Here is a 261,648-nt window from a genome sequence, read left to right as displayed (position 1 = left end):
CTCCTTCCAGTGAGTGTGTCCCGTGGTGTCTCCTTCCAGTGAGTCTGTCCCGCGGTGTCTCCTGCCAGTGAGTGTGTCCCGCGGTGTCTCCTTCCAGTGAGTGTGTCCCGCGGTGTCTCCTTCCAGTGAATGCGTCCCGCGGTGTCTCCTTCCAGTGAGTGTGTCCCGCGGTGTCTCCTTCCAGTGAGTGTGTCCCGCGGTGTCTCCTTCCAGTGAGTGTGTCCCGCGGTGTCTTCTTCCAGTGATTGTGTCCCGCGGTGTGTTTCCATCCAGTGAGTGTGTCCCGCGGTGTCTCCTTCCAGTGAGTGTTTCCCGCGGTGTCTCCTTCCAGTGAGTGTGTCCCGCGCTGTCTCCTTCCAGTGAGTGTGTTCCGCGGTGTCTCCCTCCAGTGAGTGTGTCCCGCGGTGTCTCCTTCCACTGAGTGTGTCCCGCGGTGTCTCCTTCCAGTGACTGTGTCCCGCGGTGTCTCCTTCCAGCGACTGTGTCCCGCGGTGTCTCCTTCCAGTGAGTGTGTCCCGCGGTGTCTCCTTCCAGTGAGTGTGTCCTGCGGTGTCTCCTTCCAGTGAGTGGACCCCACGGTGTCTCCTTCCAGTGAGTGTGTCCCGCGGTGTCTCCTTCCAGTGAGTGTGTCCCGTGGTGTCTCCTTCCAGTGAGTGGACCCCACGGTGTCTCCTTCCAGTGAGTGTGTCCCGCGGTGTCTCCTTCCAGTGAGTGTGTCCCGCGGTGTCTCCTTCCAGTGAGTGTGTCCCGTGGTGTCTCCTTCCAGTGAGTCTGTCCCGCGGTGTCTCCTGCCAGTGAGTGTGTCCCGCGGTGTCTCCTTCCAGTGAGTGTGTCCCACGGTGTCTCCTTCCAGTGAATGCGTCCCGCGGCGTCTCCTTCCAGTGAGTGTGTCCCGCGGTGTCTCCTTCCAGTGAGTGTGTCCCTCGGTGTCTCCTTCCAGTGAGTGTGTCCCGCGGTGTCTCCTTCCAGTGAATGCGTCCCGCGGTGTCTCCTTCCAGTGAGTGTGTCCCGCGGTGTCTCCTTCCAGTGAGTGTGTCCCGCGGTGTCTCCTTCCAGTGAGTGTGTCCCGCGGTGTCTCCTTCCAGTGATTGTGTCCCGCGGTGTGTTTCCATCCAGTGAGTGTGTCCCGCGGTGTCTCCTTCCAGTGAGTGTTTCCCGCGGTGTCTCCTTCCAGTGAGTGTGTCCCGCGCTGTCTCCTTCCAGTGAGTGTGTTCCGCGGTGTCTCCCTCCAGTGAGTGTGTCCCGCGGTGTCTCCTTCCACTGAGTGTGTCCCGCGGTGTCTCCTTCCAGTGACTGTGTCCCGCGGTGTCTCCTTCCAGTGAGTGTGTCCCGTGGTGTGTCTCCTTCCAGTGAGTGTGTCCCGCGGTGTCTCCTTCCAGTGAGTGTGTCCCGTGGTGTCTCCTTCCAGTGAGTGGACCCCACGGTGTCTCCTTCCAGTGAGTGTGTCCCGCGGTGTCTCCTTCCAGTGAGTGTGTCCCGCGGTGTCTCCTTCCAGTGAGTGTGTCCCGTGGTGTCTCCTTCCAGTGAGTCTGTCCCGCGGTGTCTCCTGCCAGTTAGTGTGTCCCGCGGTGTCTCCTTCCAGTGACTGTGTCCCGCGGTGTCTCCTTCCAGTGAATGCGTCCCGCGGCGTCTCCTTCCAGTGAGTGTGTCCCGCGGTGTATCCTTCCAGTGATTGTGCCCTGCGGTGTGTCTCCTTCCAGTGAGTGTGTCCTGCGGTGTGTCTCCTTCCAGTGAGTGTGTCCTGCGGTATCTCCTTCCAGTGAGTCTGTCCCGCGGTGTCTCCTTCCAGTGAATGTGTCCTGCGGTGTCTCCTTCCAGTGAGTGTGTCCCGCGGTGTCTCCTTCCAGTGAGTGTGTCCCGCGGTGTCTCCTTCCAGTGAGTGTGTCCCGCGTTGTCTCCTTCCAGTGAGTGTGTCCCGCGGTGTCTCCTTCCAGTGACTGTGTCCCGCGATGTCTCCTTCCAGTGAGTGTGTCCCGCGGTGTCTACTTCCAGTGAGTGTGTCCCGCGGTGTCTCCTTCCAGTAAGTGTGTCCCACGGTGTTTCCGTCCAGTGAGTGTGTCCCGCGGTGTCTCCTTCCAGTGAGTGTGTCCCGCGGTGTCTCCTTCCAGTGAGTGTGTCCCGTGGTGTCTCCTTCCAGTGAGTCTGTCCCGCGGTGTCTCCTGCCAGTGAGTGTGTCCCGCGGTGTCTCCTTCCAGTGAGTGTGTCCCGCGGTGTCTCCTTCCAGTGAATGCGTCCCGCGGTGTCTCCTTCCAGTGAGTGTGTCCCGCGGTGTCTCCTTCCAGTGAGTGTGTCCCGCGGTGTCTCCTTCCAGTGAGTGTGTCCCGCGGTGTCTTCTTCCAGTGATTGTGTCCCGCGGTGTGTTTCCATCCAGTGAGTGTGTCCCGCGGTGTCTCCTTCCAGTGAGTGTTTCCCGCGGTGTCTCCTTCCAGTGAGTGTGTCCCGCGCTGTCTCCTTCCAGTGAGTGTGTTCCGCGGTGTCTCCCTCCAGTGAGTGTGTCCCGCGGTGTCTCCTTCCACTGAGTGTGTCCCGCGGTGTCTCCTTCCAGTGACTGTGTCCCGCGGTGTCTCCTTCCAGTGACTGTGTCCCGCGGTGTCTCCTTCCAGTGAGTGTGTCCCGCGGTGTCTCCTTCCAGTGAGTGTGTCCCGCGGTGTCTCCTTCCAGTGAATGCGTCCCGCGGTGTCTCCTTCCAGTGAGTGTGTCCCGCGGTGTCTCCTTCCAGTGAGTGTGTCCCGCGGTGTCTCCTTCCAGTGAGTGCGTCCCGCGGTGTCTCCATCCAGTGAGTGTGTCCCGCGGTGTCTCCTTCCAGTGAGTACGTCCCGCGGTGTCTCCATCCAGTGAGTGTGTCCTGCGGTGTCTCCTTCCAGTGAATCTGTCCCGCGGTGTCTCCTTCCACTGAGTGTGTCCCGCGGTGTCTCCTTCCAGTGAGTGTGTCCCGCGGTGTCTCCTTCCAGTGAGTGTGTCCCGCGGTGTCTCCTTCCAGTGAGTGTGTCCCGCGGTGTCTCCTTCCAGTGAATGCGTCCCGCGGTGTCTCCTTCCAGTGAGTGTGTCCCGCGGTGTCTCCTTCCAGTGAGTGTGTCCCGCGGTGTCTCCTTCCAGTGAGTGTGTCCCGCGGTGTTTCCTTCCAGTGAGTGTGTCCCGCGGTGTCTCCTTCCAGTGAGTGTGTCCCGCAGTGTCTCCTTCCAGTGAGTGTGTCCCGCAGTGTCTCCTTCCAGTGAGCGTGTCTCGCGGTGTCTCCTTCCAGTGAGTGTGTCCCGCGGTGTCTCCTTCCAGTAAGTGTGTCCCGCGGTGTCTCCTTCCAGTGAGTGTGTCCCGCGGTGTCTCCTTCCAGTGAGTGTGTCCCGCGGTGTCTCCTTCCAGTGAGTCTGTCCCGCGGTGTCTCCTTCCAGTGAATGTGTCCCGCGGTGTCTCCTTCCAGTGAATGCGTCCCGCGGTGTCTCCTTCCAGTGAGTGTGTCCCGCGGTGTCTCCTTCCAGTGAGTGCGTCCCGCGATGTCTCCATCCAGTGAGTGTGTCCTGCGGTGTCTCCTTCCAGTGAGTACGTCCCGCGGTGTCTCCATCCAGTGAGTGTGTCCCGCGATGTCTCCTTCCAGTGAGTGTGTCCCGCGGTGTCTACTTCCAGTGAGTGTGTCCCGCGGTGTCTCCTTCCAGTAAGTGTGTCCCACGGTGTTTCCGTCCAGTGAGTGTGTCCCGCGGTGTCTCCTTCCAGTGAGTGTGTCCCGCGGTGTCTCCTTCCAGTGAGTGTGTCCCGTGGTGTCTCCTTCCAGTGAGTCTGTCCCGCGGTGTCTCCTGCCAGTGAGTGTGTCCCGCGGTTTCTCCTTCCAGTGAGTGCGTCCCACGGTGTCTCCTTCCAGTGAATGCGTCCCGCGGTGTCTCCTTCCAGTGAGTGTGTCCCGCGGTGTCTCCTTCCAGTGAGTGTGTCCCGCGGTGCCTCCTTCCAGTGAGTGTGTCCCGCGGTGTCTCCTTCCAGTGATTGTGTCCCGCGGTGTGTTTCCATCCAGTGAGTGTGTCCCGCGGTGTCTCCTTCCAGTGAGTGTTTCCCGCGGTGTCTCCTTCCAGTGAGTGTGTCCCGCGCTGTCTCCTTCCAGTGAGTGTGTTCCACGGTGTCTCCCTCCAGTGAGTGTGTCCCGCGGTGTCTCCTTCCACTGAGTGTGTCCCGCGGTGTCTCCTTCCAGTGACTTTGTCCCGCGGTGTCTCCTTCCAGTGAGTGTGTCCCGTGGTGTGTCTCCTTCCAGTGAGTGTGTCCCGCGGTGTCTCCTTCCAGTGACTGTGTCCCGCGGTGTCTCCTTCCAGTGAGTGTGTCCCGCGGTGTCTCATTCCAGTGAGTGTGTCCCGCGGTGTCTCCTTCCAGTGAGTGTGTCCCGCGGTGTCTCCTTCCAGTGAGTGTGTCCCGCGGTGTCTCCTTCCAGTGAGTCTGTCCCGCGGTGTCTCCTTCCAGTGAGTGTGTCCCGCGGTGTCTCCTTCCAGTGAATGCGTCCCGCGGTGTCTCCTTCCAGTGAGTGTGTCCCGCGGTGTCTCCTTCCAGTGAGTGCGTCCCGCGGTGTCTCCATCCAGTGAGTGTGTCCCGCGGTGTCTCCTTCCAATGAGTACGTCCCGCGGTGTCTCCATCCAGTGAGTGTGTCCTGCGGTGTCTCCTTCCAGTGAATGTGTCCCGCGGTGTCTCCTTCCACTGAGTGTGTCCCGCGGTGTCTCCTTCCAGTGAGTGTGTCCCGCGGTGTCTCCTTCCAGTGAGTGTGACCCGCGGTGTCTCCTTCCAGTGAGTGTGTCCCGCGGTGTCTCCTTCCAGTGAATGCGTCCCGCGGTGTCTCCTTCCAGTGAGTGTGTCCCGCGGTGTCTCCTTCCAGTGAGTGTGTCCCGCGGTGTCTCCTTCCAGTGATTGTGTCCCGCGGTGTGTTTCCATCCAGTGAGTGTGTCCCGCGGTGTCTCCTTCCAGTGAGCGTTTCCCGTGGTGTCTCCTTCCAGTGAGTGTGTCCTGCGCTGTCTCCTTCCAGTGAGTGTGTTCCGCGGTGTCTCCCTCCAGTGAGTGTGTCCCGCGGTGTCTCCTTCCACTGAGTGTGTCCCGCGGTGTCTCCTTCCAGTGACTGTGTCCCGCGGTGTCTCCTTCCAGTGAGTGTGTCCCGCGGTGTCTCCTTCCAGTGACTGTGTCCCGCGGTGTCTCCTTCCAGTGATTGTGTCCCGCGATGTCTCCTTCCAGTGAGTGTGTCCCGCGGTGTCTACTTCCAGTGAGTGTGTCCCGCGGTGTCTCCTTCCAGTAAGTGTGTCCCACGGTGTTTCCGTCCAGTGAGTGTGTCCCGCGGTGTCTCCTTCCAGTGAGTGTGTCCCGCGGTGTCTCCTTCCAGTGAGTGTGTCCCGTGGTGTCTCCTTCCAGTGAGTCTGTCCCGCGGTGTCTCCTGCCAGTGAGTGTGTCCCGCGGTTTCTCCTTCCAGTGAGTGCGTCCCACGGTGTCTCCTTCCAGTGAATGCGTCCCGCGGTGTCTCCTTCCAGTGAGTGTGTCCCACGGTGTCTCCTTCCAGTGAGTGTGTCCCGCGGTGCCTCCTTCCAGTGAGTGTGTCCCGCGGTGTCTCCTTCCAGTGATTGTGTCCCGCGGTGTGTTTCCATCCAGTGAGTGTGTCCCGCGGTGTCTCCTTCCAGTGAGTGTTTCCCGCGGTGTCTCCTTCCAGTGAGTGTGTCCCGCGCTGTCTCCTTCCAGTGAGTGTGTTCCACGGTGTCTCCCTCCAGTGAGTGTGTCCCGCGGTGTCTCCTTCCAGTGAATGCGTCCCGCGGTGTCTCCTTCCACTGAGTGTGTCCCGCGGTGTCTCCTTCCAGTGACTTTGTCCCGCGGTGTCTCCTTCCAGTGAGTGTGTCCCGCGGTGTCTCCTTCCACTGAGTGTGTCCCGCGGTGTCTCCTTCCAGTGACTTTGTCCCGCGGTGTCTCCTTCCAGTGAGTGTGTCCCGTGGTGTGTCTCCTTCCAGTGAGTGTGTCCCGCGGTGTCTCCTTCCAGTGACTGTGTCCCGCGGTGTCTCCTTCCAGTGAGTGTGTCCCGCGGTGTCTCATTCCAGTGAGTGTGTCCCGCGGTGTCTCCTTCCAGTGAGTGTGTCCCGCGGTGTCTCCTTCCAGTGAGTGTGTCCCGCGGTGTCTCCTTCCAGTGAGTCTGTCCCGCGGTGTCTCCTTCCAGTGAGTGTGTCCCGCGGTGTCTCCTTCCAGTGAATGCGTCCCGCGGTGTCTCCTTCCAGTGAGTGTGTCCCGCGGTGTCTCCTTCCAGTGAGTGCGTCCCGCGGTGTCTCCATCCAGTGAGTGTGTCCCGCGGTGTCTCCTTCCAATGAGTACGTCCCGCGGTGTCTCCATCCAGTGAGTGTGTCCTGCGGTGTCTCCTTCCAGTGAATGTGTCCCGCGGTGTCTCCTTCCACTGAGTGTGTCCCGCGGTGTCTCCTTCCAGTGAGTGTGTCCCGCGGTGTCTCCTTCCAGTGAGTGTGACCCGCGGTGTCTCCTTCCAGTGAGTGTGTCCCGCGGTGTCTCCTTCCAGTGAATGCGTCCCGCGGTGTCTCCTTCCAGTGAGTGTGTCCCGCGGTGTCTCCTTCCAGTGATTGTGTCCCGCGGTGTGTTTCCATCCAGTGAGTGTGTCCCGCGGTGTCTCCTTCCAGTGAGCGTTTCCCGTGGTGTCTCCTTCCAGTGAGTGTGTCCTGCGCTGTCTCCTTCCAGTGAGTGTGTTCCGCGGTGTCTCCCTCCAGTGAGTGTGTCCCGCGGTGTCTCCTTCCACTGAGTGTGTCCCGCGGTGTCTCCTTCCAGTGACTGTGTCCCGCGGTGTCTCCTTCCAGTGAGTGTGTCCCGTGGTGTCTCCTTCCAGTGAGTGGACCCCACGGTGTCTCCTTCCAGTGAGTGTGTCCCGCGGTGTCTCCTTCCAGTGAGTGTGTCCCGCGGTGTCTCCTTCCAGTGAGTGTGTCCCGTGGTGTCTCCTTCCAGTGAGTCTGTCCCGCGGTGTCTCCTGCCAGTGAGTGTGTCCCGCGGTGTCTCCTTCCAGTGAGTGTGTCCCGCGGTGTCTCCTTCCAGTGAATGCGTCCCGCGGCGTCTCCTTCCAGTGAGTGTGTCCCGCGGTGTCTCCTTCCAGTGAGTGTGTCCCGCGGTGTCTCCTTCCAGTGAGAGTGTCCCGCGGTGTCTCCTTCCAGTGAATGCGTCCCGCGGTGTCTCCTTCCAGTGAGTGTGTCCCGCGGTGTCTCCTTCCAGTGAGTGTGTCCCGCGGTGTCTCCTTCCAGTGATTGTGTCCCGCGGTGTGTTTCCATCCAGTGAGTGTGTCCCGCGGTGTCTCCTTCCAGTGAGTGTTTCCCGCGGTGTCTCCTTCCAGTGAGTGTGTCCCGCGCTGTCTCCTTCCAGTGAGTGTGTTCCGCGGTGTCTCCCTCCAGTGAGTGTGTCCCGCGGTGTCTCCTTCCACTGAGTGTGTCCCGCGGTGTCTCCTTTCAGTGAGTGGACCCCACGGTGTCTCCTTCCAGTGAGTGTGTCCCGCGGTGTCTCCTTCCAGTGATTGTGTCCCGCGGTGTGTTTCCATCCAGTGAGTGTGTCCCGCGGTGTCTCCTTCCAGTGAGTGTTTCCCGCGGTGTCTCCTTCCAGTGAGTGTGTCCCGCGCTGTCTCCTTCCAGTGAGTGTGTTCCGCGGTGTCTCCCTCCACTGAGTGTGTCCCGCGGTGTCTCCTTCCAGTGACTGTGTCCCGCGGTGTCTCCTTCCAGTGAGTGTGTCCCGTGGTGTGTCTCCTTCCAGTGAGTGTGTCCCGCGGTGTCTCCTTCCAGTGACTGTGTCCCGCGGTGTCTCCTTCCAGTGAGTGTGTCCTGCGGTGTCTCCTTCCAGTGAGTGGACCCCACGGTGTCTCCTTCCAGTGAGTGTGTCCCGCGGTGTCTCCTTCCAGTGAGTGTGTCCCGTGGTGTCTCCTTCCAGTGAGTGGACCCCACGGTGTCTCCTTCCAGTGAGTGTGTCCCGCGGTGTCTCCTTCCAGTGAGTGTGTCCCGCGGTGTCTCCTTCCAGTGAGTGTGTCCCGTGGTGTCTCCTTCCAGTGAGTCTGTCCCGCGGTGTCTCCTGCCAGTGAGTGTGTCCCGCGGTGTCTCCTTCCAGTGAGTGTGTCCCACGGTGTCTCCTTCCAGTGAATGCGTCCCGCGGCGTCTCCTTCCAGTGAGTGTGTCCCGCGGTGTCTCCTTCCAGTGAGTGTGTCCCTCGGTGTCTCCTTCCAGTGAGTGTGTCCCGCGGTGTCTCCTTCCAGTGAATGCGTCCCGCGGTGTCTCCTTCCAGTGAGTGTGTCCCGCGGTGTCTCCTTCCAGTGAGTGTGTCCCGCGGTGTCTCCTTCCAGTGATTGTGTCCCGCGGTGTGTTTCCATCCAGTGAGTGTGTCCCGCGGTGTCTCCTTCCAGTGAGTGTTTCCCGCGGTGTCTCCTTCCAGTGAGTGTGTCCCGCGCTGTCTCCTTCCAGTGAGTGTGTTCCGCGGTGTCTCCCTCCAGTGAGTGTGTCCCGCGGTGTCTCCTTCCACTGAGTGTGTCCCGCGGTGTCTCCTTCCAGTGACTGTGTCCCGCGGTGTCTCCTTCCAGTGAGTGTGTCCCGTGGTGTGTCTCCTTCCAGTGAGTGTGTCCCGCGGTGTCTCCTTCCAGTGAGTGTGTCCCGTGGTGTCTCCTTCCAGTGAGTGGACCCCACGGTGTCTCCTTCCAGTGAGTGTGTCCCGCGGTGTCTCCTTCCAGTGAGTGTGTCCCGCGGTGTCTCCTTCCAGTGAGTGTGTCCCGTGGTGTCTCCTTCCAGTGAGTCTGTCCCGCGGTGTCTCCTGCCAGTTAGTGTGTCCCGCGGTGTCTCCTTCCAGTGACTGTGTCCCGCGGTGTCTCCTTCCAGTGAATGCGTCCCGCGGCGTCTCCTTCCAGTGAGTGTGTCCCGCGGTGTATCCTTCCAGTGATTGTGCCCTGCGGTGTGTCTCCTTCCAGTGAGTGTGTCCTGCGGTGTGTCTCCTTCCAGTGAGTGTGTCCTGCGGTATCTCCTTCCAGTGAGTCTGTCCCGCGGTGTCTCCTTCCAGTGAATGTGTCCTGCGGTGTCTCCTTCCAGTGAGTGTGTCCCGCGGTGTCTCCTTCCAGTGAGTGTGTCCCGCGGTGTCTCCTTCCAGTGAGTGCGTCCCGCGGTGTCTCCTTCCAGTGAGTGTGTCCCGCGGTGTCTCTTTCCAGTGAGTGTGTCCCGCGTTGTCTCCTTCCAGTGAGTGTGTCCCGCGGTGTCTCCTTCCAGTGACTGTGTCCCGCGATGTCTCCTTCCAGTGAGTGTGTCCCGCGGTGTCTCCTTCCAGTAAGTGTGTCCCACGGTGTTTCCGTCCAGTGAGTGTGTCCCGCGGTGTCTCCTTCCAGTGAGTGTGTCCCGCGGTGTCTCCTTCCAGTGAGTGTGTCCCGTGGTGTCTCCTTCCAGTGAGTCTGTCCCGCGGTGTCTCCTGCCAGTGAGTGTGTCCCGCGGTGTCTCCTTCCAGTGAGTGTGTCCCGCGGTGTCTCCTTCCAGTGAATGCGTCCCGCGGTGTCTCCTTCCAGTGAGTGTGTCCCGCGGTGTCTCCTTCCAGTGAGTGTGTCCCGTGGTGTCTCCTTCCAGTGAGTGTGTCCCGCGGTGTCTTCTTCCAGTGATTGTGTCCCGCGGTGTGTTTCCATCCAGTGAGTGTGTCCCGCGGTGTCTCCTTCCAGTGAGTGTTTCCCGCGGTGTCTCCTTCCAGTGAGTGTGTCCCGCGCTGTCTCCTTCCAGTGAGTGTGTTCCGCGGTGTCTCCCTCCAGTGAGTGTGTCCCGCGGTGTCTCCTTCCACTGAGTGTGTCCCGCGGTGTCTCCTTCCAGTGACTGTGTCCCGCGGTGTCTCCTTCCAGCGACTGTGTCCCGCGGTGTCTCCTTCCAGTGAGTGTGTCCCGCGGTGTCTCCTTCCAGTGAGTGTGTCCTGCGGTGTCTCCTTCCAGTGAGTGGACCCCACGGTGTCTCCTTCCAGTGAGTGTGTCCCGCGGTGTCTCCTTCCAGTGAGTGTGTCCCGTGGTGTCTCCTTCCAGTGAGTGGACCCCACGGTGTCTCCTTCCAGTGAGTGTGTCCCGCGGTGTCTCCTTCCAGTGAGTGTGTCCCGCGGTGTCTCCTTCCAGTGAGTGTGTCCCGTGGTGTCTCCTTCCAGTGAGTCTGTCCCGCGGTGTCTCCTGCCAGTGAGTGTGTCCCGCGGTGTCTCCTTCCAGTGAGTGTGTCCCACGGTGTCTCCTTCCAGTGAATGCGTCCCGCGGCGTCTCCTTCCAGTGAGTGTGTCCCGCGGTGTCTCCTTCCAGTGAGTGTGTCCCTCGGTGTCTCCTTCCAGTGAGTGTGTCCCGCGGTGTCTCCTTCCAGTGAATGCGTCCCGCGGTGTCTCCTTCCAGTGAGTGTGTCCCGCGGTGTCTCCTTCCAGTGAGTGTGTCCCGCGGTGTCTCCTTCCAGTGAGTGTGTCCCGCGGTGTCTCCTTCCAGTGATTGTGTCCCGCGGTGTGTTTCCATCCAGTGAGTGTGTCCCGCGGTGTCTCCTTCCAGTGAGTGTTTCCCGCGGTGTCTCCTTCCAGTGAGTGTGTCCCGCGCTGTCTCCTTCCAGTGAGTGTGTTCCGCGGTGTCTCCCTCCAGTGAGTGTGTCCCGCGGTGTCTCCTTCCACTGAGTGTGTCCCGCGGTGTCTCCTTCCAGTGACTGTGTCCCGCGGTGTCTCCTTCCAGTGAGTGTGTCCCGTGGTGTGTCTCCTTCCAGTGAGTGTGTCCCGCGGTGTCTCCTTCCAGTGAGTGTGTCCCGTGGTGTCTCCTTCCAGTGAGTGGACCCCACGGTGTCTCCTTCCAGTGAGTGTGTCCCGCGGTGTCTCCTTCCAGTGAGTGTGTCCCGCGGTGTCTCCTTCCAGTGAGTGTGTCCCGTGGTGTCTCCTTCCAGTGAGTCTGTCCCGCGGTGTCTCCTGCCAGTTAGTGTGTCCCGCGGTGTCTCCTTCCAGTGACTGTGTCCCGCGGTGTCTCCTTCCAGTGAATGCGTCCCGCGGCGTCTCCTTCCAGTGAGTGTGTCCCGCGGTGTATCCTTCCAGTGATTGTGCCCTGCGGTGTGTCTCCTTCCAGTGAGTGTGTCCTGCGGTGTGTCTCCTTCCAGTGAGTGTGTCCTGCGGTATCTCCTTCCAGTGAGTCTGTCCCGCGGTGTCTCCTTCCAGTGAATGTGTCCTGCGGTGTCTCCTTCCAGTGAGTGTGTCCCGCGGTGTCTCCTTCCAGTGAGTGTGTCCCGCGGTGTCTCCTTCCAGTGAGTGTGTCCCGCGTTGTCTCCTTCCAGTGAGTGTGTCCCGCGGTGTCTCCTTCCAGTGACTGTGTCCCGCGATGTCTCCTTCCAGTGAGTGTGTCCCGCGGTGTCTACTTCCAGTGAGTGTGTCCCGCGGTGTCTCCTTCCAGTAAGTGTGTCCCACGGTGTTTCCGTCCAGTGAGTGTGTCCCGCGGTGTCTCCTTCCAGTGAGTGTGTCCCGCGGTGTCTCCTTCCAGTGAGTGTGTCCCGTGGTGTCTCCTTCCAGTGAGTCTGTCCCGCGGTGTCTCCTGCCAGTGAGTGTGTCCCGCGGTGTCTCCTTCCAGTGAGTGTGTCCCGCGGTGTCTCCTTCCAGTGAATGCGTCCCGCGGTGTCTCCTTCCAGTGAGTGTGTCCCGCGGTGTCTCCTTCCAGTGAGTGTGTCCCGCGGTGTCTCCTTCCAGTGAGTGTGTCCCGCGGTGTCTTCTTCCAGTGATTGTGTCCCGCGGTGTGTTTCCATCCAGTGAGTGTGTCCCGCGGTGTCTCCTTCCAGTGAGTGTTTCCCGCGGTGTCTCCTTCCAGTGAGTGTGTCCCGCGCTGTCTCCTTCCAGTGAGTGTGTTCCGCGGTGTCTCCCTCCAGTGAGTGTGTCCCGCGGTGTCTCCTTCCACTGAGTGTGTCCCGCGGTGTCTCCTTCCAGTGACTGTGTCCCGCGGTGTCTCCTTCCAGTGACTGTGTCCCGCGGTGTCTCCTTCCAGTGAGTGTGTCCCGCGGTGTCTCCTTCCAGTGAGTGTGTCCCGCGGTGTCTCCTTCCAGTGAATGCGTCCCGCGGTGTCTCCTTCCAGTGAGTGTGTCCCGCGGTGTCTCCTTCCAGTGAGTGTGTCCCGCGGTGTCTCCTTCCAGTGAGTGCGTCCCGCGGTGTCTCCATCCAGTGAGTGTGTCCCGCGGTGTCTCCTTCCAGTGAGTACGTCCCGCGGTGTCTCCATCCAGTGAGTGTGTCCTGCGGTGTCTCCTTCCAGTGAATCTGTCCCGCGGTGTCTCCTTCCACTGAGTGTGTCCCGCGGTGTCTCCTTCCAGTGAGTGTGTCCCGCGGTGTCTCCTTCCAGTGAGTGTGTCCCGCGGTGTCTCCTTCCAGTGAGTGTGTCCCGCGGTGTCTCCTTCCAGTGAATGCGTCCCGCGGTGTCTCCTTCCAGTGAGTGTGTCCCGCGGTGTCTCCTTCCAGTGACTGTGTCCCGCGGTGTCTCCTTCCAGTGAGTGTGTCCCGCGGTGTTTCCTTCCAGTGAGTGTGTCCCGCGGTGTCTCCTTCCAGTGAGTGTGTCCCGCAGTGTCTCCTTCCAGTGAGTGTGTCCCGCAGTGTCTCCTTCCAGTGAGCGTGTCTCGCGGTGTCTCCTTCCAGTGAGTGTGTCCCGCGGTGTCTCCTTCCAGTAAGTGTGTCCCGCGGTGTCTCCTTCCAGTGAGTGTGTCCCGCGGTGTCTCCTTCCAGTGAGTGTGTCCCGCGGTGTCTCCTTCCAGTGAGTCTGTCCCGCGGTGTCTCCTTCCAGTGAATGTGTCCCGCGGTGTCTCCTTCCAGTGAATGCGTCCCGCGGTGTCTCCTTCCAGTGAGTGTGTCCCGCGGTGTCTCCTTCCAGTGAGTGCGTCCCGCGGTGTCTCCATCCAGTGAGTGTGTCCCGCGGTGTCTCCTTCCAGTGAGTACGTCCCGCGGTGTCTCCATCCAGTGAGTATGTCCTGCGGTGTCTCCTTCCAGTGAATGTGTCCCGCGGTGTCTCCTTCCACTGAGTGTGTCCCGCGGTGTCTCCTTCCAGTGAGTGTGTCCCGCGGTGTCTCCTTCCAGTGAGTGTGTCCCGCGGTGTCTCCTTCCAGTGAGTGTGTCCCGCGGTGTCTCCTTCCAGTGAATGCGTCCCGCGGTGTCTCCTTCCAGTGAGTGTGTCCCGCGGTGTCTCCTTCCAGTGAGTGTGTCCCGCGGTGTCTCCTTCCAGTGAGTGTGTCCCGCGGTGTCTCCTTCCAGTGATTGTGTCCCGCGGTGTGTTTCCATCCAGTGAGTGTGTCCCGCGGTGTCTCCTTCCAGTGAGTGTTTCCCGCGGTGTCTCCTTCCAGTGAGTGTGTCCCGCGCTGTCTCCTTCCAGTGAGTGTGTTCCGCGGTGTCTCCCTCCAGTGAGTGTGTCCCGCGGTTTCTCCTTCCACTGAGTGTGTCCCGCGGTGTCTCCTTCCAGTGACTGTGTCCCGCGGTGTCTCCTTCCAGTGAGTGTGTCCCGTGGTGTGTCTCCTTCCAGTGAGTGTGTCCCGCGGTGTCTCCTTCCAGTGACTGTGTCCCGCGGTGTCTCCTTCCAGTGAGTGTGTCCCGCGGTGTCTCCTTCCAGTGAGTGTGTCCCGTGGTGTCTCCTTCCAGTGAGTGGACCCCACGGTGTCTCCTTCCAGTGAGTGTGTCCCGCGGTGTCTCCTTCCAGTGAGTGTGTCCCGCGGTGTCTCCTTCCAGTGAGTGTGTCCCGTGGTGTCTCCTTCCAGTGAGTCTGTCCCGCGGTGTCTCCTGCCAGTGAGTGTGTCCCGCGGTGTCTCCTTCCAGTGAGTGTGTCCCGCGGTGTCTCCTTCCAGTGAATGCGTCCCGCGGCGTCTCCTTCCAGTGAGTGTGTCCCGCGGTGTCTCCTTCCAGTGAGTGTGTCCCGCGGTGTCTCCTTCCAGTGAATGCGTCCCGCGGTGTCTCCTTCCAGTGAGTGTGTCCCGCGGTGTCTCCTTCCAGTGAGTGCGTCCCGCGGTGTCTCCATCCAGTGAGTGTGTCCCGCGGTGTCTCCTTCCAATGAGTACGTCCCGCGGTGTCTCCATCCAGTGAGTGTGTCCTGCGGTGTCTCCTTCCAGTGAATGTGTCCCGCGGTGTCTCCTTCCACTGAGTGTGTCCCGCGGTGTCTCCTTCCAGTGAGTGTGTCCCGCGGTGTCTCCTTCCAGTGAGTGTGACCCGCGGTGTCTCCTTCCAGTGAGTGTGTCCCGCGGTGTCTCCTTCCAGTGAATGCGTCCCGCGGTGTCTCCTTCCAGTGAGTGTGTCCCGCGGTGTCTCCTTCCAGTGAGTGTGTCCCGCGGTGTCTCCTTCCAGTGATTGTGTCCCGCGGTGTGTTTCCATCCAGTGAGTGTGTCCCGCGGTGTCTCCTTCCAGTGAGCGTTTCCCGTGGTGTCTCCTTCCAGTGAGTGTGTCCTGCGCTGTCTCCTTCCAGTGAGTGTGTTCCGCGGTGTCTCCCTCCAGTGAGTGTGTCCCGCGGTGTCTCCTTCCACTGAGTGTGTCCCGCGGTGTCTCCTTCCAGTGACTGTGTCCCGCGGTGTCTCCTTCCAGTGAGTGTGTCCCGCGGTGTCTCCTTCCAGTGACTGTGTCCCGCGGTGTCTCCTTCCAGTGATTGTGTCCCGCGATGTCTCCTTCCAGTGAGTGTGTCCCGCGGTGTCTACTTCCAGTGAGTGTGTCCCGCGGTGTCTCCTTCCAGTAAGTGTGTCCCACGGTGTTTCCGTCCAGTGAGTGTGTCCCGCGGTGTCTCCTTCCAGTGAGTGTGTCCCGCGGTGTCTCCTTCCAGTGAGTGTGTCCCGTGGTGTCTCCTTCCAGTGAGTCTGTCCCGCGGTGTCTCCTGCCAGTGAGTGTGTCCCGCGGTTTCTCCTTCCAGTGAGTGCGTCCCACGGTGTCTCCTTCCAGTGAATGCGTCCCGCGGTGTCTCCTTCCAGTGAGTGTGTCCCGCGGTGTCTCCTTCCAGTGAGTGTGTCCCGCGGTGCCTCCTTCCAGTGAGTGTGTCCCGCGGTGTCTCCTTCCAGTGATTGTGTCCCGCGGTGTGTTTCCATCCAGTGAGTGTGTCCCGCGGTGTCTCCTTCCAGTGAGTGTTTCCCGCGGTGTCTCCTTCCAGTGAGTGTGTCCCGCGCTGTCTCCTTCCAGTGAGTGTGTTCCACGGTGTCTCCCTCCAGTGAGTGTGTCCCGCGGTGTCTCCTTCCACTGAGTGTGTCCCGCGGTGTCTCCTTCCAGTGACTTTGTCCCGCGGTGTCTCCTTCCAGTGAGTGTGTCCCGTGGTGTGTCTCCTTCCAGTGAGTGTGTCCCGCGGTGTCTCCTTCCAGTGACTGTGTCCCGCGGTGTCTCCTTCCAGTGAGTGTGTCCCGCGGTGTCTCATTCCAGTGAGTGTGTCCCGCGGTGTCTCCTTCCAGTGAGTGTGTCCCGCGGTGTCTCCTTCCAGTGAGTGTGTCCCGCGGTGTCTCCTTCCAGTGAGTCTGTCCCGCGGTGTCTCCTTCCAGTGAGTGTGTCCCGCGGTGTCTCCTTCCAGTGAATGCGTCCCGCGGTGTCTCCTTCCAGTGAGTGTGTCCCGCGGTGTCTCCTTCCAGTGAGTGCGTCCCGCGGTGTCTCCATCCAGTGAGTGTGTCCCGCGGTGTCTCCTTCCAATGAGTACGTCCCGCGGTGTCTCCATCCAGTGAGTGTGTCCTGCGGTGTCTCCTTCCAGTGAATGTGTCCCGCGGTGTCTCCTTCCACTGAGTGTGTCCCGCGGTGTCTCCTTCCAGTGAGTGTGTCCCGCGGTGTCTCCTTCCAGTGAGTGTGACCCGCGGTGTCTCCTTCCAGTGAGTGTGTCCCGCGGTGTCTCCTTCCAGTGAATGCGTCCCGCGGTGTCTCCTTCCAGTGAGTGTGTCCCGCGGTGTCTCCTTCCAGTGATTGTGTCCCGCGGTGTGTTTCCATCCAGTGAGTGTGTCCCGCGGTGTCTCCTTCCAGTGAGCGTTTCCCGTGGTGTCTCCTTCCAGTGAGTGTGTCCTGCGCTGTCTCCTTCCAGTGAGTGTGTTCCGCGGTGTCTCCCTCCAGTGAGTGTGTCCCGCGGTGTCTCCTTCCACTGAGTGTGTCCCGCGGTGTCTCCTTCCAGTGACTGTGTCCCGCGGTGTCTCCTTCCAGTGAGTGTGTCCCGTGGTGTCTCCTTCCAGTGAGTGGACCCCACGGTGTCTCCTTCCAGTGAGTGTGTCCCGCGGTGTCTCCTTCCAGTGAGTGTGTCCCGCGGTGTCTCCTTCCAGTGATTGTGTCCCGCGGTGTGTTTCCATCCAGTGAGTGTGTCCCGCGGTGTCTCCTTCCAGTGAGTGTTTCCCGCGGTGTCTCCTTCCAGTGAGTGTGTCCCGCGCTGTCTCCTTCCAGTGAGTGTGTTCCGCGGTGTCTCCCTCCAGTGAGTGTGTCCCGCGGTGTCTCCTTCCACTGAGTGTGTCCCGCGGTGTCTCCTTCCAGTGACTGTGTCCCGCGGTGTCTCCTTCCAGTGAGTGTGTCCCGTGGTGTGTCTCCTTCCAGTGAGTGTGTCCCGCGGTGTCTCCTTCCAGTGAGTGTGTCCCGTGGTGTCTCCTTCCAGTGAGTGGACCCCACGGTGTCTCCTTCCAGTGAGTGTGTCCCGCGGTGTCTCCTTCCAGTGAGTGTGTCCCGCGGTGTCTCCTTCCAGTGAGTGTGTCCCGTGGTGTCTCCTTCCAGTGAGTCTGTCCCGCGGTGTCTCCTGCCAGTTAGTGTGTCCCGCGGTGTCTCCTTCCAGTGACTGTGTCCCGCGGTGTCTCCTTCCAGTGAATGCGTCCCGCGGCGTCTCCTTCCAGTGAGTGTGTCCCGCGGTGTATCCTTCCAGTGATTGTGCCCTGCGGTGTGTCTCCTTCCAGTGAGTGTGTCCTGCGGTGTGTCTCCTTCCAGTGAGTGTGTCCTGCGGTATCTCCTTCCAGTGAATGTGTCCTGCGGTGTCTCCTTCCAGTGAGTGTGTCCCGCGGTGTCTCCTTCCAGTGAATGTGTCCTGCGGTGTCTCCTTCCAGTGAGTGTGTCCCGCGGTGTCTCCTTCCAGTGAGTGTGTCCCGCGGTGTCTCCTTCCAGTGAGTGTGTCCCGCGTTGTCTCCTTCCAGTGAGTGTGTCCCGCGGTGTCTCCTTCCAGTGACTGTGTCCCGCGATGTCTCCTTCCAGTGAGTGTGTCCCGCGGTGTCTACTTCCAGTGAGTGTGTCCCGCGGTGTCTCCTTCCAGTAAGTGTGTCCCACGGTGTTTCCGTCCAGTGAGTGTGTCCCGCGGTGTCTCCTTCCAGTGAGTGTGTCCCGCGGTGTCTCCTTCCAGTGAGTGTGTCCCGTGGTGTCTCCTTCCAGTGAGTCTGTCCCGCGGTGTCTCCTGCCAGTGAGTGTGTCCCGCGGTGTCTCCTTCCAGTGAGTGTGTCCCGCGGTGTCTCCTTCCAGTGAATGCGTCCCGCGGTGTCTCCTTCCAGTGAGTGTGTCCCGCGGTGTCTCCTTCCAGTGAGTGTGTCCCGCGGTGTCTCCTTCCAGTGAGTGTGTACCGCGGTGTCTCCTTCCAGTGAGTGTGTCCCGCGGTGTCTTCTTCCAGTGATTGTGTCCCGCGGTGTGTTTCCATCCAGTGAGTGTGTCCCGCGGTGTCTCCTTCCAGTGAGTGTTTCCCGCGGTGTCTCCTTCCAGTGAGTGTGTCCCGCGCTGTCTCCTTCCAGTGAGTGTGTTCCGCGGTGTCTCCCTCCAGTGAGTGTGTCCCGCGGTGTCTCCTTCCACTGAGTGTGTCCCGCGGTGTCTCCTTCCAGTGACTGTGTCCCGCGGTGTCTCCTTCCAGTGACTGTGTCCCGCGGTGTCTCCTTCCAGTGAGTGTGTCCCGCGGTGTCTCCTTCCAGTGAGTGTGTCCCGCGGTGTCTCCTTCCAGTGAATGCGTCCCGCGGTGTCTCCTTCCAGTGAGTGTGTCCCGCGGTGTCTCCTTCCAGTGAGTGTGTCCCGCGGTGTCTCCTTCCAGTGAGTGCGTCCCGCGGTGTCTCCATCCAGTGAGTGTGTCCCGCGGTGTCTCCTTCCAGTGAGTACGTCCCGCGGTGTCTCCATCCAGTGAGTGTGTCCTGCGGTGTCTCCTTCCAGTGAATCTGTCCCGCGGTGTCTCCTTCCACTGAGTGTGTCCCGCGGTGTCTCCTTCCAGTGAGTGTGTCCCGCGGTGTCTCCTTCCAGTGAGTGTGTCCCGCGGTGTCTCCTTCCAGTGAGTGTGTCCCGCGGTGTCTCCTTCCAGTGAATGCGTCCCGCGGTGTCTCCTTCCAGTGAGTGTGTCCCGCGGTGTCTCCTTCCAGTGAGTGTGTCCCGCGGTGTCTCCTTCCAGTGAGTGTGTCCCGCGGTGTTTCCTTCCAGTGAGCGTGTCCCGCGGTGTCTCCTTCCAGTGAGTGTGTCCCGCAGTGTCTCCTTCCAGTGAGTGTGTCCCGCAGTGTCTCCTTCCAGTGAGCGTGTCTCGCGGTGTCTCCTTCCAGTGAGTGTGTCCCGCGGTGTCTCCTTCCAGTAAGTGTGTCCCGCGGTGTCTCCTTCCAGTGAGTGTGTCCCGCGGTGTCTCCTTCCAGTGAGTGTGTCCCGCGGTGTCTCCTTCCAGTGAGTCTGTCCCGCGGTGTCTCCTTCCAGTGAATGTGTCCCGCGGTGTCTCCTTCCAGTGAATGCGTCCCGCGGTGTCTCCTTCCAGTGAGTGTGTCCCGCGGTGTCTCCTTCCAGTGAGTGCGTCCCGCGGTGTCTCCATCCAGTGAGTGTGTCCCGCGGTGTCTCCTTCCAGTGAGTACGTCCCGCGGTGTCTCCATCCAGTGAGTATGTCCTGCGGTGTCTCCTTCCAGTGAATGTGTCCCGCGGTGTCTCCTTCCACTGAGTGTGTCCCGCGGTGTCTCCTTCCAGTGAGTGTGTCCCGCGGTGTCTCCTTCCAGTGAGTGTGTCCCGCGGTGTCTCCTTCCAGTGAGTGTGTCCCGCGGTGTCTCCTTCCAGTGAATGCGTCCCGCGGTGTCTCCTTCCAGTGAGTGTGTCCCGCGGTGTCTCCTTCCAGTGAGTGTGTCCCGCGGTGTCTCCTTCCAGTGAGTGTGTCCCGCGGTGTCTCCTTCCAGTGATTGTGTCCCGCGGTGTGTTTCCATCCAGTGAGTGTGTCCCGCGGTGTCTCCTTCCAGTGAGTGTTTCCCGCGGTGTCTCCTTCCAGTGAGTGTGTCCCGCGCTGTCTCCTTCCAGTGAGTGTGTTCCGCGGTGTCTCCCTCCAGTGAGTGTGTCCCGCGGTTTCTCCTTCCACTGAGTGTGTCCCGCGGTGTCTCCTTCCAGTGACTGTGTCCCGCGGTGTCTCCTTCCAGTGAGTGTGTCCCGTGGTGTGTCTCCTTCCAGTGAGTGTGTCCCGCGGTGTCTCCTTCCAGTGACTGTGTCCCGCGGTGTCTCCTTCCAGTGAGTGTGTCCCGCGGTGTCTCCTTCCAGTGAGTGTGTCCCGTGGTGTCTCCTTCCAGTGAGTGGACCCCACGGTGTCTCCTTCCAGTGAGTGTGTCCCGCGGTGTCTCCTTCCAGTGAGTGTGTCCCGCGGTGTCTCCTTCCAGTGAGTGTGTCCCGTGGTGTCTCCTTCCAGTGAGTCTGTCCCGCGGTGTCTCCTGCCAGTGAGTGTGTCCCGCGGTGTCTCCTTCCAGTGAGTGTGTCCCGCGGTGTCTCCTTCCAGTGAATGCGTCCCGCGGCGTCTCCTTCCAGTGAGTGTGTCCCGCGGTGTCTCCTTCCAGTGAGTGTGTCCCGCGGTGTCTCCTTCCAGTGAATGCGTCCCGCGGTGTCTCCTTCCAGTGAGTGTGTCCCGCGGTGTCTCCTTCCAGTGAGTGCGTCCCGCGGTGTCTCCATCCAGTGAGTGTGTCCCGCGGTGTCTCCTTCCAATGAGTACGTCCCGCGGTGTCTCCATCCAGTGAGTGTGTCCTGCGGTGTCTCCTTCCAGTGAATGTGTCCCGCGGTGTCTCCTTCCACTGAGTGTGTCCCGCGGTGTCTCCTTCCAGTGAGTGTGTCCCGCGGTGTCTCCTTCCAGTGAGTGTGACCCGCGGTGTCTCCTTCCAGTGAGTGTGTCCCGCGGTGTCTCCTTCCAGTGAATGCGTCCCGCGGTGTCTCCTTCCAGTGAGTGTGTCCCGCGGTGTCTCCTTCCAGTGAGTGTGTCCCGCGGTGTCTCCTTCCAGTGATTGTGTCCCGCGGTGTGTTTCCATCCAGTGAGTGTGTCCCGCGGTGTCTCCTTCCAGTGAGCGTTTCCCGTGGTGTCTCCTTCCAGTGAGTGTGTCCTGCGCTGTCTCCTTCCAGTGAGTGTGTTCCGCGGTGTCTCCCTCCAGTGAGTGTGTCCCGCGGTGTCTCCTTCCACTGAGTGTGTCCCGCGGTGTCTCCTTCCAGTGACTGTGTCCCGCGGTGTCTCCTTCCAGTGAGTGTGTCCCGCGGTGTCTCCTTCCAGTGACTGTGTCCCGCGGTGTCTCCTTCCAGTGATTGTGTCCCGCGATGTCTCCTTCCAGTGAGTGTGTCCCGCGGTGTCTCCTTCCAGTAAGTGTGTCCCACGGTGTTTCCGTCCAGTGAGTGTGTCCCGCGGTGTCTCCTTCCAGTGAGTGTGTCCCGCGGTGTCTCCTTCCAGTGAGTGTGTCCCGTGGTGTCTCCTTCCAGTGAGTCTGTCCCGCGGTGTCTCCTGCCAGTGAGTGTGTCCCGCGGTTTCTCCTTCCAGTGAGTGCGTCCCATGGTGTCTCCTTCCAGTGAATGCGTCCCGCGGTGTCTCCTTCCAGTGAGTGTGTCCCGCGGTGTCTCCTTCCAGTGAGTGTGTCCCGCGGTGCCTCCTTCCAGTGAGTGTGTCCCGCGGTGTCTCCTTCCAGTGATTGTGTCCCGCGGTGTGTTTCCATCCAGTGAGTGTGTCCCGCGGTGTCTCCTTCCAGTGAGTGTTTCCCGCGGTGTCTCCTTCCAGTGAGTGTGTCCCGCGCTGTCTCCTTCCAGTGAGTGTGTTCCACGGTGTCTCCCTCCAGTGAGTGTGTCCCGCGGTGTCTCCTTCCACTGAGTGTGTCCCGCGGTGTCTCCTTCCAGTGACTTTGTCCCGCGGTGTCTCCTTCCAGTGAGTGTGTCCCGTGGTGTGTCTCCTTCCAGTGAGTGTGTCCCGCGGTGTCTCCTTCCAGTGACTGTGTCCCGCGGTGTCTCCTTCCAGTGAGTGTGTCCCGCGGTGTCTCATTCCAGTGAGTGTGTCCCGCGGTGTCTCCTTCCAGTGAGTGTGTCCCGCGGTGTCTCCTTCCAGTGAGTGTGTCCCGCGGTGTCTCCTTCCAGTGAGTCTGTCCCGCGGTGTCTCCTTCCAGTGAGTGTGTCCCGCGGTGTCTCCTTCCAGTGAATGCGTCCCGCGGTGTCTCCTTCCAGTGAGTGTGTCCCGCGGTGTCTCCTTCCAGTGAGTGCGTCCCGCGGTGTCTCCATCCAGTGAGTGTGTCCCGCGGTGTCTCCTTCCAATGAGTACGTCCCGCGGTGTCTCCATCCAGTGAGTGTGTCCTGCGGTGTCTCCTTCCAGTGAATGTGTCCCGCGGTGTCTCCTTCCACTGAGTGTGTCCCGCGGTGTCTCCTTCCAGTGAGTGTGTCCCGCGGTGTCTCCTTCCAGTGAGTGTGACCCGCGGTGTCTCCTTCCAGTGAGTGTGTCCCGCGGTGTCTCCTTCCAGTGAATGCGTCCCGCGGTGTCTCCTTCCAGTGAGTGTGTCCCGCGGTGTCTCCTTCCAGTGATTGTGTCCCGCGGTGTGTTTCCATCCAGTGAGTGTGTCCCGCGGTGTCTCCTTCCAGTGAGCGTTTCCCGTGGTGTCTCCTTCCAGTGAGTGTGTCCTGCGCTGTCTCCTTCCAGTGAGTGTGTTCCGCGGTGTCTCCCTCCAGTGAGTGTGTCCCGCGGTGTCTCCTTCCACTGAGTGTGTCCCGCGGTGTCTCCTTCCAGTGACTGTGTCCCGCGGTGTCTCCTTCCAGTGAGTGTGTCCCGTGGTGTCTCCTTCCAGTGAGTGGACCCCACGGTGTCTCCTTCCAGTGAGTGTGTCCCGCGGTGTCTCCTTCCAGTGAGTGTGTCCCGCGGTGTCTCCTTCCAGTGAGTGTGTCCCGTGGTGTCTCCTTCCAGTGAGTCTGTCCCGCGGTGTCTCCTGCCAGTGAGTGTGTCCCGCGGTGTCTCCTTCCAGTGAGTGTGTCCCGCGGTGTCTCCTTCCAGTGAATGCGTCCCGCGGCGTCTCCTTCCAGTGAGTGTGTCCCGCGGTGTCTCCTTCCAGTGAGTGTGTCCCGCGGTGTCTCCTTCCAGTGAGAGTGTCCCGCGGTGTCTCCTTCCAGTGAATGCGTCCCGCGGTGTCTCCTTCCAGTGAGTGTGTCCCGCGGTGTCTCCTTCCAGTGAGTGTGTCCCGCGGTGTCTCCTTCCAGTGATTGTGTCCCGCGGTGTGTTTCCATCCAGTGAGTGTGTCCCGCGGTGTCTCCTTCCAGTGAGTGTTTCCCGCGGTGTCTCCTTCCAGTGAGTGTGTCCCGCGCTGTCTCCTTCCAGTGAGTGTGTTCCGCGGTGTCTCCCTCCAGTGAGTGTGTCCCGCGGTGTCTCCTTCCACTGAGTGTGTCCCGCGGTGTCTCCTTTCAGTGAGTGGACCCCACGGTGTCTCCTTCCAGTGAGTGTGTCCCGCGGTGTCTCCTTCCAGTGATTGTGTCCCGCGGTGTGTTTCCATCCAGTGAGTGTGTCCCGCGGTGTCTCCTTCCAGTGAGTGTTTCCCGCGGTGTCTCCTTCCAGTGAGTGTGTCCCGCGCTGTCTCCTTCCAGTGAGTGTGTTCCGCGGTGTCTCCCTCCACTGAGTGTGTCCCGCGGTGTCTCCTTCCAGTGACTGTGTCCCGCGGTGTCTCCTTCCAGTGAGTGTGTCCCGTGGTGTGTCTCCTTCCAGTGAGTGTGTCCCGCGGTGTCTCCTTCCAGTGACTGTGTCCCGCGGTGTCTCCTTCCAGTGAGTGTGTCCTGCGGTGTCTCCTTCCAGTGAGTGGACCCCACGGTGTCTCCTTCCAGTGAGTGTGTCCCGCGGTGTCTCCTTCCAGTGAGTGTGTCCCGTGGTGTCTCCTTCCAGTGAGTGGACCCCACGGTGTCTCCTTCCAGTGAGTGTGTCCCGCGGTGTCTCCTTCCAGTGAGTGTGTCCCGCGGTGTCTCCTTCCAGTGAGTGTGTCCCGTGGTGTCTCCTTCCAGTGAGTCTGTCCCGCGGTGTCTCCTGCCAGTGAGTGTGTCCCGCGGTGTCTCCTTCCAGTGAGTGTGTCCCACGGTGTCTCCTTCCAGTGAATGCGTCCCGCGGCGTCTCCTTCCAGTGAGTGTGTCCCGCGGTGTCTCCTTCCAGTGAGTGTGTCCCTCGGTGTCTCCTTCCAGTGAGTGTGTCCCGCGGTGTCTCCTTCCAGTGAATGCGTCCCGCGGTGTCTCCTTCCAGTGAGTGTGTCCCGCGGTGTCTCCTTCCAGTGAGTGTGTCCCGCGGTGTCTCCTTCCAGTGATTGTGTCCCGCGGTGTGTTTCCATCCAGTGAGTGTGTCCCGCGGTGTCTCCTTCCAGTGAGTGTTTCCCGCGGTGTCTCCTTCCAGTGAGTGTGTCCCGCGCTGTCTCCTTCCAGTGAGTGTGTTCCGCGGTGTCTCCCTCCAGTGAGTGTGTCCCGCGGTGTCTCCTTCCACTGAGTGTGTCCCGCGGTGTCTCCTTCCAGTGACTGTGTCCCGCGGTGTCTCCTTCCAGTGAGTGTGTCCCGTGGTGTGTCTCCTTCCAGTGAGTGTGTCCCGCGGTGTCTCCTTCCAGTGAGTGTGTCCCGTGGTGTCTCCTTCCAGTGAGTGGACCCCACGGTGTCTCCTTCCAGTGAGTGTGTCCCGCGGTGTCTCCTTCCAGTGAGTGTGTCCCGCGGTGTCTCCTTCCAGTGAGTGTGTCCCGTGGTGTCTCCTTCCAGTGAGTCTGTCCCGCGGTGTCTCCTGCCAGTTAGTGTGTCCCGCGGTGTCTCCTTCCAGTGACTGTGTCCCGCGGTGTCTCCTTCCAGTGAATGCGTCCCGCGGCGTCTCCTTCCAGTGAGTGTGTCCCGCGGTGTATCCTTCCAGTGATTGTGCCCTGCGGTGTGTCTCCTTCCAGTGAGTGTGTCCTGCGGTGTGTCTCCTTCCAGTGAGTGTGTCCTGCGGTATCTCCTTCCAGTGAGTCTGTCCCGCGGTGTCTCCTTCCAGTGAATGTGTCCTGCGGTGTCTCCTTCCAGTGAGTGTGTCCCGCGGTGTCTCCTTCCAGTGAGTGTGTCCCGCGGTGTCTCCTTCCAGTGAGTGCGTCCCGCGGTGTCTCCTTCCAGTGAGTGTGTCCCGCGGTGTCTCTTTCCAGTGAGTGTGTCCCGCGTTGTCTCCTTCCAGTGAGTGTGTCCCGCGGTGTCTCCTTCCAGTGACTGTGTCCCGCGATGTCTCCTTCCAGTGAGTGTGTCCCGCGGTGTCTCCTTCCAGTAAGTGTGTCCCACGGTGTTTCCGTCCAGTGAGTGTGTCCCGCGGTGTCTCCTTCCAGTGAGTGTGTCCCGCGGTGTCTCCTTCCAGTGAGTGTGTCCCGTGGTGTCTCCTTCCAGTGAGTCTGTCCCGCGGTGTCTCCTGCCAGTGAGTGTGTCCCGCGGTGTCTCCTTCCAGTGAGTGTGTCCCGCGGTGTCTCCTTCCAGTGAATGCGTCCCGCGGTGTCTCCTTCCAGTGAGTGTGTCCCGCGGTGTCTCCTTCCAGTGAGTGTGTCCCGCGGTGTCTCCTTCCAGTGAGTGTGTCCCGCGGTGTCTTCTTCCAGTGATTGTGTCCCGCGGTGTGTTTCCATCCAGTGAGTGTGTCCCGCGGTGTCTCCTTCCAGTGAGTGTTTCCCGCGGTGTCTCCTTCCAGTGAGTGTGTCCCGCGCTGTCTCCTTCCAGTGAGTGTGTTCCGCGGTGTCTCCCTCCAGTGAGTGTGTCCCGCGGTGTCTCCTTCCACTGAGTGTGTCCCGCGGTGTCTCCTTCCAGTGACTGTGTCCCGCGGTGTCTCCTTCCAGCGACTGTGTCCCGCGGTGTCTCCTTCCAGTGAGTGTGTCCCGCGGTGTCTCCTTCCAGTGAGTGTGTCCTGCGGTGTCTCCTTCCAGTGAGTGGACCCCACGGTGTCTCCTTCCAGTGAGTGTGTCCCGCGGTGTCTCCTTCCAGTGAGTGTGTCCCGTGGTGTCTCCTTCCAGTGAGTGGACCCCACGGTGTCTCCTTCCAGTGAGTGTGTCCCGCGGTGTCTCCTTCCAGTGAGTGTGTCCCGCGGTGTCTCCTTCCAGTGAGTGTGTCCCGTGGTGTCTCCTTCCAGTGAGTCTGTCCCGCGGTGTCTCCTGCCAGTGAGTGTGTCCCGCGGTGTCTCCTTCCAGTGAGTGTGTCCCACGGTGTCTCCTTCCAGTGAATGCGTCCCGCGGCGTCTCCTTCCAGTGAGTGTGTCCCGCGGTGTCTCCTTCCAGTGAGTGTGTCCCTCGGTGTCTCCTTCCAGTGAGTGTGTCCCGCGGTGTCTCCTTCCAGTGAATGCGTCCCGCGGTGTCTCCTTCCAGTGAGTGTGTCCCGCGGTGTCTCCTTCCAGTGAGTGTGTCCCGCGGTGTCTCCTTCCAGTGAGTGTGTCCCGCGGTGTCTCCTTCCAGTGATTGTGTCCCGCGGTGTGTTTCCATCCAGTGAGTGTGTCCCGCGGTGTCTCCTTCCAGTGAGTGTTTCCCGCGGTGTCTCCTTCCAGTGAGTGTGTCCCGCGCTGTCTCCTTCCAGTGAGTGTGTTCCGCGGTGTCTCCCTCCAGTGAGTGTGTCCCGCGGTGTCTCCTTCCACTGAGTGTGTCCCGCGGTGTCTCCTTCCAGTGACTGTGTCCCGCGGTGTCTCCTTCCAGTGAGTGTGTCCCGTGGTGTGTCTCCTTCCAGTGAGTGTGTCCCGCGGTGTCTCCTTCCAGTGAGTGTGTCCCGTGGTGTCTCCTTCCAGTGAGTGGACCCCACGGTGTCTCCTTCCAGTGAGTGTGTCCCGCGGTGTCTCCTTCCAGTGAGTGTGTCCCGCGGTGTCTCCTTCCAGTGAGTGTGTCCCGTGGTGTCTCCTTCCAGTGAGTCTGTCCCGCGGTGTCTCCTGCCAGTTAGTGTGTCCCGCGGTGTCTCCTTCCAGTGACTGTGTCCCGCGGTGTCTCCTTCCAGTGAATGCGTCCCGCGGCGTCTCCTTCCAGTGAGTGTGTCCCGCGGTGTATCCTTCCAGTGATTGTGCCCTGCGGTGTGTCTCCTTCCAGTGAGTGTGTCCTGCGGTGTGTCTCCTTCCAGTGAGTGTGTCCTGCGGTATCTCCTTCCAGTGAGTCTGTCCCGCGGTGTCTCCTTCCAGTGAATGTGTCCTGCGGTGTCTCCTTCCAGTGAGTGTGTCCCGCGGTGTCTCCTTCCAGTGAGTGTGTCCCGCGGTGTCTCCTTCCAGTGAGTGCGTCCCGCGGTGTCTCCTTCCAGTGAGTGTGTCCCGCGGTGTCTCTTTCCAGTGAGTGTGTCCCGCGTTGTCTCCTTCCAGTGAGTGTGTCCCGCGGTGTCTCCTTCCAGTGAGTGTGTCCCGCGATGTCTCCTTCCAGTGAGTGTGTCCCGCGGTGTCTACTTCCAGTGAGTGTGTCCCGCGGTGTCTCCTTCCAGTAAGTGTGTCCCACGGTGTTTCCGTCCAGTGAGTGTGTCCCGCGGTGTCTCCTTCCAGTGAGTGTGTCCCGCGGTGTCTCCTTCCAGTGAGTGTGTCCCGTGGTGTCTCCTTCCAGTGAGTCTGTCCCGCGGTGTCTCCTGCCAGTGAGTGTGTCCCGCGGTGTCTCCTTCCAGTGAGTGTGTCCCGCGGTGTCTCCTTCCAGTGAATGCGTCCCGCGGTGTCTCCTTCCAGTGAGTGTGTCCCGCGGTGTCTCCTTCCAGTGAGTGTGTCCCGCGGTGTCTCCTTCCAGTGAGTGTGTCCCGCGGTGTCTTCTTCCAGTGATTGTGTCCCGCGGTGTGTTTCCATCCAGTGAGTGTGTCCCGCGGTGTCTCCTTCCAGTGAGTGTTTCCCGCGGTGTCTCCTTCCAGTGAGTGTGTCCCGCGCTGTCTCCTTCCAGTGAGTGTGTTCCGCGGTGTCTCCCTCCAGTGAGTGTGTCCCGCGGTGTCTCCTTCCACTGAGTGTGTCCCGCGGTGTCTCCTTCCAGTGACTGTGTCCCGCGGTGTCTCCTTCCAGTGACTGTGTCCCGCGGTGTCTCCTTCCAGTGAGTGTGTCCCGCGGTGTCTCCTTCCAGTGAGTGTGTCCCGCGGTGTCTCCTTCCAGTGAATGCGTCCCGCGGTGTCTCCTTCCAGTGAGTGTGTCCCGCGGTGTCTCCTTCCAGTGAGTGTGTCCCGCGGTGTCTCCTTCCAGTGAGTGCGTCCCGCGGTGTCTCCATCCAGTGAGTGTGTCCCGCGGTGTCTCCTTCCAGTGAGTACGTCCCGCGGTGTCTCCATCCAGTGAGTGTGTCCTGCGGTGTCTCCTTCCAGTGAATCTGTCCCGCGGTGTCTCCTTCCACTGAGTGTGTCCCGCGGTGTCTCCTTCCAGTGAGTGTGTCCCGCGGTGTCTCCTTCCAGTGAGTGTGTCCCGCGGTGTCTCCTTCCAGTGAGTGTGTCCCGCGGTGTCTCCTTCCAGTGAATGCGTCCCGCGGTGTCTCCTTCCAGTGAGTGTGTCCCGCGGTGTCTCCTTCCAGTGAGTGTGTCCCGCGGTGTCTCCTTCCAGTGAGTGTGTCCCGCGGTGTTTCCTTCCAGTGAGTGTGTCCCGCGGTGTCTCCTTCCAGTGAGTGTGTCCCGCGGTGTCTCCTTCCAGTGAGTGTGTCCCGCAGTGTCTCCTTCCAGTGAGCGTGTCTCGCGGTGTCTCCTTCCAGTGAGTGTGTCCCGCGGTGTCTCCTTCCAGTAAGTGTGTCCCGCGGTGTCTCCTTCCAGTGAGTGTGTCCCGCGGTGTCTCCTTCCAGTGAGTGTGTCCCGCGGTGTCTCCTTCCAGTGAGTCTGTCCCGCGGTGTCTCCTTCCAGTGAATGTGTCCCGCGGTGTCTCCTTCCAGTGAATGCGTCCCGCGGTGTCTCCTTCCAGTGAGTGTGTCCCGCGGTGTCTCCTTCCAGTGAGTGCGTCCCGCGGTGTCTCCATCCAGTGAGTGTGTCCCGCGGTGTCTCCTTCCAGTGAGTACGTCCCGCGGTGTCTCCATCCAGTGAGTATGTCCTGCGGTGTCTCCTTCCAGTGAATGTGTCCCGCGGTGTCTCCTTCCACTGAGTGTGTCCCGCGGTGTCTCCTTCCAGTGAGTGTGTCCCGCGGTGTCTCCTTCCAGTGAGTGTGTCCCGCGGTGTCTCCTTCCAGTGAGTGTGTCCCGCGGTGTCTCCTTCCAGTGAATGCGTCCCGCGGTGTCTCCTTCCAGTGAGTGTGTCCCGCGGTGTCTCCTTCCAGTGAGTGTGTCCCGCGGTGTCTCCTTCCAGTGAGTGTGTCCCGCGGTGTCTCCTTCCAGTGATTGTGTCCCGCGGTGTGTTTCCATCCAGTGAGTGTGTCCCGCGGTGTCTCCTTCCAGTGAGTGTTTCCCGCGGTGTCTCCTTCCAGTGAGTGTGTCCCGCGCTGTCTCCTTCCAGTGAGTGTGTTCCGCGGTGTCTCCCTCCAGTGAGTGTGTCCCGCGGTTTCTCCTTCCACTGAGTGTGTCCCGCGGTGTCTCCTTCCAGTGACTGTGTCCCGCGGTGTCTCCTTCCAGTGAGTGTGTCCCGTGGTGTGTCTCCTTCCAGTGAGTGTGTCCCGCGGTGTCTCCTTCCAGTGACTGTGTCCCGCGGTGTCTCCTTCCAGTGAGTGTGTCCCGCGGTGTCTCCTTCCAGTGAGTGTGTCCCGTGGTGTCTCCTTCCAGTGAGTGGACCCCACGGTGTCTCCTTCCAGTGAGTGTGTCCCGCGGTGTCTCCTTCCAGTGAGTGTGTCCCGCGGTGTCTCCTTCCAGTGAGTGTGTCCCGTGGTGTCTCCTTCCAGTGAGTCTGTCCCGCGGTGTCTCCTGCCAGTGAGTGTGTCCCGCGGTGTCTCCTTCCAGTGAGTGTGTCCCGCGGTGTCTCCTTCCAGTGAATGCGTCCCGCGGCGTCTCCTTCCAGTGAGTGTGTCCCGCGGTGTCTCCTTCCAGTGAGTGTGTCCCGCGGTGTCTCCTTCCAGTGAGTGTGTCCCGCGGTGTCTCCTTCCAGTGAATGCGTCCCGCGGTGTCTCCTTCCAGTGAGTGTGTCCCGCGGTGTCTCCTTCCAGTGAGTGTGTCCCGTGGTGTCTCCTTCCAGTGAGTGGACCCCACGGTGTCTCCTTCCAGTGAGTGTGTCCCGCGGTGTCTCCTTCCAGTGAGTGTGTCCCGCGGTGTCTCCTTCCAGTGAGTGTGTCCCGTGGTGTCTCCTTCCAGTGAGTCTGTCCCGCGGTGTCTCCTGCCAGTGAGTGTGTCCCGCGGTGTCTCCTTCCAGTGAGTGTGTCCCGCGGTGTCTCCTTCCAGTGAATGCGTCCCGCGGCGTCTCCTTCCAGTGAGTGTGTCCCGCGGTGTCTCCTTCCAGTGAGTGTGTCCTGCGGTGTGTCTCCTTCCAGTGAGTGTGTCCTGCGGTATCTCCTTCCAGTGAGTGTGTCCCGCGGTGTCTCCTTCCAGTGAATGTGTCCTGCGGTGTCTCCTTCCAGTGAGTGTGTCCCGCGGTGTCTCCTTCCAGTGAGTGTGTCCCGCGGTGTCTCCTTCCAGTGAGTGTGTCCCGCGGTGTCTCTTTCCAGTGAGTGTGTCCCGCGTTGTCTCCTTCCAGTGAGTGTGTCCCGCGGTGTCTCCTTCCAGTGACTGTGTCCCGCGGTGTCTCCTTCCAGTGATTGTGTCCCGCGATGTCTCCTTCCAGTGAGTGTGTCCCGCGGTGTCTACTTCCAGTGAGTGTGTCCCGCGGTGTCTCCTTCCAGTAAGTGTGTCCCACGGTGTTTCCGTCCAGTGAGTGTGTCCCGCGGTGTCTCCTTCCAGTGAGTGTGTCCCGCGGTGTCTCCTTCCAGTGAGTGTGTCCCGTGGTGTCTCCTTCCAGTGAGTGTGTCCCGCGCTGTCTCCTTCCAGTGAGTGTGTTCCGCGGTGTCTCCTGCCAGTGAGTGTGTCCCGCGGTGTCTCCTTCCAGTGAGTGTGTCCCGCGGTGTCTCCTTCCAGTGAATGCGTCCCGCGGCGTCTCCTTCCAGTGAGTGTGTCCCGCGGTGTCTCCTTCCAGTGAGTGTGTCCCGCGGTGTCTCCTTCCAGTGAGTGTGTCCCGCGGTGTCTCCTTCCAGTGACTGTGTCCCGCGGTGTCTCCTTCCAGTGAATGCGTCCCGCGGTGTCTCCTTCCAGTGAGTGTGTCCCGCGGTGTCTCCTTCCAGTGAGTGTGTCCCGCGGTGTCTCCTTCCAGTGAGTGTGTCCCGCGGTGTCTCCTTCCAGTGACTGTGTCCCGCGGTGTCTCCTTCCAGTGAATGCGTCCCGCGGTGTCTCCTTCCAGTGAGTGTGTCCCGCGGTGTCTCCTTCCAGTGAGTGTGTCCCGTGGTGTCTCCTTCCAGTGAGTGTGTCCCGCGGTGTCTCCTTCCAGTGAGTGTGTCCCGTGGTGTCTCCTTCCAGTGAGTGGACCCCACGGTGTCTACTTCCAGTGAGTGTGTCCCGTGGTGTCTCCTTCCAGTGAGTGTGTCCCGTGGTGTCTCCTTCCAGTGAATGCGTCCCGCGGCGTCTCCTTCCAGTGAGTGTGTCCCGCGGTGTCTCCTTCCAGTGAGTGTGTCCCGCGGCGTCTCCTTCCAGTGAGTGTGTCCTGCGGTGTGTCTCCTTCCAGTGAGTGTGTCCTGCGGTGTCTCCTTCCAGTGAGTGTGTCCCGCGGTGTCTCTTTCCAGTGAGTGTGTCCCGCGTTGTCTCCTTCCAGTGAGTGTGTCCCGCGGTGTCTCCTTCCAGTGATTGTGTCCCGCGGTGTCTACTTCCAGTGAGTGTGTCCCGCGGTGTCTCCTTCCAGTGAGTGTGTCCCACGGTGTTTCCGTCCAGTGAGTGTGTCCCGCGGTGTCTCCTTCCAGTGAGTGTGTCCCGCGGTGTCTCCTTCCAGTGAGTGTGTCCCGTGGTGTCTCCTTCCAGTGAGTCTGTCCCGCGGTGTCTCCTGCCAGTGAGTGTGTCCCGCGGTGTCTCCTTCCAGTGAGTGTGTCCCGCGGTGTCTCCTGCCAGTGAGTGTGTCCCGTGGTGTCTCCTTCCAGTGAGTCTGTCCCGCGGTGTCTCCTTCCAGTGAGTCTGTCCCGCGGTGTCTCCTTCCAGTGAGTGTGTTCCGCGGTGTCTCCTTCCAGTGAGTGTGTCCCGCGGTGTCTCCTTCCAGTGAGTGTGTCCCGCGGTGTCTCCTTCCAGTGAGTGTGTCCCGCGGTGTCTTCTTCCAGTGATTGTGTCCCGCGGTGTGTTTCCATCCAGTGAGTGTGTCCCGCGGTGTCTCCTTCCAGTGAGTGTTTCCCGCGGTGTCTCCTTCCAGTGAGTGTGTCCCGCGCTGTCCCCTTCCAGTGAGTGTGTTCCGCGGTGTCTCCCTCCAGTGAGTGTGTCCCGCGGTGTCTCCTTCCACTGAGTGTGTCCCGCGGTGTCTCCTTCCAGTGACTGTGTCCCGCGGTGTCTCCTTCCAGTGACTGTGTCCCGCGGTGTCTCCTTCCAGTGAGTGTGTCCCGCGGTGTCTCCTTCCAGTGACTGTGTCCCGCGGTGTCTCCTTCCAGTGAGTGTGTCCCGCGGTGTCTCCTTCCAGTGAGTGTGTCCCGCGGTGTCTCCTTCCAGTGAGTGTGTCCCGCGGTGTCTCCTTCCAGTGAGTGTGTCCCGCGGTGTCTCCTTCCAGTGAGTCTGTCCTGCGGTGTCTCCTTCCAGTGAGTGTGTCCCGCGGTGTCTCCTTCCAGTGAATGCGTCCCGCGGTGTCTCCTTCCAGTGAGTGTGTCCCGCGGTGTCTCCTTCCAGTGAGTGCGTCCCGCGGTGTCTCCATCCAGTGAGTGTGTCCCGCGGTGTCTCCTTCCAGTGAGTACGTCCCGCGGTGTCTCCATCCAGTGAGTGTGTCCTGCGGTGTCTCCTTCCAGTGAATGTGTCCCGCGGTGTCTCCTTCCACTGAGTGTGTCCCGCGGTGTCTCCTTCCAGTGAGTGTGTCCCGCGGTGTCTCCTTCCAGTGAGTGTGTCCCGCGGTGTCTCCTTCCAGTGAGTGTGTCCCGCAGTGTCTCCTTCCAGTGAGTGTGTCCCGCAGTGTCTCCTTCCAGTGAGCGTGTCTCGCGGTGTCTCCTTCCAGTGAGTGTGTCCCGCGGTGTCTCCTTCCAGTAAGTGTGTCCCGCGGTGTCTCCTTCCAGTGAGTGTGTCCCGCGGTGTCTCCGTCCAGTGAGTGTGTCCCGCGGTGTCTCCTTCCAGTGAGTCTGTCCCGCGGTGTCTCCTTCCAGTGAATGTGTCCCGCGGTGTCTCCTTCCAGTGAATGCGTCCCGCGGTGTCTCCTTCCAGTGAGTGTGTCCCGCGGTGTCTCCTTCCAGTGAGTGCGTCCCACGGTGTCTCCATCCAGTGAGTGTGCCCCGCGGTGTCTCCTTCCAGTGAGTACGTCCCGCGGTGTCTCCATCCAGTGAGTATGTCCTGCGGTGTCTCCTTCCAGTGAATGTTTCCTGCGGTGTCTCCTTCCACTGAGTGTGTCCCGCGGTGTCTCCTTCCAGTGAGTGTGTCCCGCGGTGTCTCCTTCCAGTGAGTGTGTCCCGCGGTGTCTCCTTCCAGTGAGTGTGTCCCGCGGTGTCTCCTTCCAGTGAATGCGTCCCGCGGTGTCTCCTTCCAGTGAGTGTGTCCCGCGGTGTCTCCTTCCAGTGAGTGTGTATCGCGATGTCTCCTTCCAGTGAGTGTGTCCCGCGGTGTCTCCTTCCAGTGATTGTGTCCCGCGGTGTGTTTCCATCCAGTGAGTGTGTCCCGCGGTGTCTCCTTCCAGTGAGTGTTTCCCGCGGTGTCTCCTTCCAGTGAGTGTGTCCCGCGCTGTCTCCTTCCAGTGAGTGTGTTCCGCGGTGTCTCCCTCCAGTGAGTGTGTCCCGCGGTTTCTCCTTCCACTGAGTGTGTCCATCGGTGTCTCCTTCCAGTGACTGTGTCCCGTGGTGTCTCCTTCCAGTGAGTGTGTCCCGTGGTGTGTCTCCTTCCAGTGAGTGTGTCCCGTGGTGTCTCCTTCCAGTGACTGTGTCCCGCGGTGTCTCCTTCCAGTGAGTGTGTCCCGCGGTGTCTCCTTCCAGTGAGTGTGTCCCGTGGTGTCTCCTTCCAGTGAGTGGACCCCACGGTGTCTCCTTCCAGTGAGTGTGTCCCGCGGTGTCTCCTTCCAGTGAGTGTGTCCCGCGGTGTCTCCTTCCAGTGAGTGTGTCCCGTGGTGTCTCCTCCCAGTGAGTCTGTCCCGCGGTGTCTCCTGCCAGTGAGTGTGTCCCGCGGTGTCTCCTTCCAGTGAGTGTGTCCCGCGGTGTCTCCTTCCAGTGACTGCGTCCCGCGGCGTCTCCTTCCAGTGAGTGTGTCCCGCGGTGTCTCCTTCCAGTGAGTGTGTCCCGCGGTGTCTCCTTCCAGTGAGTGTGTCCCGCGGTGTCTCCTTCCAGTGAATGCGTCCCGCGGTGTCTCCTTCCAGTGAGTGCGTCCCGCGGTGTCTCCTTCCAGTGAGTGTGTCCCGCGGTGTCTCCTTCCAGTGAGTGTGTCCCGCGGTGTCTCCTTCCAGTGATTGTGTCCCGCGGTGTGTTTCCATCCAGTGAGTGTGTCCCGCGGTGTCTCTTTCCAGTGAGTGTGTCCCGCGGTGTCTCCTTCCAGTGAGTGTGTCCCGCGGTGTCTCCTTCCAGTGATTGTGTCCCGCGGTGTCTACTTCCAGTGAGTGTGTCCCGCGGTGTCTACTTCCAGTGAGTGTGTCCCGCGGTGTCTCCTTCCAGTAAGTGTGTCCCACGGTGTTTCCGTCCAGTGAGTGTGTCCCGCGGTGTCTCCTTCCAGTGAGTGTGTCCCGCGGTGTCTCCTTCCAGTGAGTGTGTCCCGTGGTGTCTCCTTCCAGTGAGTCTGTCCCGCGGTGTCTCCTGCCAGTGAGTGTGTCCCGCGGTGTCTCCTTCCAGTGAGTGTGTCCCGCGGTGTCTCCTGCCAGTGAGTGTGTCCCGTGGTGTCTCCTTCCAGTGAGTCTGTCCCGCGGTGTCTCCTTCCAGTGAGTCTGTCCCGCGGTGTCTCCTTCCAGTGAGTGTGTCCCGCGGTGTCTCCTTCCAGTGAATGCGTCCCGCGGTGTCTCCTTCCAGTGAGTGTGTCCCGCGGTGTCTCCTTCCAGTGAGTGTGTCCCGCGGTGTCTCCTTCCAGTGAGTGTGTCCCGCGGTGTCTTCTTCCAGTGATTGTGTCCCGCGGTGTGTTTCCATCCAGTGAGTGTGTCCCGCGGTGTCTCCTTCCAGTGAGTGTTTCCCGCGGTGTCTCCTTCCAGTGAGTGTGTCCCGCGCTGTCCCCTTCCAGTGAGTGTGTTCCGCGGTGTCTCCCTCCAGTGAGTGTGTCCCGCGGTGTCTCCTTCCACTGAGTGTGTCCCGCGGTGTCTCCTTCCAGTGACTGTGTCCCGCGGTGTCTCCTTCCAGTGACTGTGTCCCGCGGTGTCTCCTTCCAGTGACTGTGTCCCGCGGTGTCTCCTTCCAGTGACTGTGTCCCGCGGTGTCTCCTTCCAGTGAGTGTGTCCCGCGGTGTCTCCTTCCAGTGAGTGTGTCCCGCGGTGTCTCCTTCCAGTGAGTGTGTCCCGCGGTGTCTCCTTCCAGTGAGTGTGTCCCGCGGTGTCTCCTTCCAGTGAGTCTGTCCTGCGGTGTCTCCTTCCAGTGAGTGTGTCCCGCGGTGTCTCCTTCCAGTGAATGCGTCCCGCGGTGTCTCCTTCCAGTGAGTGTGTCCCGCGGTGTCTCCTTCCAGTGAGTGCGTCCCGCGGTGTCTCCATCCAGTGAGTGTGTCCCGCGGTGTCTCCTTCCAGTGAGTACGTCCCGCGGTGTCTCCATCCAGTGAGTGTGTCCTGCGGTGTCTCCTTCCAGTGAATGTGTCCCGCGGTGTCTCCTTCCACTGAGTGTGTCCCGCGGTGTCTCCTTCCAGTGAGTGTGTCCCGCGGTGTCTCCTTCCAGTGAGTGTGTCCCGCGGTGTCTCCTTCCAGTGAGTGTGTCCCGCAGTGTCTCCTTCCAGTGAGTGTGTCCCGCAGTGTCTCCTTCCAGTGAGCGTGTCTCGCGGTGTCTCCTTCCAGTGAGTGTGTCCCGCGGTGTCTCCTTCCAGTAAGTGTGTCCCGCGGTGTCTCCTTCCAGTGAGTGTGTCCCGCGGTGTCTCCGTCCAGTGAGTGTGTCCCGCGGTGTCTCCTTCCAGTGAGTCTGTCCCGCGGTGTCTCCTTCCAGTGAATGTGTCCCGCGGTGTCTCCTTCCAGTGAATGCGTCCCGCGGTGTCTCCTTCCAGTGAGTGTGTCCCGCGGTGTCTCCTTCCAGTGAGTGCGTCCCACGGTGTCTCCATCCAGTGAGTGTGCCCCGCGGTGTCTCCTTCCAGTGAGTACGTCCCGCGGTGTCTCCATCCAGTGAGTATGTCCTGCGGTGTCTCCTTCCAGTGAATGTGTCCTGCGGTGTCTCCTTCCACTGAGTGTGTCCCGCGGTGTCTCCTTCCAGTGAGTGTGTCCCGCGGTGTCTCCTTCCAGTGAGTGTGTCCCGCGGTGTCTCCTTCCAGTGAGTGTGTCCCGCGGTGTCTCCTTCCAGTGAATGCGTCCCGCGGTGTCTCCTTCCAGTGAGTGTGTCCCGCGGTGTCTCCTTCCAGTGAGTGTGTATCGCGATGTCTCCTTCCAGTGAGTGTGTCCCGCGGTGTCTCCTTCCAGTGATTGTGTCCCGCGGTGTGTTTCCATCCAGTGAGTGTGTCCCGCGGTGTCTCCTTCCAGTGAGTGTTTCCCGCGGTGTCTCCTTCCAGTGAGTGTGTCCCGCGCTGTCTCCTTCCAGTGAGTGTGTTCCGCGGTGTCTCCCTCCAGTGAGTGTGTCCCGCGGTTTCTCCTTCCACTGAGTGTGTCCATCGGTGTCTCCTTCCAGTGACTGTGTCCCGTGGTGTCTCCTTCCAGTGAGTGTGTCCCGTGGTGTGTCTCCTTCCAGTGAGTGTGTCCCGTGGTGTCTCCTTCCAGTGACTGTGTCCCGCGGTGTCTCCTTCCAGTGAGTGTGTCCCGCGGTGTCTCCTTCCAGTGAGTGTGTCCCGTGGTGTCTCCTTCCAGTGAGTGGACCCCACGGTGTCTCCTTCCAGTGAGTGTGTCCCGCGGTGTCTCCTTCCAGTGAGTGTGTCCCGCGGTGTCTCCTTCCAGTGAGTGTGTCCCGTGGTGTCTCCTCCCAGTGAGTCTGTCCCGCGGTGTCTCCTGCCAGTGAGTGTGTCCCGCGGTGTCTCCTTCCAGTGAGTGTGTCCCGCGGTGTCTCCTTCCAGTGAATGCGTCCCGCGGCGTCTCCTTCCAGTGAGTGTGTCCCGCGGTGTCTCCTTCCAGTGAGTGTGTCCCGCGGTGTCTCCTTCCAGTGAGTGTGTCCCGCGGTGTCTCCTTCCAGTGAATGCGTCCCGCGGTGTCTCCTTCCAGTGAGTGCGTCCCGCGGTGTCTCCTTCCAGTGAGTGTGTCCCGCGGTGTCTCCTTCCAGTGAGTGTGTCCCGCGGTGTCTCCTTCCAGTGATTGTGTCCCGCGGTGTGTTTCCATCCAGTGAGTGTGTCCCGCGGTGTCTCCTTCCAGTGAGTGTTTCCCGCGGTGTCTCCTTCCAGTGAGTGTGTCCCGCGCTGTCTCCTTCCAGTGAGTGTGTTCCGCGGTGTCTCCCTCCAGTGAGTGTGTCCCGCGGTGTCTCCTTCCACTGAGTGTGTCCCGCGGTGTCTCCTTCCAGTGACTGTGTCCCGCGGTGTCTCCTTCCAGTGAGTGTGTCCCGTGGTGTGTCTCCTTCCAGTGAGTGTGTCCCGCGGTGTCTCCTTCCAGTGATTGTGTCCCGCGGTGTCTCCTTCCAGTGAGTGTGTCCCGCGGTGTCTCCTTCCAGTGAGTGTGTCCCGCGGTGTCTCCTTCCAGTGAGTGTGTCCCGTGGTGTGTCTCCTTCCAGTGAGTGTGTCCCGCGGTGTCTCCTTCCAGTGACTGTGTCCCGCGGTGTCTCCTTCCAGTGAGTGTGTCCCGCGGTGTCTCCTTCCAGTGAGTGTGTCCCGCGGTGTCTCCTTCCAGTGAGTGTGTCCCGCGGTGTCTCCTTCCAGTGAGTGTGTCCCGCGGTGTCTCCTTCCAGTGAGTACGTCCCGCAGTGTCTCCATCCAGTGAGTGTGTCCCGCGGTGTCTCCTTCCAGTGAGTGTGTCCCGCGGTGTCTCCTTCCAGTGAGTGTGTCCCGCGGTGTCTCCTTCCAGTGAATGCGTCCCGCGGTGTCTCCTTCCAGTGAGTGTGTCCCGCGGTGTCTCCTTCCAGTGAGTGTGTCCCGCGGTGTCTCCTTCCAGTGATTGTGTCCCGCGGTGTGTTTCCATCCAGTGAGTGTGTCCCGCGGTGTCTCCTTCCAGTGAGCGTTTCCCGTGGTGTCTCCTTCCAGTGAGTGTGTCCCGCGCTGTCTCCTTCCAGTGAGTGTGTTCCGCGGTGTCTCCCTCCAGTGAGTGTGTCCCGCGGTGTCTCCTTCCACTGAGTGTGTCCCGCGGTGTCTCCTTCCAGTGACTGTGTCCCGCGGTGTCTCCTTCCAGTGAGTGTGTCCCGTGGTGTGTCTCCTTCCAGTGAGTGTGTCCCGCGGTGTCTCCTTCCAGTGACTGTGTCCCGCGGTGTCTCCTTCCAGTGAGTGTGTCCCGCGGTGTCTCCTTCCAGTGAGTGTGTCCCGTGGTGTCTCCTTCCAGTGAGTGGACCCCACGGTGTCTCCTTCCAGTGAGTGTGTCCCGCGGTGTCTCCTTCCAGTGAGTGTGTCCCGCGGTGTCTCCTTCCAGTGAGTGTGTCCCGTGGTGTCTCCTTCCAGTGAGTCTGTCCAGCGGTGTCTCCTGCCAATGAGTGTGTCCCGCGGTGTCTCCTTCCAGTGAGTGTGTCCCGCGGTGTCTCCTTCCAGTGAATGCGTCCCGCGGCGTCTCCTTCCAGTGAGTGTGTCCCGCGGTGTCTCCTTCCAGTGAATGTGTCCCGCGGTGTCTCCTTCCAGTGAGTGTGTCCCGCGGTGTCTCCTTCCAGTGAGTGTGTCCCGCGGTGTCTCCTTCCAGTGATTGTGTCCCGCGGTGTGTTTCCATCCAGTGAGTGTGTCCCGCGGTGTCTCCTTCCAGTGAGTGTTTCCCGCGGTGTCTCCTTCCAGTGAGTGTGTCCCGCGCTGTCTCCTTCCAGTGAGTGTGTTCCGCGGTGTCTCCCTCCAGTGAGTGTGTCCCGCGGTGTCTCCTTCCACTGAGTGTGTCCCGCGTTGTCTCCTTCCAGTGAGTGGACCCCACGGTGTCTCCTTCCAGTGAGTGTGTCCCGCGGTGTCTCCTTCCAGTGATTGTGTCCCGCGGTGTGTTTCCATCCAGTGAGTGTGTCCCGCGGTGTCTCCTTCCAGTGAGTGTTTCCCGCGGTGTCTCCTTCCAGTGAGTGTGTCCCGCGCTGTCTCCTTCCAGTGAGTGTGTTCCGCGGTGTCTCCCTCCAGTGAGTGTGTCCCGCGGTGTCTCCTTCCACTGAGTGTGTCCTGCGGTGTCTCCTTCCAGTGACTGTGTCCCGCGGTGTCTCCTTCCAGTGAGTGTGTCCCGTGGTGTGTCTCCTTCCAGTGAGTGTGTCCCGCGGTGTCTCCTTCCAGTGACTGTGTCCCGCGGTGTCTCCTTCCAGTGAGTGTGTCCCGCGGTGTCTCCTTCCAGTGAGTGTGTCCCGCGGTGTCTCCTTCCAGTGATAGTGTCCCGCGGTGTGTTTCCATCCAGTGAGTGTGTCCCGCGGTGTCTCCTTCCAGTGAGTGTTTCCCGCGGTGTCTCCTTCCAGTGAGTGTGTCCCGCGCTGTCTCCTTCCAGTGAGTGTGTTCCGCGGTGTCTCCCTCCAGTGAGTGTGTCCCGCGGTGTCTCCTTCCAGTGAGTGTGTCCCGTGGTGTGTCTCCTTCCAGTGAGTGTGTCCCGCGGTGTCTCCTTCCAGTGACTGTGTCCCGCGGTGTCTCCTTCCAGTGAGTGTGTCCCGCGGTGTCTCCTTCCAGTGAGTGTGTCCCGTGGTGTCTCCTTCCAGTGAGTGGACCCCACGGTGCCTCCTTCCAGTGAGTGTGTCCCGCGGTGTCTCCTTCCAGTGAGTGTGTCCCGCGGTGTCTCCTTCCAGTGAGTGTGTCCCGTGGTGTCTCCTTCCAGTGAGTCTGTCCCGCGGTGTCTCCTGCCAGTGAGTGTGTCCCGCGGTGTCTCCTTCCAGTGAGTGTGTCCCGCGGTGTCTCCTTCCAGTGAATGCGTCCCGCGGCGTCTCCTTCCAGTGAATGTGTCCCGCGGTGTCTCCTTCCAGTGAGTGTACCCTGCGGTGTGTCTCCTTCCAGTGAGTGTGTCCTGCGGTGTGTCTCCTTCCAGTGAGTGTGTCCTGCGGTATCTCCTTCCAGTGAGTGTGTCCCGCGGTGTCTCCTTCCAGTGAATGTGTCCTGCGGTGTCTCCTTCCAGTGAGTGTGTCCCGCGGTGTCTCCTTCCAGTGAGTGCGTCCCGCGGTGTCTCCTTCCAGTGAGTGTGTCCCGCGGTGTCTCTTTCCAGTGAGTGTGTCCCGCGTTGTCTCCTTCCAGTGAGTGTGTCCCGCGGTGTCTCCTTCCACTGAGTGTGTCCCGCGGTGTCTCCTTCCAGTGACTGTGTCCCGCGGTGTCTCCTTCCAGTGATTGTGTCCCGCGATGTCTCCTTCCAGTGAGTGTGTCCCGCGGTGTCTCCTTCCAGTGAGTGTGTCCCGTGGTGTCTCCTTCCAGTGAGTCTGTCCCGCGGTGTCTCCTGCCAGTGAGTGTGTCCCGCGGTGTCTCCTTCCAGTGAGTGTGTCCCGCGGTGTCTCCTTCCAGTGAATGCGTCCCGCGGTGTCTCCTTCCAGTGAGTGTGTCCCGCGGTGTCTCCTTCCAGTGAGTGTGTCCCGCGGTGTCTCCTTCCAGTGAGTGTGTCCCGCGGTGTCTCCTTCCAGTGATTGTGTCCCGCGGTGTGTTTCCATCCAGTGAGTGTGTCCCGCGGTGTCTCCTTCCAGTGAGTGTTTCCCGCGGTGTCTCCTTCCAGTGAGTGTGTCCCGCGCTGTCTCCTTCCAGTGAGTGTGTTCCGCGGTGTCTCCCTCCAGTGAGTGTGTCCCGCGGTGTCTCCTTCCACTGAGTGTGTCCCGCGGTGTCTCCTTCCAGTGACTGTGTCCCGCGGTGTCTCCTTCCAGTGAGTGTGTCCCGTGGTGTGTCTCCTTCCAGTGAGTGTGTCCCGCGGTGTCTCCTTCCAGTGACTGTGTCCCGCGGTGTCTCCTTCCAGTGAGTGTGTCCCGCGGTGTCTCCTTCCAGTGAGTGTGTCCCCCGGTGTCTCCTTCCAGTGAGTGTGTCCCGCGGTGTCTCCTTCCAGTGAGTGTGTCCCGCGGTGTCTCCTTCCAGTGAGTGTGTCCCGCGGTGTCTCCTTCCAGTGAATGCATCCCGCGGTGTCTCCTTCCAGTGAATGTGTCCCGCGGTGTCTCCTTCCAGTGAGTGCGTCCCGCGGTGTCTCCATCCAGTGAGTGTGTCCCGCGGTGTCTCCTTCCAGTGAGTACGTCCCGCGGTGTCTCCTTCCAGTGAATGCGTCCCGCGGTGTCTCCTTCCAGTGAATGTGTCCCGCGGTGTCTCCTTCCAGTGAGTGCGTCCCGCGGTGTCTCCATCCAGTGAATGCGTCCCGCGGTGTCTCCTTCCAGTGAATGTGTCCCGCGGTGTCTCCTTCCAGTGAGTGCGTCCCGCGGTGTCTCCATCCAGTGAGTGCGTCCCGCGGTGTCTCCATCCAGTGAATGTGCCCTGCGGTGTCTCCTTCCAGTGAATGTGTCCCGCGGTGTCTCCTTCCACTGAGTGTGTCCCGCGGTGTCTCCTTCCAGTGAGTGTGTCCCGCGGTGTCTCCTTCCAGTGAGTGTGTCCCGCGGTGTCTCCTTCCAGTGAGTGTGTCCCGCGGTGTCTCCTTCCAGTGAGTGTATTCCGCGGTGTCTCCCTCCAGTGAGTGTGTCCCGCGGTGTCTCCTTCCACTGAGTGTGTCCCGCGGTGTCTCCTTCCAGTGACTGTGTCCCGCGGTGTCTCCTTCCAGTGACTGTGTCCCGTGGTGTGTCTCCTTCCAGTGAGTGTGTCCCGCGGTGTCTCCTTCCAGTGACTGTGTCCCGCGGTGTCTCCTTCCAGTGAGTGTGTCCCGCGGTGTCTCCTTCCAGTGAGTCTGTCCCGCGCTGTCTCCTTCCAGTGAGTGTGTTCCGCGGTGTCTCCCTCCAGTGAGTGTGTCCCGCGGTGTCTCCTTCCACTGAGTGTGTCCCGCGGTGTCTCCTTCCAGTGACTGTGTCCCGCGGTGTCTCCTTCCAGTGAGTGTGTCCCGTGGTGTGTCTCCTTCCAGTGAGTGTGTCCCGCGGTGTCTCCTTCCAGTGACTGTGTCCCGCGGTGTCTCCTTCCAGTGAGTGTGTCCCGCGGTGTCTCCTTCCAGTGAGTGTGTCCCCCGGTGTCTCCTTCCAGTGAGTGTGTCCCGCGGTGTCTCCTTCCAGTGAGTGTGTCCCGCGGTGTCTCCTTCCAGTGAGTCTGTCCCGCGGTGTCTCCTTCCAGTGAGTGTGTCCCGCGGTGTCTCCTTCCAGTGAATGCGTCCCGCGGTGTCTCCTTCCAGTGAATGTGTCCCGCGGTGTCTCCTTCCAGTGAGTGCGTCCCGCGGTGTCTCCATCCAGTGAGTGTGTCCCGCGGTGTCTCCTTCCAGTGAGTACGTCCCGCGGTGTCTCCATCCAGTGAGTGTGTCCTGCGGTGTCTCCTTCCAGTGAATGTGTCCCGCGGTGTCTCCTTCCACTGAGTGTGTCCCGCGGTGTCTCCTTCCAGTGAGTGTGTTCCGCGGTGTCTCCCTCCAGTGAGTGTGTCCCGTGGTGTCTCCTTCCACTGAGTGTGTCCCGCGGTGTCTCCTTCCAGTGACTGTGTCCCGCGGTGTCTCCTTCCAGTGACTGTGTCCCGTGGTGTGTCTCCTTCCAGTGAGTGTGTCCCGCGGTGTCTCCTTCCAGTGACTGTGTCCCGCGGTGTCTCCTTCCAGTGAGTGTGTCCCGCGGTGTCTCCTTCCAGTGAGTCTGTCCCGCGCTGTCTCCTTCCAGTGAGTGTGTTCCGCGGTGTCTCCCTCCAGTGAGTGTGTCCCGCGGTGTCTCCTTCCACTGAGTGTGTCCCGCGGTGTCTCCTTCCAGTGACTGTGTCCCGCGGTGTCTCCTTCCAGTGACTGTGTCCCGCGGTGTCTCCTTCCAGTGAGTGTGTCCCGCGGTGTCTCGTTCCAGTGAGTGTGTCCCGTGGTGTGTCTCCTTCCAGTGAGTGTGTCCCGCGGTGTCTCCTTCCAGTGACTGTGTCCCGCGGTGTCTCCTTCCAGTGAGTGTGTCCCGCGGTGTCTCCTTCCAGTGAGTGTGTCCCCCGGTGTCTCCTTCCAGTGAGTGTGTCCCGCGGTGTCTCCTTCCAGTGAGTGTGTCCCGCGGTGTCTCCTTCCAGTGAGTCTGTCCCGCGGTGTCTCCTTCCAGTGAGTGTGTCCCGCGGTGTCTCCTTCCAGTGAATGCGTCCCGCGGTGTCTCCTTCCAGTGAATGTGTCCCGCGGTGTCTCCTTCCAGTGAGTGCGTCCCGCGGTGTCTCCATCCAGTGAGTGTGTCCCGCGGTGTCTCCTTCCAGTGAGTACGTCCCGCGGTGTCTCCATCCAGTGAGTGTGTCCTGTGGTGTCTCCTTCCAGTGAATGTGTCCCGCGGTGTCTCCTTCCACTGAGTGTGTCCCGCGGTGTCTCCTTCCAGTGAGTGTGTCCCGCGGTGTCTCCTTCCAGTGAGTGTGTCCCGCGGTGTCTCCTTCCAGTGAGTGTGTCCCGCGGTGTCTCCTTCCAGTGAATGCGTCCCGCGGTGTCTCCTTCCAGTGAGTGTGTCCCGCGGTGTCTCCTTCCAGTGAGAGTGTCCCGCGGTGTCTCCTTCCAGTGAGTGTGTTCCGCGGTGTCTCCCTCCAGTGAGTGTGTCCCGCGGTGTCTCCTTCCACTGAGTGTGTCCCGCGGTGTCTCCTTCCAGTGACTGTGTCCCGTGGTGTGTCTCCTTCCAGTGAGTGTGTCCCGCGGTGTCTCCTTCCAGTGACTGTGTCCCGCGGTGTCTCCTTCCAGTGAGTGTGTCCCGCGGTGTCTCCTTCCAGTGAGTGTGTCCCGTGGTGTCTCCTTCCAGTGAGTGGACCCCACGGTGTCTCCTTCCAGTGAGTGTGTCCCGCGGTGTCTCCTTCCAGTGAGTGTGTCCCGCGGTGTCTCCTTCCAGTGAGTGTGTCCCTTGGTGTCTCCTTCCAGTGAGTCTGTCCCGCGGTGTCTCCTGCCAGTGAGTGTGTCCCGCGGTGTCTCCTTCCAGTGAGTGTGTCCCGCGGTGTCTCCTTCCAGGGAATGCGTCCCGCGGCGTCTCCTTCCAGTGAGTGTGTCCCGCGGTGTCTCCTTCCAGTGAGTGTGCCCTGCGGTGTGTCTCCTTCCAGTGAGTGTGTCCTGCGGTGTGTCTCCTTCCAGTGAGTGTGTCTTGCGGTAACTCCTTCCAGTGAGTGTGTCCCGCGGTGTCTCCTTCCAGTGAGTGTGTCCTGCGGTGTCTCCTTCCAGTGAGTGCGTCCCGCGGTGTCTCCTTCCAGTGAGTGTGTCCCGCGGTGTCTCTTTCCAGTGAGTGTGTCCCGCGTTGTCTCCTTCCAGTGAGTGTGTCCCGCGGTGTCTCCTTCCACTGAGTGTGTCCCGCGGTGTCTCCTTCCAGTGACTGTGTCCCGCGATGTCTCCTTCCAGTGAGTGTGTCCCGCGGTGTCTACTTCCAGTGAGTGTGTCCCGCGATGTCTCCTTCCAGTGAGTGTGTCCCGCGGTGTCTCCTTCCAGTGATTGTGTCCCGCGATGTCTCCTTCCAGTGAGTGTGTCCCGCGGTGTCTCCTTCCAGTGAGTGTGTCCCGCGGTGTCTCCTTCCAGTGAGCGTGTCTCGCGGTGTCTCCTTCCAGTGAGTGTGTCCCGCGGTGTCTCCTTCCAGTAAGTGTGTCCCACGGTGTTTCCGTCCAGTGAGTGTGTCCCGTGGTGTCTCCTTCCAGTGAATGCGTCCCGCGGTGTCTCCTTCCAGTGAGTGTGTCCCGCGGTGTCTCCTTCCAGTGAGTGTGTCCCGCGGTGCCTCCTTCCAGTGAGTGTGTCCCGCGGTGTCTCCTTCCAGTGATTGTGTCCCGCGGTGTGTTTCCATCCAGTGAGTGTGTCCCGCGGTGTCTCCTTCCAGTGAGCGTTTCCCGCGGTGTCTCCTTCCAGTGAGTGTGTCCCGTGCTGTCTCCTTCCAGTGAGTGTGTTCCGCGGTGTCTCCCTCCAGTGAGTGTGTCCCGCGGTGTCTCCTTCCACTGAGTGTGTCCCGCGGTGTCTCCTTCCAGTGACTGTGTCCCGCGGTGTCTCCTTCCAGTGAGTGTGTCCCGTGGTGTGTCTCCTTCCAGTGAGTGTGTCCCGCGGTGTCTCCTTCCAGTGACTGTGTCCCGCGGTGTCTCCTTCCAGTGAGTGTGTCCCGCGGTGTCTCCTTCCAGTGAGTGTGTCCCGCGGTGTCTCCTTCCAGTGAGTGTGTCCCGCGGTGTCTCCTTCCAGTGAGTGTGTCCCGCGGTGTCTCCTTCCAGTGAGTCTGTCCCGCGGTGTCTCCTTCCAGTGAGTGTGTCCCGCGGTGTCTCCTTCCAGTGAATGCGTCCCGCGGTGTCTCCTTCCAGTGAGTGTGTCCCGCGGTGTCTCCTTCCAGTGAGTGCATCCCGCGGTGTCTCCATCCAGTGAGTGTGTCCCGCGGTGTCTCCTTCCAGTGAGTACGTCCCGCGGTGTCTCCATCCAGTGAGTGTGTCCTGCGGTGTCTCCTTCCAGTGAATGTGTCCCGCGGTGTCTCCTTCCAGTGAGTGTGTCCCGCGGTGTCTCCTTCCAGTGAGTGTGTCCCGCGGTGTCTCCTTCCAGTGAGTGTGTCCCGCGGTGTCTCCTTCCAGTGAATGCGTCCCGCGGTGTCTCCTTCCAGTGAGTGTGTCCCGCGGTGTCTCCTTCCAGTGAGTGTGTCCCGCGGTGTCTCCTTCCAGTGAGTGTGTCCCGCGGTGTCTCCTTCCAGTGATTGTGTCCCGCGGTGTGTTTCCATCCAGTGAGTGTGTCCCGCGGTGTCTCCTTCCAGTGAGCGTTTCCCGTGGTGTCTCCTTCCAGTGAGTGTGTCCCGCGCTGTCTCCTTCCAGTGAGTGTGTTCTGCGGTGTCTCCCTCCAGTGAGTGTGTCCCGCGGTGTCTCCTTCCACTGAGTGTGTCCCGCGGTGTCTCCTTCCAGTGACTGTGTCCCGCGGTGTCTCCTTCCAGTGAGTGTGTCCCGTGGTGTGTCTCCTTCCAGTGAGTGTGTGCCGCGGTGTCTCCTTCCAGTGACTGTGTGCCGCGGTGTCTCCTTCCAGTGAGTGTGTCCCGCGGTGTCTCCTTCCAGTGAGTGTGTCCCGTGGTGTCTCCTTCCAGTGAGTGGACCCCACGGTGTCTCCTTCCAGTGAGTGTGTCCCGCGGTGTCTCCTTCCAGTGAGTGTGTCCCGCGGTGTCTCCTTCCAGTGAGTGTGTCCCGTGGTGTCTCCTTCCAGTGAGTCTGTCCCGCGGTGTCTCCTGCCAGTGAGTGTGTCCCGCGGTGTCTCCTTCCAGTGAGTGTGTCCCGCGGTGTCTCCTTCCAGTGAATGCGTCCCGCGGCGTCTCCTTCCAGTGAGTGTGTCCCGCGGTGTCTCCTTCCAGTGAGTGTGTCCCGCGGTGTCTCCTTCCAGTGAGTGTGTCCCGCGGTGTCTCCTTCCAGTGAGTGTGTCCCGCGGTGTCTCCTTCCAGTGAGTGTGTCCCGCGGTGTCTCCTTCCAGTGATTGTGTCCCGCGGTGTGTTTCCATCCAGTGAGTGTGTCCCGCGGTGTCTCCTTCCAGTGAGTGTTTCCCGCGGTGTCTCCTTCCAGTGAGTGTGTCCCGCGCTGTCTCCTTCCAGTGAGTGTGTTCCGCGGTGTCTCCCTCCAGTGAGTGTGTCCCGCGGTGTCTCCTTCCAGTGAGTGTGTCCCGCGGTGTCTCCTTCCAGTGAGTGTGTCCCGCGGTGTCTCCTTCCAGTGATTGTGTCCCGCGGTGTGTTTCCATCCAGTGAGTGTGTCCCGCGGTGTCTCCTTCCAGTGAGTGTTTCCCGCGGTGTCTCCTTCCAGTGAGTGTGTCCCGCGCTGTCTCCTTCCAGTGAGTGTGTTCCGCGGTGTCTCCCTCCAGTGAGTGTGTCCCGCGGTGTCTCCTTCCACTGAGTGTGTCCCGCGGTGTCTCCTTCCAGTGAGTGTGTCCCGCGGTGTCTCCCTCCAGTGAGTGTGTCCCGCGGTGTCTCCTTCCACTGAGTGTGTCCCGCGGTGTCTCCTTCCAGTGAGTGTGTCCCGCGGTGTCTCCTTCCAGTGAGTGTGTCCCGCGGTGTCTCCTTCCAGTGAGTGTGTCCCGCGGTGTCTCCTTCCAGTGACTGTGTCCCGCGGTGTCTCCTTCCAGTGAGTGTGTCCTGCGGTGTCTCCTTCCAGTGAGTGGACCCCACGGTGTCTCCTTCCAGTGAGTGTGTCCCGTGGTGTCTCCTTCCAGTGAGTGTGTCCCGCGGTGTCTCCTTCCAGTGATTGTGTCCCGTGGTGTCTCCTTCCAGTGAGTGGACCCCACGGTGTCTCCTTCCAGTGAGTGTGTCCCGCGGTGTCTCCTTCCAGTGAGTGTGTCCCGCGGTGTCTCCTTCCAGTGAGTGTGTCCCGTGGTGTCTCCTTCCAGTGAGTCTGTCCCGCGGTGTCTCCTGCCAGTGATTGTGTCCCGCGGTGTCTCCTTCCAGTGAGTGTGTCCCACGGTGTCTCCTTCCAGTGAATGCGTCCCGCGGCGTCTCCTTCCAGTGAGTGTGTCCCGCGGTGTCTCCTTCCAGTGAGTGTGTCCCTCGGTGTCTCCTTCCAGTGAGTGTGTCCCGCGGTGTCTCCTTCCAGTGAATGCGTCCCGCGGTGTCTCCTTCCAGTGAGTGTGTCCCGCGGCGTCTCCTTCCAGTGAGTGTGTCCCGCGGTGTCTCCTTCCAGTGAGTGTGTCCCGCGGTGTCTCCTTCCAGTGATTGTGTCCCGCGGTGTGTTTCCATCCAGTGAGTGTGTCCCGCGGTGTCTCCTTCCAGTGAGTGTTTCCCGCGGTGTCTCCTTCCAGTGAGTGTGTCCCGCGCTGTCTCCTTCCAGTGAGTGTGTTCCGCGGTGTCTCCCTCCAGTGAGTGTGTCCCGCGGTGTCTCCTTCCACTGAGTGTGTCCCGCGGTGTCTCCTTCCAGTGACTGTGTCCCGCGGTGTCTCCTTCCAGTGAGTGTGTCCCGTGGTGTGTCTCCTTCCAGTGAGTGTGTCCCGCGGTGTCTCCTTCCAGTGAGTGTGTCCCGTGGTGTCTCCTTCCAGTGAGTGGACCCCACGGTGTCTCCTTCCAGTGAGTGTGTCCCGCGGTGTCTCCTTCCAGTGAGTGTGTCCCGCGGTGTCTCCTTCCAGTGAGTGTGTCCCGTGGTGTCTCCTTCCAGTGAGTCTGTCCCGCGGTGTCTCCTGCCAGTGAGTGTGTCCCGCGGTGTCTCCTTCCAGTGAGTGTGTCCCGCAGTGTCTCCTTCCAGTGATTGTGTCCCGCGGTGTGTTTCCATCCAGTGAGTGTGTCCCGCGGTGTCTCCTTCCAGTGAGCGTTTCCCGTGGTGTCTCCTTCCAGTGAGTGTGTCCCGCGCTGTCTCCTTCCAGTGAGTGTGTTCCGCGGTGTCTCCCTCCAGTGAGTGTGTCCCGCGGTGTCTCCTTCCACTGAGTGTGTCCCGCGGTGTCTCCTTCCAGTGAGTGTGTCCCGCGGTGTCTCCTTCCAGTGACTGTGTCCCGCGGTGTCTCCTTCCAGTGAGTGTGTCCCGTGGTGTGTCTCCTTCCAGTGAGTGTGTCCCGCGGTGTCTCCTTCCAGTGACTGTGTCCCGCGGTGTCTCCTTCCAGTGAGTGTGTCCCGCGGTGTCTCCTTCCAGTGAGTGTGTCCCACGGTGTCTCCTTCCAGTGAGTGTGTCCCGCGGTGTCTCCTTCCAGTGAGTGTGTCCCGCGGTGTCTCCTTCCAGTGAGTGTGTCCCGTGGTGTCTCCTTCCAGTGAGTCTGTCCCGCGGTGTCTCCTGCCAGTGAGTGTGTCCCGCGGTGTCTCCTTCCAGTGAGTGTGTCCCGCGGTGTCTCCTTCCAGTGAATGCGTCCCGCGGCGTCTCCTTCCAGTGAGTGTGTCCCGCGGTGTCTCCTTCCAGTGAGTGTGTCCCGCGGTGTCTCCTTCCAGTGAATGCGTCCCGCGGTGTCTCCTTCCAGTGAGTGTGTCCCGCGGTGTCTCCTTCCAGTGAGTGTGTCCCGCGGTGTCTCCTTCCAGTGAGTGTGTCCCGCGGTGTCTCCTTCCAGTGATTGTGTCCCGCGGTGTGTTTCCATCCAGTGAGTGTGTCCCGCGGTGTCTCCTTCCAGTGAGTGTTTCCCGCGGTGTCTCCTTCCAGTGAGTGTGTCCCGCGCTGTCTCCTTCCAGTGAGTGTGTTCCGCGGTGTCTCCCTCCAGTGAGTGTGTCCCGCGGTGTCTCCTTCCAGTGAGTGGACCCCACGGTGTCTCCTTCCAGTGAGTGTGTCCCGCGGTGTCTCCTTCCAGTGATTGTGTCCCGCGGTGTGTTTCCATCCAGTGAGTGTGTCCCGCGGTGTCTCCTTCCAGTGAGTGTTTCCCGCGGTGTCTCCTTCCAGTGAGTGTGTCCCGCGCTGTCTCCTTCCAGTGAGTGTGTTCCACGGTGTCTCCCTCCAGTGAGTGTGTCCCGCGGTGTCTCCTTCCACTGAGTGTGTCCCGCGGTGTCTCCTTCCAGTGACTGTGTCCCGCGGTGTCTCCTTCCAGTGAGTGTGTCCCGTGGTGTCTCCTTCCAGTGAGTGGACCCCACGGTGTCTCCTTCCAGTGAGTGTGTCCCGCGGTGTCTCCTTCCAGTGAGTGTGTCCCGCGGTGTCTCCTTCCAGTGAGTGTGTCCCGTGGTGTCTCCTTCCAGTGAGTCTGTCCCGCGGTGTCTCCTGCCAGTGAGTGTGTCCCGCGGTGTCTCCTTCCAGTGAGTGTGTCCCGCGGTGTCTCCTTCCAGTGAATGCGTCCCGCGGCGTCTCCTTCCAGTGAGTGTGTCCCGTGGTGTCTCCTTCCAGTGATTGTGCCCTGCGGTGTGTCTCCTTCCAGTGAGTGTGTCCTGCGGTATCTCCTTCCAGTGAGTGTGTCCCGCGGTGTCTCCTTCCAGTGAATGTGTCCCGCGGTGTCTCCTTCCAGTGAATGCGTCCCGCGGTGTCTCCTTCCAGTGAGTGTGTCCCGCGGTGTCTCCTTCCAGTGAGTGCGTCCCGCGGTGTCTCCTTCCAGTGAGTGTGTCCCGCGGTGTCTCCTTCCAGTGAGTGTGTCCCGCGGTGTCTCCTTCCAGTGACTGTGTCCCGCGGTGTCTCCTTCCAGTGAGTGTGTCCTGCGGTGTCTCCTTCCAGTGAGTGGACCCCACGGTGTCTCCTTCCAGTGAGTGTGTCCCGTGGTGACTCCTTCCAGTGAGTGTGTCCCGCGGTGTCTCCTTCCAGTGATTGTGTCCCGTGGTGTCTCCTTCCAGTGAGTGGACCCCACGGTGTCTCCTTCCAGTGAGTGTGTCCCGCGGTGTCTCCTTCCAGTGAGTGTGTCCCGCGGTGTCTCCTTCCAGTGAGTGTGTCCCGTGGTGTCTCCTTCCAGTGAGTCTGTCCCGCGGTGTCTCCTGCCAGTGATTGTGTCCCGCGGTGTCTCCTTCCAGTGAGTGTGTCCCACGGTGTCTCCTTCCAGTGAATGCGTCCCGCGGCGTCTCCTTCCAGTGAGTGTGTCCCGCGGTGTCTCCTTCCAGTGAGTGTGTCCCTCGGTGTCTCCTTCCAGTGAGTGTGTCCCGCGGTGTCTCCTTCCAGTGAATGCGTCCCGCGGTGTCTCCTTCCAGTGAGTGTGTCCCGCGGCGTCTCCTTCCAGTGAGTGTGTCCCGCGGTGTCTCCTTCCAGTGAGTGTGTCCCGCGGTGTCTCCTTCCAGTGATTGTGTCCCGCGGTGTGTTTCCATCCAGTGAGTGTGTCCCGCGGTGTCTCCTTCCAGTGAGTGTTTCCCGCGGTGTCTCCTTCCAGTGAGTGTGTCCCGCGCTGTCTCCTTCCAGTGAGTGTGTTCCGCGGTGTCTCCCTCCAGTGAGTGTGTCCCGCGGTGTCTCCTTCCACTGAGTGTGTCCCGCGGTGTCTCCTTCCAGTGACTGTGTCCCGCGGTGTCTCCTTCCAGTGAGTGTGTCCCGTGGTGTGTCTCCTTCCAGTGAGTGTGTCCCGCGGTGTCTCCTTCCAGTGAGTGTGTCCCGTGGTGTCTCCTTCCAGTGAGTGGACCCCACGGTGTCTCCTTCCAGTGAGTGTGTCCCGCGGTGTCTCCTTCCAGTGAGTGTGTCCCGCGGTGTCTCCTTCCAGTGAGTGTGTCCCGTGGTGTCTCCTTCCAGTGAGTCTGTCCCGCGGTGTCTCCTGCCAGTGAGTGTGTCCCGCGGTGTCTCCTTCCAGTGAGTGTGTCCCGCAGTGTCTCCTTCCAGTGATTGTGTCCCGCGGTGTGTTTCCATCCAGTGAGTGTGTCCCGCGGTGTCTCCTTCCAGTGAGCGTTTCCCGTGGTGTCTCCTTCCAGTGAGTGTGTCCCGCGCTGTCTCCTTCCAGTGAGTGTGTTCCGCGGTGTCTCCCTCCAGTGAGTGTGTCCCGCGGTGTCTCCTTCCACTGAGTGTGTCCCGCGGTGTCTCCTTCCAGTGAGTGTGTCCCGCGGTGTCTCCTTCCAGTGACTGTGTCCCGCGGTGTCTCCTTCCAGTGAGTGTGTCCCGTGGTGTGTCTCCTTCCAGTGAGTGTGTCCCGCGGTGTCTCCTTCCAGTGACTGTGTCCCGCGGTGTCTCCTTCCAGTGAGTGTGTCCCGCGGTGTCTCCTTCCAGTGAGTGTGTCCCACGGTGTCTCCTTCCAGTGAGTGTGTCCCGCGGTGTCTCCTTCCAGTGAGTGTGTCCCGCGGTGTCTCCTTCCAGTGAGTGTGTCCCGTGGTGTCTCCTTCCAGTGAGTCTGTCCCGCGGTGTCTCCTGCCAGTGAGTGTGTCCCGCGGTGTCTCCTTCCAGTGAGTGTGTCCCGCGGTGTCTCCTTCCAGTGAATGCGTCCCGCGGCGTCTCCTTCCAGTGAGTGTGTCCCGCGGTGTCTCCTTCCAGTGAGTGTGTCCCGCGGTGTCTCCTTCCAGTGAATGCGTCCCGCGGTGTCTCCTTCCAGTGAGTGTGTCCCGCGGTGTCTCCTTCCAGTGAGTGTGTCCCGCGGTGTCTCCTTCCAGTGAGTGTGTCCCGCGGTGTCTCCTTCCAGTGATTGTGTCCCGCGGTGTGTTTCCATCCAGTGAGTGTGTCCCGCGGTGTCTCCTTCCAGTGAGTGTTTCCCGCGGTGTCTCCTTCCAGTGAGTGTGTCCCGCGCTGTCTCCTTCCAGTGAGTGTGTTCCGCGGTGTCTCCCTCCAGTGAGTGTGTCCCGCGGTGTCTCCTTCCAGTGAGTGGACCCCACGGTGTCTCCTTCCAGTGAGTGTGTCCCGCGGTGTCTCCTTCCAGTGATTGTGTCCCGCGGTGTGTTTCCATCCAGTGAGTGTGTCCCGCGGTGTCTCCTTCCAGTGAGTGTTTCCCGCGGTGTCTCCTTCCAGTGAGTGTGTCCCGCGCTGTCTCCTTCCAGTGAGTGTGTTCCACGGTGTCTCCCTCCAGTGAGTGTGTCCCACGGTGTCTCCTTCCACTGAGTGTGTCCCGCGGTGTCTCCTTCCAGTGACTGTGTCCCGCGGTGTCTCCTTCCAGTGAGTGTGTCCCGTGGTGTCTCCTTCCAGTGAGTGGACCCCACGGTGTCTCCTTCCAGTGAGTGTGTCCCGCGGTGTCTCCTTCCAGTGAGTGTGTCCCGCGGTGTCTCCTTCCAGTGAGTGTGTCCCGTGGTGTCTCCTTCCAGTGAGTCTGTCCCGCGGTGTCTCCTGCCAGTGAGTGTGTCCCGCGGTGTCTCCTTCCAGTGAGTGTGTCCCGCGGTGTCTCCTTCCAGTGAATGCGTCCCGCGGCGTCTCCTTCCAGTGAGTGTGTCCCGTGGTGTCTCCTTCCAGTGATTGTGCCCTGCGGTGTGTCTCCTTCCAGTGAGTGTGTCCTGCGGTATCTCCTTCCAGTGAGTGTGTCCCGCGGTGTCTCCTTCCAGTGAATGTGTCCCGCGGTGTCTCCTTCCAGTGAATGCGTCCCGCGGTGTCTCCTTCCAGTGAGTGTGTCCCGCGGTGTCTCCTTCCAGTGAGTGCGTCCCGCGGTGTCTCCATCCAGTGAGTGTGTCCCGCGGTGTCTCCTTCCAGTGAGTACGTCCCGCGGTGTCTCCATCCAGTGAGTATGTCCTGCGGTGTCTCCTTCCAGTGAGTGTGTCCCGCGGTGTCTCCTTCCAGTGAGTGTGTCCCGCGGTGTCTCCTTCCAGTGATTGTGTCCCGCGGTGTGTTTCCATCCAGTGAGTGTGTCCCGCGGTGTCTCCTTCCAGTGAGTGTTTCCCGCGGTGTCTCCTTCCAGTGAGTGTGTCCCGCGCTGTCTCCTTCCATTGAGTGTGTTCCGCGGTGTCTCCCTCCAGTGAGTGTGTTCCGCGGTGTCTCCCTCCAGTGAGTGTGTCCCGCGGTGTCTCCCTCCAGTGAGTGTGTCCCGCGGTGTCTCCTTCCAGTGACTCTGTCCCGCGGTGTCTCCTTCCAGTGAGTGTGTCCCGTGGTGTGTCTCCTTCCAGTGAGTGTGTCCTGTGGTGTCTCCTTCCAGTGACTGTGTCCCGCGGTGTCTCCTTCCAGTGACTGTGTCCCGCGGTGTCTCCTTCCAGTGAGTGTGTCCCGTGGTGTCTCCTTCCAGTGAGTGGACCCCACGGTGTCTCCTTCCAGTGAGTGTGTCCCGCGGTGTCTCCTTCCAGTGAGTGTGTCCCGCGGTGTCTCCTTCCAGTGAGTGTGTCCCGTGGTGTCTCCTTCCAGTGAGTCTGTCCCGCGGTGTCTCCTGCCAGTGAGTGTGTCCCGCGGTGTCTCCTTCCAGTGAATGCGTCCCGCGGCGTCTCCTTCCAGTGAGTGTGTCCCGCGGTGTCTCCTTCCAGTGAGTGTGTCCCGCGGTGTCTCCTTCCAGTGAATGCGTCCCGCGGCGTCTCCTTCCAGTGAGTGTGTCCCGCGGTGTCTCCTTCCAGTGAGTGTGTCCCGCGGTGTCTCCTTCCAGTGAATGTGTCCCGCGGTGTCTCCTTCCAGTGAGTGTGTCCCGCGGTGTCTCCTTCCAGTGATTGTGTCCCGCGGTGTCTCCTTCCAGTGAGTGTGTCCCGCGGTGTCTCCTTCCAGTGAGTGTGTCCCGCGGTGTCTCCTTCCAGTGAATGTGTCCCGCGGTGTCTCCTTCCAGTGAGTGTGTCCTGCGGTGTCTCCTTCCAGTGAGTGTGTCCCGCGGTGTCTCCTTCCAGTGATTGTGTCCCGCGGTGTGTTTCCATCCAGTGAGTGTGTCCCGCGGTGTCTCCTTCCAGTGAGTGTTTCCCGCGGTGTCTCCTTCCATTGAGTGTGTCCCGCGCTGTCTCCTTCCAGTGAGTGTGTCCCGCGGTGTCTCCTTCCACTGAGTGTGTCCCGCGGTGTCTCCTTCCAGTGAGTGGACCCCACGGTGTCTCCTTCCAGTGAGTGTGTCCCGCGGTGTCTCCTTCCAGTGATTGTGTCCCGCGGTGTGTTTCCATCCAGTGAGTGTGTCCCGCGGTGTCTCCTTCCAGTGAGTGTTTCCCGCGGTGTCTCCTTCCAGTGAGTGTGTCCCGCGCTGCCTCCTTCCAGTGAGTGTGTTCCGCGGTGTCTCCCTCCAGTGAGTGTGTCCCGCGGTGTCTCCTTCCACTGAGTGTGTCCTGCGGTGTCTCCTTCCAGTGACTGTGTCCCGCGGTGTCTCGTTCCAGTGAGTGTGTCCCGTGGTGTGTCTCCTTCCAGTGAGTGTGTCCCGCGGTGTCTCCTTCCAGTGAGTGTGTCCCGCGGTGTCTCCTTCCAGTGAGTGTGTCCCGCGGTGTCTCCTTCCAGTGACTGTGTCCCGCGGTGTCTCCTTCCAGTGAGTGTGTCCCGCGTTGTCTCCTTCCAGTGAGTGTGTCCCGCGGTGTCTCCTTCCAGTGAGTGTGTCCCGCGGTGTCTCCTTCCAGTGAGTGTTTCCCGCGGTGTCTCCTTCCAGTGAGTGTGTCCCGCGGTGTCTCCTTCCAGTGAGTGTGTCCCGCGGTGTCTCCTTCCAGTGAGTGTGTCCCGCGGTGTGTTTCCATCCAGTGAGTGTGTCCCGCGGTGTCTCCTTCCAGTGAGTGTTTCCCGCGGTGTCTCCTTCCAGTGAGTGTGTCCCGCGCTGTCTCCTTCCAGTGAGTGTGTTCCGCGGTGTCTCCCTCCAGTGAGTGTGTCCCGCGGTGTCTCCTTCCACTGAGTGTGTCCCGCGGTGTCTCCTTCCAGTGACTGTGTCCCGCGGTGTCTCCTTCCAGTGAGTGTGTCCCGTGGTGTGTCTCCTTCCAGTGAGTGTGTCCCGCGGTGTCTCCTTCCAGTGACTGTGTCCCGCGGTGTCTCCTTCCAGTGAGTGTGTCCCGCGGTGTCTCCTTCCAGTGAGTGTGTCCCGTGGTGTCTCCTTCCAGTGAGTGGACCCCACGGTGTCTCCTTCCAGTGAGTGTGTCCCGCGGTGTCTCCTTCCAGTGAGTGTGTCCCGCGGTGTCTCCTTCCAGTGAGTGTGTCCCGCGGTGTCTCCTTCCAGTGAGTGTGTCCCGTGGTGTCTCCTTCCAGTGAGTCTGTCCCGCGGTGTCTCCTGCCAGTGAGTGTGTCCCGCGGTGTCTCCTTCCAGTGAGTGTGTCCCGCGGTGTCTCCTTCCAGTGAGTGTGTCCCTCGGTGTCTCCTTCCAGTGAGTGTGTCCCGCGGTGTCTCCTTCCAGTGAATGCGTCCCGCGGTGTCTCCTTCCAGTGAGTGTGTCCCGCGGCGTCTCCTTCCAGTGAGTGTGTCCCGCGGTGTCTCCTTCCAGTGAGTGTGTCCCGCGGTGTCTCCTTCCAGTGATTGTGTCCCGCGGTGTGTTTCCATCCAGTGAGTGTGTCCCGCGGTGTCTCCTTCCAGTGAGTGTTTCCCGCGGTGTCTCCTTCCAGTGAGTGTGTCCCGCGCTGTCTCCTTCCAGTGAGTGTGTTCCGCGGTGTCTCCCTCCAGTGAGTGTGTCCCGCGGTGTCTCCTTCCACTGAGTGTGTCCCGCGGTGTCTCCTTCCAGTGACTGTGTCCCGCGGTGTCTCCTTCCAGTGAGTGTGTCCCGTGGTGTGTCTCCTTCCAGTGAGTGTGTCCCGCGGTGTCTCCTTCCAGTGAGTGTGTCCCGTGGTGTCTCCTTCCAGTGAGTGGACCCCACGGTGTCTCCTTCCAGTGAGTGTGTCCCGCGGTGTCTCCTTCCAGTGAGTGTGTCCCGCGGTGTCTCCTTCCAGTGAGTGTGTCCCGTGGTGTCTCCTTCCAGTGAGTCTGTCCCGCGGTGTCTCCTGCCAGTGAGTGTGTCCCGCGGTGTCTCCTTCCAGTGAGTGTGTCCCGCAGTGTCTCCTTCCAGTGATTGTGTCCCGCGGTGTGTTTCCATCCAGTGAGTGTGTCCCGCGGTGTCTCCTTCCAGTGAGCGTTTCCCGTGGTGTCTCCTTCCAGTGAGTGTGTCCCGCGCTGTCTCCTTCCAGTGAGTGTGTTCCGCGGTGTCTCCCTCCAGTGAGTGTGTCCCGCGGTGTCTCCTTCCACTGAGTGTGTCCCGCGGTGTCTCCTTCCAGTGAGTGTGTCCCGCGGTGTCTCCTTCCAGTGACTGTGTCCCGCGGTGTCTCCTTCCAGTGAGTGTGTCCCGTGGTGTGTCTCCTTCCAGTGAGTGTGTCCCGCGGTGTCTCCTTCCAGTGACTGTGTCCCGCGGTGTCTCCTTCCAGTGAGTGTGTCCCGCGGTGTCTCCTTCCAGTGAGTGTGTCCCACGGTGTCTCCTTCCAGTGAGTGTGTCCCGCGGTGTCTCCTTCCAGTGAGTGTGTCCCGCGGTGTCTCCTTCCAGTGAGTGTGTCCCGTGGTGTCTCCTTCCAGTGAGTCTGTCCCGCGGTGTCTCCTGCCAGTGAGTGTGTCCCGCGGTGTCTCCTTCCAGTGAGTGTGTCCCGCGGTGTCTCCTTCCAGTGAATGCGTCCCGCGGCGTCTCCTTCCAGTGAGTGTGTCCCGCGGTGTCTCCTTCCAGTGAGTGTGTCCCGCGGTGTCTCCTTCCAGTGAATGCGTCCCGCGGTGTCTCCTTCCAGTGAGTGTGTCCCGCGGTGTCTCCTTCCAGTGAGTGTGTCCCGCGGTGTCTCCTTCCAGTGAGTGTGTCCCGCGGTGTCTCCTTCCAGTGATTGTGTCCCGCGGTGTGTTTCCATCCAGTGAGTGTGTCCCGCGGTGTCTCCTTCCAGTGAGTGTTTCCCGCGGTGTCTCCTTCCAGTGAGTGTGTCCCGCGCTGTCTCCTTCCAGTGAGTGTGTTCCGCGGTGTCTCCCTCCAGTGAGTGTGTCCCGCGGTGTCTCCTTCCAGTGAGTGGACCCCACGGTGTCTCCTTCCAGTGAGTGTGTCCCGCGGTGTCTCCTTCCAGTGATTGTGTCCCGCGGTGTGTTTCCATCCAGTGAGTGTGTCCCGCGGTGTCTCCTTCCAGTGAGTGTTTCCCGCGGTGTCTCCTTCCAGTGAGTGTGTCCCGCGCTGTCTCCTTCCAGTGAGTGTGTTCCACGGTGTCTCCCTCCAGTGAGTGTGTCCCGCGGTGTCTCCTTCCACTGAGTGTGTCCCGCGGTGTCTCCTTCCAGTGACTGTGTCCCGCGGTGTCTCCTTCCAGTGAGTGTGTCCCGTGGTGTCTCCTTCCAGTGAGTGGACCCCACGGTGTCTCCTTCCAGTGAGTGTGTCCCGCGGTGTCTCCTTCCAGTGAGTGTGTCCCGCGGTGTCTCCTTCCAGTGAGTGTGTCCCGTGGTGTCTCCTTCCAGTGAGTCTGTCCCGCGGTGTCTCCTGCCAGTGAGTGTGTCCCGCGGTGTCTCCTTCCAGTGAGTGTGTCCCGCGGTGTCTCCTTCCAGTGAATGCGTCCCGCGGCGTCTCCTTCCAGTGAGTGTGTCCCGTGGTGTCTCCTTCCAGTGATTGTGCCCTGCGGTGTGTCTCCTTCCAGTGAGTGTGTCCTGCGGTATCTCCTTCCAGTGAGTGTGTCCCGCGGTGTCTCCTTCCAGTGAATGTGTCCCGCGGTGTCTCCTTCCAGTGAATGCGTCCCGCGGTGTCTCCTTCCAGTGAGTGTGTCCCGCGGTGTCTCCTTCCAGTGAGTGCGTCCCGCGGTGTCTCCTTCCAGTGAGTGTGTCCCGCGGTGTCTCCTTCCAGTGAGTGTGTCCCGCGGTGTCTCCTTCCAGTGACTGTGTCCCGCGGTGTCTCCTTCCAGTGAGTGTGTCCTGCGGTGTCTCCTTCCAGTGAGTGGACCCCACGGTGTCTCCTTCCAGTGAGTGTGTCCCGTGGTGTCTCCTTCCAGTGAGTGTGTCCCGCGGTGTCTCCTTCCAGTGATTGTGTCCCGTGGTGTCTCCTTCCAGTGAGTGGACCCCACGGTGTCTCCTTCCAGTGAGTGTGTCCCGCGGTGTCTCCTTCCAGTGAGTGTGTCCCGCGGTGTCTCCTTCCAGTGAGTGTGTCCCGTGGTGTCTCCTTCCAGTGAGTCTGTCCCGCGGTGTCTCCTGCCAGTGATTGTGTCCCGCGGTGTCTCCTTCCAGTGAGTGTGTCCCACGGTGTCTCCTTCCAGTGAATGCGTCCCGCGGCGTCTCCTTCCAGTGAGTGTGTCCCGCGGTGTCTCCTTCCAGTGAGTGTGTCCCTCGGTGTCTCCTTCCAGTGAGTGTGTCCCGCGGTGTCTCCTTCCAGTGAATGCGTCCCGCGGTGTCTCCTTCCAGTGAGTGTGTCCCGCGGCGTCTCCTTCCAGTGAGTGTGTCCCGCGGTGTCTCCTTCCAGTGAGTGTGTCCCGCGGTGTCTCCTTCCAGTGATTGTGTCCCGCGGTGTGTTTCCATCCAGTGAGTGTGTCCCGCGGTGTCTCCTTCCAGTGAGTGTTTCCCGCGGTGTCTCCTTCCAGTGAGTGTGTCCCGCGCTGTCTCCTTCCAGTGAGTGTGTTCCGCGGTGTCTCCCTCCAGTGAGTGTGTCCCGCGGTGTCTCCTTCCACTGAGTGTGTCCCGCGGTGTCTCCTTCCAGTGACTGTGTCCCGCGGTGTCTCCTTCCAGTGAGTGTGTCCCGTGGTGTGTCTCCTTCCAGTGAGTGTGTCCCGCGGTGTCTCCTTCCAGTGAGTGTGTCCCGTGGTGTCTCCTTCCAGTGAGTGGACCCCACGGTGTCTCCTTCCAGTGAGTGTGTCCCGCGGTGTCTCCTTCCAGTGAGTGTGTCCCGCGGTGTCTCCTTCCAGTGAGTGTGTCCCGTGGTGTCTCCTTCCAGTGAGTCTGTCCCGCGGTGTCTCCTGCCAGTGAGTGTGTCCCGCGGTGTCTCCTTCCAGTGAGTGTGTCCCGCAGTGTCTCCTTCCAGTGATTGTGTCCCGCGGTGTGTTTCCATCCAGTGAGTGTGTCCCGCGGTGTCTCCTTCCAGTGAGCGTTTCCCGTGGTGTCTCCTTCCAGTGAGTGTGTCCCGCGCTGTCTCCTTCCAGTGAGTGTGTTCCGCGGTGTCTCCCTCCAGTGAGTGTGTCCCGCGGTGTCTCCTTCCACTGAGTGTGTCCCGCGGTGTCTCCTTCCAGTGAGTGTGTCCCGCGGTGTCTCCTTCCAGTGACTGTGTCCCGCGGTGTCTCCTTCCAGTGAGTGTGTCCCGTGGTGTGTCTCCTTCCAGTGAGTGTGTCCCGCGGTGTCTCCTTCCAGTGACTGTGTCCCGCGGTGTCTCCTTCCAGTGAGTGTGTCCCGCGGTGTCTCCTTCCAGTGAGTGTGTCCCACGGTGTCTCCTTCCAGTGAGTGTGTCCCGCGGTGTCTCCTTCCAGTGAGTGTGTCCCGCGGTGTCTCCTTCCAGTGAGTGTGTCCCGTGGTGTCTCCTTCCAGTGAGTCTGTCCCGCGGTGTCTCCTGCCAGTGAGTGTGTCCCGCGGTGTCTCCTTCCAGTGAGTGTGTCCCGCGGTGTCTCCTTCCAGTGAATGCGTCCCGCGGCGTCTCCTTCCAGTGAGTGTGTCCCGCGGTGTCTCCTTCCAGTGAGTGTGTCCCGCGGTGTCTCCTTCCAGTGAATGCGTCCCGCGGTGTCTCCTTCCAGTGAGTGTGTCCCGCGGTGTCTCCTTCCAGTGAGTGTGTCCCGCGGTGTCTCCTTCCAGTGAGTGTGTCCCGCGGTGTCTCCTTCCAGTGATTGTGTCCCGCGGTGTGTTTCCATCCAGTGAGTGTGTCCCGCGGTGTCTCCTTCCAGTGAGTGTTTCCCGCGGTGTCTCCTTCCAGTGAGTGTGTCCCGCGCTGTCTCCTTCCAGTGAGTGTGTTCCGCGGTGTCTCCCTCCAGTGAGTGTGTCCCGCGGTGTCTCCTTCCAGTGAGTGGACCCCACGGTGTCTCCTTCCAGTGAGTGTGTCCCGCGGTGTCTCCTTCCAGTGATTGTGTCCCGCGGTGTGTTTCCATCCAGTGAGTGTGTCCCGCGGTGTCTCCTTCCAGTGAGTGTTTCCCGCGGTGTCTCCTTCCAGTGAGTGTGTCCCGCGCTGTCTCCTTCCAGTGAGTGTGTTCCACGGTGTCTCCCTCCAGTGAGTGTGTCCCGCGGTGTCTCCTTCCACTGAGTGTGTCCCGCGGTGTCTCCTTCCAGTGACTGTGTCCCGCGGTGTCTCCTTCCAGTGAGTGTGTCCCGTGGTGTCTCCTTCCAGTGAGTGGACCCCACGGTGTCTCCTTCCAGTGAGTGTGTCCCGCGGTGTCTCCTTCCAGTGAGTGTGTCCCGCGGTGTCTCCTTCCAGTGAGTGTGTCCCGTGGTGTCTCCTTCCAGTGAGTCTGTCCCGCGGTGTCTCCTGCCAGTGAGTGTGTCCCGCGGTGTCTCCTTCCAGTGAGTGTGTCCCGCGGTGTCTCCTTCCAGTGAATGCGTCCCGCGGCGTCTCCTTCCAGTGAGTGTGTCCCGTGGTGTCTCCTTCCAGTGATTGTGCCCTGCGGTGTGTCTCCTTCCAGTGAGTGTGTCCTGCGGTATCTCCTTCCAGTGAGTGTGTCCCGCGGTGTCTCCTTCCAGTGAATGTGTCCCGCGGTGTCTCCTTCCAGTGAATGCGTCCCGCGGTGTCTCCTTCCAGTGAGTGTGTCCCGCGGTGTCTCCTTCCAGTGAGTGCGTCCCGCGGTGTCTCCATCCAGTGAGTGTGTCCCGCGGTGTCTCCTTCCAGTGAGTACGTCCCGCGGTGTCTCCATCCAGTGAGTATGTCCTGCAGTGTCTCCTTCCAGTGAGTGTGTCCCGCGGTGTCTCCTTCCAGTGAGTGTGTCCCGCGGTGTCTCCTTCCAGTGATTGTGTCCCGCGGTGTCTTTCCATCCAGTGAGTGTGTCCCGCGGTGTCTCCTTCCAGTGAGTGTTTCCCGCGGTGTCTCCTTCCAGTGAGTGTGTCCCGCGCTGTCTCCTTCCATTGAGTGTGTTCCGCGGTGTCTCCCTCCAGTGAGTGTGTTCCGCGGTGTCTCCCTCCAGTGAGTGTGTCCCGCGGTGTCTCCCTCCAGTGAGTGTGTCCCGCGGTGTCTCCTTCCAGTGACTCTGTCCCGCGGTGTCTCCTTCCAGTGAGTGTGTCCCGTGGTGTGTCTCCTTCCAGTGAGTGTGTCCTGTGGTGTCTCCTTCCAGTGACTGTGTCCCGCGGTGTCTCCTTCCAGTGACTGTGTCCCGCGGTGTCTCCTTCCAGTGAGTGTGTCCCGTGGTGTCTCCTTCCAGTGAGTGGACCCCACGGTGTCTCCTTCCAGTGAGTGTGTCCCGCGGTGTCTCCTTCCAGTGAGTGTGTCCCGCGGTGTCTCCTTCCAGTGAGTGTGTCCCGTGGTGTCTCCTTCCAGTGAGTCTGTCCCGCGGTGTCTCCTGCCAGTGAGTGTGTCCCGCGGTGTCTCCTTCCAGTGAATGCGTCCCGCGGCGTCTCCTTCCAGTGAGTGTGTCCCGCGGTGTCTCCTTCCAGTGAGTGTGTCCCGCGGTGTCTCCTTCCAGTGAATGCGTCCCGCGGCGTCTCCTTCCAGTGAGTGTGTCCCGCGGTGTCTCCTTCCAGTGAGTGTGTCCCGCGGTGTCTCCTTCCAGTGAATGTGTCCCGCGGTGTCTCCTTCCAGTGAGTGTGTCCCGCGGTGTCTCCTTCCAGTGATTGTGTCCCGCGGTGTCTCCTTCCAGTGAGTGTGTCCCGCGGTGTCTCCTTCCAGTGAGTGTGTCCCGCGGTGTCTCCTTCCAGTGAATGTGTCCCGCGGTGTCTCCTTCCAGTGAGTGTGTCCTGCGGTGTCTCCTTCCAGTGAGTGTGTCCCGCGGTGTCTCCTTCCAGTGATTGTGTCCCGCGGTGTGTTTCCATCCAGTGAGTGTGTCCCGCGGTGTCTCCTTCCAGTGAGTGTTTCCCGCGGTGTCTCCTTCCATTGAGTGTGTCCCGCGCTGTCTCCTTCCAGTGAGTGTGTCCCGCGGTGTCTCCTTCCACTGAGTGTGTCCCGCGGTGTCTCCTTCCAGTGAGTGGACCCCACGGTGTCTCCTTCCAGTGAGTGTGTCCCGCGGTGTCTCCTTCCAGTGATTGTGTCCCGCGGTGTGTTTCCATCCAGTGAGTGTGTCCCGCGGTGTCTCCTTCCAGTGAGTGTTTCCCGCGGTGTCTCCTTCCAGTGAGTGTGTCCCGCGCTGCCTCCTTCCAGTGAGTGTGTTCCGCGGTGTCTCCCTCCAGTGAGTGTGTCCCGCGGTGTCTCCTTCCACTGAGTGTGTCCTGCGGTGTCTCCTTCCAGTGACTGTGTCCCGCGGTGTCTCGTTCCAGTGAGTGTGTCCCGTGGTGTGTCTCCTTCCAGTGAGTGTGTCCCACGGTGTCTCCTTCCAGTGAGTGTGTCCCGCGGTGTCTCCTTCCAGTGACTGTGTCCCGCGGTGTCTCCTTCCAGTGAGTGTGTCCCGCGTTGTCTCCTTCCAGTGAGTGTGTCCCGCGGTGTCTCCTTCCAGTGAGTGTGTCCCGCGGTGTCTCCTTCCAGTGAGTGTTTCCCGCGGTGTCTCCTTCCAGTGAGTGTGTCCCGCGGTGTCTCCTTCCAGTGAGTGTGTCCCGCGGTGTCTCCTTCCAGTGAGTGTGTCCCGCGGTGTGTTTCCATCCAGTGAGTGTGTCCCGCGGTGTCTCCTTCCAGTGAGTGTTTCCCGCGGTGTCTCCTTCCAGTGAGTGTGTCCCGCGCTGTCTCCTTCCAGTGAGTGTGTTCCGCGGTGTCTCCCTCCAGTGAGTGTGTCCCGCGGTGTCTCCTTCCACTGAGTGTGTCCCGCGGTGTCTCCTTCCAGTGACTGTGTCCCGCGGTGTCTCCTTCCAGTGAGTGTGTCCCGTGGTGTGTCTCCTTCCAGTGAGTGTGTCCCGCGGTGTCTCCTTCCAGTGACTGTGTCCCGCGGTGTCTCCTTCCAGTGAGTGTGTCCCGCGGTGTCTCCTTCCAGTGAGTGTGTCCCGTGGTGTCTCCTTCCAGTGAGTGGACCCCACGGTGTCTCCTTCCAGTGAGTGTGTCCCGCGGTGTCTCCTTCCAGTGAGTGTGTCCCGCGGTGTCTCCTTCCAGTGAGTGTGTCCCGCGGTGTCTCCTTCCAGTGAGTGTGTCCCGTGGTGTCTCCTTCCAGTGAGTCTGTCCCGCGGTGTCTCCTGCCAGTGAGTGTGTCCCGCGGTGTCTCCTTCCAGTGAGTGTGTCCCGCGGTGTCTCCTTCCAGTGAATGCGTCCCGCGGCGTCTCCTTCCAGTGAATGTGTCCCGCGGTGTCTCCTTCCAGTGAGTGTGCCCTGCGGTGTGTCTCCTTCCAGTGAGTGTGTCCTGCGGTGTGTCTCCTTCCAGTGAGTGTGTCCTGCGGTATCTCCTTCCAGTGAGTGTGTCCCGCGGTGTCTCCTTCCAGTGAATGTGTCCTGCGGTGTCTCCTTCCAGTGAGTGTGTCCCGCGGTGTCTCCTTCCAGTGAGTGCGTCCCGCGGTGTCTCCTTCCAGTGAGTGTGTCCCGCGGTGTCTCTTTCCAGTGAGTGTGTCCCGCGTTGTCTCCTTCCAGTGAGTGTGTCCCGCGGTGTCTCCTTCCACTGAGTGTGTCCCGCGGTGTCTCCTTCCAGTGACTGTGTCCCGCGGTGTCTCCTTCCAGTGATTGTGTCCCGCGATGTCTCCTTCCAGTGACTGTGTCCCGCGGTGTCTACTTCCAGTGAGTGTGTCCCGCGGTGTCTCCTTCCAGTAAGTGTGTCCCACGGTGTTTCCGTCCAGTGAGTGTGTCCCGCGGTGTCTCCTTCCAGTGAGTGTGTCCCGCGGTGTCTCCTTCCAGTGAGTGTGTCCCGTGGTGTCTCCTTCCAGTGAGTCTGTCCCGCGGTGTCTCCTGCCAGTGAGTGTGTCCCGCGGTGTCTCCTTCCAGTGAGTGTGTCCCGTGGTGTCTCCTTCCAGTGAGTCTGTCCCGCGGTGTCTCCTGCCAGTGATTGTGTCCCGCGGTGTCTCCTTCCAGTGAGTGTGTCCCACGGTGTCTCCTTCCAGTGAGTGTGTCCCGCGGTGTCTCCTTCCAGTGAGTGTGTCCCTCGGTGTCTCCTTCCAGTGAGTGTGTCCCGCGGTGTCTCCTTCCAGTGAATGCGTCCCGCGGTGTCTCCTTCCAGTGAGTGTGTCCCGCGGTGTCTCCTTCCAGTGAGTGTGTCCCGCGGTGTCTCCTTCCAGTGAGTGTGTCCCGCGGTGTCTCCTTCCAGTGATTGTGTCCCGCGGTGTGTTTCCATCCAGTGAGTGTGTCCCGCGGTGTCTCCTTCCAGTGAGTGTTTCCCGCGGTGTCTCCTTCCAGTGAGTGTGTCCCGCGCTGTCTCCTTCCAGTGAGTGTGTTCCGCGGTGTCTCCCTCCAGTGAGTGTGTCCCGCGGTGTCTCCTTCCACTGAGTGTGTCCCGCGGTGTCTCCTTCCAGTGACTGTGTCCCGCGGTGTCTCCTTCCAGTGAGTGTGTCCCGTGGTGTGTCTCCTTCCAGTGAGTGTGTCCCGCGGTGTCTCCTTCCAGTGAGTGTGTCCCGTGGTGTCTCCTTCCAGTGAGTGGACCCCACGGTGTCTCCTTCCAGTGAGTGTGTCCCGCGGTGTCTCCTTCCAGTGAGTGTGTCCTGCGGTGTCTCCTTCCAGTGAGTGTGTCCCGCGGTGTCTCCTTCCAGTGAGTGTGTCCCGTGGTGTCTCCTTCCAGTGAGTCTGTCCCGCGGTGTCTCCTGCCAGTGAGTGTGTCCCGCGGTGTCTCCTTCCAGTGAGTGTGTCCCGCAGTGTCTCCTTCCAGTGATTGTGTCCCGCGGTGTGTTTCCATCCAGTGAGTGTGTCCCGCGGTGTCTCCTTCCAGTGAGCGTTTCCCGTGGTGTCTCCTTCCAGTGAGTGTGTCCCGCGCTGTCTCCTTCCAGTGAGTGTGTTCCGCGGTGTCTCCCTCCAGTGAGTGTGTCCCGCGGTGTCTCCTTCCACTGAGTGTGTCCCGCGGTGTCTCCTTCCAGTGACTGTGTCCCGCGGTGTCTCCTTCCAGTGAGTGTGTCCCGTGGTGTGTCTCCTTCCAGTGAGTGTGTCCCGCGGTGTCTCCTTCCAGTGACTCTGTCCCGCGGTGTCTCCTTCCAGTGAGTGTGTCCCGCGGTGTCTCCTTCCAGTGAGTGTGTCCTACGGTGTCTCCTTCCAGTGAGTGTGTCCCGCGGTGTCTCCTTCCAGTGAGTGTGTCCCGCGGTGTCTCCTTCCAGTGAGTGTGTCCCGTGGTGTCTCCTTCCAGTGAGTCTGTCCCGCGGTGTCTCCTGCCAGTGAGTGTGTCCCGCGGTGTCTCCTTCCAGTGAGTGTGTCCCGCGGTGTCTCCTTCCAGTGAATGCGTCCCGCGGCGTCTCCTTCCAGTGAGTGTGTCCCGCGGTGTCTCCTTCCAGTGAGTGTGTCCCGCGGTGTCTCCTTCCAGTGAGTGTGTCCCGCGGTGTCTCCTTCCAGTGAATGCGTCCCGCGGTGTCTCCTTCCAGTGAGTGTGTCCCGCGGTGTCTCCTTCCAGTGAGTGTGTCCCGCGGTGTCTCCTTCCAGTGAGTGTGTCCCGCGGTGTCTCCTTCCAGTGATTGTGTCCCGCGGTGTGTTTCCATCCAGTGAGTGTGTCCCGCGGTGTCTCCTTCCAGTGAGTGTTTCCCGCGGTGTCTCCTTCCAGTGAGTGTGTCCCGCGCTGTCTCCTTCCAGTGAGTGTGTTCCGCGGTGTCTCCCTCCAGTGAGTGTGTCCCGCGGTGTCTCCTTCCACTGAGTGTGTCCCGCGGTGTCTCCTTCCAGTGACTGTGTCCCGCGGTGTCTCCTTCCAGTGAGTGTGTCCCGCGGTGTCTCCTTCCAGTGAGTGTGTCCCGCGGTGTCTCCTTCCAGTGAGTGTGTCCCGCGGTGTCTCCTTCCAGTGAGTGTGTCCCGTGGTGTCTCCTTCCAGTGAGTCTGTCCCGCGGTGTCTCCTGCCAGTGAGTGTGTCCCGCGGTGTCTCCTTCCAGTGAGTGTGTCCCGCGGTGTCTCCTTCCAGTGAATGCGTCCCGCGGCGTCTCCTTCCAGTGAATGTGTCCCGCGGTGTCTCCTTCCAGTGAGTGTGCCCTGCGGTGTGTCTCCTTCCAGTGAGTGTGTCCTGCGGTGTGTCTCCTTCCAGTGAGTGTGTCCTGCGGTATCTCCTTCCAGTGAGTGTGTCCCGCGGTGTCTCCTTCCAGTGAATGTGTCCTGCGGTGTCTCCTTCCAGTGAGTGTGTCCCGCGGTGTCTCCTTCCAGTGAGTGCGTCCCGCGTTGTCTCCTTCCAGTGAGTGTGTCCCGTGGTGTCTCTTTCCAGTGAGTGTGTCCCGCGTTGTCTCCTTCCAGTGAGTGTGTCCCGCGGTGTCTCCTTCCACTGAGTGTGTCCCGCGGTGTCTCCTTCCAGTGACTGTGTCCCGCGGTGTCTCCTTCCAGTGATTGTGTCCCGCGATGTCTCCTTCCAGTGAGTGTGTCCCGCGGTGTCTACTTCCAGTGAGTGTGTCCCGCGGTGTCTCCTTCCAGTAAGTGTGTCCCACGGTGTTTCCGTCCAGTGAGTGTGTCCCGCGGTGTCTCCTTCCAGTGAGTGTGTCCCGCGGTGTCTCCTTCCAGTGAGTGTGTCCCGTGGTGTCTCCTTCCAGTGAGTGTGTCCCGCGGTGTCTCCTTCCAGTGAGTGTGTCCCGTGGTGTCTCCTTCCAGTGAGTCTGTCCCGCGGTGTCTCCTGCCAGTGAGTGTGTCCCGCGGTGTCTCCTTCCAGTGAGTGTGTCCCGTGGTGTCTCCTTCCAGTGAGTCTGTCCCGCGGTGTCTCCTGCCAGTGATTGTGTCCCGCGGTGTCTCCTTCCAGTGACTGTGTCCCACGGTGTCTCCTTCCAGTGAGTGTGTCCCGCGGTGTCTCCTTCCAGTGAGTGTGTCCCTCGGTGTCTCCTTCCAGTGAGTGTGTCCCGCGGTGTCTCCTTCCAGTGAATGCGTCCCGCGGTGTCTCCTTCCAGTGAGTGTGTCCCGCGGTGTCTCCTTCCAGTGAGTGTGTCCCGCGGTGTCTCCTTCCAGTGAGTGTGTCCCGCGGTGTCTCCTTCCAGTGATTGTGTCCCGCGGTGTGTTTCCATCCAGTGAGTGTGTCCCGCGGTGTCTCCTTCCAGTGAGTGTTTCCCGCGGTGTCTCCTTCCAGTGAGTGTGTCCCGCGCTGTCTCCTTCCAGTGAGTGTGTTCCGCGGTGTCTCCCTCCAGTGAGTGTGTCCCGCGGTGTCTCCTTCCACTGAGTGTGTCCCGCGGTGTCTCCTTCCAGTGACTGTGTCCCGCGGTGTCTCCTTCCAGTGAGTGTGTCCCGTGGTGTGTCTCCTTCCAGTGAGTGTGTCCCGCGGTGTCTCCTTCCAGTGAGTGTGTCCCGTGGTGTCTCCTTCCAGTGAGTGGACCCCACGGTGTCTCCTTCCAGTGAGTGTGTCCCGCGGTGTCTCCTTCCAGTGAGTGTGTCCTGCGGTGTCTCCTTCCAGTGAGTGTGTCCCGCGGTGTCTCCTTCCAGTGAGTGTGTCCCGTGGTGTCTCCTTCCAGTGAGTCTGTCCCGCGGTGTCTCCTGCCAGTGAGTGTGTCCCGCGGTGTCTCCTTCCAGTGAGTGTGTCCCGCAGTGTCTCCTTCCAGTGATTGTGTCCCGCGGTGTGTTTCCATCCAGTGAGTGTGTCCCGCGGTGTCTCCTTCCAGTGAGCGTTTCCCGTGGTGTCTCCTTCCAGTGAGTGTGTCCCGCGCTGTCTCCTTCCAGTGAGTGTGTTCCGCGGTGTCTCCCTCCAGTGAGTGTGTCCCGCGGTGTCTCCTTCCACTGAGTGTGTCCCGCGGTGTCTCCTTCCAGTGACTGTGTCCCGCGGTGTCTCCTTCCAGTGAGTGTGTCCCGTGGTGTGTCTCCTTCCAGTGAGTGTGTCCCGCGGTGTCTCCTTCCAGTGACTGTGTCCCGCGGTGTCTCCTTCCAGTGAGTGTGTCCCGCGGTGTCTCCTTCCAGTGAGTGTGTCCCACGGTGCCTCCTTCCAGTGAGTGTGTCCCGCGGTGTCTCCTTCCAGTGAGTGTGTCCCGCGGTGTCTCCTTCCAGTGAGTGTGTCCCGTGGTGTCTCCTTCCAGTGAGTCTGTCCCGCGGTGTCTCCTGCCAGTGAGTGTGTCCCGCGGTGTCTCCTTCCAGTGAGTGTGTCCCGCGGTGTCTCCTTCCAGTGAATGCGTCCCGCGGCGTCTCCTTCCAGTGAGTGTGTCCCGCGGTGTCTCCTTCCAGTGAGTGTGTCCCGCGGTGTCTCCTTCCAGTGAGTGTGTCCCGCGGTGTCTCCTTCCAGTGAATGCGTCCCGCGGTGTCTCCTTCCAGTGAGTGTGTCCCGCGGTGTCTCCTTCCAGTGAGTGTGTCCCGCGGTGTCTCCTTCCAGTGAGTGTGTCCCGCGGTGTCTCCTTCCAGTGATTGTGTCCCGCGGTGTGTTTCCATCCAGTGAGTGTGTCCCGCGGTGTCTCCTTCCAGTGAGTGTTTCCCGCGGTGTCTCCTTCCAGTGAGTGTGTCCCGCGCTGTCTCCTTCCAGTGAGTGTGTTCCGCGGTGTCTCCCTCCAGTGAGTGTGTCCCGCGGTGTCTCCTTCCACTGAGTGTGTCCCGCGGTGTCTCCTTCCAGTGACTGTGTCCCGCGGTGTCTCCTTCCAGTGAGTGTGTCCCGTGGTGTGTCTCCTTCCAGTGAGTGTGTCCCGCGGTGTCTCCTTCCAGTGACTGTGTCCCGCGGTGTCTCCTTCCAGTGAGTGTGTCCTGCGGTGTCTCCTTCCAGTGAGTGGACCCCACGGTGTCTCCTTCCAGTGAGTGTGTCCCGCGGTGTCTCCTTCCAGTGAGTGTGTCCCGCGGTGTCTCCTTCCAGTGATTGTGTCCCGTGGTGTCTCCTTCCAGTGAGTGGACCCCACGGTGTCTCCTTCCAGTGAGTGTGTCCCGCGGTGTCTCCTTCCAGTGAGTGTGTCCCGCGGTGTCTCCTTCCAGTGAGTGTGTCCCGTGGTGTCTCCTTCCAGTGAGTGTGTCCCGCGGTGTCTCCTTCCAGTGAGTGTGTCCCGTGGTGTCTCCTTCCAGTGAGTCTGTCCCTCGGTGTCTCCTTCCAGTGAGTGTGTCCCGCGGTGTCTCCTTCCAGTGAATGCGTCCCGCGGTGTCTCCTTCCAGTGACTGTGTCCCGCGGTGTCTCCTTCCAGTGAGTGTGTCCCGTGGTGTGTCTCCTTCCAGTGAGTGTGTCCCGCGGTGTCTCCTTCCAGTGACTGTGTCCCGCGGTGTCTCCTTCCAGTGAGTGTGTCCCGCGGTGTCTCCTTCCAGTGAGTGTGTCCCACGGTGTCTCCTTCCAGTGAGTGTGTCCCGCGGTGTCTCCTTCCAGTGAGTGTGTCCCGCGGTGTCTCCTTCCAGTGAGTGTGTCCCGTGGTGTCTCCTTCCAGTGAGTCTGTCCCGCGGTGTCTCCTGCCAGTGAGTGTGTCCCGCGGTGTCTCCTTCCAGTGAGTGTGTCCCGCGGTGTCTCCTTCCAGTGAATGCGTCCCGCGGCGTCTCCTTCCAGTGAGTGTGTCCCGCGGTGTCTCCTTCCAGTGAGTGTGTCCCGCGGTGTCTCCTTCCAGTGAATGCGTCCCGCGGTGTCTCCTTCCAGTGAGTGTGTCCCGCGGTGTCTCCTTCCAGTGAGTGTGTCCCGCGGTGTCTCCTTCCAGTGAGTGTGTCCCGCGGTGTCTCCTTCCAGTGATTGTGTCCCGCGGTGTGTTTCCATCCAGTGAGTGTGTCCCGCGGTGTCTCCTTCCAGTGAGTGTTTCCCGCGGTGTCTCCTTCCAGTGAGTGTGTCCCGCGCTGTCTCCTTCCAGTGAGTGTGTTCCGCGGTGTCTCCCTCCAGTGAGTGTGTCCCGCGGTGTCTCCTTCCAGTGAGTGGACCCCACGGTGTCTCCTTCCAGTGAGTGTGTCCCGCGGTGTCTCCTTCCAGTGATTGTGTCCCGCGGTGTGTTTCCATCCAGTGAGTGTGTCCCGCGGTGTCTCCTTCCAGTGAGTGTTTCCCGCGGTGTCTCCTTCCAGTGAGTGTGTCCCGCGCTGTCTCCTTCCAGTGAGTGTGTTCCACGGTGTCTCCCTCCAGTGAGTGTGTCCCGCGGTGTCTCCTTCCACTGAGTGTGTCCCGCGGTGTCTCCTTCCAGTGACTGTGTCCCGCGGTGTCTCCTTCCAGTGAGTGTGTCCCGTGGTGTCTCCTTCCAGTGAGTGGACCCCACGGTGTCTCCTTCCAGTGAGTGTGTCCCGCGGTGTCTCCTTCCAGTGAGTGTGTCCCGCGGTGTCTCCTTCCAGTGAGTGTGTCCCGTGGTGTCTCCTTCCAGTGAGTCTGTCCCGCGGTGTCTCCTGCCAGTGAGTGTGTCCCGCGGTGTCTCCTTCCAGTGAGTGTGTCCCGCGGTGTCTCCTTCCAGTGAATGCGTCCCGCGGCGTCTCCTTCCAGTGAGTGTGTCCCGTGGTGTCTCCTTCCAGTGATTGTGCCCTGCGGTGTGTCTCCTTCCAGTGAGTGTGTCCTGCGGTATCTCCTTCCAGTGAGTGTGTCCCGCGGTGTCTCCTTCCAGTGAATGCGTCCCGCGGTGTCTCCTTCCAGTGAGTGTGTCCCGCGGTGTCTCCTTCCAGTGAGTGCGTCCCGCGGTGTCTCCATCCAGTGAGTGTGTCCCGCGGTGTCTCCTTCCAGTGAGTACGTCCCGCGGTGTCTCCATCCAGTGAGTATGTCCTGCGGTGTCTCCTTCCAGTGAATGTGTCCCGCGGTGTCTCCTTCCAATGAGTGTGTCCCGCGGTGTCTCCTTCCAGTGAGTGTGTCCCGCGGTGTCTCCTTCCAGTGAGTGTGTCCCGCGGTGTCTCCTTCCAGTGAGTGTGTCCCGCGGTGTCTCCTTCCAGTGAATGCGTCCCGCGGTGTCTCCTTCCAGTGAGTGTGTCCCGCGGTGTCTCCTTCCAGTGAGTGTGTCCCGCGGTGTCTCCTTCCAGTGAGTGTGTCCCGCGGTGTCTCCTTCCAGTGATTGTGTCCCGCGGTGTGTTTCCATCCAGTGAGTGTGTCCCGCGGTGTCTCCTTCCAGTGAGTGTTTCCCGCGGTGTCTCCTTCCAGTGAGTGTGTCCCGCGCTGTCTCCTTCCATTGAGTGTGTTCCGCGGTGTCTCCCTCCAGTGAGTGTGTTCCGCGGTGTCTCCCTCCAGTGAGTGTGTCCCGCGGTGTCTCCTTCCAGTGAGTGTGTCCCGTGGTGTGTCTCCTTCCAGTGAGTGTGTCCTGTGGTGTCTCCTTCCAGTGACTGTGTCCCGCGGTGTCTCCTTCCAGTGACTGTGTCCCGCGGTGTCTCCTTCCAGTGAGTGTGTCCCGTGGTGTCTCCTTCCAGTGAGTGGACCCCACGGTGTCTCCTTCCAGTGAGTGTGTCCCGCGGTGTCTCCTTCCAGTGAGTGTGTCCCGCGGTGTCTCCTTCCAGTGAGTGTGTCCCGTGGTGTCTCCTTCCAGTGAGTCTGTCCCGCGGTGTCTCCTGCCAGTGAGTGTGTCCCGCGGTGTCTCCTTCCAGTGAATGCGTCCCGCGGCGTCTCCTTCCAGTGAGTGTGTCCCGCGGTGTCTCCTTCCAGTGAGTGTGTCCCGCGGTGTCTCCTTCCAGTGAATGCGTCCCGCGGCGTCTCCTTCCAGTGAGTGTGTCCCGCGGTGTCTCCTTCCAGTGAGTGTGTCCCGCGGTGTCTCCTTCCAGTGAATGTGTCCCGCGGTGTCTCCTTCCAGTGAGTGTGTCCCGCGGTGTCTCCTTCCAGTGATTGTGTCCCGCGGTGTCTCCTTCCAGTGAGTGTGTCCCGCGGTGTCTCCTTCCAGTGAATGTGTCCCGCGGTGTCTCCTTCCAGTGAATGTGTCCCGCGGTGTCTCCTTCCAGTGAGTGTGTCCTGCGGTGTCTCCTTCCAGTGAGTGTGTCCCGCGGTGTCTCCTTCCAGTGATTGTGTCCCGCGGTGTGTTTCCATCCAGTGAGTGTGTCCCGCGGTGTCTCCTTCCAGTGAGTGTTTCCCGCGCTGTCTCCTTCCAGTGAGTGTGTTCCACGGTGTCTCCTTCCAGTGAATGTGTCCCGCGGTGTCTCCTTCCAGTGAATGTGTCCCGCGGTGTCTCCTTCCAGTGAGTGTGTCCTGCGGTGTCTCCTTCCAGTGAGTGTGTCCCGCGGTGTCTCCTTCCAGTGATTGTGTCCCGCGGTGTGTTTCCATCCAGTGAGTGTGTCCCGCGGTGTCTCCTTCCAGTGAGTGTTTCCCGCGCTGTCTCCTTCCAGTGAGTGTGTTCCACGGTGTCTCCCTCCAGTGAGTGTGTCCCGCGGTGTCTCCTTCCACTGAGTGTGTCCCGCGGTGTCTCCTTCCAGTGACTGTGTCCCGCGGTGTCTCCTTCCAGTGAGTGTGTCCCGTGGTGTCTCCTTCCAGTGAGTGGACCCCACGGTGTCTCCTTCCAGTGAGTGTGTCCCGCGGTGTCTCCTTCCAGTGAGTGTGTCCCGCGGTGTCTCCTTCCAGTGAGTGTGTCCCGTGGTGTCTCCTTCCAGTGAGTCTGTCCCGCGGTGTCTCCTGCCAGTGAGTGTGTCCCGCGGTGTCTCCTTCCAGTGAGTGTGTCCCGCGGTGTCTCCTTCCAGTGAATGCGTCCCGCGGCGTCTCCTTCCAGTGAGTGTGTCCCGTGGTGTCTCCTTCCAGTGATTGTGCCCTGCGGTGTGTCTCCTTCCAGTGAGTGTGTCCTGCGGTATCTCCTTCCAGTGAGTGTGTCCCGCGGTGTCTCCTTCCAGTGAATGCGTCCCGCGGTGTCTCCTTCCAGTGAGTGTGTCCCGCGGTGTCTCCTTCCAGTGAGTGCGTCCCGCGGTGTCTCCATCCAGTGAGTGTGTCCCGCGGTGTCTCCTTCCAGTGAGTACGTCCCGCGGTGTCTCCATCCAGTGAGTATGTCCTGCGGTGTCTCCTTCCAGTGAATGTGTCCCGCGGTGTCTCCTTCCAATGAGTGTGTCCCGCGGTGTCTCCTTCCAGTGAGTGTGTCCCGCGGTGTCTCCTTCCAGTGAGTGTGTCCCGCGGTGTCTCCTTCCAGTGAGTGTGTCCCGCGGTGTCTCCTTCCAGTGAATGCGTCCCGCGGTGTCTCCTTCCAGTGAGTGTGTCCCGCGGTGTCTCCTTCCAGTGAGTGTGTCCCGCGGTGTCTCCTTCCAGTGAGTGTGTCCCGCGGTGTGTTTCCATCCAGTGAGTGTGTCCCGCGGTGTCTCCTTCCAGTGAGTGTTTCCCGCGGTGTCTCCTTCCAGTGAGTGTGTCCCGCGCTGTCTCCTTCCATTGAGTGTGTTCCGCGGTGTCTCCCTCCAGTGAGTGTGTTCCGCGGTGTCTCCCTCCAGTGAGTGTGTCCCGCGGTGTCTCCCTCCAGTGAGTGTGTCCCGCGGTGTCTCCTTCCAGTGACTCTGTCCCGTGGTGTGTCTCCTTCCAGTGAGTGTGTCCCGCGGTGTCTCCTTCCAGTGACTGTGTCCCGCGGTGTCTCCTTCCAGTGACTGTGTCCCGCGGTGTCTCCTTCCAGTGAGTGTGTCCCGTGGTGTCTCCTTCCAGTGAGTGGACCCCACGGTGTCTCCTTCCAGTGAGTGTGTCCCGCGGTGTCTCCTTCCAGTGAGTGTGTCCCGCGGTGTCTCCTTCCAGTGAGTGTGTCCCGTGGTGTCTCCTTCCAGTGAGTCTGTCCCGCGGTGTCTCCTGCCAGTGAGTGTGTCCCGCGGTGTCTCCTTCCAGTGAATGCGTCCCGCGGCGTCTCCTTCCAGTGAGTGTGTCCCGCGGTGTCTCCTTCCAGTGAGTGTGTCCCGCGGTGTCTCCTTCCAGTGAATGCGTCCCGCGGCGTCTCCTTCCAGTGAGTGTGTCCCGCGGTGTCTCCTTCCAGTGAGTGTGTCCCGCGGTGTCTCCTTCCAGTGAATGTGTCCCGCGGTGTCTCCTTCCAGTGAGTGTGTCCCGCGGTGTCTCCTTCCAGTGATTGTGTCCCGCGGTGTCTCCTTCCAGTGAGTGTGTCCCGCGGTGTCTCCTTCCAGTGAATGTGTCCCGCGGTGTCTCCTTCCAGTGAATGTGTCCCGCGGTGTCTCCTTCCAGTGAGTGTGTCCTGCGGTGTCTCCTTCCAGTGAGTGTGTCCCGCGGTGTCTCCTTCCAGTGATTGTGTCCCGCGGTGTGTTTCCATCCAGTGAGTGTGTCCCGCGGTGTCTCCTTCCAGTGAGTGTTTCCCGCGGTGTCTCCTTCCATTGAGTGTGTCCCGCGCTGTCTCCTTCCAGTGAGTGTGTCCCGCGGTGTCTCCTTCCACTGAGTGTGTCCCGCGGTGTCTCCTTCCAGTGAGTGGACCCCACGGTGTCTCCTTCCAGTGAGTGTGTCCCGCGGTGTCTCCTTCCAGTGATTGTGTCCCGCGGTGTGTTTCCATCCAGTGAGTGTGTCCCGCGGTGTCTCCTTCCAGTGAGTGTTTCCCGCGGTGTCTCCTTCCAGTGAGTGTGTCCCGCGCTGCCTCCTTCCAGTGAGTGTGTTCCGCGGTGTCTCCCTCCAGTGAGTGTGTCCCGCGGTGTCTCCTTCCACTGAGTGTGTCCCGCGGTGTCTCCTTCCAGTGACTGTGTCCCGCGGTGTCTCCTTCCAGTGAGTGTGTCCCGTGGTGTGTCTCCTTCCAGTGAGTGTGTCCCGCGGTGTCTCCTTCCAGTGAGTGTGTCCCGCGGTGTCTCCTTCCAGTGAGTGTGTCCCGCGGTGTCTCCTTCCAGTGACTGTGTCCCGCGGTGTCTCCTTCCAGTGAGTGTGTCCCGCGTTGTCTCCTTCCAGTGAGTGTGTCCCGCGGTGTCTCCTTCCAGTGAGTGTGTCCCGCGGTGTCTCCTTCCAGTGAGTGTTTCCCGCGGTGTCTCCTTCCAGTGAGTGTGTCCCGCGGTGTCTCCTTCCAGTGAGTGTGTCCCGCGGTGTCTCCTTCCAGTGAGTGTGTCCCGCGGTGTGTTTCCATCCAGTGAGTGTGTCCCGCGGTGTCTCCTTCCAGTGAGTGTTTCCCGCGGTGTCTCCTTCCAGTGAGTGTGTCCCGCGCTGTCTCCTTCCAGTGAGTGTGTTCCGCGGTGTCTCCCTCCAGTGAGTGTGTCCCGCGGTGTCTCCTTCCACTGAGTGTGTCCCGCGGTGTCTCCTTCCAGTGACTGTGTCCCGCGGTGTCTCCTTCCAGTGAGTGTGTCCCGTGGTGTGTCTCCTTCCAGTGAGTGTGTCCCGCGGTGTCTCCTTCCAGTGACTGTGTCCCGCGGTGTCTCCTTCCAGTGAGTGTGTCCCGCGGTGTCTCCTTCCAGTGAGTGTGTCCCGTGGTGTCTCCTTCCAGTGAGTGGACCCCACGGTGTCTCCTTCCAGTGAGTGTGTCCCGCGGTGTCTCCTTCCAGTGAGTGTGTCCCGCGGTGTCTCCTTCCAGTGAGTGTGTCCCGCGGTGTCTCCTTCCAGTGAGTGTGTCCCGTGGTGTCTCCTTCCAGTGAGTCTGTCCCGCGGTGTCTCCTGCCAGTGAGTGTGTCCCGCGGTGTCTCCTTCCAGTGAGTGTGTCCCGCGGTGTCTCCTTCCAGTGAATGCGTCCCGCGGCGTCTCCTTCCAGTGAATGTGTCCCGCGGTGTCTCCTTCCAGTGAGTGTGCCCTGCGGTGTGTCTCCTTCCAGTGAGTGTGTCCTGCGGTGTGTCTCCTTCCAGTGAGTGTGTCCTGCGGTATCTCCTTCCAGTGAGTGTGTCCCGCGGTGTCTCCTTCCAGTGAATGTGTCCTGCGGTGTCTCCTTCCAGTGAGTGTGTCCCGCGGTGTCTCCTTCCAGTGAGTGTGTCCCGCGGTGTCTCTTTCCAGTGAGTGTGTCCCGCGTTGTCTCCTTCCAGTGAGTGTGTCCCGCGGTGTCTCCTTCCACTGAGTGTGTCCCGCGGTGTCTCCTTCCAGTGACTGTGTCCCGCGGTGTCTCCTTCCAGTGATTGTGTCCCGCGATGTCTCCTTCCAGTGAGTGTGTCCCGCGGTGTCTCCTTCCAGTAAGTGTGTCCCACGGTGTTTCCGTCCAGTGAGTGTGTCCCGCGGTGTCTCCTTCCAGTGAATGCGTCCCGCGGTGTCTCCTTCCAGTGAGTGTGTCCCGTGGTGTCTCCTTCCAGTGAGTCTGTCCCGCGGTGTCTCCTGCCAGTGAGTGTGTCCCGCGGTGTCTCCTTCCAGTGAGTGTGTCCCGTGGTGTCTCCTTCCAGTGAGTCTGTCCCGCGGTGTCTCCTGCCAGTGATTGTGTCCCGCGGTGTCTCCTTCCAGTGAGTGTGTCCCACGGTGTCTCCTTCCAGTGAGTGTTTCCCGCGGTGTCTCCTTCCAGTGAGTGTGTCCCTCGGTGTCTCCTTCCAGTGAGTGTGTCCCGCGGTGTCTCCTTCCAGTGAATGCGTCCCGCGGTGTCTCCTTCCAGTGAGTGTGTCCCGCGGTGTCTCCTTCCAGTGAGTGTGTCCCGCGGTGTCTCCTTCCAGTGAGTGTGTCCCGCGGTGTCTCCTTCCAGTGATTGTGTCCCGCGGTGTGTTTCCATCCAGTGAGTGTGTCCCGCGGTGTCTCCTTCCAGTGAGTGTTTCCCGCGGTGTCTCCTTCCAGTGAGTGTGTCCCGCGCTGTCTCCTTCCAGTGAGTGTGTTCCGCGGTGTCTCCCTCCAGTGAGTGTGTCCCGCGGTGTCTCCTTCCACTGAGTGTGTCCCGCGGTGTCTCCTTCCAGTGACTGTGTCCCGCGGTGTCTCCTTCCAGTGAGTGTGTCCCGTGGTGTGTCTCCTTCCAGTGAGTGTGTCCCGCGGTGTCTCCTTCCAGTGAGTGTGTCCCGTGGTGTCTCCTTCCAGTGAGTGGACCCCACGGTGTCTCCTTCCAGTGAGTGTGTCCCGCGGTGTCTCCTTCCAGTGAGTGTGTCCTGCGGTGTCTCCTTCCAGTGAGTGTGTCCCGCGGTGTCTCCTTCCAGTGAGTGTGTCCCGTGGTGTCTCCTTCCAGTGAGTCTGTCCCGCGGTGTCTCCTGCCAGTGAGTGTGTCCCGCGGTGTCTCCTTCCAGTGAGTGTGTCCCGCAGTGTCTCCTTCCAGTGATTGTGTCCCGCGGTGTGTTTCCATCCAGTGAGTGTGTCCCGCGGTGTCTCCTTCCAGTGAGCGTTTCCCGTGGTGTCTCCTTCCAGTGAGTGTGTCCCGCGCTGTCTCCTTCCAGTGAGTGTGTTCCGCGGTGTCTCCCTCCAGTGAGTGTGTCCCGCGGTGTCTCCTTCCACTGAGTGTGTCCCGCGGTGTCTCCTTCCAGTGACTGTGTCCCGCGGTGTCTCCTTCCAGTGAGTGTGTCCCGTGGTGTGTCTCCTTCCAGTGAGTGTGTCCCGCGGTGTCTCCTTCCAGTGACTGTGTCCCGCGGTGTCTCCTTCCAGTGAGTGTGTCCCGTGGTGTGTCTCCTTCCAGTGAGTGTGTCCCGTGGTGTCTCCTTCCAGTGACTGTGTCCCGCGGTGTCTCCTTCCAGTGACTGTGTCCCGCGGTGTCTCCTTCCAGTGACTGTGTCCCGCGGTGTCTCCTTCCAGTGAGTGTGTCCCGCGGTGTCTCCTTCCAGTGAGTGTGTCCCACGGTGTCTCCTTCCAGTGAGTGTGTCCCGCGGTGTCTCCTTCCAGTGAGTGTGTCCCGCGGTGTCTCCTTCCAGTGAGTGTGTCCCGTGGTGTCTCCTTCCAGTGAGTCTGTCCCGCGGTGTCTCCTGCCAGTGAGTGTGTCCCGCGGTGTCTCCTTCCAGTGAGTGTGTCCCGCGGTGTCTCCTTCCAGTGAATGCATCCCGCGGCGTCTCCTTCCAGTGAGTGTGTCCCGCGGTGTCTCCTTCCAGTGAGTGTGTCCCGCGGTGTCTCCTTCCAGTGAGTGTGTCCCGCGGTGTCTCCTTCCAGTGAATGCGTCCCGCGGTGTCTCCTTCCAGTGAGTGTGTCCCGCGGTGTCTCCTTCCAGTGAGTGTGTCCCGCGGTGTCTCCTTCCAGTGAGTGTGTCCCGCGGTGTCTCCTTCCAGTGATTGTGTCCCGCGGTGTGTTTCCATCCAGTGAGTGTGTCCCGCGGTGTCTCCTTCCAGTGAGTGTTTCCCGCGGTGTCTCCTTCCAGTGAGTGTGTCCCGCGCTGTCTCCTTCCAGTGAGTGTGTTCCGCGGTGTCTCCCTCCAGTGAGTGTGTCCCGCGGTGTCTCCTTCCACTGAGTGTGTCCCGCGGTGTCTCCTTCCAGTGAGTGGACCCCACGGTGTCTCCTTCCAGTGAGTGTGTCCCGCGGTGTCTCCTTCCAGTGATTGTGTCCCGCGGTGTGTTTCCATCCAGTGAGTGTGTCCCGCGGTGTCTCCTTCCAGTGAGTGTTTCCCGCGGTGTCTCCTTCCAGTGAGTGTGTCCCGCGCTGTCTCCTTCCAGTGAGTGTGTTCCGCGGTGTCTCCCTCCAGTGAGTGTGTCCCGCGGTGTCTCCTTCCACTGAGTGTGTCCCGCGGTGTCTCCTTCCAGTGACTGTGTCCCGCGGTGTCTCCTTCCAGTGAGTGTGTCCCGTGGTGTGTCTCCTTCCAGTGAGTGTGTCCCGCGGTGTCTCCTTCCAGTGACTGTGTCCCGCGGTGTCTCCTTCCAGTGAGTGTGTCCTGCGGTGTCTCCTTCCAGTGAGTGGACCCCACGGTGTCTCCTTCCAGTGAGTGTGTCCCGCGGTGTCTCCTTCCAGTGAGTGTGTCCCGCGGTGTCTCCTTCCAGTGATTGTGTCCCGTGGTGTCTCCTTCCAGTGAGTGGACCCCACGGTGTCTCCTTCCAGTGAGTGTGTCCCGCGGTGTCTCCTTCCAGTGAGTGTGTCCCGCGGTGTCTCCTTCCAGTGAGTGTGTCCCGTGGTGTCTCCTTCCAGTGAGTGTGTCCCGCGGTGTCTCCTTCCAGTGAGTGTGTCCCGTGGTGTCTCCTTCCAGTGAGTCTGTCCCTCGGTGTCTCCTTCCAGTGAGTGTGTCCCGCGGTGTCTCCTTCCAGTGAATGCGTCCCGCGGTGTCTCCTTCCAGTGAGTGTGTCCCGCGGTGTCTCCTTCCAGAGAGTGTGTCCCGCGGTGTCTCCTTCCAGTGAGTGTGTCCCGCGGTGTCTCCTTCCAGTGATTGTGTCCCGCGGTGTGTTTCCATCCAGTGAGTGTGTCCCGCGGTGTCTCCTTCCAGTGAGTGTTTCCCGCGGTGTCTCCTTCCAGTGAGTGTGTCCCGCGCTGTCTCCTTCCAGTGAGTGTGTTCCGCGGTGTCTCCCTCCAGTGAGTGTGTCCCGCGGTGTCTCCTTCCACTGAGTGTGTCCCGCGGTGTCTCCTTCCAGTGACTGTGTCCCGCGGTGTCTCCTTCCAGTGAGTGTGTCCCGTGGTGTGTCTCCTTCCAGTGAGTGTGTCCCGCGGTGTCTCCTTCCAGTGAGTGTGTCCCGTGGTGTCTCCTTCCAGTGAGTGGACCCCACGGTGTCTCCTTCCAGTGAGTGTGTCCCGCGGTGTCTCCTTCCAGTGAGTGTGTCCCGCGATGTCTCCTTCCAGTGAGTGTGTCCCGTGGTGTCTCCTTCCAGTGAGTCTGTCCCGCGGTGTCTCCTGCCAGTGAGTGTGTCCCGCGGTGTCTCCTTCCAGTGAGTGTGTCCCGCGGTGTCTCCTTCCAGTGAATGCGTCCCGCGGCGTCTCCTTCCAGTGAGTGTGTCCCGCGGTGTCTCCTTCCAGTGATTGTGCCCTGCGGTGTGTCTCCTTCCAGTGAGTGTGTCCTGCGGTATCTCCTTCCAGTGAGTGTGTCCCGCGGTGTCTCCTTCCAGTGAATGTGTCCCGCGGTGTCTCCTTCCAGTGAATGCGTCCCGCGGTGTCTCCTTCCAGTGAGTGTGTCCCGCGGTGTCTCCTTCCAGTGAGTGCGTCCCGCGGTGTCTCCATCCAGTGAGTGTGTCCCGCGGTGTCTCCTTCCAGTGAGTACGTCCCGTGGTGTCTCCATCCAGTGAGTATGTCCTGCGGTGTCTCCTTCCAGTGAATGTGTCCCGCGGTGTCTCCTTCCAATGAGTGTGTCCCGCGGTGTCTCCTTCCAGTGAGTGTGTCCCGCGGTGTCTCCTTCCAGTGAGTGTGTCCCGCGGTGTCTCCTTCCAGTGAGTGTGTCCCGCAGTGTCTCCTTCCAGTGAATGCGTCCCGCGGTGTCTCCTTCCAGTGAGTGTGTCCCGCGGTGTCTCCTTCCAGTGAGTGTGTCCCGCGGTGTCTCCTTCCAGTGAGTGTGTCCCGCGGTGTCTCCTTCCAGTGATTGTGTCCCGCGGTGTGTTTCCATCCAGTGAGTGTGTCCCGCGGTGTCTCCTTCCAGTGAGTGTTTCCCGCGGTGTCTCCTTCCAGTGAGTGTGTCCCGCGCTGTCTCCTTCCATTGAGTGTGTTCCGCGGTGTCTCCCTCCAGTGAGTGTGTCCCGCGGTTTCTCCTTCCACTGAGTGTGTCCCGCGGTGTCTCCTTCCAGTGACTGTGTCCCGCGGTGTCTCCTTCCAGTGAGTGTGTCCCGTGGTGTGTCTCCTTCCAGTGAGTGTGTCCCGTGGTGTCTCCTTCCAGTGACTGTGTCCCGCGGTGTCTCCTTCCAGTGACTGTGTCCCGCGGTGTCTCCTTCCAGTGAGTGTGTCCCGTGGTGTCTCCTTCCAGTGAGTGGACCCCACGGTGTCTCCTTCCAGTGAGTGTGTCCCGCGGTGTCTCCTTCCAGTGAGTGTGTCCCGCGGTGTCTCCTTCCAGTGAGTGTGTCCCGTGGTGTCTCCTTCCAGTGAGTCTGTCCCGCGGTGTCTCCTGCCAGTGAGTGTGTCCCGCGGTGTCTCCTTCCAGTGAATGCGTCCCGCGGCGTCTCCTTCCAGTGAGTGTGTCCCGCGGTGTCTCCTTCCAGTGAGTGTGTCCCGCGGTGTCTCCTTCCAGTGAATGCGTCCCGCGGCGTCTCCTTCCAGTGAGTGTGTCCCGCGGTGTCTCCTTCCAGTGAGTGTGTCCCGCGGTGTCTCCTTCCAGTGAATGTGTCCCGCGGTGTCTCCTTCCAGTGAGTGTGTCCCGCGGTGTCTCCTTCCAGTGAGTGTGTCCCGCGGTGTCTCCTTCCAGTGATTGTGTCCCGCGGTGTGTTTCCATCCAGTGAGTGTGTCCCGCGGTGTCTCCTTCCAGTGAGTGTTTCCCGCGGTGTCTCCTTCCAGTGAGTGTGTCCCGCGCTGTCTCCTTCCAGTGAGTGTGTTCCGCGGTGTCTCCCTCCAGTGAGTGTGTCCCGCGGTGTCTCCTTCCACTGAGTGTGTCCCGCGGTGTCTCCTTCCAGTGAGTGGACCCCACGGTGTCTCCTTCCAGTGAGTGTGTCCCGCGGTGTCTCCTTCCAGTGATTGTGTCCCGCGGTGTGTTTCCATCCAGTGAGTGTGTCCCGCGGTGTCTCCTTCCAGTGAGTGTTTCCCGCGGTGTCTCCTTCCAGTGAGTGTGTCCCGCGCTGCCTCCTTCCAGTGAGTGTGTTCCGCGGTGTCTCCCTCCAGTGAGTGTGTCCCGCGGTGTCTCCTTCCACTGAGTGTGTCCCGCGGTGTCTCCTTCCAGTGACTGTGTCCCGCGGTGTCTCCTTCCAGTGAGTGTGTCCCGTGGTGTGTCTCCTTCCAGTGAGTGTGTTCCGCGGTGTCTCCTTCCAGTGAGTGTGTCCCGCGGTGTCTCCTTCCAGTGAGTGTGTCCCGCGGTGTCTCCTTCCAGTGACTGTGTCCCGCGGTGTCTCCTTCCAGTGAGTGTGTCCCGCGTTGTCTCCTTCCAGTGAGTGTGTCCCGCGGTGTCTCCTTCCAGTGAGTGTGTCCCGCGGTGTCTCCTTCCAGTGAGTGTGTCCCGCGGTGTCTCCTTCCAGTGAGTGTGTCCCGCGGTGTCTCCTTCCAGTGAGTGTGTCCCGCGGTGTGTTTCCATCCAGTGAGTGTGTCCCGCGGTGTCTCCTTCCAGTGAGTGTTTCCCGCGGTGTCTCCTTCCAGTGAGTGTGTCCCGCGCTGTCTCCTTCCAGTGAGTGTGTTCCGCGGTGTCTCCCTCCAGTGAGTGTGTCCCGCGGTGTCTCCTTCCACTGAGTGTGTCCCGCGGTGTCTCCTTCCAGTGACTGTGTCCCGCGGTGTCTCCTTCCAGTGAGTGTGTCCCGTGGTGTGTCTCCTTCCAGTGAGTGTGTCCCGCGGTGTCTCCTTCCAGTGACTGTGTCCCGCGGTGTCTCCTTCCAGTGAGTGTGTCCCGCGGTGTCTCCTTCCAGTGAGTGTGTCCCGTGGTGTCTCCTTCCAGTGAGTGGACCCCACGGTGTCTCCTTCCAGTGAGTGTGTCCCGCGGTGTCTCCTTCCAGTGAGTGTGTCCCGCGGTGTCTCCTTCCAGTGAGTGTGTCCCGTGGTGTCTCCTTCCAGTGAGTCTGTCCCGCGGTGTCTCCTTCCAGTGAGTGTGTCCCGCGGTGTCTCCTTCCAGTGAGTGTGTCCCGCGGTGTCTCCTTCCAGTGAGTGTGTCCCGCGGTGTCTCCTTCCAGTGAATGCGTCCCGCGGCGTCTCCTTCCAGTGAATGTGTCCCGCGGTGTCTCCTTCCAGTGAGTGTGCCCTGCGGTGTGTCTCCTTCCAGTGAGTGTGTCCTGCGGTGTGTCTCCTTCCAGTGAGTGTGTCCTGCGGTATCTTCTTCCAGTGAGTGTGTCCCGCGGTGTCTCCTTCCAGTGAATGTGTCCTGCGGTGTCTCCTTCCAGTGAGTGTGTCCCGCGGTGTCTCCTTCCAGTGAGTGCGTCCCGCGGTGTCTCCTTCCAGTGAGTGTGTCCCGCGGTGTCTCTTTCCAGTGAGTGTGTCCCGCGGTGTCTCCTTCCAGTGACTGTGTCCCGCGGTGTCTCCTTCCAGTGATTGTGTCCCGCGGTGTCTCCTTCCAGTGAGTGTGTCCCGCGGTGTCTACTTCCAGTGAGTGTGTCCCGCGGTGTCTCCTTCCAGTAAGTGTGTCCCGCGGTGTCTCCTTCCAGTGAGTGTGTCCCGCGGTGTCTCCTTCCAGTGAGTGTGTCCCGCGGTGTCTCCTTCCAGTGAGTGTGTCCCGTGGTGTCTCCTTCCAGTGAGTCTGTCCCGCGGTGTCTCCTGCCAGTGAGTGTGTCCCGCGGTGTCTCCTTCCAGTGAGTGTGTCCCGCGGTGTCTCCTTCCAGTGAATGCGTCCCGCGGTGTCTCCTTCCAGTGAGTGTGTCCCGCGGTGTCTCCTTCCAGTGAGTGTGTCCCGCGGTGTCTCCTTCCAGTGAGTGTGTCCCGCGGTGTCTCCTTCCAGTGATTGTGTCCCGCGGTGTGTTTCCATCCAGTGAGTGTGTCCCGCGGTGTCTCCTTCCAGTGAGTGTTTCCCGCGGTGTCTCCTTCCAGTGAGTGTGTCCCGCGCTGTCTCCTTCCAGTGAGTGTGTTCCGCGGTGTCTCCCTCCAGTGAGTGTGTCCCGCGGTGTCTCCTTCCACTGAGTGTGTCCCGCGGTGTCTCCTTCCAGTGACTGTGTCCCGCGGTGTCTCCTTCCAGTGAGTGTGTCCCGTGGTGTGTCTCCTTCCAGTGAGTGTGTCCCGCGGTGTCTCCTTCCAGTGACTGTGTCCCGCGGTGTCTCCTTCCAGTGAGTGTGTCCCGCGGTGTCTCCTTCCAGTGAGTGTGTCCCCCGGTGTCTCCTTCCAGTGAGTGTGTCCCGCGGTGTCTCCTTCCAGTGAGTGTGTCCCGCGGTGTCTCCTTCCAGTGAGTCTGTCCCGCGGTGTCTCCTTCCAGTGAGTTTGTCCCGCGGTGTCTCCTTCCAGTGAATGCGTCCCGCGGTGTCTCCTTCCAGTGAATGTGTCCCGCGGTGTCTCCTTCCAGTGAGTGCGTCCCGCGGTGTCTCCATCCAGTGAGTGTGTCCCGCGGTGTCTCCTTCCAGTGAGTACGTCCCGCGGTGTCTCCTTCCAGTGAATGCGTCCCGCGGTGTCTCCTTCCAGTGAATGTGTCCCGCGGTGTCTCCTTCCAGTGAGTGCGTCCCGCGGTGTCTCCATCCAGTGAATGCGTCCCGCGGTGTCTCCTTCCAGTGAATGTGTCCCGCGGTGTCTCCTTCCAGTGAGTGCGTCCCGCGGTGTCTCCATCCAGTGAGTGCGTCCCGCGGTGTCTCCATCCAGTGAGTGTGCCCTGCGGTGTCTCCTTCCAGTGAATGTGTCCCGCGGTGTCTCCTTCCACTGAGTGTGTCCCGCGGTGTCTCCTTCCAGTGAGTGTGTCCCGCGGTGTCTCCTTCCAGTGAGTGTGTCCCGCGGTGTCTCCTTCCAGTGAGTGTGTCCCGCGGTGTCTCCTTCCAGTGAGTGTGTTCCGCGGTGTCTCCCTCCAGTGAGTGTGTCCCGCGGTGTCTCCTTCCACTGAGTGTGTCCCGCGGTGTCTCCTTCCAGTGACTGTGTCCCGCGGTGTCTCCTTCCAGTGACTGTGTCCCGTGGTGTGTCTCCTTCCAGTGAGTGTGTCCCGCGGTGTCTCCTTCCAGTGACTGTGTCCCGCGGTGTCTCCTTCCAGTGAGTGTGTCCCGCGGTGTCTCCTTCCAGTGATTGTGTCCCGCGGTGTGTTTCCATCCAGTGAGTGTGTCCCGCGGTGTCTCCTTCCAGTGAGTGTTTCCCGCGGTGTCTCCTTCCAGTGAGTGTGTCCCGCGGTGTCTCCTTCCAGTGAGTCTGTCCCGCGCTGTCTCCTTCCAGTGAGTGTGTTCCGCGGTGTCTCCCTCCAGTGAATGGGTCCCGCGGTGTCTCCTTCCACTGAGTGTGTCCCGCGGTGTCTCCTTCCAGTGACTGTGTCCCGCGGTGTCTCCTTCCAGTGAGTGTGTCCCGTGGTGTGTCTCCTTCCAGTGAGTGTGTCCCGCGGTGTCTCCTTCCAGTGACTGTGTCCCGCGGTGTCTCCTTCCAGTGAGTGTGTCCCGCGGTGTCTCCTTCCAGTGAGTGTGTCCCCCGGTGTCTCCTTCCAGTGAGTGTGTCCCGCGGTGTCTCCTTCCAGTGAGTGTGTCCCGCGGTGTCTCCTTCCAGTGAGTCTGTCCCGCGGTGTCTCCTTCCAGTGAGTGTGTCCCGCGGTGTCTCCTTCCAGTGAATGCGTCCCGCGGTGTCTCCTTCCAGTGAATGTGTCCCGCGGTGTCTCCTTCCAGTGAGTGCGTCCCGCGGTGTCTCCATCCAGTGAGTGTGTCCCGCGGTGTCTCCTTCCAGTGAGTACGTCCCGCGGTGTCTCCATCCAGTGAGTGTGTCCTGCGGTGTCTCCTTCCAGTGAATGTGTCCCGCGGTGTCTCCTTCCACTGAGTGTGTCCCGCGGTGTCTCCTTCCAGTGAGTGTGTCCCGCGGTGTCTCCTTCCAGTGAGTGTGTCCCGCGGTGTCTCCTTCCAGTGAGTGTGTCCCGCGGTGTCTCCTTCCAGTGAGTGTGTCCCGCGGTGTCTCCTTCCAGTGAGTGTGTTCCGCGGTGTCTCCCTCCAGTGAGTGTGTCCCGCGGTGTCTCCTTCCACTGAGTGTGTCCCGCGGTGTCTCCTTCCAGTGACTGTGTCCCGCGGTGTCTCCTTCCAGTGACTGTGTCCCGTGGTGTGTCTCCTTCCAGTGAGTGTGTCCCGCGGTGTCTCCTTCCAGTGACTGTGTCCCGCGGTGTCTCCTTCCAGTGAGTGTGTCCCGCGGTGTCTCCTTCCAGTGAGTGTGTCCCGTGGTGTCTCCTTCCAGTGAGTGGACCCCACGGTGTCTCCTTCCAGTGAGTGTGTCCCGCGGTGTCTCCTTCCAGTGAGTGTGTCCCGCGGTGTCTCCTTCCAGTGAGTGTGTCCCTTGGTGTCTCCTTCCAGTGAGTCTGTCCCGCGGTGTCTCCTTCCAGTGAGTGTGTCCCGCGGTGTCTCCTTCCAGTGAATGCGTCCCGCGGCGTCTCCTTCCAGTGAGTGTGTCCCGCGGTGTCTCCTTCCAGTGAGTGTGCCCTGCGGTGTGTCTCCTTCCAGTGAGTGTGTCCTGCGGTGTGTCTCCTTCCAGTGAGTGTGTCTTGCGGTATCTCCTTCCAGTGAGTGTGTCCCGCGGTGTCTCCTTCCAGTGAATGTGTCCTGCGGTGTCTCCTTCCAGTGAGTGTGTCCCGCGGTGTCTCCTTCCAGTGAGTGCGTCCCGCGGTGTCTCCTTCCAGTGAGTGTGTCCCGCGGTGTCTCTTTCCAGTGAGTGTGTCCCGCGTTGTCTCCTTCCAGTGAGTGTGTCCCGCGGTGTCTCCTTCCACTGAGTGTGTCCCGCGGTGTCTCCTTCCAGTGACTGTGTCCCGCGGTGTCTCCTTCCAGTGACTGTGTCCCGCGATGTCTCCTTCCAGTGAGTGTGTCCCGCGGTGTCTACTTCCAGTGAGTGTGTCCCGCGGTGTCTCCTTCCAGTAAGTGTGTCCCACGGTGTTTCCGTCCAGTGAGTGTGTCCCGTGGTGTCTCCTTCCAGTGAGTCTGTCCCGCGGTGTCTCATGCCAGTGAGTGTGTCCCGCGCTGTCTCCTTCCAGTGAGTGCGTCCCGCGGTGTCTCCTTCCAGTGAGTGTGTCCCGCGGTGTCTCCTTCCAGTGAATGCGTCCCGCGGTGTCTCCTTCCAGTGAGTGTGTCCCGCGGTGTCTCCTTCCAGTGAGTGTGTCCCGCGGTGCCTCCTTCCAGTGAGTGTGTCCCGCGGTGTCTCCTTCCAGTGAATGCGTCCCGCGGTGTCTCCTTCCAGTGAGTGTGTCCCGCGGTGTCTCCTTCCAGTGAGTGTGTCCCGCGCTGTCTCCTTCCAGTGAGTGTGTTCCGCGGTGTCTCCCTCCAGTGAGTGTGTCCCGCGGTGTCTCCTTCCACTGAGTGTGTCCCGCGGTGTCTCCTTCCAGTGACTGTGTCCCGCGGTGTCTCCTTCCAGTGAGTGTGTCCCGTGGTGTGTCTCCTTCCAGTGAGTGTGTCCCGCGGTGTCTCCTTCCAGTGAGTGTGTCCCGCGGTGTCTCCTTCCAGTGAGTGTGTCCCGCGGTGTCTCCTTCCAGTGAGTGTGTCCCGCGGTGTCTCCTTCCAGTGAGTGTGTCCCGCGGTGTCTCCTTCCAGTGAGTCTGTCCCGCGGTGTCTCCTTCCAGTGAGTGTGTCCCGCGGTGTCTCCTTCCAGTGAATGCGTCCCGCGGTGTCTCCTTCCAGTGAGTGTGTCCCGCGGTGTCTCCTTCCAGTGAGTGCATCCCGCGGTGTCTCCATCCAGTGAGTGTGTCCCGCGGTGTCTCCTTCCAGTGAGTACGTCCCGCGGTGTCTCCATCCAGTGAGTGTGTCCTGCGGTGTCTCCTTCCAGTGAATGTGTCCCGCGGTGTCTCCTTCCAGTGAGTGTGTCCCGCGGTGTCTCCTTCCAGTGAGTGTGTCCCGCGGTGTCTCCTTCCAGTGAATGCGTCCCGCGGTGTCTCCTTCCAGTGAGTGTGTCCCGCGGTGTCTCCTTCCAGTGAGTGTGTCCCGCGGTGTCTCCTTCCAGTGAGTGTGTCCCGCGGTGTCTCCTTCCAGTGATTGTGTCCCGCGGTGTGTTTCCATCCAGTGAGTGTGTCCCGCGGTGTCTCCTTCCAGTGAGCGTTTCCCGTGGTGTCTCCTTCCAGTGAGTGTGTCCCGCGCTGTCTCCTTCCAGTGAGTGTGTTCTGCGGTGTCTCCCTCCAGTGAGTGTGTCCCGCGGTGTCTCCTTCCACTGAGTGTGTCCCGCGGTGTCTCCTTCCAGTGACTGTGTCCCGCGGTGTCTCCTTCCAGTGAGTGTGTCCCGTGGTGTGTCTCCTTCCAGTGAGTGTGTGCCGCGGTGTCTCCTTCCAGTGACTGTGTGCCGCGGTGTCTCCTTCCAGTGAGTGTGTCCCGCGGTGTCTCCTTCCAGTGAGTGTGTCCCGTGGTGTCTCCTTCCAGTGAGTGGACCCCACGGTGTCTCCTTCCAGTGAGTGTGTCCCGCGGTGTCTCCTTCCAGTGAGTGTGTCCCGCGGTGTCTCCTTCCAGTGAGTGTGTCCCGTGGTGTCTCCTTCCAGTGAGTCTGTCCCGCGGTGTCTCCTGCCAGTGAGTGTGTCCCGCGGTGTCTCCTTCCAGTGAGTGTGTCCCGCGGTGTCTCCTTCCAGTGAATGCGTCCCGCGGCGTCTCCTTCCAGTGAGTGTGTCCCGCGGTGTCTCCTTCCAGTGAGTGTGTCCCGCGGTGTCTCCTTCCAGTGAGTGTGTCCCGCGGTGTCTCCTTCCAGTGAGTGTGTCCCGCGGTGTCTCCTTCCAGTGAGTGTGTCCCGCGGTGTCTCCTTCCAGTGATTGTGTCCCGCTGTGTGTTTCCATCCAGTGAGTGTGTCCCGCGGTGTGTCCTTCCAGTGAGTGTTTCCCGCGGTGTCTCCTTCCAGTGAGTGTGTCCCGCGCTGTCTCCTTCCAGTGAGTGTGTTCCGCGGTGTCTCCCTCCAGTGAGTGTGTCCCGCGGTGTCTCCTTCCACTGAGTGTGGCCCGCGGTGTCTCCTTCCAGTGACTGTGTCCCGCGGTGTCTCCTTCCAGTGAGTGTGTCCCGTGGTGTGTCTCCTTCCAGTGAGTGTGTCCCGCGGTGTCTCCTTCCAGTGACTGTGTCCCGCGGTGTCTCCTTCCAGTGAGTGTGTCCTGCGGTGTCTCCTTCCAGTGAGTGGACCCCACGGTGTCTCCTTCCAGTGAGTGTGTCCCGCGGTGTCTCCTTCCAGTGAGTGTGTCCCGCGGTGTCTCCTTCCAGTGATTGTGTCCCGTGGTGTCTCCTTCCAGTGAGTGGACCCCACGGTGTCTCCTTCCAGTGAGTGTGTCCCGCGGTGTCTCCTTCCAGTGAGTGTGTCCCGCGGTGTCTCCTTCCAGTGAGTGTGTCCCGTGGTGTCTCCTTCCAGTGAGTCTGTCCCGCGGTGTCTCCTGCCAGTGAGTGTGTCCCGCGGTGTCTCCTTCCAGTGAGTGTGTCCCACGGTGTCTCCTTCCAGTGAATGCGTCCCGCGGCGTCTCCTTCCAGTGACTGTGTCCCGCAGTGTCTCCTTCCAGTGAGTGTGTCCCTCGGTGTCTCCTTCCAGTGAGTGTGTCCCGCGGTGTCTCCTTCCAGTGAGTGCGTCCCGCGGTGTCTCCATCCAGTGAGTGTGTCCCGCGGTGTCTCCTTCCAGTGAGTACGTCCCGCGGTGTCTCCATCCAGTGAGTGTGTCCTGCGGTGTCTCCTTCCAGTGAATGTGTCCCGCGGTGTCTCCTTCCACTGAGTGTGTCCCGCGGTGTCTCCTTCCAGTGAGTGTGTCCCGCGGTGTCTCCTTCCAGTGAGTGTGTCCCGCGGTGTCTCCTTCCAGTGAGTGTGTCCCGCGGTGTCTCCTTCCAGTGAATGCGTCCCGCGGTGTCTCCTTCCAGTGAGTGTGTCCCGCGGTGTCTCCTTCCAGTGAGTGTGTCCCGCGGTGTCTCCTTCCAGTGAGTGTGTTCCGCGGTGTCTCCCTCCAGTGAGTGTGTCCTGCGGTGTCTCCTTCCAGTGAGTGGACCCCACGGTGTCTCCTTCCAGTGAGTGTGTCCCGCGGTGTCTCCTTCCAGTGAGTGTGTCCCGCGGTGTCTCCTTCCAGTGATTGTGTCCCGTGGTGTCTCCTTCCAGTGAGTGGACCCCACGGTGTCTCCTTCCAGTGAGTGTGTCCCGCGGTGTCTCCTTCCAGTGAGTGTGTCCCGCGGTGTCTCCTTCCAGTGAGTGTGTCCCGTGGTGTCTCCTTCCAGTGAGTCTGTCCCGCGGTGTCTCCTGCCAGTGAGTGTGTCCCGCGGTGTCTCCTTCCAGTGAGTGTGTCCCACGGTGTCTCCTTCCAGTGAATGCGTCCCGCGGCGTCTCCTTCCAGTGACTGTGTCCCGCAGTGTCTCCTTCCAGTGAGTGTGTCCCTCGGTGTCTCCTTCCAGTGAGTGTGTCCCGCGGTGTCTCCTTCCAGTGAGTGCGTCCCGCGGTGTCTCCATCCAGTGAGTGTGTCCCGCGGTGTCTCCTTCCAGTGAGTACGTCCCGCGGTGTCTCCATCCAGTGAGTGTGTCCTGCGGTGTCTCCTTCCAGTGAATGTGTCCCGCGGTGTCTCCTTCCACTGAGTGTGTCCCGCGGTGTCTCCTTCCAGTGAGTGTGTCCCGCGGTGTCTCCTTCCAGTGAGTGTGTCCCGCGGTGTCTCCTTCCAGTGAGTGTGTCCCGCGGTGTCTCCTTCCAGTGAATGCGTCCCGCGGTGTCTCCTTCCAGTGAGTGTGTCCCGCGGTGTCTCCTTCCAGTGAGTGTGTCCCGCGGTGTCTCCTTCCAGTGAGTGTGTTCCGCGGTGTCTCCCTCCAGTGAGTGTGTCCCGCGGTGTCTCCTTCCACTGAGTGTGTCCCGCGGTGTCTCCTTCCAGTGACTGTGTCCCGCGGTGTCTCCTTCCAGTGACTGTGTCCCGTGGTGTGTCTCCTTCCAGTGAGTGTGTCCCGCGGTGTCTCCTTCCAGTGACTGTGTCCCGCGGTGTCTCCTTCCAGTGAGTGTGTCCCGCGGTGTCTCCTTCCAGTGAGTGTGTCCCGTGGTGTCTCCTTCCAGTGAGTGGACCCCACGGTGTCTCCTTCCAGTGAGTGTGTCCCGCGGTGTCTCCTTCCAGTGAGTGTGTCCCGCGGTGTCTCCTTCCAGTGAGTGTGTCCCTTGGTGTCTCCTTCCAGTGAGTCTGTCCCGCGGTGTCTCCTTCCAGTGAGTGTGTCCCGCGGTGTCTCCTTCCAGTGAATGCGTCCCGCGGCGTCTCCTTCCAGTGAGTGTGTCCCGCGGTGTCTCCTTCCAGTGAGTGTGCCCTGCGGTGTGTCTCCTTCCAGTGAGTGTGTCCTGCGGTGTGTCTCCTTCCAGTGAGTGTGTCTTGCGGTATCTCCTTCCAGTGAGTGTGTCCCGCGGTGTCTCCTTCCAGTGAATGTGTCCTGCGGTGTCTCCTTCCAGTGAGTGTGTCCCGCGGTGTCTCCTTCCAGTGAGTGCGTCCCGCGGTGTCTCCTTCCAGTGAGTGTGTCCCGCGGTGTCTCTTTCCAGTGAGTGTGTCCCGCGTTGTCTCCTTCCAGTGAGTGTGTCCCGCGGTGTCTCCTTCCACTGAGTGTGTCCCGCGGTGTCTCCTTCCAGTGACTGTGTCCCGCGGTGTCTCCTTCCAGTGATTGTGTCCCGCGATGTCTCCTTCCAGTGAGTGTGTCCCGCGGTGTCTACTTCCAGTGAGTGTGTCCCACGGTGTTTCCGTCCAGTGAGTGTGTCCCGTGGTGTCTCCTTCCAGTGAGTCTGTCCCGCGGTGTCTCATGCCAGTGAGTGTGTCCCGCGGTGTCTCCTTCCAGTGAGTGCGTCCCGCGGTGTCTCCTTCCAGTGAATGCGTCCCGCGGTGTCTCCTTCCAGTGAGTGTGTCCCGCGGTGTCTCCTTCCAGTGAGTGTGTCCCGCGGTGCCTCCTTCCAGTGAGTGTGTCCCGCGGTGTCTCCTTCCAGTGAATGCGTCCCGCGGTGTCTCCTTCCAGTGAGTGTGTCCCGCGGTGTCTCCTTCCAGTGAGTGTGTCCCGCGCTGTCTCCTTCCAGTGAGTGTGTTCCGCGGTGTCTCCCTCCAGTGAGTGTGTCCCGCGGTGTCTCCTTCCACTGAGTGTGTCCCGCGGTGTCTCCTTCCAGTGACTGTGTCCCGCGGTGTCTCCTTCCAGTGAGTGTGTCCCGTGGTGTGTCTCCTTCCAGTGAGTGTGTCCCGCGGTGTCTCCTTCCAGTGAGTGTGTCCCGCGGTGTCTCCTTCCAGTGAGTGTGTCCCGCGGTGTCTCCTTCCAGTGAGTGTGTCCCGCGGTGTCTCCTTCCAGTGAGTGTGTCCCGCGGTGTCTCCTTCCAGTGAGTCTGTCCCGCGGTGTCTCCTTCCAGTGAGTGTGTCCCGCGGTGTCTCCTTCCAGTGAATGCGTCCCGCGGTGTCTCCTTCCAGTGAGTGTGTCCCGCGGTGTCTCCTTCCAGTGAGTGCATCCCGCGGTGTCTCCATCCAGTGAGTGTGTCCCGCGGTGTCTCCTTCCAGTGAGTACGTCCCGCGGTGTCTCCATCCAGTGAGTGTGTCCTGCGGTGTCTCCTTCCAGTGAATGTGTCCCGCGGTGTCTCCTTCCAGTGAGTGTGTCCCGCGGTGTCTCCTTCCAGTGAGTGTGTCCCGCGGTGTCTCCTTCCAGTGAATGCGTCCCGCGGTGTCTCCTTCCAGTGAGTGTGTCCCGCGGTGTCTCCTTCCAGTGAGTGTGTCCCGCGGTGTCTCCTTCCAGTGAGTGTGTCCCGCGGTGTCTCCTTCCAGTGATTGTGTCCCGCGGTGTGTTTCCATCCAGTGAGTGTGTCCCGCGGTGTCTCCTTCCAGTGAGCGTTTCCCGTGGTGTCTCCTTCCAGTGAGTGTGTCCCGCGCTGTCTCCTTCCAGTGAGTGTGTTCTGCGGTGTCTCCCTCCAGTGAGTGTGTCCCGCGGTGTCTCCTTCCACTGAGTGTGTCCCGCGGTGTCTCCTTCCAGTGACTGTGTCCCGCGGTGTCTCCTTCCAGTGAGTGTGTCCCGTGGTGTGTCTCCTTCCAGTGAGTGTGTGCCGCGGTGTCTCCTTCCAGTGACTGTGTGCCGCGGTGTCTCCTTCCAGTGAGTGTGTCCCGCGGTGTCTCCTTCCAGTGAGTGTGTCCCGTGGTGTCTCCTTCCAGTGAGTGGACCCCACGGTGTCTCCTTCCAGTGAGTGTGTCCCGCGGTGTCTCCTTCCAGTGAGTGTGTCCCGCGGTGTCTCCTTCCAGTGAGTGTGTCCCGTGGTGTCTCCTTCCAGTGAGTCTGTCCCGCGGTGTCTCCTGCCAGTGAGTGTGTCCCGCGGTGTCTCCTTCCAGTGAGTGTGTCCCGCGGTGTCTCCTTCCAGTGAATGCGTCCCGCGGCGTCTCCTTCCAGTGAGTGTGTCCCGCGGTGTCTCCTTCCAGTGAGTGTGTCCCGCGGTGTCTCCTTCCAGTGAGTGTGTCCCGCGGTGTCTCCTTCCAGTGAGTGTGTCCCGCGGTGTCTCCTTCCAGTGATTGTGTCCCGCTGTGTGTTTCCATCCAGTGAGTGTGTCCCGCGGTGTGTCCTTCCAGTGAGTGTTTCCCGCGGTGTCTCCTTCCAGTGAGTGTGTCCCGCGCTGTCTCCTTCCAGTGAGTGTGTTCCGCGGTGTCTCCCTCCAGTGAGTGTGTCCCGCGGTGTCTCCTTCCACTGAGTGTGTCCCGCGGTGTCTCCTTCCAGTGACTGTGTCCCGCGGTGTCTCCTTCCAGTGAGTGTGTCCCGTGGTGTGTCTCCTTCCAGTGAGTGTGTCCCGCGGTGTCTCCTTCCAGTGACTGTGTCCCGCGGTGTCTCCTTCCAGTGAGTGTGTCCTGCGGTGTCTCCTTCCAGTGAGTGGACCCCACGGTGTCTCCTTCCAGTGAGTGTGTCCCGCGGTGTCTCCTTCCAGTGAGTGTGTCCCGCGGTGTCTCCTTCCAGTGATTGTGTCCCGTGGTGTCTCCTTCCAGTGAGTGGACCTCACGGTGTCTCCTTCCAGTGAGTGTGTCCCGCGGTGTCTCCTTCCAGTGAGTGTGTCCCGCGGTGTCTCCTTCCAGTGAGTGTGTCCCGTGGTGTCTCCTTCCAGTGAGTCTGTCCCGCGGTGTCTCCTGCCAGTGAGTGTGTCCCGCGGTGTCTCCTTCCAGTGAGTGTGTCCCACGGTGTCTCCTTCCAGTGAATGCGTCCCGCGGCGTCTCCTTCCAGTGACTGTGTCCCGCAGTGTCTCCTTCCAGTGAGTGTGTCCCTCGGTGTCTCCTTCCAGTGAGTGTGTCCCGCGGTGTCTCCTTCCAGTGAATGCGTCCCGCGGTGTCTCCTTCCAGTGAGTGTGTCCCGCGGTGTCTCCTTCCAGTGAGTGTGTCCCGCGGTGTCTCCTTCCAGTGAGTGTGTCCCGCGGTGTCTCCTTCCAGTGATTGTGTCCCGCGGTGTGTTTCCATCCAGTGAGTGTGTCCCGCGGTGTCTCCTTCCAGTGAGTGTTTCCCGCGGTGTCTCCTTCCAGTGAGTGTGTCCCGCGCTGTCTCCTTCCAGTGAGTGTGTTCCGCGGTGTCTCCCTCCAGTGAGTGTGTCCCGCGGTGTCTCCTTCCACTGAGTGTGTCCCGCGGTGTCTCCTTCCAGTGACTGTGTCCCGCGGTGTCTCCTTCCAGTGAGTGTGTCCCGTGGTGTGTCTCCTTCCAGTGAGTGTGTCCCGCGGTGTCTCCTTCCAGTGAGTGTGTCCCGTGGTGTCTCCTTCCAGTGAGTGGACCCCACGGTGTCTCCTTCCAGTGAGTGTGTCCCGCGGTGTCTCCTTCCAGTGAGTGTGTCCCGCGGTGTCTCCTTCCAGTGAGTGTGTCCCGTGGTGTCTCCTTCCAGTGAGTCTGTCCCGCGGTGTCTCCTGCCAGTGAGTGTGTCCCGCGGTGTCTCCTTCCAGTGAGTGTGTCCCGCGGTGTCTCCTTCCAGTGATTGTGTCCCGCGGTGTGTTTCCATCCAGTGAGTGTGTCCCGCGGTGTCTCCTTCCAGTGAGCGTTTCCCGTGGTGTCTCCTTCCAGTGAGTGTGTCCCGCGCTGTCTCCTTCCAGTGAGTGTGTTCCGCGGTGTCTCCCTCCAGTGAGTGTGTCCCGCGGTGTCTCCTTCCACTGAGTGTGTCCCGCGGTGTCTCCTTCCAGTGACTGTGTCCCGCGGTGTCTCCTTCCAGTGAGTGTGTCCCGTGGTGTGTCTCCTTCCAGTGAGTGTGTCCCGCGGTGTCTCCTTCCAGTGACTGTGTCCCGCGGTGTCTCCTTCCAGTGAGTGTGTCCCGCGGTGTCTCCTTCCAGTGAGTGTGTCCCACGGTGTCTCCTTCCAGTGAGTGTGTCCCGCGGTGTCTCCTTCCAGTGAGTGTGTCCCGCGGTGTCTCCTTCCAGTGAGTGTGTCCCGTGGTGTCTCCTTCCAGTGAGTCTGTCCCGCGGTGTCTCCTGCCAGTGAGTGTGTCCCGCGGTGTCTCCTTCCAGTGAGTGTGTCCCACGGTGTCTCCTTCCAGTGAATGTGTCCCGCGGCGTCTCCTTCCAGTGAGTGTGTCCCGCGGTGTCTCCTTCCAGTGAGTGTGTCCCGCGGTGTCTCCTTCCAGTGAGTGTGTCCCGCGGTGTCTCCTTCCAGTGAGTGTGTCCCGCGGTGTCTCCTTCCAGTGAATGCGTCCCGCGGTGTCTCCTTCCAGTGAGTGTGTCCCGCGGTGTCTCCTTCCAGTGAGTGTGTCCCGCGGTGTCTCCTTCCAGTGAGTGTGTCCCGCGGTGTCTCCTTCCAGTGATTGTGTCCCGCGGTGTGTTTCCATCCAGTGAGTGTGTCCCGCGGTGTCTCCTTCCAGTGAGTGTTTCCCGCGGTGTCTCCTTCCAGTGAGTGTGTCCCGCGCTGTCTCCTTCCAGTGAGTGTGTTCCGCGGTGTCTCCCTCCAGTGAGTGTGGCCCGCGGTGTCTCCTTCCAGTGAGTGTGTCCCGCGGTGTCTCCTTCCAGTGATTGTGTCCCGTGGTGTCTCCTTCCAGTGAGTGGACCCCACGGTGTCTCCTTCCAGTGAGTGTGTCCCGCGGTGTCTCCTTCCAGTGAGTGTGTCCCGCGGTGTCTCCTTCCAGTGAGTGTGTCCCGCGGTGTCTCCTTCCAGTGAGTCTGTCCCGCGGTGTCTCCTGCCAGTGAGTGTGTCCCGCGGTGTCTCCTTCCAGTGAGTGTGTCCCACGGTGTCTCCTTCCAGTGAATGCGTCCCGCGGCGTCTCCTTCCAGTGACTGTGTCCCGCAGTGTCTCCTTCCAGTGAGTGTGTCCCTCGGTGTCTCCTTCCAGTGAGTGTGTCCCGCGGTGTCTCCTTCCAGTGAATGCGTCCCGCGGTGTCTCCTTCCAGTGAGTGTGTCCCGCGGTGTCTCCTTCCAGTGAGTGTGTCCCGCGGTGTCTCCTTCCAGTGAGTGTGTCCCGCGGTGTCTCCTTCCAGTGATTGTGTCCCGCGGTGTGTTTCCATCCAGTGAGTGTGTCCCGCGGTGTCTCCTTCCAGTGAGTGTTTCCCGCGGTGTCTCCCTCCAGTGAGTGTGTCCCGCGGTGTCTCCTTCCACTGAGTGTGTCCCGCGGTGTCTCCTTCCAGTGACTGTGTCCCGCGGTGTCTCCTTCCAATGAGTGTGTCCCGTGGTGTGTCTCCTTCCAGTGAGTGTGTCCCGCGGTGTCTCCTTCCAGTGAGTGTGTCCCGTGGTGTCTCCTTCCAGTGAGTGGACCCCACGGTGTCTCCTTCCAGTGAGTGTGTCCCGCGGTGTCTCCTTCCAGTGAGTGTGTCCCGCGGTGTCTCCTTCCAGTGAGTGTGTCCCGTGGTGTCTCCTTCCAGTGAGTCTGTCCCGCGGTGTCTCCTGCCAGTGAGTGTGTCCCGCGGTGTCTCCTTCCAGTGAGTGTGTCCCGCGGTGTCTCCTTCCAGTGATTGTGTCCCGCGGTGTGTTTCCATCCAGTGAGTGTGTCCCGCGGTGTCTCCTTCCAGTGAGCGTTTCCCGTGGTGTCTCCTTCCAGTGAGTGTGTCCCGCGCTGTCTCCTTCCAGTGAGTGTGTTCCGCGGTGTCTCCCTCCAGTGAGTGTGTCCCGCGGTGTCTCCTTCCACTGAGTGTGTCCCGCGGTGTCTCCTTCCAGTGACTGTGTCCCGCGGTGTCTCCTTCCAGTGAGTGTGTCCCGTGGTGTGTCTCCTTCCAGTGAGTGTGTCCCGCGGTGTCTCCTTCCAGTGACTGTGTCCCGCGGTGTCTCCTTCCAGTGAGTGTGTCCCGCGGTGTCTCCTTCCAGTGAGTGTGTCCCACGGTGTCTCCTTCCAGTGAGTGTGTCCCGCGGTGTCTCCTTCCAGTGAGTGTGTCCCGCGGTGTCTCCTTCCAGTGAGTGTGTCCCGTGGTGTCTCCTTCCAGTGAGTCTGTCCCGCGGTGTCTCCTGCCAGTGAGTGTGTCCCGCGGTGTCTCCTTCCAGTGAGTGTGTCCCGCGGTGTCTCCTTCCAGTGAATGCGTCCCGCGGCGTCTCCTTCCAGTGAGTGTGTCCCGCGGTGTCTCCTTCCAGTGAGTGTGTCCCGCGGTGTCTCCTTCCAGTGAGTGTGTCCCGCGGTGTCTCCTTCCAGTGAATGCGTCCCGCGGTGTCTCCTTCCAGTGAGTGTGTCCCGCGGTGTCTCCTTCCAGTGAGTGTGTCCCGCGGTGTCTCCTTCCAGTGAGTGTGTCCCGCGGTGTCTCCTTCCAGTGATTGTGTCCCGCGGTGTGTTTCCATCCAGTGAGTGTGTCCCGCGGTGTCTCCTTCCAGTGAGTGTTTCCCGCGGTGTCTCCTTCCAGTGAGTGTGTCCCGCGCTGTCTCCTTCCAGTGAGTGTGTTCCGCGGTGTCTCCCTCCAGTGAGTGTGGCCCGCGGTGTCTCCTTCCACTGAGTGTGTCCCGCGGTGTCTCCTTCCAGTGAGTGGACCCCACGGTGTCTCCTTCCAGTGACTGTGTCCCGCGGTGTCTCCTTCCAGTGATTGTGTCCCGCGGTGTGTTTCCATCCAGTGAGTGTGTCCCGCGGTGTCTCCTTCCAGTGAGTGTTTCCCGCGGTGTCTCCTTCCAGTGAGTGTGTCCCGCGCTGTCTCCTTCCAGTGAGTGTGTTCCGCGGTGTCTCCCTCCAGTGAGTGTGTCCCGCGGTGTCTCCTTCCACTGAGTGTGTCCCGCGGTGTCTCCTTCCAGTGAGTGTGTCCCGTGGTGTGTCTCCTTCCAGTGAGTGTGTCCCGCGGTGTCTCCTTCCAGTGACTGTGTCCCGCGGTGTCTCCTTCCAGTGAGTGTGTCCTGCGGTGTCTCCTTCCAGTGAGTGGACCCCACGGTGTCTCCTTCCAGTGAGTGTGTCCCGCGGTGTCTCCTTCCAGTGAGTGTGTCCCGCGGTGTCTCCTTCCAGTGATTGTGTCCCGTGGTGTCTCCTTCCAGTGAGTGGACCCCACGGTGTCTCCTTCCAGTGAGTGTGTCCCGCGGTGTCTCCTTCCAGTGAGTGTGTCCCGCGGTGTCTCCTTCCAGTGAGTGTGTCCCGTGGTGTCTCCTTCCAGTGAGTCTGTCCTGCGGTGTCTCCTGCCAGTGAGTGTGTCCCGCGGTGTCTCCTTCCAGTGAGTGTGTCCCACGGTGTCTCCTTCCAGTGAATGCGTCCCGCGGCGTCTCCTTCCAGTGAGTGTGTCCCGCGGTGTCTCCTTCCAGTGAATGCGTCCCGCGGCGTCTCCTTCCAGTGAGTGTGTCCCTCGGTGTCTCCTTCCAGTGAGTGTGTCCCGCGGTGTCTCCTTCCAGTGAATGCGTCCCGCGGTGTCTCCTTCCAGTGAGTGTGTCCCGCGGTGTCTCCTTCCAGTGAGTGTGTCCCGCGGTGTCTCCTTCCAGTGAGTGTGTCCCGCGGTGTCTCCTTCCAGTGATTGTGTCCCGCGGTGTGTTTCCATCCAGTGAGTGTGTCCCGCGGTGTCTCCTTCCAGTGAGTGTTTCCCGCGGTGTCTCCTTCCAGTGAGTGTGTCCCGCGCTGTCTCCTTCCAGTGAGTGTGTTCCGCGGTGTCTCCCTCCAGTGAGTGTGTCCCGCGGTGTCTCCTTCCACTGAGTGTGTCCCGCGGTGTCTCCTTCCAGTGACTGTGTCCCGCGGTGTCTCCTTCCAGTGAGTGTGTCCCGTGGTGTGTCTCCTTCCAGTGAGTGTGTCCCGCGGTGTCTCCTTCCAGTGAGTGTGTCCCGGGGTGTGTCTCCTTCCAGTGAGTGTGTCCCGCGGTGTCTCCTTCCAGTGAGTGTGTCCCGTGGTGTCTCCTTCCAGTGAGTGGACCCCACGGTGTCTCCTTCCAGTGAGTGTGTCCCGCGGTGTCTCCTTCCAGTGAGTGTGTCCCGCGGTGTCTCCTTCCAGTGAGTGTGTCCCGCGGTGTCTCCTTCCAGTGAATGCGTCCCGCGGCGTCTCCTTCCAGTGAGTGTGTCCCGCGGTGTCTCCTTCCAGTGATTGTGCCCTGCGGTGTGTCTCCTTCCAGTGAGTGTGTCCCGCGGTGTCTCCTTCCAGTGAGTGTGTCCCGCGGTGTCTCCTTCCAGTGAGTGTGTCCCGCGGTGTCTCCTTCCAGTGAGTGAGTCCCGCGGTGTCTCCTTCCAGTGAGTGCGTCCCGCGGTGTCTCCTTCCAGTGAGTGAGTCCCGCGGTGTCTCCTTCCAGTGAGTGCGTCCCGCGGTGTCTCTTTCCAGTGAGTGTGTCCCGCGTTGTCTCCTTCCAGTGAGTGTGTCCCGCGGTGTCTCCTTCCAGTGAGTGTGTCCCGCGGTGTCTCCTTCCAGTGATTGTGTCCCGCGGTGTCTCCTTCCAGTGAGTGTGTCCCGCGATGTCTCCTTCCAGTGACTGTGTCCCGTGGTGTCTCCTTCCAGTGAGTGTGTCCCGCGGTGTCTACTTCCAGTGAGTGTGTCCCGCGGTGTCTCCTTCCAGTAAGTGTGTCCCGCGGTGTCTCCTTCCAGTGAGTGTGTCCCGCGGTGTCTCCTTCCAGTAAGTGTGTCCCGCGATGTCTCCTTCCAGTGAGTGTGTCCCGCGGTGTCTCCTGCCAGTGAGTGTGTCCCGCGGTGTCTCCTTCCAGTGAGTGTGTCCCGCGGTGTCTCCTTCCAGTGAATGCGTCCCGCGGTGTCTCCTTCCAGTGAGTGTGTCCCGCGGTGTCTCCTTCCAGTGAGTGTGTCCCGCGGTGTCTCCTTCCAGTGAGTGTGTCCTGCGGTGTCTTCTTCCAGTGATTGTGTCCCGCGGTGTGTTTCCATCCAGTGAGTGTGTCCCGCGGTGTCTCCTTCCAGTGATTGTTTCCCGCGGTGTCTCCTTCCAGTGAGTGTGTCCCGCGCTGTCTCCTTCCAGTGAGTGTGTTCCGCGGTGACTCCCTCCAGTGAGTGTGTCCCGCGGTGTCTCCTTCCAGTGAGTGTGTCCCGCGGTGTCTCCTTCCAGTGACTGTGTCCCGCGGTGTCTCCTTCCAGTGACTGTGTCCCGCGGTGTCTCCTTCCAGTGAGTGTGTCCCGCGGTGTCTCCTTCCAGTGAGTGTCCCGCGGTGTCTCCTTCCAGTGAGTGTGTCCCGCGGTGTCTCCTTCCAGTGAGTGTGTCCCGCGGTGTCTCCTTCCAGTGAGTCTGTCCCGCGGTGTCTCCTTCCAGTGAGTGTGTCCCGCGGTGTCTCCTTCCAGTGAGTGTGTCCCGCGGTGTCTCCTTCCAGTGAGTGTGTCCCGCGGTGTTTCCTTCCAGTGAGTGTGTCCCGCGGTGTCTCCTTCCAGTGAGTGTGTCCCGCAGTGTCTCCTTCCAGTGAGTGTGTCCCGCAGTGTCTCCTTCCAGTGAGCGTGTCTCGCGGTGTCTCCTTCCAGTGAGTGTGTCCCGCGGTGTCTCCTTCCAGTAAGTGTGTCCCGCGGTGTCTCCTTCCAGTGAGTGTGTCCCGCGGTGTCTCCTTCCAGTGAGTGTGTCCCGCGGTGTCTCCTTCCAGTGAGTCTGTCCCGCGGTGTCTCCTTCCAGTGAATGTGTCCCGCGGTGTCTCCTTCCAGTGAATGCGTCCCGCGGTGTCTCCTTCCAGTGAGTGTGTCCCGCGGTGTCTCCTTCCAGTGAGTGCGTCCCGCGGTGTCTCCATCCAGTGAGTGTGTCCCGCGGTGTCTCCTTCCAGTGAGTACGTCCCACGGTGCCTCCATCCAGTGAGTATGTCCTGCGGTGTCTCCTTCCAGTGAATGTGTCCCGCGGTGTCTCCTTCCACTGAGTGTGTCCCGCGGTGTCTCCTTCCAGTGAGTGTGTCCCGCGGTGTCTCCTTCCAGTGAGTGTGTCCCGCGGTGTCTCCTTCCAGTGAGTGTGTCCCGCGGTGTCTCCTTCCAGTGAGTGTGTCCCGCGGTGTCTCCTTCCAGTGATTGTGTCCCGCGGTGTCTCCTTCCAGTGAGTGTGTCCCGCGGTGTCTCCTTCCAGTGATTGTGTCCCGCGGTGTGTTTCCATCCAGTGAGTGTGTCCCGCGGTGTCTCCTTCCAGTGAGTGTTTCCCGCGGTGTCTCCTTCCAGTGAGTGTGTCCCGCGCTGTCTCCTTCCAGTGAGTGTGTTCCGCGGTGTCTCCCTCCAGTGAGTGTGTCCCGCGGTTTCTCCTTCCACTGAGTGTGTCCCGCGGTGTCTCCTTCCACTGACTGTGTCCCTCGGTGTCTCCTTCCAGTGAGTGTGTCCCGTGGTGTGTCTCCTTCCAGTGAGTGTGTCCCGCGGTGTCTCCTTCCAGTGACTGTGTCCCGCGGTGTCTCCTTCCAGTGAGTGTGTCCCGCGGTGTCTCCTTCCAGTGAGTGTGTCCCGTGGTGTCTCCTTCCAGTGAGTGGACCCCACGGTGTCTCCTTCCAGTGAGTGTGTCCCGCGGTGTCTCCTTCCAGTGAGTGTGTCCAGCGGTGTCTCCTTCCAGTGAGTGTGTCCCGTGGTGTCTCCTTCCAGTGAGTCTGTCCCGCGGTGTCTCCTGCCAGTGAGTGTGTCCCGCGGTGTCTCCTTCCAGTGAGTGTGTCCCGCGGTGTCTCCTTCCAGTGAATGCGTCCCGCGGCGTCTCCTTCCAGTGAGTGTGTCCCGCGGTGTCTCCTTCCAGTGAGTGTGTCCCGCGGTGTCTCCTTCCAGTGAGTGTGTCCCGCGGTGTCTCCTTCCAGTGAATGCGTCCCGCGGTGTCTCCTTCCAGTGAGTGTGACCCGCGGTGTCTCCTTCCAGTGAGTGTGTCCCGCGGTGTCTCCTTCCAGTGAGTGTGTCCCGCGGTGTCTCCTTCCAGTGATTGTGTCCCGCGGTGTGTTTCCATCCAGTGAGTGTGTCCCGCGGTGTCTCCTTCCAGTGAGTGTTTCCCGCGGTGTCTCCTTCCAGTGAGTGTGTCCCGCGCTGTCTCCTTCCAGTGAGTGTGTTCCGCGGTGTCTCCCTCCAGTGAGTGTGTCCCGCGGTGTCTCCTTCCAGTGAATGTGTCCCGCGGTGTGTCTCCTTCCAGTGAGTGTGTCCCGCGGTGTCTCATCCAGTGACTGTGTCCCGCGGTGTCTCCTTCCAGTGAGTGTGTCCCGCGGTGTCTCCTTCCAGTGAGTGTGTCCCGTGGTGTCTCCTTCCAGTGAGTGGACCCCACGGTGTCTCCTTCCAGTGAGTGTGTCCCGCGGTGTCTCCTTCCAGTGAGTGTGTCCCGCGGTGTCTCCTTCCAGTGAGTGTGTCCCGTGGTGTCTCCTTCCAGTGAGTCTGTCCCGCGGTGTCTCCTGCCAGTGAGTGTGTCCCGCGGTGTCTCCTTCCAGTGAGTGTTTCCCGCGGTGTCTCCTTCCAGTGAATGCGTCCCGCGGCGTCTCCTTCCAGTGAGTGTGTCCCGTGGTGTCTCCTTCCAGTGAGTCTGTCCCGCGGTGTCTCCTGCCAGTGAGTGTGTCCCGCGGTGTCTCCTTCCAGTGAGTGTTTCCCGCGGTGTCTCCTTCCAGTGAGTGTGTCCCGCGCTGTCTCCTTCCAGTGAGTGTGTCCCGCGGTGTCTCCTTCCAGTGAGTGTTTCCTGCGGTGTCTCCTTCCAGTGAGTGTGTCCCACGCTGTCTCCTTCCAGTGAGTGTGTTCCGCGGTGTCTCCCTCCAGTGAGTGTGTCCCGCGGTGTCTCCTTCCACTGAGTGTGTCCCGCGGTGTCTCCTTCCAGTGACTGTGTCCCGCGGTGTCTCCTTCCAGTGAGTGTGTCCCGTGGTGTGTCTCCTTCCAGTGAGTGTGTCCCGCGGTGTCTCCTTCCAGTGACTGTGTCCCGCGGTGTCTCCTTCCAGTGAGTGTGTCCCGCGGTGTGTCCTTCCAGTGAGTGTGTCCCGTGGTGTCTCCTTCCAGTGAGTGGACCCCACGGTGTCTCCTTCCAGTGAGTGTGTCCCGCGGTGTCTCCTTCCAGTGAGTGTGTCCCGCGGTGTCTCCTTCCAGTGAATGTGTCCCGTGGTGTCTCCTTCCAGTGAGTCTGTCCCGCGGTGTCTCCTGCCAGTGAGTGTGTCCCGCGGTGTCTCCTTCCAGTGAGTGTGTCCCGCGGTGTCTCCTTCCAGTGAATGCGTCCCGCGGCGTCTCCTTCCAGTGAGTGTGTCCCGCGGTGTCTCCTTCCAGTGAGTGTGTCCTGTGGTGTGTCTCCTTCCAGTGAGTGTGTCCCGCGGTATCTCCTTCCAGTGAGTGTGTCCCGCGGTGTCTCCTTCCAGTGAATGTGTCCTGCGGTGTCTCCTTCCAGTGAGTGTGTCCCGCGGTGTCTCCTTCCAGTGAGTGCGTCCCGCGGTGTCTCTTTCCAGTGAGTGTGTCCCGCGTTGTCTCCTTCCAGTGAGTGTGTCCCGCGGTGTCTCCTTCCACTGAGTGTGTCCCGCGGTGTCTCCATCCAGTGACTGTGTACCGCGGTGTCTCCTTCCAGTGAGTGTGTCCCGCTGTGTCTCCTTCCAGTGAGTGTGCCCCACGGTGTGTCTCCTTCCAGTGAATGTGTCCCGCAGTGTCTCCTTCCAGTGAGTGAGTCCCGCGGTGTGTCTGCTTCCATTGAATGTGTCCCGCTGTGTCTCCTTCCAGTGAGTGTGCCCCACGGTGTGTCTCCTTCCAGTGAATGTGTCCCGCAGTGTCTCCTTCCAGTGAGTGTGTCCCGCGGTGTGTCTCCTTCCAGTGAGTGTGTCCCGCGGTGTCTCCTTCCAGTGAGTGTGTCCCGCGGTGTCTCCTTCCAGTGAGTACGTCCCGCGGTGTCTCCATCCAGTGAGTGTGTCCTGCGGTGTCTCCTTCCAGTGAATGTGTCCCGCGGTGTCTCCTTCCACTGAGTGTGTCCCGCGGTGTCTCCTTCCAGTGAGTGTGTCCCGCGGTGTCTCCTTCCAGTGAGTGTGTCCCGCGGTGTCTCCTTCCAGTGAGTGTGTCCCGCGGTGTCTCCTTCCAGTGAATGCGTCCCGCGGTGTCTCCTTCCAGTGAGTGTGTCCCGCGGTGTCTCCTTCCAGTGAGTGTGTCCCGCGGTGTCTCCTTCCAGTGAGTGTGTCCCGCGGTGTTTCCTTCCAGTGAGTGTGTCCCGCGGTGTCTCCTTCCAGTGAGTGTGTCCCGCAGTGTCTCCTTCCAGTGAGTGTGTCCCGCAGTGTCTCCTTCCAGTGAGCGTGTCTCGCGGTGTCTCCTTCCAGTGAGTGTGTCCCGCGGTGTCTCCTTCCAGTGAGTGTGTCCCGCGGTGTCTCCTTCCAGTGAGTGTGTCCCGCGGTGTCTCCTTCCAGTGAGTGTGTCCCGCGGTGTCTCCTTCCAGTGAGTCTGTCCCGCGGTGTCTCCTTCCAGTGAATGTGTCCCGCGGTGTCTCCTTCCAGTGAATGCGTCCCGCGGTGTCTCCTTCCAGTGAGTGTGTCCCGCGGTGTCTCCTTCCAGTGAGTGCGTCCCGCGGTGTCTCCATCCAGTGAGTGTGTCCCGCGGTGTCTCCTTCCAGTGAGTACGTCCCGCGGTGTCTCCATCCAGTGAGTATGTCCTGCGGTGTCTCCTTCCAGTGAATGTGTCCCGCGGTGTCTCCTTCCACTGAGTGTGTCCCGCGGTGTCTCCTTCCAGTGAGTGTGTCCCGCAGTGTCTCCTTCCAGTGAGTGTGTCCCGCGGTGTCTCCTTCCAGTGAGTGTGTCCCGCGGTGTCTCCTTCCAGTGAATGCGTCCCGCGGTGTCTCCTTCCAGTGAGTGTGTCCCGCGGTGTCTCCTTCCAGTGAGTGTGTCCCGCGGTGTCTCCTTCCAGTGAGTGTGTCCCGCGGTGTCTCCTTCCAGTGATTGTGTCCCGCGGTGTGTTTCCATCCAGTGAGTGTGTCCCGCGGTGTCTCCTTCCAGTGAGTGTTTCCCGCGGTGTCTCCTTCCAGTGAGTGTGTCCCGCGCTGTCTCCTTCCAGTGAGTGTGTTCCGCGGTGTCTCCCTCCAGTGAGTGTGTCCCGCGGTTTCTCCTTCCACTGAGTGTGTCCCGCGGTGTCTCCTTCCACTGACTGTGTCCCTCGGTGTCTCCTTCCAGTGAGTGTGTCCCGTGGTGTGTCTCCTTCCAGTGAGTGTGTCCCGCGGTGTCTCCTTCCAGTGACTGTGTCCCGCGGTGTCTCCTTCCAGTGAGTGTGTCCCGCGGTGTCTCCTTCCAGTGAGTGTGTCCCGTGGTGTCTCCTTCCAGTGAGTGGACCCCACGGTGTCTCCTTCCAGTGAGTGTGTCCCGCGGTGTCTCCTTCCAGTGAGTGTGTCCCGCGGTGTCTCCTTCCAGTGAGTGTGTCCCGTGGTGTCTCCTTCCAGTGAGTCTGTCCCGCGGTGTCTCCTGCCAGTGAGTGTGTCCCGCGGTGTCTCCTTCCAGTGAGTGTGTCCCGCGGTGTCTCCTTCCAGTGAATGCGTCCCGCGGCGTCTCCTTCCAGTGAGTGTGTCCCGCGGTGTCTCCTTCCAGTGAGTGTGTCCCGCGGTGTCTCCTTCCAGTGAGTGTGTCCCGCGGTGTCTCCTTCCAGTGATTGTGTCCCGCGGTGTGTTTCCATCCAGTGAGTGTGTCCCGCGGTGTCTCCTTCCAGTGAGTGTTTCCCGCGGTGTCTCCTTCCAGTGAGTGTGTCCCGCGCTGTCTCCTTCCAGTGAGTGTGTTCCGCGGTGTCTCCCTCCAGTGAGTGTGTCCCGCGGTGTCTCCTTCCAGTGAATGTGTCCCGCGGTGTGTCTCCTTCCAGTGAGTGTGTCCCGCGGTGTCTCATCCAGTGACTGTGTCCCGCGGTGTCTCCTTCCAGTGAGTGTGTCCCGCGGTGTCTCCTTCCAGTGAGTGTGTCCCGTGGTGTCTCCTTCCAGTGAGTGGACCCCACGGTGTCTCCTTCCAGTGAGTGTGTCCCGCGGTGTCTCCTTCCAGTGAGTGTGTCCCGCGGTGTCTCCTTCCAGTGAGTGTGTCCCGTGGTGTCTCCTTCCAGTGAGTCTGTCCCGCGGTGTCTCCTGCCAGTGAGTGTGTCCCGCGGTGTCTCCTTCCAGTGAGTGTTTCCCGCGGTGTCTCCTTCCAGTGAATGCGTCCCGCGGCGTCTCCTTCCAGTGAGTGTGTCCCGTGGTGTCTCCTTCCAGTGAGTCTGTCCCGCGGTGTCTCCTGCCAGTGAGTGTGTCCCGCGGTGTCTCCTTCCAGTGAGTGTTTCCCGCGGTGTCTCCTTCCAGTGAGTGTGTCCCGCGCTGTCTCCTTCCAGTGAGTGTGTCCCGCGGTGTCTCCTTCCAGTGAGTGTTTCCTGCGGTGTCTCCTTCCAGTGAGTGTGTCCCACGCTGTCTCCTTCCAGTGAGTGTGTTCCGCGGTGTCTCCCTCCAGTGAGTGTGTCCCGCGGTGTCTCCTTCCACTGAGTGTGTCCCGCGGTGTCTCCTTCCAGTGACTGTGTCCCGCGGTGTCTCCTTCCAGTGAGTGTGTCCCGTGGTGTGTCTCCTTCCAGTGAGTGTGTCCCGCGGTGTCTCCTTCCAGTGACTGTGTCCCGCGGTGTCTCCTTCCAGTGAGTGTGTCCCGCGGTGTGTCCTTCCAGTGAGTGTGTCCCGTGGTGTCTCCTTCCAGTGAGTGGACCCCACGGTGTCTCCTTCCAGTGAGTGTGTCCCGCGGTGTCTCCTTCCAGTGAGTGTGTCCCGCGGTGTCTCCTTCCAGTGAATGTGTCCCGTGGTGTCTCCTTCCAGTGAGTCTGTCCCGCGGTGTCTCCTGCCAGTGAGTGTGTCCCGCGGTGTCTCCTTCCAGTGAGTGTGTCCCGCGGTGTCTCCTTCCAGTGAATGCGTCCCGCGGCGTCTCCTTCCAGTGAGTGTGTCCCGCGGTGTCTCCTTCCAGTGAGTGTGTCCTGCGGTGTGTCTCCTTCCAGTGAGTGTGTCCCGCGGTATCTCCTTCCAGTGAGTGTGTCCCGCGGTGTCTCCTTCCAGTGAATGTGTCCTGCGGTGTCTCCTTCCAGTGAGTGTGTCCCGCGGTGTCTCCTTCCAGTGAGTGCGTCCCGCGGTGTCTCTTTCCAGTGAGTGTGTCCCGCGTTGTCTCCTTCCAGTGAGTGTGTCCCGCGGTGTCTCCTTCCACTGAGTGTGTCCCGCGGTGTCTCCATCCAGTGACTGTGTACCGCGGTGTCTCCTTCCAGTGAGTGTGTCCCGCTGTGTCTCCTTCCAGTGAGTGTGCCCCACGGTGTGTCTCCTTCCAGTGAATGTGTCCCGCAGTGTCTCCTTCCAGTGAGTGAGTCCCGCGGTGTGTCTGCTTCCATTGAATGTGTCCCGCTGTGTCTCCTTCCAGTGAGTGTGCCCCACGGTGTGTCTCCTTCCAGTGAATGTGTCCCGCAGTGTCTCCTTCCAGTGAGTGTGTCCCGCGGTGTGTCTCCTTCCAGTGAGTGTGTCCCGCGGTGTCTCCTTCCAGTGAGTGTGTCCCGCGGTGTCTCCTTCCAGTGAGTACGTCCCGCGGTGTCTCCATCCAGTGAGTGTGTCCTGCGGTGTCTCCTTCCAGTGAATGTGTCCCGCGGTGTCTCCTTCCACTGAGTGTGTCCCGCGGTGTCTCCTTCCAGTGAGTGTGTCCCGCGGTGTCTCCTTCCAGTGAGTGTGTCCCGCGGTGTCTCCTTCCAGTGAATGCGTCCCGCGGTGTCTCCTTCCAGTGAGTGTGTCCCGCGGTGTCTCCTTCCAGTGAGTGTGTCCCGCGGTGTCTCCTTCCAGTGAGTGTGTCCCGCGGTGTTTCCTTCCAGTGAGTGTGTCCCGCGGTGTCTCCTTCCAGTGAGTGTGTCCCGCAGTGTCTCCTTCCAGTGAGTGTGTCCCGCAGTGTCTCCTTCCAGTGAGCGTGTCTCGCGGTGTCTCCTTCCAGTGAGTGTGTCCCGCGGTGTCTCCTTCCAGTGAGTGTGTCCCGCGGTGTCTCCTTCCAGTGAGTGTGTCCCGCGGTGTCTCCTTCCAGTGAGTGTGTCCCGCGGTGTCTCCTTCCAGTGAGTCTGTCCCGCGGTGTCTCCTTCCAGTGAATGTGTCCCGCGGTGTCTCCTTCCAGTGAATGCGTCCCGCGGTGTCTCCTTCCAGTGAGTGTGTCCCGCGGTGTCTCCTTCCAGTGAGTGCGTCCCGCGGTGTCTCCATCCAGTGAGTGTGTCCCGCGGTGTCTCCTTCCAGTGAGTACGTCCCGCGGTGTCTCCATCCAGTGAGTATGTCCTGCGGTGTCTCCTTCCAGTGAATGTGTCCCGCGGTGTCTCCTTCCACTGAGTGTGTCCCGCGGTGTCTCCTTCCAGTGAGTGTGTCCCGCAGTGTCTCCTTCCAGTGAGTGTGTCCCGCGGTGTCTCCTTCCAGTGAGTGTGTCCCGCGGTGTCTCCTTCCAGTGAATGCGTCCCGCGGTGTCTCCTTCCAGTGAGTGTGTCCCGCGGTGTCTCCTTCCAGTGAGTGTGTCCCGCGGTGTCTCCTTCCAGTGAGTGTGTCCCGCGGTGTCTCCTTCCAGTGATTGTGTCCCGCGGTGTGTTTCCATCCAGTGAGTGTGTCCCGCGGTGTCTCCTTCCAGTGAGTGTTTCCCGCGGTGTCTCCTTCCAGTGAGTGTGTCCCGCGCTGTCTCCTTCCATTGAGTGTGTTCCGCGGTGTCTCCCTCCAGTGAGTGTGTCCCGCGGTTTCTCCTTCCACTGAGTGTGTCCCGCGGTGTCTCCTTCCAGTGACTGTGTCCCGCGGTGTCTCCTTCCAGTGAGTGTGTCCCGTGGTGTGTCTCCTTCCAGTGAGTGTGTCCCGTGGTGTCTCCTTCCAGTGACTGTGTCCCGCGGTGTCTCCTTCCAGTGAGTGTGTCCCGCGGTGTCTCCTTCCAGTGAGTGTGTCCCGTGGTGTCTCCTTCCAGTGAGTGGACCCCACGGTGTCTCCTTCCAGTGAGTGTGTCCCGCGGTGTCTCCTTCCAGTGAGTGTGTCCCGCGGTGTCTCCTTCCAGTGAGTGTGTCCCGTGGTGTCTCCTTCCAGTGAGTCTGTCCCGCGGTGTCTCCTGCCAGTGAGTGTGTCCCGCGGTGTCTCCTTCCAGTGAGTGTGTCCCGCGGTGTCTCCTTCCAGTGAATGCGTCCTGCGGCGTCTCCTTCCAGTGAGTGTGTCCCGCGGTGTCTCCTTCCAGTGAGTGTGTCCCGCGGTGTCTCCTTCCAGTGATTGTGTCGCGCGGTGTGTTTCCATCCAGTGAGTGTGTCCCGCGGTGTCTCCTTCCAGTGAATGTGTCCTGCGGTGTCTCCTTCCAGTGAATGCGTCCCGCGGTGTCTCCTTCCAGTGAGTGTGTCCCGCGGTGTCTCTTTCCAGTGAGTGTGTCCCGCGTTGTCTCCTTCCAGTGAGTGTGTCCCGCGGTGTCTCCTTCCACTGAGTGTGTCCCGCGGTGTCTCCATCCAGTGACTGTGTACCGCGGTGTCTCCTTCCAGTGAGTGTGTCCCGCTGTGTCTCCTTCCAGTGAGTGTGCCCCATGGTGTGTCTCCTTCCAGTGAATGTGTCCCGCAGTGTCTCCTTCCAGTGAGTGAGTCCCGCGGTGTGTCTGCTTCCAGTGAATGTGTCCCGCTGTGTCTCCTTCCAGTGAGTGTGCCCCACGGTGTGTCTCCTTCCAGTGAATGTGTCCCGCAGTGTCTCCTTCCAGTGAGTGTGTCCCGCGGTGTGTCTCCTTCCAGTGAGTGTGTCCCGCGGTGTCTCCTTCCAGTGAGTGTGTCCCGCGGTGTCTCCTTCCAGTGAGTGTGTCCCGCGGTGTCTCCTTCCAGTGGGTGTGTCCCGCGGTGTCTCCTTCCAGTGAATGTGCCCTGCGGTGTCTCCTTCCAGTGAGTACGTCCCGCGGTGTCTCCATCCAGTGAGTGTGTCCTGCGGTGTCTCCTTCCAGTGAATGTGTCCCGCGGTGTCTCCTTCCACTGAGTGTGTCCCGCGGTGTCTCCTTCCAGTGAGTGTGTCCTGCGGTGTCTCCTTCCAGTGAGTGTGTCCCGCGGTGTCTCCTTCCAGTGAGTGTGTCCCGCGGTGTCTCCTTCCAGTGAATGCGTCCCGCGGTGTCTCCTTCCAGTGAGTGTGTCCCGCGGTGTCTCCTTCCAGTGAGTGTGTCCCGCGGTGTCTCCTTCCAGTGAGTGTGTCCCGCGGTGTTTCCTTCCAGTGAGTGTGTCCCGCGGTGTCTCCTTCCAGTGAGTGTGTCCCGCGGTGTCTCCTTCCAGTGAGTGTGTCCCGCAGTGTCTCCTTCCAGTGAGCGTGTCTCGCGGTGTCTCCTTCCAGTGAGCGTGTCCCGCGGTGTCTCCTTCCAGTGAGTGTGTCCCGCGGTGTCTCCTTCCAGTGAGTGTGTCCCGCGGTGTCTCCTTCCAGTGAGTGTGTCCCGCGGTGTCTCCTTCCAGTGAGTCTGTCCCGCGGTGTCTCCTTCCAGTGAATGTGTCCCGCGGTGTCTCCTTCCAGTGAATGCGTCCCGCGGTGTCTCCTTCCAGTGAGTGTGTCCCGCGGTGTCTCCTTCCAGTGAGTGCGTCCCGCGGTGTCTCCATCCAGTGAGTGTGTCCCGCGGTGTCTCCTTCCAGTGAGTACGTCCCGCGGTGTCTCCATCCAGTGAGTATGTCCTGCGGTGTCTCCTTCCAGTGAATGTGTCCCGCGGTGTCTCCTTCCACTGAGTGTGTCCCGCAGTGTCTCCTTCCAGTGAGTGTGTCCCGCGGTGTCTCCTTCCAGTGAGTGTGTCCCGCGGTGTCTCCTTCCAGTGAATGCGTCCCGCGGTGTCTCCTTCCAGTGAGTGTGTCCCGCGGTGTCTCCTTCCAGTGAGTGTGTCCCGCGGTGTCTCCTTCCAGTGAGTGTGTCCCGCGGTGTCTCCTTCCAGTGATTGTGTCCCGCGGTGTGTTTCCATCCAGTGAGTGTGTCCCGCGGTGTCTCCTTCCAGTGAGTGTTTCCCGCGGTGTCTCCTTCCAGTGAGTGTGTCCCGCGCTGTCTCCTTCCATTGAGTGTGTTCCGCGGTGTCTCCCTCCAGTGAGTGTGTCCCGCGGTTTCTCCTTCCACTGAGTGTGTCCCGCGGTGTCTCCTTCCAGTGACTGTGTCCCGCGGTGTCTCCTTCCAGTGAGTGTGTCCCGTGGTGTGTCTCCTTCCAGTGAGTGTGTCCCGTGGTGTCTCCTTCCAGTGACTGTGTCCCGCGGTGTCTCCTTCCAGTGAGTGTGTCCCGCGGTGTCTCCTTCCAGTGAGTGTGTCCCGCGGTGTCTCCTTCCAGTGAGTGGACCCCACGGTGTCTCCTTCCAGTGAGTGTGTCCCGCGGTGTCTCCTTCCAGTGAGTGTGTCCCGCGGTGTCTCCTTCCAGTGAGTGTGTCCCGTGGTGTCTCCTTCCAGTGAGTCTGTCCCGCGGTGTCTCCTGCCAGTGAGTGTGTCCCGCGGTGTCTCCTTCCAGTGTGTGTGTCCCGCGGTGTCTCCTTCCAGTGAGTGTGTCCCGCGGTGTCTCCTTCCAGTGAGTGTGTCCCGCGGTGTCTCCTTCCAGTGAATGCGTCCCGCGGCGTCTCCTTCCAGTGAGTGTGTCCCGCGGTGTCTCCTTCCAGTGAGTGTGTCCCGCGGTGTCTCCTTCCAGTGAGTGTGTCCCGCGGTGTCTCCTTCCAGTGAATGCGTCCCGCGGTGTCTCCTTCCAGTGAGTGTGTCCCGCGGTGTCTCCTTCCAGTGAGTGTGTCCCGCGGTGTCTCCTTCCAGTGAGTGTGTCCCGCGGTGTCTCCTTCCAGTGATTGTGTCGCGCGGTGTGTTTCCATCCAGTGAGTGTGTCCCGCGGTGTCTCCTTCCAGTGAGTGTTTCCCGCGGTGTCTCCTTCCAGTGAGTGTGTCCCGCGCTGTCTCCTTCCAGTGAGTGTGTTCCGCGGTGTCTCCCTCCAGTGAGTGTGTCCCGCGGTGTCTCCTTCCACTGAGTGTGTCCCGCGGTGTCTCCTTCCAGTGAGTGGACCCCACGGTGTCTCCTTCCAGTGAGTGTGTCCCGCGGTGTCTCCTTCCAGTGAGTGTGTCCCGCGGTGTCTCCTTCCAGTGAGTGTGTCCCGTGGTGTCTCCTTCCAGTGAGTCTGTCCCGCGGTGTCTCCTGCCAGTGAGTGTGTCCCGCGGTGTCTCCTTCCAGTGAGTGTGTCCCGCGGTGTCTCCTTCCAGTGAGTGTGTCCCGCGGTGTCTCCTTCCAGTGAATGCGTCCCGCGGCGTCTCCTTCCAGTGAGTGTGTCCCGCGGTGTCTCCTTCCAGTGAGTGTGCCCTGCGGTGTGTCTCCTTCCAGTGAGTGTGTCCTGCGGTGTGTCTCCTTCCAGTGAGTGTGTCCTGCGGTATCTCCTTCCAGTGAGTGTGTCCCGCGGTGTCTCCTTCCAGTGAATGTGTCCTGCGGTGTCTCCTTCCAGTGAGTGTGTCCCGCGGTGTCTCCTTCCAGTGAGTGCGTCCCGCGGTGTATCCTTCCAGTGAGTGTGTCCCGCGGTGTCTCTTTCCAGTGAGTGTGTCCCGCGTTGTCTCCTTCCAGTGAGTGTGTCCCGCGGTGTCTCCTTCCACTGAGTGTGTCCTGCGGTGTCTCCTTCCAGTGACTGTGTCCCGCGGTGTCTCCTTCCAGTGATTGTGTCCCGCGATGTCTCCTTCCAGTGAGTCTGTCCCGCGGTGTCTCCTGCCAGTGAGTGTGTCCCGCGGTGTCTCCTTCCAGTGAGTGTGTCCCGCGGTGTCTCCTTCCAGTGAGTGTGTCCCGTGGTGTCTCCTTCCAGTGAGTCTGTCCCGCGGTGTCTCCTGCCAGTGAGTGTGTCCCGCGGTGTCTCCTTCCAGTGAGTGTGTCCCGCGGTGTCTCCTGCCAGTGAGTGTGTCCCGCGGTGTCTCCTTCCAGTGAGTGTGTCCCGCGGTGTCTCCTTCCAGTGAGTGTGTCCCGCGGTGTCTCCTTCCAGTGAGTCTGTCCCGCGGTGTCTCCTTCCAGTGAGTCTGTCCCGCGGTGTCTCCTTCCAGTGAGTTTGTCCCGCGGTGTCTCCTTCCAGTAAGTGTGTCCCACGGTGTTTCCGTCCAGTGAGTGTGTCCCGCGGTGTCTCCTTCCAGTGAGTGTGTCCCACGGTGTCTCCTTCCAGTGAGTGTGTCCCGTGGTGTCTCCTTCCAGTGAGTCTGTCCCGCGGTGTCTCCTGCCAGTGAGTGTGTCCCGCGGTGTCTCCTTCCAGTGAGTGTGTCCCGCAGTGTCTCCTTCCAGTGAATGCGTCCCGCGGTGTGTCCTTCCAGTGAGTGTGTCCCGCGGTGTCTCCTTCCAGTGAGTGTGTCCCGCGGTGTCTCCTTCCAGTGAGTGTGTCCCGCGGTGTCTCCTTCCAGTGATTGTGTCCCGCGGTGTGTTTCCATCCAGTGAGTGTGTCCCGCGGTGTCTCCTTCCAGTGAGTGTTTCCCGCGGTGTCTCCTTCCAGTGAGTGTGTCCCACGCTGTCTCCTTCCAGTGAGTGTGTTCCGCGGTGTCTCCCTCCAGTGACTGTGTCCCGCGGTGTCTCCTTCCACTGAGTGTGTCCCGCGGTGTCTCCTTCCAGTGACTGTGTCCCGCGGTGTCTCCTTCCAGTGAGTGTGTCCCGTGGTGTGTCTCCTTCCAGTGAGTGTGTCCCGCGGTGTCTCCTTCCAGTGACTGTGTCCCGCGGTGTCTCCTTCCAGTGAGTGTGTCCCGCGGTGTGTCCTTCCAGTGAGTGTGTCCCGTGGTGTCTCCTTCCAGTGAGTGGACCCCACGGTGTCTCCTTCCAGTGAGTGTGTCCCGCGGTGTCTCCTTCCAGTGAGTGTGTCCCGCGGTGTCTCCTTCCAGTGAGTGTGTCCCGTGGTGTCTCCTTCCAGTGAGTCTGTCCCGCGGTGTCTCCTGCCAGTGAGTGTGTCCCGCGGTGTCTCCTTCCAGTGAGTGTGTCCCGCGGTGTCTCCTTCCAGTGAATGCGTCCCGCGGCGTCTCCTTCCAGTGAGTGTGTCCCGCGGTGTCTCCTTCCAGTGAGTGTGCCCTGCGGTGTGTCTCCTTCCAGTGAGTGTGTCCTGCGGTGTGTCTCCTTCCAGTGAGTGTGTCCCGCGGTATCTCCTTCCAGTGAGTGTGTCCCGCAGTGTCTCCTTCCAGTGAATGTGTCCTGCGGTGTCTCCTTCCAGTGAGTGTGTCCCGCGGTGTCTCCTTCCAGTGAGTGCGTCCCGCGGTGTCTCCTTCCAGTGAGTGTGTCCCGCGGTGTCTCTTTCCAGTGAGTGTGTCCCGCGTTGTCTCCTTCCAGTGAGTGTGTCCCGCGGTGTCTCCTTCCACTGAGTGTGTCCCGCGGTGTCTCCATCCAGTGACTGTGTACCGCGGTGTCTCCTTCCAGTGAGTGTGTCCCGCTGTGTCTCCTTCCAGTGAGTGTGTCCCGCGGTGTGTCTGCTTCCAGTGAATGTGTCCCGCAGTGTCTCCTTCCAGTGAGTGAGTCCCGCGGTGTGTCTGCTTCCAGTGAATGTGTCCCGCAGTGTCTCCTTCCAGTGAGTGTGTCCCGCGGTGTGTCTCCTTCCAGTGAGTGTGTCCCGCGGTGTCTCCTTCCAGTGAGTGTGTCCCGCGGTGTCTCCTTCCAGTGAGTGTGTCCCGCGGTGTCTCCTTCCAGTGGGTGTGTCCCGCGGTGTCTCCTTCCAGTGAATGTGCCCTGCGGTGTCTCCTTCCAGTGAGTGTGTCCCGCGGTGTCTCCTTCCAGTGAGTGCGTCCCGCGGTGTCTCCTTCCAGTGAGTGTGTCCCGCGGTGTCTCTTTCCAGTGAGTGTGTCCCGTGTTGTCTCCTTCCACTGAGTGTGTCCCGCGGTGTCTCCTTCCAGTGACTGTGTCCCGCGGTGTCTCCTTCCAGTGAGTGTGTCCCGCAGTGTCTCCTTCCAGTGAGTGTGTCCCGCGGTGTGTCTCCTTCCAGTGAGTGTGTCCCGCGGTGTCTCCTTCCAGTGAGTGTGTCCGGCAGTGTCTCCTTCCAGTGGGTGTGTCCCGCGGTGTCTCCTTCCAGTGATTGTGTCCCGCGGTGTGTTTCCATCCAGTGAGTGTGTCCCGCGGTGTCTCCTTCCAGTGAGTGTGTCCCGCGGTGTCTCCTTCCAGTGAGTGTGTCCCGCGCTGTCTCCTTCCAGTGCGTGTGTTCCGCGGTGTCTCCTTCCAGTGAGTGTGTCCCGCGGTGTCTCCTTCCACTGAGTGTGTCCCGCGGTGTCTCCTTCCAGTGACTGTGTCCCGCGGTGTCTCCTTCCAGTGAGTGTGTCCCGCGGTATCTCCTTCCAGTGAGTGTGTCCCGCGGTGTCTCCTTCCAGTGATTGTGTCCCGCGGTGTCTCCTTCCAGTGAGTGCGTCCCGCGGTGCCTCCTTCCAGTGAGTGTGTCCCGCGGTGTCTCTTTCCAGTGAGTGTGCCCCGCGTTGTCTCCTTCCAGTGAGTGTGTCCCGCGGTGTCTCCTTCCAGTGAGTGTGTCCCACGGTGTCTCCTTCCAGTGAGTGTGTCCCACGGTCTGTCTCCTTCCAGTGAATGTGTCCCGCAGTGTCTCCTTCCAGTGAGTGTGTCCCACGGTCTGTCTCCTTCCAGTGAATGTGTCCCGCGGTGTCTCCTTCCAGTGAGTGTGTCCCGCGGTGTCTCCTTCCACTGAGTGTGTCCCGCGGTGTCTCCTTCCAGTGAGTGTGTCCCGCGGTGTCTCCTTCCAGTGATTGTGTCCCGCGGTGTGTTTCCTTCCAGTGAGTGTGTCCCGCGGAGTCTCCTTCCAGTGAGTGTGTCCCGCGGTCTCTCCTTCCAGTGAGTGTGTCCCGCGGTGTCTCCTTCCAGTGAGTGTGTCCCACAGTGTCTCCTTCCAGTGAGTGTGTCCCGTGGTGCCTCCTTCCAGTGAGTGTGTGCCGCGGTGTCTCCTTCCAGTGAGTGTGTCCCGCGGTGTCTCCTTCCAGTGAGTGTGTCCTGTGGAGTCTCCTTCCAGTGAGTGCATCCCGCAGTGTCTCCTTCCACTGAGTGTGTCCCGCGGTGTCTCCTTCCAGTGAGTGTGTCCCGCTGTGTCTCCTTCCAGTGAGTGTGTCCCGCGGCGTCTCCTTCCAGTGACTGTGTCCCGCGGCGTCTCCTTCCAGTGACTGTGTCCCGCGGTGTCTCCTTCCAGTGAGTGTGTCCCGCGGTGTCTCCTTCCTGTGAGTGTGTCCCGTGCTGTCTCCTTCCAGTGAGTGTACACCGCGGTGTCTCCTTCCAGTGACTGTGTCCCGCGGTGTCTCCTTCCAGTGAGTGTGTCCCGCGGTGTCTCCTTCCAGTGAGTGTGTCCCGTGGTGTCTCCTTCCAGTGAGTGTGTCCCGCGGTGTCTCCTTCCAGAGAGTCTGTCCCGCGGTGTCTCCTTCCAGTGAGTGTGTCCCGCGGTGTCTCCTTCCAGTGAGTGTGTCCCGCGGTGTCTCCTTCCAGTGAATGCGTCCCGCGGTGTCTCCTTCCAGTGAGTGTGTCCCGCGCTGTCTCCTTCCAGTGAGTGTGTGCCGCGGTGTCTCCTTCCAGTGACTGCGTCCCGCGGTGTCTCCTTCCAGTGAGTGTGTCCCGCGGTGTCTCCTTCCAGAGAGTGTGTCCCTCGGTGTCTCCGTCCAGTGAGTGTGTCCCGCGGTGTCTCCTTCCAGTGATTGTGTCCCGCGGTGTCTCCTTCCAGTGAGTGTGTCCCGCGGTGTCTCCTTCCAGTGAGTGTGTCCCGCGGTGTTTCCTTCCAGTGAGTGTGTCCCGCGGTGTCTCCTTCCAGTGAGTGTGTCCCGCAGTGTCTCCTTCCAGTGAGTGTGCCCGCGGTGTCTCCTTCCAGTGAGCGTGTCTCGCGGTGTCTCCTTCCAGTGAGTGTGTCCCGCGGTGTCTCCTTCCAGTGAGTGTGTCCCGCGGTGTCTCCTTCCAGTGAGTGTGTCCCGCAGTGTCTCCTTCCAGTGAGTGTGTCCCGCGGTGTCTCCTTCCAGTGAGTCTGTCCCGCGGTGTCTCCTTCCAGTGAGTGTGTCCCGCGGTGTCTCCTTCCAGTGAATGCATCCCGCGGTGTCTCCATCCAGTGAGTGTGCCCCGCGGTGTCTCCTTCCAGTGAGTACGTCCCGCGGTGTCTCCATCCAGTGAGTGTGTCCTGCAGTGTCTCCTTCCAGTGAATGTGTCCCGCGGTGTCTCCTTCCACTGAGTGTGTCCCGCGGTGTCTCCTTCCAGTGAGTGTGTCCCGCGGTGTCTCCTTCCAGTGAGTGTGTCCCGCGGTGTCTCCTTCCAGTGAGTGTGTCCCGCGGTGTCTCCTTCCAGTGAATGCGTCCCGCGGTGTCTCCTTCCAGTGAGTGTGTCCCGCGGTGTCTCCTTCCAGTGAGTGTGTCCCGCGGTGTTTCATTCCAGTGAGTGTGTCCCGCGGTGTCTCCTTCCAGTGAGTGTGTCCCGCGGTGTCTCCTTCCAGTGAGTGTGTCCCACAGTGTCTCCTTCCAGTGAGTGTGTCCCACAGTGTCTCCTTCCAGTGAGCGTGTCTCGCGGTGTCTCCTTCCAGTGAGTGTGTCCCGCGGTGTCTCCTTCCAGTGAGTGTGTCCCGCGGTGTCTCCTTCCAGTGAGTGTGTCCCGCGGTGTCTCCTTCCAGTGAGTGTGTCCCGCGGTGTCTCCTTCCAGTGAGTCTGTCCCGCGGTGTCTCCTTCCAGTGAGTGTGTCCCGCGGTGTCTCCTTCCAGTGAATGCGTCCCGCGGTGTCTCCTTCCAGTGAGTGTGTCCCGCGGTGTCTCCTTCCAGTGAGTGCGTCCCGCGGTGTCTCCATCCAGTGAGTGTGTCCCGCGGTGTCTCCTTCCAGTGAGTACGTCCCGCGGTGTCTCCATCCAGTGAGTGTGTCCTGCGGTGTCTCCTTCCAGTGAATGTGTCCCGCGGTGTCTCCTTCCACTGAGTGTGTCCCGCGGTGTCTCCTTCCAGTGAGTGTGTCCCGCGGTGTCTCCTTCCAGTGAGTGTGTCCCGCGGTGTCTCCTTCCAGTGAGTGTGTCCCGCGGTGTCTCCTTCCAGTGAATGCGTCCCGCGGTGTCTCCTTCCAGTGAGTGTGTCCCGCGGTGTCTCCTTCCAGTGAGTGTGTCCTGCGGTGTCTCCTTCCAGTGAGTGTGTCCCGCGGTGTCTCCTTCCAGTGATTGTGTCCCGCGGTGTGTTTCCATCCAGTGAGTGTGTCCCGCGGTGTCTCCTTCTAGTGAGTGTTTCCCGCGGTGTCTCCTTCCAGTGAGTGTGTCCCGCGCTGTCTCCTTCCAGTGAGTGTGTTCCGCGGTGTCTCCCTCCAGTGAGTGTGTCCCGCGGTGTCTCCTTCCACTGAGTGTGTCCCGCGGTGTCTCCTTCCAGTGACTGTGTCCCGCGGTGTCTCCTTCCAGTGAGTGTGTCCCGTGGTGTGTCTCCTTCCAGTGAGTGTGTCCCGCGGTGTCTCCTTCCAGTGACTGTGTCCCGCGGTGTCTCCTTCCAGTGAGTGTGTCCCGCGGTGTCTCCTTCCAGTGAGTGTGTCCCGTGGTGTCTCCTTCCAGTGAGTGGACCCCACGGTGTCTCCTTCCAGTGAGTGTGTCCCGCGGTGTCTCCTTCCAGTGAGTGTGTCCCGCGGTGTCTCCTTCCAGTGAGTGTGTCCCGTGGTGTCTCCTTCCAGTGAGTCTGTCCCGCGGTGTCTCCTGCCAGTGAGTGTGTCCCGCGGTGTCTCCTTCCAGTGAGTGTGTCCCGCGGTGTCTCCTTCCAGTGAATGCGTCCCGCGGCGTCTCCTTCCAGTGAGTGTGTCCCGCGGCGTCTCCTTCCAGTGAGTGTGTCCCGCGGTGTCTCCTTCCAGTGAGTGTGTCCCGCGGTGTCTCCTTCCAGTGAATGCGTCCCGCGGTGTCTCCTTCCAGTGAGTGTGTCCCGCGGTGTCTCCTTCCAGTGAGTGTGTCCCGCGGTGTCTCCTTCCAGTGATTGTGTCCCGCGGTGTGTTTCCATCCAGTGAGTGTGTCCCGCGGTGTCTCCTTCCAGTGAGTGTTTCCCGCGGTGTCTCCTTCCAGTGAGTGTGTCCCGCGCTGTCTCCTTCCAGTGAGTGTGTTCCGCGGTGTCTCCCTCCAGTGAGTGTGTCCCGCGGTGTCTCCTTCCACTGAGTGTGTTCCGCGGTGTCTCCTTCCAGTGACTGTGTCCCGCGGTGTCTCCTTCCAGTGAGTGTGTCCCGTGGTGTGTCTCCTTCCAGTGAGTGTGTCCCGCAGTGTCTCCTTCCAGTGAGCGTGTCTCGTGGTGTCTCCTTCCAGTGAGTGTGTCCCGCGGTGTCTCCTTCCAGTGAGTGTGTCCCGCGGTGTCTCCTTCCAGTGAGTGTGTCCCGCGGTGTCTCCTTCCAGTGAGTGTGTCCCGCGGTGTCTCCTTCCAGTGAGTCTGTCCCGCGGTGTCTCCTTCCAGTGAGTGTGTCCCGCGGTGTCTCCTTCCAGTGAATGCGTCCCGCGGTGTCTCCTTCCAGTGAGTGTGTCCCGCGGTGTCTCCTTCCAGTGAGTGCGTCCCGCGGTGTCTCCATCCAGTGAGTGTGTCCCGCGGTGTCTCCTTCCAGTGAGTACGTCCCGCGGTGTCTCCATCCAGTGAGTGTGTCCTGCGGTGTCTCCTTCCAGTGAATGTGTCCCGCGGTGTCTCCTTCCACTGAGTGTGTCCCGCGGTGTCTCCTTCCAGTGAGTGTGTCCCGCGGTGTCTCCTTCCAGTGAGTGTGTCCCGCGGTGTCTCCTTCCAGTGAGTGTGTCCCGCGGTGTCTTCTTCCAGTGAATGCGTCCCGCGGTGTCTCCTTCCAGTGAGTGTGTCCCGCGGTGTCTCCTTCCAGTGAGTGTGTCCCGCGGTGTCTCCTTCCAGTGAGTGTGTCCCGCGGTGTCTCCTTCCAGTGATTGTGTCCCGCGGTGTGTTTCCATCCAGTGAGTGTGTCCCGCGGTGTCTCCTTCTAGTGAGTGTTTCCCGCGCTGTCTCCTTCCAGTGAGTGTGTTCCGCGGTGTCTCCTTCTAGTGAGTGTGTCCCGCGCTGTCTCCTTCCAGTGAGTGTGTTCCGCGGTGTTTCCATCCAGTGAGTGTGTCCCGCGGTGTCTCCTTCTAGTGAGTGTGTCCCGCGCTGTCTCCTTCCAGTGAGTGTGTTCCGCGGTGTCTCCCTCCAGTGAGTGTGTCCCGCGGTGTCTCCTTCCACTGAGTGTGTCCCGCGGTGTCTCCTTCCAGTGACTGTGTCCCGCGGTGTCTCCTTCCAGTGAGTGTGTCCCGTGGTGTGTCTCCTTCCAGTAAGTGTGTCCCGCGGTGTCTCCTTCCAGTGACTGTGTCCCGCGGTGTCACCTTCCAGTGAGTGGACCCCACGGTGTCTCCTTCCAGTGAGTGTGTCCCGCGGTGTCTCCTTCCAGTGAGTGTGTCCCGCGGTGTCTCCTTCCAGTGAGTGGACCCCACGGTGTCTCCTTCCAGTGAGTGTGTCCCGCGGTGTCTCCTTCCAGTGAGTGTGTCCCGCGGTGTCTCCTTCCAGTGAGTGTGTCCCGTGGTGTCTCCTTCCAGTGAGTCTGTCCCGCGGTGTCTCCTGCCAGTGAGTGTGTCCCGCGGTGTCTCCTTCCAGTGAGTGTGTCCCGCGGTGTCTCCTTCCAGTGAATGCGTCCCGCGGCGTCTCCTTCCAGTGAGTGTGTCCCGCGGTGTCTCCTTCCAGTGAGTGTGTCCCGCAGTGTCTCCTTCCAGTGAGTGTGTCCCGCGGTGTCTCCTTCCAGTGAATGCGTCCCGCGGTGTCTCCTTCCAGTGAGTGTGTCCCGCGGTGTCTCCTTCCAGTGAGTGTGTCCTGCGGTGTCTCCTTCCAGTGAGTGTGTCCCGCGGTGTCTCCTTCCAGTGATTGTGTCCCGCGGTGTGTTTCCATCCAGTGAGTGTGTCCCGCGGTGTCTCCTTCTAGTGAGTGTTTCCCGCGGTGTCTCCTTCCAGTGAGTGTGTCCCGCGCTGTCTCCTTCCAGGGAGTGTGTTCCGCGGTGTCTCCCTCCAGTGAGTGTGTCCCGCGGTGTCTCCTTCCACTGAGTGTGTCCCGCGGTGTCTCCTTCCAGTGACTGTGTCCCGCGGTGTCTCCTTCCAGTGAGTGTGTCCCGTGGTGTGTCTCCTTCCAGTGAGTGTGTCCCGCGGTGTCTCCTTCCAGTGAGTGTGTCCCATGGTGTCTCCTTCCAGTGAGTCTGTCCCGCGGTGTCTCCTGCCAGTGAGTGTGTCCCGCGGTGTCTCCTTCCAGTGAGTGTGTCCCGCGGTGTCTCCTTCCAGTGAATGCGTCCCGCGGCGTCTCCTTCCAGTGAGTGTGTCCCGCGGTGTCTCCTTCCAGTGAGTGTGTCCCGCGGTGTCTCCTTCCAGTGAGTGTGTCCCGCGGTGTCTCCTTCCAGTGAATGCGTCCCGCGGTGTCTCCTTCCAGTGAGTGTGTCCCGCGGTGTCTCCTTCCAGTGAGTGTGTCCTGCGGTGTCTCCTTCCAGTGAGTGTGTCCCGCGGTGTCTCCTTCCAGTGATTGTGTCCCGCGGTGTGTTTCCATCCAGTGAGTGTGTCCCGCGGTGTCTCCTTCTAGTGAGTGTTTCCCGCGGTGTCTCCTTCCAGTGAGTGTGTCCCGCGCTGTCTCCTTCCAGGGAGTGTGTTCCGCGGTGTCTCCCTCCAGTGAGTGTGTCCCGTGGTGTGTCTCCTTCCAGTGAGTGTGTCCCGCGGTGTCTCCTTCCAGTGAGTGTGTCCCGCGGTGTCTCCTTCCAGTGAGTGTGTCCCGTGGTGTCTCCTTCCAGTGAGTGGACCCCACGGTGTCTCCTTCCAGTGAGTGTGTCCCGCGGTGTCTCCTTCCAGTGAGTGTGTCCCGCGGTGTCTCCTTCCAGTGAGTGTGTCCCGTGGTGTCTCCTTCCAGTGAGTCTGTCCCGCGGTGTCTCCTGCCAGTGAGTGTGTCCCGCGGTGTCTCCTTCCAGTGAGTGTGTCCCGCGGTGTCTCCTTCCAGTGAGTGTGTCCCGCGGTGTCTCCTTCCAGTGAGTGTGTCCCGCGGTGTCTCCTTCCAGTGAGTGTGTCCCGTGGTGTCTCCTTCCAGTGAGTCTGTCCCGCGGTGTCTCCTGCCAGTGAGTGTGTCCCGCGGTGTCTCCTTCCAGTGAGTGTGTCCCGCGGTGTCTCCTTCCAGTGAATGCGTCCCGCGGCGTCTCCTTCCAGTGAGTGTGTCCCGCAGTGTCTCCTTCCAGTGAGTGTGTCCCGCGGTGTCTCCTTCCAGTGAGTGTGTCCCGCGGTGTCTCCTTCCAGTGAATGCGTCCCGCGGTGTCTCCTTCCAGTGAGTGTGTCCCGCGGTGTCTCCTTCCAGTGAGTGTGTCCCGCGGTGTCTCCTTCCAGTGATTGTGTCCCGCGGTGTGTTTCCATCCAGTGAGTGTGTCCCGCGGTGTCTCCTTCCAGTGAGTGTTTCCCGCGGTGTCTCCTTCCAGTGAGTGTGTCCCGCGCTGTCTCCTTCCAGTGAGTGTGTTCCGCGGTGTCTCCCTCCAGTGAGTGTGTCCCGCGGTGTCTCCTTCCACTGAGTGTGTTCCGCGGTGTCTCCTTCCAGTGACTGTGTCCCGCGGTGTCTCCTTCCAGTGAGTGTGTCCCGTGGTGTGTCTCCTTCCAGTGAGTGTGTCCCGCAGTGTCTCCTTCCAGTGAGCGTGTCTCGTGGTGTCTCCTTCCAGTGAGTGTGTCCCGCGGTGTCTCCTTCCAGTGAGTGTGTCCCGCGGTGTCTCCTTCCAGTGAGTGTGTCCCGCGGTGTCTCCTTCCAGTGAGTGTGTCCCGCGGTGTCTCCTTCCAGTGAGTCTGTCCCGCGGTGTCTCCTTCCAGTGAGTGTGTCCCGCGGTGTCTCCTTCCAGTGAATGCGTCCCGCGGTGTCTCCTTCCAGTGAGTGTGTCCCGCGGTGTCTCCTTCCAGTGAGTGCGTCCCGCGGTGTCTCCATCCAGTGAGTGTGTCCCGCGGTGTCTCCTTCCAGTGAGTACGTCCCGCGGTGTCTCCATCCAGTGAGTGTGTCCTGCGGTGTCTCCTTCCAGTGAATGTGTCCCGCGGTGTCTCCTTCCACTGAGTGTGTCCCGCGGTGTCTCCTTCCAGTGAGTGTGTCCCGCGGTGTCTCCTTCCAGTGAGTGTGTCCCGCGGTGTCTCCTTCCAGTGAGTGTGTCCCGCGGTGTCTTCTTCCAGTGAATGCGTCCCGCGGTGTCTCCTTCCAGTGAGTGTGTCCCGCGGTGTCTCCTTCCAGTGAGTGTGTCCCGCGGTGTCTCCTTCCAGTGAGTGTGTCCCGCGGTGTCTCCTTCCAGTGATTGTGTCCCGCGGTGTGTTTCCATCCAGTGAGTGTGTCCCGCGGTGTCTCCTTCTAGTGAGTGTTTCCCGCGCTGTCTCCTTCCAGTGAGTGTGTTCCGCGGTGTCTCCTTCCAGTGAGTGTGTTCCGCGGTGTCTCCTTCTAGTGAGTGTGTCCCGCGCTGTCTCCTTCCAGTGAGTGTGTTCCGCGGTGTTTCCATCCAGTGAGTGTGTCCCGCGGTGTCTCCTTCTAGTGAGTGTGTCCCGCGCTGTCTCCTTCCAGTGAGTGTGTTCCGCGGTGTCTCCCTCCAGTGAGTGTGTCCCGCGGTGTCTCCTTCCACTGAGTGTGTCCCGCGGTGTCTCCTTCCAGTGACTGTGTCCCGCGGTGTCTCCTTCCAGTGAGTGTGTCCCGTGGTGTGTCTCCTTCCAGTAAGTGTGTCCCGCGGTGTCTCCTTCCAGTGACTGTGTCCCGCGGTGTCTCCTTCCAGTGAGTGGACCCCACGGTGTCTCCATCCAGTGAGTGTGTCCTGCGGTGTCTCCTTCCAGTGAATGTGTCCCGCGGTGTCTCCTTCCACTGAGTGTGTCCCGCGATGTCTCCTTCCAGTGAGTGTGTCCCGCGGTGTCTCCTTCCAGTGAGTGTGTCCCGCGGTGTCTCCTTCCAGTGAGTGTGTCCCGCGGTGTCTTCTTCCAGTGAATGCGTCCCGCGGTGTCTCCTTCCAGTGAGTGTGTCCCGCGGTGTCTCCTTCCAGTGAGTGTGTCCCGCGGTGTCTCCTTCCAGTGAGTGTGTCCCGCGGTGTCTCCTTCCAGTGATTGTGTCCCGCGGTGTGTTTCCATCCAGTGAGTGTGTCCCGCGGTGTCTCCTTCTAGTGAGTGTTTCCCGCGCTGTCTCCTTCCAGTGAGTGTGTTCCGCGGTGTCTCCTTCTAGTGAGTGTGTCCCGCGCTGTCTCCTTCCAGTGAGTGTGTTCCGCGGTGTTTCCATCCAGTGAGTGTGTCCCGCGGTGTCTCCTTCTAGTGAGTGTGTCCCGCGCTGTCTCTTTCCAGTGAGTGTGTTCCGCGGTGTCTCCCTCCAGTGAGTGTGTCCCGCGGTGTCTCCTTCCACTGAGTGTGTCCCGCGGTGTCTCCTTCCAGTGACTGTGTCCCGCGGTGTCTCCTTCCAGTGAGTGTGTCCCGTGGTGTGTCTCCTTCCAGTAAGTGTGTCCCGCGGTGTCTCCTTCTAGTGAGTGTTTCCCGCGGTGTCTCCTTCCAGTGAGTGTGTCCCGCGCTGTCTCCTTCCAGGGAGTGTGTTCCGCGGTGTCTCCCTCCAGTGAGTGTGTCCCGCGGTGTCTCCTTCCACTGAGTGTGTCCCGCGGTGTCTCCTTCCAGTGACTGTGTCCCGCGGTGTCTCCTTCCAGTGAGTGTGTCCCGTGGTGTGTCTCCTTCCAGTGAGTGTGTCCCGCGGTGTCTCCTTCCAGTGAGTGTGTCCCATGGTGTCTCCTTCCAGTGAGTCTGTCCCGCGGTGTCACCTTCCAGTGAGTGGACCCCACGGTGTCTCCTTCCAGTGAGTGTGTCCCGCAGTGTCTCCTTCCAGTGAATGCGTCCCGCGGTGTCTCCTTCCAGTGAGTGTGTCCCGCGGTGTCTCCTTCCAGTGAGTGTGTCCCGCGGTGTCTCCTTCCAGTGATTGTGTCCCGCGGTGTGTTTCCATCCAGTGAGTGTGTCCCGCGGTGTCTCCTTCCAGTGAGTGTTTCCCGCGGTGTCTCCTTCCAGTGAGTGTGTCCCGCGCTGTCTCCTTCCAGTGAGTGTGTTCCGCGGTGTCTCCCTCCAGTGAGTGTGTCCCGCGGTGTCTCCTTCCACTGAGTGTGTTCCGCGGTGTCTCCTTCCAGTGAATGCGTCCCGCGGTGTCTCCTTCCAGTGAGTGTGTCCCGCGGTGTCTCCTTCCAGTGAGTGTGTCCTGCGGTGTCTCCTTCCAGTGAGTGTGTCCCGCGGTGTCTCCTTCCAGTGATTGTGTCCCGCGGTGTGTTTCCATCCAGTGAGTGTGTCCCGCGGTGTCTCCTTCTAGTGAGTGTTTCCCGCGGTGTCTCCTTCCAGTGAGTGTGTCCCGCGCTGTCTCCTTCCAGGGAGTGTGTTCCGCGGTGTCTCCCTCCAGTGAGTGTGTCCCGCGGTGTCTCCTTCCACTGAGTGTGTCCCGCGGTGTCTCCTTCCAGTGACTGTGTCCCGCGGTGTCTCCTTCCAGTGAGTGTGTCCCGTGGTGTGTCTCCTTCCAGTGAGTGTGTCCCGCGGTGTCTCCTTCCAGTGAGTGTGTCCCATGGTGTCTCCTTCCAGTGAGTCTGTCCCGCGGTGTCTCCTGCCAGTGAGTGTGTCCCGCGGTGTCTCCTTCCAGTGAGTGTGTCCCGCGGTGTCTCCTTCCAGTGAATGCGTCCCGCGGCGTCTCCTTCCAGTGAGTGTGTCCCGCGGTGTCTCCTTCCAGTGAGTGTGTCCCGCGGTGTCTCCTTCCAGTGAGTGTGTCCCGCGGTGTCTCCTTCCAGTGAATGCGTCCCGCGGTGTCTCCTTCCAGTGAGTGTGTCCCGCGGTGTCTCCTTCCAGTGAGTGTGTCCTGCGGTGTCTCCTTCCAGTGAGTGTGTCCCGCGGTGTCTCCTTCCAGTGATTGTGTCCCGCGGTGTGTTTCCATCCAGTGAGTGTGTCCCGCGGTGTCTCCTTCTAGTGAGTGTTTCCCGCGGTGTCTCCTTCCAGTGAGTGTGTCCCGCGCTGTCTCCTTCCAGGGAGTGTGTTCCGCGGTGTCTCCCTCCAGTGAGTGTGTCCCGTGGTGTGTCTCCTTCCAGTGAGTGTGTCCCGCGGTGTCTCCTTCCAGTGAGTGTGTCCCGCGGTGTCTCCTTCCAGTGAGTGTGTCCCGTGGTGTCTCCTTCCAGTGAGTGGACCCCACGGTGTCTCCTTCCAGTGAGTGTGTCCCGCGGTGTCTCCTTCCAGTGAGTGTGTCCCGCGGTGTCTCCTTCCAGTGAGTGTGTCCCGTGGTGTCTCCTTCCAGTGAGTCTGTCCCGCGGTGTCTCCTGCCAGTGAGTGTGTCCCGCGGTGTCTCCTTCCAGTGAGTGTGTCCCGCGGTGTCTCCTTCCAGTGAGTGCGTCCCGCGGTGCCTCCTTCCAGTGAGTGTGTCCCGCGGTGTCTCTTTCCAGTGAGTGTGCCCCGCGTTGTCTCCTTCCAGTGAGTGTGTCCCGCGGTGTCTCCTTCCAGTGAGTGTGTCCCACGGTGTCTCCTTCCAGTGAGTGTGTCCCACGGTCTGTCTCCTTCCAGTGAATGTGTCCCGCAGTGTCTCCTTCCAGTGAGTGTGTCTCGCGGTGTCTCCTTCCAGTGAGTGTGTCCCGCGGTGTCTCCTTCCAGTGAGTGTGTCCCGCGCTGTCTCCTTCCAGTGAGTGTGTTCCGCGGTGTCTCCCTCCAGTGAGTGTGTCCCGCGGTGTCTCCTTCCACTGAGTGTGTTCCGCGGTGTCTCCTTCCAGTGACTGTGTCCCGCGGTGTCTCCTTCCAGTGAGTGTGTCCCGTGGTGTGTCTCCTTCCAGTGAGTGTGTCCCGCGGTGTCTCCTTCCAGTGACTGTGTCCCGCGGTGTCTCCTTCCAGTGAGTGTGTCCCGCAGTGTCTCCTTCCAGTGAGTGTGTCCCGTGGTGTCTCCTTCCAGTGAGTGGACCCCACGGTGTCTCCTTCCAGTGAGTGTGTCCCGCGGTGTCTCCTTCCAGTGAGTGTGTCCCGCGGTGTCTCCTTCCAGTGAGTGTGTCCCGTGGTGTCTCCTTCCAGTGAGTCTGTCCCGCGGTGTCTCCTGCCAGTGAGTGTGTCCCGCGGTGTCTCCTTCCAGTGTGTGTGTCCCGCGGTGTCTCCTTCCAGTGAATGCGTCCCGCGGCGTCTCCTTCCAGTGAGTGTGTCCCGCGGTGTCTCCTTCCAGTGAGTGTGCCCTGCGGTGTGTCTCCTTCCAGTGAGTGTGTCCTGCGGTGTGTCTCCTTCCAGTGAGTGTGTCCCGCGGTGTCTCCTTCCAGTGAGTGTGTCCCGCGGTGTCTCCTTCCAGTGGGTGTGTCCCGTGGTGTCTCCTTCCAGTGAGTGGACCCCACGGTGTCTCCTTCCAGTGAGTGTGTCCCGCGGTGTCTCCTTCCAGTGAGTGTGTCCCGCGGTGTCTCCTTCCAGTGAGTGTGTCCCGTGGTGTCTCCTTCCAGTGAGTCTGTCCCGCGGTGTCTCCTGCCAGTGAGTGTGTCCCGCGGTGTCTCCTTCCAGTGAGTGTGTCCCGCGGTGTCTCCTTCCAGTGAATGCGTCCCGCGGCGTCTCCTTCCAGTGAGTGTGTCCCGCGGTGTCTCCTTCCAGTGAGTGTGTCCCGCGGTGTCTCCTTCCAGTGAGTGTGTCCCGCGGTGTCTCCTTCCAGTGAATGCGTCCCGCGGTGTCTCCTTCCAGTGAGTGTGTCCCGCGGTGTCTCCTTCCAGTGATTGTGTCCCGCGGTGTGTTTCCATCCAGTGAGTGTGTCCCGCGGTGTCTCCTTCCAGTGAGTGTTTCCCGCGGTGTCTCCTTCCAGTGAGTGTGTCCCGCGCTGTCTCCTTCCAGTGAGTGTGTTCCGCGGTGTCTCCCTCCAGTGAGTGTGTCCCGCGGTGTCTCCTTCCACTGAGTGTGTTCCGCGGTGTCTCCTTCCAGTGACTGTGTCCCGCGGTGTCTCCTTCCAGTGAGTGTGTCCCGTGGTGTGTCTCCTTCCAGTGAGTGTGTCCCGCGGTGTCTCCTTCCAGTGACTGTGTCCCGCGGTGTCTCCTTCCAGTGAGTGTGTCCCGCGGTGTCTCCTTCCAGTGAGTGTGTCCCGTGGTGTCTCCTTCCAGTGAGTGGACCCCACGGTGTCTTCTTCCAGTGAGTGTGTCCCGCGGTGTCTCCTTCCAGTGAGTGTGTCCCGCGGTGTCTCCTTCCAGTGAGTGTGTCCCGTGGTGTCTCCTTCCAGTGAGTCTGTCCCGCGGTGTCTCCTGCCAGTGAGTGTGTCCCACGGTGTCTCCTTCCAGTGGGTGTGTCCCGCGGTGTCTCCTTCCAGTGATTGTGTCCCGCGGTGTGTTTCCATCCAGTGAGTGTGTCCCGCGGTGTCTCCTTCCAGTGAGTGTGTCCCGCGGTGTCTCCTTCCAGTGAGTGTGTCCCGCGCTGTCTCCTTCCAGTGCGTGTGTTCCGCGGTGTCTCCTTCCAGTGAGTGTGTCCCGCGGTGTCTCCTTCCACCGAGTGTGTCCCGCGGTGTCTCCTTCCAGTGACTGTGTCCCGCGGTGTCTCCTTCCAGTGACTGTGTCCCGCGGTGTCTCCTTCCAGTGAGTGTGTCCCGCGGTATCTCCTTCCAGTGAGTGTGTCCCGCGGTGTCTCCTTCCAGTGATTGTGTCCCGCGGTGTCTCCTTCCAGTGAGTGCGTCCCGCGGTGCCTCCTTCCAGTGAGTGTGTCCCGCGGTGTCTCTTTCCAGTGAGTGTGCCCCGCGTTGTCTCCTTCCAGTGAGTGTGTCCCGCGGTGTCTCCTTCCAGTGAGTGTGTCCCACGGTGTCTCCTTCCAGTGAGTGTGTCCCACGGTCTGTCTCCTTCCAGTGAATGTGTCCCGCAGTGTCTCCTTCCAGTGAGTGTGTCTCGCGGTGTCTCCTTCCAGTGAGTGTGTCCCGCGGTGTCTCCTTCCAGTGATTGTGTCCCGCGGTGTGTTTCCTTCCAGTGAGTGTGTCCCGCGGAGTCTCCTTCCAGTGAGTGTGTCCCGCGGTCTCTCCTTCCAGTGAGTGTGTCCCGCGGTGTCTCCTTCCAGTGAGTGTGTCCTGTGGAGTCTCCTTCCAGTGAGTGCATCCCGCAGTGTCTCCTTCCACTGAGTGTGTCCCGCGGTGTCTCCTTCCAGTGAGTGTGTCCCGCTGTGTCTCCTTCCAGTGAGTGTGTCCCGCGGCGTCTCCTTCCAGTGACTGTGTCCCGCGGTGTCTCCTTCCAGTGACTGTGTCCCGCGGTGTCTCCTTCCAGTGAGTGTGTCCCGCGGTGTCTCCTTCCAGTGAGTGTGTCCCGTGCTGTCTCCTTCCAGTGAGTGTACACCGCGGTGTCTCCTTCCAGTGACTGTGTCCCGCGGTGTCTCCTTCCAGTGAGTGTGTCCCGCGGTGTCTCCTTCCAGTGAGTGTGTCCCGCGGTGTCTCCTTCCAGAGAGTCTGTCCCGCGGTGTCTCCTTCCAGTGAGTGTGTCCCGCGGTGTCTCCTTCCAGTGAGTGTGTCCCGCGGTGTCTCCTTCCAGTGAATGCGTCCCGCGGTGTCTCCTTCCAGTGAGTGTGTCCCGCGCTGTCTCCTTCCAGTGAGTGTGTGCCGCGGTGTCTCCTTCCAGTGACTGCGTCCCGCGGTGTCTCCTTCCAGTGAGTGTGTCCCGCGGTGTCTCCTTCCAGAGAGTGTGTCCCTCGGTGTCTCCGTCCAGTGAGTGTGTCCCGCGGTGTCTCCTTCCAGTGATTGTGTCCCGCGGTGTCTCCTTCCAGTGAGTGTGTCCCGCGGTGTCTCCTTCCAGTGAGTGTGTCCCTCGGTGTCTCCGTCCAGTGAGTGTGTCCCGCGGTGTCTCCTTCCAGTGAGTGTGTCCCGCGGTGTCTCCTTCCAGTGAGTGTGTCCCGCGGTGTTTCCTTCCAGTGAGTGTGTCCCGCGGTGTCTCCTTCCAGTGAGTGTGTCCCGCGGTGTCTCCTTCCAGTGAGCGTGCCCGCGGTGTCTCCTTCCAGTGAGCGTGTCTCGCGGTGTCTCCTTCCAGTGAGTGTGTCCCGCGGTGTCTCCTTCCAGTGAGTGTGTCCCGCGGTGTCTCCTTCCAGTGAGTGTGTCCCGCAGTGTCTCCTTCCAGTGAGTGTGTCCCGCGGTGTCTCCTTCCAGTGAGTCTGTCCCGCGGTGTCTCCTTCCAGTGAGTGTGTCCCGCGGTGTCTCCTTCCAGTGAATGCGTCCCGCGGTGTCTCCATCCAGTGAGTGTGCCCCGCGGTGTCTCCTTCCAGTGAGTACGTCCCGCGGTGTCTCCATCCAGTGAGTGTGTCCTGCAGTGTCTCCTTCCAGTGAATGTGTCCCGCGGTGTCTCCTTCCACTGAGTGTGTCCCGCGGTGTCTCCTTCCAGTGAGTGTGTCCCGCGGTGTCTCCTTCCAGTGAGTGTGTCCCGCGGTGTCTCCTTCCAGTGAGTGTGTCCCGCGGTGTCTCCTTCCAGTGAATGCGTCCCGCGGTGTCTCCTTCCAGTGAGTGTGTCCCGCGGTGTCTCCTTCCAGTGAGTGTGTCCCGCGGTTTCATTCCAGTGAGTGTGTCCCGCGGTGTCTCCTTCCAGTGAGTGTGTCCCGCGGTGTCTCCTTCCAGTGAGTGTGTCCCACAGTGTCTCCTTCCAGTGAGTGTGTCCCACAGTGTCTCCTTCCAGTGAGCGTGTCTCGCGGTGTCTCCTTCCAGTGAGTGTGTCCCGCGGTGTCTCCTTCCAGTGAGTGTGTCCCGCGGTGTCTCCTTCCAGTGAGTGTGTCCCGCGGTGTCTCCTTCCAGTGAGTGTGTCCCGCGGTGTCTCCTTCCAGTGAGTCTGTCCCGCGGTGTCTCCTTCCAGTGAGTGTGTCCCGCGGTGTCTCCTTCCAGTGAATGCGTCCCGCGGTGTCTCCTTCCAGTGAGTGTGTCCCGCGGTGTCTCCTTCCAGTGAGTGCGTCCCGCGGTGTCTCCATCCAGTGAGTGTGTCCCGCGGTGTCTCCTTCCAGTGAGTACGTCCCGCGGTGTCTCCATCCAGTGAGTGTGTCCTGCGGTGTCTCCTTCCAGTGAATGTGTCCCGCGGTGTCTCCTTCCACTGAGTGTGTCCCGCGGTGTCTCCTTCCAGTGAGTGTGTCCCGCGGTGTCTCCTTCCAGTGAGTGTGTCCCGCGGTGTCTCCTTCCAGTGAGTGTGTCCCGCGGTGTCTCCTTCCAGTGAATGCGTCCCGCGGTGTCTCCTTCCAGTGAGTGTGTCCCGCGGTGTCTCCTTCCAGTGAGTGTGTCCTGCGGTGTCTCCTTCTAGTGAGTGTTTCCCGCGGTGTCTCCTTCCAGTGAGTGTGTCCCGCGCTGTCTCCTTCCAGTGAGTGTGTTCCGCGGTGTCTCCCTCCAGTGAGTGTGTCCCGCGGTGTCTCCTTCCACTGAGTGTGTCCCGCGGTGTCTCCTTCCAGTGACTGTGTCCCGCGGTGTCTCCTTCCAGTGAGTGTGTCCCGTGGTGTGTCTCCTTCCAGTGAGTGTGTCCCGCGGTGTCTCCTTCCAGTGACTGTGTCCCGCGGTGTCTCCTTCCAGTGAGTGTGTCCCGCGGTGTCTCCTTCCAGTGAGTGTGTCCCGTGGTGTCTCCTTCCAGTGAGTGGACCCCACGGTGTCTCCTTCCAGTGAGTGTGTCCCGCGGTGTCTCCTTCCAGTGAGTGTGTCCCGCGGTGTCTCCTTCCAGTGAGTGTGTCCCGTGGTGTCTCCTTCCAGTGAGTCTGTCCCGCGGTGTCTCCTGCCAGTGAGTGTGTCCCGCGGTGTCTCCTTCCAGTGAGTGTGTCCCGCGGTGTCTCCTTCCAGTGAATGCGTCCCGCGGCGTCTCCTTCCAGTGAGTGTGTCCCGCGGTGTCTCCTTCCAGTGAGTGTGTCCCGCGGTGTCTCCTTCCAGTGAGTGTGTCCCGCGGTGTCTCCTTCCAGTGAATGCGTCCCGCGGTGTCTCCTTCCAGTGAGTGTGTCCCGCAGTGTCTCCTTCCAGTGAGTGTGTCCCGCGGTGTCTCCTTCCAGTGATTGTGTCCCGCGGTGTGTTTCCATCCAGTGAGTGTGTCCCGCGGTGTCTCCTTCCAGTGAGTGTTTCCCGCGGTGTCTCCTTCCAGTGAGTGTGTCCCGCGCTGTCTCCTTCCAGTGAGTGTGTTCCGCGGTGTCTCCCTCCAGTGAGTGTGTCCCGCGGTGTCTCCTTCCACTGAGTGTGTTCCGCGGTGTCTCCTTCCAGTGACTGTGTCCCGCGGTGTCTCCTTCCAGTGAGTGTGTCCCGTGGTGTGTCTCCTTCCAGTGAGTGTGTCCCGCAGTGTCTCCTTCCAGTGAGCGTGTCTCGTGGTGTCTCCTTCCAGTGAGTGTGTCCCGCGGTGTCTCCTTCCAGTGAGTGTGTCCCGCGGTGTCTCCTTCCAGTGAGTGTGTCCCGCGGTGTCTCCTTCCAGTGAGTGTGTCCCGCGGTGTCTCCTTCCAGTGAGTCTGTCCCGCGGTGTCTCCTTCCAGTGAGTGTGTCCCGCGGTGTCTCCTTCCAGTGAATGCGTCCCGCGGTGTCTCCTTCCAGTGAGTGTGTCCCGCGGTGTCTCCTTCCAGTGAGTGCGTCCCGCGGTGTCTCCATCCAGTGAGTGTGTCCCGCGGTGTCTCCTTCCAGTGAGTACGTCCCGCGGTGTCTCCATCCAGTGAGTGTGTCCTGCGGTGTCTCCTTCCAGTGAATGTGTCCCGCGGTGTCTCCTTCCACTGAGTGTGTCCCGCGGTGTCTCCTTCCAGTGAGTGTGTCCCGCGGTGTCTCCTTCCAGTGAGTGTGTCCCGCGGTGTCTCCTTCCAGTGAGTGTGTCCCGCGGTGTCTTCTTCCAGTGAATGCGTCCCGCAGTGTCTCCTTCCAGTGAGTGTGTCCCGCGGTGTCTCCTTCCAGTGAGTGTGTCCCGCGGTGTCTCCTTCCAGTGAGTGTGTCCCGCGGTGTCTCCTTCCAGTGATTGTGTCCCGCGGTGTGTTTCCATCCAGTGAGTGTGTCCCGCGGTGTCTCCTTCTAGTGAGTGTTTCCCGCGCTGTCTCCTTCCAGTGAGTGTGTTCCGCGGTGTCTCCTTCCAGTGAGTGTGTTCCGCGGTGTCTCCTTCTAGTGAGTGTGTCCCACGCTGTCTCCTTCCAGTGAGTGTGTTCCGCGGTGTTTCCATCCAGTGAGTGTGTCCCGCGGTGTCTCCTTCGAGTGAGTGTGTCCCGCGCTGTCTCCTTCCAGTGAGTGTGTTCCGCGGTGTCTCCCTCCAGTGAGTGTGTCCCGCGGTGTCTCCTTCCACTGAGTGTGTCCCGCGGTGTCTCCTTCCAGTGACTGTGTCCCGCGGTGTCTCCTTCCAGTGAGTGTGTCCCGTGGTGTGTCTCCTTCCAGTGAGTGTGTCCCGCGGTGTCTCCTTCCAGTGACTGTGTCCCGCGGTGTCTCCTTCCAGTCAGTGGACCCCACGGTGTCTCCTTCCAGTGAGTGTGTCCCGCGGTGTCTCCTTCCAGTGAGTGTGTCCCGCGGTGTCTCCTTCCAGTGAGTGGACCCCACGGTGTCTCCTTCCAGTGAGTGTGTCCCGCGGTGTCTCCTTCCAGTGAGTGTGTCCCGCGGTGTCTCCTTCCAGTGAGTGTGTCCCGTGGTGTCTCCTTCCAGTGAGTCTGTCCCGCGGTGTCTCCTGCCAGTGAGTGTGTCCCGCGGTGTCTCCTTCCAGTGAGTGTGTCCCGCGGTGTCTCCTTCCAGTGAATGCGTCCCGCGGCGTCTCCTTCCAGTGAGTGTGTCCCGCGGTGTCTCCTTCCAGTGAGTGTGTCCCGCAGTGTCTCCTTCCAGTGAGTGTGTCCCGCGGTGTCTCCTTCCAGTGAATGCGTCCCGCGGTGTCTCCTTCCAGTGAGTGTGTCCCGCGGTGTCTCCTTCCAGTGAGTGTGTCCTGCGGTGTCTCCTTCCAGTGAGTGTGTCCCGCGGTGTCTCCTTCCAGTGATTGTGTCCCGCGGTGTGTTTCCATCCAGTGAGTGTGTCCCGCGGTGTCTCCTTCTAGTGAGTGTTTCCCGCGGTGTCTCCTTCCAGTGAGTGTGTCCCGCGCTGTCTCCTTCCAGGGAGTGTGTTCCGCGGTGTCTCCCTCCAGTGAGTGTGTCCCGCGGTGTCTCCTTCCACTGAGTGTGTCCCGCGGTGTCTCCTTCCAGTGATTGTGTCCCGCGGTGTGTTTCCATCCAGTGAGTGTGTCCCGCGGTGTCTCCTTCTAGTGAGTGTTTCCCGCGCTGTCTCCTTCCAGTGAGTGTGTTCCGCGGTGTCTCCTTCTAGTGAGTGTGTCCCGCGCTGTCTCCTTCCAGTGAGTGTGTTCCGCGGTGTTTCCATCCAGTGAGTGTGTCCCGCGGTGTCTCCTTCTAGTGAGTGTGTCCCGCGCTGTCTCCTTCCAGTGAGTGTGTTCCGCGGTGTCTCCCTCCAGTGAGTGTGTCCCGCGGTGTCTCCTTCCACTGAGTGTGTCCCGCGGTGTCTCCTTCCAGTGACTGTGTCCCGCGGTGTCTCCTTCCAGTGAGTGTGTCCCATGGTGTGTCTCCTTCCAGTGAGTGTGTCCCGCGGTGTCTCCTTCCAGTGAGTGTGTCCCATGGTGTCTCCTTCCAGTGAGTCTGTCCCGCGGTGTCTCCTGCCAGTGAGTGTGTCCCGCGGTGTCTCCTTCCAGTGAGTGTGTCCCGCGGTGTCTCCTTCCAGTGAATGCGTCCCGCGGCGTCTCCTTCCAGTGAGTGTGTCCCGCGGTGTCTCCTTCCAGTGAGTGTGTCCCGCGGTGTCTCCTTCCAGTGAGTGTGTCCCGCGGTGTCTCCTTCCAGTGAATGCGTCCCGCGGTGTCTCCTTCCAGTGAGTGTGTCCCGCGGTGTCTCCTTCCAGTGAGTGTGTCCTGCGGTGTCTCCTTCCAGTGAGTGTGTCCCGCGGTGTCTCCTTCCAGTGATTGTGTCCCGCGGTGTGTTTCCATCCAGTGAGTGTGTCCCGCGGTGTCTCCTTCTAGTGAGTGTTTCCCGCGGTGTCTCCTTCCAGTGAGTGTGTCCCGCGCTGTCTCCTTCCAGGGAGTGTGTTCCGCGGTGTCTCCCTCCAGTGAGTGTGTCCCGTGGTGTGTCTCCTTCCAGTGAGTGTGTCCCGCGGTGTCTCCTTCCAGTGAGTGTGTCCCGCGGTGTCTCCTTCCAGTGAGTGTGTCCCGTGGTGTCTCCTTCCAGTGAGTGGACCCCACGGTGTCTCCTTCCAGTGAGTGTGTCCCGCGGTGTCTCCTTCCAGTGAGTGTGTCCCGCGGTGTCTCCTTCCAGTGAGTGTGTCCCGTGGTGTCTCCTTCCAGTGAGTCTGTCCCGCGGTGTCTCCTGCCAGTGAGTGTGTCCCGCGGTGTCTCCTTCCAGTGAGTGTGTCCCGCGGTGTCTCCTTCCAGTGAGTGTGTCCCGCGGTGTCTCCTTCCAGTGAGTGTGTCCCGCGGTGTCTCCTTCCAGTGAGTGTGTCCCGTGGTGTCTCCTTCCAGTGAGTCTGTCCCGCGGTGTCTCCTGCCAGTGAGTGTGTCCCGCGGTGTCTCCTTCCAGTGAGTGTGTCCCGCGGTGTCTCCTTCCAGTGAATGCGTCCCGCGGCGTCTCCTTCCAGTGAGTGTGTCCCGCAGTGTCTCCTTCCAGTGAGTGTGTCCCGCGGTGTCTCCTTCCAGTGAGTGTGTCCCGCGGTGTCTCCTTCCAGTGAATGCGTCCCGCGGTGTCTCCTTCCAGTGAGTGTGTCCCGCGGTGTCTCCTTCCAGTGAGTGTGTCCCGCGGTGTCTCCTTCCAGTGATTGTGTCCCGCGGTGTGTTTCCATCCAGTGAGTGTGTCCCGCGGTGTCTCCTTCCAGTGAGTGTTTCCCGCGGTGTCTCCTTCCAGTGAGTGTGTCCCGCGCTGTCTCCTTCCAGTGAGTGTGTTCCGCGGTGTCTCCCTCCAGTGAGTGTGTCCCGCGGTGTCTCCTTCCACTGAGTGTGTTCCGCGGTGTCTCCTTCCAGTGACTGTGTCCCGCGGTGTCTCCTTCCAGTGAGTGTGTCCCGTGGTGTGTCTCCTTCCAGTGAGTGTGTCCCGCAGTGTCTCCTTCCAGTGAGCGTGTCTCGTGGTGTCTCCTTCCAGTGAGTGTGTCCCGCGGTGTCTCCTTCCAGTGAGTGTGTCCCGCGGTGTCTCCTTCCAGTGAGTGTGTCCCGCGGTGTCTCCTTCCAGTGAGTGTGTCCCGCGGTGTCTCCTTCCAGTGAGTCTGTCCCGCGGTGTCTCCTTCCAGTGAGTGTGTCCCGCGGTGTCTCCTTCCAGTGAATGCGTCCCGCGGTGTCTCCTTCCAGTGAGTGTGTCCCGCGGTGTCTCCTTCCAGTGAGTGCGTCCCGCGGTGTCTCCATCCAGTGAGTGTGTCCCGCGGTGTCTCCTTCCAGTGAGTACGTCCCGCGGTGTCTCCATCCAGTGAGTGTGTCCTGCGGTGTCTCCTTCCAGTGAATGTGTCCCGCGGTGTCTCCTTCCACTGAGGGTGTCCCGCGGTGTCTCCTTCCAGTGAGTGTGTCCCGCGGTGTCTCCTTCCAGTGAGTGTGTCCCGCGGTGTCTCCTTCCAGTGAGTGTGTCCCGCGGTGTCTTCTTCCAGTGAATGCGTCCCGCGGTGTCTCCTTCCAGTGAGTGTGTCCCGCGGTGTCTCCTTCCAGTGAGTGTGTCCCGCGGTGTCTCCTTCCAGTGAGTGTGTCCCGCGGTGTCTCCTTCCAGTGATTGTGTCCCGCGGTGTGTTTCCATCCAGTGAGTGTGTCCCGCGGTGTCTCCTTCTAGTGAGTGTTTCCCGCGCTGTCTCCTTCCAGTGAGTGTGTTCCGCGGTGTCTCCTTCCAGTGAGTGTGTTCCGCGGTGTCTCCTTCTAGTGAGTGTGTCCCGCGGGGTCTCCTTCCAGTGAGTGTGTTCCGCGGTGTTTCCATCCAGTGAGTGTGTCCCGCGGTGTCTCCTTCTAGTGAGTGTGTCCCGCGCTGTCTCCTTCCAGTGAGTGTGTTCCGCGGTGTCTCCCTCCAGTGAGTGTGTCCCGCGGTGTCTCCTTCCACTGAGTGTGTCCCGCGGTGTCTCCTTCCAGTGACTGTGTCCCGCGGTGTCTCCTTCCAGTGAGTGTGTCCCGTGGTGTGTCTCCTTCCAGTAAGTGTGTCCCGCGGTGTCTCCTTCCAGTGACTGTGTCCCGCGGTGTCTCCTTCCAGTGAGTGGACCCCACGGTGTCTCCATCCAGTGAGTGTGTCCTGCGGTGTCTCCTTCCAGTGAATGTGTCCCGCGGTGTCTCCTTCCACTGAGTGTGTCCCGCGGTGTCTCCTTCCAGTGAGTGTGTCCCGCGGTGTCTCCTTCCAGTGAGTGTGTCCCGCGGTGTCTCCTTCCAGTGAGTGTGTCCCGCGGTGTCTTCTTCCAGTGAATGCGTCCCGCGGTGTCTCCTTCCAGTGAGTGTGTCCCGCGGTGTCTCCTTCCAGTGAGTGTGTCCCGCGGTGTCTCCTTCCAGTGAGTGTGTCCCGCGGTGTCTCCTTCCAGTGATTGTGTCCCGCGGTGTGTTTCCATCCAGTGAGTGTGTCCCGCGGTGTCTCCTTCTAGTGAGTGTTTCCCGCGCTGTCTCCTTCCAGTGAGTGTGTTCCGCGGTGTCTCCTTCTAGTGAGTGTGTCCCGCGCTGTCTCCTTCCAGTGAGTGTGTTCCGCGGTGTTTCCATCCAGTGAGTGTGTCCCGCGGTGTCTCCTTCTAGTGAGTGTGTCCCGCGCTGTCTCTTTCCAGTGAGTGTGTTCCGCGGTGTCTCCCTCCAGTGAGTGTGTCCCGCGGTGTCTCCTTCCACTGAGTGTGTCCCGCGGTGTCTCCTTCCAGTGACTGTGTCCCGCGGTGTCTCCTTCCAGTGAGTGTGTCCCGTGGTGTGTCTCCTTCCAGTAAGTGTGTCCCGCGGTGTCTCCTTCTAGTGAGTGTTTCCCGCGGTGTCTCCTTCCAGTGAGTGTGTCCCGCGCTGTCTCCTTCCAGGGAGTGTGTTCCGCGGTGTCTCCCTCCAGTGAGTGTGTCCCGCGGTGTCTCCTTCCACTGAGTGTGTCCCGCGGTGTCTCCTTCCAGTGACTGTGTCCCGCGGTGTCTCCTTCCAGTGAGTGTGTCCCGTGGTGTGTCTCCTTCCAGTGAGTGTGTCCCGCGGTGTCTCCTTCCAGTGAGTGTGTCCCATGGTGTCTCCTTCCAGTGAGTCTGTCCCGCGGTGTCACCTTCCAGTGAGTGGACCCCACGGTGTCTCCTTCCAGTGAGTGTGTCCCGCAGTGTCTCCTTCCAGTGAATGCGTCCCGCGGTGTCTCCTTCCAGTGAGTGTGTCCCGCGGTGTCTCCTTCCAGTGAGTGTGTCCCGCGGTGTCTCCTTCCAGTGATTGTGTCCCGCGGTGTGTTTCCATCCAGTGAGTGTGTCCCGCGGTGTCTCCTTCCAGTGAGTGTTTCCCGCGGTGTCTCCTTCCAGTGAGTGTGTCCCGCGCTGTCTCCTTCCAGTGAGTGTGTTCCGCGGTGTCTCCCTCCAGTGAGTGTGTCCCGCGGTGTCTCCTTCCACTGAGTGTGTTCCGCGGTGTCTCCTTCCAGTGAATGCGTCCCGCGGTGTCTCCTTCCAGTGAGTGTGTCCCGCGGTGTCTCCTTCCAGTGAGTGTGTCCTGCGGTGTCTCCTTCCAGTGAGTGTGTCCCGCGGTGTCTCCTTCCAGTGATTGTGTCCCGCGGTGTGTTTCCATCCAGTGAGTGTGTCCCGCGGTGTCTCCTTCTAGTGAGTGTTTCCCGCGGTGTCTCCTTCCAGTGAGTGTGTCCCGCGCTGTCTCCTTCCAGGGAGTGTGTTCCGCGGTGTCTCCCTCCAGTGAGTGTGTCCCGCGGTGTCTCCTTCCACTGAGTGTGTCCCGCGGTGTCTCCTTCCAGTGACTGTGTCCCGCGGTGTCTCCTTCCAGTGAGTGTGTCCCGTGGTGTGTCTCCTTCCAGTGAGTGTGTCCCGCGGTGTCTCCTTCCAGTGAGTGTGTCCCATGGTGTCTCCTTCCAGTGAGTCTGTCCCGCGGTGTCTCCTGCCAGTGAGTGTGTCCCGCGGTGTCTCCTTCCAGTGAGTGTGTCCCGCGGTGTCTCCTTCCAGTGAATGCGTCCCGCGGCGTCTCCTTCCAGTGAGTGTGTCCCGCGGTGTCTCCTTCCAGTGAGTGTGTCCCGCGGTGTCTCCTTCCAGTGAGTGTGTCCCGCGGTGTCTCCTTCCAGTGAATGCGTCCCGCGGTGTCTCCTTCCAGTGAGTGTGTCCCGCGGTGTCTCCTTCCAGTGAGTGTGTCCTGCGGTGTCTCCTTCCAGTGAGTGTGTCCCGCGGTGTCTCCTTCCAGTGATTGTGTCCCGCGGTGTGTTTCCATCCAGTGAGTGTGTCCCGCGGTGTCTCCTTCTAGTGAGTGTTTCCCGCGGTGTCTCCTTCCAGTGAGTGTGTCCCGCGCTGTCTCCTTCCAGGGAGTGTGTTCCGCGGTGTCTCCCTCCAGTGAGTGTGTCCCGTGGTGTGTCTCCTTCCAGTGAGTGTGTCCCGCGGTGTCTCCTTCCAGTGAGTGTGTCCCGCGGTGTCTCCTTCCAGTGAGTGTGTCCCGTGGTGTCTCCTTCCAGTGAGTGGACCCCACGGTGTCTCCTTCCAGTGAGTGTGTCCCGCGGTGTCTCCTTCCAGTGAGTGTGTCCCGCGGTGTCTCCTTCCAGTGAGTGTGTCCCGTGGTGTCTCCTTCCAGTGAGTCTGTCCCGCGGTGTCTCCTGCCAGTGAGTGTGTCCCGCGGTGTCTCCTTCCAGTGAGTGTGTCCCGCGGTGTCTCCTTCCAGTGAGTGCGTCCCGCGGTGCCTCCTTCCAGTGAGTGTGTCCCGCGGTGTCTCTTTCCAGTGAGTGTGCCCCGCGTTGTCTCCTTCCAGTGAGTGTGTCCCGCGGTGTCTCCTTCCAGTGAGTGTGTCCCACGGTGTCTCCTTCCAGTGAGTGTGTCCCACGGTCTGTCTCCTTCCAGTGAATGTGTCCCGCAGTGTCTCCTTCCAGTGAGTGTGTCTCGCGGTGTCTCCTTCCAGTGAGTGTGTCCCGCGGTGTCTCCTTCCAGTGAGTGTGTCCCGCGCTGTCTCCTTCCAGTGAGTGTGTTCCGCGGTGTCTCCCTCCAGTGAGTGTGTCCCGCGGTGTCTCCTTCCACTGAGTGTGTTCCGCGGTGTCTCCTTCCAGTGACTGTGTCCCGCGGTGTCTCCTTCCAGTGAGTGTGTCCCGTGGTGTGTCTCCTTCCAGTGAGTGTGTCCCGCGGTGTCTCCTTCCAGTGACTGTGTCCCGCGGTGTCTCCTTCCAGTGAGTGTGTCCCGCGGTGTCTCCTTCCAGTGAGTGTGTCCCGTGGTGTCTCCTTCCAGTGAGTGGACCCCACGGTGTCTCCTTCCAGTGAGTGTGTCCCGCGGTGTCTCCTTCCAGTGAGTGTGTCCCGCGGTGTCTCCTTCCAGTGAGTGTGTCCCGTGGTGTCTCCTTCCAGTGAGTCTGTCCCGCGGTGTCTCCTGCCAGTGAGTGTGTCCCGCGGTGTCTCCTTCCAGTGTGTGTGTCCCGCGGTGTCTCCTTCCAGTGAATGCGTCCCGCGGCGTCTCCTTCCAGTGAGTGTGTCCCGCGGTGTCTCCTTCCAGTGAGTGTGCCCTGCGGTGTGTCTCCTTCCAGTGAGTGTGTCCTGCGGTGTGTCTCCTTCCAGTGAGTGTGTCCCGCGGTGTCTCCTTCCAGTGAGTGTGTCCCGCGGTGTCTCCTTCCAGTGGGTGTGTCCCGTGGTGTCTCCTTCCAGTGAGTGGACCCCACGGTGTCTCCTTCCAGTGAGTGTGTCCCGCGGTGTCTCCTTCCAGTGAGTGTGTCCCGCGGTGTCTCCTTCCAGTGAGTGTGTCCCGTGGTGTCTCCTTCCAGTGAGTCTGTCCCGCGGTGTCTCCTGCCAGTGAGTGTGTCCCGCGGTGTCTCCTTCCAGTGAGTGTGTCCCGCGGTGTCTCCTTCCAGTGAATGCGTCCCGCGGCGTCTCCTTCCAGTGAGTGTGTCCCGCGGTGTCTCCTTCCAGTGAGTGTGTCCCGCGGTGTCTCCTTCCAGTGAGTGTGTCCCGCGGTGTCTCCTTCCAGTGAATGCGTCCCGCGGTGTCTCCTTCCAGTGAGTGTGTCCCGCGGTGTCTCCTTCCAGTGATTGTGTCCCGCGGTGTGTTTCCATCCAGTGAGTGTGTCCCGCGGTGTCTCCTTCCAGTGAGTGTTTCCCGCGGTGTCTCCTTCCAGTGAGTGTGTCCCGCGCTGTCTCCTTCCAGTGAGTGTGTTCCGCGGTGTCTCCCTCCAGTGAGTGTGTCCCGCGGTGTCTCCTTCCACTGAGTGTGTTCCGCGGTGTCTCCTTCCAGTGACTGTGTCCCGCGGTGTCTCCTTCCAGTGAGTGTGTCCCGTGGTGTGTCTCCTTCCAGTGAGTGTGTCCCGCGGTGTCTCCTTCCAGTGACTGTGTCCCGCGGTGTCTCCTTCCAGTGAGTGTGTCCCGCGGTGTCTCCTTCCAGTGAGTGTGTCCCGTGGTGTCTCCTTCCAGTGAGTGGACCCCACGGTGTCTTCTTCCAGTGAGTGTGTCCCGCGGTGTCTCCTTCCAGTGAGTGTGTCCCGCGGTGTCTCCTTCCAGTGAGTGTGTCCCGTGGTGTCTCCTTCCAGTGAGTCTGTCCCGCGGTGTCTCCTGCCAGTGAGTGTGTCCCACGGTGTCTCCTTCCAGTGGGTGTGTCCCGCGGTGTCTCCTTCCAGTGATTGTGTCCCGCGGTGTGTTTCCATCCAGTGAGTGTGTCCCGCGGTGTCTCCTTCCAGTGAGTGTGTCCCGCGGTGTCTCCTTCCAGTGAGTGTGTCCCGCGCTGTCTCCTTCCAGTGCGTGTGTTCCGCGGTGTCTCCTTCCAGTGAGTGTGTCCCGCGGTGTCTCCTTCCACCGAGTGTGTCCCGCGGTGTCTCCTTCCAGTGACTGTGTCCCGCGGTGTCTCCTTCCAGTGACTGTGTCCCGCGGTGTCTCCTTCCAGTGAGTGTGTCCCGCGGTATCTCCTTCCAGTGAGTGTGTCCCGCGGTGTCTCCTTCCAGTGATTGTGTCCCGCGGTGTCTCCTTCCAGTGAGTGCGTCCCGCGGTGCCTCCTTCCAGTGAGTGTGTCCCGCGGTGTCTCTTTCCAGTGAGTGTGCCCCGCGTTGTCTCCTTCCAGTGAGTGTGTCCCGCGGTGTCTCCTTCCAGTGAGTGTGTCCCACGGTGTCTCCTTCCAGTGAGTGTGTCCCACGGTCTGTCTCCTTCCAGTGAATGTGTCCCGCAGTGTCTCCTTCCAGTGAGTGTGTCTCGCGGTGTCTCCTTCCAGTGAGTGTGTCCCGCTGTGTCTCCTTCCAGTGAGTGTGTCCCGCGGCGTCTCCTTCCAGTGACTGTGTCCCGCGGTGTCTCCTTCCAGTGACTGTGTCCCGCGGTGTCTCCTTCCAGTGAGTGTGTCCCGCGGTGTCTCCTTCCAGTGAGTGTGTCCCGTGCTGTCTCCTTCCAGTGAGTGTACACCGCGGTGTCTCCTTCCAGTGACTGTGTCCCGCGGTGTCTCCTTCCAGTGAGTGTGTCCCGCGGTGTCTCCTTCCAGTGAGTGTGTCCCGCGGTGTCTCCTTCCAGAGAGTCTGTCCCGCGGTGTCTCCTTCCAGTGAGTGTGTCCCGCGGTGTCTCCTTCCAGTGAGTGTGTCCCGCGGTGTCTCCTTCCAGTGAATGCGTCCCGCGGTGTCTCCTTCCAGTGAGTGTGTCCCGCGCTGTCTCCTTCCAGTGAGTGTGTGCCGCGGTGTCTCCTTCCAGTGACTGCGTCCCGCGGTGTCTCCTTCCAGTGAGTGTGTCCCGCGGTGTCTCCTTCCAGAGAGTGTGTCCCTCGGTGTCTCCGTCCAGTGAGTGTGTCCCGCGGTGTCTCCTTCCAGTGATTGTGTCCCGCGGTGTCTCCTTCCAGTGAGTGTGTCCCGCGGTGTCTCCTTCCAGTGAGTGTGTCCCTCGGTGTCTCCGTCCAGTGAGTGTGTCCCGCGGTGTCTCCTTCCAGTGAGTGTGTCCCGCGGTGTCTCCTTCCAGTGAGTGTGTCCCACAGTGTCTCCTTCCAGTGAGTGTGTCCCACAGTGTCTCCTTCCAGTGAGCGTGTCTCGCGGTGTCTCCTTCCAGTGAGTGTGTCCCGCGGTGTCTCCTTCCAGTGAGTGTGTCCCGCGGTGTCTCCTTCCAGTGAGTGTGTCCCGCGGTGTCTCCTTCCAGTGAGTGTGTCCCGCGGTGTCTCCTTCCAGTGAGTGTGTCCCGCGGTGTCTCCTTCCAGTGAGTGTGTCCCGCGGTGTCTCCTTCCAGTGAGTGTGTCCCGCGGTGTCTCCTTCCAGTGAATGCGTCCCGCGGTGTCTCCTTCCAGTGAGTGTGTCCCGCGGTGTCTCCTTCCAGTGATTGTGTCCCGCGGTGTGTTTCCATCCAGTGAGTGTGTCCCGCGGTGTCTCCTTCCAGTGAGTGTTTCCCGCGGTGTCTCCTTCCAGTGAGTGTGTCCCGCGCTGTCTCCTTCCAGTGAGTGTGTTCCGCGGTGTCTCCCTCCAGTGAGTGTGTCCCGCGGTGTCTCCTTCCACTGAGTGTGTTCCGCGGTGTCTCCTTCCAGTGACTGTGTCCCGCGGTGTCTCCTTCCAGTGAGTGTGTCCCGTGGTGTGTCTCCTTCCAGTGAGTGTGTCCCGCGGTGTCTCCTTCCAGTGACTGTGTCCCGCGGTGTCTCCTTCCAGTGAGTGTGTCCCGCGGTGTCTCCTTCCAGTGAGTGTGTCCCGTGGTGTCTCCTTCCAGTGAGTGGACCCCACGGTGTCTTCTTCCAGTGAGTGTGTCCCGCGGTGTCTCCTTCCAGTGAGTGTGTCCCGCGGTGTCTCCTTCCAGTGAGTGTGTCCCGTGGTGTCTCCTTCCAGTGAGTCTGTCCCGCGGTGTCTCCTGCCAGTGAGTGTGTCCCACGGTGTCTCCTTCCAGTGGGTGTGTCCCGCGGTGTCTCCTTCCAGTGATTGTGTCCCGCGGTGTGTTTCCATCCAGTGAGTGTGTCCCGCGGTGTCTCCTTCCAGTGAGTGTGTCCCGCGGTGTCTCCTTCCAGTGAGTGTGTCCCGCGCTGTCTCCTTCCAGTGCGTGTGTTCCGCGGTGTCTCCTTCCAGTGAGTGTGTCCCGCGGTGTCTCCTTCCACCGAGTGTGTCCCGCGGTGTCTCCTTCCAGTGACTGTGTCCCGCGGTGTCTCCTTCCAGTGACTGTGTCCCGCGGTGTCTCCTTCCAGTGAGTGTGTCCCGCGGTATCTCCTTCCAGTGAGTGTGTCCCGCGGTGTCTCCTTCCAGTGATTGTGTCCCGCGGTGTCTCCTTCCAGTGAGTGCGTCCCGCGGTGCCTCCTTCCAGTGAGTGTGTCCCGCGGTGTCTCTTTCCAGTGAGTGTGCCCCGCGTTGTCTCCTTCCAGTGAGTGTGTCCCGCGGTGTCTCCTTCCAGTGAGTGTGTCCCACGGTGTCTCCTTCCAGTGAGTGTGTCCCACGGTCTGTCTCCTTCCAGTGAATGTGTCCCGCAGTGTCTCCTTCCAGTGAGTGTGTCTCGCGGTGTCTCCTTCCAGTGAGTGTGTCCCGCGGTGTCTCCTTCCAGTGATTGTGTCCCGCGGTGTGTTTCCTTCCAGTGAGTGTGTCCCGCGGAGTCTCCTTCCAGTGAGTGTGTCCCGCGGTCTCTCCTTCCAGTGAGTGTGTCCCGCGGTGTCTCCTTCCAGTGAGTGTGTCCTGTGGAGTCTCCTTCCAGTGAGTGCATCCCGCAGTGTCTCCTTCCACTGAGTGTGTCCCGCGGTGTCTCCTTCCAGTGAGTGTGTCCCGCTGTGTCTCCTTCCAGTGAGTGTGTCCCGCGGCGTCTCCTTCCAGTGACTGTGTCCCGCGGTGTCTCCTTCCAGTGACTGTGTCCCGCGGTGTCTCCTTCCAGTGAGTGTGTCCCGCGGTGTCTCCTTCCAGTGAGTGTGTCCCGTGCTGTCTCCTTCCAGTGAGTGTACACCGCGGTGTCTCCTTCCAGTGACTGTGTCCCGCGGTGTCTCCTTCCAGTGAGTGTGTCCCGCGGTGTCTCCTTCCAGTGAGTGTGTCCCGCGGTGTCTCCTTCCAGAGAGTCTGTCCCGCGGTGTCTCCTTCCAGTGAGTGTGTCCCGCGGTGTCTCCTTCCAGTGAGTGTGTCCCGCGGTGTCTCCTTCCAGTGAATGCGTCCCGCGGTGTCTCCTTCCAGTGAGTGTGTCCCGCGCTGTCTCCTTCCAGTGAGTGTGTGCCGCGGTGTCTCCTTCCAGTGACTGCGTCCCGCGGTGTCTCCTTCCAGTGAGTGTGTCCCGCGGTGTCTCCTTCCAGAGAGTGTGTCCCTCGGTGTCTCCGTCCAGTGAGTGTGTCCCGCGGTGTCTCCTTCCAGTGATTGTGTCCCGCGGTGTCTCCTTCCAGTGAGTGTGTCCCGCGGTGTCTCCTTCCAGTGAGTGTGTCCCTCGGTGTCTCCGTCCAGTGAGTGTGTCCCGCGGTGTCTCCTTCCAGTGAGTGTGTCCCGCGGTGTCTCCTTCCAGTGAGTGTGTCCCGCGGTGTTTCCTTCCAGTGAGCGTGCCCGCGGTGTCTCCTTCCAGTGAGCGTGTCTCGCGGTGTCTCCTTCCAGTGAGTGTGTCCCGCGGTGTCTCCTTCCAGTGAGTGTGTCCCGCGGTGTCTCCTTCCAGTGAGTGTGTCCCGCAGTGTCTCCTTCCAGTGAGTGTGTCCCGCGGTGTCTCCTTCCAGTGAGTCTGTCCCGCGGTGTCTCCTTCCAGTGAGTGTGTCCCGCGGTGTCTCCTTCCAGTGAATGCGTCCCGCGGTGTCTCCATCCAGTGAGTGTGCCCCGCGGTGTCTCCTTCCAGTGAGTACGTCCCGCGGTGTCTCCATCCAGTGAGTGTGTCCTGCAGTGTCTCCTTCCAGTGAATGTGTCCCGCGGTGTCTCCTTCCACTGAGTGTGTCCCGCGGTGTCTCCTTCCAGTGAGTGTGTCCCGCGGTGTCTCCTTCCAGTGAGTGTGTCCCGCGGTGTCTCCTTCCAGTGAGTGTGTCCCGCGGTGTCTCCTTCCAGTGAATGCGTCCCGCGGTGTCTCCTTCCAGTGAGTGTGTCCCGCGGTGTCTCCTTCCAGTGAGTGTGTCCCGCGGTGTTTCATTCCAGTGAGTGTGTCCCGCGGTGTCTCCTTCCAGTGAGTGTGTCCCGCGGTGTCTCCTTCCAGTGAGTGTGTCCCACAGTGTCTCCTTCCAGTGAGTGTGTCCCACAGTGTCTCCTTCCAGTGAGCGTGTCTCGCGGTGTCTCCTTCCAGTGAGTGTGTCCCGCGGTGTCTCCTTCCAGTGAGTGTGTCCCGCGGTGTCTCCTTCCAGTGAGTGTGTCCCGCGGTGTCTCCTTCCAGTGAGTGTGTCCCGCGGTGTCTCCTTCCAGTGAGTCTGTCCCGCGGTGTCTCCTTCCAGTGAGTGTGTCCCGCGGTGTCTCCTTCCAGTGAATGCGTCCCGCGGTGTCTCCTTCCAGTGAGTGTGTCCCGCGGTGTCTCCTTCCAGTGAGTGCGTCCCGCGGTGTCTCCATCCAGTGAGTGTGTCCCGCGGTGTCTCCTTCCAGTGAGTACGTCCCGCGGTGTCTCCATCCAGTGAGTGTGTCCTGCGGTGTCTCCTTCCAGTGAATGTGTCCCGCGGTGTCTCCTTCCACTGAGTGTGTCCCGCGGTGTCTCCTTCCAGTGAGTGTGTCCCGCGGTGTCTCCTTCCAGTGAGTGTGTCCCGCGGTGTCTCCTTCCAGTGAGTGTGTCCCGCGGTGTCTCCTTCCAGTGAATGCGTCCCGCGGTGTCTCCTTCCAGTGAGTGTGTCCCGCGGTGTCTCCTTCCAGTGAGTGTGTCCTGCGGTGTCTCCTTCCAGTGAGTGTGTCCCGCGGTGTCTCCTTCCAGTGATTGTGTCCCGCGGTGTGTTTCCATCCAGTGAGTGTGTCCCGCGGTGTCTCCTTCTAGTGAGTGTTTCCCGCGGTGTCTCCTTCCAGTGAGTGTGTCCCGCGCTGTCTCCTTCCAGTGAGTGTGTTCCGCGGTGTCTCCCTCCAGTGAGTGTGTCCCGCGGTGTCTCCTTCCACTGAGTGTGTCCCGCGGTGTCTCCTTCCAGTGACTGTGTCCCGCGGTGTCTCCTTCCAGTGAGTGTGTCCCGTGGTGTGTCTCCTTCCAGTGAGTGTGTCCCGCGGTGTCTCCTTCCAGTGACTGTGTCCCGCGGTGTCTCCTTCCAGTGAGTGTGTCCCGCGGTGTCTCCTTCCAGTGAGTGTGTCCCGTGGTGTCTCCTTCCAGTGAGTGGACCCCACGGTGTCTCCTTCCAGTGAGTGTGTCCCGCGGTGTCTCCTTCCAGTGAGTGTGTCCCGCGGTGTCTCCTTCCAGTGAGTGTGTCCCGTGGTGTCTCCTTCCAGTGAGTCTGTCCCGCGGTGTCTCCTGCCAGTGAGTGTGTCCCGCGGTGTCTCCTTCCAGTGAGTGTGTCCCGCGGTGTCTCCTTCCAGTGAATGCGTCCCGCGGCGTCTCCTTCCAGTGAGTGTGTCCCGCGGTGTCTCCTTCCAGTGAGTGTGTCCCGCGGTGTCTCCTTCCAGTGAGTGTGTCCCGCGGTGTCTCCTTCCAGTGAATGCGTCCCGCGGTGTCTCCTTCCAGTGAGTGTGTCCCGCAGTGTCTCCTTCCAGTGAGTGTGTCCCGCGGTGTCTCCTTCCAGTGATTGTGTCCCGCGGTGTGTTTCCATCCAGTGAGTGTGTCCCGCGGTGTCTCCTTCCAGTGAGTGTTTCCCGCGGTGTCTCCTTCCAGTGAGTGTGTCCCGCGCTGTCTCCTTCCAGTGAGTGTGTTCCGCGGTGTCTCCCTCCAGTGAGTGTGTCCCGCGGTGTCTCCTTCCACTGAGTGTGTTCCGCGGTGTCTCCTTCCAGTGACTGTGTCCCGCGGTGTCTCCTTCCAGTGAGTGTGTCCCGTGGTGTGTCTCCTTCCAGTGAGTGTGTCCCGCAGTGTCTCCTTCCAGTGAGCGTGTCTCGTGGTGTCTCCTTCCAGTGAGTGTGTCCCGCGGTGTCTCCTTCCAGTGAGTGTGTCCCGCGGTGTCTCCTTCCAGTGAGTGTGTCCCGCGGTGTCTCCTTCCAGTGAGTGTGTCCCGCGGTGTCTCCTTCCAGTGAGTGTGTCCCGCGGTGTCTCCTTCCAGTGAGTCTGTCCCGCGGTGTCTCCTTCCAGTGAGTGTGTCCCGCGGTGTCTCCTTCCAGTGAATGCGTCCCGCGGTGTCTCCTTCCAGTGAGTGTGTCCCGCGGTGTCTCCTTCCAGTGAGTGCGTCCCGCGGTGTCTCCATCCAGTGAGTGTGTCCCGCGGTGTCTCCTTCCAGTGAGTACGTCCCGCGGTGTCTCCATCCAGTGAGTGTGTCCTGCGGTGTCTCCTTCCAGTGAATGTGTCCCGCGGTGTCTCCTTCCACTGAGTGTGTCCCGCGGTGTCTCCTTCCAGTGAGTGTGTCCCGCGGTGTCTCCTTCCAGTGAGTGTGTCCCGCGGTGTCTCCTTCCAGTGAGTGTGTCCCGCGGTGTCTTCTTCCAGTGAATGCGTCCCGCGGTGTCTCCTTCCAGTGAGTGTGTCCCGCGGTGTCTCCTTCCAGTGAGTGTGTCCCGCGGTGTCTCCTTCCAGTGAGTGTGTCCCGCGGTGTCTCCTTCCAGTGATTGTGTCCCGCGGTGTGTTTCCATCCAGTGAGTGTGTCCCGCGGTGTCTCCTTCTAGTGAGTGTTTCCCGCGCTGTCTCCTTCCAGTGAGTGTGTTCCGCGGTGTCTCCTTCCAGTGAGTGTGTTCCGCGGTGTCTCCTTCTAGTGAGTGTGTCCCACGCTGTCTCCTTCCAGTGAGTGTGTTCCGCGGTGTTTCCATCCAGTGAGTGTGTCCCGCGGTGTCTCCTTCGAGTGAGTGTGTCCCGCGCTGTCTCCTTCCAGTGAGTGTGTTCCGCGGTGTCTCCCTCCAGTGAGTGTGTCCCGCGGTGTCTCCTTCCACTGAGTGTGTCCCGCGGTGTCTCCTTCCAGTGACTGTGTCCCGCGGTGTCTCCTTCCAGTGAGTGTGTCCCGTGGTGTGTCTCCTTCCAGTGAGTGTGTCCCGCGGTGTCTCCTTCCAGTGACTGTGTCCCGCGGTGTCTCCTTCCAGTCAGTGGACCCCACGGTGTCTCCTTCCAGTGAGTGTGTCCCGCGGTGTCTCCTTCCAGTGAGTGTGTCCCGCGGTGTCTCCTTCCAGTGAGTGGACCCCACGGTGTCTCCTTCCAGTGAGTGTGTCCCGCGGTGTCTCCTTCCAGTGAGTGTGTCCCGCGGTGTCTCCTTCCAGTGAGTGTGTCCCGTGGTGTCTCCTTCCAGTGAGTCTGTCCCGCGGTGTCTCCTGCCAGTGAGTGTGTCCCGCGGTGTCTCCTTCCAGTGAGTGTGTCCCGCGGTGTCTCCTTCCAGTGAATGCGTCCCGCGGCGTCTCCTTCCAGTGAGTGTGTCCCGCGGTGTCTCCTTCCAGTGAGTGTGTCCCGCAGTGTCTCCTTCCAGTGAGTGTGTCCCGCGGTGTCTCCTTCCAGTGAATGCGTCCCGCGGTGTCTCCTTCCAGTGAGTGTGTCCCGCGGTGTCTCCTTCCAGTGAGTGTGTCCTGCGGTGTCTCCTTCCAGTGAGTGTGTCCCGCGGTGTCTCCTTCCAGTGATTGTGTCCCGCGGTGTGTTTCCATCCAGTGAGTGTGTCCCGCGGTGTCTCCTTCTAGTGAGTGTTTCCCGCGGTGTCTCCTTCCAGTGAGTGTGTCCCGCGCTGTCTCCTTCCAGGGAGTGTGTTCCGCGGTGTCTCCCTCCAGTGAGTGTGTCCCGCGGTGTCTCCTTCCACTGAGTGTGTCCCGCGGTGTCTCCTTCCAGTGAATGTGTCCCGCGGTGTCTCCTTCCAGTGAGTGTGTCCCGTGGTGTGTCTCCTTCCAGTGAGTGTGTCCCGCGGTGTCTCCTTCCAGTGAGTGTGTCCCATGGTGTCTCCTTCCAGTGAGTCTGTCCCGCGGTGTCTCCTGCCAGTGAGTGTGTCCCGCGGTGTCTCCTTCCAGTGAGTGTGTCCCGCGGTGTCTCCTTCCAGTGAATGCGTCCCGCGGCGTCTCCTTCCAGTGAGTGTGTCCCGCGGTGTCTCCTTCCAGTGAGTGTGTCCCGCGGTGTCTCCTTCCAGTGAGTGTGTCCCGCGGTGTCTCCTTCCAGTGAATGCGTCCCGCGGTGTCTCCTTCCAGTGAGTGTGTCCCGCGGTGTCTCCTTCCAGTGAGTGTGTCCTGCGGTGTCTCCTTCCAGTGAGTGTGTCCCGCGGTGTCTCCTTCCAGTGATTGTGTCCCGCGGTGTGTTTCCATCCAGTGAGTGTGTCCCGCGGTGTCTCCTTCTAGTGAGTGTTTCCCGCGGTGTCTCCTTCCAGTGAGTGTGTCCCGCGCTGTCTCCTTCCAGGGAGTGTGTTCCGCGGTGTCTCCCTCCAGTGAGTGTGTCCCGTGGTGTGTCTCCTTCCAGTGAGTGTGTCCCGCGGTGTCTCCTTCCAGTGAGTGTGTCCCGCGGTGTCTCCTTCCAGTGAGTGTGTCCCGTGGTGTCTCCTTCCAGTGAGTGGACCCCACGGTGTCTCCTTCCAGTGAGTGTGTCCCGCGGTGTCTCCTTCCAGTGAGTGTGTCCCGCGGTGTCTCCTTCCAGTGAGTGTGTCCCGTGGTGTCTCCTTCCAGTGAGTCTGTCCCGCGGTGTCTCCTGCCAGTGAGTGTGTCCCGCGGTGTCTCCTTCCAGTGAGTGTGTCCCGCGGTGTCTCCTTCCAGTGAATGCGTCCCGCGGCGTCTCCTTCCAGTGAGTGTGTCCCGCGGTGTCTCCTTCCAGTGAGTGTGTCCCGCGGTGTCTCCTTCCAGTGAGTGTGTCCCGCGGTGTCTCCTTCCAGTGAATGCGTCCCGCGGTGTCTCCTTCCAGTGAGTGTGTCCCGCGGTGTCTCCTTCCAGTGATTGTGTCCCGCGGTGTGTTTCCATCCAGTGAGTGTGTCCCGCGGTGTCTCCTTCCAGTGAGTGTTTCCCGCGGTGTCTCCTTCCAGTGAGTGTGTCCCGCGCTGTCTCCTTCCAGTGAGTGTGTTCCGCGGTGTCTCCCTCCAGTGAGTGTGTCCCGCGGTGTCTCCTTCCACTGAGTGTGTTCCGCGGTGTCTCCTTCCAGTGACTGTGTCCCGCGGTGTCTCCTTCCAGTGAGTGTGTCCCGTGGTGTGTCTCCTTCCAGTGAGTGTGTCCCGCGGTGTCTCCTTCCAGTGACTGTGTCCCGCGGTGTCTCCTTCCAGTGAGTGTGTCCCGCGGTGTCTCCTTCCAGTGAGTGTGTCCCGTGGTGTCTCCTTCCAGTGAGTGGACCCCACGGTGTCTACTTCCAGTGAGTGTGTCCCGCGGTGTCTCCTTCCAGTGAGTGTGTCCCGCGGTGTCTCCTTCCAGTGAGTGTGTCCCGTGGTGTCTCCTTCCAGTGAGTCTGTCCCGCGGTGTCTCCTGCCAGTGAGTGTGTCCCGCGGTGTCTCCTTCCAGTGTGTGTGTCCCGCGGTGTCTCCTTCCAGTGAATGCGTCCCGCGGCGTCTCCTTCCAGTGAGTGTGTCCCGCGGTGTCTCCTTCCAGTGAGTGTGCCCTGCGGTGTGTCTCCTTCCAGTGAGTGTGTCCTGCGGTGTGTCTCCTTCCAGTGAGTGTGTCCTGCGGTATCTCCTTCCAGTGAGTGTGTCCCGCGGTGTCTCCTTCCAGTGAATGTGTCCTGCGGTGTCTCCTTCCAGTGAGTGTGTCCCGCGGTGTCTCCTTCCAGTGAGTGCGTCCCGCGGTGTCTCCATCCAGTGAGTGTGTCCCGCGGTGTCTCCTTCCAGTGAGTACGTCCCGCGGTGTCTCCATCCAGTGAGTGTGTCCTGCGGTGTCTCCTTCCAGTGAATGTGTCCCGCGGTGTCTCCTTCCACTGAGTGTGTCCCGCGGTGTCTCCTTCCAGTGAGTGTGTCCCGCGGTGTCTCCTTCCAGTGAGTGTGTCCCGCGGTGTCTTCTTCCAGTGAATGCGTCCCGCGGTGTCTCCTTCCAGTGAGTGTGTCCCGCGGTGTCTCCTTCCAGTGAGTGTGTCCCGCGGTGTCTCCTTCCAGTGAGTGTGTCCCGCGGTGTCTCCTTCCAGTGATTGTGTCCCGCGGTGTGTTTCCATCCAGTGAGTGTGTCCCGCGGTGTCTCCTTCTAGTGAGTGTGTCCCGCGGTGTCTCCTTCCAGTGAGTGTGTCCCGCGGTGTCTCCTTCCAGTGAGTGTGTCCCGTGGTGTCTCCTTCCAGTGAGTCTGTCCCGCGGTGTCTCCTGCCAGTGAGTGTGTCCCGCGGTGTCTCCTTCCAGTGAGTGTGTCCCGCGGTGTCTCCTTCCAGTGAATGCGTCCCGCGGCGTCTCCTTCCAGTGAGTGTGTCCCGCGGTGTCTCCTTCCAGTGAGTGTGTCCCGCGGTGTCTCCTTCCAGTGAGTGTGTCCCGCGGTGTCTCCTTCCAGTGAATGCGTCCCGCGGTGTCTCCTTCCAGTGAGTGTGTCCCGCAGTGTCTCCTTCCAGTGAGTGTGTCCCGCGGTGTCTCCTTCCAGTGATTGTGTCCCGCGGTGTGTTTCCATCCAGTGAGTGTGTCCCGCGGTGTCTCCTTCCAGTGAGTGTTTCCCGCGGTGTCTCCTTCCAGTGAGTGTGTCCCGCGCTGTCTCCTTCCAGTGAGTGTGTTCCGCGGTGTCTCCCTCCAGTGAGTGTGTCCCGCGGTGTCTCCTTCCACTGAGTGTGTTCCGCGGTGTCTCCTTCCAGTGACTGTGTCCCGCGGTGTCTCCTTCCAGTGAGTGTGTCCCGTGGTGTGTCTCCTTCCAGTGAGTGTGTCCCGCAGTGTCTCCTTCCAGTGAGCGTGTCTCGTGGTGTCTCCTTCCAGTGAGTGTGTCCCGCGGTGTCTCCTTCCAGTGAGTGTGTCCCGCGGTGTCTCCTTCCAGTGAGTGTGTCCCGCGGTGTCTCCTTCCAGTGAGTGTGTCCCGCGGTGTCTCCTTCCAGTGAGTCTGTCCCGCGGTGTCTCCTTCCAGTGAGTGTGTCCCGCGGTGTCTCCTTCCAGTGAATGCGTCCCGCGGTGTCTCCTTCCAGTGAGTGTGTCCCGCGGTGTCTCCTTCCAGTGAGTGCGTCCCGCGGTGTCTCCATCCAGTGAGTGTGTCCCGCGGTGTCTCCTTCCAGTGAGTACGTCCCGCGGTGTCTCCATCCAGTGAGTGTGTCCTGCGGTGTCTCCTTCCAGTGAATGTGTCCCGCGGTGTCTCCTTCCACTGAGTGTGTCCCGCGGTGTCTCCTTCCAGTGAGTGTGTCCCGCGGTGTCTCCTTCCAGTGAGTGTGTCCCGCGGTGTCTCCTTCAAGTGAGTGTGTCCCGCGGTGTCTTCTTCCAGTGAATGCGTCCCGCGGTGTCTCCTTCCAGTGAGTGTGTCCCGCGGTGTCTCCTTCCAGTGAGTGTGTCCCGCGGTGTCTCCTTCCAGTGAGTGTGTCCCGCGGTGTCTCCTTCCAGTGATTGTGTCCCGCGGTGTGTTTCCATCCAGTGAGTGTGTCCCGCGGTGTCTCCTTCTAGTGAGTGTTTCCCGCGCTGTCTCCTTCCAGTGAGTGTGTTCCGCGGTGTCTCCTTCCAGTGAGTGTGTTCCGCGGTGTCTCCTTCTAGTGAGTGTGTCCCACGCTGTCTCCTTCCAGTGAGTGTGTTCCGCGGTGTTTCCATCCAGTGAGTGTGTCCCGCGGTGTCTCCTTCGAGTGAGTGTGTCCCGCGCTGTCTCCTTCCAGTGAGTGTGTTCCGCGGTGTCTCCCTCCAGTGAGTGTGTCCCGCGGTGTCTCCTTCCACTGAGTGTGTCCCGCGGTGTCTCCTTCCAGTGACTGTGTCCCGCGGTGTCTCCTTCCAGTGAGTGTGTCCCGTGGTGTGTCTCCTTCCAGTGAGTGTGTCCCGCGGTGTCTCCTTCCAGTGACTGTGTCCCGCGGTGTCTCCTTCCAGTCAGTGGACCCCACGGTGTCTCCTTCCAGTGAGTGTGTCCCGCGGTGTCTCCTTCCAGTGAGTGTGTCCCGCGGTGTCTCCTTCCAGTGAGTGGACCCCACGGTGTCTCCTTCCAGTGAGTGTGTCCCGCGGTGTCTCCTTCCAGTGAGTGTGTCCCGCGGTGTCTCCTTCCAGTGAGTGTGTCCCGTGGTGTCTCCTTCCAGTGAGTCTGTCCCGCGGTGTCTCCTGCCAGTGAGTGTGTCCCGCGGTGTCTCCTTCCAGTGAGTGTGTCCCGCGGTGTCTCCTTCCAGTGAATGCGTCCCGCGGCGTCTCCTTCCAGTGAGTGTGTCCCGCGGTGTCTCCTTCCAGTGAGTGTGTCCCGCAGTGTCTCCTTCCAGTGAGTGTGTCCCGCGGTGTCTCCTTCCAGTGAATGCGTCCCGCGGTGTCTCCTTCCAGTGAGTGTGTCCCGCGGTGTCTCCTTCCAGTGAGTGTGTCCTGCGGTGTCTCCTTCCAGTGAGTGTGTCCCGCGGTGTCTCCTTCCAGTGATTGTGTCCCGCGGTGTGTTTCCATCCAGTGAGTGTGTCCCGCGGTGTCTCCTTCTAGTGAGTGTTTCCCGCGGTGTCTCCTTCCAGTGAGTGTGTCCCGCGCTGTCTCCTTCCAGGGAGTGTGTTCCGCGGTGTCTCCCTCCAGTGAGTGTGTCCCGCGGTGTCTCCTTCCACTGAGTGTGTCCCGCGGTGTCTCCTTCCAGTGAATGTGTCCCGCGGTGTCTCCTTCCAGTGAGTGTGTCCCGTGGTGTGTCTCCTTCCAGTGAGTGTGTCCCGCGGTGTCTCCTTCCAGTGAGTGTGTCCCATGGTGTCTCCTTCCAGTGAGTCTGTCCCGCGGTGTCTCCTGCCAGTGAGTGTGTCCCGCGGTGTCTCCTTCCAGTGAGTGTGTCCCGCGGTGTCTCCTTCCAGTGAATGCGTCCCGCGGCGTCTCCTTCCAGTGAGTGTGTCCCGCGGTGTCTCCTTCCAGTGAGTGTGTCCCGCGGTGTCTCCTTCCAGTGAGTGTGTCCCGCGGTGTCTCCTTCCAGTGAATGCGTCCCGCGGTGTCTCCTTCCAGTGAGTGTGTCCCGCGGTGTCTCCTTCCAGTGAGTGTGTCCTGCGGTGTCTCCTTCCAGTGAGTGTGTCCCGCGGTGTCTCCTTCCAGTGATTGTGTCCCGCGGTGTGTTTCCATCCAGTGAGTGTGTCCCGCGGTGTCTCCTTCTAGTGAGTGTTTCCCGCGGTGTCTCCTTCCAGTGAGTGTGTCCCGCGCTGTCTCCTTCCAGGGAGTGTGTTCCGCGGTGTCTCCCTCCAGTGAGTGTGTCCCGTGGTGTGTCTCCTTCCAGTGAGTGTGTCCCGCGGTGTCTCCTTCCAGTGAGTGTGTCCCGCGGTGTCTCCTTCCAGTGAGTGTGTCCCGTGGTGTCTCCTTCCAGTGAGTGGACCCCACGGTGTCTCCTTCCAGTGAGTGTGTCCCGCGGTGTCTCCTTCCAGTGAGTGTGTCCCGCGGTGTCTCCTTCCAGTGAGTGTGTCCCGTGGTGTCTCCTTCCAGTGAGTCTGTCCCGCGGTGTCTCCTGCCAGTGAGTGTGTCCCGCGGTGTCTCCTTCCAGTGAGTGTGTCCCGCGGTGTCTCCTTCCAGTGAATGCGTCCCGCGGCGTCTCCTTCCAGTGAGTGTGTCCCGCGGTGTCTCCTTCCAGTGAGTGTGTCCCGCGGTGTCTCCTTCCAGTGAGTGTGTCCCGCGGTGTCTCCTTCCAGTGAATGCGTCCCGCGGTGTCTCCTTCCAGTGAGTGTGTCCCGCGGTGTCTCCTTCCAGTGATTGTGTCCCGCGGTGTGTTTCCATCCAGTGAGTGTGTCCCGCGGTGTCTCCTTCCAGTGAGTGTTTCCCGCGGTGTCTCCTTCCAGTGAGTGTGTCCCGCGCTGTCTCCTTCCAGTGAGTGTGTTCCGCGGTGTCTCCCTCCAGTGAGTGTGTCCCGCGGTGTCTCCTTCCACTGAGTGTGTTCCGCGGTGTCTCCTTCCAGTGACTGTGTCCCGCGGTGTCTCCTTCCAGTGAGTGTGTCCCGTGGTGTGTCTCCTTCCAGTGAGTGTGTCCCGCGGTGTCTCCTTCCAGTGACTGTGTCCCGCGGTGTCTCCTTCCAGTGAGTGTGTCCCGCGGTGTCTCCTTCCAGTGAGTGTGTCCCGTGGTGTCTCCTTCCAGTGAGTGGACCCCACGGTGTCTACTTCCAGTGAGTGTGTCCCGCGGTGTCTCCTTCCAGTGAGTGTGTCCCGCGGTGTCTCCTTCCAGTGAGTGTGTCCCGTGGTGTCTCCTTCCAGTGAGTCTGTCCCGCGGTGTCTCCTGCCAGTGAGTGTGTCCCGCGGTGTCTCCTTCCAGTGTGTGTGTCCCGCGGTGTCTCCTTCCAGTGAATGCGTCCCGCGGCGTCTCCTTCCAGTGAGTGTGTCCCGCGGTGTCTCCTTCCAGTGAGTGTGCCCTGCGGTGTGTCTCCTTCCAGTGAGTGTGTCCTGCGGTGTGTCTCCTTCCAGTGAGTGTGTCCTGCGGTATCTCCTTCCAGTGAGTGTGTCCCGCGGTGTCTCCTTCCAGTGAATGTGTCCTGCGGTGTCTCCTTCCAGTGAGTGTGTCCCGCGGTGTCTCCTTCCAGTGAGTGCGTCCCGCGGTGTCTCCATCCAGTGAGTGTGTCCCGCGGTGTCTCCTTCCAGTGAGTACGTCCCGCGGTGTCTCCATCCAGTGAGTGTGTCCTGCGGTGTCTCCTTCCAGTGAATGTGTCCCGCGGTGTCTCCTTCCAGTGAGTGTGTCCCGCGGTGTCTTCTTCCAGTGAATGCGTCCCGCGGTGTCTCCTTCCAGTGAGTGTGTCCCGCGGTGTCTCCTTCCAGTGAGTGTGTCCCGCGGTGTCTCCTTCCAGTGAGTGTGTCCCGCGGTGTCTCCTTCCAGTGATTGTGTCCCGCGGTGTGTTTCCATCCAGTGAGTGTGTCCCGCGGTGTCTCCTTCTAGTGAGTGTGTCCCGCGCTGTCTCCTTCCAGTGAGTGTGTTCCGCGGTGTCTCCCTCCAGTGAGTGTGTCCCGCGGTGTCTCCTTCCACTGAGTGTGTCCCGCGGTGTCTCCTTCCAGTGACTGTGTCCCGCGGTGTCTCCTTCCAGTGAGTGTGTCCCGTGGTGTGTCTCCTTCCAGTGAGTGTGTCCCGCGGTGTCTCCTTCCAGTGAGTGTGTCCCGTGGTGTCTCCTTCCAGTGAGTGGACCCCACGGTGTCTCCTTCCAGTGAGTGTGTCCCGCGGTGTCTCCTTCCAGTGAGTGTGTCCCGCGGTGTCTCCTTCCAGTGGGTGTGTCCCGTGGTGTCTCCTTCCAGTGAGTCTGTCCCACGGTGTCTCCTGCCAGTGAGTGTGTCCCGCGGTGTCTCCTTCCAGTGAGTGTGTCCCGCGGTGTCTCCTTCCAGTGAATGCGTCCCGCGGCGTCTCCTTCCAGTGAGTGTGTCCCGCGGTGTCTCCTTCCAGTGAGTGTGTCCCGCGGTGTCTCCTTCCAGTGAGTGTGTCCCGCGGTGTCTCCTTCCAGTGAATGCGTCCCGCGGTGTCTCCTTCCAGTGAGTGTGTCCCGCGGTGTCTCCTTCCAGTGAGTGTGTCCTGCGGTGTCTCCTTCCAGTGAGTGTGTCCCGCGGTGTCTCCTTCCAGTGATTGTGTCCCGCGGTGTGTTTCCATCCAGTGAGTGTGTCCCGCAGTGTCTCCTTCTAGTGAGTGTTTCCCGCGGTGTCTCCTTCCAGTGAGTGTGTCCCGCGCTGTCTCCTTCCAGGGAGTGTGTTCCGCGGTGTCTCCCTCCAGTGAGTGTGTCCCGCGGTGTCTCCTTCCACTGAGTGTGTCCCGCGGTGTCTCCTTCCAGTGACTGTGTCCCGCGGTGTCTCCTTCCAGTGAGTGTGTCCCGTGGTGTGTCTCCTTCCAGTGAGTGTGTCCCGCGGTGTCTCTTTCCAGTGAGTGTGTCCCGTGGTGTCTCCTTCCAGTGAGTCTGTCCCGCGGTGTCTCCTGCCAGTGAGTGTGTCCCGCGGTGTCTCCTTCCAGTGAATGTGTCCCGCGGTGTCTCCTTCCAGTGAATGCGTCCCGCGGCGTCTCCTTCCAGTGAGTGTGTCCCGCGGTGTCTCCTTCCAGTGAGTGTGTCCCGCGGTGTCTCCTTCCAGTGAGTGTGTCCCGCGGTGTCTCCTTCCAGTGAATGCGTCCCGCGGTGTCTCCTTCCAGTGAGTGTGTCCCGCGGTGTCTCCTTCCAGTGAGTGTGTCCTGCGGTGTCTCCTTCCAGTGAGTGTGTCCCGCGGTGTCTCCTTCCAGTGATTGTGTCCCGCGGTGTGTTTCCATCCAGTGAGTGTGTCCCGCGGTGTCTCCTTCTAGTGAGTGTTTCCCGCGGTGTCTCCTTCCAGTGAGTGTGTCCCGCGCTGTCTCCTTCCAGGGAGTGTGTTCCGCGGTGTCTCCCTCCAGTGAGTGTGTCCCGCGGTGTCTCCTTCCACTGAGTGTGTCCCGCGGTGTCTCCTTCCAGTGACTGTGTCCCGCGGTGTCTCCTTCCAGTGAGTGTGTCCCGTGGTGTGTCTCCTTCCAGTGAGTGTGTCCCGTGGTGTCTCCTTCCAGTGAGTGGACCCCACGGTGTCTCCTTCCAGTGAGTGTGTCCCGCGGTGTCTCCTTCCAGTGAGTGTGTCCCGCGGTGTCTCCTTCCAGTGAGTGTGTCCCGTGGTGTCTCCTTCCAGTGAGTCTGTCCCACGGTGTCTCCTGCCAGTGAGTGTATCCCGCGGTGTCTCCTTCCAGTGAGTGTGTCCCGCGGTGTCTCCTTCCAGTGAATGCGTCCCGCGGCGTCTCCTTCCAGTGAGTGTGTCCCGCGGTGTCTCCTTCCAGTGAGTGTGTCCCGCGGTGTCTCCTTCCAGTGAGTGTGTCCCGCGGTGTCTCCTTCCAGTGAATGCGTCCCGCGGTGTCTCCTTCCAGTGAGTGTGTCCCGCGGTGTCTCCTTCCAGTGAGTGTGTCCTGCGGTGTCTCCTTCCAGTGAGTGTGTCCCGCGGTGTCTCCTTCCAGTGATTGTGTCCCGCGGTGTGTTTCCATCCAGTGAGTGTGTCCCGCGGTGTCTCCTTCTAGTGAGTGTTTCCCGCGGTGTCTCCTTCCAGTGAGTGTGTCCCGCGCTGTCTCCTTCCAGGGAGTGTGTTCCGCGGTGTCTCCCTCCAGTGAGTGTGTCCCGCGGTGTCTCCTTCCACTGAGTGTGTCCCGCGGTGTCTCCTTCCAGTGACTGTGTCCCGCGGTGTCTCCTTCCAGTGAGTGTGTCCCGTGGTGTGTCTCCTTCCAGTGAGTGTGTCCCGCGGTGTCTCTTTCCAGTGAGTGTGTCCCGTGGTGTCTCCTTCCAGTGAGTCTGTCCCGCGGTGTCTCCTTCCAGTGACTGTGTCCCGCGGTGTCTCCTTCCAGTGAGTGTGTCCCGTGGTGTGTCTCCTTCCAGTGAGTGTGTCCCGTGGTGTCTCCTTCCAGTGAGTGGACCCCACGGTGTCTCCTTCCAGTGAGTGTGTCCCGCGGTGTCTCCTTCCAGTGAGTGTGTCCCGCGGTGTCTCCTTCCAGTGAGTGTGTCCCGTGGTGTCTCCTTCCAGTGAGTCTGTCCCACGGTGTCTCCTGCCAGTGAGTGTGTCCCGCGGTGTCTCCTTCCAGTGAGTGTGTCCCGCGGTGTCTCCTTCCAGTGAATGCGTCCCGCGGCGTCTCCTTCCAGTGAGTGTGTCCCGCGGTGTCTCCTTCCAGTGAGTGTGTCCCGCGGTGTCTCCTTCCAGTGAGTGTGTCCCGCGGTGTCTCCTTCCAGTGAATGCGTCCCGCGGTGTCTCCTTCCAGTGAATGTGTCCCGCGGTGTCTCCTTCCAGTGAATGCGTCCCGCGGCGTCTCCTTCCAGTGAGTGTGTCCCGCGGTGTCTCCTTCCAGTGAGTGTGTCCCGCGGTGTCTCCTTCCAGTGAGTGTGTCCCGCGGTGTCTCCTTCCAGTGAATGCGTCCCGCGGTGTCTCCTTCCAGTGAGTGTGTCCCGCGGTGTCTCCTTCCAGTGAGTGTGTCCTGCGGTGTCTCCTTCCAGTGAGTGTGTCCCGCGGTGTCTCCTTCCAGTGATTGTGTCCCGCGGTGTGTTTCCATCCAGTGAGTGTGTCCCGCGGTGTCTCCTTCTAGTGAGTGTGTCCCGCGCTGTCTCCTTCCAGTGAGTGTGTTCCGCGGTGTCTCCCTCCAGTGAGTGTGTCCCGCGGTGTCTCCTTCCACTGAGTGTGTCCCGCGGTGTCTCCTTCCAGTGACTGTGTCCCGCGGTGTCTCCTTCCAGTGAGTGTGTCCCGTGGTGTGTCTCCTTCCAGTGAGTGTGTCCCGCGGTGTCTCCTTCCAGTGAGTGTGTCCCGTGGTGTCTCCTTCCAGTGAGTGGACCCCACGGTGTCTCCTTCCAGTGAGTGTGTCCCGCGGTGTCTCCTTCCAGTGAGTGTGTCCCGTGGTGTCTCCTTCCAGTGAGTCTGTCCCACGGTGTCTCCTGCCAGTGAGTGTGTCCCGCGGTGTCTCCTTCCAGTGAGTGTGTCCCGCGGTGTCTCCTTCCAGTGAATGCGTCCCGCGGCGTCTCCTTCCAGTGAGTGTGTCCCGCGGTGTCTCCTTCCAGTGAGTGTGTCCCGCGGTGTCTCCTTCCAGTGAGTGTGTCCCGCGGTGTCTCCTTCCAGTGAATGCGTCCCGCGGTGTCTCCTTCCAGTGAGTGTGTCCCGCGGTGTCTCCTTCCAGTGAGTGTGTCCTGCGGTGTCTCCTTCCAGTGAGTGTGTCCCGCGGTGTCTCCTTCCAGTGATTGTGTCCCGCGGTATGTTTCCATCCAGTGAGTGTGTCCCGCGGTGTCTCCTTCTAGTGAGTGTTTCCCGCGGTGTCTCCTTCCAGTGAGTGTGTCCCGCGCTGTCTCCTTCCAGGGAGTGTGTTCCGCGGTGTCTCCCTCCAGTGAGTGTGTCCCGCGGTGTCTCCTTCCACTGAGTGTGTCCCGCGGTGTCTCCTTCCAGTGACTGTGTCCCGCGGTGTCTCCTTCCAGTGAGTGTGTCCCGTGGTGTGTCTCCTTCCAGTGAGTGTGTCCCGCGGTGTCTCTTTCCAGTGAGTGTGTCCCGTGGTGTCTCCTTCCAGTGAGTCTGTCCCGCGGTGTCTCCTGCCAGTGAGTGTGTCCCGCGGTGTCTCCTTCCAGTGAATGTGTCCCGCGGTGTCTCCTTCCAGTGAATGCGTCCCGCGGCGTCTCCTTCCAGTGAGTGTGTCCCGCGGTGTCTCCTTCCAGTGAGTGTGTCCCGCGGTGTCTCCTTCCAGTGAGTGTGTCCCGCGGTGTCTCCTTCCAGTGAATGCGTCCCGCGGTGTCTCCTTCCAGTGAGTGTGTCCCGCGGTGTCTCCTTCCAGTGAGTGTGTCCTGCGGTGTCTCCTTCCAGTGAGTGTGTCCCGCGGTGTCTCCTTCCAGTGATTGTGTCCCGCGGTGTGTTTCCATCCAGTGAGTGTGTCCCGCGGTGTCTCCTTCTAGTGAGTGTTTCCCGCGGTGTCTCCTTCCAGTGAGTGTGTCCCGCGCTGTCTCCTTCCAGGGAGTGTGTTCCGCGGTGTCTCCCTCCAGTGAGTGTGTCCCGCGGTGTCTCCTTCCACTGAGTGTGTCCCGCGGTGTCTCCTTCCAGTGACTGTGTCCCGCGGTGTCTCCTTCCAGTGAGTGTGTCCCGTGGTGTGTCTCCTTCCAGTGAGTGTGTCCCGTGGTGTCTCCTTCCAGTGAGTGGACCCCACGGTGTCTCCTTCCAGTGAGTGTGTCCCGCGGTGTCTCCTTCCAGTGAGTGTGTCCCGCGGTGTCTCCTTCCAGTGAGTGTGTCCCGTGGTGTCTCCTTCCAGTGAGTCTGTCCCACGGTGTCTCCTGCCAGTGAGTGTGTCCCGCGGTGTCTCCTTCCAGTGAGTGTGTCCCGCGGTGTCTCCTTCCAGTGAATGCGTCCCGCGGCGTCTCCTTCCAGTGAGTGTGTCCCGCGGTGTCTCCTTCCAGTGAGTGTGTCCCGCGGTGTCTCCTTCCAGTGAGTGTGTCCCGCGGTGTCTCCTTCCAGTGAATGCGTCCCGCGGTGTCTCCTTCCAGTGAGTGTGTCCCGCGGTGTCTCCTTCCAGTGAGTGTGTCCTGCGGTGTCTCCTTCCAGTGAGTGTGTCCCGCGGTGTCTCCTTCCAGTGATTGTGTCCCGCGGTGTGTTTCCATCCAGTGAGTGTGTCCCGCGGTGTCTCCTTCTAGTGAGTGTTTCCCGCGGTGTCTCCTTCCAGTGAGTGTGTCCCGCGCTGTCTCCTTCCAGGGAGTGTGTTCCGCGGTGTCTCCCTCCAGTGAGTGTGTCCCGCGGTGTCTCCTTCCACTGAGTGTGTCCCGCGGTGTCTCCTTCCAGTGACTGTGTCCCGCGGTGTCTCCTTCCAGTGAGTGTGTCCCGTGGTGTGTCTCCTTCCAGTGAGTGTGTCCCGCGGTGTCTCTTTCCAGTGAGTGTGTCCCGTGGTGTCTCCTTCCAGTGAGTCTGTCCCGCGGTGTCTCCTGCCAGTGAGTGTGTCCCGCGGTGTCTCCTTCCAGTGAATGTGTCCCGCGGTGTCTCCTTCCAGTGAATGCGTCCTGCGGCGTCTCCTTCCAGTGAGTGTGTCCCGCGGTGTCTCCTTCCAGTGAGTGTGTCCCGCGGTGTCTCCTTCCAGTGAGTGTGTCCCGCGGTGTCTCCTTCCAGTGAATGCGTCCCGCGGTGTCTCCTTCCAGTGAGTGTGTCCCGCGGTGTCTCCTTCCAGTGAGTGTGTCCTGCGGTGTCTCCTTCCAGTGAGTGTGTCCCGCGGTGTCTCCTTCCAGTGATTGTGTCCCGCGGTGTGTTTCCATCCAGTGAGTGTGTCCCGCGGTGTCTCCTTCTAGTGAGTGTTTCCCGCGGTGTCTCCTTCCAGTGAGTGTGTCCCGCGGTGTGTTTCCATCCAGTGAGTGTGTCCCGCGGTGTCTCCTTCTAGTGAGTGTTTCCCGCGGTGTCTCCTTCCACTGAGTGTGTCCCGCGGTGTCTCCTTCCAGTGACTGTGTCCCGCGGTGTCTCCTTCCAGTGAGTGTGTCCCGTGGTGTGTCTCCTTCCAGTGAGTGTGTCCCGCGGTGTCTCCTTCCAGTGAGTGTGTCCCGCGGTGTCTCCTTCCAGTGAGTGTGTCCCGTGGTGTCTCCTTCCAGTGAGTGGACCCCACGGTGTCTCCTTCCAGTGAGTGTGTCCCGCGGTGTCTCCTTCCAGTGAGTGTGTCCCGCGGTGTCTCCTTCCAGTGAGTGTGTCCCGTGGTGTCTCCTTCCAGTGAGTCTGTCCCGCGGTGTCTCCTGCCAGTGAGTGTGTCCCGCGGTGTCTCCTTCCAGTGAGTGTGTCCCGCGGTGTCTCCTTCCAGTGAATGCGTCCCGCGGCGTCTCCTTCCAGTGAGTGTGTCCCGCGGTGTCTCCTTCCAGTGAGTGTGTCCCGCGGTGTCTCCTTCCAGTGAATGCGTCCCGCGGTGTCTCCTTCCAGTGAGTGTGTCCCGCGGTGTCTCCTTCCAGTGATTGTGTCCCGCGGTGTGTTTCCATCCAGTGAGTGTGTCCCGCGGTGTCTCCTTCCAGTGAGTGTGTCCCGCGGTGTCTCCTCCCAGTGAGTCTGTCCCGCGGTGTCTCCTTCCAGTGAGTGTGTCCCGCGGTGTCTCCTTCCAGTGAATGTGTCCCGCGGTGTCTCCTTCCAGTGAGTGTGTCCCGCGGTGTCTCCTCCCAGTGAGTCTGTCCCGCGGTGTCTCCTTCCAGTGAATGCGTCCCGCGGTGTCTCCTTCCAGTGAGTGTGTCCCGCGGTGTCTCCTTCCAGTGAGTGTCCCCCGCGGTGTCTCCTTCCAGTGAGTGTGTCCCGCGGTGTCTCCTTCCAGTGAGTGTGTCCCGCGGTGTCTCCTTCCAGTGAGTGCGTCCCGCGGTGTCTCCTTCCAGTGAGTGTACCCCGCGGTGACTCATTCCAGTGAGTGTCCCCCGCTGTGTGTCTCCTTCCAGTGAGTGTGTCCCGCGGTGTCTCCTTCCAGTGAGTGTGTCCCGCCGTGTCTCCTTCCAGTGAGTGTGTCCCTCTGTGTCTCCTTCCAGTGAGTGTGTCCCGCGGTGTCTCCTTACAGTGAGTTAGTCCCGCGGTGTCTCCTTCCAGCGAGTGTGTCCCGCGGTGTCTCCTTCCAGTGAGTGTGTCCCGCGGTGTCTCCTTCCAGTGAGTGTGTCCCGCGGTGTCTCCTTCCAGTGATTGTGTCCCGCGGTGTCTCCTTCCAGTGAGTGTGTCCCGCGGTGTCTCCTTCCAGTGAGTGTGTGCCGCGGTGTCTCCTTCCAGTGAGTGTGTCCCGCGGTGTCTCCTTCCAGTGATTGTGTCCCGCGGTGTCTCCTTCCAGTGAGTGTGTCCCCTTGTGTCTCCTTCCAGTGAGCGTGTCTCGCGGTATCTCCTTCCAGTGAGTGCGTCCCGCGGTGTCTCCTTCCAGTGATTGTACCCCGCGGTGTCTCATTCCAGTGAGTGTCCCCCGCTGTGTGTCTCCTTCCAGTGAGTGTGTCCTGCGGTGTCTCCTTCCAGTGAGTGTGTCCCGGGGTGTCTCCTTACAGTGAGTGTGTCCCTCGGTGTCTCCGTCCAGTGAGTGTGTCCCGTGGCGTCTCCTTCCAGTGAGTGTGTCCCGTGGTGTCTCCTTCCAGTGAGTGTGTCCCGCGGTGTCTCCCAGTGAGTGTGTCCCACAGTGTCTCCTTGCAGTGACCGTGTCCCGCGGTGTCTCCTTCCAGTGAGTGTGTCCCGCGGTGTCTCTCCTTCCAGTGAGTGTGTCCCGCGGTGTCTCCTTCCAGTGAGTGTGTCCCGCGGTGTCTCCTTCCAGTGAGTGTGTCCCGCGGTGTGTCTCCTTCCAGTGAGTGTGTCCCGCGGTGTCTCCTTCCAGTGAGCGTGTCCCGCGGTGTCTCCTTCCAGTGAGTGTGTCCCGCGGTGTGTCCTTCCAGTGAGGGTGTCCTGCGGTGTCTCCTTCCAGTGAGTGTGTCCCGCGGTGTCTCCTTCCAGTGAGTGTGTCCCGCGGTGTCTCCTTCCAGTGAGGGTGTCCTGCGGTGTCTCCTTCCAGTGAGTGTGCCCCGCGGTGTCTCCTTCCAGTGAGTGTGTCCCGTGGAGTCTCCTTCCAGTGAGTGTGTCCCGCGGTGTCTCCTTCCAGTGAGTGTGTCCCGCGGTGTCTCCTTCCAGTGAGTGTGTCCCGCGGTGTCTCCTTCCAGTGAGTGTGTCCCGCGGTGTCTCCTTCCAGTGAGTGTACCCCGCGGTGACTCATTCCAGTGAGTGTCCCCCGCTGTGTGTCTCCTTCCAGTGAGTGTGTCCCGCGGTGTCTCCTTCCAGTGAGTGTGTCCCGCCGTGTCTCCTTCCAGTGAGTGTGTCCCTCTGTGTCTCCTTCCAGTGAGTGTGTCCCGCGGTGTCTCCTTACAGTGAGTTAGTCCCGCGGTGTCTCCTTCCAGCGAGTGTGTCCCGCGGTGTCTCCTTCCAGTGAGTGTGTCCCGCGGTGTCTCCTTCCAGTGAGTGTGTCCCGCGGTGTCTCCTTCCAGTGATTGTGTCCCGCGGTGTCTCCTTCCAGTGAGTGTGTCCCGCGGTGTCTCCTTCCAGTGAGTGTGTGCCGCGGTGTCTCCTTCCAGTGAGTGTGTCCCGCGGTGTCTCCTTCCAGTGATTGTGTCCCGCGGTGTCTCCTTCCAGTGAGTGTGTCCCCTTGTGTCTCCTTCCAGTGAGCGTGTCTCGCGGTATCTCCTTCCAGTGAGTGCGTCCCGCGGTGTCTCCTTCCAGTGATTGTACCCCGCGGTGTCTCATTCCAGTGAGTGTCCCCCGCTGTGTGTCTCCTTCCAGTGAGTGTGTCCTGCGGTGTCTCCTTCCAGTGAGTGTGTCCCGGGGTGTCTCCTTACAGTGAGTGTGTCCCTCGGTGTCTCCGTCCAGTGAGTGTGTCCCGTGGCGTCTCCTTCCAGTGAGTGTGTCCCGTGGTGTCTCCTTCCAGTGAGTGTGTCCCGCGGTGTCTCCCAGTGAGTGTGTCCCACAGTGTCTCCTTGCAGTGACCGTGTCCCGCGGTGTCTCCTTCCAGTGAGTGTGTCCCGCGGTGTCTCTCCTTCCAGTGAGTGTGTCCCGCGGTGTCTCCTTCCAGTGAGTGTGTCCCGCGGTGTCTCCTTCCAGTGAGTGTGTCCCGCGGTGTGTCTCCTTCCAGTGAGTGTGTCCCGCGGTGTCTCCTTCCAGTGAGCGTGTCCCGCGGTGTCTCCTTCCAGTGAGTGTGTCCCGCGGTGTGTCCTTCCAGTGAGGGTGTCCTGCGGTGTCTCCTTCCAGTGAGTGTGTCCCGCGGTGTCTCCTTCCAGTGAGTGTGTCCCGCGGTGTCTCCTTCCAGTGAGGGTGTCCTGCGGTGTCTCCTTCCAGTGAGTGTGCCCCGCGGTGTCTCCTTCCAGTGAGTGTGTCCCGTGGAGTCTCCTTCCAGTGAGTGTGTCCCGCGGTGTCTCCTTCCAGTGAGTGTGTCCCGCGGTGTCTCCTTCCAGTGAGTGTGTCCCGCGGTGTCTCCTTCCAGTGAGTGTGTCCCGCGGTGTCTCCTTCCAGTGAGTGCGTCCCGCGGTGTCTCCATCCAGTGAGTGTGTCCCGCGGTGTCTCCTTCCAGTGAGTACGTCCCGCGGTGTCTCCATCCAGTGAGTGTGTCCTGCGGTGTCTCCTTCCAGTGAATGTGTCCCGCGGTGTCTCCTTCCACTGAGTGTGTCCCGCGGTGTCTCCTTCCAGTGAGTGTGTCCCGCGGTGTCTCCTTCCAGTGAGTGTGTCCCGCGGTGTCTCCTTCCAGTGAATGCGTCCCGCGGTGTCTCCTTCCAGTGAGTGTGTCCCGCGGTGTCTCCTTCCAGTGAGTGTGTCCCGCGGTGTCTCCTTCCAGTGAGTGTGTCCCGCGGTGTCTCCTTCCAGTGATTGTGTCCCGCGGTGTCTCCTTCCAGTGACTGTTTCCCGCGGTGTCTCCTTCCAGTGAGTGTGTCCCGCGCTGTCTCCTTCCAGTGAGTGTGTTCCGCGGTGTCTCCCTCCAGTGAGTGTGTCCCGCGGTGTCTCCTTCCAGTGACTGTGTCCCGCGGTGTCTCCTTCCAGTGAGTGTGTCCCGCGGTGTCTCCTTCCAGTGAGTGTGTCCCGCGGTGTCTCCTTCCAGTGACTGTGTCCCGCGGTGTCTCCTTCCAGTGACTGTGTCCCGCGGTGTCTCCTTCCAGTGAGTGTGTCCCGCGGTGTCTCCTTCCAGTGAGTGTGTCCCGCGGTGTCTCCTTCCAGTGAGTGTGTCCCTCGGTGTCTCCTTCCAGTGAGCATGTCTCGCGGTGTCTCCTTCCAGTGAGTGTGTCCCGCGTTGTCTCCTTCCAGTGACTGTGTCCCACGGTGTCTCCTTCCAGTGAGCATGTCTCGCGGTGTCTCCTTCCAGTGAGTGGACCCCACGGTGTCTCCTTCCAGTGAGTGTGTCCCGCGGTGTCTCCTTCCAGTGAGTGTGTCCCGCGGTGTCTCCTTCCAGTGAGTGTGTCCCGTGGTGTCTCCTTCCAGTGAGTCTGTCCCGCGGTGTCTCCTGCCAGTGAGTGTGTCCCGCGGTGTCTCCTTCCAGTGAGTGTGTCCCGCGGTGTCTCCTTCCAGTGAATGCGTCCCGCGGCGTCTCCTTCCAGTGAGTGTGTCCCGCGGTGTCTCCTTCCAGTGAGTGTGTCCCGCGGTGTCTCCTTCCAGTGAGTGTGTCCCGCGGTGTCTCCTTCCAGTGAATGCGTCCCGCGGTGTCTCCTTCCAGTGAGTGTGTCCCGCGGTGTCTCCTTCCAGTGAGTGTGTCCCGCTGTGTCTCCTTCCAGTGAGTGTGTCCCGCGGTGTCTCCTTCCAGTGAGTGAGTCCCACGGTGTCTCCTTCCAGTGATTGTGTCCCACGGTGTCTCCTTCCAGTGAGTGTGTCCCGCGGTGTGTTTCCATCCAGTGAGTGTGTCCCGCGGTGTCTCCTTCTAGTGAGTGTTTCCCGCGGTGTCTCCTTCCAGTGAGTGTGTCCCGCGGTGTCTCCTTCCAGTGGGTGTGTCCCGCGGTGTCTCCTGCCAGTGGGTGTGTCCCGCGGTGTCTCCTTCCAGTGAGTGTGTCCCGCGGAGTCTCCTTCCAGTGAGTGTGTCCCGCGGTGTCTCCTTCCAGTGGGTGTGTCCCGCGGTGTCTCCTTCCAGTGAGTGTGTCCCGCGGTGTCTCCTTCCAGTGAGTGCGTCCCGCGGTGTCTCCTTCCAGTGAGTGTACCCCGCGGTGACTCATTCCAGTGAGTGTCCCCCGCTGTGTGTCTCCTTCCAGTGAGTGTGTCCCGCGGTGTCTCCTTCCAGTGAGTGTGTCCCGCCGTGTCTCCTTCCAGTGAGTGTGTCCCTCTGTGTCTCCTTCCAGTGAGTGTGTCCCGCGGTGTCTCCTTACAGTGAGTTAGTCCCGCGGTGTCTCCTTCCAGCGAGTGTGTCCCGCGGTGTCTCCTTCCAGTGAGTGTGTCCCGCGGTGTCTCCTTCCAGTGAGTGTGTCCCGCGGTGTCTCCTTCCAGTGATTGTGTCCCGCGGTGTCTCCTTCCAGTGAGTGTGTCCCGCGGTGTCTCCTTCCAGTGAGTGTGTGCCGCGGTGTCTCCTTCCAGTGAGTGTGTCCCGCGGTGTCTCCTTCCAGTGATTGTGTCCCGCGGTGTCTCCTTCCAGTGAGTGTGTCCCCTTGTGTCTCCTTCCAGTGAGCGTGTCTCGCGGTATCTCCTTCCAGTGAGTGCGTCCCGCGGTGTCTCCTTCCAGTGATTGTTCCCCGCGGTGTCTCATTCCAGTGAGTGTCCCCCGCTGTGTGTCTCCTTCCAGTGAGTGTGTCCTGCGGTGTCTCCTTCCAGTGAGTGTGTCCCGGGGTGTCTCCTTACAGTGAGTGTGTCCCTCGGTGTCTCTGTCCAGTGAGTGTGTCCCGTGGCGTCTCCTTCCAGTGAGTGTGTCCCGTGGTGTCTCCTTCCAGTGAGTGTGTCCCGCGGTGTCTCCCAGTGAGTGTGTCCCACAGTGTCTCCTTGCAGTGACCGTGTCCCGCGGTGTCTCCTTCCAGTGAGTGTGTCCCGCGGTGTCTCTCCTTCCAGTGAGTGTGTCCCGCGGTGTCTCCTTCCAGTGAGTGTGTCCCGCGGTGTCTCCTTCCAGTGAGTGTGTCCCGCGGTGTGTCTCCTTCCAGTGAGTGTGTCCCGCGGTGTCTCCTTCCAGTGAGCGTGTCCCGCGGTGTCTCCTTCCAGTGAGTGTGTCCCGCGGTGTGTCCTTCCAGTGAGGGTGTCCTGCGGTGTCTCCTTCCAGTGAGTGTGTCCCGCGGTGTCTCCTTCCAGTGAGTGTGTCCCGCGGTGTGTCCTTCCAGTGAGGGTGTCCTGCGGTGTCTCCTTCCAGTGAGTGTGCCCCGCGGTGTCTCCTTCCAGTGAGGGTGTCCTGCGGTGTCTCCTTCCAGTGAGTGTGTCCCGCGGTGTCTCCTTCCAGTGAGTGTGTCCCGCGGTGTCTCCTTCCAGTGAGTGCGTCCCGCGGTGTCTCCATCCAGTGAGTGTGTCCCGCGGTGTCTCCTTCCAGTGAGTACGTCCCGCGGTGTCTCCATCCAGTGAGTGTGTCCTGCGGTGTCTCCTTCCCGTGAATGTGTCCCGCGGTGTCTCCTTCCACTGAGTGTGTCCCGCGGTGTCTCCTTCCAGTGAGTGTGTCCCGCGGTGTCTCCTTCCAGTGAGTGTGTCCCGCGGTGTCTCCTTCCAGTGAGTGTGTCCCGCGGTGTCTCCTTCCAGTGAGTGTGTCCCGCGGTGTCTCCTTCCAGTGAGTGTGTCCCGCGGTGTCTCCTTCCAGTGATTGTGTCCCGCGGTGTCTCCTTCCAGTGACTGTTTCCCGCGGTGTCTCCTTCCAGTGAGTGTGTCCCGCGCTGTCTCCTTCCAGTGAGTGTGTTCCACGGTGTCTCCCTCCAGTGAGTGTGTCCCGCGGTGTCTCCTTCCAGTGACTGTGTCCCGCGGTGTCTCCTTCCAGTGAGTGTGTCCCGCGGTGTCTCCTTCCAGTGAGTGTGTCCCGCGGTGTCTCCTTCCAGTGACTGTGTCCCACGGTGTCTCCTTCCAGTGAGTGTGTCCCGCGGTGTCTCCTTCCAGTGAGTGTGTCCCTCGGTGTCTCCTTCCAGTGAGCATGTCTCGCGGTGTCTCCTTCCAGTGAGTGTGTCCCGCGTTGTCTCCTTCCAGTGACTGTGTCCCACGGTGTCTCCTTCCAGTGAGCATGTCTCGCGGTGTCTCCTTCCAGTGAGTGGACCCCACGGTGTCTCCTTCCAGTGAGTGTGTCCCGCGGTGTCTCCTTCCAGTGAGTGTGTCCCGCGGTGTCTCCTTCCAGTGAGTGTGTCCCGTGGTGTCTCCTTCCAGTGAGTCTGTCCCGCGGTGTCTCCTGCCAGTGAGTGTGTCCCGCGGTGTCTCCTTCCAGTGAGTGTGTCCCGCGGTGTCTCCTTCCAGTGAATGCGTCCCGCGGCGTCTCCTTCCAGTGAGTGTGTCCCGCGGTGTCTCCTTCCAGTGAGTGTGTCCCGCGGTGTCTCCTTCCAGTGAGTGTGTCCCACGGTGTCTCCTTCCAGTGAATGCGTCCCGCGGTGTCTCCTTCCAGTGAGTGTGTCCCGCGGTGTCTCCTTCCAGTGAGTGTGTCCCGCTGTGTCTCCTTCCAGTGAGTGTGTCCCGCGGTGTCTCCTTCCAGTGAGTGAGTCCCACGGTGTCTCCTTCCAGTGATTGTGTCCCACGGTGTCTCCTTCCAGTGAGTGTGTCCCGCGGTGTGTTTCCATCCAGTGAGTGTGTCCCGCGGTGTCTCCTTCTAGTGAGTGTTTCCCGCGGTGTCTCCTTCCAGTGAGTGTGTCCCGCGGTGTCTCCTGCCAGTGGGTGTGTCCCGCGGTGTCTCCTTCCAGTGAGTGTGTCCCGCGGAGTCTCCTGCCAGTGGGTGTGTCCCGCGGTGTCTCCTTCCAGTGAGTGTGTCCCGCGGAGTCTCCTTCCAGTGAGTGTGTCCCGCGGTGTCTCCTTCCAGTGGGTGTGTCCCGCGGTGTCTACTTCCAGTGATTGTGTCCCGCGGTGTCTCCTTCCAGTGAGTGTGTCCCGCGGTGTCTCCTTCCAGTGAGTGTGTCCTGCGGTGTCTCCTTCCAGTGAGTGTGTCCCGCGGTGTCTCCTTCCAGTGATTGTGTCCCGCGGTGTGTTTCCATCCAGTGAGTGTGTCCCGCGGTGTCTCCTTCTAGTGAGTGTTTCCCGCGGTGTCTCCTTCCAGTGAGTGTGTCCCGTGCTGTCTCCTTCCAGTGAGTGTGTTCCGCGGTGTCTCCCTCCAGTGAGTGTGTCCCGCGGTGTCTCCTTCCACTGAGTGTGTCCCGCGGTGTCTCCTTCCAGTGAGTGTGTCCCGCGGTGTCTCCTTCCAGTGACTGTGTCCCGCGGTGTCTCCTTCCAGTGAGTGTGTCCCGTGGTGTGTCTCCTTCCAGTGAGTGTGTCCCGCGGTGTCTCCTTCCAGTGACTGTGTCCCGTGGTGTGTCTCCTTCCAGTGAGTGTGTCCCGCGGTGTCTCCTTCCAGTGACTGTGTCCCGTGGAGTCTCCTTCCAGTGAGTGTGTCCCGCGGTGTCTCCTTCCAGTGAGTGTGTCCCGCTGTGTCTCCTTCCAGTGAGTGTGTCCCGCGGCGTCTCCTTCCAGTGACTGTGTCCCGCGGTGTCTCCTTCCAGTGACTGTGTCCCGCGGTGTCTCCTTCCAGTGACTGTGTCCCGCGGTGTCTCCTTCCAGAGAGTCTGTCCCGCGGTGTCTCCTTCCAGTGAGTGTGTCCCGTGGTGTCTCCTTCCAGTGAGTGTGTCCCGCGGTGTCTCCTTCCAGTGAATGCGTCCCGCGGTGTCTCCTTCCAGTGAGTGTGTCCCGCGGCGTCTCCTTCCAGTGATTGTGTCCCGCGGTGTCTCCTTCCAGTGAGTGTGTCCCGCGGTGTCTCCTTCCAGTGAGCGTGTCCCGCGGTGTCTCCTTCCAGTGAGTGTGTCCCGCGGAGTCTCCTTCCAGTGAGTGTGTCCCGCGGTGTCTCCTTCCAGTGGGTGTGTCCCGCGGTGTCTCCTTCCAGTGAGTGTGTCCCGCGGTGTCTCCTTCCAGTGAGTGCGTCCCGCGGTGTCTCCTTCCAGTGAGTGTACCCCGCGGTGACTCATTCCAGTGAGTGTCCCCCGCTGTGTGTCTCCTTCCAGTGAGTGTGTCCCGCGGTGTCTCCTTCCAGTGAGTGTGTCCCGCCGTGTCTCCTTCCAGTGAGTGTGTCCCTCTGTGTCTCCTTCCAGTGAGTGTGTCCCGCGGTGTCTCCTTACAGTGAGTTAGTCCCGCGGTGTCTCCTTCCAGCGAGTGTGTCCCGCGGTGTCTCCTTCCAGTGAGTGTGTCCCGCGGTGTCTCCTTCCAGTGAGTGTGTCCCGCGGTGTCTCCTTCCAGTGATTGTGTCCCGCGGTGTCTCCTTCCAGTGAGTGTGTCCCGCGGTGTCTCCTTCCAGTGAGTGTGTGCCGCGGTGTCTCCTTCCAGTGAGTGTGTCCCGCGGTGTCTCCTTCCAGTGATTGTGTCCCGCGGTGTCTCCTTCCAGTGAGTGTGTCCCCTTGTGTCTCCTTCCAGTGAGCGTGTCTCGCGGTATCTCCTTCCAGTGAGTGCGTCCCGCGGTGTCTCCTTCCAGTGATTGTTCCCCGCGGTGTCTCATTCCAGTGAGTGTCCCCCGCTGTGTGTCTCCTTCCAGTGAGTGTGTCCTGCGGTGTCTCCTTCCAGTGAGTGTGTCCCGGGGTGTCTCCTTACAGTGAGTGTGTCCCTCGGTGTCTCTGTCCAGTGAGTGTGTCCCGTGGCGTCTCCTTCCAGTGAGTGTGTCCCGTGGTGTCTCCTTCCAGTGAGTGTGTCCCGCGGTGTCTCCCAGTGAGTGTGTCCCACAGTGTCTCCTTGCAGTGACCGTGTCCCGCGGTGTCTCCTTCCAGTGAGTGTGTCCCGCGGTGTCTCTCCTTCCAGTGAGTGTGTCCCGCGGTGTCTCCTTCCAGTGAGTGTGTCCCGCGGTGTCTCCTTCCAGTGAGTGTGTCCCTCGGTGTCTCCTTCCAGTGAGCATGTCTCGCGGTGTCTCCTTCCAGTGAGTGTGTCCCGCGTTGTCTCCTTCCAGTGACTGTGTCCCACGGTGTCTCCTTCCAGTGAGCATGTCTCGCGGTGTCTCCTTCCAGTGAGTGGACCCCACGGTGTCTCCTTCCAGTGAGTGTGTCCCGCGGTGTCTCCTTCCAGTGAGTGTGTCCCGCGGTGTCTCCTTCCAGTGAGTGTGTCCCGTGGTGTCTCCTTCCAGTGAGTCTGTCCCGCGGTGTCTCCTGCCAGTGAGTGTGTCCCGCGGTGTCTCCTTCCAGTGAGTGTGTCCCGCGGTGTCTCCTTCCAGTGAATGCGTCCCGCGGCGTCTCCTTCCAGTGAGTGTGTCCCGCGGTGTCTCCTTCCAGTGAGTGTGTCCCGCGGTGTCTCCTTCCAGTGAGTGTGTCCCGCGGTGTCTCCTTCCAGTGAATGCGTCCCGCGGTGTCTCCTTCCAGTGAGTGTGTCCCGCGGTGTCTCCTTCCAGTGAGTGTGTCCCGCTGTGTCTCCTTCCAGTGAGTGTGTCCCGCGGTGTCTCCTTCCAGTGAGTGAGTCCCACGGTGTCTCCTTCCAGTGATTGTGTCCCACGGTGTCTCCTTCCAGTGAGTGTGTCCCGCGGTGTGTTTCCATCCAGTGAGTGTGTCCCGCGGTGTCTCCTTCTAGTGAGTGTTTCCCGCGGTGTCTCCTTCCAGTGAGTGTGTCCCGCGGTGTCTCCTGCCAGTGGGTGTGTCCCGCGGTGTCTCCTTCCAGTGAGTGTGTCCCGCGGAGTCTCCTGCCAGTGGGTGTGTCCCGCGGTGTCTCCTTCCAGTGAGTGTGTCCCGCGGAGTCTCCTTCCAGTGAGTGTGTCCCGCGGTGTCTCCTTCCAGTGGGTGTGTCCCGCGGTGTCTCCTTCCAGTGAGTGTGTCCCGCGGTGTGTTTCCATCCAGTGAGTGTGTCCCGCGGTGTCTACTTCCAGTGATTGTGTCCCGCGGTGTCTCCTTCCAGTGAGTGTGTCCCGCGGTGTCTCCTTCCAGTGAGTGTGTCCTGCGGTGTCTCCTTCCAGTGAGTGTGTCCCGCGGTGTCTCCTTCCAGTGATTGTGTCCCGCGGTGTGTTTCCATCCAGTGAGTGTGTCCCGCGGTGTCTCCTTCTAGTGAGTGTTTCCCGCGGTGTCTCCTTCCAGTGAGTGTGTCCCGTGCTGTCTCCTTCCAGTGAGTGTGTTCCGCGGTGTCTCCCTCCAGTGAGTGTGTCCCGCGGTGTCTCCTTCCACTGAGTGTGTCCCGCGGTGTCTCCTTCCAGTGAGTGTGTCCCGCGGTGTCTCCTTCCAGTGACTGTGTCCCGCGGTGTCTCCTTCCAGTGAGTGTGTCCCGTGGTGTGTCTCCTTCCAGTGAGTGTGTCCCGCGGTGTCTCCTTCCAGTGACTGTGTCCCGTGGTGTGTCTCCTTCCAGTGAGTGTGTCCCGCGGTGTCTCCTTCCAGTGACTGTGTCCCGTGGAGTCTCCTTCCAGTGAGTGTGTCCCGCGGTGTCTCCTTCCAGTGAGTGTGTCCCGCTGTGTCTCCTTCCAGTGAGTGTGTCCCGCGGCGTCTCCTTCCAGTGACTGTGTCCCGCGGTGTCTCCTTCCAGTGACTGTGTCCCGCGGTGTCTCCTTCCAGTGACTGTGTCCCGCGGTGTCTCCTTCCAGAGAGTCTGTCCCGCGGTGTCTCCTTCCAGTGAGTGTGTCCCGTAGTGTCTCCTTCCAGTGAGTGTGTCCCGCGGTGTCTCCTTCCAGTGAATGCGTCCCGCGGTGTCTCCTTCCAGTGAGTGTGTCCCGCGGCGTCTCCTTCCAGTGATTGTGTCCCGCGGTGTCTCCTTCCAGTGAGTGTGTCCCGCGGTGTCTCCTTCCAGTGAGCGTGTCCCGCGGTGTCTCCTTCCAGTGAGTGTGTCCCGCGGAGTCTCCTTCCAGTGAGTGTGTCCCGCGGTGTCTCCTTCCAGTGGGTGTGTCCCGCGGTGTCTCCTTCCAGTGAGTGTGTCCCGCGGTGTCTCCTTCCAGTGAGTGCGTCCCGCGGTGTCTCCTTCCAGTGAGTGTACCCCGCGGTGACTCATTCCAGTGAGTGTCCCCCGCTGTGTGTCTCCTTCCAGTGAGTGTGTCCCGCGGTGTCTCCTTCCAGTGAGTGCGTCCCGCGGTGTCTCCTTCCAGTGAGTGTACCCCGCGGTGACTCATTCCAGTGAGTGTCCCCCGCTGTGTGTCTCCTTCCAGTGAGTGTGTCCCGCGGTGTCTCCTTCCAGTGAGTGTGTCCCGCCGTGTCTCCTTCCAGTGAGTGTGTCCCTCTGTGTCTCCTTCCAGTGAGTGTGTCCCGCGCTGTCTCCTTCCAGGGAGTGTGTCCCGCGGCGTCTCCTTCCAGTGACTGTGTCCCGCGGTGTCTCCTTCCAGTGACTGTGTCCCGCGGTGTCTCCTTCCAGTGACTGTGTCCCGCGGTGTCTCCTTCCAGAGAGTCTGTCCCGCGGTGTCTCCTTCCAGTGAGTGTGTCCCGTGGTGTCTCCTTCCAGTGAGTGTGTCCCGCGGTGTCTCCTTCCAGTGAATGCGTCCCGCGGTGTCTCCTTCCAGTGAGTGTGTCCCGCGGCGTCTCCTTCCAGTGATTGTGTCCCGCGGTGTCTCCTTCCAGTGAGTGTGTCCCGCGGTGTCTCCTTCCAGTGAGCGTGTCCCGCGGTGTCTCCTTCCAGTGAGTGTGTCCCGCGGAGTCTCCTTCCAGTGAGTGTGTCCCGCGGTGTCTCCTTCCAGTGGGTGTGTCCCGCGGTGTCTCCTTCCAGTGAGTGTGTCCCGCGGTGTCTCCTTCCAGTGAGTGCGTCCCGCGGTGTCTCCTTCCAGTGAGTGTACCCCGCGGTGACTCATTCCAGTGAGTGTCCCCCGCTGTGTGTCTCCTTCCAGTGAGTGTGTCCCGCGGTGTCTCCTTCCAGTGAGTGTGTCCCGCCGTGTCTCCTTCCAGTGAGTGTGTCCCTCTGTGTCTCCTTCCAGTGAGTGTGTCCCGCGGTGTCTCCTTACAGTGAGTTAGTCCCGCGGTGTCTCCTTCCAGCGAGTGTGTCCCGCGGTGTCTCCTTCCAGTGAGTGTGTCCCGCGGTGTCTCCTTCCAGTGAGTGTGTCCCGCGGTGTCTCCTTCCAGTGATTGTGTCCCGCGGTGTCTCCTTCCAGTGAGTGTGTCCCGCGGTGTCTCCTTCCAGTGAGTGTGTGCCGCGGTGTCTCCTTCCAGTGAGTGTGTCCCGCGGTGTCTCCTTCCAGTGATTGTGTCCCGCGGTGTCTCCTTCCAGTGAGTGTGTCCCCTTGTGTCTCCTTCCAGTGAGCGTGTCTCGCGGTATCTCCTTCCAGTGAGTGCGTCCCGCGGTGTCTCCTTCCAGTGATTGTTCCCCGCGGTGTCTCATTCCAGTGAGTGTCCCCCGCTGTGTGTCTCCTTCCAGTGAGTGTGTCCTGCGGTGTCTCCTTCCAGTGAGTGTGTCCCGGGGTGTCTCCTTACAGTGAGTGTGTCCCTCGGTGTCTCTGTCCAGTGAGTGTGTCCCGTGGCGTCTCCTTCCAGTGAGTGTGTCCCGTGGTGTCTCCTTCCAGTGAGTGTGTCCCGCGGTGTCTCCCAGTGAGTGTGTCCCACAGTGTCTCCTTGCAGTGACCGTGTCCCGCGGTGTCTCCTTCCAGTGAGTGTGTCCCGCGGTGTCTCTCCTTCCAGTGAGTGTGTCCCGCGGTGTCTCCTTCCAGTGAGTGTGTCCCGCGGTGTCTCCTTCCAGTGAGTGTGTCCCTCGGTGTCTCCTTCCAGTGAGCATGTCTCGCGGTGTCTCCTTCCAGTGAGTGTGTCCCGCGTTGTCTCCTTCCAGTGACTGTGTCCCACGGTGTCTCCTTCCAGTGAGCATGTCTCGCGGTGTCTCCTTCCAGTGAGTGGACCCCACGGTGTCTCCTTCCAGTGAGTGTGTCCCGCGGTGTCTCCTTCCAGTGAGTGTGTCCCGCGGTGTCTCCTTCCAGTGAGTGTGTCCCGTGGTGTCTCCTTCCAGTGAGTCTGTCCCGCGGTGTCTCCTGCCAGTGAGTGTGTCCCGCGGTGTCTCCTTCCAGTGAGTGTGTCCCGCGGTGTCTCCTTCCAGTGAATGCGTCCCGCGGCGTCTCCTTCCAGTGAGTGTGTCCCGCGGTGTCTCCTTCCAGTGAGTGTGTCCCGCGGTGTCTCCTTCCAGTGAGTGTGTCCCGCGGTGTCTCCTTCCAGTGAATGCGTCCCGCGGTGTCTCCTTCCAGTGAGTGTGTCCCGCGGTGTCTCCTTCCAGTGAGTGTGTCCCGCTGTGTCTCCTTCCAGTGAGTGTGTCCCGCGGTGTCTCCTTCCAGTGAGTGAGTCCCACGGTGTCTCCTTCCAGTGATTGTGTCCCACGGTGTCTCCTTCCAGTGAGTGTGTCCCGCGGTGTGTTTCCATCCAGTGAGTGTGTCCCGCGGTGTCTCCTTCTAGTGAGTGTTTCCCGCGGTGTCTCCTTCCAGTGAGTGTGTCCCGCGGTGTCTCCTGCCAGTGGGTGTGTCCCGCGGTGTCTCCTTCCAGTGAGTGTGTCCCGCGGAGTCTCCTGCCAGTGGGTGTGTCCCGCGGTGTCTCCTTCCAGTGAGTGTGTCCCGCGGAGTCTCCTTCCAGTGAGTGTGTCCCGCGGTGTCTCCTTCCAGTGGGTGTGTCCCGCGGTGTCTCCTTCCAGTGAGTGTGTCCCGCGGTGTGTTTCCATCCAGTGAGTGTGTCCCGCGGTGTCTACTTCCAGTGATTGTGTCCCGCGGTGTCTCCTTCCAGTGAGTGTGTCCCGCGGTGTCTCCTTCCAGTGAGTGTGTCCTGCGGTGTCTCCTTCCAGTGAGTGTGTCCCGCGGTGTCTCCTTCCAGTGATTGTGTCCCGCGGTGTGTTTCCATCCAGTGAGTGTGTCCCGCGGTGTCTCCTTCTAGTGAGTGTTTCCCGCGGTGTCTCCTTCCAGTGAGTGTGTCCCGTGCTGTCTCCTTCCAGTGAGTGTGTTCCGCGGTGTCTCCCTCCAGTGAGTGTGTCCCGCGGTGTCTCCTTCCACTGAGTGTGTCCCGCGGTGTCTCCTTCCAGTGAGTGTGTCCCGCGGTGTCTCCTTCCAGTGACTGTGTCCCGCGGTGTCTCCTTCCAGTGAGTGTGTCCCGTGGTGTGTCTCCTTCCAGTGAGTGTGTCCCGCGGTGTCTCCTTCCAGTGACTGTGTCCCGTGGTGTGTCTCCTTCCAGTGAGTGTGTCCCGCGGTGTCTCCTTCCAGTGACTGTGTCCCGTGGAGTCTCCTTCCAGTGAGTGTGTCCCGCGGTGTCTCCTTCCAGTGAGTGTGTCCCGCTGTGTCTCCTTCCAGTGAGTGTGTCCCGCGGCGTCTCCTTCCAGTGACTGTGTCCCGCGGTGTCTCCTTCCAGTGACTGTGTCCCGCGGTGTCTCCTTCCAGTGACTGTGTCCCGCGGTGTCTCCTTCCAGAGAGTCTGTCCCGCGGTGTCTCCTTCCAGTGAGTGTGTCCCGTGGTGTCTCCTTCCAGTGAGTGTGTCCCGCGGTGTCTCCTTCCAGTGAATGCGTCCCGCGGTGTCTCCTTCCAGTGAGTGTGTCCCGCGGCGTCTCCTTCCAGTGATTGTGTCCCGCGGTGTCTCCTTCCAGTGAGTGTGTCCCGCGGTGTCTCCTTCCAGTGAGCGTGTCCCGCGGTGTCTCCTTCCAGTGAGTGTGTCCCGCGGAGTCTCCTTCCAGTGAGTGTGTCCCGCGGTGTCTCCTTCCAGTGGGTGTGTCCCGCGGTGTCTCCTTCCAGTGAGTGTGTCCCGCGGTGTCTCCTTCCAGTGAGTGCGTCCCGCGGTGTCTCCTTCCAGTGAGTGTACCCCGCGGTGACTCATTCCAGTGAGTGTCCCCCGCTGTGTGTCTCCTTCCAGTGAGTGTGTCCCGCGGTGTCTCCTTCCAGTGAGTGCGTCCCGCGGTGTCTCCTTCCAGTGAGTGTACCCCGCGGTGACTCATTCCAGTGAGTGTCCCCCGCTGTGTGTCTCCTTCCAGTGAGTGTGTCCCGCGGTGTCTCCTTCCAGTGAGTGTGTCCCGCCGTGTCTCCTTCCAGTGAGTGTGTCCCTCTGTGTCTCCTTCCAGTGAGTGTGTCCCGCGGTGTCTCCTTACAGTGAGTTAGTCCCGCGGTGTCTCCTTCCAGCGAGTGTGTCCCGCGGTGTCTCCTTCCAGTGAGTGTGTCCCGCGGTGTCTCCTTCCAGTGAGTGTGTCCCGCGGTGTCTCCTTCCAGTGATTGTGTCCCGCGGTGTCTCCTTCCAGTGAGTGTGTCCCGCGGTGTCTCCTTCCAGTGAGTGTGTGCCGCGGTGTCTCCTTCCAGTGAGTGTGTCCCGCGGTGTCTCCTTCCAGTGATTGTGTCCCGCGGTGTCTCCTTCCAGTGAGTGTGTCCCGCGGTGTCTCCTTCCAGTGATTGTGTCCCGCGGTGTCTCCTTCCAGTGAGTGTGTCCCGCGGAGTCTCCTTCCAGTGAGTGTGTCCCGCGGTGTCTCCTTCCAGTGGGTGTGTCCCGCGGTGTCTCCTTCCAGTGAGTGTGTCCCGCGGTGTGTTTCCATCCAGTGAGTGTGTCCCGCGGTGTCTACTTCCAGTGATTGTGTCCCGCGGTGTCTCCTTCCAGTGAGTGTGTCCCGCGGTGTCTCCTTCCAGTGAGTGTGTCCTGCGGTGTCTCCTTCCAGTGAGTGTGTCCCGCGGTGTCTCCTTCCAGTGATTGTGTCCCGCGGTGTGTTTCCATCCAGTGAGTGTGTCCCGCGGTGTCTCCTTCTAGTGAGTGTTTCCCGCGGTGTCTCCTTCCAGTGAGTGTGTCCCGTGCTGTCTCCTTCCAGTGAGTGTGTTCCGCGGTGTCTCCCTCCAGTGAGTGTGTCCCGCGGTGTCTCCTTCCACTGAGTGTGTCCCGCGGTGTCTCCTTCCAGTGAGTGTGTCCCGCGGTGTCTCCTTCCAGTGACTGTGTCCCGCGGTGTCTCCTTCCAGTGAGTGTGTCCCGTGGTGTGTCTCCTTCCAGTGAGTGTGTCCCGCGGTGTCTCCTTCCAGTGACTGTGTCCCGTGGTGTGTCTCCTTCCAGTGAGTGTGTCCCGCGGTGTCTCCTTCCAGTGACTGTGTCCCGTGGAGTCTCCTTCCAGTGAGTGTGTCCCGCGGTGTCTCCTTCCAGTGAGTGTGTCCCGCTGTGTCTCCTTCCAGTGAGTGTGTCCCGCGGCGTCTCCTTCCAGTGACTGTGTCCCGCGGTGTCTCCTTCCAGTGACTGTGTCCCGCGGTGTCTCCTTCCAGTGACTGTGTCCCGCGGTGTCTCCTTCCAGAGAGTCTGTCCCGCGGTGTCTCCTTCCAGTGAGTGTGTCCCGTGGTGTCTCCTTCCAGTGAGTGTGTCCCGCGGTGTCTCCTTCCAGTGAATGCGTCCCGCGGTGTCTCCTTCCAGTGAGTGTGTCCCGCGGCGTCTCCTTCCAGTGATTGTGTCCCGCGGTGTCTCCTTCCAGTGAGTGTGTCCCGCGGTGTCTCCTTCCAGTGAGCGTGTCCCGCGGTGTCTCCTTCCAGTGAGTGTGTCCCGCGGAGTCTCCTTCCAGTGAGTGTGTCCCGCGGTGTCTCCTTCCAGTGGGTGTGTCCCGCGGTGTCTCCTTCCAGTGAGTGTGTCCCGCGGTGTCTCCTTCCAGTGAGTGCGTCCCGCGGTGTCTCCTTCCAGTGAGTGTACCCCGCGGTGACTCATTCCAGTGAGTGTCCCCCGCTGTGTGTCTCCTTCCAGTGAGTGTGTCCCGCGGTGTCTCCTTCCAGTGAGTGCGTCCCGCGGTGTCTCCTTCCAGTGAGTGTACCCCGCGGTGACTCATTCCAGTGAGTGTCCCCCGCTGTGTGTCTCCTTCCAGTGAGTGTGTCCCGCGGTGTCTCCTTCCAGTGAGTGTGTCCCGCCGTGTCTCCTTCCAGTGAGTGTGTCCCTCTGTGTCTCCTTCCAGTGAGTGTGTCCCGCGGTGTCTCCTTACAGTGAGTTAGTCCCGCGGTGTCTCCTTCCAGCGAGTGTGTCCCGCGGTGTCTCCTTCCAGTGAGTGTGTCCCGCGGTGTCTCCTTCCAGTGAGTGTGTCCCGCGGTGTCTCCTTCCAGTGATTGTGTCCCGCGGTGTCTCCTTCCAGTGAGTGTGTCCCGCGGTGTCTCCTTCCAGTGAGTGTGTGCCGCGGTGTCTCCTTCCAGTGAGTGTGTCCCGCGGTGTCTCCTTCCAGTGATTGTGTCCCGCGGTGTCTCCTTCCAGTGAGTGTGTCCCCTTGTGTCTCCTTCCAGTGAGCGTGTCTCGCGGTATCTCCTTCCAGTGAGTGCGTCCCGCGGTGTCTCCTTCCAGTGATTGTTCCCCGCGGTGTCTCATTCCAGTGAGTGTCCCCCGCTGTGTGTCTCCTTCCAGTGAGTGTGTCCTGCGGTGTCTCCTTCCAGTGAGTGTGTCCCGGGGTGTCTCCTTACAGTGAGTGTGTCCCTCGGTGTCTCTGTCCAGTGAGTGTGTCCCGTGGCGTCTCCTTCCAGTGAGTGTGTCCCGTGGTGTCTCCTTCCAGTGAGTGTGTCCCGCGGTGTCTCCCAGTGAGTGTGTCCCACAGTGTCTCCTTGCAGTGACCGTGTCCCGCGGTGTCTCCTTCCAGTGAGTGTGTCCCGCGGTGTCTCTCCTTCCAGTGAGTGTGTCCCGCGGTGTCTCCTTCCAGTGAGTGTGTCCCGCGGTGTCTCCTTCCAGTGAGTGTGTCCCTCGGTGTCTCCTTCCAGTGAGCATGTCTCGCGGTGTCTCCTTCCAGTGAGTGTGTCCCGCGTTGTCTCCTTCCAGTGACTGTGTCCCACGGTGTCTCCTTCCAGTGAGCATGTCTCGCGGTGTCTCCTTCCAGTGAGTGGACCCCACGGTGTCTCCTTCCAGTGAGTGTGTCCCGCGGTGTCTCCTTCCAGTGAGTGTGTCCCGCGGTGTCTCCTTCCAGTGAGTGTGTCCCGTGGTGTCTCCTTCCAGTGAGTCTGTCCCGCGGTGTCTCCTGCCAGTGAGTGTGTCCCGCGGTGTCTCCTTCCAGTGAGTGTGTCCCGCGGTGTCTCCTTCCAGTGAATGCGTCCCGCGGCGTCTCCTTCCAGTGAGTGTGTCCCGCGGTGTCTCCTTCCAGTGAGTGTGTCCCGCGGTGTCTCCTTCCAGTGAGTGTGTCCCGCGGTGTCTCCTTCCAGTGAATGCGTCCCGCGGTGTCTCCTTCCAGTGAGTGTGTCCCGCGGTGTCTCCTTCCAGTGAGTGTGTCCCGCTGTGTCTCCTTCCAGTGAGTGTGTCCCGCGGTGTCTCCTTCCAGTGAGTGAGTCCCACGGTGTCTCCTTCCAGTGATTGTGTCCCACGGTGTCTCCTTCCAGTGAGTGTGTCCCGCGGTGTGTTTCCATCCAGTGAGTGTGTCCCGCGGTGTCTCCTTCTAGTGAGTGTTTCCCGCGGTGTCTCCTTCCAGTGAGTGTGTCCCGCGGTGTCTCCTGCCAGTGGGTGTGTCCCGCGGTGTCTCCTTCCAGTGAGTGTGTCCCGCGGAGTCTCCTGCCAGTGGGTGTGTCCCGCGGTGTCTCCTTCCAGTGAGTGTGTCCCGCGGAGTCTCCTTCCAGTGAGTGTGTCCCGCGGTGTCTCCTTCCAGTGGGTGTGTCCCGCGGTGTCTCCTTCCAGTGAGTGTGTCCCGCGGTGTCTACTTCCAGTGATTGTGTCCCGCGGTGTCTCCTTCCAGTGAGTGTGTCCCGCGGTGTCTCCTTCCAGTGAGTGTGTCCTGCGGTGTCTCCTTCCAGTGAGTGTGTCCCGCGGTGTCTCCTTCCAGTGATTGTGTCCCGCGGTGTGTTTCCATCCAGTGAGTGTGTCCCGCGGTGTCTCCTTCTAGTGAGTGTTTCCCGCGGTGTCTCCTTCCAGTGAGTGTGTCCCGTGCTGTCTCCTTCCAGTGAGTGTGTTCCGCGGTGTCTCCCTCCAGTGAGTGTGTCCCGCGGTGTCTCCTTCCACTGAGTGTGTCCCGCGGTGTCTCCTTCCAGTGAGTGTGTCCCGCGGTGTCTCCTTCCAGTGACTGTGTCCCGCGGTGTCTCCTTCCAGTGAGTGTGTCCCGTGGTGTGTCTCCTTCCAGTGAGTGTGTCCCGCGGTGTCTCCTTCCAGTGACTGTGTCCCGTGGTGTGTCTCCTTCCAGTGAGTGTGTCCCGCGGTGTCTCCTTCCAGTGACTGTGTCCCGTGGAGTCTCCTTCCAGTGAGTGTGTCCCGCGGTGTCTCCTTCCAGTGAGTGTGTCCCGCTGTGTCTCCTTCCAGTGAGTGTGTCCCGCGGCGTCTCCTTCCAGTGACTGTGTCCCGCGGTGTCTCCTTCCAGTGACTGTGTCCCGCGGTGTCTCCTTCCAGTGACTGTGTCCCGCGGTGTCTCCTTCCAGAGAGTCTGTCCCGCGGTGTCTCCTTCCAGTGAGTGTGTCCCGTGGTGTCTCCTTCCAGTGAGTGTGTCCCGCGGTGTCTCCTTCCAGTGAATGCGTCCCGCGGTGTCTCCTTCCAGTGAGTGTGTCCCGCGGCGTCTCCTTCCAGTGATTGTGTCCCGCGGTGTCTCCTTCCAGTGAGTGTGTCCCGCGGTGTCTCCTTCCAGTGAGCGTGTCCCGCGGTGTCTCCTTCCAGTGAGTGTGTCCCGCGGAGTCTCCTTCCAGTGAGTGTGTCCCGCGGTGTCTCCTTCCAGTGGGTGTGTCCCGCGGTGTCTCCTTCCAGTGAGTGTGTCCCGCGGTGTCTCCTTCCAGTGAGTGCGTCCCGCGGTGTCTCCTTCCAGTGAGTGTACCCCGCGGTGACTCATTCCAGTGAGTGTCCCCCGCTGTGTGTCTCCTTCCAGTGAGTGTGTCCCGCGGTGTCTCCTTCCAGTGAGTGTGTCCCGCCGTGTCTCCTTCCAGTGAGTGTGTCCCTCTGTGTCTCCTTCCAGTGAGTGTGTCCCGCGGTGTCTCCTTACAGTGAGTTAGTCCCGCGGTGTCTCCTTCCAGCGAGTGTGTCCCGCGGTGTCTCCTTCCAGTGAGTGTGTCCCGCGGTGTCTCCTTCCAGTGAGTGTGTCCCGCGGTGTCTCCTTCCAGTGATTGTGTCCCGCGGTGTCTCCTTCCAGTGAGTGTGTCCCGCGGTGTCTCCTTCCAGTGAGTGTGTGCCGCGGTGTCTCCTTCCAGTGAGTGTGTCCCGCGGTGTCTCCTTCCAGTGATTGTGTCCCGCGGTGTCTCCTTCCAGTGAGTGTGTCCCCTTGTGTCTCCTTCCAGTGAGCGTGTCTCGCGGTATCTCCTTCCAGTGAGTGCGTCCCGCGGTGTCTCCTTCCAGTGATTGTTCCCCGCGGTGTCTCATTCCAGTGAGTGTCCCCCGCTGTGTGTCTCCTTCCAGTGAGTGTGTCCTGCGGTGTCTCCTTCCAGTGAGTGTGTCCCGGGGTGTCTCCTTACAGTGAGTGTGTCCCTCGGTGTCTCTGTCCAGTGAGTGTGTCCCGTGGCGTCTCCTTCCAGTGAGTGTGTCCCGTGGTGTCTCCTTCCAGTGAGTGTGTCCCGCGGTGTCTCCCAGTGAGTGTGTCCCACAGTGTCTCCTTGCAGTGACCGTGTCCCGCGGTGTCTCCTTCCAGTGAGTGTGTCCCGCGGTGTCTCTCCTTCCAGTGAGTGTGTCCCGCGGTGTCTCCTTCCAGTGAGTGTGTCCCGCGGTGTCTCCTTCCAGTGAGTGTGTCCCGCGGTGTGTCTCCTTCCAGTGAGTGTGTCCCGCGGTGTCTCCTTCCAGTGAGCGTGTCCCGCGGTGTCTCCTTCCAGTGAGTGTGTCCCGCGGTGTGTCCTTCCAGTGAGGGTGTCCTGCGGTGTCTCCTTCCAGTGAGTGTGTCCCGCGGTGTCTCCTTCCAGTGAGTGTGTCCCGCGGTGTGTCCTTCCAGTGAGGGTGTCCTGCGGTGTCTCCTTCCAGTGAGTGTGCCCCGCGGTGTCTCCTTCCAGTGAGGGTGTCCTGCGGTGTCTCCTTCCAGTGAGTGTGTCCCGCGGTGTCTCCTTCCAGTGAGTGTGTCCCGCGGTGTCTCCTTCCAGTGAGTGCGTCCCGCGGTGTCTCCATCCAGTGAGTGTGTCCCGCGGTGTCTCCTTCCAGTGAGTACGTCCCGCGGTGTCTCCATCCAGTGAGTGTGTCCTGCGGTGTCTCCTTCCCGTGAATGTGTCCCGCGGTGTCTCCTTCCACTGAGTGTGTCCCGCGGTGTCTCCTTCCAGTGAGTGTGTCCCGCGGTGTCTCCTTCCAGTGAGTGTGTCCCGCGGTGTCTCCTTCCAGTGAGTGTGTCCCGCGGTGTCTCCTTCCAGTGAGTGTGTCCCGCGGTGTCTCCTTCCAGTGAGTGTGTCCCGCGGTGTCTCCTTCCAGTGATTGTGTCCCGCGGTGTCTCCTTCCAGTGACTGTTTCCCGCGGTGTCTCCTTCCAGTGAGTGTGTCCCGCGCTGTCTCCTTCCAGTGAGTGTGTTCCACGGTGTCTCCCTCCAGTGAGTGTGTCCCGCGGTGTCTCCTTCCAGTGACTGTGTCCCGCGGTGTCTCCTTCCAGTGAGTGTGTCCCGCGGTGTCTCCTTCCAGTGAGTGTGTCCCGCGGTGTCTCCTTCCAGTGACTGTGTCCCACGGTGTCTCCTTCCAGTGAGTGTGTCCCGCGGTGTCTCCTTCCAGTGAGTGTGTCCCTCGGTGTCTCCTTCCAGTGAGCATGTCTCGCGGTGTCTCCTTCCAGTGAGTGTGTCCCGCGTTGTCTCCTTCCAGTGACTGTGTCCCACGGTGTCTCCTTCCAGTGAGCATGTCTCGCGGTGTCTCCTTCCAGTGAGTGGACCCCACGGTGTCTCCTTCCAGTGAGTGTGTCCCGCGGTGTCTCCTTCCAGTGAGTGTGTCCCGCGGTGTCTCCTTCCAGTGAGTGTGTCCCGTGGTGTCTCCTTCCAGTGAGTCTGTCCCGCGGTGTCTCCTGCCAGTGAGTGTGTCCCGCGGTGTCTCCTTCCAGTGAGTGTGTCCCGCGGTGTCTCCTTCCAGTGAATGCGTCCCGCGGCGTCTCCTTCCAGTGAGTGTGTCCCGCGGTGTCTCCTTCCAGTGAGTGTGTCCCGCGGTGTCTCCTTCCAGTGAGTGTGTCCCGCGGTGTCTCCTTCCAGTGAATGCGTCCCGCGGTGTCTCCTTCCAGTGAGTGTGTCCCGCGGTGTCTCCTTCCAGTGAGTGTGTCCCGCTGTGTCTCCTTCCAGTGAGTGTGTCCCGCGGTGTCTCCTTCCAGTGAGTGAGTCCCACGGTGTCTCCTTCCAGTGATTGTGTCCCACGGTGTCTCCTTCCAGTGAGTGTGTCCCGCGGTGTGTTTCCATCCAGTGAGTGTGTCCCGCGGTGTCTCCTTCTAGTGAGTGTTTCCCGCGGTGTCTCCTTCCAGTGAGTGTGTCCCGCGGTGTCTCCTGCCAGTGGGTGTGTCCCGCGGTGTCTCCTTCCAGTGAGTGTGTCCCGCGGAGTCTCCTGCCAGTGGGTGTGTCCCGCGGTGTCTCCTTCCAGTGAGTGTGTCCCGCGGAGTCTCCTTCCAGTGAGTGTGTCCCGCGGTGTCTCCTTCCAGTGGGTGTGTCCCGCGGTGTCTCCTTCCAGTGAGTGTGTCCCGCGGTGTGTTTCCATCCAGTGAGTGTGTCCCGCGGTGTCTACTTCCAGTGATTGTGTCCCGCGGTGTCTCCTTCCAGTGAGTGTGTCCCGCGGTGTCTCCTTCCAGTGAGTGTGTCCTGCGGTGTCTCCTTCCAGTGAGTGTGTCCCGCGGTGTCTCCTTCCAGTGATTGTGTCCCGCGGTGTGTTTCCATCCAGTGAGTGTGTCCCGCGGTGTCTCCTTCTAGTGAGTGTTTCCCGCGGTGTCTCCTTCCAGTGAGTGTGTCCCGTGCTGTCTCCTTCCAGTGAGTGTGTTCCGCGGTGTCTCCCTCCAGTGAGTGTGTCCCGCGGTGTCTCCTTCCACTGAGTGTGTCCCGCGGTGTCTCCTTCCAGTGAGTGTGTCCCGCGGTGTCTCCTTCCAGTGACTGTGTCCCGCGGTGTCTCCTTCCAGTGAGTGTGTCCCGTGGTGTGTCTCCTTCCAGTGAGTGTGTCCCGCGGTGTCTCCTTCCAGTGACTGTGTCCCGTGGTGTGTCTCCTTCCAGTGAGTGTGTCCCGCGGTGTCTCCTTCCAGTGACTGTGTCCCGTGGAGTCTCCTTCCAGTGAGTGTGTCCCGCGGTGTCTCCTTCCAGTGAGTGTGTCCCGCTGTGTCTCCTTCCAGTGAGTGTGTCCCGCGGCGTCTCCTTCCAGTGACTGTGTCCCGCGGTGTCTCCTTCCAGTGACTGTGTCCCGCGGTGTCTCCTTCCAGTGACTGTGTCCCGCGGTGTCTCCTTCCAGAGAGTCTGTCCCGCGGTGTCTCCTTCCAGTGAGTGTGTCCCGTGGTGTCTCCTTCCAGTGAGTGTGTCCCGCGGTGTCTCCTTCCAGTGAATGCGTCCCGCGGTGTCTCCTTCCAGTGAGTGTGTCCCGCGGCGTCTCCTTCCAGTGATTGTGTCCCGCGGTGTCTCCTTCCAGTGAGTGTGTCCCGCGGTGTCTCCTTCCAGTGAGCGTGTCCCGCGGTGTCTCCTTCCAGTGAGTGTGTCCCGCGGTGTCTCCTTCCAGTGAATGCGTCCCGCGGTGTCTCCTTCTAGTGAGTGTGTCCCGCGGTGTCTCCTTCCAGTGAGTGTGTCCCGCGGTGTCTCCTTCCAGTGAATGTGTCCCGCGGTGTCTCCTTCCAGTGAGTGTGTCCCGCGGTGTCTCCTTCCAGTGAGTGTGTCCCGCGGTGTCTCCTTCCAGTGAGCGTGTCCCGCGGTGTCTCCTTCCAGTGAGTGTGTCCCGCGGTGTCTCCTTCCAGTGAGTGTGTCCCGCGGTGTCTCCTTCCAGTGAGTGTGTCCCGCGGTGTCTCCTTCCAGTGAGTGTGTCCCGCGGTGTCTCCTTCCAGTGACTGCGTCCCGCGGTGTCTCCTTCCAGTGAGTGTGTCCCGCGGTGTCTCCTTCCAGTGACTGTGTCCCGCGGTGTCTCCTTCCAGTGAGTGTGTCCCACGGTGTCTCCTTCCAGTGAGTGTGTCCCGCGGTGTCTCCTTCAAGTGAGTGTGTCCCGCGGTGTCTCATTCCAGAGAGTGTGTCCCTCGGTGTCTCCGTCCAGTGAGTGTGTCCCGCGGTGTCTCCTTCCAGTGATTGTGTCCCGCGGTGTCTCCTTCCAGTGAGTGTGTCCCGCGGTGTCTCCTTCCAGTGAGTGTGTCCCGTGGTGTTTCCTTCCAGTGAGTGTGTCCCGCGGTGTCTCCTTCCAGTGACTGTGTCCCGCAGTGTCTCCTTCCAGTGAGTGTGTCCCGCAGTGTCGCCTTCCAGTGAGCGTGTCTCGCGGTGTCTCCTTCCAGTGAGTGTGTCCCGCGGTGTCTCCTTCCAGTGAGTGTGTCCCGCGGTGTCTCCTTCCAGTGAGTGTGTCCTGCGGTGTCTCCTTCCAGTGAGTGCGTCCCGCGGTGTTTCCTTCCAGTGAGTGTGTCCCGCGGTGTCTCCTTCCAGTGAGTGTCCCCCGCGGTGTCTCCTTCCAGTGAGTGTGTCCCGCGGTGTCTCCTTCCAGTGAGTGTGTCCCGCGGTGTCTCCTTCCAGTGAGTGCGTCCCGCGGTGTCTCCTTCCAGTGAGTGTACCCTGCGGTGTCTCATTCCAGTGAGTGTCCCCCGCTGTGTGTCTCCTTCCAGTGAGTGTGTCCCGCGGTGTCTCCTTCCAGTGAGTGTGTCCCGCCGTGTCTCCTTCCAGTGAGTGTGTCCCTCTGTGTCTCCTTCCAGTGAGTGTGTCCCGCGGTGTCTCCTTACAGTGAGTTAGTCCCGCGGTGTCTCCTTCCAGTGAGTCTGTCCCGCGGTGTCTCCTTCCAGTGAGTGTGTCCCACGGTGTCTCCTTCCAGTGAGTGTGTCCCGCGGTGTCTCCTTCCAGTGATTGTGTCCCGCGGTGTCTCCTTCCAGTGAGTGTGTCCCGCGGTGTCTCCTTCCAGTGAGTGTGTCCCGCGGTGTCTCCTTCCAGTGAGTGCGTCCCGCGGTGTCTCCTTCCAGTGAGTGTACCCTGCGGTGTCTCATTCCAGTGAGTGTCCCCCGCTGTGTGTCTCCTTCCAGTGAGTGTGTCCCGCGGTGTCTCCTTCCAGTGAGTGTGTCCCGCCGTGTCTCCTTCCAGTGAGTGTGTCCCTCTGTGTCTCCTTCCAGTGAGTGTGTCCCGCGGTGTCTCCTTACAGTGAGTTAGTCCCGCGGTGTCTCCTTCCAGTGAGTCTGTCCCGCGGTGTCTCCTTCCAGTGAGTGTGTCCCACGGTGTCTCCTTCCAGTGAGTGTGTCCCGCGGTGTCTCCTTCCAGTGGGTGTGTCCCGCGGTGTCTCCTTCCAGTGAGTGTGTCCCGCGGTGTCTACTTCCAGTGATTGTGTCCCGCGGTGTCTCCTTCCAGTGAGTGTGTCCCGCGGTGTCTCCTTCCAGTGAGTGTGTCCTGCGGTGTCTCCTTCCAGTGAGTGTGTCCCGCGGTGTCTCCTTCCAGTGATTGTGTCCCGCGGTGTGTTTCCATCCAGTGAGTGTGTCCCGCGGTGTCTCCTTCTAGTGAGTGTTTCCCGCGGTGTCTCCTTCCAGTGAGTGTGTCCCGTGCTGTCTCCTTCCAGTGAGTGTGTTCCGCGGTGTCTCCCTCCAGTGAGTGTGTCCCGCGGTGTCTCCTTCCACTGAGTGTGTCCCGCGGTGTCTCCTTCCAGTGAGTGTGTCCCGCGGTGTCTCCTTCCAGTGACTGTGTCCCGCGGTGTCTCCTTCCAGTGAGTGTGTCCCGTGGTGTGTCTCCTTCCAGTGAGTGTGTCCCGCGGTGTCTCCTTCCAGTGACTGTGTCCCGTGGTGTGTCTCCTTCCAGTGAGTGTGTCCCGCGGTGTCTCCTTCCAGTGACTGTGTCCCGTGGAGTCTCCTTCCAGTGAGTGTGTCCCGCGGTGTCTCCTTCCAGTGAGTGTGTCCCGCTGTGTCTCCTTCCAGTGAGTGTGTCCCGCGGCGTCTCCTTCCAGTGACTGTGTCCCGCGGTGTCTCCTTCCAGTGACTGTGTCCCGCGGTGTCTCCTTCCAGTGACTGTGTCCCGCGGTGTCTCCTTCCAGAGAGTCTGTCCCGCGGTGTCTCCTTCCAGTGAGTGTGTCCCGTGGTGTCTCCTTCCAGTGAGTGTGTCCCGCGGTGTCTCCTTCCAGTGAATGCGTCCCGCGGTGTCTCCTTCCAGTGAGTGTGTCCCGCGGCGTCTCCTTCCAGTGATTGTGTCCCGCGGTGTCTCCTTCCAGTGAGTGTGTCCCGCGGTGTCTCCTTCCAGTGAGCGTGTCCCGCGGTGTCTCCTTCCAGTGAGTGTGTCCCGCGGAGTCTCCTTCCAGTGAGTGTGTCCCGCGGTGTCTCCTTCCAGTGGGTGTGTCCCGCGGTGTCTCCTTCCAGTGAGTGTGTCCCGCGGTGTCTCCTTCCAGTGAGTGCGTCCCGCGGTGTCTCCTTCCAGTGAGTGTACCCCGCGGTGACTCATTCCAGTGAGTGTCCCCCGCTGTGTGTCTCCTTCCAGTGAGTGTGTCCCGCGGTGTCTCCTTCCAGTGAGTGTGTCCCGCCGTGTCTCCTTCCAGTGAGTGTGTCCCTCTGTGTCTCCTTCCAGTGAGTGTGTCCCGCGGTGTCTCCTTACAGTGAGTTAGTCCCGCGGTGTCTCCTTCCAGCGAGTGTGTCCCGCGGTGTCTCCTTCCAGTGAGTGTGTCCCGCGGTGTCTCCTTCCAGTGAGTGTGTCCCGCGGTGTCTCCTTCCAGTGATTGTGTCCCGCGGTGTCTCCTTCCAGTGAGTGTGTCCCGCGGTGTCTCCTTCCAGTGAGTGTGTGCCGCGGTGTCTCCTTCCAGTGAGTGTGTCCCGCGGTGTCTCCTTCCAGTGATTGTGTCCCGCGGTGTCTCCTTCCAGTGAGTGTGTCCCCTTGTGTCTCCTTCCAGTGAGCGTGTCTCGCGGTATCTCCTTCCAGTGAGTGCGTCCCGCGGTGTCTCCTTCCAGTGATTGTTCCCCGCGGTGTCTCATTCCAGTGAGTGTCCCCCGCTGTGTGTCTCCTTCCAGTGAGTGTGTCCTGCGGTGTCTCCTTCCAGTGAGTGTGTCCCGGGGTGTCTCCTTACAGTGAGTGTGTCCCTCGGTGTCTCTGTCCAGTGAGTGTGTCCCGTGGCGTCTCCTTCCAGTGAGTGTGTCCCGTGGTGTCTCCTTCCAGTGAGTGTGTCCCGCGGTGTCTCCCAGTGAGTGTGTCCCACAGTGTCTCCTTGCAGTGACCGTGTCCCGCGGTGTCTCCTTCCAGTGAGTGTGTCCCGCGGTGTCTCTCCTTCCAGTGAGTGTGTCCCGCGGTGTCTCCTTCCAGTGAGTGTGTCCCGCGGTGTCTCCTTCCAGTGAGTGTGTCCCGCGGTGTGTCTCCTTCCAGTGAGTGTGTCCCGCGGTGTCTCCTTCCAGTGAGCGTGTCCCGCGGTGTCTCCTTCCAGTGAGTGTGTCCCGCGGTGTGTCCTTCCAGTGAGGGTGTCCTGCGGTGTCTCCTTCCAGTGAGTGTGTCCCGCGGTGTCTCCTTCCAGTGAGTGTGTCCCGCGGTGTGTCCTTCCAGTGAGGGTGTCCTGCGGTGTCTCCTTCCAGTGAGTGTGCCCCGCGGTGTCTCCTTCCAGTGAGGGTGTCCTGCGGTGTCTCCTTCCAGTGAGTGTGTCCCGCGGTGTCTCCTTCCAGTGAGTGTGTCCCGCGGTGTCTCCTTCCAGTGAGTGCGTCCCGCGGTGTCTCCATCCAGTGAGTGTGTCCCGCGGTGTCTCCTTCCAGTGAGTACGTCCCGCGGTGTCTCCATCCAGTGAGTGTGTCCTGCGGTGTCTCCTTCCCGTGAATGTGTCCCGCGGTGTCTCCTTCCACTGAGTGTGTCCCGCGGTGTCTCCTTCCAGTGAGTGTGTCCCGCGGTGTCTCCTTCCAGTGAGTGTGTCCCGCGGTGTCTCCTTCCAGTGAGTGTGTCCCGCGGTGTCTCCTTCCAGTGAGTGTGTCCCGCGGTGTCTCCTTCCAGTGAGTGTGTCCCGCGGTGTCTCCTTCCAGTGATTGTGTCCCGCGGTGTCTCCTTCCAGTGACTGTTTCCCGCGGTGTCTCCTTCCAGTGAGTGTGTCCCGCGCTGTCTCCTTCCAGTGAGTGTGTTCCACGGTGTCTCCCTCCAGTGAGTGTGTCCCGCGGTGTCTCCTTCCAGTGACTGTGTCCCGCGGTGTCTCCTTCCAGTGAGTGTGTCCCGCGGTGTCTCCTTCCAGTGAGTGTGTCCCGCGGTGTCTCCTTCCAGTGACTGTGTCCCACGGTGTCTCCTTCCAGTGAGTGTGTCCCGCGGTGTCTCCTTCCAGTGAGTGTGTCCCTCGGTGTCTCCTTCCAGTGAGCATGTCTCGCGGTGTCTCCTTCCAGTGAGTGTGTCCCGCGTTGTCTCCTTCCAGTGACTGTGTCCCACGGTGTCTCCTTCCAGTGAGCATGTCTCGCGGTGTCTCCTTCCAGTGAGTGGACCCCACGGTGTCTCCTTCCAGTGAGTGTGTCCCGCGGTGTCTCCTTCCAGTGAGTGTGTCCCGCGGTGTCTCCTTCCAGTGAGTGTGTCCCGTGGTGTCTCCTTCCAGTGAGTCTGTCCCGCGGTGTCTCCTGCCAGTGAGTGTGTCCCGCGGTGTCTCCTTCCAGTGAGTGTGTCCCGCGGTGTCTCCTTCCAGTGAATGCGTCCCGCGGCGTCTCCTTCCAGTGAGTGTGTCCCGCGGTGTCTCCTTCCAGTGAGTGTGTCCCGCGGTGTCTCCTTCCAGTGAGTGTGTCCCGCGGTGTCTCCTTCCAGTGAATGCGTCCCGCGGTGTCTCCTTCCAGTGAGTGTGTCCCGCGGTGTCTCCTTCCAGTGAGTGTGTCCCGCTGTGTCTCCTTCCAGTGAGTGTGTCCCGCGGTGTCTCCTTCCAGTGAGTGAGTCCCACGGTGTCTCCTTCCAGTGATTGTGTCCCACGGTGTCTCCTTCCAGTGAGTGTGTCCCGCGGTGTGTTTCCATCCAGTGAGTGTGTCCCGCGGTGTCTCCTTCTAGTGAGTGTTTCCCGCGGTGTCTCCTTCCAGTGAGTGTGTCCCGCGGTGTCTCCTGCCAGTGGGTGTGTCCCGCGGTGTCTCCTTCCAGTGAGTGTGTCCCGCGGAGTCTCCTGCCAGTGGGTGTGTCCCGCGGTGTCTCCTTCCAGTGAGTGTGTCCCGCGGAGTCTCCTTCCAGTGAGTGTGTCCCGCGGTGTCTCCTTCCAGTGGGTGTGTCCCGCGGTGTCTCCTTCCAGTGAGTGTGTCCCGCGGTGTGTTTCCATCCAGTGAGTGTGTCCCGCGGTGTCTACTTCCAGTGATTGTGTCCCGCGGTGTCTCCTTCCAGTGAGTGTGTCCCGCGGTGTCTCCTTCCAGTGAGTGTGTCCTGCGGTGTCTCCTTCCAGTGAGTGTGTCCCGCGGTGTCTCCTTCCAGTGATTGTGTCCCGCGGTGTGTTTCCATCCAGTGAGTGTGTCCCGCGGTGTCTCCTTCTAGTGAGTGTTTCCCGCGGTGTCTCCTTCCAGTGAGTGTGTCCCGTGCTGTCTCCTTCCAGTGAGTGTGTTCCGCGGTGTCTCCCTCCAGTGAGTGTGTCCCGCGGTGTCTCCTTCCACTGAGTGTGTCCCGCGGTGTCTCCTTCCAGTGAGTGTGTCCCGCGGTGTCTCCTTCCAGTGACTGTGTCCCGCGGTGTCTCCTTCCAGTGAGTGTGTCCCGTGGTGTGTCTCCTTCCAGTGAGTGTGTCCCGCGGTGTCTCCTTCCAGTGACTGTGTCCCGTGGTGTGTCTCCTTCCAGTGAGTGTGTCCCGCGGTGTCTCCTTCCAGTGACTGTGTCCCGTGGAGTCTCCTTCCAGTGAGTGTGTCCCGCGGTGTCTCCTTCCAGTGAGTGTGTCCCGCTGTGTCTCCTTCCAGTGAGTGTGTCCCGCGGCGTCTCCTTCCAGTGACTGTGTCCCGCGGTGTCTCCTTCCAGTGACTGTGTCCCGCGGTGTCTCCTTCCAGTGACTGTGTCCCGCGGTGTCTCCTTCCAGAGAGTCTGTCCCGCGGTGTCTCCTTCCAGTGAGTGTGTCCCGTGGTGTCTCCTTCCAGTGAGTGTGTCCCGCGGTGTCTCCTTCCAGTGAATGCGTCCCGCGGTGTCTCCTTCCAGTGAGTGTGTCCCGCGGCGTCTCCTTCCAGTGATTGTGTCCCGCGGTGTCTCCTTCCAGTGAGTGTGTCCCGCGGTGTCTCCTTCCAGTGAGCGTGTCCCGCGGTGTCTCCTTCCAGTGAGTGTGTCCCGCGGTGTCTCCTTCCAGTGAATGCGTCCCGCGGTGTCTCCTTCTAGTGAGTGTGTCCCGCGGTGTCTCCTTCCAGTGAGTGTGTCCCGCGGTGTCTCCTTCCAGTGAATGTGTCCCGCGGTGTCTCCTTCCAGTGAGTGTGTCCCGCGGTGTCTCCTTCCAGTGAGTGTGTCCCGCGGTGTCTCCTTCCAGTGAGCGTGTCCCGCGGTGTCTCCTTCCAGTGAGTGTGTCCCGCGGTGTCTCCTTCCAGTGAGTGTGTCCCGCGGTGTCTCCTTCCAGTGAGTGTGTCCCGCGGTGTCTCCTTCCAGTGAGTGTGTCCCGCGGTGTCTCCTTCCAGTGACTGCGTCCCGCGGTGTCTCCTTCCAGTGAGTGTGTCCCGCGGTGTCTCCTTCCAGTGACTGTGTCCCGCGGTGTCTCCTTCCAGTGAGTGTGTCCCACGGTGTCTCCTTCCAGTGAGTGTGTCCCGCGGTGTCTCCTTCAAGTGAGTGTGTCCCGCGGTGTCTCATTCCAGAGAGTGTGTCCCTCGGTGTCTCCGTCCAGTGAGTGTGTCCCGCGGTGTCTCCTTCCAGTGATTGTGTCCCGCGGTGTCTCCTTCCAGTGAGTGTGTCCCGCGGTGTCTCCTTCCAGTGAGTGTGTCCCGTGGTGTTTCCTTCCAGTGAGTGTGTCCCGCGGTGTCTCCTTCCAGTGACTGTGTCCCGCAGTGTCTCCTTCCAGTGAGTGTGTCCCGCAGTGTCGCCTTCCAGTGAGCGTGTCTCGCGGTGTCTCCTTCCAGTGAGTGTGTCCCGCGGTGTCTCCTTCCAGTGAGTGTGTCCCGCGGTGTCTCCTTCCAGTGAGTGTGTCCTGCGGTGTCTCCTTCCAGTGAGTGCGTCCCGCGGTGTTTCCTTCCAGTGAGTGTGTCCCGCGGTGTCTCCTTCCAGTGAGTGTCCCCCGCGGTGTCTCCTTCCAGTGAGTGTGTCCCGCGGTGTCTCCTTCCAGTGAGTGTGTCCCGCGGTGTCTCCTTCCAGTGAGTGCGTCCCGCGGTGTCTCCTTCCAGTGAGTGTACCCTGCGGTGTCTCATTCCAGTGAGTGTCCCCCGCTGTGTGTCTCCTTCCAGTGAGTGTGTCCCGCGGTGTCTCCTTCCAGTGAGTGTGTCCCGCCGTGTCTCCTTCCAGTGAGTGTGTCCCTCTGTGTCTCCTTCCAGTGAGTGTGTCCCGCGGTGTCTCCTTACAGTGAGTTAGTCCCGCGGTGTCTCCTTCCAGTGAGTCTGTCCCGCGGTGTCTCCTTCCAGTGAGTGTGTCCCACGGTGTCTCCTTCCAGTGAGTGTGTCCCGCGGTGTCTCCTTCCAGTGATTGTGTCCCGCGGTGTCTCCTTCCAGTGAGTGTGTCCCGCGGTGTCTCCTTCCAGTGAGTGTGTCCCGCGGTGTCTCCTTCCAGTGAGTGCGTCCCGCGGTGTCTCCTTCCAGTGAGTGTACCCTGCGGTGTCTCATTCCAGTGAGTGTCCCCCGCTGTGTGTCTCCTTCCAGTGAGTGTGTCCCGCGGTGTCTCCTTCCAGTGAGTGTGTCCCGCCGTGTCTCCTTCCAGTGAGTGTGTCCCTCTGTGTCTCCTTCCAGTGAGTGTGTCCCGCGGTGTCTCCTTACAGTGAGTTAGTCCCGCGGTGTCTCCTTCCAGTGAGTCTGTCCCGCGGTGTCTCCTTCCAGTGAGTGTGTCCCACGGTGTCTCCTTCCAGTGAGTGTGTCCCGCGGTGTCTCCTTCCAGTGATTGTGTCCCGCGGTGTCTCCTTCCAGTGAGTGTGTCCCGCGGTGTCTCCTTCCAGTGAGTGTGTCCCGCGGTGTCTCCTTCCAGTGAGTGTGTCCCGCGGTGTCTCCTTCCAGTGAGTGTGTCCCCTTGTGTCTCCTTCCAGTGAGCGTGTCTCGCGGTATCTCCTTCCAGTGAGTGCGTCCCGCGGTGTCTCCTTCCAGTGAGTGTACCCCGTGGTGTCTCATTCCAGTGAGTGTCCGCCGCTGTGTGTCTCCTTCCAGTGAGTGTGTCCTGCGGTGTCTCCTTCCAGTGAGTGTGTCCCGGGGTGTCTCCTTACAGTGAGTGTGTCCCTCGGTGTCTCCGTCCAGTGAGTGTGTCCCGTGGCGTCTCCTTCCAGTGAGTGTGTCCCGTGGTGTCTCCTTCCAGTGAGTGTGTCCCACAGTGTCTCCTTGCAGTGACCGTGTCCCGCGGTGTCTCCTTCCAGTGAATGTGTCCCGCGGTGTCTCTCCTTCCAGTGAGTGTGTCCCGCGGTGTCTCCTTCCAGTGAGTGTGTCCCGCGGTGTCTCCTTCCAGTGAGTGTGTCCCGCGGTGTGTCTCCTTCCAGTGAGTGTGTCCCGCGGTGTCTCCTTCCAGTGAGCGTGTCCCGCGGTGTCTCCTTCCAGTGAGTGTGTCCCGCGGTGTGTCCTTCCAGTGAGGGTGTCCTGCGGTGTCTCCTTCCAGTAAATGTGTCCCGCGGTGTCTCCTTCCAGTGAGTGTGTCCCGCGGTGTGTCCTTCCAGTGAGGGTGTCCTGCGGTGTCTCCTTCCAGTGAGTGTGCCCCGCGGTGTCTCCTTCCAGTGAGTGTGTCCCGTGGTGCATCCTTCCAGTGAGTGTGTCCCGCGGTGTCTCCTTCCAATGAGTGTGTCCCGCGGTGTCTCCTTCCAGTGAGTGTGTCCCGCAGTGTCTCCTTCCAGTGAGTGTGTCCCGCGGTTTTTCCTTCCAGTGAGTGTGTCCCGCGGTGTCTCCTTCCAGTGAGTGTGTCCCGCAGTGTCTCCTTCCAGTGAGTGTGTCCCGCAGTGTCTCCTTCCAGTGAGCGTGTCTCACGGTGTCTCCTTCCAGTGAGTGTGTCCCGCGGTGTCTCCTTCCAGTGAGTGTGTCCCGCGGTGTCTCCTTCCAGTGAGTGTGTCCCGCGGTGTCTCCTTCCAGTGAGTGTGTCCTGCGGTGTCTCCTTCCAGTGAGTCTGTCCCGCGGTGTCTCCTTCCAGTGAGTCTGTCCCGCGGTGTCTCCTTCCAGTGAATGCGTCCCGCGGTGTCTCCTTCCAGTGAGTGTGTCCCGCGGTGTCTCCTTCCAGTGAGTGTCCCCCGCGGTGTCTCCTTCCAGTGAGTGTGTCCCGCGGTGTCTCCTTCCAGTGAGTGTGTCCCGCGGTGTCTCCTTCCAGTGAGTGTGTCCCGCGGTGCATCCTTCCAGTGAGTGTGTCCCGCGGTGTCTCCTTCCAATGAGTGTGTCCCGCGGTGTCTCCTTCCAGTGAGTGTGTCCTGCGGTGTGTCTCCTTCCAGTGAGTGTGTCCCGCGGTGTCTCCTTCCAGTGAGTGTGTCCCGTGGTGCATCCTTCCAGTGAGTGTGTCCCGCGGTGTCTCCTTCCAATGAGTGTGTCCCGCGGTGTCTCCTTCCAGTGAGTGCGTCCCGCGGTGTCCCCTTCCAGTGAGTGTGTCCCGCGGTCTCTCTTTCCAGTGAGTGTGTCCCGCGGTGTCTCCTTCCAGTGAGTGTGTCCCGCGGAGTCTCCTTCCAGTGAGTGTGTCCCGCGGTGTCTCCTTCCAGTGAGTGTGTCCCGCGGTGTCTCCTTCCTGTGAGTGTGTCCCGCGGTGTCTCCTTCCAGTGAGTGTGTCCCGCGGTGTGTCTCCTTCCAGTGAGTGTGTCCCGCGGTGTCTCCTTCCAGTGAGTGTGTCCCGCGGTGTCTCCTTCCAGTGATTGTGTCCCGCGGTGTGTTTCCTTCCAGTGAGTGTGTCCCGCCGTGTCTCCTTCCAGTGAGTGTGTCCCGCGGTGTCTCCTTCCAGTGAGTGTGTCCCGCGGTGTCTCCTTCCAGTGAGTGTGTTCCGCGGTGTCTCCCTCCAGTGATCGTGTCCCGCGGTGTCTCCTTCCACTGAGTGTGTCCCGCGGTGTCTCCTTCCAGTGACTGTGTCCCGCGGTGTCTCCTTCCAGTGAGTGTGTCCCGTGGTGTGTCTCCTTCCAGTGAGTGTGTCCCTAGGTGTCTCCTTCCAGTGAGTGTGTCCTGCGGTGTGTCTCCTTCCAGTGAGTGTGTCCCGCGGTGTCTCCTTCCAGTGAGTGTGTCCCGCGGTGTCTCCTTCCAGTGAATGTGTCCTGCGGTGTCTCCTTCCACTGAGTGTGTCCCGCGGTGTCTCCTTCCAGTGAGTGTGTCCCGCGCTGTCTCCTTCCAGTGAATGTGTCCTGCGGTGTCTCCTTCCACTGAGTGTGTCCCGCGGTGTCTCCTTCCAGTGAATGAGTCCTGCGGTGTCGCCTTCCAGTGAGTGTGTCCCGCGGTGTCTCCTTCCAGTGAGTGCGTCCCGCGTTGTCTCCTTCCAGTGAGTGTGTCCCACGGTGTCTCCTTCCAGTGAGTGTGTCCCGCGGTGTCTCCTTCCAGTGAGTGTGCCTCACGGTGTGTCTCCTTCCAGTGAATGTGTCCCGCAGTGTCTCCTTCCAGTGAGTGAGTCCCGCGGTGTGTCTGCTTCCAGTGAATGTGTCCCGCAGTGTCTCCTTCCTGTGAGTGTGTCCCGCGGTGTGTCTCCTTCCAGTGAGTGTGTCCCGCGGTGTCTCCATCCAGTGATTGTGTCCTGCGGTGTGTTTCCTCCCAGTGAGTGTGTCCCGCGGTGTCTCCTTCCAGTGAGTGTGTCCCGCGGTCTGTCCTTCCAGTGAGTGTGTCCCGCGGTGTCTCCTTCCAGTGAGTGTGTCCCACGGTGTCTCCTTCCAGTGAGTGTGTCCCGTGGTGCCTCCTTCCAGTGAGTGTGTCCCGCGGTGTCTCCTTCCAGTGAGTGTGTCCCGTGGAGTCTCCTTGCAGTGAGTGCATCCCGCAGTGTCTCCTTCCAGTGAGTGTGTCCCGCGGTGTCTCCTTCCAGTGAGTGTGTCCCGCTGTGTCTCCTTCCAGTGAGTGTGTCCCGCGGTGTCTCCTTCCAGTGAGTGTGTCCCGCGGTGTCTCCTTCCAGTGAGTGTGTCCCGCGGTGTCTCCTTCCAGTGAGTGTGTCTTCTTGTGTCTCCTTCCAGTGAGTGCGTCCCGCGGTGTCTCCTTCCAGTGAGTGTACTCCGCGGTTTCTCATTCCAGTGAGTGTCCTCCACTGTGTGTCTCCTCCAGTGAGTGTGTCCCGCGGTGTCTCCTTCCAGTGAGTGTGTCCCGCGGTGTCTCCTTCCAGTGACTGTGTCCCGCGGTGTCTCCTTCCAGTGAGTGTGTCCCGCGGTGTCTCCTTCCAGAGAGTCTGTCCCGCGGTGTCTCCTTCCAGTGAGTGTGTCCCGCGGTGTCTCCTTCCAGTGAGTGTGTCCCGCGGTGCCTACTTCCAGTGAGTGTGTCCCGCGGTGTCTCCTTCCAGTGAGCGTGTCCCGCGGTGTCTCCTTCCAGTTAGCGTGTCTCGCGGTGTCACCTTCCAGTGAATGCATCCCGCGGTGTCTCCTTCCAGTGATTGTGTCCCGCGGTGTCTCCTTCCAGTGAGCGTGTCCCGCGGTGTCTCCTTCCAGTTGGCGTGTCTCGCGGTGTCACCTTCCAGTGAGTGTGTCCCGCGGTGTCTCCTTCCAGTGAGTTTGTCCCGCGGTGTCTCCTTCCAGTGAGTGTGTCCCGCGGTGTCTCCTTCCAGTGAGTGCGTCCCGCGGTGTCTCCATCCAATGAGTGCGTCCCGCGGTGTCTCCTTCCAGTGAGTGTGTCGCGCGGTGTCTCCTTCCAGTGAGTGTGTCCTGCGGTGTCTCCTTCCAGTGAATGTGTCCCGCGGTGTCTCCTTCCACTGAGTGTGTCCCGCGGTGTCTCCTTCCAGTGAGTGTGTCCCGCGGTGCCTCCTTCCAGTGAGTGTCTCCCGCGGTGTCTCCTTCCAGTGAGTGTGTCCCGCGGTGTCTCCTTCCAGTGAGTGTGTCCCGCGGTGTCTCCTTCCAGTGACTGCGTCCCGCGGTGTCTCCTTCCAGTGAGTGTGTCCCGCGGTGTCTCCTTCCAGAGAGTGTGTCCCTCGGTGTCTCCGTCCAGTGAGTGTGTCCCGCGGTGTCTCCTTCCAGTGATTGTGTCCCGCGGTGTCTCCTTCCAGTGAGTGTGTCCCGCAGTGTCTCCTTCCAGTGAGTGTGTCCCGCGGTTTTTCCTTCCAGTGAGTGTGTCCCGCGGTGTCTCCTTCCAGTGAGTGTGTCCCGCAGTGTCTCCTTCCAGTGAGTGTGTCCCGCAGTGTCTCCTTCCAGTGAGCGTGTCTCGCGGTGTCTCCTTCCAGTGAGTGTGTCCCGCGGTGTCTCCTTCCAGTGAGTGTGTCCCGCGGTGTCTCCTTCCAGTGAGTGTGTCCCGCGGTGTCTCCTTCCAGTGAGTGTGTCCTGCGGTGTCTCCTTCCAGTGAGTCTGTCCCGCGGTGTCTCCTTCCAGTGAGTCTGTCCCGCGGTGTCTCCTTCCAGTGAATGCGTCCCGCGGTGTCTCCTTCCAGTGAGTGTGTCCCGCGGTGTCTCCTTCCAGTGAGTGTCCCCCGCGGTGTCTCCTTCCAGTGAGTGTGTCCCGCGGTGTCTCCTTCCAGTGAGTGTGTCCCGCGGTGTCTCCTTCCAGTGAGTGCGTCCCGCGGTGTCTCCTTCCAGTGAGTGTACCCCGCGGTGTCTCATTCCAGTGAGTGTCCCCCGCTGTGTGTCTCCTTCCAGTGAGTGTGTCCCGCGGTGTCTCCTTCCAGTGAGTGTGTCCCACCGTGTCTCCTTCCAGTGAGTGTGTCCCTCTGTGTCTCCTTCCAGTGTGTGTGTGCCGCGGTGTCTCCTTCCAGTGAGTGTGTCCCGCGGTGTGTCCTTCCAGTGAGTGTGTCCCGCGGTGTCTCCTTCCAGTGAGTGTGTCCCCTTGTGTCTCCTTCCAGTGAGCGTGTCTCGTGGTATCTCCTTCCAGTGAGTGCGTCCCGCGGTGTCTTCTTCCAGTGAGTGTACCCCGCGGTGTCTCATTCCAGTGAGTGTCCCCCGCTGTGTGTCTCCTTCCAGCGAGTGTGTCCTGCGGTGTCTCCTTCCAGTGAGTGTGTCCCGGGGTGTCTCCTTACAGTGAGTGTGTCCCTCGGTGTCTCCGTCCAGTGAGTGTGTCCCGTGGTGTCTCCTTCCAGTGAGAGTGTCCTGTGGTGTCTCCTTCCAGTGAGTGTGTCCCGCGGTGTCTCCCAGTGAGTGTGTCCCACAGTGTCTCCTTGCAGTGACCGTGTCCCGCGGTGTCTCCTTCCAGTGAGTGTGTCCCGCGGTGTCTCCTTCCAGTGAGTGTGTCCCGCTGTGTCTCCTTCCAGTGAGTGTGTCCCGCGGTGTCTCCTTCCAGTGAGTGTGTCCCGCGGTGTCTCCTTCCAGTGAGTGTGTCCCGCGGTGTCTCCTTCCAGTGAGTGTGTCTTCTTGTGTCTCCTTCCAGTGAGTGCGTCCCGCGGTGTCTCCTTCCAGTGAGTGTACCCCGCGGTTTCTCATTCCAGTGAGTGTCCTCCACTGTGTGTCTCCTCCAGTGAGTGTGTCCCGCGGTGTCTCCTTCCAGTGAGTGTGTCCCGCGGTGTCTCCTTCCAGTGACTGTGTCCCGCGGTGTCTCCTTCCAGTGAGTGTGTCCCGCGGTGTCTCCTTCCAGTGAGTGTGTCCCGCGGTGTCTCCTTCCAGTGAGTGTGTCCCGCGGTGTCTCCTTCCAGAGAGTCTGTCCCGCGGTGTCTCCTTACAGTGAGTGTGTCCCTCGGTGTCTCCGTCCAGTGAGTGTGTCCCGTGGTGTCTCCTTCCAGTGAGAGTGTCCTGTGGTGTCTCCTTCCAGTGAGTGTGTCCCGCGGTGTCTCCCAGTGAGTGTGTCCCACAGTGTCTCCTTGCAGTGACCGTGTCCCGCGGTGTCTCCTTCCAGTGAGTGTGTCCCGCGGTGTCTCTCCTTCCAGTGAGTGTGTCCTGCGGTGTCTCCTTCCAGTGAGTGTGTCCCGCGGTGTCTCCTTCCAGTGAGTGTGTCCCGCGGTGTGTCTCCTTCCAGTGAGTGTGTCCCGCGGTGTCTCCTTCCAGTGAGTGTGTCCCGCGGTGTCTCCTTCCAGTGAGTGTGTCCCGCGGTGTCTCCTTCCAGTGAGTGTGTCCCGCGGTGTCTCCTTCCAGTGAGTGTGTCCCGCGGTGTGTCTCCTTCCAGTGAGTGTGTCCCGCGGTGTCTCCTTCCAGTGAGTGTGTCCTGCGGTGTGTCTCCTTCCAGTGAGTGTGTCCCGCGGTGTCTCCTTCCAGTGAGTGTGTCCCGTGGTGTCTCCTTCCAGTGAGTGCGTCCCGCGGTGTCTCCATCCAATGAGTGCGTCCCGCGGTGTCTCCTTCCAGTGAGTGTGTCGCGCGGTGTCTCCTTCCAGTGAGTGTGTCCTGCGGTGTCTCCTTCCAGTGAATGTGTCCCGCGGTGTCTCCTTCCACTGAGTGTGTCCCGCGGTGTCTCCTTCCAGTGAGTGTGTCCCGCGGTGCCTCCTTCCAGTGAGTGTCTCCCGCGGTGTCTCCTTCCAGTGAGTGTGTCCCGCGGTGTCTCCTTCCAGTGAGTGTGTCCCGCGGTGTCTCCTTCCAGTGACTGCGTCCCGCGGTGTCTCCTTCCAGTGAGTGTGTCCCGCGGTGTCTCCTTCCAGAGAGTGTGTCCCTCGGTGTCTCCGTCCAGTGAGTGTGTCCCGCGGTGTCTCCTTCCAGTGATTGTGTCCCGCGGTGTCTCCTTCCAGTGAGTGTGTCCCGCAGTGTCTCCTTCCAGTGAGTGTGTCCCGCGGTTTTTCCTTCCAGTGAGTGTGTCCCGCGGTGTCTCCTTCCAGTGAGTGTGTCCCGCAGTGTCTCCTTCCAGTGAGTGTGTCCCGCAGTGTCTCCTTCCAGTGAGCGTGTCTCGCGGTGTCTCCTTCCAGTGAGTGTGTCCCGCGGTGTCTCCTTCCAGTGAGTGTGTCCCGCGGTGTCTCCTTCCAGTGAGTGTGTCCCGCGGTGTCTCCTTCCAGTGAGTGTGTCCTGCGGTGTCTCCTTCCAGTGAGTCTGTCCCGCGGTGTCTCCTTCCAGTGAGTCTGTCCCGCGGTGTCTCCTTCCAGTGAATGCGTCCCGCGGTGTCTCCTTCCAGTGAGTGTGTCCCGCGGTGTCTCCTTCCAGTGAGTGTCCCCCGCGGTGTCTCCTTCCAGTGAGTGTGTCCCGCGGTGTCTCCTTCCAGTGAGTGTGTCCCGCGGTGTCTCCTTCCAGTGAGTGCGTCCCGCGGTGTCTCCTTCCAGTGAGTGTACCCCGCGGTGTCTCATTCCAGTGAGTGTCCCCCGCTGTGTGTCTCCTTCCAGTGAGTGTGTCCCGCGGTGTCTCCTTCCAGTGAGTGTGTCCCACCGTGTCTCCTTCCAGTGAGTGTGTCCCTCTGTGTCTCCTTCCAGTGTGTGTGTGCCGCGGTGTCTCCTTCCAGTGAGTGTGTCCCGCGGTGTGTCCTTCCAGTGAGTGTGTCCCGCGGTGTCTCCTTCCAGTGAGTGTGTCCCCTTGTGTCTCCTTCCAGTGAGCGTGTCTCGTGGTATCTCCTTCCAGTGAGTGCGTCCCGCGGTGTCTTCTTCCAGTGAGTGTACCCCGCGGTGTCTCATTCCAGTGAGTGTCCCCCGCTGTGTGTCTCCTTCCAGCGAGTGTGTCCTGCGGTGTCTCCTTCCAGTGAGTGTGTCCCGGGGTGTCTCCTTACAGTGAGTGTGTCCCTCGGTGTCTCCGTCCAGTGAGTGTGTCCCGTGGTGTCTCCTTCCAGTGAGAGTGTCCTGTGGTGTCTCCTTCCAGTGAGTGTGTCCCGCGGTGTCTCCCAGTGAGTGTGTCCCACAGTGTCTCCTTGCAGTGACCGTGTCCCGCGGTGTCTCCTTCCAGTGAGTGTGTCCCGCGGTGTCTCCTTCCAGTGAGTGTGTCCCGCTGTGTCTCCTTCCAGTGAGTGTGTCCCGCGGTGTCTCCTTCCAGTGAGTGTGTCCCGCGGTGTCTCCTTCCAGTGAGTGTGTCCCGCGGTGTCTCCTTCCAGTGAGTGTGTCTTCTTGTGTCTCCTTCCAGTGAGTGCGTCCCGCGGTGTCTCCTTCCAGTGAGTGTACCCCGCGGTTTCTCATTCCAGTGAGTGTCCTCCACTGTGTGTCTCCTCCAGTGAGTGTGTCCCGCGGTGTCTCCTTCCAGTGAGTGTGTCCCGCGGTGTCTCCTTCCAGTGACTGTGTCCCGCGGTGTCTCCTTCCAGTGAGTGTGTCCCGCGGTGTCTCCTTCCAGTGAGTGTGTCCCGCGGTGTCTCCTTCCAGTGAGTGTGTCCCGCGGTGTCTCCTTCCAGAGAGTCTGTCCCGCGGTGTCTCCTTACAGTGAGTGTGTCCCTCGGTGTCTCCGTCCAGTGAGTGTGTCCCGTGGTGTCTCCTTCCAGTGAGAGTGTCCTGTGGTGTCTCCTTCCAGTGAGTGTGTCCCGCGGTGTCTCCCAGTGAGTGTGTCCCACAGTGTCTCCTTGCAGTGACCGTGTCCCGCGGTGTCTCCTTCCAGTGAGTGTGTCCCGCGGTGTCTCTCCTTCCAGTGAGTGTGTCCTGCGGTGTCTCCTTCCAGTGAGTGTGTCCCGCGGTGTCTCCTTCCAGTGAGTGTGTCCCGCGGTGTGTCTCCTTCCAGTGAGTGTGTCCCGCGGTGTCTCCTTCCAGTGAGTGTGTCCCGCGGTGTCTCCTTCCAGTGAGTGTGTCCCGCGGTGTCTCCTTCCAGTGAGTGTGTCCCGCGGTGTCTCCTTCCAGTGAGTGTGTCCCGCGGTGTGTCTCCTTCCAGTGAGTGTGTCCCGCGGTGTCTCCTTCCAGTGAGTGTGTCCTGCGGTGTGTCTCCTTCCAGTGAGTGTGTCCCGCGGTGTCTCCTTCCAGTGAGTGTGTCCCGTGGTGTCTCCTTCCAGTGAGTGTGTCCCGCGGTGTCTCCTTCCAATGAGTGTGTCCCGTGGTGTCTCCTTCCAGTGAGTGTGTCCCGCGGTGTCTCCTTCCAGTGATTGTGTCCCGCAGTGTCTCCTTCCAGTGAGTGTGTCCCGCGGTGTCTCCTTCCAGTGAGTGCGTCCCGCGGTGTCTCCTTCCAGTGAGTGTGTCCCGCGGTCTCTCTTTCCAGTGAGTGTGTCCCGCGGTGTCTCCTTCCAGTGAGTGTGTCCCGTGGTGTCTCCTTCCAGTGAGTGTGTCCCGCGGTGTCTCCTTCCAGTGAGTGTGTCCCACGGTGTCTCCTTCCAGTGAGTGTGTCCCGCGGTGTCTCCTTCCAGTGAGTGTGTCCCGCGGTGTGTCTCCTTCCAGTGAGTGTGTCCCGCGGTGTCTCCTTCCAGTGAGTGTGTCCCGCGGTGTCTCCTTCCAGTGATTGTGTCCCGCGGTGTGTTTCCTTCCAGTGAGTGTGTCCCGCGGTGTCTCCTTCCAGTGAATGTGTCCCGCGGTGTCTCCTTCCAGTGAGTGTGTCCCGCGGTGTCTCCTTCCAGTGAGTGTGTCCCGCGGTGTCTCCTTCCAGTGAGTGTGTCCCGCGGTGTGTCTCCTTCCAGTGAGTGTGTCCCGCGGTGTCTCCTTCCAGTGAGTGTGTCCTGCGGTGTGTCTCCTTCCAGTGAGTGTGTCCCGCGGTGTCTCCTTCCAGTGAGTGTGTCCCGCGGTGTCTCCTTCCAGTGAATGTGTCCTGCGGTGTCTCCTTCCACTGAGTGTGTCCCGCGGTGTCTCCTTCCAGTGTGTGTGTCCCGCGCTGTCTCCTTCCAGTGAGTGTGTCCCGCAATGTCTCCTTGCAGTGAATGTGTCCTGCGGTGTCTCCTTCCAGTGAGTGTGTCCCGCGGTGTCCCCTTCCAGTGAGTGCGTCCCGCGTTGTCTCCTTCCAGTGAGTGTGTCCCACGGTGTCTCCTTCCAGTGAGTGTGTCCCGCGGTGACTCCTTCCAGTGAGTGTGCCCCACGGTGTGTCTCCTTCCAGTGAATGTATCCCGCAGTGTCTCCTTCCAGTGAGTGAGTCCCGCGGTGTGTCTGCTTCCAGTGAATGTGTCCCGCAGTGTCTCCTTCCAGTGAGTGTGTCCCGTGGTGTGTCTCCTTCCAGTGAGTGTGTCTCGCGGTGTCTCCTTCCAGTGAATGTGTCCCGCGGTGTCTCCTTCCAGTGAGTGTGTCCCGCGGTGTCTCCTTCCAGTGGGTGTGTCCCGCGGTGTCTCCTTCCAGTGAGTGTGTCCCGCGGTGTCTCCTTCCAGTGAGTGTGTCCCGCGGTGTCTCCTTCCAGTGAGTGTGTCCCGCGGTGTGTCTCCTTCCAGTGAGTGTGTCCCGCGGTGTCTCCTTCCAGTGAGTGTGTCCCGCGGTGTCTCCTTCCAGTGATTGTGTCCTGCGGTGTGTTTCCTTCCAGTGAGTGTGTCCCGCGGTGTCTCCTTCCAGTGAGTGTGTCCCGCGGTCTCTCCTTCCAGTGAATGCATCCCGCGGTGTCTCCTTCCAGTGAGTGTGTCCCGCGGTGTCTCCTTCCAGTGAGTGTGTCCCGCGGTGTCTCCTTCCAGTGAGTGTGTCCCGCGGTGTCTCCTTCCAGTGAGTGTGTCCCGCGGTGTGTCTCCTTCCAGTGAGTGTGTCCCGCGGTGTCTCCTTCCAGTGAGTGTGTTCCGCGGTGTCTCCTTCCAGTGAGTGTGTCCCGCGGTGTCTCCTTCCAGTGAGTGTGTCCCGCAGTGTCTCCTTCCAGTGAGTGTGTCCCGCGGTGTCTCCTTCCAGTGATTGTGTCCCGCGGTGTGTTCCATCCAGTGAGTGTGTCCCGCGGTGTCTCCTTCCAGTGAGTGTGTCCCGCGGTGTCTCCTTCCAGTGAGTGTGTCCCGCGGTGTCTCCTTCCAGTGAGTGTGTTCCGCGGTGTCTCCCTCCAGTGAGTGTGTCCCGCGGTGTCTCCTTCCACTGAGTTTGTCCCGCGGTGTCTCCTTCCAGTGACTGTGTCCCGCGGTGTCTCCTTCCAGTGAGTGTGTCCCGTGGTGTGTCTCCTTCCAGTGAGTGTGTCCCGCGGTGTCTCCTTCCAGTGAGTGTGTCCTGCGGTGTGTCTCCTTCCAGTGAGTGTGTCCCGCGGTGTCTCCTTCCAGTGAGTGTGTCCCGCGGTGTCTCCTTCCAGTGAATGTGTCCTGCGGTGTCTCCTTCCAGTGAGTGCGTCCCGCGGTGTCTCCTTCCAGTGAGTGTGTCCCGCGGTGTCTCTTTCCAGTGAGTGTGTCCCGCGTTGTCTCCTTCCAGTGAGTGTGTCCTGCAGTGTCTCCTTCCAGTGAGTGTGTCCCACGGTGTCTCCTTCCAGTGATTGTGTCCCGCGGTGTGTTTCCTTCCAGTGAGTGTGTCCCGCGGTGTCTCCTTCCAGTGAGTGTGTCCCGCGGTGTCTCCTTCCAGTGAGTGTGTCCCACGGTGTCTCCTTCCAGTGAGTGTGTCCCGCGGTGCCTCCTTCCAGTGAGTGTGTCCCGCGGTGTCTCCTTCCAGTGAGTGTGTCCCATGCTGTCTCCTTCCAGTGAGTGTACTCCGCGGTGTCTCCTTCCAGTGATTGTGTCCCGCGGTGTCTCCTTCCAGTGAGTGTGTCCCGCGGTGTCTCCTTCCAGTGAGTGTGTCCCCTTGTGTCTCCTTCCAGTGAGTGTGTCCCGCGGTGTCTCCTTCCAGAGAGTCTGTCCCGCGGTGTCTCCTTCCAGTGAGTGTGTCCCGCGGTGTCTCCTACCAGTGAGTGTGTCCCGCGGTGTCTCCTTCCAGTGAATGCGTCCCGCGGTGTCTCCTTCCAGTGAGTGTGTACCGCGGTGTCTCCTTCCACTGAGTGTCCCCCGCGGTGTCTCCTTCCAGTGAGTGTGTCCCGCGGTGTCTCCTTCCAGTGAGTGCGTCCCGCGGTGTCTCCTTCCAGTGAGTGTACCCCGCGGTGTCTCATTCCAGTGAGTGTCCTCCACTGTGTGTCTCCTTCCAGTGAGTGTGTCCCGCGGTGTCTCCTTCCAGTGAGTGTGTCCCGCGGTGTCTCCTTCCAGTGAGTGTGCCCCTCGGTGTCTCCGTCCAGTGAGTGTGTCCCGCGGTGTTTCCTTCCAGTGAGTGTGTCTTCTTGTGTCTCCTTCCAGTGAGCGTGTCTCGCGGTGTCTCCTTCCAGTGATTGTGTCCCGCGGTGTCTCCTTCCAGTGAGTGTGTCTTCTTGTGTCTCCTTCCAGTGAGCGTGTCTCGCGGTGTCTCCTTCCAGTGATTGTGTCCCGCGGTGTCTCCTTCCAGTGAGTGCGTCCCGCGGTGTCTCCTTCCAGTGAGTGTAACCCGCGGTGTCTCATTCCAGTGAGTGTCCCCCGCTGTGTGTCTCCTTCCAGTGAGTGTGTCCCGCGGTGTCTCCTTCCAGTGAGTGTGTCCCGGGGTGTCTCCTTCCAGTGAGTGTGTCCCTCGGTGTCTCCTTCCAGTGAGTGTGTCCCGTGGTGTCTCCTTCCAGTGAGTGTGTCCCGCAGTGTCTCCTTCCAGTGAGTGTGTCCCGCGGTGTCTCCTTCCAGTGAGTGTGTCCCTCGGTGTCTCCGTCCAGTGAGTGTGTCCCGCGCTGTCTCCTTCCAGTGATTGTGTCCCGCGGTGTCTCCTTCCAGTGAGTGTGTCCCGCGGTGTCTCCTTCCAGTGATTGTGTCCCGCGGTGTCTCCTTCCAGTGATTGTGTCCCGCGGTATCTCCTTCCAGTGAGTGTGCTCCGCGGTGTCTCCTTCCAGTGAGTGTGTCGCGCGGTGTTTCCTTCCAGTGAGTGTGTCCCGCGGTGTCTCCTTCCAGTGAGTGTGTCCCGCGGTGTCTCCTTCCAGTGAGTGTGTCCCCTTGTGTCTCCTTCCAGTGAGCGTGTCTCGCGGTGTCTCCTTCCAGTGAGTGTGTCCCGCGGTGTCTCCTTCCAGTGAGTGTGTCCCACGGTGTCTCCTTCCAGTGAGTGCGTCCCGCGGTGTCTCCTTCCAGTGAGTGCACCCCGCGGTGTTTCATTCCAGTGAGTGTCCCCCGCTGTGTGTCTCCTTCCAGTGAGTGTGTCCCGCGGTGTCTCCTTCCAGTGAGTGCGTCCCGCGGTGTCTCCTTCCAGTGAGTGTGTCCCGGGGTGTCTCCTTCCAGTGAGTGTGTCCCTCGGTGTCTCCATCCAGTGAGTGTGTCCCGCGGTGTCTCCTTCCAGTGAGTGTGTCCCTCGGTGTCTCCGTCCAGTGAGTGAGTCCCGCGCTGTCTCCTTCCAGTGATTGTGTCCCGCGGTGTCTCCTTCCAGTGAGTGTGTCCCGCGGTGTCTCCTTCCAGTGATTGTGTCCCGCGGTGTCTCCTTCCAGTGATTGTGTCCCGCGGTGCCTCCTTCCAGTGACTGTGCTCCGCGGTGTCTCCTTCCAGTGAGTGTGTCCCGCGGTGTTTCCTTCCAGTGAGTGTGTCCCGCGGTGTCTCCTTCCAGTGAGTGTGTCCCACGGTGTCTCCTTCCAGTGAGTGTGTCCCCTTGTGTCTCCTTCCAGTGAGCGTGTATCGCGGTGTCTCCTTCCAGTGAGTGTGTCCCGCGGTGTCTCCTTCCAGTGAGTGTGTCCCACGGTGTCTCCTTCCAGTGAGTGCGTCCCGCGGTGTCTCCTTCCAGTGAGTGCACCCCGCTGTGTTTCATTCCAGTGAGTGTCCCCCGCTGTGTGTCTCCTTCCAGTGAGTGGGTCCCACGGTGTCTCCTTCCAGTGAGTGTGTCCCTCGGTGTCTCCATCCAGTGAGTGTGTCCCGCGGTGTCTCCTTCCAGTGAGTGTGTCCCGCGGTGTTTCCTTCCAGTGAGTGTGTCCCGCGGTGTCTCCTTCCAGTGAGTGTGTCCCCTTTTGTCTCCTTCCAGTGAATGTGTCCCGCGGTGTCTCCTTCCAGTGAGTGTGTCCCGTGGTGTGTCTCCTTCCAGTGAGTGTGTCCCGCGGTGTCTCCTTCCGGTGAGTGTGTCCTGCGGTGTTTCCATCCAGTGAGTGTGTCCCGCGGTGTCTCCTTCCGGTGAGTGTGTCCTGCGGTGTTTCCTTCCAGTGAGTGTGTCCCGCGGTGTCTCCTTCCAGTGAGTGTGTCCCACGGTGTTTCATAGAAACATAGAAACATAGAGATAGGAACAGGAGTAGGCCATTCGGCCCTTCGAGCCTGCTCCGCCATTCAATGAGATCATGGCTGATCTTCGTCTGAGATCATAGCTGATCTTACCAGTTCAGTACCCCGTCCCCGCCTTTTCTCCGTAACCCTTAATCCCCTTAGCCTTCAGAAATATATCCAATTCTCTCTTGAAAATATTTATTGAATTAGCCTTCACAGCCCTCTGTGGCAGGGAATTCCACAGGCTCACCACTCTTTGAGTGAAGAAATTCTTCCTCATCTCTGTTTTATATGATTTGCCCGCTATTTTTAGACTGTGGCCCCTGGTTCTGTGCTCCCCGGCCATTGGAAACATTCTCTCTGAATTCAGCCTGTCCAGGCCTGCCATAATTTTATATGTTTCGATGAGATCCCCTCTCAATCTTCTAAACTCCAGTGAGTACAAGCCCAAACTATTTAATCTCTCTTCGTAGGTCATTCCCACCATTCCAGGTATCAGCCTGGTGAATCGCCGTTGCACTCTTTCCATGGCAAGAACATCCTTCCGCAGATGGGGCGACCAAAACTGTACACAATACTCCAGATGCGGTCTCACCAGCACCTTGTACAGCTGTAGTAAGGTATCCCTATTCCTATACTCGAACCCCCTTGATATGAAGGCCAACATACCATTTGCCTTCTTAATCGCCTGTTGCACCTGCATGCTCTCCTTCAGTGACTGGTGCACAAGAACACCCAGGTCCCTCTGCACTTCCCCATCTCCCAATCTATTGCCATTTAGATAATAATCTACCCTCCTGTTTTTACCCCCAAAGTGGATAACCTCGCATTTATCCACATTATAGTGCATCTGCCACGTATCCGCCCATTCCCCCAACCTGTCCAAATCGCACTGTAGCCTCCTGACATCCTCATCAGAGCCCACCCCTCCTCCTAGTTTAGTGTCGTCAGCGAATTTGGAAATATTGCATCCAATTCCCTGATCCAGATCATTTATATATATTGTGAACAGCTGGGGTCCCAGGACAGATCCTTGCGGCACCCCGCTGGTCACTGCCTGCCACTCCGAAAATGAGCCGTTTATTCCAACTCTCTGTTTTCTATCCGCCAGCCAGTTCTTTATCCACGTTAATACTTTGCCCCCAATTCCATGAGCCTTAATTTTGCATGATAATCTTTTGTGTGGAACCTTATCGAAGGCTTTCTGGAAGTCAAGGTACACCACATCCACTGGCTCTCCCCCATCTATTTTACCAGTTACTTCCTCAAAAAATTCCAGCAGATTAGTCAAACACGATTTACCCTTTGTAAATCCATGTTGACTCTGTCCGATCCTTTCCCCATTTGTCAAGTGCTCCGCTATTTTATCCTTAATAATGGACTCGAGCATTTTGCCCACAACCGATGTGTCCCGCGGTTTCTCCTTCCAGTGAGTGTGTCCCGCGGTGTTTCCTTCCAGTGAGTGTGTCCCGCGGTGTCTCCTTCCAGTGAGTGTGTCCCGCGGTGTCTCCTTCCAGTGAGTGTGTCCCGTGGTGTCTCCTTCCAGTGAGTGTGTCCCCTTGTGTCTCCTTCCAGTGAGCGTGTCTCGCGGTGTCTCCTTCCAGTGAGTGTGTCCCGTGGTGTCTCCTTCCAGTGAGTGTGTCCCCTTGTGTCTCCTTCCAGTGAGCGTGTCTCGCGGTGTCTCCTTCCAGTGAGTGTGTCCCACGGTGTCTCCTTCCAGTGAGTTTGTCCCGCGGTGTCTCATTCCAGTGAGTGTCCCCCGCTGTGTGTCTCCTTCCAGTGAGTGTGTCCCGCGGTGTCTCCTTCCAGTGAGTGTGTCCCGGGGTGTCTCCTTCCAGTGAGTGTGTCCCGCGGTGTTTCCTTCCAGTGAGTGTGTCCCGCGGTATCTCCTTCCAGTGATTGTGTCCCGCGATGTCTCCTTCCAGTGAGGGTGTCCCCTTGTGTCTCCTTCCAGTGAGCATGTCTCGCGGTGTCTCCTTCCAATGAGTGTGTCCCGCGGTGTCTCCTTCCAGTGAGAGTGTCCCGCGGTGTCTCCTTCCAGTGACTGTGTCCCGCGGTGTCTCCTTCCAGTGAGTCTGTCCCGCGGTGTCTCCTTCCAGTGAGTGTGGCCCGCGGTGTCTCCTTCCAGTGAGTGTGTCCCGCGGTGTCTCCTTCCAGTGAGTGTGTCCCACGGTGTCTCCTTCCAGTGAGTGTGCCCCACGGTGTGTCTCCTTCCAGTGAATGTGTCCCGCAGTGTCTCCTTCCAGTGAGTGTGTCCCGCGCTGTGTCTCCTTCCAGTGAATGTGTCCCGCAGTGTCTCCTTCCAGTGAGTGTGTCCCGCGATGTGTCTCCTTCCAGTGAGTGTGTCCCGCGGTGTCTCCTTCCAGTGAGTGTGTCCCGCGGTGTCTCCTTCCAGTGAGTGTGTCCCGCGGTGTCTCCTTCCAGTGGGTGTGTCCCGCGGTGTCTCCTTCCAGTGAGTGTGTCCCGCGGTGTCTCCTTCCAGTGAGTGTGTCCCGCGGTGTCTCCTTCCAGTGAGTGTGTCCCGAGGTGTCTCCTTCCAGTGAGTGTGTCCCGCGGTGTCTCCTTCCAGTGAGTGTGTGCCGCGGTGTCTCCTTCCAGTGAGTGTGTCCCGCGGTGTCTCCTTCCAGTGATTGTATCCCGCGGTGTGTTTCCTTCCAGTGAGTGTGTCCCGCGGTGTCTCCTTCCAGTGAGTGTGTCCCGCGGTGTCTCCTTCCAGTGAGTGTGTCCCACGGTGTCTCCTTCCAGTGAGTGTGTCCCGTGGTGCCTCCTTCCAGTGAGTGTGTCCCGCAGTGTCACCTTCCAGTGAGTGTGTCCCGCGATGTCTCCTTCCAGTGAGTGTGTCCCGCGGTGTCTCCTTCCAGTGACTGTGTCCCGCGGTGTCTCCTTCCAGTGAGTCTGTCCGGCGGTGTCTCCTTCCAGTGAGTGTGTCCCGTGGTGTCTCCTTCCAGTGAGTGTACCCCGCGGTGTCTCCTTCCAGTGACTGTGTCCCGCGGTGTCTCCTTCCAGTGAGTCTGTCCGGCGGTGTCTCCTTCCAGTGAGTGTGTCCCGTGGTGTCTCCTTCCAGTGAGTGTGTCCCGCGGTGTCTCCATCCAGTGAGTCTGTCCCGCGGTGTCTCCTTCCAGTGAGTGTGTCCCGAGGTGTCTCCATCCAGTGAGTCTGTCCCGCGGTGTCTCCTTCCAGTGAGTGTGTCCCGCGGTGTCTCCTTCCAGTGAGTGTGTCCCGCGGTGTCTCCTTCCAGTGAATGCGTCCCGCGGTGTCTCCTTCCAGTGAATGTGTCGCGCGGTGTCTCCTTCCAGTGAGTGCCCCCCGCGGTGTCTCCTTCCAGTGAGTGTGTCCCGCGGTGTCTCCTTCCAGTGAGTGTGTCCCGCGCTGTCTCCTTCCAGTGAGTGTACCCTGCGGTGTCTCATTCCAGTGAGTGTCCACCGCTGTGTGTCTCCTTCCAGTGAGTGTGTTCCGCGGTGTCTCCTTCCAGTGAGTGTGTCCCGCGGTGTCTCCTTCCAGTGAGTGTGTCCCTCGGTGTCTCCGTCCAGTGAGTGTGTCCCGCAGTGTCTCCTTCCATTGATTGTGTCCCGCGGTGTCTCCTTCCAGTGATTGTGTCCCGCGGTGTCTCCTTCCAGTGAGTGTGTCCCGCGGTGTCTCCTTCCAGTGAGTGTGTCCCTCGGTGTCTCCTTCCAGTGAGTGTGTCCCGCGGTGTCTCCTTCCAGTGATTGTGTCCCGCGGTGTCTCCTTCCAGTGAGTGTGTCCCGCGGTGTCTCCTTCCAGTGAGTGTGTCCCGCGGTGTCTCCTTCCAGTGAGTGTGTCCCGCGGTGTCTCCTTCCAGTGAGTGTGTCCCGCGGTGTCTCCTTCCAGTGAGTGTGTCCCTCGGTGTCTCCGTCCAGTGAGTGTGTCCCGCGGTGTCTCCTTCCAGTGATTGTATTCCGCGGTGTCTCTTTCCAGTGAGTGTGTCCCGCGGTGTCTCCTTCCAGTGAGTGTGTCCCACGGTGTCTCCTTCCAGTCTGTGTGTCCCGTGGTGTCTCCTTCCAGTGAGTGTGTCCTCTTGTGTCTCCTTCCAGTGAGCGTGTCTCGCAGTGTCTCCTTCCAGTGAGTGTGTCCCGCGGTGTCTCCTTCCAGTGAGTGCGTCCCGCGGTGTCTCCTTCCAGTGAGTGTACCACGCGGTGTCTCATTCCAGTGAGTGTCCCCCGCTGTGTGTCTCCTTCCAGTGAATGTGTCCCGCGGTGTCTCCTTCCAGTGAGTGTGTTCCGGGGTGTCTCCTTCCAGTGAGTGTGTCCCGCGGTGTTTCCTTCCAGTGAGTGTGTCCCGCAGTGTCTCCTTCCAGTGAGTGTGCCCCGCGGTGTCTCCTTCCAGTGACTGTGTCCCGCGGTGTCTCCTTCCAGTGAGTGTGTCCCGCGGTGTCTCCTTCCAGTGAGTGTGTCCCGCGGTGTCTCCTTCCAGTGACTGTGTCCTGCGGTGTCTCCTTCCAGTGAGTGTGTCCCGCGGTGTCTCCTTCCAGTGAGGGTGTCCCGTGGTGTTTCCTTCCAGTGAGTGTACCCCGCGGTGTCTCCTTCCAGTGAGTGTGTCCCGCGGTGTCTCCTTCCAGTGAGTGTGTCCCGCGGTGTCTCCTTCCAGTGAGTCTGTCCCGTGGTGTCTCCTTCCAGTGAGTGTGTCCCGCGCTGTCTCCTTCCAGTGAATGCGTCCCGCGGTGTCTCCTTCCAGTGAGTGTGTCCCGCGGTGTCTCCTTCCAGTGAGTGTCCCCCGCGGTGTCTCCTTCCAGTGAGTGTGTCCCGCGGTGTCTCCTTCCAGTGAGTGCGTCCCGCGGTGTCTCCTTCCAGTGAGTGTGTCCCGCGGTGTCTCCTTCCAGTGAGTGCGTCCCGCGGTGTCTCCTTCCAGTGAGTGTGTCCAACGGTGTCTCCTTCCAGTGAGTGTGTCCCGCGGTGTCTCCTTCCAGTGAGTGTGTCCCGCGGTGTCTCCTTCCAGTGAGTGTGTCCCGCGGTGTCTCCTTCCAGTGAGTGCACCCCGCGGTGTCTCATTCCAGTGAGTGTCCCCCGCTGTGTGTCTCCTTCCAGTGAGTGTGTCCCGCGCTGTCTCCTTCCAGTGACTGTGTCCCGCGGTGTCTCCTTCCAGTGAGTGTGTCCCTTGGTGTCTCCGTCCAGTGAGTGTGTCCCGCGCTGTCTCCTTCCAGTGATTGTGTCCCGCGGTGTCTCCTTCCAGTGAGTGTGTCCCGCGGTGTCTCCTTCCAGTGAGTGTGTCCCGCGGTGTCTCCTTCCAGTGAGTGTGTCCCGCGGTGTCTCCTTCCAGTGAGTGTGTCCCGCGGTGTTTCCTTCCAGTGAGTGTGTCCCGCGGTGTCTCCTTCCAGTGAGTGTGTCCCGTGGTGTCTCCTTCCAGTGAGTGTGTCCCCTTGTGCCTCCTTCCAGTGAGCGTGTCTCACGGTGTCTCCTTCCAGTGAGTGTGTCCCGCGGTGTCTCCTTCCAGTGAGTGCGTCCCGCGGTGTCTCCTTCCAGTGAGTTTGTCCCGCGGTGTCTCGTTCCAGTGAGTGTCCCCCGCTGTGTGTCTCCTTCCAGTGAGTGTGTCCCGGGGTGTCTCCTTCCAGTGAGTGTGTCCCACGGTGGTTCCTTCCAGTGAGTGTGTCCCGCGGTGTCTCCTTCCAGTGATTGTGTCCCGCGATGTCTCCTTCCAGTGAGGGTGTCCCCCTGTGTCTCCTTCCAGTGAGCGTGTCTCGCGGTGTCTCCTTCCAGTGAGTGTGTCCCGCGGTGTCTCCTTCCAATGAGTGTGTCCCGCGGTGTCTCCTTCCAGTGAGTGTGTCCCGCGGTGTCTCCTTCCAGTGAGCCTGTCCCGCGGTGTCTCCTTCCAGTGAGTGTGCCCCGCGGTGTCTCCTTCCAGTGAGTGTGTCCCGCGGTGTCTCCTTCCAGTGAGTGTGTCCCACGGTGTCTCCTTCCAGTGAGTGTGCCCCACGGTGTGTCTCCTTCCAGTGAATGTGTCCCGCAGTGTCTCATTCCAGTGAGTGTGTCCCGCGGTGTGTCTCCTTCCAGTGAATGTGTCCCGCAGTTTCTCCTTCCAGTGAGGGTGTCCCGCGGTGTGTCTCCTTCCAGTGAGTGTGTCCCGCGGTGTCTCCTTCCAGTGAGTGTGTCCCGCGGTGTCTCCTTCCAGTGAGTGTGTCCCGCGGTGTCTCCTTCCAGTGAGTGTGTCCCGCGGTGTCTCCATCCAGTGGGTGCGTCCCGCGGTGTCTCCTTCCAGTGAGCGTGTCCCGCGGTGTCTCCTTCCAGTGAGCGTGTCCCGCCGTGTCTCCTTCCAGTGAGTGTGTCCCGAGGTGTCTCCTTCCAGTGAGTGTGTCCCGCGGTGTCTCCTTCCAGTGAGTGTGTCCCGCCGTGTCTCCTTCCAGTGAGTGTGTCCCGTGGTGTCTCCTTCCAGTGATTGTGTCCCGCGGTGTCTCCTTCCAGTGAGTGTGTCCCGCGGTGTCTCCTTACAGTGAGTGTGTCCCGCGGTGTCTCCTTCCAGTGAGTGTGTCCCGGGGTGTCTCCATACAGTGAGTGTGTCCCGCGGTGTCTCCTTCCAGTGAGTGTGTCCCGCGGTGTCTCCTTCCAGTGATTGTGTCCCGCGGTGTCTCCTTCCAGTGAGTGTGTCCCGCGGTGTCTCCTTCCAGTGAGTGTGTGCCGCGGTGTCTCCTTCCAGTGAGTGTGTCCCGCGGTGTCTCCTTCCAGTGAGTGTGCCCCCTTGTGTCTCCTTCCAGTTCGCGTGTCTCGCGGTATCTCCTTCCAGTGAGTGCGTCCCGCGGTGTCTTCTTCCAGTGAGTGTACCCCGCGGTGTCTCATTCCAGTGAGTGTCCCCCGCTGTGTGTCTCCTTCCAGTGAGTGTGTCCTGCGGTGTCTCCTTCCAGTGAGTGTGTCCCGGGGTGTCTCCATACAGTGAGTGTGTCCCTCGGTGTCTCCGTCCAGTGAGTGTGTCCCGTGGTGTCTCCTTCCAGTGAGTGTGTCCCGTGGTGTCTCCTTCCAGTGTGTGTGTCCCGCGGTGTCTCCCAGTGAGTGTGTCCCACAGTGTCTCCTTGCAGTGACCGTGTCCCGCGGTGTCTCCTTCCAGTGAGTGTGTCCCGCGGTGTCTCTCCTTCCAGTGAGTGTGTCCCGCGGTGTCTCTCCTTCCAGTGAGTGTGTCCCGCGGTGTCTCCTTCCAGTGAGTGTGTCCCGCGGTGTGTCTCCTTCCAGTGAGTGTGTCCCGCGGTGTCTCCTTCCAGTGAGCGTGTCCCGCGGTGTCTCCTTCCAGTGACTGTGTCCCGCGGTGTGTCCTTCCAGTGAGGGTGTCCTGCGGTGTCTCCTTCCAGTGAGTGTGTCCCGTGGAGTCTCCTTCCAGTGAGTGTGTCCCGCGGTGTCTCCTTCCAGTGAGTGTGTCCCGCGGTGTCTCCTTCCAGTGAGTGTGTCCCGCGGTGTCTCCTTCCAGTGAGTGTGTCCCGCGGTGTGTCTCCTTCCAGTGAGTGTGTCCCGCGGTGTCTCCTTCCAGTGAGTGTGTCCCGCGGTGTCTCCTTCCAGTGAGTGTGTCCCGCGCTGTCTCCTTCCAGTGAGTGTACCCTGCGGTGTCTCATTCCAGTGAGTGTCCACCGCTGTGTGTCTCCTTCCAGTGAGTGTGTTCCGCGGTGTCTCCTTCCAGTGAGTGTGTCCCGCGGTGTCTCCTTCCAGTGAGTGTGTCCCTCGGTGTCTCCGTCCAGTGAGTGTGTCCCGCAGTGTCTCCTTCCATTGATTGTGTCCCGCGGTGTCTCCTTCCAGTGATTGTGTCCCGCGGTGTCTCCTTCCAGTGAGTGTGTCCCGCGGTGTCTCCTTCCAGTGAGTGTGTCCCTCGGTGTCTCCTTCCAGTGAGTGTGTCCCGCGGTGTCTCCTTCCAGTGATTGTGTCCCGCGGTGTCTCCTTCCAGTGAGTGTGTCCCGCGGTGTCTCCTTCCAGTGAGTGTGTCCCGCGGTGTCTCCTTCCAGTGAGTGTGTCCCGCGGTGTCTCCTTCCAGTGAGTGTGTCCCGCGGTGTCTCCTTCCAGTGAGTGTGTCCCTCGGTGTCTCCGTCCAGTGAGTGTGTCCCGCGGTGTCTCCTTCCAGTGATTGTATTCCGCGGTGTCTCTTTCCAGTGAGTGTGTCCCGCGGTGTCTCCTTCCAGTGAGTGTGTCCCACGGTGTCTCCTTCCAGTCTGTGTGTCCCGTGGTGTCTCCTTCCAGTGAGTGTGTCCTCTTGTGTCTCCTTCCAGTGAGCGTGTCTCGCAGTGTCTCCTTCCAGTGAGTGTGTCCCGCGGTGTCTCCTTCCAGTGAGTGCGTCCCGCGGTGTCTCCTTCCAGTGAGTGTACCACGCGGTGTCTCATTCCAGTGAGTGTCCCCCGCTGTGTGTCTCCTTCCAGTGAATGTGTCCCGCGGTGTCTCCTTCCAGTGAGTGTGTTCCGGGGTGTCTCCTTCCAGTGAGTGTGTCCCGCGGTGTTTCCTTCCAGTGAGTGTGTCCCGCAGTGTCTCCTTCCAGTGAGTGTGCCCCGCGGTGTCTCCTTCCAGTGACTGTGTCCCGCGGTGTCTCCTTCCAGTGAGTGTGTCCCGCGGTGTCTCCTTCCAGTGAGTGTGTCCCGCGGTGTCTCCTTCCAGTGACTGTGTCCTGCGGTGTCTCCTTCCAGTGAGTGTGTCCCGCGGTGTCTCCTTCCAGTGAGGGTGTCCCGTGGTGTTTCCTTCCAGTGAGTGTACCCCGCGGTGTCTCCTTCCAGTGAGTGTGTCCCGCGGTGTCTCCTTCCAGTGAGTGTGTCCCGCGGTGTCTCCTTCCAGTGAGTCTGTCCCGTGGTGTCTCCTTCCAGTGAGTGTGTCCCGCGCTGTCTCCTTCCAGTGAATGCGTCCCGCGGTGTCTCCTTCCAGTGAGTGTGTCCCGCGGTGTCTCCTTCCAGTGAGTGTCCCCCGCGGTGTCTCCTTCCAGTGAGTGTGTCCCGCGGTGTCTCCTTCCAGTGAGTGCGTCCCGCGGTGTCTCCTTCCAGTGAGTGTGTCCCGCGGTGTCTCCTTCCAGTGAGTGCGTCCCGCGGTGTCTCCTTCCAGTGAGTGTGTCCAACGGTGTCTCCTTCCAGTGAGTGTGTCCCGCGGTGTCTCCTTCCAGTGAGTGTGTCCCGCGGTGTCTCCTTCCAGTGAGTGTGTCCCGCGGTGTCTCCTTCCAGTGAGTGCACCCCGCGGTGTCTCATTCCAGTGAGTGTCCCCCGCTGTGTGTCTCCTTCCAGTGAGTGTGTCCCGCGCTGTCTCCTTCCAGTGACTGTGTCCCGCGGTGTCTCCTTCCAGTGAGTGTGTCCCTTGGTGTCTCCGTCCAGTGAGTGTGTCCCGCGCTGTCTCCTTCCAGTGATTGTGTCCCGCGGTGTCTCCTTCCAGTGAGTGTGTCCCGCGGTGTCTCCTTCCAGTGAGTGTGTCCCGCGGTGTCTCCTTCCAGTGAGTGTGTCCCGCGGTGTCTCCTTCCAGTGAGTGTGTCCCGCGGTGTTTCCTTCCAGTGAGTGTGTCCCGCGGTGTCTCCTTCCAGTGAGTGTGTCCCGTGGTGTCTCCTTCCAGTGAGTGTGTCCCCTTGTGCCTCCTTCCAGTGAGCGTGTCTCACGGTGTCTCCTTCCAGTGAGTGTGTCCCGCGGTGTCTCCTTCCAGTGAGTGCGTCCCGCGGTGTCTCCTTCCAGTGAGTTTGTCCCGCGGTGTCTCGTTCCAGTGAGTGTCCCCCGCTGTGTGTCTCCTTCCAGTGAGTGTGTCCCGGGGTGTCTCCTTCCAGTGAGTGTGTCCCACGGTGGTTCCTTCCAGTGAGTGTGTCCCGCGGTGTCTCCTTCCAGTGATTGTGTCCCGCGATGTCTCCTTCCAGTGAGGGTGTCCCCCTGTGTCTCCTTCCAGTGAGCGTGTCTCGCGGTGTCTCCTTCCAGTGAGTGTGTCCCGCGGTGTCTCCTTCCAATGAGTGTGTCCCGCGGTGTCTCCTTCCAGTGAGTGTGTCCCGCGGTGTCTCCTTCCAGTGAGCCTGTCCCGCGGTGTCTCCTTCCAGTGAGTGTGCCCCGCGGTGTCTCCTTCCAGTGAGTGTGTCCCGCGGTGTCTCCTTCCAGTGAGTGTGTCCCACGGTGTCTCCTTCCAGTGAGTGTGCCCCACGGTGTGTCTCCTTCCAGTGAATGTGTCCCGCAGTGTCTCATTCCAGTGAGTGTGTCCCGCGGTGTGTCTCCTTCCAGTGAATGTGTCCCGCAGTTTCTCCTTCCAGTGAGGGTGTCCCGCGGTGTGTCTCCTTCCAGTGAGTGTGTCCCGCGGTGTCTCCTTCCAGTGAGTGTGTCCCGCGGTGTCTCCTTCCAGTGAGTGTGTCCCGCGGTGTCTCCTTCCAGTGAGTGTGTCCCGCGGTGTCTCCATCCAGTGGGTGCGTCCCGCGGTGTCTCCTTCCAGTGAGCGTGTCCCGCGGTGTCTCCTTCCAGTGAGCGTGTCCCGCCGTGTCTCCTTCCAGTGAGTGTGTCCCGAGGTGTCTCCTTCCAGTGAGTGTGTCCCGCGGTGTCTCCTTCCAGTGAGTGTGTCCCGCCGTGTCTCCTTCCAGTGAGTGTGTCCCGTGGTGTCTCCTTCCAGTGATTGTGTCCCGCGGTGTCTCCTTCCAGTGAGTGTGTCCCGCGGTGTCTCCTTACAGTGAGTGTGTCCCGCGGTGTCTCCTTCCAGTGAGTGTGTCCCGGGGTGTCTCCATACAGTGAGTGTGTCCCGCGGTGTCTCCTTCCAGTGAGTGTGTCCCGCGGTGTCTCCTTCCAGTGATTGTGTCCCGCGGTGTCTCCTTCCAGTGAGTGTGTCCCGCGGTGTCTCCTTCCAGTGAGTGTGTGCCGCGGTGTCTCCTTCCAGTGAGTGTGTCCCGCGGTGTCTCCTTCCAGTGAGTGTGCCCCCTTGTGTCTCCTTCCAGTTCGCGTGTCTCGCGGTATCTCCTTCCAGTGAGTGCGTCCCGCGGTGTCTTCTTCCAGTGAGTGTACCCCGCGGTGTCTCATTCCAGTGAGTGTCCCCCGCTGTGTGTCTCCTTCCAGTGAGTGTGTCCTGCGGTGTCTCCTTCCAGTGAGTGTGTCCCGGGGTGTCTCCATACAGTGAGTGTGTCCCTCGGTGTCTCCGTCCAGTGAGTGTGTCCCGTGGTGTCTCCTTCCAGTGAGTGTGTCCCGTGGTGTCTCCTTCCAGTGTGTGTGTCCCGCGGTGTCTCCCAGTGAGTGTGTCCCACAGTGTCTCCTTGCAGTGACCGTGTCCCGCGGTGTCTCCTTCCAGTGAGTGTGTCCCGCGGTGTCTCTCCTTCCAGTGAGTGTGTCCCGCGGTGTCTCTCCTTCCAGTGAGTGTGTCCCGCGGTGTCTCCTTCCAGTGAGTGTGTCCCGCGGTGTGTCTCCTTCCAGTGAGTGTGTCCCGCGGTGTCTCCTTCCAGTGAGCGTGTCCCGCGGTGTCTCCTTCCAGTGACTGTGTCCCGCGGTGTGTCCTTCCAGTGAGGGTGTCCTGCGGTGTCTCCTTCCAGTGAGTGTGTCCCGTGGAGTCTCCTTCCAGTGAGTGTGTCCCGCGGTGTCTCCTTCCAGTGAGTGTGTCCCGCGGTGTCTCCTTCCAGTGAGTGTGTCCCGCGGTGTCTCCTTCCAGTGAGTGTGTCCCGCGGTGTGTCTCCTTCCAGTGAGTGTGTCCCGCGGTGTCTCCTTCCAGTGAGTGTGTCCCGCGGTGTCTCCTTCCAGTGAGTGTGTCCCATGGTGTCTCCTTCCAATGAGTGTGTCCCGCGGTGTCTCCTTCCAGTGAGTGCGTCCCGCGGTGTCTCCTTCCAGTGAGTGTGTCCCGCGGTGTGTCCTTCCAGTGAGTGTGTCCCGCGGTGTCTCCTTCCAGTGAGTGTGTCCCGCGGTGTCTCCTTCCAGTGAGTGTGTCCCGCGGTGTCTCCTTCCAGTGAGTGTGTCCCGCGGTGTGTCCTTCCAGTGAGTGTGTCCCGCGGTGTCTCCTTCCAGTGAGTGTGTCCCGCGGTGTGTCTCCTTCCAGTGAGTGTGTCCCGCGGTGTCTCCTTCCAGTGAGTGTGTCCCGCGGTGTCTCCTTCCAGTGATTGTGTCCCGCGGTGTGTTTCCTTCCAGTGAGTGTGTCCCGCGGTGTCTCCTTCCAGTGAGTGTGTCCCGCGGTGTCTCCTTCCAGTGAGTGTGTCCCGCGGTGTCTCCTTCCAGGGAGTGTGTTCCGCGGTGTCTCCCTCCAGTGAGTGTGTCCCGCGGTGTCTCCTTCCAGTGAGTGTGTCCCGCGGTGTCTCCTTCCACTGAGTGTGTCCCGCGGTGTCTCCTTCCAGTGAGTGTGTCCCGCGGTGTCTCCTTCCAGTGAGTGTGTCCCGCGGTGTCTCCTTCCAGTGAGTGTGTCCTGCGGTGTCTCCTTCCACTGAGTGTGTCCCGCGGTGTCTCCTTCCAGTGAGTGTGTCCCGCGGTGTCTCCTTCCAGTGAGTGTGTCCCGCGGTGTCTCCTTCCAGTGAGTGTGTCCCGCGGTGTCTCCTTCCAGTGAGTGTGTCCCGCGGTGTCTCCTTCCAGTGACTGTGTCCTGCGGTGTCTCCTTCCAGTGAGTGTGTCCCGCGGTGTCTCCTTCCAGTGAGGGTGTCCCGTGGTGTTTCCTTCCAGTGAGTGTACCCCGCGGTGTCTCCTTCCAGTGAGTGTGTCCCGCGGTGTCTCCTTCCAGTGAGTGTGTCCTGCGATGTCTCCTTCCAGTGAGTGTGTCCCGCGGTGTCTCCTTCCAGTGAGTCTGTCCCGTGGTGTCTCCTTCCAGTGAGTGTGTCCCGCGCTGTCTCCTTCCAGTGAATGCGTCCCGCGGTGTCTCCTTCCAGTGAGTGTGTCCCGCGGTGTCTCCTTCCAGTGAGTGTCCCCCGCGGTGTCTCCTTCCAGTGAGTGTGTCCCGCGGTGTCTCCTTCCAGTGAGTGCGTCCCGCGGTGTCTCCTTCCAGTGAGTGTGTCCCGCGGTGTCTCCTTCCAGTGAGTGCGTCCCGCGGTGTCTCCTTCCAGTGAGTGTGTCCAACGGTGTCTCCTTCCAGTGAGTGTGTCCCGCGGTGTCTCCTTCCAGTGAGTGTGTCCCGCGGTGTCTCCTTCCAGTGAGTGTGTCCCGCGGTGTCTCCTTCCAGTGAGTGCACCCCGCGGTGTCTCATTCCAGTGAGTGTCCCCCGCTGTGTGTCTCCTTCCAGTGAGTGTGTCCCGCGCTGTCTCCTTCCAGTGACTGTGTCCCGCGGTGTCTCCTTCCAGTGAGTGTGTCCCTTGGTGTCTCCGTCCAGTGAGTGTGTCCCGCGCTGTCTCCTTCCAGTGATTGTGTCCCGCGGTGTCTCCTTCCAGTGAGTGTGTCCCGCGGTGTCTCCTTCCAGTGAGTGTGTCCCGCGGTGTTTCCTTCCAGTGAGTGTGTCCCGCGGTGTCTCCTTCCAGTGAGTGTGTCCCGTGGTGTCTCCTTCCAGTGAGTGTGTCCCCTTGTGTCTCCTTCCAGTGAGCGTGTCTCGCGGTGTCTCCTTCCAGTGAGTGTGTCCCGCGGTGTCTCCTTCCAGTGAGTGTGTCCCGCGGTGTCTCCTTCCAGTGAGTTTGTCCCGCGGTGTCTCGTTCCAGTGAGTGTCCCCCGCTGTGTGTCTCCTTCCAGTGAGTGTGTCCCGGGGTGTCTCCTTCCAGTGAGTGTGTCCCGCGGTGTCTCCTTCCAGTGAGTGCGTCCCGCGGTGTCTCCTTCCAGTGAGTTTGTCCCGCGGTGTCTCGTTCCAGTGAGTGTCCCCCGCTGTGTGTCTCCTTCCAGTGAGTGTGTCCCGCGGTGTCTCCTTCCAGTGATTGTGTCCCGCGATGTCTCCTTCCAGTGAGGGTGTCCCCCTGTGTCTCCTTCCAGTGAGCGTGTCTCGCGGTGTCTCCTTCCAGTGAGTGTGTCCCGCGGTGTCTCCTTCCAGTGAGTCTGTCCCGCGGTGTCTCCTTCCAGTGAGTGTGCCCCGCGGTGTCTCCTTCCAGTGAGTGTGTCCCGCGGTGTCTCCTTCCAGTGAGTGTGTCCCACGGTGTCTCCTTCCAGTGAGTGTGCCCCACGGTGTGTCTCCTTCCAGTGAATGTGTCCCGCAGTGTCTCATTCCAGTGAGTGTGTCCCGCGGTGTGTCTCCTTCCAGTGAATGTGTCCCGCAGTTTCTCCTTCCAGTGAGGGTGTCCCGCGGTGTGTCTCCTTCCAGTGAGTGTGTCCCGCGGTGTCTCCTTCCAGTGAGTGTGTCCCGCGGTGTCTCCTTCCAGTGAGTGTGTCCCGCGGTGTCTCCTTCCAGTGAGTGTGTCCCGCGGTGTCTCCATCCAGTGGGTGCGTCCCGCGGTGTCTCCTTCCAGTGAGCGTGTCCCGCGGTGTCTCCTTCCAGTGAGCGTGTCCCGCGGTGTCTCCTTCCAGTGAGTGTGTCCCGAGGTGTCTCCTTCCAGTGAGTGTGTCCCGCGGTGTCTCCTTCCAGTGAGTGTGTCCCGCCATGTCTCCTTCCAGTGAGTGTGTCCCGTGGTGTCTCCTTCCAGTGATTGTGTCCCGCGGTGTCTCCTTCCAGTGAGTGTGTCCCGCGGTGTCTCCTTACAGTGAGTTAGTCCCGCGGTGTCTCCTTCCAGTGAGTGTGTCCCGCGGTGTCTCCTTCCAGTGAGTGTGTCCCGCGGTGTCTCCTTCCAGTGAGTGTGTCCCGCGGTGTCTCCTTCCAGTGATTGTGTCCCGCGGTGTCTCCTTCCAGTGAGTGTGTCCCGCGGTGTCTCCTTCCAGTGAGTGTGTGCCGCGGTGTCTCCTTCCAGTGAGTGTGTCCCGCGGTGTCTCCTTCCAGTGAGTGTGTCCCGCGGTGTCTCCTTCCAGTGAGTGTGCCCCCTTGTGTCTCCTTCCAGTTCGCGTGTCTCGCGGTATCTCCTTCCAGTGAGTGCGTCCCGCGGTGTCTTCTTCCAGTGAGTGTACCCCGCGGTGTCTCATTCCAGTGAGTGTCCCCCGCTGTGTGTCTCCTTCCAGTGAGTGTGTCCTGCGGTGTCTCCTTCCAGTGAGTGTGTCCCTCGGTGTCTCCGTCCAGTGAGTGTGTCCCGTGGTGTCTCCTTCCAGTGAGTGTGTCCCGTGGTGTCTCCTTCCAGTGTGTGTGTCCCGCGGTGTCTCCCAGTGAGTGTGTCCCACAGTGTCTCCTTGCAGTGACCGTGTCCCGCGGTGTCTCCTTCCAGTGAGTGTGTCCCGCGGTGTCTCTCCTTCCAGTGAGTGTGTCCCGCGGTGTCTCCTTCCAGTGAGTGTGTCCCGCGGTGTCTCCTTCCAGTGAATGTGTCCCGCGGTGTGTCTCCTTCCAGTGAGTGTGTCCCGCGGTGTCTCCTTCCAGTGAGCGTGTCCCGCGGTGTCTCCTTCCAGTGACTGTGTCCCGCGGTGTGTCCTTCCAGTGAGGGTGTCCTGCGGTGTCTCCTTCCAGTGAGTGTGTCCCGTGGAGTCTCCTTCCAGTGAGTGTGTCCCGCGGTGTCTCCTTCCAGTGAGTGTGTCCCGCGGTGTCTCCTTCCAGTGAGTGTGTCCCGCGGTGTGTCTCCTTCCAGTGAGTGTGTCCCGCGGTGTCTCCTTCCAGTGAGTGTGTCCCGCGGTGTCTCCTTCCAGTGAGTGTGTCCCACGGTGTCTCCTTCCAGTGAGTGTGCCCCACGGTGTGTCTCCTTCCAGTGAATGTGTCCCGCAGTGTCTCATTCCAGTGAGTGTGTCCCGCGGTGTGTCTCCTTCCAGTGAATGTGTCCCGCAGTTTCTCCTTCCAGTGAGGGTGTCCCGCGGTGTGTCTCCTTCCAGTGAGTGTGTCCCGCGGTGTCTCCGTCCAGTGAGTGTGTCCCGCGGTGTCTCCTTCCAGTGAGTGTGTCCCGCGGTGTCTCCTTCCAGTGAGTGTGTCCCGCGGTGTCTCCATCCAGTGGGTGCGTCCCGCGGTGTCTCCTTCCAGTGAGCGTGTCCCGCGGTGTCTCCTTCCAGTGAGCGTGTCCCGCGGTGTCTCCTTCCAGTGAGTGTGTCCCGAGGTGTCTCCTTCCAGTGAGTGTGTCCCGCGGTGTCTCCTTCCAGTGAGTGTGTCCCGCCATGTCTCCTTCCAGTGAGTGTGTCCCGTGGTGTCTCCTTCCAGTGATTGTGTCCCGCGGTGTCTCCTTCCAGTGAGTGTGTCCCGCGGTGTCTCCTTACAGTGAGTCAGTCCCGCGGTGTCTCCTTCCAGTGAGTGTGTCCCGCGGTGTCTCCTTCCAGTGAGTGTGTCCCGCGGTGTCTCCTTCCAGTGAGTGTGTCCCGTGGTGTCTCCTTCCAGTGATTGTGTCCCGCGGTGTCTCCTTCCAGTGAGTGTGTCCCGCGGTGTCTCCTTCCAGTGAGTGTGTGCCGCGGTGTCTCCTTCCAGTGAGTGTGTCCCGCGGTGTCTCCTTCCAGTGAGTGTGTCCCGCGGTGTCTCCTTCCAGTGAGTGTGCCCCCTTGTGTCTCCTTCCAGTTCGCGTGTCTCGCGGTATCTCCTTCCAGTGAGTGCGTCCCGCGGTGTCTTCTTCCAGTGAGTGTACCCCGCGGTGTCTCATTCCAGTGAGTGTCCCCCGCTGTGTGTCTCCTTCCAGTGAGTGTGTCCTGCGGTGTCTCCTTCCAGTGAGTGTGTCCCTCGGTGTCTCCGTCCAGTGAGTGTGTCCCGTGGTGTCTCCTTCCAGTGAGTGTGTCCCGTGGTGTCTCCTTCCAGTGTGTGTGTCCCGCGGTGTCTCCCAGTGAGTGTGTCCCACAGTGTCTCCTTGCAGTGACCGTGTCCCGCGGTGTCTCCTTCCAGTGAGTGTGTCCCGCGGTGTCTCTCCTTCCAGTGAGTGTGTCCCGCGGTGTCTCCTTCCAGTGAGTCTGTCCCGCGGTGTCTCCTTCCAGTGAGTGTGTCCCGCGGTGTGTCTCCTTCCAGTGAGTGTGTCCCGCGGTGTCTCCTTCCAGTGAGCGTGTCCCGCGGTGTCTCCTTCCAGTGACTGTGTCCCGCGGTGTGTCCTTCCAGTGAGGGTGTCCTGCGGTGTCTCCTTCCAGTGAGTGTGTCCCGTGGAGTCTCCTTCCAGTGAGTGTGTCCCGCGGTGTCTCCTTCCAGTGAGTGTGTCCCGCGGTGTCTCCTTCCAGTGAGTGTGTCCCGCGGTGTGTCTCCTTCCAGTGAGTGTGTCCCGCGGTGTCTCCTTCCAGTGAGTGTGTCCCGCGGTGTCTCCTTCCAGTGAGTGTGTCCCACGGTGTCTCCTTCCAGTGAGTGTGTCCCGCGGTGTCTCCTTCCAGTGAGTGTGTCCCGCGGTGTCTCCTTCCAGTGAGTGTGTCCCGCGGTGTCTCCTTCCAGTGAGTGTGTCCCGCGGTGTCTCCTTCCAGTGAGTGTGTCCCGCGGTGTCTCCTTCCAGTGACTGTGTCCTGCGGTGTCTCCTTCCAGTGAGTGTGTCCCGCGGTGTCTCCTTCCAGTGAGGGTGTCCCGTGGTGTTTCCTTCCAGTGAGTGTACCCCGCGGTGTCTCCTTCCAGTGAGTGTGTCCCGCGGTGTCTCCTTCCAGTGAGTGTGTCCTGCGATGTCTCCTTCCAGTGAGTGTGTCCCGCGGTGTCTCCTTCCAGTGAGTCTGTCCCGTGGTGTCTCCTTCCAGTGAGTGTGTCCCGCGCTGTCTCCTTCCAGTGAATGCGTCCCGCGGTGTCTCCTTCCAGTGAGTGTGTCCCGCGGTGTCTCCTTCCAGTGAGTGTCCCCCGCGGTGTCTCCTTCCAGTGAGTGTGTCCCGCGGTGTCTCCTTCCAGTGAGTGCGTCCCGCGGTGTCTCCTTCCAGTGAGTGTGTCCCGCGGTGTCTCCTTCCAGTGAGTGCGTCCCGCGGTGTCTCCTTCCAGTGAGTGTGTCCAACGGTGTCTCCTTCCAGTGAGTGTGTCCCGCGGTGTCTCCTTCCAGTGAGTGTGTCCCGCGGTGTCTCCTTCCAGTGAGTGTGTCCCGCGGTGTCTCCTTCCAGTGAGTGCACCCCGCGGTGTCTCATTCCAGTGAGTGTCCCCCGCTGTGTGTCTCCTTCCAGTGAGTGTGTCCCGCGCTGTCTCCTTCCAGTGACTGTGTCCCGCGGTGTCTCCTTCCAGTGAGTGTGTCCCTTGGTGTCTCCGTCCAGTGAGTGTGTCCCGCGCTGTCTCCTTCCAGTGATTGTGTCCCGCGGTGTCTCCTTCCAGTGAGTGTGTCCCGCGGTGTCTCCTTCCAGTGAGTGTGTCCCGCGGTGTTTCCTTCCAGTGAGTGTGTCCCGCGGTGTCTCCTTCCAGTGAGTGTGTCCCGTGGTGTCTCCTTCCAGTGAGTGTGTCCCCTTGTGTCTCCTTCCAGTGAGCGTGTCTCGCGGTGTCTCCTTCCAGTGAGTGTGTCCCGCGGTGTCTCCTTCCAGTGAGTGTGTCCCGCGGTGTCTCCTTCCAGTGAGTTTGTCCCGCGGTGTCTCGTTCCAGTGAGTGTCCCCCGCTGTGTGTCTCCTTCCAGTGAGTGTGTCCCGGGGTGTCTCCTTCCAGTGAGTGTGTCCCGCGGTGTCTCCTTCCAGTGAGTGCGTCCCGCGGTGTCTCCTTCCAGTGAGTTTGTCCCGCGGTGTCTCGTTCCAGTGAGTGTCCCCCGCTGTGTGTCTCCTTCCAGTGAGTGTGTCCCGCGGTGTCTCCTTCCAGTGATTGTGTCCCGCGATGTCTCCTTCCAGTGAGGGTGTCCCCCTGTGTCTCCTTCCAGTGAGCGTGTCTCGCGGTGTCTCCTTCCAGTGAGTGTGTCCCGCGGTGTCTCCTTCCAATGAGTGTGTCCCGCGGTGTCTCCTTCCAGTGAGTGTGTCCCGCGGTGTCTCCTTCCAGTGAGTCTGTCCCGCGGTGTCTCCTTCCAGTGAGTGTGCCCCGCGGTGTCTCCTTCCAGTGAGTGTGTCCCGCGGTGTCTCCTTCCAGTGAGTGTGTCCCACGGTGTCTCCTTCCAGTGAGTGTGCCCCACGGTGTGTCTCCTTCCAGTGATTGTGTCCCGCAGTGTCTCATTCCAGTGAGTGTGTCCCGCGGTGTGTCTCCTTCCAGTGAATGTGTCCCGCAGTTTCTCCTTCCAGTGAGGGTGTCCCGCGGTGTGTCTCCTTCCAGTGAGTGTGTCCCGCGGTGTCTCCTTCCAGTGAGTGTGTCCCGCGGTGTCTGCTTCCAGTGAGTGTGTCCCGCGGTGTCTCCTTCCAGTGAGTGTGTCCCGCGGTGTCTCCATCCAGTGGGTGCGTCCCGCGGTGTCTCCTTCCAGTGAGCGTGTCCCGCGGTGTCTCCTTCCAGTGAGCGTGTCCCGCGGTGTCTCCTTCCAGTGAGTGTGTCCCGAGGTGTCTCCTTCCAGTGAGTGTGTCCCGCGGTGTCTCCTTCCAGTGAGTGTGTCCCGCCATGTCTCCTTCCAGTGAGTGTGTCCCGTGGTGTCTCCTTCCAGTGATTGTGTCCCGCGGTGTCTCCTTCCAGTGAGTGTGTCCCGCGGTGTCTCCTTACAGTGAGTTAGTCCCGCGGTGTCTCCTTCCAGTGAGTGTGTCCCGCGGTGTCTCCTTCCAGTGAGTGTGTCCCGCGGTGTCTCCTTCCAGTGAGTGTGTCCCGTGGTGTCTCCTTCCAGTGATTGTGTCCCGCGGTGTCTCCTTCCAGTGAGTGTGCCCCTCGGTGTCTCCGTCCAGTGAGTGTGTCCCGTGGTGTCTCCTTCCAGTGAGTGTGTCCCGTGGTGTCTCCTTCCAGTGTGTGTGTCCCGCGGTGTCTCCCAGTGAGTGTGTCCCACAGTGTCTCCTTGCAGTGACCGTGTCCCGCGGTGTCTCCTTCCAGTGAGTGTGTCCCGCGGTGTCTCTCCTTCCAGTGAGTGTGTCCCGCGGTGTCTCCTTCCAGTGAGTGTGTCCCGCGGTGTCTCCTTCCAGTGAGTGTGTCCCGCGGTGTGTCTCCTTCCAGTGAGTGTGTCCCGCGGTGTCTCCTTCCAGTGAGCGTGTCCCGCGGTGTCTCCTTCCAGTGACTGTGTCCCGCGGTGTGTCCTTCCAGTGAGGGTGTCCTGCGGTGTCTCCTTCCAGTGAGTGTGTCCCGTGGAGTCTCCTTCCAGTGAGTGTGTCCCGCGGTGTCTCCTTCCAGTGAGTGTGTCCCGCGGTGTCTCCTTCCAGTGAGTGTGTCCCGCGGTGTGTCTCCTTCCAGTGAGTGTGTCCCGCGGTGTCTCCTTCCAGTGAGTGTGTCCCGCGGTGTCTCCTTCCAGTGAGTGTGTCCCACGGTGTCTCCTTCCAGTGAGTGTGCCCCACGGTGTGTCTCCTTCCAGTGAATGTGTCCCGCAGTGTCTCATTCCAGTGAGTGTGTCCCGCGGTGTGTCTCCTTCCAGTGAATGTGTCCCGCAGTTTCTCCTTCCAGTGAGGGTGTCCCGCGGTGTGTCTCCTTCCAGTGAGTGTGTCCCGCGGTGTCTCCTTCCAGTGAGTGTGTCCCGCGGTGTCTCCTTCCAGTGAGTGTGTCCCGCGGTGTCTCCTTCCAGTGAGTGTGTCCCGCGGTGTCTCCATCCAGTGGGTGCGTCCCGCGGTGTCTCCTTCCAGTGAGCGTGTCCCGCGGTGTCTCCTTCCAGTGAGCGTGTCCCGCGGTGTCTCCTTCCAGTGAGTGTGTCCCGAGGTGTCTCCTTCCAGTGAGTGTGTCCCGCGGTGTCTCCTTCCAGTGAGTGTGTCCCGCCATGTCTCCTTCCAGTGAGTGTGTCCCGTGGTGTCTCCTTCCAGTGATTGTGTCCCGCGGTGTCTCCTTCCAGTGAGTGTGTCCCGCGGTGTCTCCTTACAGTGAGTTAGTCCCGCGGTGTCTCCTTCCAGTGAGTGTGTCCCGCGGTGTCTCCTTCCAGTGAGTGTGTCCCGCGGTGTCTCCTTCCAGTGAGTGTGTCCCGTGGTGTCTCCTTCCAGTGATTGTGTCCCGCGGTGTCTCCTTCCAGTGAGTGTGTCCCGCGGTGTCTCCTTCCAGTGAGTGTGTGCCGCGGTGTCTCCTTCCAGTGAGTGTGTCCCGCGGTGTCTCCTTCCAGTGAGTGTGTCCCGCGGTGTCTCCTTCCAGTGAGTGTGCCCCCTTGTGTCTCCTTCCAGTTCGCGTGTCTCGCGGTATCTCCTTCCAGTGAGTGCGTCCCGCGGTGTCTTCTTCCAGTGAGTGTACCCCGCGGTGTCTCATTCCAGTGAGTGTCCCCCGCTGTGTGTCTCCTTCCAGTGAGTGTGTCCTGCGGTGTCTCCTTCCAGTGAGTGTGTCCCTCGGTGTCTCCGTCCAGTGAGTGTGTCCCGTGGTGTCTCCTTCCAGTGAGTGTGTCCCGTGGTGTCTCCTTCCAGTGTGTGTGTCCCGCGGTGTCTCCCAGTGAGTGTGTCCCACAGTGTCTCCTTGCAGTGACCGTGTCCCGCGGTGTCTCCTTCCAGTGAGTGTGTCCCGCGGTGTCTCTCCTTCCAGTGAGTGTGTCCCGCGGTGTCTCCTTCCAGTGAGTCTGTCCCGCGGTGTCTCCTTCCAGTGAGTGTGTCCCGCGGTGTGTCTCCTTCCAGTGAGTGTGTCCCGCGGTGTCTCCTTCCAGTGAGCGTGTCCCGCGGTGTCTCCTTCCAGTGACTGTGTCCCGCGGTGTGTCCTTCCAGTGAGGGTGTCCTGCGGTGTCTCCTTCCAGTGAGTGTGTCCCGTGGAGTCTCCTTCCAGTGAGTGTGTCCCGCGGTGTCTCCTTCCAGTGAGTGTGTCCCGCGGTGTCTCCTTCCAGTGAGTGTGTCCCGCGGTGTGTCTCCTTCCAGTGAGTGTGTCCCGCGGTGTCTCCTTCCAGTGAGTGTGTCCCGCGGTGTCTCCTTCCAGTGAGTGTGTCCCACGGTGTCTCCTTCCAGTGAGTGTGTCCCGCGGTGTCTCCTTCCAGTGAGTGTGTCCCGCGGTGTCTCCTTCCAGTGAGTGTGTCCCGCGGTGTCTCCTTCCAGTGAGTGTGTCCCGCGGTGTCTCCTTCCAGTGAGTGTGTCCCGCGGTGTCTCCTTCCAGTGACTGTGTCCTGCGGTGTCTCCTTCCAGTGAGTGTGTCCCGCGGTGTCTCCTTCCAGTGAGGGTGTCCCGTGGTGTTTCCTTCCAGTGAGTGTACCCCGCGGTGTCTCCTTCCAGTGAGTGTGTCCCGCGGTGTCTCCTTCCAGTGAGTGTGTCCTGCGATGTCTCCTTCCAGTGAGTGTGTCCCGCGGTGTCTCCTTCCAGTGAGTCTGTCCCGTGGTGTCTCCTTCCAGTGAGTGTGTCCCGCGCTGTCTCCTTCCAGTGAATGCGTCCCGCGGTGTCTCCTTCCAGTGAGTGTGTCCCGCGGTGTCTCCTTCCAGTGAGTGTCCCCCGCGGTGTCTCCTTCCAGTGAGTGTGTCCCGCGGTGTCTCCTTCCAGTGAGTGCGTCCCGCGGTGTCTCCTTCCAGTGAGTGTGTCCCGCGGTGTCTCCTTCCAGTGAGTGCGTCCCGCGGTGTCTCCTTCCAGTGAGTGTGTCCAACGGTGTCTCCTTCCAGTGAGTGTGTCCCGCGGTGTCTCCTTCCAGTGAGTGTGTCCCGCGGTGTCTCCTTCCAGTGAGTGTGTCCCGCGGTGTCTCCTTCCAGTGAGTGCACCCCGCGGTGTCTCATTCCAGTGAGTGTCCCCCGCTGTGTGTCTCCTTCCAGTGAGTGTGTCCCGCGCTGTCTCCTTCCAGTGACTGTGTCCCGCGGTGTCTCCTTCCAGTGAGTGTGTCCCTTGGTGTCTCCGTCCAGTGAGTGTGTCCCGCGCTGTCTCCTTCCAGTGATTGTGTCCCGCGGTGTCTCCTTCCAGTGAGTGTGTCCCGCGGTGTCTCCTTCCAGTGAGTGTGTCCCGCGGTGTTTCCTTCCAGTGAGTGTGTCCCGCGGTGTCTCCTTCCAGTGAGTGTGTCCCGTGGTGTCTCCTTCCAGTGAGTGTGTCCCCTTGTGTCTCCTTCCAGTGAGCGTGTCTCGCGGTGTCTCCTTCCAGTGAGTGTGTCCCGCGGTGTCTCCTTCCAGTGAGTGTGTCCCGCGGTGTCTCCTTCCAGTGAGTTTGTCCCGCGGTGTCTCGTTCCAGTGAGTGTCCCCCGCTGTGTGTCTCCTTCCAGTGAGTGTGTCCCGGGGTGTCTCCTTCCAGTGAGTGTGTCCCGCGGTGTCTCCTTCCAGTGAGTGCGTCCCGCGGTGTCTCCTTCCAGTGAGTTTGTCCCGCGGTGTCTCGTTCCAGTGAGTGTCCCCCGCTGTGTGTCTCCTTCCAGTGAGTGTGTCCCGCGGTGTCTCCTTCCAGTGATTGTGTCCCGCGATGTCTCCTTCCAGTGAGGGTGTCCCCCTGTGTCTCCTTCCAGTGAGCGTGTCTCGCGGTGTCTCCTTCCAGTGAGTGTGTCCCGCGGTGTCTCCTTCCAATGAGTGTGTCCCGCGGTGTCTCCTTCCAGTGAGTGTGTCCCGCGGTGTCTCCTTCCAGTGAGTCTGTCCCGCGGTGTCTCCTTCCAGTGAGTGTGCCCCGCGGTGTCTCCTTCCAGTGAGTGTGTCCCACGGTGTCTCCTTCCAGTGAGTGTGCCCCACGGTGTGTCTCCTTCCAGTGAATGTGTCCCGCAGTGTCTCATTCCAGTGAGTGTGTCCCGCGGTGTGTCTCCTTCCAGTGAATGTGTCCCGCAGTTTCTCCTTCCAGTGAGGGTGTCCCGCGGTGTGTCTCCTTCCAGTGAGTGTGTCCCGCGGTGTCTCCTTCCAGTGAGTGTGTCCCGCGGTGTCTCCTTCCAGTGAGTGTGTCCCGCGGTGTCTCCTTCCAGTGAGTGTGTCCCGCGGTGTCTCCATCCAGTGGGTGCGTCCCGCGGTGTCTCCTTCCAGTGAGCGTGTCCCGCGGTGTCTCCTTCCAGTGAGCGTGTCCCGCGGTGTCTCCTTCCAGTGAGTGTGTCCCGAGGTGTCTCCTTCCAGTGAGTGTGTCCCGCGGTGTCTCCTTCCAGTGAGTGTGTCCCGCCATGTCTCCTTCCAGTGAGTGTGTCCCGTGGTGTCTCCTTCCAGTGATTGTGTCCCGCGGTGTCTCCTTCCAGTGAGTGTGTCCCGCGGTGTCTCCTTACAGTGAGTTAGTCCCGCGGTGTCTCCTTCCAGTGAGTGTGTCCCGCGGTGTCTCCTTCCAGTGAGTGTGTCCCGCGGTGTCTCCTTCCAGTGAGTGTGTCCCGTGGTGTCTCCTTCCAGTGATTGTGTCCCGCGGTGTCTCCTTCCAGTGAGTGTGTCCCGCGGTGTCTCCTTCCAGTGAGTGTGTGCCGCGGTGTCTCCTTCCAGTGAGTGTGTCCCGCGGTGTCTCCTTCCAGTGAGTGTGTCCCGCGGTGTCTCCTTCCAGTGAGTGTGCCCCCTTGTGTCTCCTTCCAGTTCGCGTGTCTCGCGGTATCTCCTTCCAGTGAGTGCGTCCCGCGGTGTCTTCTTCCAGTGAGTGTACCCCGCGGTGTCTCATTCCAGTGAGTGTCCCCCGCTGTGTGTCTCCTTCCAGTGAGTGTGTCCTGCGGTGTCTCCTTCCAGTGAGTGTGTCCCTCGGTGTCTCCGTCCAGTGAGTGTGTCCCGTGGTGTCTCCTTCCAGTGAGTGTGTCCCGTGGTGTCTCCTTCCAGTGTGTGTGTCCCGCGGTGTCTCCCAGTGAGTGTGTCCCACAGTGTCTCCTTGCAGTGACCGTGTCCCGCGGTGTCTCCTTCCAGTGAGTGTGTCCCGCGGTGTCTCTCCTTCCAGTGAGTGTGTCCCGCGGTGTCTCCTTCCAGTGAGTGTGTCCCGCGGTGTCTCCTTCCAGTGAGTGTGTCCCGCGGTGTGTCTCCTTCCAGTGAGTGTGTCCCGCGGTGTCTCCTTCCAGTGAGCGTGTCCCGCGGTGTCTCCTTCCAGTGACTGTGTCCCGCGGTGTGTCCTTCCAGTGAGGGTGTCCTGCGGTGTCTCCTTCCAGTGAGTGTGTCCCGTGGAGTCTCCTTCCAGTGAGTGTGTCCCGCGGTGTCTCCTTCCAGTGAGTGTGTCCCGCGGTGTCTCCTTCCAGTGAGTGTGTCCCGCGGTGTGTCTCCTTCCAGTGAGTGTGTCCCGCGGTGTCTCCTTCCAGTGAGTGTGTCCCGCGGTGTCTCCTTCCAGTGAGTGTGTCCCACGGTGTCTCCTTCCAGTGAGTGTGCCCCACGGTGTGTCTCCTTCCAGTGAATGTGTCCCGCAGTGTCTCATTCCAGTGAGTGTGTCCCGCGGTGTGTCTCCTTCCAGTGAATGTGTCCCGCAGTTTCTCCTTCCAGTGAGGGTGTCCCGCGGTGTGTCTCCTTCCAGTGAGTGTGTCCCGCGGTGTCTCCTTCCAGTGAGTGTGTCCCGCGGTGTCTCCTTCCAGTGAGTGTGTCCCGCGGTGTCTCCTTCCAGTGAGTGTGTCCCGCGGTGTCTCCATCCAGTGGGTGCGTCCCGCGGTGTCTCCTTCCAGTGAGCGTGTCCCGCGGTGTCTCCTTCCAGTGAGCGTGTCCCGCGGTGTCTCCTTCCAGTGAGTGTGTCCCGAGGTGTCTCCTTCCAGTGAGTGTGTCCCGCGGTGTCTCCTTCCAGTGAGTGTGTCCCGCCATGTCTCCTTCCAGTGAGTGTGTCCCGTGGTGTCTCCTTCCAGTGATTGTGTCCCGCGGTGTCTCCTTCCAGTGAGTGTGTCCCGCGGTGTCTCCTTACAGTGAGTTAGTCCCGCGGTGTCTCCTTCCAGTGAGTGTGTCCCGCGGTGTCTCCTTCCAGTGAGTGTGTCCCGCGGTGTCTCCTTCCAGTGAGTGTGTCCCGTGGTGTCTCCTTCCAGTGATTGTGTCCCGCGGTGTCTCCTTCCAGTGAGTGTGTCCCGCGGTGTCTCCTTCCAGTGAGTGTGTGCCGCGTTGTCTCCTTCCAGTGAGTGTGTCCCGCGGTGTCTCCTTCCAGTGAGTGTGTCCCGCGGTGTCTCCTTCCAGTGAGTGTGCCCCCTTGTGTCTCCTTCCAGTTCGCGTGTCTCGCGGTATCTCCTTCCAGTGAGTGCGTCCCGCGGTGTCTTCTTCCAGTGAGTGTACCCCGCGGTGTCTCATTCCAGTGAGTGTCCCCCGCTGTGTGTCTCCTTCCAGTGAGTGTGTCCTGCGGTGTCTCCTTCCAGTGAGTGTGTCCCTCGGTGTCTCCGTCCAGTGAGTGTGTCCCGTGGTGTCTCCTTCCAGTGAGTGTGTCCCGTGGTGTCTCCTTCCAGTGTGTGTGTCCCGCGGTGTCTCCCAGTGAGTGTGTCCCACAGTGTCTCCTTGCAGTGACCGTGTCCCGCGGTGTCTCCTTCCAGTGAGTGTGTCCCGCGGTGTCTCTCCTTCCAGTGAGTGTGTCCCGCGGTGTCTCCTTCCAGTGAGTCTGTCCCGCGGTGTCTCCTTCCAGTGAGTGTGTCCCGCGGTGTGTCTCCTTCCAGTGAGTGTGTCCCGCGGTGTCTCCTTCCAGTGAGCGTGTCCCGCGGTGTCTCCTTCCAGTGACTGTGTCCCGCGGTGTGTCCTTCCAGTGAGGGTGTCCTGCGGTGTCTCCTTCCAGTGAGTGTGTCCCGTGGAGTCTCCTTCCAGTGAGTGTGTCCCGCGGTGTCTCCTTCCAGTGAGTGTGTCCCGCGGTGTCTCCTTCCAGTGAGTGTGTCCCGCGGTGTGTCTCCTTCCAGTGAGTGTGTCCCGCGGTGTCTCCTTCCAGTGAGTGTGTCCCGCGGTGTCTCCTTCCAGTGAGTGTGTCCCACGGTGTCTCCTTCCAGTGAGTGTGCCCCACGGTGTGTCTCCTTCCAGTGAATGTGTCCCGCAGTGTCTCATTCCAGTGAGTGTGTCCCGCGGTGTGTCTCCTTCCAGTGAATGTGTCCCGCAGTTTCTCCTTCCAGTGAGGGTGTCCCGCGGTGTGTCTCCTTCCAGTGAGTGTGTCCCGCGGTGTCGCCTTCCAGTGAGTGTGTCCCGCGGTGTCTCCTTCCAGTGAGTGTGTCCCGCGGTGTCTCCTTCCAGTGAGTGTGTCCCGCGGTGTCTCCATCCAGTGGGTGCGTCCCGCGGTGTCTCCTTCCAGTGAGCGTGTCCCGCGGTGTCTCCTTCCAGTGAGCGTGTCCCGCGGTGTCTCCTTCCAGTGAGTGTGTCCCGAGGTGTCTCCTTCCAGTGAGTGTGTCCCGCGGTGTCTCCTTCCAGTGAGTGTGTCCCGCCATGTCTCCTTCCAGTGAGTGTGTCCCGTGGTGTCTCCTTCCAGTGATTGTGTCCCGCGGTGTCTCCTTCCAGTGAGTGTGTCCCGCGGTGTCTCCTTACAGTGAGTTAGTCCCGCGGTATCTCCTTCCAGTGAGTGTGTCCCGCGGTGTCTCCTTCCAGTGAGTGTGTCCCGCGGTGTCTCCTTCCAGTGAGTGTGTCCCGTGGTGTCTCCTTCCAGTGATTGTGTCCCGCGGTGTCTCCTTCCAGTGAGTGTGTCCCGCGGTGTCTCCTTCCAGTGAGGGTGTGCCGCGGTGTCTCCTTCCAGTGAGTGTGTCCCGCGGTGTCTCCTTCCAGTGAGTGTGTCCCGCGGTGTCTCCTTCCAGTGAGTGTGCCCCCTTGTGTCTCCTTCCAGTTCGCGTGTCTCGCGGTATCTCCTTCCAGTGAGTGCGTCCCGCGGTGTCTTCTTCCAGTGAGTGTACCCCGCGGTGTCTCATTCCAGTGAGTGTCCCCCGCTGTGTGTCTCCTTCCAGTGAGTGTGTCCTGCGGTGTCTCCTTCCAGTGAGTGTGTCCCTCGGTGTCTCCGTCCAGTGAGTGTGTCCCGTGGTGTCTCCTTCCAGTGAGTGTGTCCCGTGGTGTCTCCTTCCAGTGTGTGTGTCCCGCGGTGTCTCCCAGTGAGTGTGTCCCACAGTGTCTCCTTGCAGTGACCGTGTCCCGCGGTGTCTCCTTCCAGTGAGTGTGTCCCGCGGTGTCTCTCCTTCCAGTGAGTGTGTCCCGCGGTGTCTCCTTCCAGTGAGTGTGTCCCGCGGTGTCTCCTTCCAGTGAGTGTGTCCCGCGGTGTGTCTCCTTCCAGTGAGTGTGTCCCGCGGTGTCTCCTTCCAGTGAGCGTGTCCCGCGGTGTCTCCTTCCAGTGACTGTGTCCCGCGGTGTGTCTTTCCAGTGAGGGTGTCCTGCGGTGTCTCCTTCCAGTGAGTGTGTCCCGTGGAGTCTCCTTCCAGTGAGTGTGTCCCGCGGTGTCTCCTTCCAGTGAGTGTGTCCCGCGGTGTCTCCTTCCAGTGAGTGTGTCCCGCGGTGTGTCTCCTTCCAGTGAGTGTGTCCCGCGGTGTCTCCTTCCAGTGAGTGTGTCCTGCGGTGTGTCTCCTTCCAGTGAGTGTGTCCCGCGGTGTCTCCTTCCAGTGAGTGTGTCCCGCGGTGTCTCCTTCCAGTGAGTGTGTCCCATGGTGTCTCCTTCCAATGAGTGTGTCCCGCGGTGTCTCCTTCCAGTGAGTGCGTCCCGCGGTGTCTCCTTCCAGTGAGTGTGTCCCGCGGTGTGTCCTTCCAGTGAGTGTGTCCCGCGTTGTCTCCTTCCAGTGAGTGTGTCCCGCGGTGTCTCCTTCCAGTGAGTGTGTCCCGCGGTGTCTCCTTCCAGTGAGTGTGTCCCGCGGTGTGTCCTTCCAGTGAGTGTGTCCCGCGGTGTCTCCTTCCAGTGAGTGTGTCCCGCGGTGTGTCTCCTTCCAGTGAGTGTGTCCCGCGGTGTCTCCTTCCAGTGAGTGTGTCCCGCGGTGTCTCCTTCCAGTGATTGTGTCCCGCGGTGTGTTTCCTTCCAGTGAGTGTGTCCCGCGGTGTCTCCTTCCAGTGAGTGTGTCCCGCGGTGTCTCCTTCCAGTGAGTGTGTCCCGCGGTGTCTCCTTCCAGTGAGTGTGTTCCGCGGTGTCTCCCTCCAGTGAGTGTGTCCCGCGGTGTCTCCTTCCAGTGAGTGTGTCCCGCGGTGTCTCCTTCCACTGGGTGTGTCCCGCGGTGTCTCCTTCCAGTGAGTGTGTCCCGCGGTGTCTCCTTCCAGTGAGTGTGTCCCGCGGTGTCTCCTTCCAGTGAAAGTGTCCTGCGGTGTCTCCTTCCACTGAGTGTGTCCCGCGGTGTCTCCTTCCAGTGAGTGTGTCCCGCGGTGTCTCCTTCCAGTGAGTGTGTCCCGCGGTGTCTCCTTCCAGTGAGTGTGTCCCGCGGTGTCTCCTTCCAGTGAGTGTGTCCCGTGGTTTCTCCGTCCAGTGAGTGTGTCCCATGGTGTCTCCTTCCAGTGAGTGTGTCCCGTGGTGTCTCCTTCCAGTGAGTGTGTCCCGCGGTGTCTCCTTCCAGTGAGTGTGTCTCGCGCTGTCTCCTTCCAGTGAGTGTGTCCCGCGGTTTCTCCTTGCAGTGAGTGTGTCCTGCAGTGTCTCCTTCCAGTGAGTGTGTCCCACGGTGTCTCCTTCCAGTGAGTCTGTCCCGCGGTGTCTCCTTCCAGTGAGTGTGTCCCGCGGTGTCTCCTTCCAGTGAGTGTGTCCCGCGGTGTCTCCTTCCAGTGAGTGTGTCCGACGGTGTCTCCTTCCAGTGAGTGTGTCCCGCGGTGTCTCCTTCCAGTGATTGTGTCCCACGGTGTCTCCTTCTACTAAGTGTGTCCCGCGGTGTCTCCCTCCAGTGAGTGTGTCCCGCGGTGTCTCCTTCCAGTGAGTGTGTTCCGCGGTGTCTCCTTCCAGTGAGTGGGTCCCGCGGTGTCTCCTTCCAGTGAGTGTGTCCCGTGGTTTCTCCGTCCAGTGAGTGTGTCCCGTGGTGTCTCCTTCCAGTGAGTGTGTCCCGTGGTGTCTCCTTCCAGTGAGTGTGTCCCGTGGTGTCTCCTTCCAGTGAGTGTGTCCCGCGGTGTCTCCTTCCAGTGAGTGTGTCTCGCGCTGTCTCCTTCCAGTGAGTGTGTCCCGCGGTTTCTCCTTGCAGTGAGTGTGTCCTGCAGTGTCTCCTTCCAGTGAGTGTGTCCCACGGTGTCTCCTTCCAGTGAGTCTGTCCCGCGGTGTCTCCTTCCAGTGAGTGTGTCCCGCGGTGTCTCCTTCCAGTGAGTGTGTCCCGCGGTGTCTCCTTCCAGTGAATGCGTCCCGCGGTGTCTCCTTCCAGTGAGTGTGTCCCGCGGTGTCTCCTTCCAGTGAGTGTGTCCGACGGTGTCTCCTTCCAGTGAGTGTGTCCCACGGTGTCTCCTTCTACTAAGTGTGTCCCGCGGTGTCTCCCTCCAGTGAGTGTGTCCCGCGGTGTCTCCCTCCAGTGAGTGTGTCCCGCGGTGTCTCCTTCCAGCGAGTGTGTCCCGCGGTGTCTCCTTCCAGTGAGAGGGTCCCGCGGTGTCTCCTTCCAGTGAGTGTGTCCCGCGGTGTCTCCTTCCAGTGAGTGTGTCCGACGGTGTCTCCTTCCAGTGAGTCTGTCCCGCGGTGTCTCCTTCCAGTGAGTGTGTCCGACGGTGTCTCCTTCCTGTGAGTCTGTCCCGCGGTGTCTCCTTCTACTAAGTGTGTCCCGCGGTGTCTCCCTCCAGTGAGTGTGTCCCGCGGTGTCTCCTTCCAGCGAGTGTGTCCCGCGGTGTCTCCTTCCAGCGAGTATGTCCTGCGGTGTATCCTTCCAGCGAGTGTGCCCCGCGGTGTCTCCTTCCAGTGAGCGTCTCCCAGTGAGTGTGTCCCGCGGTGTCTCCTTCCAGTGACTGTGTCCCGCGGTGTCTCCTTCCAGTGAGTGTGTCCTGCGGTGTCTCCTTCCAGTGAGTGTGTCCCGCGGTCTCTCCTTCCACTGAGTGTATCCCGCGGTGTCTCCTTCCAGTGAGTGTGTCCCGCGGTGTCTCCCTCCAGTGAGTGTGTTCCGCGGTGTCTCCTCCCAGTGAGTGTGTCCTGCGGTGTCTCCCTCCAGTGAGTGTGTTCCGCGGTGTCTCCTTCCAGCGAGTGTGTCCCGCGGTGTCTCCTTCCAGCGAGTATGTCCTGCGGTGTATCCTTCCAGCGAGTGTGCCCCGCGGTGTCTCCTTCCAGTGAGCGTCTCCCAGTGAGTGTGTCCCGCGGTGTCTCCTTCCAGTGACTGTGTCCCGCGGTGTCTCCTTCCAGTGAGTGTGTCCTGCGGTGTCTCCTTCCAGTGAGTGTGTCCCGCGGTCTCTCCTTCCACTGAGTGTATCCTGCGGTTTCTCCTTCCAGTGAGTGTGTCCCGCGGTGTCTCCCTCCAGTGAGTGTGTTCCGCTGTGTCTCCCTCCAGTGAGTGTGTCCCGCGGTGTCTCCCTCCAGTGAGTGTGTTCCGCGGTGTCTCCTCCCAGTGAGTGTGTCCTGCGGTGTCTCCTTCCAGTGAGTGTGTCCCGCGGTGTGTCTCCTTCCAGTGAGTGTGTCCCACTGTGTCTCCCTCCAGTGAGTGTGTCCCGCAGTGTCTCCTTCCAGTGAGTGTGTTCCGCGGTGTCTCCTTCCAGTGAGTGTGTCCCGCGGTGTGTCTCCTTCCAGTGAGTGTGTCCCGCGGTGTCTCCTTCCAGTGAGTGTGTCCCGCGGTGTCTCATTCCAGTGAGTGTGTCCCGCGGTGTCTCCTTCCAGTGAGTATGTGCCGCGGTGCCTCCTTCCAGTGAGTGTGTCCCGCGGTGTCTCCTTCCAGTGAGTGTGTCCCGCGTTGTCTCCTTCCAGTGACTGTGTCCCGCGGTGTCTCCTTCCGGTGAGTGTGTCGCGCGGTGTCTCCTTCCAGTGATTGTGTCCCGCGGTGTCTCCTTCCAGTGAGTGTGTCCCGCGGTGCCTCCTTCCAGTGAGTGTGTCCCGCGGTGTCTCCTTCCAGTGAGTGTGTCCCGCGGTGTCTCCTTCCAGTGAGTGTGTCCCGCGCTGTCTCCTTCCAGTGAGTGTGTCCCGCGGTGTCTCCTTCCAGTGAGTGTGTCCCGCGGTGTCTCCTTCCAGTGAGTGTGTCCCGCGGTGTCTCCTTCCAGTGATTGTGTCCCGCGGTGTCTCCTTCCAGTAAGTGTGTCCCGCGGTGTCTCCTTCCAGTGTGTGTGTCCCGTGATATCTCCTTCCAGTGAGTGTGTCCCGCGGAGTCTCCTTCCAGTGAGTGTGTCCCGCGGTGTCTCCTTCCAGTGAGTGTGTCCCGCGGTGTCTCCTTCCAGTGAGTGTGTCCCGCGGTGTCTCCTTCCAGTGAGTTTGTCCCGCGGTGTCTCCTTCCAGAGACTGTGTCCCGCGGAGTCTCCTTCCAGTGAGTGCGTCCCGTGGTGTCTCCTTCCAGTGAGTGTGTCCCGCGGTGTCTCCTTCCAGTGAGTGTGTCCCGCGGTGTCTCCTTCCAGTGAGTGTGTCCCGCGGTGTCTCCTTCCAGTGAGTGTGTCCCGCGGTGTCTCCTTCCAGTGAGTGTGTCGAGCACTGTCTCCTTCCAGTGAGTGTGTCCCGCGGTGTCTCCTTCAAGTGAGTGTGTCCCGCGGTGTCTCCTTCCAGTGAGGGTGTCCTGCGGTGTCTCCTTCCAGTGAGTGTGTCCCGCGGTGTCTCCTTCCAGTGAGTGTGCCCCGCGGTGTCTCCATCCAGTGAGTGTTTCCCGCGGTGTCTCCTTCCAGTGAGTGTGTCCCACGGTGTCTCCTTCCAGTCAGTGTCTCCCGCCGTGTCTCCCTCCAGTGAATGTGTCCCGCGGTGTCTCCTTCCAGTGAGTGTGTCCCGCGGTGTCTCCTTCCAGTGAGTGTGTCCCGCGGTGTCTCCTTCCAGTGAGTGTGTCCCACGGTGTCTCCTTCCAGTAAGTGTGTCCCGCGGTGTCTCCTTCCAGTGAGTGTGTCCCGCGGTGTCTCCTTCCAGTGAGTGTGTCCCACGGTGTCTCCTTCCAGTGAGTGTGTCCCGCGGAGTCTCCTTCCAGTGAGTGTGTCCCGCGGTGTCTCCTTCCAGTGAGTGTGTCCCGCGGTGTCTCCTTCCAGTGAGTTTGTCCCGCGGTGTCTCCTTCCAGTGAGTGTGTCCCGCGGAGTCTCCTTCCAGTGAGTGTGTCCCGCGGTGTCTCCTTCCAGTGAATGCGTCCCGTGGTGTCTCCTTCCAGTGAGTGTGTCCCGCGGTGTCTCCTTCCAGTGAGTGTGTCCCGCGGTGTCTCCTTCCAGGGAGTGTGTCCCACGGTGTCTCCTTCCAGTGAGTGTGTCCCGTGGTGTCTCCTTCCAGTGAGTGTGCCCCGCGGTGTCTCCTTCCAGTGAGTGTGTCGAGCACTGTCTCCTTCCAGTGAGTGCACCCCGCGGTGTCTCCTTCCAGTGAGTGTGTCCCGCGGTGTCTCCTTCCTCTGTGTGTGTCCCGTGATATCTCCTTCCAGTGAGTGTGTCCCGCGGAGTCTCCTTCCAGTGAGTGTGTCCCGCGGTGTCTCCTTCCTGTGTGTGTGTCCCGTGATATCTCCTTCCAGTGAGTGTGTCCCGCGGTGTCTCCTTCCAGTGAGTGTGTCCCGCGGTGTCTCCTTCCAGTGAGTGTGTCCCGCGGTGTCTCCTTCCAGTGAGTGTGTCCCGCGGAGTCTCCTTCCAGTGAGTGTGTCCCGCGGTGTCTCCTTCCAGTGAGTGTGTCCCGCGGTGTCTCCTTCCAGTGAGTGTGTCCCGCGGTGTCTCCTTCCAGTGAGTGTGTCCCGCGGAGTCTCCTTCCAGTGAGTGTGTCCCGCGGTGTCTCCTTCCAGTGAGTGTGTCCCGCGGTGTCTCCTTCCAGTGACTGTGTCCCGCGGAGTCTCCTTCCAGTGAGTGTGTCCCGCGGTGTCTCCTTCCAGTGAGTGAGTCCCGCGGTGTCTCCTTCCAGTGAGTGTGTCCCGCGGTGTCTCCTTCCAGTGACTGTGTCCCGCGGTGTCTCCTTCCAGTGAGTGTGTCCCGCGGTGTCTCCTTCCAGTGACTGTGTCCCGCGGAGTCTCCTTCCAGTGAGTGTGTCCCGCGGTGTCTCCTTCCAGTGAGTGTGTCCCGTGGTGTCTCCTTCCAGGGAGTGTGTCCTGCGGTGTCTCCTTCCAGTGAGTGTGTCCCGCGGTGTCTCCCTCCAGTGAGTGTGTCCCGTGGTGTCTCCTTCCAGGGAGTGTGTCCCGTGGTGTCTCCTTCCAGTGAGTGTGTCCCGCGGTGTCTCCTTCCAGTGAGTGTGTCCCGTGGTGTCTCCTTCCAGGGAGTGTGTCCCGTGGTGTCTCCCTCCAGTGAGTGTGTCCCGTGGTGTCTCCTTCCAGGGAGTGTGTCCCGCGGTGTCTCCTCCCAGTGAGTGTGTCCTGCGGTGTCTCCCTCCAGTGAGTGTGTCCCGCAGTGTCTCCTTCCAGTGAGTGTGTTCCGCGGTGTCTCCTTCCAGTGAGTGTGTCCCGCTGTGTCTCCTTCCAGTGAGTTTGTCCCGCGGTGTCTCCTTCCAGTGAGTGTGTCCCGCGGAGTCTCCTTCCAGTGAGTGTGTCCCGCGGTGTCTCCTTCCAGTGAGTGTGTTCCGCGGTGTCTCCTTCCAGTGAGTGTGTCCCGCTGTGTCTCCTTCCAGTGAGTTTGTCCCGCGGTGTCTCCTTCCAGTGAGTGTGTCCCGCGGAGTCTCCTTCCAGTGACTGTGTCCCGCGGTGTCTCCTTCCAGTGAGTGTGTCCCATGGTGTCTCCTTCCAGTGAGTGTGTCCCGCGGTGTCTCCTTCCAGTGAGTGTGTCCCGCGGTGTCTCCTTCCAGTGAGTGTGTCCCGCGGTGTCTCCTTCCAGTGAGTGTGTCCCGTGGTGTCTCCTTCCAGTGAGTGTGTCCCGCGGTGTCTCCTTCCAGTGAGTGTGTCGAGCACTGTCTCCTTCCAGTGAGTGTGTCCCGCGGTGTCTCCTTCCAGTCAGTGTCTCCCGCTGTGTCTCCCTCCAGTGAATGTGTCCCGCGGTGTCTCCTTCCAGTGAGTGTGTCCCGCGGTGTCTCCTTCCAGTGAGTGTGTCCCACGGTGTCTCCTTCCAGTGAGTGTGTCCCGCGGTGTCTCCTTCCAGTCAGTGTCTCACGCTGTGTCTCCCTCCAGTGAATGTGTCCCGCGGTGTCTCCTTCCAGTGAGTGTGTCCCGCGGTGTCTCCTTCCAGTGAGTGTGTCCCACGGTGTCTCCTTCCAGTGAGTGTGTCCCGCGGTGTCTCCTTCCAGTCAGTGTCTCACGCTGTGTCTCCCTCCAGTGAATGTGTCCCGCGGTGTCTCCTTCCAGTGAGTGTGTCCCGCGGTGTCTCCTTCCAGTGAGTGTGTCCCGCGGTGTCTCCTTCCAGTGACTGTGTCCCACGGTGTCTCCTTCCAGTGAGTGTGTCCCGCGGAGTCTCCTTCCAGTGAGTGTGTCCCACGGTGTCTCCTTCCAGTGAGTGTGTCCCGCGGTGTCTCCTTCCAGTGAGTGTGTCCCGTGATATCTCCTTCCAGTGAGTGTGTCCCGCGGAGTCTCCTTCCAGTGAGTGTGTCCCACGGTGTCTCCTTCCAGTGAGTGTGTCCCGCGGTGTCTCCTTCCAGTGTGTGTGTCCCGTGATATCTCCTTCCAGGGAGTGTGTCCCGCGGTGTCTCCTTCCAGTGAGTTTGTCCCGCGGTGTCTCCTTCCAGTGAGTGTGTCCCGCGGAGTCTCCTTCCAGTGAGTGTGTCCCGCGGTGTCTCCTTCCAATGAGTGTGTCCCGTGGTGTCTCCTTCCAGTGAGTGTGTCCCGCGGTGTCTCCTTCCAGTGAGTGTGTCCCGCGGTGTCTCCTTCCAGTGAGTGTGTCCCGTGGTGTCTCCTTCCAGTGAGTGTGCCCCGCGGTGTCTCCTTCCAGTGAGTGTGTCGAGCACTGTCTCCTTCCAGTGAGTGTACCCTGCGGTGTCTCCTTCCAGTGAGTGTGTCCCGCGGTGTCTCCTTCCAGTGAGTGTGTCCCGCGGTGTCTCCTTCCAGTGAGTGTGTCCCGCGGTGTCTCCTTCCAGTGAGTGTGTCCCACGGTGTCTCCTTCCAGTGAGTTTGTCCCGCGGTGTCTCCTTCCAGTGAGTGTGTCCCGCGGTGTCTCCTTCCAGTGAGTGTGTTCCGCGGTGTCTCCTTCCAGTGAGTGTGTCCCGCTGTGTCTCCTTCCAGTGAGTTTGTCCCGCGGTGTCTCCTTCCAGTGAGTGTGTCCCGCGGAGTCTCCTTCCAGTGACTGTGTCCCGCGGTGTCTCCTTCCAGTGAGTGTGTCCCATGGTGTCTCCTTCCAGTGAGTGTGTCCCGCGGTGTCTCCTTCCAGTGAGTGTGTCCCGCGGTGTCTCCTTCCAGTGAGTGTGTCCCGCGGTGTCTCCTTCCAGTGAGTGTGTCCCGTGGTGTCTCCTTCCAGTGAGTGTGTCCCGCGGTGTCTCCTTCCAGTGAGTGTGTCGAGCACTGTCTCCTTCCAGTGAGTGTGTCCCGCGGTGTCTCCTTCCAGTCAGTGTCTCCCGCTGTGTCTCCCTCCAGTGAATGTGTCCCGCGGTGTCTCCTTCCAGTGAGTGTGTCCCGCGGTGTCTCCTTCCAGTGAGTGTGTCCCACGGTGTCTCCTTCCAGTGAGTGTGTCCCGCGGTGTCTCCTTCCAGTCAGTGTCTCACGCTGTGTCTCCCTCCAGTGAATGTGTCCCGCGGTGTCTCCTTCCAGTGAGTGTGTCCCGCGGTGTCTCCTTCCAGTGAGTGTGTCCCACGGTGTCTCCTTCCAGTGAGTGTGTCCCGCGGTGTCTCCTTCCAGTCAGTGTCTCACGCTGTGTCTCCCTCCAGTGAATGTGTCCCGCGGTGTCTCCTTCCAGTGAGTGTGTCCCGCGGTGTCTCCTTCCAGTGAGTGTGTCCCGCGGTGTCTCCTTCCAGTGACTGTGTCCCACGGTGTCTCCTTCCAGTGAGTGTGTCCCGCGGAGTCTCCTTCCAGTGAGTGTGTCCCACGGTGTCTCCTTCCAGTGAGTGTGTCCCGCGGTGTCTCCTTCCAGTGAGTGTGTCCCGTGATATCTCCTTCCAGTGAGTGTGTCCCGCGGAGTCTCCTTCCAGTGAGTGTGTCCCACGGTGTCTCCTTCCAGTGAGTGTGTCCCGCGGTGTCTCCTTCCAGTGTGTGTGTCCCGTGATATCTCCTTCCAGGGAGTGTGTCCCGCGGTGTCTCCTTCCAGTGAGTTTGTCCCGCGGTGTCTCCTTCCAGTGAGTGTGTCCCGCGGAGTCTCCTTCCAGTGAGTGTGTCCCGCGGTGTCTCCTTCCAATGAGTGTGTCCCGTGGTGTCTCCTTCCAGTGAGTGTGTCCCGCGGTGTCTCCTTCCAGTGAGTGTGTCCCGCGGTGTCTCCTTCCAGTGAGTGTGTCCCGTGGTGTCTCCTTCCAGTGAGTGTGCCCCGCGGTGTCTCCTTCCAGTGAGTGTGTCGAGCACTGTCTCCTTCCAGTGAGTGTACCCTGCGGTGTCTCCTTCCAGTGAGTGTGTCCCGCGGTGTCTCCTTCCAGTGAGTGTGTCCCGCGGTGTCTCCTTCCAGTGAGTGTGTCCCGCGGTGTCTCCTTCCAGTGAGTGTGTCCCACGGTGTCTCCTTCCAGTGAGTTTGTCCCGCGGTGTCTCCTTCCAGTGAGTTTGTCCCGCGGTGTCTCCTTCCAGTGAGTGTGTCCCGCGGAGTCTCCTTCCAGTGAGTGTGTCCCGCGGTGTCTCCTTCCAGTGAGTGTGTCCCGCGGAGTCTCCTTCCAGTGAGTGTGTCCCGCGGTGTCTCCTTCCAGTGAGTGTGTCCCGCGGTGTCTCCTTCCAGTGAGTGTGTCCCGTGGTGTCTCCTTCCAGTGAGTGTGTCCCGCGGTGTCTCCTTCCAGTGAGTGTGTCCCGCGGTGTCGCCTTCCAGTGATTGTGTCCCACGGTGTCTCCTTCCAGTGAGTGTGTCCCGTGGTGTCTCCTTCCAGTGAGTGTGTCCCGCGGTGTCTCCTTCCAGTGAGTGTGTCGAGCACTGTCTCCTTCCAGTGATTGTGTCCCGCGGTGTCTCCTTCCAGTGAGTGTGTCCCGCGGTGTCTCCTTCCAGTGAGTGTGTCCCCTTGTGTCTCCTTCCAGTGAGTGTGTCCCGCGGTGTCTCCTTCCAGTGATTGTGTCCCGCGGTGTGTCTCCTTCCAGTGAGTGTGTCTCGCGGTGTCTCCTTCCAGTGAGTGTGTCCCGCGGTGTCTCCTTCCAGTGAGTGTGCCCCGCGGTGTCTCCTTCCAGTGAGTGTTTCCCGCGGTGTCTCCTTCCAGTGAGTATGTCCCGCGGTGTCTCCTTCCAGTGAGTGTGTCCCGCGGTGTCTCCTTCCAGTGAGTGTGTCCCGCGGTGTCTCCTTCCAGTGAGTGTGTCCCTCGGTGTCTCATTCCAGTGAGTGTGTCCCGTGGTGTCTCCTTCCAGTGAGTGTGTCCCACGGTGTGTCTCCGTCCAGTGAGTGTGCCCCGCGGTGTCTCCTTCTAGTGAATGTGTCCTGCGGTGTCTCCTTCCAGTGAGTGTGTCCCGCGGTGTGTGTTAAATCTGTGAGTTGTTCAAGTAATTAATACTCAGACTTAATCAGTAACAATAAAACAGGTCTTTACTGGTTGGAGGTAGGGACTATACGTAGGTCTTTACTTCATGCCCACAGGCGGGAACTGAGGGGAGATCAGTACCCACAGTACTATTTATACCCCTATGGCCAGGAGTGGTACTGCGTATCACTACGCCCAACAAGTAGTGCAGTCCTGTCCATAGGTTCAAAGTAGCACACATATTACATACACAACATTCCTCCCTTCCTAGCTTTACAGTCATCTCCCCATTTAACATAACGTAATAACATATATACATTTTTAACTTCAGGTTTACATAACAGAATAACATAGATACATAGATAACTTCATGTCAAAACAGATCACAGATTCAGTCTCTGCGGAAAACAGTTCACAGATTCAATCTCTGTGGTGGAGTCGGTTCACGTTGCTGGAGTGACTCATTCAATAGTCCTTCCATGGATTTAACAGTTTGAACTTCTGAACTGAATTGGCTCCGTTCGGAGGGACCACGTGTGTGATCTGGTAGAGGTAATAATGGTTCAGATGGGTCATCTTCTGTTTCGACTTTTCCTTTTCTGCTTCTTGGAGACTCTCTGGGCTCCACTGTCAGCTGCCAGCTGCATGCGCAGTTCCTCCTTCTCTCCCTCCTTTTTCCGTAGTAGAGCCACCTTCTCCCGATGTTCCGTAGACTTTCGGTGCTCCTCCATGATTTCTGTATGGTGGGAGTCGAAGTTACAAGTTGGGCAGGACAGGACATAGTAATATTCGGTGTCGTCCTGATCTAGGCCAGCGAGAGGGTCTTCTATTTCCTCCATACCCAGCTGGGCATTAGCCAGCTTTTGTTCCAAGTCCAGACATCTTTCCTGAAGAGACTTCTTCATGCGTACCTCTTCATCCAGCTTTTTCTGGGCTTTCAGCAAGTCGTTTACTAATGACCTCATTTGAGATTTTACTACTTCAACTTCTTTTGGAGATTGATTGATCGGACTATTCAATCCCTCTACCGGAGCAGCTGTTTCAGCGGTCTGTTGTTCTACGTTGACGTGAGTCAGCGTACTTTTGGCATCCAAGGGCTGCTCTGTTGCAGTCATCTCAGTCTGTGTTGCCACCTCAGCTCTTCCAATAACCTTTGAGAGCTCCGAACCCCTTTCGTTTGAATATTGAAGTTCGTGTTCAAGTTTTTCCCATTTCAGAGTCCTGTCCTTCAGCATATGCAGGAGTTGGCTGACCGTTAACTCCTCTGACATCAGACGTTTTGTGTGCTCCTGCTCCATTTTCTCCATCAGCTGCTTCTGTTGTCTTTCCAGATTCTCCAACTCTATATCAAAGAACTCTTTCGTTGCATTCAACTCTTGCTCACAACGGCGAAGCATTTGTTCTAATTGCTGTTGTAGTTTGAAATGGAGTTGAGTTCGAGCCCGGTGTCCCTCAGAAATGGGCACATCAGTAGACTTGCCAGACTCAGAATCCACAGTTAAACTATGTTGTTGTTGCTCAGTGGAATTCTGTGCTGAAACTTTGTCTTTTGCACCTGAGTTGGGCTTACCATCATCCGTTCCAGAGTCTGGGCCGACTATCTTCACCGAGTTCTCACTCGTTATTGTTTGTAGGAAATGCCAGTCCATATTCATTTTCCTAATCCACTCCCGTCCTAGTAGTGGAGAACCTCCTTCAGATATCACATATAAGTCCATTATTTGACTGTCTTCGCCCTTGTGGACCACTGCAACCTCTATTTTCCCGATGGGGTACACTCTTTGCCCCGTGTATGTTTTCAATATAATCCCCGTATCCTGTAGGGGAATATGTTGGAATAACTTTCCGTAATCTTTCTTATTTATGACCGTCAATGCCGATCCAGTGTCCAATTCCAGTTTTACTTGGACTCCTTCTATCTGAAGAGTGACCCAAATTGTCTGGAGGTCTGCACCCTTACCAGCGTTGAGTACTCTTAAGCTAGCCAGTTCATTACAGCTTAAGCTAGCCAGTTCATTACTGCTAGCGTCTGAATCGGACTCCTGTTCGGTCACCTTGTGTACCTTTGCGTATTTTCCTTGCGGTGACTTCTTGTTGCTGGTCTTCTTCCCTGACCTGCATACTCTAGCTATATGTCCAAGCCTACCACAAGTTCTACATTCTTGGTTTTTAAACCAACACTGGTTCTGATCATGCGTTGTCTTTCCACAACGATAACATTTGCCAGAACTCACACCCAATTTGTGTGCACTGAGCTCCGGTGACCGTAGCTGCATTACTGCCGTGCCTCTCGCTGCGGCTTCGTGTGCTGCTGCCATAGTGACCGCCTTCTCAAGCGTCAGCTCATTCTCCTCGAGCAGTCGCTTTTGTGTATCCTGTTTAAATAAACCACACACAAATTTGTCTCGAAGTGCCTCTGTCAGTCCCGTTCCAAACTGGCAATATTTCGCTAATTTACGCAATTCCAGCAAATAATCAGCATTGCTTTCATGCTGTAGCTGCCTTCTGTTGTAAAATTTAAATCGTTCCGCTAGCATCAGCGGCGTGGGGTTTAGTTGATCTTTCAGGACAGTAACAATCTCATCGAACGTCTTATCCACCGGTTCATCTGCTGATAACAGGTGTTTCAATTGCCCGTATGTCTTCGCACCCATTAAATTTAATAACGTTAGAGCTTTATCTTGGTCACGAATTTTATTGGCCTTACAATAATTTTTTACTCTTTCAACATATATGGCCCAATCTTCGAGGTCACTATCAAAGGTGCTAATATTCCCGTGTTTAGGCATTGTAGATTTGCAATTTCTCAGATTTTTTTTTTTTTACTTGTTATCAAAGATGGCGGCTTCCCGCTCTTGCCATCGTCCTCCGCCCACAAAATGGCGGTTTTCCCGCGCTTGGCGGTCTTCACCCGTCCCCCAACGCCGTCTCCCTTCAGCCCCCGAGTGCGGCCCTTATCTTCGCCGCGATCGCCCGAGTGCGGCCCTTATCAGCGGATGCGATCGCTGGATCGCGAAGCGGCTCTCGGCTCTTATCAGGAGATGCGATCGCTCCGTTGAAACGCCTCCCGCTCGAAACGGCTCTCGCGCCCTATTCCTCCAGCTCCCCCAGCCCCGTTCGTGCGGCCAACGCAGTCGACTGCCTGTCGCGTCGCTGCCCGGCTCAGACAACGGCTTACCCACCACCAAGCTGGAGAAGAAGCTGACGGTCGCCGATGGAGGCTCCGAGGTCAGGATGTCTTCCAGTGGGGTGGAGAGGGTGGAAACCTCTCTGCAACGTCCTGGCTGTGGACGAAGCTGCCGTGGAGTGACTGCCGCAGGGTCCGAATCAGACTCGTCGCCAGTGTTAAATCTGTGAGTTGTTCAAGTAATTAATACTCAGACTTAATCAGTAACAATAAAACAGGTCTTTACTGGTTGGAGGTAGGGACTATACGTAGGTCTTTACTTCATGCCCACAGGCGGGAACTGAGGGGAGATCAGTACCCACAGCACTATTTATAGCCCTATGGCCAGGAGTGGTACTGCGTATCACTATGCCCAACAAGTAGTGCAGTCCTGTCCATAGGTTCAAAGTAGCACACATATTACATACACAACAGTGTGTCTCCTTCCAGTGAGTGTGTCCCGTGGTGTCTCCTTCCAGTGAGTGTGTCCCGCGGAGTCTCCTTCCAGTGAGTGTGTCCCGCGGTGTCTCCTTCCAGTGAGTGTGTCCCGCGGAGTCTCCTTCCAGTGAGTGTGTCCCGCGGTGTCTCCTTCCAGTGAGTGTGTCCCGCGGTGTCTCCTTCCAGTGAGTGTGTCCCGCGGTGTCTCCTTCCAGTGAGTGTGTCCCGCGGTGTCTCCTTCCAGTGAGTGTGTCCCGCGGTGTCTCCTTCCAGGGAGTGTGTCCCACGGTGTCTCCTTCCAGTGAGTGTGTCCCGTGGTGTCTCCTTCCAGTGAGTGTGCCCCGCGGTGTCTCCTTCCAGTGAGTGTGTCGAGCACTGTCTCCTTCCAGTGAGTGTACCCCGCGGTGTCTCCTTCCAGTGAGTGTGTCCCGCGGTGTCTCCTTCCAGTGAGTGTGTCCCGCGGTGTCTCCTTCCAGTGAGTGTGTCCCGCGGTGTCTCATTCCAGTGAGTGTCCCCCGCTGTGTGTCTCCTTCCAGTGAGTGTGTCCCGCGGTGTCTCCTTCCAGTGTGTGTGTCCCGTGATATCTCCTTCCAGTGAGTGTGTCCCGCGGAGTCTCCTTCCAGTGAGTGTGTCCCGCGGTGTCTCCTTCCAGTGACTGTGTCCCGCGGTGTCTCCTTCCAGTGAGTTTGTCCCGCGGTGTCTCCTTCCAGTGAGTGTGTCCCGCGGAGTCTCCTTCCAGTGAGTGTGTCCCGCGGTGTCTCCTTCCAGTGAGTGTGTCCCGTGGTGTCTCCTTCCAGTGAGTGTGTCCCGCGGTGTCTCCTTCCAGTGAGTGTGTCCCGCGGTGTCTCCTTCCAGTGATTGTGTCCCGCGGTGTCTCCTTCCAGTGAGTGTGTCCCACGGTGTCTCCTTCCAGTGAGTGTGTCCCGTGGTGTCTCCTTCCAGTGAGTGTGTCCCGCGGTGTCTCCTTCCAGTGAGTGTGTCGAGCACTGTCTCCTTCCAGTGAGTGTGTTCCGCGGTGTCTCCTTCCAGTGAGTGTGCCCCGCGGTGTCTCCTTCCAGTGAGTGTGCCCCGCGGTGTCTCCTTCCAGTGAGTGTTTCCCGCGGTGTCTCCTTCCAGTGAGTGTGTCCCACGGTGTCTCCTTCCAGTGAGTGTGTCCCGCGGTGTCTCCTTCCAGTGAGTGTGTCCCTCGGTGTCTCGTTCCAGTGAGTGTGTCCCGTGGTGTCTCCTTCCAGTGAGTGTGTCCCACGGTGTGTCTCCGTCCAGTGAGTGTGCCCCGCGGTGTCTCCTTCTAGTGAATGTGTCCTGCGGTGTCTCCTTCCAGTGAGTGTGTCCCGCGGTGTCTCCTTCCAGTGAGTGTGTCCCGCGGAGTCTCCTTCCAGTGAGTGTGTCCCGCGGTGTCTCCTTCCAGTGAGTGTGTCCCGCGGTGTCTCCTTCCAGTGAGTGTGTCCCGCGGAGTCTCCTTCCAGTGAGTGTGTCCCGCGGTGTCTCCTTCCAGTGAGTGTGTCCCGCGGTGTGTCTCATTCTCGTGAGTGTGTCCTGCGGGCTGGTAATACTCAGCAGGTCAGGCAGCATCTCAACCTGAGACGTTAATTCTGTTTCTCTCTCCACGGATGCTACCTGTCCTGCTAAGTATTTCCAGCATTTTCTGTCTTCTCAGAGGCCTTCCTTTACCATCTAAAGCCTTGCAAGCATTCAGCAGCACTCCCTGCACACTTAAAATACTTTTAACATCTATTGCACCAAGCCACTACTTCAATAAAATAAAAGATGTATGTGTCCCTTTAAGAAGCGCTGACAGTGTGTCTGCAGGGCTGCTTCACGCACGCTTTTCTGTGCGTGGTTCGGACACAGCGTAAAGGAGAGTCCAAATTAGCTGTCATGGCATCAAGCCAGGTGTTGCACGCTGATTGACGTCATGATCTGCTAATTTACGTTTGAGAGGCCAGCGCATTCAATGGCAGCACTATGGCCCTTACCAAAATGGCGGCCGCCGTGTCCCTCACCGAAATAGCGAGGCGACTGCCATTTTTTCTACAAAATGGGCCTTATCGGCTGGCACTAAACCATCAAATTTTTAGCCTTATGTTCATTGTCGGAGTACAATGGTATTTATGCAGATGTCTCCGTGTAACCTCTGTCCCATTCACGTGAAAGATTGTAGAAAAATTCGCAGCAATATTCTTTGCTTACCGTTGCAGTTCTGCTGAGGTCAAAAGCCTCTTCATGGCTTCATCCCAAGTATGTTGGGTTTGTGTCACCACGCTATGCCTCTCTGGCATTTCCTTCTACGTCTAGTGTCCTGTGGCCCTGAACTGAGCTTCCACCCCACATGCTGTCCAATAACAGCACTCAGAGGTCTCCAGCTGATTCCTAACTCAAAATCCGTACAAGGAAGGGAGAGGCCAGCTTCTTCTGGGTGCCCCTCAAAACAGGCCCCCAGCGAATGATGTCAATCGGGTCTCCTTCATGGGTGCTCTGGTCCCCAAGCTACTGACCGGCCTGACACCACCGTACCCATTGAAAGCCATACGGTTGGCCAATGAGTGAATGTGGCTTTCTGCTGACCCAGGGCCTGTGAAGACAGTTCCCCATGGCCATTGACAGGTGGGGGTTCCAGGGCCTACCCATATTGTTGGTAGTATCTTGGTGGGTAAGGCCAATCATGTAATGCTGGCTGTTGATGCCATCTCAGTTCAAGAAATGTAACCAGCCTAATTATAAACAAAACAGGAAAGGAGAGCATAGGAAAGAATAAAGTAAAGGACATTGATAGCAAGGGAATAAATAGAGTTACAGAACAGGAGTCTAAAAAGATGGTTAAACATAAAGTGAGAGGAAACCCTATTAAAAATTAGCTAAACTGTCTGTACACAGTGTCCGTAATAAAACAGGGGAGCTGGAGGCAATCATGCGTTGCGAGGAACCAGACATAGTAGGGATTACTGAGACATGGCTACAGAAAGATCAGGACTGGGAATTAAACATTGCAGGGTATAACATATTTAGAAAAGTTAGGGAGGGGAAAAGGGGAGGTGGAGTAGCTGTACTTATTAGGGATAACATAATGGCAGTAGAAAAAAGTGATGTAGCTATCAGCAAGACAAAAATAGAATCCATATGGATAGAGATAAAAGATAATAAAGGATCAATCACACTAATAGGCGTAGTTTACAGACCACCTAATAGTGGAAGGGAGGTGGAGGAAGAAATATGCAGACAAATTAGGGAAATGAGTAAAAAAGAGAATAATAATCATGGAGGATTTCAACTACCCCGATATTAATTGGGCAGAAGAGGTAGGTAAAGGGGATAAGGGAATCGAATTCCGACAATGTGTACAGGACTCCTTTCTAACCCAATATGTAAAAAGCCCAACAAGGGAGGATTTGCTATTGAATCTAGTAATGGGGAATGAACCAGAGCAGATAAGAGAAGTAAAAGTAGGGGAACATCTAGGCAATAGTGATCATAATATAATACGCTTTAAGATGATAATTGAGAAGGACATAAGTATGATGAAAACCAGGGTAACAGATTAGAGAAAAGCTGATTCTGAGGGGCTGAGAATAGAACTTGGGAAAATAAAATGGGCAACGATATTGGCAAACAACGATGTAGAACAGCAATGGGAAACATTTAAAACGGTGTGCAACAGAGTGCAGGAACAATATATTCCGCTGAAAGGAAAGAACAAACTAAACACTAATGAAACTCCATGGATGAATAAAGCCATAAGGTAACAATTGATAGTAAGGAAAGAGGCAGCATAGACAAAGTACATAGACAGCAGGGAAGTGCATGATAAGGGAGAATATGAAGCGATTAGGAGAGAAGTCAAAGAAACAATTAGGAAGGCAAAGAGGAATTATGAAATTAAATTATCAAGGAATATAAAACAAAATAGTAAAATATTTTACAGGCTCATCAATAAAAAAAAGGAAGGTTGGGATGGGAATATGGCCATTAAGGGATAGACAGGATAATACCACAGGTAACGATGGAGAGATGGCGGAAATATTAAATAATTATTTTGCTTCAATATTTACCAGGGAGATAGAACAGGTGGACATGACATTGGATGATGAGATTAGTAATGAGATAAGTGCTTTTAAAATAAAAAGAGGGGATATATTAAATAAACTAATCAAACTCAAAGAGGATAAAACCTCTGGTCCGGCTGGATTGCATCCACGCACTTTAAAAGAATCTAGGGAAGAGATAGCAGAGGCATTACTACACATAATTAATAATTCGTTAGAAAAAGGTGTAGTGCCAGAGGACTGGCGGATAGCTAACATAATACCGATATTTAAGAAAGGGGATAAAACATGTCTAGGGAACTATAGACCAGTCAGCTTAACATCGGTGGTAGGAAACATAATGGAATCCCTACTAAAGGAGAAAATGGAAGAACATCTAGAAACCAAAAATATAATAATAAATAGTCAGCATGGATTTCAAAAGGGAAAGTCTTGCTTGACCAACCTCATTGAATTTCTTGAAGAGGTAACAGAGAGAGTAGACAAGGGTAATGCAGTAGATGTAATTTATCTAGATTTTCAAAAGGCCTTCGATAAGGTACCCCATAATAGACTGCTGAACAAGGTCAGAGAATGCAGAGTCAGGGGACAAGTAGCAGAATGTATAAATAGCTGGCTTCAAGAGAGAAAGCAGAGAGTAGGAGTAAAGGGTAGCTATTCACAGTGGCAGAAGGTAGTGGTGTTCCACAGGGATCAGTGATGGGATCACTGTTGTTCACAATTTATATTAACGACTTAGACTTTGGAATCAAAAACACAATTTCTAAATTGGGGGGGAGGGATAGTCAATACTGTTGTATCCGTGTGTTAATGGAGACATGGAATGCAGGAATTGGTTTAACAGGTGTTTACTGAACAAAGTCTGGAGGTGAACTAAAAGATACAAGACGCTATACAGGCTTATATACCCGAGTGGTCACTACCGGTATTACAGTACACAGGGGCTCTTAAAGGTACATACACTACAATTCCTCCCCTTTTAGATAATTAGTACATAACATTTTAAGTAATCATTAATTAACATGTTTACAAGAACAATAATCTACACATTTGCTGCAGTTAATCAATTATAAGTCAGTCTCTCTGGAGGCTTCCTGACTCGGTCCGGATAACGCCTCGGTGGTGTAGTAGTTTTCGGTGGTGTAGTAGGTTCTTTTGGCAAGGTTGATTCGGCTTGAATGCCAGTGTCGGGTTCATCTGGTTCCAGTATCACCGGATCGGAGGTAGATACTATGGGTATCTCTGCTTCATCATTAGGCGTATAGAGTTGTGGTGTAGGTTGTCCCTTTTCGGATGACTCTATGATCTGGTCAGCATGGCGCCTTATTATGCTTTCACCAATGTCCACAGTATACATCAGCGGTCCTAGTCGTGTGCAAATAGTTCCAGGCTGCCATTTCTCGGTACGGTAGTCCCGGGCCAAAACTTGTTGACCTATCTGGAAGGTTCTAGTTGGCCTTTCATTCATGCCTTGAAATTGTCGGTTCTCTACGTCCCTTCTGATGTTTGGCTTGATCAAATCCAGCCGGCATCTTAGTCTTCTATTGAAAAACATCATGGCGGGAGTTTGGTTTGTAACCACATGTGTTGCATTCCTGTATGCAAACAAGAAGTTATCCACCTTATGTTGTAGATTTATGTCTTCATTACCCATGGCCTTTATGGCCTTCTTGAAGGTCTGGACAAACCTTTCAGCTAATCCATTGGTGGTGGGATGGTATGGGGCGGACGTGTAGTGCTTAACCCCATTGTTTTTTAAGAACTTCCTGAATTCTTCGGACACAAATTGCGGTCCATTATCAGAACAGATCTGTTCAGGCAGCCCATTCCTGGCAAATATGGTCCTTAATACTGTGATGGTTTTTTCCGTGATGGTGGAGGACATCTTTATTACCTCCGGCCACTTGGAGTGTGCATCAACCACGATTAAGAACATTGAGTCCATAAATGGACCAGCAAAGTCGATATGTACCCTTTGCCATGGAGATGAGGGCCACTCCCATGGATGTAGAGGGGCTTGTGGTGGGGCGTTTTGGACCTTCTGGCATCCTAGACAGCTTTTGGTCATTTCTTCGATGTCTCCATCGATACCTGGCCACCACACAAACGCTCTGGCTAGGTTCTTCATTTTCACTCCACCCAGATGCCCCTCGTGAAGCTCCTTTAGCACTTTCTCCTGGAGTTTGGGTGGAATCACCACTCTGGATCCACACATCAAGGTTCCTCGGCACACTGACAGCTGTTCTCTTCTTTGCGAGAATGCTGGCAACAGTGGTTCGCCATGTGCTGGCCATCCCTTCACCGTTAAATCGTAGACTCGTGAGAGAGCCGGGTCATTTCTCGTTTCCTTTTCAATGGTAGAATTTGTTACTGGTAGACATTCTACTATGGTTGAGTGGAACATCTCCACTGGGTCCACTGTAGGTGCCTCTTCTACCGTTGGCAACGGTAGGCGCGATAAACCGTCAGCATTCCCATGCTGTTTTGATCCTTTGTATTCTATGTCATATTGGTGTGCCCCTAGGAAAAGGAACCACCTCTGTAGCCTTTGCGCTGTCATAATGGGAACGCCCTTTTTAGGGTTGAATATGGAGACGAGGGGTTGATGGTCAGTCAACCAGGTAAATTTTTGTCCGTGTAGGTAATGGTTGAATTTCTTCACTCCCCATACCAGGCTGAGTGCTTCCCTGTCGATCTGGGCATAGTTACGCTCAGCTGAGTTCAATGAGCGTGACGCAAAAGCTATCAGCCGCTCCGAGCCATCAGGGAATCTATGCGATAATACCGCTCCTACGCCGTAAGGGGATGCATCGCACGCCAGTCTGATTGGCAGTGATGGGTTGTAATGAACCAACACTTCCTTGGACGTGATCAAGCCTTTGCATTTATGGGAGGCACGTTTACAGTCTTCGCTCCATTTCCAAATTACTCCCGTTTGTAGCAGTGCGTTAAGAGGGTGCAGAACAGTTGACAAGTTCGGTAAAAATTTATGATAGTAATTTATCAATCCCAGGAATGACCTTAATTGTGAGACATTTTCAGGTGCTGGGGCTTTTATGACCGCTTCAATTTTTTCAGGTGACTTATGCAACCCTTCTTCGTTAATTATATGGCCACAATATGATATTTGTTTCTGGAAAAATTGCACTTGGGGCGATTTGCTCGTAGGCCCCGTTCTCTCAGCCTAGTGAGCACCTGCTCCAAATTGGCAAGGTGCTCATTGTCGTTTTCTCCTGTTACAAGGATGTCGTCTAGGTAGCATTGAGTTCCCGGAATCCCTTGCAGGACTTGCTCCATAGCTCTTTGCCAGATAGCTGGAGCTGATGCTATTCCGAAAACCAGTCGATTGTACTGGTACAGGCCTTTGTGTGTGTTTATCGTGAGATACTTTTTAGAGGCCTCCTCAACCTCCATCTGTAGATATGCCTGTGCCAAGTCAATTTTGGTGAAACGTTTCCCTCCGGATAGTGAGGCGAAAATATCTTCTATCCTTGGAAGAGGATACTGTATCGTGTGAAGGACCGGGTTTACAGTCACCTTGAAGTCCCCACAGATGCGAATTTTTCTCTGTTCTTCAGATTTATCATTATTCAACGTTTTCTTCATGACCGGGACGATGGGTGTTGCCCACTCGCTCCAATCTACCTTGGATAACACGCCTGCCTTTTCCAAATTCTCCAGCTCTGCCTCGACTGCTGGACGAATTGTGTATGGCACCGGCCTTGCCTTAAAAAACTTGGGAATTGCCGCATCTTCCACTTTTATTGAGGCGGTGACGCCTGTCAAGATTCCTAGTTCCTGTTGAAACACTTCTTTGGCGTTAGCCAAGATGTCTTTTAATCGTTCAGGTATGACATCATCATCATTTTTTTTCTTACTGGTCACCGTCAGTGCCTGAATGGAGTGCCAGTCTAAACGTATCTTCCTGATCCATTCACGTCCCAACAACGGTGGACCACCATCTTGCAGAACGTATAAATACAACTTCTGTATTTCCTTGCCGTTGTATACAACAGGCACCTTTATTTTCCCTCTGGGATATACTTTCTGCCCCGTATATGTCTTCAAGATAATGGATGTGTCTTTCAAAGGTATATGCGGAAATAGCCGCTCGTAATCCCGTCGACTTATGACGGTCAGAGCTGATCCTGTATCTAGCTCCATTTTAATTGGGGACCCCGCTATCGTGAGGGTAACCCAAATGGTCTGGTAATCCTCTTTGGCAATTACATTATGTAATTTGAGACAGCTTAGTCTCTTGTTTCCGGAGTCACTATCGCTCTTCTGGTCTTTGGAGCTACTGTCCGTCATCATTTGTACCTTTCTGTACTTTTCCTTATTGATTTTTTTTCTGTCAGTGGATTTTTTGTTTCCAGATCGGCATACACGTGCAATCTGTCCCATCTTTCCGCATTGCCTGCATGCTTTGTCCTTGAACCAGCAGTCCCTCTGGTCATGGGTGGATCTGCCGCAGCGATAACATCTCTCGAAACCCCGTGTCATTTCATGGGTGCCGAAGTCCTGTGGCTTTTGCTGTATCTCTGCAGCTCCTCTTGCTGCTGCTTCGTATGATACAGCCACACTGAAAGCCTTGTCCAGTGTCAAATCTTTCTCAGAAAGTAGCCTTTTCTGTGTTCCTTCACTTAGGAGACCGCAGACGAATTTGTCTCATAGAGAATCTGACAGTCCTGCCCCAAATTGGCAGTGCTTTGACAGCTTTCTTAATTCGGTGAGGTAATCAGCGTTACTTTCATTCTTGTGCTGATTCCTCCTGAAGAATTTGAATCGTTCCGCTATCAGCAGCGGTGTTGGGTTTAAGTGCTCCTGTAGGGTATCAACAATCTCCTTAAAATTCTTGTCCATCGGTTTGGCTGGAGTGATTAAGTTTCGTAACAGCCCGTATGTCCTTGCGCCCATCAGATTTAGAAGTACCGATGCCTCTTTATCATCCTCTACTTCATTCACTGTGCAATATACCTCCACTCTTTCCACATATGTGGTCTAATCCTCTATATCACTATCGAAAGCAGTAATATTGCCAGTCTTAGGCATCCTGAAAATCAAAAATGGCGCCTCCCACGCTTTCCTTTCTTCCCTGCCGAGAAAAATGGCGCCTCCCACGCTTCCCCGCCGCTGCCGCTGCTGACAACGCTGTTCTCCGCGGTTTTTTATTTACACAGATATTTTTAATAGTTGGAGACTCGTTCCCGCCGGACTCTCTGGGACTTTTCCCTCCCTCTGCTTGGTCCGAATGCCGACCTGCTTTGCAGCGCCGGCCGTCTCCCGAGTGCTCCACCCCCCGTCTCTGTTTGCCTCTGCCTTCCGACTCGCTGCTCGGCCCCGCTGCACAGTCACCCGATCGAGCCCCAGCCCGCTGCCCAGGAAGGATTAGTGCAGTACCTGCCACCAGCCCGGCTAGCTGGTGAAACCACAGTTTTTTTTTCTTTGACCTTCGTCTGAGGAATCGATCTCCTTGAGCTGCTGCCGAATTGCAGGTAAGTCCGTTTCCAATTCATCGCCACTGTTGTATCCGTGTGTTAATGGAGACACGGAATGCAGGAGTTGGTTTAACAGGTGTTTACTGAACAAAGTCTGGAGGTGAACTAAAAGATACAAGACACTATACAGGCTTATATACCCGAGTGGTCACTACCGGTATTACAGTACACAGGGGCTCTTAAAGGTACATACACTATAAATACTGAGGAGAAATGAAACAAATTACAGGAGGACATTAATAAACTTGCAGAATGGGCATATAATTGGCAAATGAAGTTCAACACAGATAAATGTGAGGTATTACATGTTGGTAGGAGGAATAGGGAGGTCACTTATCACTTGGAGGGTGCGAGTCTAGGTGGGGTAGAGGAACAAAGGGATCTTGGAGTACAAATACACAGATCACTAAAAGTTGCGACACAGGTTAGCAAGGCCATAAAAAAGCAAACCAAGCACTAGGGTTTATTTCTAGAGGGATAGAATTGAAAAGTAGGGAAGTTATGCTAAACCTGTATCGAACCTTGGTTAGACCACACTTGGAGTACTGTGTACAGTTCTGGTCGCCATATTATAAAAAGGATATAGAGGCACTGGAGAGGGTGCAGAGAAGATTTACAAGGATGATACCAGAAATGCGAGGGTGTACATATCGGGAAAGGATGAACAGGCTGGGTCTCTTTTCTCTTGAAAAAAGAAGGCTGAGGGGTGACCTAATAGAGGTCTTTAAAATGATGAAAGGTTTTGATAGAGTGGATAGAGAGAGAATGTTTCCACTTGTGGGGAAGAGTAAAACTAGAGGCCATCAATATAAGATCGTCACCAAGAAATCAAATAGGGAATTCAGAAGAAGCTTCTTTACCCAGAGAGTGGTGAGAATGTGGAACTCGCTACCACAGGGAGTGGTTGAGGCGAATGGTATAGATGTATTTAAGGGGAGGCTAGACAAGCAGATGAGGGAGAAGGGAATAGAGGGTTACACTGATAGAGTTAGATGAGGAAAGACGGGAGGAGGCTCGAGTGGAGCATAAACACCGGCATGGACTGGTTGGGCCGAATGGCCTGTTTCTGTGCCGAATATCCGATGGAATCCATGCAGCGCCATGTAAAGCAGGACATGGCGTGCTTCTGAAGAATTATCTAGCGTTCAGGTTAGTCAGGTATCAGTGGCGGTTTTGTGTCTGGCAGGAGAGATTTTACAAGACTTTCTCCCTTGCGGACCACTCGCCACTGGGATCAACGGAATCGTGGACTCGGCCCTGTCGTGCTTGTGCCATTCAGCCCGTTGTCATGACATTACTTGGGATTCGATGTCTCCCCATCCACTCATCCTCTGTGAAAGCGGGGCATGTGTTCCCATGTCTGTTAACATGGGTGTGAGAGGAAGGGCGTGAGGTTCCTGGTGGTTGGGCACACAATTCCTCCTGGTGTAGTCTGACCTGCTTGGTCCTGCTTTTCTTCCTCTGAAAAGCTGAAATATAGGGGGATTCCCATTGCTTCTCGCACTTCCTGCGCTACCCATTTCATGTTGCCTCCTTCCTCTGTTATGCCAGGTACACACAGGCAGTGACACCATCAGACAGGTCATCATAGGGTGCCATATCATATCTCACGACAGCAATCTGTAAAGTCTGTTCACACACTGCACCAGTCTTAAAGAGCTAGCCCCAGTATTTGCTGTGTAACTGTGTGGAGCTCCCATTTACTCAGCAGGGTAAGGATTGCTCACTGTGCAGTTGTGCGAAGTTCCAGTTTACACTATGCTGAGTGGTCTGAGTCTGAGGGAGCGCTGCCCTGTCGGAGGGTCAGTACTGAGGGAGTGCTGCACTGTCGGAGGGGCAGCACTGAGGGAGTGCCGCACTGTCGGAGGGGCAGTACTGAGGGAGTGCTGCCCTGTCAGAGGGTCAGTACTGAGGGAGTGCCGCACTGTCGGAGGGGCAGTACTGAGGGAGCGCTGCACTGTCGGAGGGGCAGCACTGAGGGAGTGCTGCACTGTCGGAGGGGCAGTACTGAGGGAGCACTGCACTGTCGGAGGGGCAGTACTGAGGGAGTGCTGCACTGTCGGAGGGGCTGTACTGAGGGAGCGCCGCACTGTCGGAGGGGCAGTACTGAGGGAGCGCTGCACCGTCGAAGGAGCAGTACTGAGGGAGCGCCGCACTGTCGAAGTGGCAGTACTGAGGGAGCGCTGCTCTGTCGAAGTGGTAGTACTGAGGGAGCGCTGCACTGTCGAAGGGGCAGTAGTGAGGGAGTGCTGCACTGTCGGAGGGGCAGTACTGAGGGAGTGCTGCACTGTCGGAGGGGCTGTACTGAGGGAGCGCCGCACTGTCGGAGGGGCAGTACTGAGGGAGCGCTGCAC

The sequence above is a fragment of the Somniosus microcephalus genome, chromosome 33 (genome assembly GCF_052327205.1).
Source record: "Somniosus microcephalus isolate GS21.2 chromosome 33, FLI_Smic_1.0, whole genome shotgun sequence".
Classification (NCBI taxonomy): domain Eukaryota; kingdom Metazoa; phylum Chordata; class Chondrichthyes; order Squaliformes; family Somniosidae; genus Somniosus; species Somniosus microcephalus.
Note: the sequence above shows the minus strand (reverse complement) of the source record.